The following is a 279,222-nucleotide window of genomic DNA, read 5'->3' on the forward strand; positions in this document are numbered from 1 at the left end:
GGCAAACATTAAATGCATTAATAAGTATTGGCCCAACTCCCTGTAGATACAAAAATAAGATTCCTATCTCTATATGCCAAAAGCTCTTGAAGACATTTTCTTTTTTGAATATTTGTCCTTCCAATATATTGCACTGTTATACAAACTTTGTGTATAGTCTAACAAATGAAAGTAAGTTATAGTTATAATTATGGTCATTGTACACAGGTGCAGCCAGGGTTCGACCCTCTCAGGGGGATGAGGGGAGCCACGCCAGCCCGCTATGCACCAGTGGGTCCAAGAAACTAGCCTGGCAGTCCTCGCGGCAATCGCCTGCCCTGCGGGGCAAGGGGCTCAGGCCCTTGGGCAAGGCTGCGCAACAACAACAGTTTAAGGCCCGACCCTAGGTCAGGGCGGGGCAGCAAACTCTGGCTTCGGCCTCAGCAGGCCAGGGAGAGGGGGAGTCTGCCACCCCAGAATGGGTGGCAGGGGGGGCGCAGGCCCTCCCACTCCACTGCGTCCCAGCCCAGGGCCCTAGCAGCAGCTAATGATCCACTGCTCAGTCAGTGGGGGTCCTGGCTGCAACACACTGACATAGGCTCCGGGAAGGCTGCAGCCAGACTGCAGTCAGCTGCCCCCGGGCTACTTCTGGGGACCTACCTGGGTCCAGATGTCGGCCTCTGCAGGGTCCACAAGCATGGGCTCATCGCAGCCGGGGCTGGGTGGTAGGTCCAGGAACTCCTCTGGGTAGTCGGGCCAGGGCAGCTCCAGGGGCTCCTTGAGTAGCAGGTGCGGGGAAGCTCCGGGGGATCCTCCAGGTAGAGGGCGCAGGGGAGCTCAGGCCAGTCGGGGTGACCGGCCTGGGCCGCAGGAGTTTCCCAGTCTTGAGCTCCCTGCAGGACGTCTGCTCTCTCCGGCTGCTGGGGCCTGACTGAGCTCTGGCCTTTATAGTTCTGGGGCGGCGACTGACCCTTTGAGGGGCAGGCTCAGAGCTCCTTAGCCCCGCCCACTCTGGCCTCCGGCTGGGCTCTTCCTCCTCTGGGCTGGAGGGGAGCCACACTGCCTCACTACAGTCATGAACTGGTACAGCACTAGCCAAGCACATTTTGGTTCTAGGTCCCAGTACATAATAGCTCCCATTGGCTGGGAACGGTGAACTGCAGCCACTGGGAGCTGTGGGCGGCCATGCCTGCAGATGGTCAATGTAAACCAACTGTCCTGCGGCCCACCAATGGATTACCTTGACAGGCCACAGGTTGCCCACCACTAGTCCATACATTCATTAAAACTCTAGGTGAAAACCTGGCCCCACTGAAGTCAACATACGTTTTACCATTGAATTCACTGGGGTCAGGATTTCACCCGTAATATTTTATACGTTGCTGCCACATTCATTGTCTCAACTGGCTAAAGTGATTGGATCCTGTTTCTGACTATTTATAGTATCTGCTTTCCCTACACAGAATAAAATAGACAAGCAGTATTCCAAAGATATATCATTGTTGCTACAGTAGCAACTCTATGATGACCATCAGATGAATATTATGTCTTTATAATGATTAAATATTTATGATAAAGGCTGCATGTCTGTCACGGAAGTCATGGATTCTGTGACTTTCTGCAACCTCTGTGACTTCCACAGCTGCAGCAGCCAGTGTGGCTGACCCATGGCCACCCAAGCAGCTGACCTCAGGGCCAACTGCTCAGGTGGCCCCAGGGACATCTGCATCAGCCACTGCTGGAGTGGCCCTGCAGCCAGCCACACGGGTCGTTGCTGGAGTGGTCCTGAGGACAGTTGCATCAGTGCTGCTTGGGCAGCCCCGGGCAGCTGGTCCCAGAGACCATGCAAGCAGCTGCAGGTGCAGCAGGCCTTGGGGACTGCCTGAGCAGTGGTCCCGGGGGCAGCTGGAGCAGTGGCTGGTGAGGCTGGCTCCAGGGCCCCCCAGAGCTGCAGCACCCCGGGGGCCCCCCTTAGCTGTGGCGCTCCTGAGGCAGCTAATATTTAGTCAATGTTATTTATATAAAGGTCATGGGCAGGTCACGTGCCCATGAATTTTTGTTTACTGCCCATGATCTGTCCATGACTTTTATTAAAAATGCCAATGACTAAATCATAGCCTTATTTAACCCAACTCACAATTTTTTTATTATACATGGGGAACAAATATTTGATAACGGATTCTTCCATCTAGCATATGATGGTATAATATGATCCAATGGTTGGAAAGCGAAGCTAGACATATTGTTTGGAAATACATTGGAACAAAATACAAAGCATTGTGGTGGATTCTCCATCACTGGCATTTTTTAAATCAAGAACGGATGTTTTTCTAAAAGATAAGGCCTAGAAATTATTTTGGAGGTGTTCTATGAACTTTGTTATACAGATGGTCAGACTAGATGATCACAATGGCCCCTTCTTTGAATCCATAGGAAGGTATCTCATGAATAACTGACTGATTAAAGTTTATATACTATTTTTCTCCCTAATCAGCCAAATTTAGTTCACAGGAGATGGAAAGTTAAGTTTCAGCATATGAAGTGATGAATGATACAAAACAACCATAACTTTTAAATATATTTATTTTTCCTTTTTATAGTGACTATTTCTCATTATGAAAACAATGTAATAATCCAACCTCTTTATTATTTTATTAAATTCCAACAGTTTATGAGAACTGCTTACCCAAGAAATTCTTAGATTCTTAGCCAAGAATTTTAGTTTCAAAATAATACATGAGTGAACTCCAGGCCTCACTGAAGTCAATGACTTAACTTCCAATGACTTCTACCTGGCTAGAAATTCACCAGTGAGTTTCTAGGGTGAGCAATACTTCTGAAAATGGGCATAAAGCTACATTCTCAATTCTTAAGAATTACAATAAATAGTTGATGGCTAAGAAAATGGAGAGCACTTTTGGTATCGGATACACAGGACCATGTGCATCCATAGACTAATTATATATATGAATTATTTCCTTACAATCAATGTTATATCCTTTTCAATGGGAGCATGTTTCTTCTTGACTCCAAATGATTTGAGACTTAGATTCAGCAAGTGTGTCCAACCTTAATATTCCTTTAAAACAATCGTTAAATTTAGTTAGTTTAAATAAAAAATATTGAACATGACCATTTCAGCCCATGAAACAAAGGGTAAAACCAAAACAGAAGGTGCACTGGTCCACTTTAAAAACAGAATACATTCACAGAATCCTCATAAAATAATACAGTAAGAGCAATTTCTCCTCTGATTGGTTGTAAAAAGTTAAAAATTGATTTAAAGAATAAGCCTTCAGTGAACAGCAGAGTTTTTACATATTTTTAACAGAAGTCTGAACCACCCTCCATACTTGGCCCCTTCTATCCAATCACAATATTTAAAATGTATATATGATATTAAAAAAAGCAAAATGCCATAGATTTAAGGAATGTAACATTATACTATGATTTAGGCCACAGGTTTTTTAAAAGTACAAATTAAAAGACTACATTCATTATGTTGCTCAGTGGGTTCAAATTTATGCAGATTTCAGTCACTGAGTAATGCCTAATGAAACTGCTAATAAGATAAAAGCAAAAGTTTTCACAAAAAATAACTTTTGGATATAGTTGGTCCAATTCAATCAAGTTAAATTTTAAAAATCAAATTAGTTTTCAGCAGCATATTGGACAGAAGTAAATAATTGTCAAATTAATAATCTGATATTTGCCAATGTCTGAAAATGTTTTGCTGTAATATTTCTATGCATTTTCTACTAAATTTGCTAAGAAACCAAGTTGGCTGAAACATTACTGATAAAATATATTTTTCTATATAATATTTATTCAGTCTGTCCAATGCCAAAAAAATATAATTCAATGATAGGAAGCCAACTTCAATTCTCACTGTGAAATCAGGTACATAGAATCCATCAGATGTTCAATTCCATTTGCATGAACAGTCTGTAGGCTCTTGGATGACATACATCACTTCAGTGCCATTTCCTGAGCAGTATAGTGGCACAGTCAAGTTCTGTACTCCATTTTCACAACAACATTTACAGAATTTTAAATGGCTATCGATATTGACATTAAAAATTGTAGCTGAGGGACATTTCCCTTCACAGGAAGCCACATTTATCTATTAGTGACAGAGAAAGAGAAATTATCAAACAAGTTTCATTAACAAGATGAAACAAAACATCTCAAAATTAACTGTAATCAGAATCTGTTTTTATATTTAAAAATATCCAAGTTTTTGTAAAAGATTCTGATACGTAATAATTATTTTCCCTATTAAAAATCATTTGAAAGTTATCACATACAAAACTATGTTAAATGGTTATGTCAATTCTAAGTTGAGGTGAGTCTCTTTGTTCTTGCCTTTTCTTTTTTAAATGAAGCCAGCTTCTAAATGATGAATTTTTTTGTACTTGTGACCACATATGTTGGCTGAGCCTGAACAAAATTTGGTACTTTATTCTAAAGCTGTTTACCACTAACTTTTACCTTATACTACCTTCTTCTCCAAGCAATCCACTCCCTGCTCCTGGCCTAGCACTGTTGTGGAAGAGCATCTAGGCTTTTGAAGGTAATGAGCCAGATACAGAGATAATGTATAAAGGATGACAAGTTATATCCAGGTAGATCTATATGGTACTCCTTAATTAAGGCCTGATCCAAAGCCCACTGAAGTCAATGGAAAGATTCCATTGAGCTCTGGATAGTAGGCCCTTAAATAGGGATATTATTCCTGTAAGAGCAAAACCCTACCCCATACAGAGCTTCCTATAACCTAAGAAGAGAATCTTCAGATCTTCTTTCCGTTCTCTGGTTCCGATAAGCTGTTTAAGCTCAAAAACTTGTCCAGCCATCACTAAATCCTAAAATAGATGGATATATTTATAACGTTTAAACTGTGCAGCTAAAGCTGTGTCCTTTACTGTTGGTGGATTAATCTAAGCAAACTGTGGAAAAGTCAATCTTAAGTATTCCTCTGTGGGATCAAAAGCAGAAGCACACTATTCTCCTTCCTCTTTCAACATGGCTGGCAGCTAGAGTACTGTCATTAGCCACACTATCACTCTGATAGATATGTGTGAAAGTATTAGAGCAGAGGTTAGGTCAGCAAGGAACAAGGTGGGTGGGGTAGTGCAGATTGCATAAAAGAACTTGTGCCACAGAATCCTATCTCTATCTTTTGTATTGTTTGTTTGGGACCTAAGCTGTGGCTATGTCTACACTTATGGCAGCATATACAGTACATACACTGCACACTCCTCTGGCATGGGTATAAATAGCAATGGAGACTGTGAAACTCTACCTAAGCAAGTAAAGACACTCTAGAACCTTAGGGTGTATATCCAACATAGCTCTCTACACACCCAAGCAGTGCATCCCACATCTACGCTATTTTTAGCAGTGTACTGTCCCACTGTCTCCCAGCTGCTGGAGCCTTTCCCCAATGTCTTTCCCTGGCAGAATCTTTCTCTGCCGCATGTAACTATACATCGCCAGCGTGGACACAGCCTACTTTTCACCTCAGCATGTTGCTACACATAATCTATACACCATTCCAAGTGTAGACAAGGCCTATATTACCATGGGTGTTATCCTGACCCTACTAACTTCAATGGGACCAGGATTTCATCCAATACTTACAGCATATAAACAGTTTTCTGATATGCTATTGTGCTGGGGCAGATTAGAATGCTGATACAGTTGTAGAATACATAGAATCATGAAATAACATCCATAGATATATTGAACATACAAATTGCCACAGTGATTCAAACTAGTAGTCTATCCAGTTCAGTATCCTGTCTCTGCCAGTTGACAGAACCAGATACTTCAGAGGATGGCATTAGAACTTTGGAATAGGCAAATGTAGAACCAATTGCCCACACATAGATTTCACCCCAAGTTTTAATAGTTAGAGATTGCCTTAAACCCTAAATCAGTTGTTCCCAAACTTGTTCTGCCGCTTGTACAGGGAAAGCCCTTGGCGGGCCTGGCCAGTTTGTGTACCTGCCGCGTCCACAGGTTCAGCTGATCACAGCTTCCAGTGGCCGCAGTTCGCTGCTCCAGGCCAATGGGAGTGTTGGGCCAGTACATTCCTCAGCCCACGCCACTTCCAGAAGCTCCCATTGGCCTGGAGCGGCAAACCACGGCCAGTGGGAGCCGCTATCGTCTGAACCTGTGGATGCGGCAGGTACACAAACTGGACCAGCCCACCAGGGGCTTTCCCTGCACAAGCGGCGGAACAAGTTTGGGAACAACTGTCCTAAATCATAGACTCACAGGGCTGGAAGGAACCTCAAGAGATCATCTAGTCCAGTCCCCTGCACTCGTGGCAGGACTAAGTATTATCTAGACCAGTGTTTCCAAACTTGGGACACCGCTTGTTTAGGGAAAGCCCTTGGCGGGTCTGGCCAGTTTGTTTACCTGCTGCGTCCGCAGGTCTGGCCGATTGCGGCTCCCACTGGCTGTGGTTCGCTGCTCCAGGCCAATGGGAGCTGCTGGAAGCAGCGCAGGCCGAGGGACATACTGGCTGCTGCTTCTAGCAGCTCCCATTGGCCTGAAGCAGCAAACCGCGGCCAGTGGGAGCCGTGATTGGCTGGACCTGCGGATGCAGCAGGTAGACAAATGAGCCTGGCCCAACAGGGGCTCTCTCTAAACAAGCAGCATCCCAAGTTTGGGAAACACTGATCTAGACCATTCCTGACAGGTGTTTGTCTAACCTGCTCTTAAAAATATCCAATCATGGAGATTCCACAACCTCCATAGGCAACTTATTCCAGCATAAGCTTTAATATCCCTTCCAAAATTTTGTCTTGAATTATAACTCTGTATCTTCTTGATATCCATATAAATGTCTAATCCCTTTTTGAATCTTGTTAAATTCTTGGCTTCAACAACTTCTTGTGGCAATGAGTTCCATAGCTTAATTACACAATGTGTGAAAAAGTATTTCTTTTATTGGTTGTGAATATGCCGCTTTTTCATTTTATTGAAAGTCCCCTAGTTCTTGTATTATGAGGCAGGGAGAACAGTTGCTGCCAATCCACCTTCTCTACACCATTCATTATTGTATATATATCTATCATGTCTGTTTTATTTGTCTTCTTTCTAATGTACACAATTCCATTCTTTTCAGTCTCTCTCCATCTGCAACTTTTTCTATGATCTCGAATATTCTTGTCCCTGTTCTCTGAACCACCTCCAGTTTTGCAATACAATTTTTGAGATGGGACAATCTGTACTGTACACAATATTCCAGGATAGGTCACATCATTGATTTAAAGACATATTTTGGGGATTATTCTCCCTCTCATTCCTTATGCATCCTAACATCTTGTTAGCTTTTTTTGATTGCAACTGTGCATTGAGCAAAGGTTTGCAATGAGCTATTTTGGATTGATACAGTCAATTTAGAACCTTGTAAGAGTAGCTTAAATTTTTCTTCTCAATGTGTATTACTTTTATATTTGCCTACATTAAATTTCATTTGCCATCTTGTTGCCTGTTTACATAATTTGTTTAGATCTCTCTGACGTTCTCAGTCTTCTCTGGTCCTGACTAACCTAAATAACTTTGTCAGCTGCAAACTTTGCTACACCCTTATTCACACTCCTTTCCAGATCATTACAAATATATTAAACACCACAGGACCAGGTATGGAAGTGTGGGACACCTGCTGCTAACCTTTTTCAATGATGAAAATTGACCACTTAAATCTACTCTTTGCATTCTAGGTAATAGCTAACTTTTGAACCAGAACAATACTTTGCTTCTCACCCCATAACTATTTAGTTTATTAACAGCCTCTTGTGTGGGACCTTGTCAAAGGCCTTTGGAAGGCTAAATAAATTATGTCAACTGGTTCTCCTTTTTCCACTATATTACTGACACATTCACACATGCACATAACAGGTTTTATAGCTGAGACGGAGACCTCACCAAAGCAGAGAGGTATGATGTCTTATTAAATGATCTCCATCAATGTATGATATAGAGAGACTTATCATGTGGAAGCGAGAAGAACATTTATGTCAGAAAGCTCTTTAAGGAGGAATGTGTTTCCATAAGTGGAAGCATTTATACTCCCATTTTTGAGTAACTCCTCTTTAGGGATGTTATTTCATGATGGAGAGGTCAGTGCCTTTGTCAGTGATAAGCAATTATATTGTGTACTTTTCATTTAGAGTCAGATGCTATTCCAAATAGAAGGGCTCAGCATTTCTGCCATGTGTGGGCAAAAGTAATTAAATTTTACCCACACTTATGTGTAGAATAACATTTCCAGGGTGAGAGGTCTGCTTGATGAGAGGATAACAGCATTTTTTGTTGTATATTGATGTCTGCAATCCTCTTTTTCATACTTGTTTTATTAGTATGACTCATACTCATAACGAAACACAAAGACAACAGTTTTCTATACTTACAGGCCTCTGACTTATACAGTCACTTTTTCTTATAGTTGTTCTGACTGTCACTTTCTGGCAAATCCTTTCTTCCTTTCTACCTGATAAAATACAGAAAATGTTTACTCATTAAATAGACATTGTGCTCTGTTTTTTCATTCTTTAAAATGTGAAAGGAGAATTCCAATAATTGTAATAATTGAATTCTTACATTTTAAATTAATAATACGGTAAAATATTATTTCCATAGCTTAATCATTAGACATTGACAAACCAGTAATATACTAATAAACATTTCCTGGAAACAAATACTATAGTGTCTAATTATCATATATGAACACATTAATGAGCATAGTCTTTTGAAGATTGAACCCACATAGCAAAGGCAAACCCAGTGAATAGAAAAGGGCAAAATGCTGTATTTCAAACACTATCAATTCTAAGTCTGAATTTATGAAAATAACAGACACTAACTTGAAATTAGTGTTAATTATATTTATTTAAAAGGCATATTTTAAATAATTATATCCTTGCTCTTGCTCCTTAGAACACTTCTGGAACTGGCTATCATTAGAAGGTAAACCAGCTTTAAATATCCAGCACACAGACTAAGGTCCGGGTTTACTAACTGTGGGAGAGTCTGACAGGGCTTTGGGAAGACTTAGTAGGATAGATGCACATTTCCTCCACGTATGTGTGGTATTTTGTACTAAATACTACTCCTATGGCTGGAGCTGTTTGGGGATAGCAAATGTGCATAGAGGTTTATGAAAAGATTACATTTTTCTACAGTTCTGGATTTTTGTGGATTGTTCTTCGAGCCTTTGGAAAATATCCAAATATTAAGAAGGATACTTGTGACACAAAACAACTAATACCATGATACCGAAACAAATACAAAGGTTACACAAAACCCCCACACCATAGGACACAAAACAAGTTGTGCTAGATGTATGTATTATACAATATACTTTTACTACACCAATTTCACAACCAAATCAGAAGTCACTGTATAACTGTGTTGCCACATAATTATTTTGTATCTTCAGCATCTAAATTAAGTGGGACTAACCAACGAAGTCCCTCTTCACTTTCAACACATCCCATTCCTGCTCCACAGGAAGGGCGGAACATATGTTTTGTAAAATCTGCAAGTTCTGAGCAATCCAGTGACGCATGTGGAGTAGCCATAGAGCCGGTGGGTATTCCATGTCAGGAATAAAGCACAAATCTTCTGGCTTCAGGGATAGATGCCATGCTATCCTCTGACAAATGCTATGCATAATCAAGATCAGGTCGGTTGGTATACTAAACACTGTACTCTCTTACCAGAATTGTTGTGCAAGGGTTCATCTAAACAGTGATTTAGTGCTCAGCAGGCAAGGGGTGTAAATCTACAGTGCGTCACCCATTGTGCACTAAGTAGCCATGTAGACTGTGCTACTGCATACTAAAAGTTACATAGTGCACTTTGATCTACTACCGACAGCATGTTCCAACAATTAATGGGCTTAATCCTGAGATGCACTGAACAATAGGATCCTACAGAGGATCTCTGCTCTATGGAAGATTCCAGGAGTATCAGCACCTCTCAGGATCAGGCTCAATACCAGTATGGTATTGGTTATATTACATTGATAGTCAAGTATAAATATATCCCTACAAACAATTATGTTATATAAAAAAAGCCTTTGTTATACAAAAAAGAAAATACATTAAAAATAATAATACCTGGTTCACAATTTATACTATCAGTAGAGACTACAGGACTAATGGCAAAGGGTAATACACCCAATCCAGAACCTGGCAGAATTATTAGGAATATAAGTTTCTTGTAAAATAAAAACATTTTTACACAAATGACATTTCATTAATTCTTACACTGCCAACTGCAATTTTAATTTTGGTAAAAATGTAATGAACTTCCCTATTTGCCTTCCAAATTTAGAAATTCTGCAGTTGCTGACAATCTCACTGATAACACCCTAGACTTAGTACTTTCCTGGTTAAGACAAAACTTCAACAGTGTTTCTATGCATACCCCACTTTTGCAATGGGTATCTCATAACTATGGCAAGGTAAGAATTAAGTATATGAACTCACTTTGCATGCACTTAATCAAGCTCTTTTCAAAAGGATTACTTGTTCCCATTACATCCCCCAGGTGTTGCAAGCTCTATTTTTAATTTGTCTTTTTAACTGCTTTACCCCAGGGCACATGCTTTTAGTTTGAAAACACAAAAAAAAATAAAAACAATAAAATAGCATGTAATTGTATGTATTGTATTTTTGTTCTTAGCAGCCACCTCAGCAAATATTTCTGAAGTATAACAACGCCTTTCCTGAGGCCACAGAATATTGTGAAAGCTAAATCTTTCCTGATTAGTGCAAAAGGCAGAAAATATTTGTAGCCATTAATACTTTAGTCTCATTCTCTAAATGAAACCCACTCAACTTGTATGGCTTCAGCGAAATATTTTGCAACTTTACTCCAACCAGTAAAAGAATAACTCCTTTTGAAAGACACTAGCACAATTCTTGTGCAAGGTTTTTTTATTATTATTATTATTATTATTATTATCTTTCATTCTGAAAAAAGTACTCTATTAAGCTACAATCATTTCTGGCTTCTTTGCTGTGTTTATGAATGAACAACATTCCATCCACATTGCTAAAAATTGATTTTCAGGGCCTTGTATGCCATGGATGCTAAATATAATTTTATTTGATAAATATGAATAGATAAATATATGCCTTTATGCAGCCACTCTTTTAAGAGAGACACAGGTATACATATGCAGCTATCATATTGTACTTTTGAATGTCAAGTATGACACAGTGCAATATGAAACTATATTTATGTGTTCTTCTGCAATATTATTGATAACAGCTTGGTTTAAAAAATGAAATTCAGGATTTCAAAGGAATTTCATGCCCAAAAATTTTAATTCTGAAGAAAAAAATTGTGCTTTCCAAGCAGCTCTATTTTTGACATTTATTATTAACTATTAATACAGAATCAAGGGTTTTATTTTATGTCGTTTAGAATTCACAGCCTAAATAACAGAGCTTTTTGTAGTTCAAAACTACAGACAGAGGACCAGATTCTGTTCTCAGTCTGTTTTTACACTGGAATCAAAAGAAATCAGAATCTGTCACATAACCTACACCATAATTAAGAACTTGTATGTTTTAAACATACTCATTCATAGAATGTGAATATATAACTAGACAGCACAAGTGTGCATGTGATCTAGATTTATGCCTTTTATCACCATCAATAATTCTTTGCTCTACACCCTGCAATGTTTTTACATTTTGGATTTAAATGCATTTTCCAAAATGGAAAGGGTTAATTTTTTAATTTAAAAAATACTGTATTCCAGCACTCTGACCCTAGAAAACATACAAGAACAAAACAGAACAAACCCATAATTATACAATTTGTTTCAAAATATGATCAAAATAGGAATCAATTTTAGAAAATTTGTTCTGAGCTTTTATAGAGAACACTATAAATATGTATATGTATAGTTTTGGAGTAATCTTAACAACAAACAAATCTTTTCATTATTTAAATTGAGATTACTTTTCATCTTCCTCAGGCTGTCTTTGGAGAGATTTGGTTATACTCCAGAAGGATAAGGTTAAATATCACCATATCAGCAGCCACATGAAGCAAGGCTTTTCAATAAACAGTTGTTAAAGAACTATAACAATTTTGTTTGATTTGGGGACTGCATGCTTTTTCCTTTCTTATGTCCCAGCAACTGAGTTAAAAAATATTGCTCTCCAAAACCAAAGCCAAACTAGCATGTATTGCAGCAGCTTTCTTCACTTACACGTCTTGCAGCAGCCATCATTATAAGTCTGTACAGTGCCTCCATTCTAGGAAAAGAAAAGGGGAATATATCAAAAAAGACTGTGCCCAATGGAATGCCCTGCTGTATCCAATTACATTTAGAACATAATGGTCCAAATCTTCAGTTGGTGTAAATTGGTGCACCATCACTGATGTCAATGAAGTTACAAAAATTCACACCAGCAAAGGATCTGGGTCAAAATCTCCAATCTGTTTTAAAATAGAATATTTGAAAATGAATTTGCCATTATGATTGAGCTTATCTGAGCTGGTCTCTTTTGAATCAAGAGAGCAGTCATCTTCTATAGCCATTACCATTCATTCTCCCACTGATGGCTCAGTTAACATTGGGAGTTACTTAGACATTTTAAAAATTCTATATTTGAGTAAGAGGTAAATTTGTTGAAGATTTAAAAGGGTTTATATTGCTCATGTACCACAGAAATGAACCAGTGAAAATACCAATTAGGTAGCTATTTACAACTGAATACCTATAATTTTGCATCATGTAATATATTTTCAGAGCTCTAATTCATCTCTTCATTCTAGTTTTTTGGTTTTCCTTTCACATTCTATAATTAATCTTTGTTACGATTTTCTTCTCAAATGTATTGTAGGTAGGACTGAAGCAGGAATGCAGAAAACATATAGAAATGAGGAGATATTCCTTTTTAAATTAAAAAAAGAAAGGATTTCTCTCATGCAGAACTGACATAATAAACAAGAGAAACTGTCCACACTTTTAATACATTTACAGAAATTGCAGGTAAAGCAGGAGAGTGGATGGGATAGCAGTCTTGTACTAACAGGGTACAAAAGATTTTTTTTTAACTCATAGTATTGGTTTTCTATTATTATAGAGAAATCACTGATTATGTTGATCAATTTTTCAAAAACAAGCACTTAAAGTTTGCTTCCTAAATCCAAATTAGCTCCTAAATTAATCTAACCTGATTTTCAAAACTGCTGAGCAGCCTCAACTCTCACCTGAAATCAATGCTTAGCATTTCTGAAAATCAGGTCGAACTGATTCAGAAGGATAATTTTAGGAACACATTCTGGAAAATCTTGGCCATTATTATTATTATTATTTATTATTATTGCAAGAGCCTAATAGAATGTGATAAAAAAGCTCCAGAAATAAGAAAAAGTTTTCAACAGCGTCAACCTTACTTTAATGATAAGGTGCTTTATTTGGGATAGGCAGAAGAATGGCTCTGTGCCCTTTCTAAATAGCATGCAACAGATTTATAGATCTTGTTCAGAATTTGAAATCGGTACTCAGGACAGATACTGCAATGTATTTTTAGAAGCATTGTTTGAACAGCCACAAGTGCAAAATGTAGAATGTACAAAAACCAGAATAATTAATTAGGATATAAGCTAGACACATATATTCCCTAAACAACAACAACACAAAAGTGTGTGTGTGAAGTATCTAAGTCCTTTGAACGATAGCTATTTGGTTCATAAATGTTAATTTTTAGGTAGGTATACTAAGTAATTTGTAATCTTCAAGAACCAGAGCTATTTGTTTCACATAGAGCACAACGTCTGCAGGCCTCTTGAAGTGTTTCTAATCTCTGGTCAATTTATGGAATTTTTGAAACTCTGCTGCTGCACATTTATCTGCAAAGTTTCTAAGTGGCGTGAAACCGCTTATTTCATTTATGTGTTTATAAACTCTGTGAATTATAGGCCATATTCAGAACTCTCTGCTCAGACAAAATTGAAGGGAGTAAGAACCCTATAAGAGAGCAGCTTCATATCAATGAAACAAAATTTTAAAAGTGGACGTTGTTTGGGATTTATGATATAACCCTAAAAACAAACAGAAAAATAGTAAATAAGACCATTCATTGCTCATTTAAAGGTTGTTACTTACCAAATGTTTTTTAGATTAATCATTCTAGGGGTGTCAGACCCATAATAATTCTGAAATGAATGCCAAGCTCCAAAACAAAAGATAAGTTATTACGATTTACATCACAAAGTACAAACCTTTGTGCATTCAGTCTCATTAAAAGGGGGGCAGACAACACTAGATCCTAGTATCATAGCACCTACAGCAGTCTTTGCACACTCATATTTGGTGCAATTGGAGACCCAGGTGCTTCCCTCCTACAAATACAAAACAAAAATACCAGAACAGACAGCAAGTTATAGGAGCACTGACACTAGAAGATTGTTTAGTTATAAAGATATTATTTCCACATGTAGCCACTAAGATAGTGGACGGGCCCTGGGCTCTATTCCTTGCCAATGCACCAGCCGGAAGGAAAAGAGCCTGCACCAGAAAAAGGGCTGGTGCAACTTACTTCCCCATGAATCAGAGTGGAAACTGAATTAAGTAAGAGTCAAAGAGTCATAGAGTTTAAGGCCAGAAGGGATCACCATATCATCTAGGCTGATGACCTGTAGATCACAGGCCACCAAACCACCTGCACATTAAACCCAGCCACCAAAATTAGACCAAAGCATTACAGTCCACAGTAAGAGAACAGGAGGGACAGAGATGCTCCAGTGCCTGAGGCTCCTGCAATGGCAGGGAATTGTTTATGTCAGATACACATAGATAATCCCAGTAAGTGATCCACACTCCATACTGCAGAGAAAAGTAAAAATACCTCAAGGTCACTCACTATCTGACCTGTGGGAAAATTTCATCCCAATCCCACATATGCCAATCAGTTGGACCTTGAGCATGTGAGCATGAGCCAGCCAGCTAAGCATGGGAGTGACAGACTGTTCAGTGCCATTTCAGAGCATTGGCCCACCCCGTCCAGTGTCCCATCTCCAACCATTTCTGATGCTTCAGAGAAAGGAGACCAAAAATAAAACAAAAAACCAAAACCCAGAATACATTGGGGAAAGGTGAAATCCCTTCCTGATTTCCTGCAGGTGACCAGGAAGCATGAGCTATAGGAACATGTGAATATTAATCTTCTTAATATTAGTAATCTTTCATTTATATCATACCCACAATCCCAAAATGCTTTACAACCTCTCCAAAAAGTATATAGTACAGAATCACTAACACCAATCAGTGGAAGGCAGCCACTATTTTGTGTTCTGAGCCTCTACCAAAAAATATAACAGTAGCCATTGACCCAATCCTCTTTTTACAACTCACATTGGCAAGTTCGCCATATATATCTGCTTAAGTGTTTAAACAAGAGCTTCCCTGACATCAATAATAATTCCAGTGTCATTTAGGGAGCCTGATTTTCAGGTGTGCTGAGCACCCACAGCTCCCACTGACTTCAGCTGAAGTTGTGGGTGCTCTGCACTCCTGAAAATGTGGTGCCAACAGCTAGCTCCACAAAGGGACTTGGGCATTGCAATGCTAACTTTTAGGCACACTGCCACTCAGTTGAAACTGCAGCCCTGAGTTAAGCATCCAGGCTCCCTATGCAATGCATGGGGAGAGTTAGATGTCAACTAATGGGATTCATAGAAGCCAGCACGCTAAGCTAAGCAGTAGGAAATGCCAAGGACGGGGTACATCTTAAGCCCCCCCCACACACACTCCTTCAAAGGTAGTCAAGTGCTTAAGTCCAGGTTGGAGGGAGGCACCTATCTAAACCTGGGATTCACAGCTGTGAACCCTCTCCTTGAGTTAGATGACTAGGCCTTTCTCATGAAAAACCAAAGAGAATGATTCCATTATAGCCAATAGCCCAGTGGTTAGGGCACTTGCATAGATGTGGGAGACATATTTGCAAACCCCTGCTGCAGAGCAGAACTTGAACTTTGAGGCCTGGTCTACACTACATGTTTAAACTGAATTTAGTAGCATTAAACAGATTTAACCCTGCACCCATCCACACAATGAAGCCCTATATATTGATATAAAGGGCTCTTAAAACCGATTTCTGTACTCCTCCCTGACGAGGAGAGTAGCGCTGAAATCGGTATTGCCATGTCAGATTAGGGTTAGTGTGGCCGCAAATTGACGGTATTGGCCTCCGGGTGGTATCCCACAGTGCACCATTGTAACCGCTCTGGAAAGCAATCTGAACTCAGATGCACTGGCCAGGTAGACAGGAAAAGCCCCGCAAACTTTTGAATTTAATTTCCTGTTTGGCCAGCGTGGAGCTCTGATCAGCACGGGTGGCAATGCAGTCCCAAATCCAAAAAGAGCTCCAGCATGGACCATACGGGAGATACTGGATCTGATCTCTGTATGGGGAGACAAATCTGTTCTATCAGAGCTCCGTTACAGAAGACAAAATGCCAAAGCATTCGAAGAAATCTCCAGGCTATGATACATAGTCCACAGCACAGTGCTGTGTGACAAGCGTAACGGAAAGCCAAAGAATCAAACGGACGCTCATGGTGGGAGGGAGGGAGGGGGTACTGAGGACTCCAGCTGTCCCATAGTCCCCACAGTCTCCGAAAAGCATTTGCATTCTTGGCTGAGCTCCCAATGCCTGAAGGGTCAAAAACATTTTCCCAGGTGTTTCAGGCTATATATCGTCAATTTACACCCTCCCCCCCCCGAAAGAAAAGGCAAAAAAATATTTCTCGCCCTTTTTCAATGTCACCCTATGTCTACTGCATGCTGCTGGTAGACGGGGTGCTGCAGTGCTGAACACCAGCATCCCCTTCTCGCTGGCAGATGGTATAATACAACTGCTATCCATCGTCATCATCAGCCCGTGAGTGCTCCTGGCTGGCCTCGGTAAAAATGGGAATGACTCCCGGTCATTCCTGGCAGATGGTAACTGTCCTCCTCATAGCAACTGGAGGCTAAGCTCTATCAGCCCCCCCCACTTTCATGTCTAAAGAAAAGATTCTGTACTGCCTGGACAATCATAGCAGCAGGAGGCTGCGCTCCTCTCCCCCCCTACACCCTTTAATCTCCTGCCTGGACTATCATAGCAGCTGGAGGCTTCCTCCCCCTCATTTTATCTCACTAAAAAGTCATTGTTTCTTATTCCTGCATTCTTTATTACTTCATCACACAAATGGGGGGACACTGCCACGGTAGCCCAGGAGGGTTGGGGGAGGAGGGAAGCAACAGGTGGGGTTGTTGCAGGGGCAACCCCTAGAATGGCATGCAGCTCATCATTTCTCAGGATCTCTGGGGCTCTGACCCGGAGCGGCTGCGCTCTCCGGTTCTCTAGTACACTTGCCCCATATTCTAGGCAGGACTGACTCTATTTTTAGACAAAACATAAAGAAGGGAATGACCCAGGGAGTCATTCCCAATTTTGCCCATGCGCCCGCGACCAACCTCAGCGAGGCCAGCCAGGAGCACCCATGACAGCAGCAGATGGTACAAAATGACTGATAACTGTCATCTCATTGCCAGTTTACAATGGCAGATGGTGCAATAGGGATGGTAACCGTCTCTGCTATCTTGCAAAGGCAAATGAATGCTGCTGTGTAGCACTGCAGTACTGCGGCTGTCAGCAGCATCCAGTACACACACGGTGACAGTGACAAAAGGCAAAACGGGTTCCATGGTTGCCATGCTATGGCGTCAGCCAGGGCAATCCAGGGAAAAAGGGCATGAAATGATTGTCTGCCGTTGCTTTCTCCGAGGAAGATTGAGTGACGACATTTATCCAGAATCACCTGCGACACTGTTTTTGCACTGGGATCTCAACCCAGAATTCCAATGGGCGGGGGAGACTGCGGGAACTATGGGATAGCTACGGGATAGCTACCCACAGTGCAATGCTCCGGAAATCAATGCTAGCCTCGGTACATAGACGCACACCGCCGAATTAATGTGCTTAGTGTGGCCGCGTGCACTCGACTTTACACAATCTGTTTTACGAAACTGGTTTATGTAAAATCAGAATAATCCCATAGTGTAGACATATCCTGAGTCCCCTATATCGGAAGTAAATGCCTTAGCCACCAAGCTATTGGGTATTATTGGGGGAGGGGCTTGCACTATCTCCTGTTCAAATTCTTCCACTTTGTATAAAACACTAAAAATTCATTGGAGGAGGCATTTGAACTTGGGTCTCCCACATCCCAGAGAAGTGGCCTAACCACTAGGCTTCAGAGTCACTCTCACTCTTTGCATTCTCAGACTGCCTACTTGGTCAAGCCCCATAGATAAGAGGCGATAAAGCCTAGTTTGAGAATCCCACCAGGGCTTAGCCACAAGCTATAGTGTCAAGCTATTCAGCAGTGGCAGAACCTACGCAGTTTTGCACATGCCCAGTGGTGATAACTTAGGCACCTAGGGGACATTACTGGAAAACGTCAGGTGCCATGGAATTTAAGTGCCTACAGCATTAGGCAGCAGTCAAGCAGGGATTCTAAGGACTCACTGATGTTTAAATGTTGGACTTATATGCCTATCTGCCAATTTAGGTGTCTAAGTTCCTTTATGGATTTAGCCCCAGGTGTTTAGTTCAACTTCTCTGCTCCCCTATATTTGCTGGCTGATGATAGACAGCCATGTGGATACAGCTATATTGAATACCACAACTGTCCACGTGGACAGACCAAAAGTAGCAATGTGAGAAATGATAATACAAGAACCAGCTAAAATATGTCAGTTAAATACTTGAAAAAAGTCATATGTGCTACTGATACTATTATTTCCTCCAACTGCCCAGAGGCACTTACCTCATGTACAGATAGTGTTCCATTTTCAGTATAGAAAGCACAAGACACATTTTGGCAGGTTCCACAACAAACATGATGACTGGAAGAAGGAATGTATATTTGATGCTGTTAAAAAAGAAAAAATGTTAAATGAACCTTTTTTTTTTTTAACATATAGGTCACTAATTATAGGTTGGTATGGGAGTTTCCTTGTCTGTGTTCTCTCTCAGTAGAGATGGTCCCAAGTCACAACGTTTGGATGTGAATCAACATCCACATTCTTCAAAGTGTTAGGCAGGGACACGACCTGGTGTTTTGATTTAGGCCCATCTCTATTTTAGAGAGGTTACGAAAATGTAGACTTTTATTTTTATGATGAACCATATGATCTTTGCCTGTTCCTCAAATCTTTTTATATTCTTAGTTAAATGAATGAAGTCCATTTTGACTATTAAAACATGACATACCAAAATGAACAAACAATATAGGAGATCTATTTTGGTGAGATACATTTACTTTTTATGCTACACATTTACAACATAAGATTGCAAGAACGAAGACAAGCGGCTGAGAAAGAAAGCTGGGAATCAAATCTAAGAGAAAATGTGTCATTTATTAAAAAAGTAAAAAAGTGACACTAGGGAATAGGAATCCCATCCCACAAGGAAAAGGGAAAGTGTCTTCATGGCACATTGTCATTTTTACTTAAATTTGTGCAAAATGTGCCCACTATAGCCTCTGGAAGTATGAATAATAATTCAAAAACATCAATATTAGAGAATTTTAATATTTACAAAAATCATCTTCTTCCACTCCCTACAAAAGAAAATACAAAAGAAATTCAGCCCACTCAGGAAACCTTCCTCAAGTAAAAGCCTAAGCAACTCAGTAAGCTTTACAATGTGCCCTGGAGGTTGGTTGTCAAAACGGCTAGAAAAGTCAAACCAAAGTGAACATCTCTCCACCGAGAATATCCTGTGTTTTGAGAGGAGATGCACAGAACTCACAGCCCATTGAGAAGGTGGACTACAGTGGTATTAAGTCACCTTTGCATCCTTCCAATCCTCAGCTACTCTGAGACCTCAGCATAATTTATGCAGTCCTGGAGGCCAGTTTAAATTATGGCTTCCTCCCAGGGACATTCTATAGTTTTCAGCACTGCCCAGACTCTCCACAGTGCTATGTGCTGTGGTCCTGTGCTCGACACAATCCTCTTGCTCCTAGCCTGCCTCCTGGCACAGCCCCTATACACCTGCGCTTATGAAGGGGTCCCTGGAAGGCAGCCTTACAAGGGAATTCTCCCTGACTGGATACTGGGCTTTTTAGGACCCCTTTACACTTTTCCAGCCCCTTCATCTGGCCTAAAGGTGTGGAGCAGGGGTGAGGATCTTACCCTTTGTTTCTAAGATAGCTAAGGCCATGTCTGCACTTACCAGGGATTGACGCTGCTGCGATCAATGCAGTGGGGGTCGATTTAGTGAAGACCCACTAATTTGACTGCAGAGTGCTCTCCGGTCGACTCTGGTACTCCACCGGAATGAGAAGATTAAGATAAATTGATGGGAGAGCGTCTCCCGTTGATGCAGCACAGTGTAAACACTGCAGGAAGTTGACCTAAGCTACATTGATTTCAGCTACGTTATTCACATAACTGGAGTAGCATAACTTAGGCTGACTTACTGCGATAGTGTAGACAAGGCCTAAGACTCAAACTTCAAAAGTTCTTCATATCGTGGCAGTATAAATTATTGACTTTTTATAGGCAATCACGGTAGATCAACATCTATAATTTCCCCAAGAAGCAAACTGATTAGCTATCTGTACACTATAGGACACATATGCTTTATTGGAGAAGCACCATTAAATAATCGAACAACCAGGGCCGGCTCCAGCTTTTTGCCGCCCCAAGTGTCAAAAAAAAAAAAAGAAAGCCACGATCGGCAGCACTTCAGCGGCTGCTCTCCTGCACTGCTTCATTCTTCAGTGGCAATTCGTCGGCCGGTCCTTCCCTCCGAGAGCGACTGAGGGACCCGCCACCGAATTGCCACCGAAGACATAGATGTGCCATTCCCTTCCATGGGCCGCCTCAAGCACCAACTTGCTGCGCTGGTGCCTGGAGCTGGCCCTGCAGACAACAATTCTCTTCCTATATAAGCTGAAGTTTCTGAGTGGTCTTCAAGAATAGCCCCATGTAGAGTGCACTGCAAAAGTCTGTCTTACTCCCAAATGACATAATGTTCAAATATGAGAAAATGTAGTCAGAGGAATGGTTTCAAATTCTTTAGCAGAGATAAGCTAGTTTCTACATTTAAGAGGTTAAATACTTCACAACTAAGGGCTGTCTATGCAGCACCACAGTCCAGACCACAGGGGTATGATTTGTAGAGCGTTGTAAGTGCCCCATATAGACCCCGCTGGCATGGACTAAAAGGTACCTAGTTCACTTTAGTGTAATCCTGGACCTTTTAGTTCATGTCAGCAGAGTCTACATGGGGCAGTTTAGAGGGCTCTGCAAATCACAGCCCCATAGTCCAGACTGCAGCACCATGTAGACAAGCCCTAAGATAAGACCCCTAACCAAAGCCCCAGATCTGAATACTCCATGAACTTTCAGAAAGCGGATAGGGATCAATATCCATATCTGAAAGTTTGCAGTTCAGGTCCATTTCTACTTATAACTTGCAAGCCATTTGCAGCCTAACTGCCAGCCAGATTCCCCAAGTGGAGAATACTGTATCAAAGTTACTACTTCTCTAGTTTCTTGTGCTATCTACACACACAGCCTGCTTAAAATATGCACATATTTCTTACCTGCTGCTTATAACTTTTTGCCATGTAACTATTATTTTTAAATAACAGACTTGCAATTTGAAAAAAACCTCTTTGTTCCTGGCAACTTCTGAACTGCAAAATGAAAAATCTGTTTATAAAACTTAAATAAAAAAACCTCACTAAAGCAAGATTTGTCATAGGCCACCACCCAACAAACATAAGGTTACTGCCATTAAGTCAAGTTCTTATTATTCCACTTGCTGGATAGATGTATTGTTAAGTATCCTCTATTCAATTTTCATAATCTGTAATTAGGATGTTTTTGTTCACAAATTACATCAGAATTGGATTTTAAAAACACTCACAGCATCACATTGTTGGGAACAGTTCACAACTGTAAAATCCATGGCATGATATCCTGTGCTGTGGTCTTTTTCTTGTAAACACTGTACTGTGTAACAAAGATTTTCATCCAAATACTGAATCATAGATTGTCCAGGATTCAGCACAGTTACTTCTTGGAATACACACACATCATCCTTTTCTAATAATAATAATAAAAAGAAGAAGTGGGTCATTAGGAAAATGTTTTCCATTAAGCAAATTATCAGAATCTCATTCAAACAACTAGGACTAGATCCTGCACTTTGTGACAATTTTGACATTTACTACTACAAGTATGGATTGACCAAAGTAAGCTCCTTGATTTCCCATCCTGGAGACAAATTCTATGTTCCCTTACATCCAGTGCAATTTCACTGATTTTGATAGAGTTCTATGGAGATGAAAATCAGTGCTGAATTTGCCCTCTGCACTTTAAATATGCCACATTTAGATGTGTATATTTAGTTGTGAGACGGCTTCCTAGGCAGGAGGCAATGTGCTCTTCCAAAGCATGTGGTGCACTGCTCAGGACATACAGGGAAATGAAAAAGTCACTGGAATGGATTTTAAGCAACAGCCTGCAACTTTATTCACTTACAACTGAAAAGGGGTGGTATACACACACCCATCTCACACATAAGCCATTTAGCTGTGTCCACTACAAGGTTACAGGGCTCCCATCATATAACCAAGAACCCAGGGTAAACCCTTCAGTCTACCTCCTAGGACTCAGATCACTTCTACGTCTTCTCATCCTCACCTCCTACTTTGCAAAAAGAGCAGAGTACCAACAGGGGGACCTTGGTCTGCAAAGACTTCAGGCCTCCCCTTCTTACAGGCACAAGGTCCACCAGGGGGACCTTGGTCTGCAAAGTCTTCAGGCCTCCCCTTCTTACAGGCATAAGGTCCACCAGCAAAAATCCCAGGTCTCATTTGCCTCTGGGACATAGTCCTTTTAGCTTTTATCCATTCTGGATACCAGCTGCAAGCTGAGACAAACTGTAAATTCCTATATTCTCTTTTAATATCAGACTTCCAAATGCCTTTCTTCTTCATCCTAACGCACGTCCACAATGCTGTGAGGAAGGCAAAAAACACACCAACTCTCTGCCATTTTGGCTCAACAGGAAACAAAATTCCTCCCTGATCCCATAGCCAGGCGATCAGTCACACATGCAGCAGCCTTGAAACACAGCTCCCTATCTACGCTATAGGGAGGAAAGGCAGAGTAGCTGAAGAGGCAAGGGAGCTCCTGAAGTTTAAATTATTTTAGGGAGGGGCACAGGAGCCAATCAGCTCTCACTCTTCCCTCCTGGCTAACCAATAGGATACAACAAACTGGGACCCAGGTCTGGCATTTTGGGGCATGTGCTCCCCAACCTCCCCCTCTTCCAGGAGCAATGCATTTCTTTTTCGGGTCCAATCAGTTATGTCCCTCCTAACCCATTGAGAGGGCTGAGGGGCATTTCTCAGGCATGGGCTCTCCCCTCTTAATTTCCCTTATGGGGATAGTGCATTCTGACCAAACATTTCTACTCCAAACTCCTCTGCCCCAAGATGAGTGTGGGGCTGAGATTTTCCCCACTCATCAATCCCATATTTGGGGCTGGTAACTCAGTATCAGCACATACATGGAAATTTTTTGTCCATGTTTAACACTTGATTTGGAATTTAATTGTTAAACTGGATGGAATGGGGACTTTCCTAGTATTTGGGAGGAAAAGAAAGCCTACAACATAACACTGCTTTAAAAAAAACCCTGAAAAGCTATAAAATGTACAACTACATAATGTTAATAATACTCCTGGCCTGGGGCTGAAGTCAGTCTTCATATTTTCTGCATTTCTCTAATATTTAACACTATGATAATCTAATTATCTATATATATTTAGTCTGCAAATCACAAAAATGTAGCTTTTCACCAATTAAACTTCTATCTTTAGAATTAATGTTGAGACATTATACACTGTAGATATGGAGTCACTTTAGTGTTTCCATCTTAGAAGGCCAGTATTGGTCCATTGCTGCATTGCTTGTGTGCTTTTGTTTAGTAAAACAAAAATTAATAACATTAAAAAGAAAAACAATTACCACACATGTACTGCATGCATCCACAAGCGCTATGAATGCTGTTGTCTATTTTTTGAACTTCTCCCTGTGTAGTAAGAAACATTTCAGAGTCAAATACATCAAACACAATTTATAAGGCTTACAAGAGACACCCTTTCTCAAAATATACAAAGCTACTGCCACTCCAGCCTAAGCTTTGAGAAAGAGAAAATCACAATCCATTACAATAGACAGCAGATTGTATGGTTGCCAGATGCATTATTGTTAACAACAACAAAGTGGCACACTTCCTTTCGGTCTGAATATAATAACAGTGTAGCTGAATATGAATTTTAATTAATACTGACCTGAAGAAGAACTTTGAAACTTGCCTCTTTCACCAACAGAAGTTGGTCTGATAAAATAATATTACCTTACCCACCTTGTCTCAGTTTTAATTAGTTTATTTTTTAAAAATCTGTATTTACTTTATTTTGGATATACTTTCAAGTGACAAATCCTGGTTATTTTAATAATAAAGGTATATCTGGTCATAAAATACCACTTTGACAGCTCTGAAACCTCCTCCATGACTTCAGTGTAAAATTCTGTACTACCGTACATCTCTTGTAATTGGTTCAGAATTTGGCCTGTTATGATCTATATTACAATCATAGACTCATAGACTCATAGACTCTAGGACTGGAAGGGACCTCGAGAGGTCATCGAGTCCAGTCCCCTGCCATCATGGCAGGACCAAATACTGTCTAGACCATCCCTGATAGACATTTATCTAACCTACTCTTAAATATCTCCAGCGATGGAGATTCCACAACTTCCCTAGGCAACCTATTCCAGTGTTTAACTACCCTGACAGTTAGGAACTTTTTCCTAATGTCCAACCTAAATCTCCCTTGCTGCAGTTTAAGTCCATTGCTTCTTGTTCTACCATTGGAGGCCAAGGTGAACAAGTTTTCTCCCTCCTCCTGATGACACCCTTTTAGATACCTGAAAACTGCTATCAGGTCCCCTCTCAGTCTTCTCTTTTCCAAACTAAACAAACCCAATTCCTTCAGCCTTCCTTCATAGGTCATGTTCTCAAGACCTTTAATCATTCTTGTTGCTCTTCTCTGGACCCTCTCCAATTTCTCCACATCTTTCTTGAAATGCGGTGCCCAGAACTGGACACAATACTCCAGCTGAGGCCTAACCAGCGCAGAGTAAAGCGGAAGAATGACTTCTCGTGTCTTGTTTACAACACACCTGTTAATGCATCCCAGAATCATGTTTGCTTTTTTTGCAACAGTATCACACTTGCATTATATCCTTGCATTACATCTTCCTCATATGTAGAGCCCTACATAGATACAAAATTTATATCCACGGATGCAGACATCTGTGGATATAAAGTGGATATCCACAGACGTGCAGGGCTCTACCAGCAGTGGCAGCAGCGAAAATTGCAGCATGTTGGGCATCTGCTTCCAGGAGTCAGTACCCTGCCTGGGCAGCTCCTCCAGCATGGCTGTACTGGCCATCCCTGCCCACTGGGGCAGGCACCAGGCTCATTGGTAGCTGTCACTGGTCGTGCTAGTGCGTGCAAGCGGCTCACACACTCCTGGATACACTAGCATGACCACAGACTGCTGCCATAGATATCCGCATCAGTGGATATGAATTTTGTATCCATGCAGGACTCTATGCATATGGGGGAGGGCATGTGATGGGAAAATATGCCTTTCACCACAGTGATAGTTCAGAGTTACACCATTCATTATCATGCATTTTCCAGGTTATAACAACTAGTCTGTTTAAAACAAAATAGAAAATGAGCGAGGAGGACAGTATATCTAAACTCTCATATGTTACAAAGGTCAAAGATATTTAATAACTTTCATAGGAAGCATATATAATTAACAAAACAAGCTAACATTCTTCTAGAAACAAAGCATGTTCATAAAGTTGATTTCTTTCAATAACAAAAATTAATTTTGTAACCAGTAAAATTTTAAGCATTGTCAGTATTGAACAAAAGTAAGATTACATTTTCTTCCCTTCAGTTAGGTCTGCTTAAAAAACACATAATCAAGCTTCTCCAGTGGACTGATGGTAGCAACACAGGATCTAAAATAGGGGATTACAAGCTAGATTTGGAAGATAGGAGACAGTGTTTCAACACCTCCCCATTTTATAATCCATGTACTGGCAAATATATGATAGGCAGTGTTGATATCCCCAATCCCATGGCCTATGATGACAAACTCAAGGAAGGGACAGAAACAATAGTGCATAAAAAGAAAGAGGGGAATAAAAACACTGGATGTTATTAAGTAACTAACAACTAAAGGAAATTTTCTTACCACTTTACAGGTTGGTACAGTAAAATTTTCACAGCTACATTCTAAGAAGAGAGGAACAAAAGTGTATCAGTCAAAAGATATTAACTTCTATTAATAAGTAACTAATAGAAGAACAAAAAATAATTACCACAGTGCCAGTCTGGACAACACTGTCCAGGTACTTTCTCTTTCACAAGTTCCATGTCAGCTGTGCAGTTCAGAAGAGGCATTGAACAAAGGGTCTCATCACAAACTAAATGGGGGGAAATGACATGGATCAACATGGATCAACTAGTCTAACAACGTTGAAGGTTTTTCACAGAATTTTGTTATTACTGTTTAATATTTGTTAAGGTCCAATAGCATTCTTGGCAATGTATAAGGGACAAACAGAGAGACACACCACGATTTCCAAAAGTTAGCGATTTTGGTTATCTCAATTTTTGATGCCGAACTTGAATCACCTTAAAGGGTCTTACATTTTCAAAGTCTGCTGAATGCCAGTCATCTGAAAATTTTGCTCCATCAAAGCAACTCAAGTTGGTCACCCAGCAGTTGAGGCACTCAAAATCACTAGTAGTTACAGGAGTGCTCTAGCTGTATATCTGTAAATAGTTGGTAGATAAGGTGTCAGTATATGGTGGCTGACCAGAGGAATGGAGTCACTTCAGAATGGTGGTGAACAACATTCCACTTCTTGTTGCAATGCTAATGTATGGGGATAGCGGTGAAAACTGAAACTTCTTCAGAGCCTATTAAGGGCAAACTGTGAAAGGGATGCCAAAATACTGCAATAACTTAGGACATTATACAATACTGAACATTTTATAATACTATATTTTTAACATTTGGATAAATTCAACTTTAGATGGAAAGAGTTGAATCAGTTGAAAAAAATAAATACTCAGCATATAATATTAACTAGATACAGGGAAACCTTTTAATTAAAAACAGCTAAACTTACCACAATGGTAACGAGGACAACAGGAACGCATGGTGCTAAGATCTACTGTGAGAATTTCCCCCTCATTACATAAAGGAACAGGCTCAATGCAAGACTCACAAACTAAAGTTAAAAAGAATAAACCAAATACAAAGTTTAAAATACATCATCAGAAAGTTGTTACATATGAGTTTTATTCTACCCACGTTCTTCTACTGTGCCGGCCTGCCTGCCAGCCAGCTCCCTGGGTATCTAAGAAACTTTTATTGACTAACACATTCAAATAAAATAGATAATTGAATGCAATGATACAGTAATGGTAGTATCTATTGCTTTATCTGGTGTTAAGATTTATCCTTAGACTGTTGCTACATGGACTGAAAAAATGACTGTTGGTGGGCTATAATCTATGAAGCTGCAGACTGAAGGCAAAGGTCACATAATTCTATAAATGAAATATGCCCAAATATTTTCAGACAAGCCCAGTTTCTGTACTTGTGTGTGAAATGCCATCATTCTTTAGTGTGCAGTTCAGCAGTAACATTAAAAAAAGTAACCTATGAATAAAGGGCCCAAATTGCAAAATTTTACATGCAAGTGGACACTTATAGCTGCAAGTGTCTGCCCAGGCCAATCCTGTGACAGCATTCTCAGGCAGCCTTATCAAGTATGCAACTAGAGACCCATCTCTTTTTATTTGTAGATAGCCTAATAACAGTGGTTCTTAAACTGTGGTCCAAGTACCCCAGGTGGGGGAGGGGGGAAGTGTCTGCAGACTATATCTAAGGGGCCCACGAAAGACAGACTGAAAACTGACTGAACAGATTCAACTATATATACACAGACATTAGATTTCTAAAGGGGTCTTGTACCTCCATTCAAAAGTTTCTAGGGGTCCTCAAATGAAAAAAGGTTGAGAACCACTGCCCTATAATATCCTGTCTACCCACAAGAAAGGTAGTATAGTAAAGGCTTCTTACCACATAGATAAGAGAAACAACAAGGATCTTCCTGTTTTGCTTCAACAATAAATTGGTCCTCTCTGCACTCCGGACGGGGAGCATTGGGACATGCTAAGGGATCACATTCTACATAACAGACAATCAGTATCTCTCATAAAAAGTCACATGAGTAATCCTAAAATAGAAGAATCTATTTTCCTTAATTTTTTTCCATTTTCTCTTCTCTTAAAACTAAATTGATGGGAAATCAAAACTGACAGAAAGAACAAATACAAAAATAAGTATAAACTCTAAGGATCAGAGCAGAAACAACATGAGGAAAAGAATAGAAACCTCTCTCATAAATTATTTACAGTGATTTGTTAATACAGGCAGAATCGTCATCTGGTACAATTACCAGACAATGTAGTAAAGAAAAATATACTCTTAATCTTGTCTCCATATATCACTTACCACATTGGTATTGTGGACAGCAGGAAAGGGCACTATAGCCTACCATCAATTTTTCACCATTTTTGCATGTTGGAATAATAGCCTCACACAAAGTCATGTCACATTCTGAAAAAAAAATGGCATATGCAAATATTCATATATGTATAAACGTGACTAGACATTACATTTGTTGATAACTGGCAAGTGGTTACGGATAGCTATCTAGATAGTGAAAATAACAGTTCAGCTATCCCATTTGCCCTTTATTTCCACAAAAATATTTCATTAACACATTAAAACAAGCATCTTATGACTAACATATCAGATACTTTTCAGAGCAGCAGTCGTGTTAGTCTGTATCCACAAAAAGAACAGGAGTACTTGCGGCACCTTAGAGACTAACAAATTTATTTAAGCATAAGCTTTTGTGGGCTACACCCCACTTCATTCGATGCATAGACATCTCAATTGATTGGCATCTTACAGTTGGTATGGCTACTTCCACCTTTTCATGTTCTCTATATGTATAAATATCTTCTTGCTGTATGTTCCAGTCTATGCATCTGATGAAGTGGGCTGTAGCTCAGGAAAGCTTATGCTCAAATAAATTTTGTTAGTTTCTAAGGTGCCACAAGTATATCAGATACTAGAAGCATGCTTCTTTTGGTAAGAAACATGGACAGACAGAAAACTAGCATCTGACCATCAACTGACACTAAGCTGCTTTCTGGGAAAACAGTAACATGCCAATTCATGATTCACTTAGAAGAAGCAGTGATGCAAAGATGTAGAATCATGAAGATTCTAACAAGGCATTCTACTGTGCTGGCAGCTCACTGATGGAAATAGAAAATAAAATAGTTAACTACATAAGAGGACGAACAGTGTTGTCATTAAGGCAGAGGACATGGGATCAAGGAAATTTGGATTCAGTTCCTGGCTCTGCCAAAAAGTCTTCTTGTGTTTCCTTGTGAAAGTCTCTCTATCCCAGCTCCCATGTGTAAAACTGTGGTCAGTCAGAACATTTCCTTTGTCTCACGCTATGACTTGTCTATTTAGATTTTAAACCCTTCAGGGCAGGGATTGTGGACTACTCTGTGTACATAACAAACCTAGCACTAGGGGACAGCAATCTGTGTTTCGGCCTTTTGCCAATACTGTTATCAATAATGCCATTATTTATTATTGCACAATAGAATACATAATGTGCAACAACTAGGGAGAATTACCTTAGGGTTTGCCTACATGAACATTTATACCATGGCAAGCTGGGGTGTGAATCTACCCCACACTAGCCTGCCGCAGTCTAACTGTCCATGTGCACTCTGCTGATGCATGTTAACAGCTTATAGAGCGCTTTGCTCTAGTCCTCTTTGGACCAGCTCAAAGAACATTAACAAACTGTTAACGTGCATCGAAAGAGTCCACACAGGTAGTTACACTGCGTCAGGCTAGTGCAGAGTAGATTCACACTCCAGCTTGCTGTGGTTAATTGTTCATGCAGACAAGCCCATACTCTTCTATTTAAAAGTGAGGACTGTTCTATCATATCCCTTCCAAGACAGGAATAATCTGCAAACTGTTTAGGAAAGTTTAGCCTATGTAAAATTAGCCTACATGACATAGACTATGTCTACACTAGCACTTTTGTCAGTAAAACCTTTGTTGGTCAGATGTATGAAAAAACACATACGCTCTCCCACTGACATAGCAACCATCGCTTGCTGGAAGTGGTTTAATTATGCCGATGGAAGAGCTCTCTCTCGTCGGCAGAGAACAGCTACATAAGAGACCTTACAGCAATGCAGCTGCAGTGGTACAGTAGTAAGGTCTCTAGTGTAGACACAGCCTTAGAAACCAGAGTCACATTTTCAAAAATGACTAAGACAATTAGGAGCGTAAATCCCATTGATTTTCTGAGAGACATTGGGTCCTATGTGCCTACAGGTGTGCCTACAACTGTGTTTAGGCTTGGGCTAGAGACCAAGCTCTGGGACCCCAGGAGTGGGAAGGGTCCCAGAGCTCAGGGTCCAGCCTGAGCCCAAATGTCTACACTGCAATTTTACAGTCCCACAGCCTGAGCCCCAGGAGCCTAAGTCAGTTGATGCAGGTCAGCCACTGATGTTTAGCTGCAATGTAGATATACCCTAAGTCACTTTTGAAAATAGGGTTTTCACTCTTAAGTCAATTAGGCATTTTTGAATGTTTTACCCTGAACCCTGCCTGTAAATCAAACCATGTCAATAAATGTGTAAACACCTCTTTAGCACATTTGTTATGGAAAATATGTTTGGCTGCATACTTACCACAAACTTTCTTTGGACAGCAAGCCCTCTCTTCAATGACATTAACGATAACTTCACCTTCCCTCTCACAGACTGGCAGTGGGTCTTCACTGCATTCTGGTTCTATTGCAATAACACTTCCATTCTCCAAACAGTTATACATACAACATCCCTTAATGGACCCATTCCAAACCTCTCCAGCAGAACGAGGCTGTCCTTCATTATCTGTACATGCTAAGGAAGAAAAACATCACTTCCTTCAGACCTGTATTTAGCACAAATTTATTCCAGACTAGTACTAATAACGTGTCAGCTGGAAAACCTCATGGCATAAAAGGATATGTAATATTTTATCAAGTATTTAATTGAAAGGTCTGCATTGTTTTCTAAAACACGATTGAATCTGATATATTGAAAATTACTAATTTAATTGATCTATTCTATTAACAGAAACTCTACGTGGTATAGAATGCCAGCTCCACTGAATGGTATGATAGCTGATATGCATAACACCAGAGTTCAAGTTTCTGCACATACTTCCTCTTTGCTTCTGGGAGAAATTCAAGGAGTCAGTGACTAACTTTACAGCCTTGAATTGTCTGGGTCCCAGAAATTACCTCTCTACTGATACATCCTTTTATGCAGTGTAGTTATACTTGTGTCAGTCCCAGGGTACTAGAGATATAAGGTGGGTGAGGTAATATCTTTTATTTGTGGCTCTAAAGCTTATCTCTCTCACCAACAGAAGTTGGTCCAATGAACGATATTACCTCGCCTACTTTGTCTCTCTGATACCTCCTCATGTCATTTAGATCCTCTAAGAAGCATTTGCTGTCATAACCTAGATTTGAATGGCCTGAATCTTCGTACCTCATCCTCACAGAGCCACAAACCCTGAGTAAGTGTCCAAACTCACTCCTTTCATTGAATCTATTTAGAACTCAAAAACAATACCACGAGATAAACTTCAGCCTAAGCTTCCTACCTGCAACTGGCATTTAAAACCATTTGATCCAAATAGACACCGCCATTCCCTTTACACATTGACAATTTAGTGGGAGAATTAAATTTGACATAAATTCAGTCATTTTGTGTGTCCAGCCAATATTAGCTGAAAACTAAATACCATATCATTAAAAATAATTGTTAGGACTTTGAAAGGCAAGGCCAAATAGTTGCATGATTGCAATTTTGCTAATTAGAGTGGGAGGATGTGATAGAAAGTTAAGAGACCATGAAAATGGAGGGGAATACGTAAATAGCCAACCTGGACTTTAGGTGCCCCTAACATATGTTTTATTGTTGTTATAACTAAAAATACTAAAAATGCTTTGCTAATAAAAAATGAGCAATTTGCTAAAGCTAAAGCTAAAAAATTCTGTGACCATTTATTTAGGCACGTTTTGGCTGCACAGGGTTGCACACAAGGCTGGTATTCCTTGCCATCAGGACAACCCAGAGCTAGAAGTCACACACAGAGGAAATGAAGTATTGCTTTCATTTTCAAAGGGGAAAATATGTAGTAAAAGCAACATGTTTATATAATAAAAAGCATATTTTTTACATTTTTAGCAACATAAATTACAAAATTATGCTTTAGGAATACATATGACTAATTCAGTCAAGATTAGAATTAAGTTATAACATATTTAATGAAAGGCATAACTTAAAAGTTTTAAGAAATTTTACCATGACTTAACAAGGCTGTGATTGAAAGGGCAAATCTTCTGACAATAATATGTAAAAAGAAAAAATTGCTGGCTCGTATACAAGACACAGAAATGTTTCAGTGATAGGAAATTATGTCTGGAGATAGAATAGTGTTATTTACTTACAACCCCTGTTGTAAGTAAATAACACTATTCTAGGGGGGTTACTAAGGTGATCCACTAGGAGTAACCATAAGTTATGTGCATTATTTAAGTCAATTATAAAAAATTAAGTACAAAAATACACTTTGGAACAGTTCAAGGAAGCTTTTCTTTGAGCAAAGACTGACATCTCCCCAGCAGGTGGACAAAAAGTAGGGCCCGCAAAAGCCTGGCTGTTGATCACTGGAAACCATCTCACGCTTAGGATAACTATAACCTGGGATGCTCTAAACCTGTTGCTACAGCATCTGTGTATGTACGTGAGACTCAGTAAAGAAGGAGTTTTCAGTGAAAGCACTCTTGTTTGTACCCATCATTTATCAGACTGAGGAGCTGTGTCCCCACTGATTTGTTCCTGACACCACCTGAAAAAACAGGTTAAGTTACCACAGTTTGGGGTTCTAAAAACCCCAAGGAATGGAGCTAATTATATCCATTTTCCAATATGACTCACTGGTAATTAGTCTGAATTTTAACATAGGATTATAACTAGAGCTGTCATGGAGGATTACAGTATTTCTACGTTTAATTTTGTTTCACCTCAGAATAAAAGCCAAACATTTTTAAATTCTTTGGTTCTGGGGCAGTCTGCTTGGTATGGTGTCCTGGAGCTGCAGACCCCGGAAGCCGGGGCTGCCAAGGAGCCATGACAGCCTAGAAGCCTAGGCTTGCCAGAACAAGCTGTCAGGGGCAGTCACTGGCCGAAAAGCACCACCAAATTACAAACATCTTGAACAAAGGGTGGACACAAAGCCACTCAATATAGAGGACAGGAGCTATTCTTTGTTTTTCTTCTTGGGTGCACTAAGAGAGGGAACAAGTTGTAGGAACACAGAAAGAACATCCCAGTGGAATGGCCCTTTAACCAACAATAGGGATTGCACCAAGGACCCACACAGATGAAAGGATGAATCTCTACAGCTTGAGCTAAAGAGCCAAGTGCCGTGTCTGGGGCTGTAAAAGATTCACATTCTCTGGTGACTGGGTAAAGATAGGGTACATAACTTACTATGAGATGTCAATATAACCCATCAGTTAGTGGGTTATATTAACATACCTACTCAGCCACTCTGCTCAGCTTTACTTACCACATTTTTCTTCAGGTATGCAGAGGTCAGAGTCTGTTCTATGGAGAATAGTTCCATTTTTACACACACAGTCTTCTCTTAAATAGGAGCATGGGGATTCTTCATAGAACCATTTATTTAGGCACGTTTTGGCTGCACAGGGTTGCACACAAGGCTGGTATTCCTTGCCATCAGGACAACCCAGAGCTAGAATTCACACACAGAGGAAATAAAGTATTGCTTTCATTTTCAAAGGGGAAAATATGTAGTAAAAGCAACATGTTTATATAATAAAAAGCATATTTTTTACATTTTTAGCAACGTAAATTACAAAATTATGCTTTAGGAATACATATGACTAATTCAGTCAAGATTAGAATTAAGTTATAACATATTTAATGAAAGGCATAACTTAAAAGTTTTAAGAAATTTTACCATGACTTAACAAGGCTGTGATTGAAAGGGCAAATCTTCTGACAATAATATGTAAAAAGAAAAAATTGCTGGCTAGTATACAAGACACAGAAATGTTTCAGTGATAGGAAATTATGTCTGGAGATAGAATAGTGTTATTTACTTACATAGTGTTATTTACTTACAACAGTAATCTGGTGTCCTCCACTTAATGCAGATATTATGTTTGTTGCACAAAGCCACATATGCAGAAAGTGCGTCACATTCATAATTCCAAAAGTAGGTATTGTTGATCCACATCTTCTCACAAAAGTCCTGTGGTGAAACCTAGAATTACATTTTAATTGAGATTTAATGAGAACAACTTTTTGTAATCAAAGTTTCTAATTAATTACAAGAAATATTACCACTGTAGGGGAAAAATTCATCAACGATCCCTGACTGACAGGAATTCAATACCTTTTCTGTTTCTGATCACTACTTTTATGATTCTACACCTTCCTCAATTTTGTATGCTCACTAGTAGGCAATTTTGTTACAGACCCTTCTTCACTTTTTGAATTTTGTTTCATTTAACTTCTGTGAAGCATATAGTATATTCCGTCCTCTCTGGCTCTGCCAGTTTCATGTGCACATGAGAGAATAAACTTCATTCTGGCTGAGGCAAGTGTTCCTGGCTTTGACACAATGTCAAACACTGATGCAGCTCAGAAATGGAGCACACAGGTTCGATGTATCAGTGCTCCTGACAGCTCCGTGAGGAGTGGTATTCAGAACCTAATGGTTTTGTCATGTATTTTGACTACCCGACCTACCTCTGAACTATAAGCTAAAGACATCAAAGTGTATAAAGCAAAGACTACCCCCACCTTTTTCCTCCTGCTGCCAAATTGCTTTCCACAGCTCCCTCCTCTCTTGACCCTGTCAGGTTTCTTCAGATGACACCTACTAAAATGTCACTCAATTTTTCTCCTCAGCCACTCCTTCAATCTGAGTTCCCTCCATTTTCTCCCTTCATATAGGAGTGGGGCAAAGACAGGAAACATCTCTGGAGCTTGAAGGAAGGGGGTGAGCTGCCCATGATGCTGCTCACAGTTGGCTGGTCTACAGTCAAGCAGATTTACAGGGAAGGGCAGAGCAGGGCAGAACAAACCACAGAGAAGCAGAGGTAGGAAAGAACAAAAATAAAATCAGGAACTGGAATCTGGACCTTTGCTCCTACCCTGCGAAAGCACCAGATGGAAAAGAAGTCTTGAGGCTTGTCTGCACAGTCCAGCAATGTGCACCACAGGGGAGTGAGTTGTGAAGTGCTCTAAAGTATAGACCTTGCTGATGTGCTCTAAAAGGCCTCATTAACATATTCCTGTTTCATGGGGTCTACATGGTGCCATAAGTGACATGTGTGTGTAGGGAGGGGAAGGAATGCAGGGTCACATGCCCCCCAGATTTCTTCCGAGCAGGGCTGAGGGGGACGTGCCTGGGAAAGGCACCAGCACTGAGCTCTCCCACTGAGCCCCACTAGGTGGCGCCAAGGGCAGGGACTTGAGACCTGCTGGTAGCAGCTGCAGTTACTACAGCTCAACAGTGAATCCAGCTTGGGGTGCATGTGCAAGGATGCAGAAGGGAGCTCAGGGCAATGTAGGAAAGGAGAGGCAGTAGAGCCCGGGGGCACTGGGGGCCAGGAGGAATACAAGTGCAGTTCCACTGAAACTGTGACAATGATATTTTATTTCATTTTTTTCCTAAAGGCTCTAATCCAGCAGAGTACTTAAATGTGCTTAAATCCAGCACTTGAGCAGTTCTCTTGATTTCAGTGGGACTAATCACATGCTTATAACTGAGGATATGCTAAAGAGTTTGCTGGATTGGAATCTTAATGTCAAAATATATTATAGTGAATAAGAAGAACTGGAAAGTCACACTTTTATCTTGTAATCTTAATAACAAAAGTGGGTCAGTTGTGAAGCTTCAATCCAAATTCAAATTCCTAAACTTCAGATCCAAACCTAAGCCACTTCACAAGAGTATTGGGATTTGGAGTTCTGAATTGGTCCATCACATAATTAAACCTGAACTGTGAATCTTAGAATTGTAGGACTGGAAAGGACCTCAAGAGGTCATCTAATCCAGTCTCCTGTACTCATGGCAGGACTAAGTATTATCTAGATCCTGACAGGTGTTTGTCTAACCTGATCTTAAAAATCTCCAATGACAGAGATTCCACAACCTCCCTGGGCAATTTATTCCAGTGTTTAACTACCCAGACAGTTAGGAAGTTTTTTGTAATATCCAGCCTAATGTATTCTAATATTCTAAATATTCCCCTTTGCTGCAATTTAAGCCCATTGCTTCTTGTTTTATCCTCAGATTAAGGAGAACAATTTTTCTCCCTCCTCCTTAAAACTACCTTTTATGTAGTTGAAACTGTTACATCCCCTCTCAGTCTTCTCTTCTCCAGACCAAACAAACCCAATTTTTTCAATCTTTCCTCAGGGTCATGTTTTTCTAGACATTTAATAATTTTTTTTTGCTTTTCCTTAGACTTTCTCCAATTTGTCCAGAAGAGACATCATAACTACCAGGAGGGTTGGCATGATATTTGTGGTATTTGTGATGCCCAAGACAGCCAAAGTCTCCCTGTAAAGCCAGAAGAGAGAGCAGATTCAAATAGAGGGGGGAAATAATTTTATATGGTTAAATTAGAATGGATTCCTGACATACTTATTGAATGCTGATATTATCACAAGAGCTCTAAAAGATCATATCAACTGATTGGTTTGCAAATATCTCTGTTCCTCAAATTGATAGACTATGTCAGAGCAATCCAGAGTTTCTTCATGTGTAGCTCTCTTTTAGAACAGAGGGGACATGATAACAGTTTTCAAGTACATAAAAGGTTGTTACAAGGAGGAACGAGAAAAATTGTTGTTCTTAACCTCTGAGGATAGGACAAGAAGCAATGGGCTTAAATTGAAGCAAGGGCAGTTTAGGTTGGACATTAGGAAAATCTTCTTAACTGTCAGGGTGGTTAAGCACTGGAATAAATTGCCTAGGGATATTGTGGAATCTCCATCATTGGGGATTTTTAAGAGCAGATTCGACAAACACCTGTCAGGGATGGTCTAGATAATACTTAGTCCTGCCATGAGTCCCCTGCACTAGATGACCTCTTGAGGTCCCTTCCAGTTCTATGATTCTATTACATCAAAACTTGCTCTAGAAATCAAAACTCCTTTGCCTCTTGAATGACTGCCCTGAACGCTGCTGCATACCACCAGAATCTTTAAATTGTGCATCCCCTCCTCCCCCATCAGCAGTTACCAGTCACCTCTGCATGGAGCAGGTAGAGAGCAGCACTTTAGAGTGCTCTACAATTTACACCCTTCTGGTGCACCATATAGGCAAGCCCTTGGGAGTGAGCAAGATTGCACAGTCATATTTCTTCTCCTCATAAACTTATTTTCTCATGTCTCTTCCCCTGCAAACCATGCCTACTTTGCCTGTATTGTACCAGCTACCTCTAGTGGCAGCTGATGTACTGAACTATGTAATTACTAGAAGTACTGAAAATAAACACTCTGTAAGGATATCACAAGCGTAGGAGTGACTAGGCTAATGTCTATGTGGCTCAGATATGTAAGTCTGAACTGGATACTATTACATTTATTAGAACCATTAGGCCTTCAGTCTGAGCAACATGCTTCTTGATCATGTACTAAACATTACCCTTTCTGAACAATACTTCAGTGTTAGGCTGTTGCTGTGGAATCTCTACCTTTTATATGTTCTTTTCAACTATGGCATGGTACTTCGAGGATCCACACATTCACAGCTTGTCCTCACTGTATTGTTAGCTCAAATTAGTACATTCAAGTTACTCTATTCGAGCCAGGCTAGTTCCAGACAGAATAATCATGCTGAAGCTACACAGGCAGCTGATGAGGAGTTGTAACTCCTCATCCCCACTGCATTACTAGCTCAAGCTTCTGCAGCACTTGGACTTCAACACATCCTCATCTACTCCCCCCCTCCTCCCTCCCAGGCTGGCTACCTAGAGCTTAAAGCACCACCAATTAGCTCAAGCTAAATATGTGTGTGGATGGACAGGAGTTGGATTGGGGCAAAACCTGAGGTACAGCTCAAGCTAACAATGCAGTGAAGACAAGTCCTCAGAGATTTGCAGGTAAGGAAACCATCTGAGGTTACCCATGAGCAACATGGAGGAGGAATTAATTCAGTCAGTTCCTTCACTAAACATTGTAAGCAAGTGAAATGTAAAAATAAGTATTATACATTATATTTTTATTATAAATTTTATTAATTTAGACTTGGAACTGCCTATTTCTTTGTACTTACTTTTTTATGACATGGAACAAAAACTCTTCTGTTTAACAGCTCCATACAGTAAGTGCAGTTATCTTCAGTACAATTTCTAACTGGCCTCCTGGTTGTTACATCAACCGATTTCTCAATTTCCCAACTTTTAATAAATGCTTCAATTTCTTCCAGATCTGTAATTATAGTCCTATTTTGCATCTTGAGGTCATCAACTGGGTCTCCATTACACACACCTTAAAACAGTGCATCATATTTAGTGAATAAATATAGCACATTTGTTCTTCAATTAAAGAAAAGTGCAAATGATAAAGTAATGTTAACATTGGAGCAAATTCATTTGTAAACAATTTTATTTGCAATAGCCTATTGCATTTGCAAAAGTTAGAATTTCATTAATATGGTTTTAATTTTTATTGGGCACACTGTCACATCAACAATATTTTAGCTAGACAGACAGATCATACAGTTCAATTAAAAACTTTCTCAGATGTGGATTAATTGAAAATAACTGGTACTAATATATATCACAGGCAGAATGGCAAACTCATTCAGATTGTGCCAGATTCTGACACCCTTACTCACATTGAGTAGGACCTAATTCCACAAGTCCAATTATTAATTTAAATAAGAGTGCTTATGCAAATAACAACTCACTGTGATAGACTGCAATATCCCAGACAAATCTTCTTGAATTAAGTTTAACATCTTTGGAGTTCATTGTTTTAAAAATGAAAATATGTACTATTCTGGGATTGCATGGAACTTTTTTTTAGCAGGAAGACAGGATTAATGCAATTTCTGAGAGATATGAGGAACTTCAAAGCACACTTTGGGACTATGCATATAAAGTGGATTTCCTAGGAAATAGTTGGGGGTGAGGGAAATGCAAATACTCACTTCAGATCCATGCTTTTGAAGCTGGAGAGAGAAACCAATTGTTGCTAATGACCTGCTCCTGGCAATCCCAGATCAAAGACCCTTAAACTATATAAAGGGTGAACTAAACATATTATGAGTGTGCTAGTTCTGATCTGAGGCTCTTATGAACTTGTCACCACAAGAGACCCCTTTGGGAAGGTTTGAAGACTCACTTGCCAGAACCCATATGGAAGACAGGCATTGGGAGGGGGCAGAATCTCTGCTAATCTTATTAGCATGTGTATAGGTTCTTCTATTGTTTTAATATGTTTTTCTGTGTTTTTACACTAAGAATAAACAAGGTTTGCATAGGAAGTGCTATGTGGTAACTTAGAAGTGTGGACAGGTACACTGTAAACCCTCTGAATAGAAAGTAAGCAGGCTTGCTTAGGCAGAGTCTCTTGCTGGGAATAATGCAGGGTACTGTCCAGCCTGCAGATACCCCACTCAGAAGGGAGACAGATGAATGTCTGCACCCAAGAGAGGCGACGGCCAGGTAATCCAGAAGCTTGAGAATGAGAGCTCTTGCTGTACCACTAAGGGGAAGCACAGGTGCCCTGAACTGTGGCATACACCTTGGGCAGGAAAGAGCTGATAATCTGGCATAGTATTTGGATTTATCTCAACATTTCTAAACGCTATAGTTATCAAAAGTAATTTAAAACAAAATTGAATAAATTACCTTCTTTACCACAAATACTTGTGTTACTTGATTTCTCAGTGCAGAAAGATGCATCTAGCATATTTTAAAAATTAATGTTCCCTATTCTGGTATTTGGTATTGTATGGAGAGACAACAGATGCAATTTCCATACTCAAAGACAAGTATTTAGAAATCACTATCTTCCTATAAATATATATTATACAAAGTCAACAATAAAATGGTAGAATTCGAATCTTTATGGATGGAGTTTGATTTAGCAAATAAGCAGCAGAGCTCTGTGCAGCCAAGGTAACACTGAATATTTTTGATTGGGGAATGGGCAGCTGGGGTTCCTACGTCTTTTTTATTATTATCTAATCGTTTTGTTTCCTTTTCTTCCCAGGCCATAGAGCACCTTTTAATTTCTTCTTGAGTCATTATGAACTTTTAATTTGTGTTTATGTATTTTTAAAGTCCTGGTAGGCATGATTTGTGTCTTGAGATCTTTCTGATGTGTCTGGATGTAAAACAAATTTGTAATTATGGTGCAATTACAGTAGCTGGATGATTTCATTGTCAAACTCTACAAATTTTGCTTCATACAATTTAAACACCAAAGTCTCATTTAAAATCTGATTTAACATGCATGTATGTTGATGATAAACGTAGTCCAAATTACCCATTATGTAGAATATTTCCACACCATAAATTTCATAAGTTTGGATTTATAGGGTGATATTCACGGGAGTTTTGTCATTGAGTGCAGAGAAACCAGGATTTCACATGTTCTTTCCTTCAGATAACAGAGTTCCCTATAACACCCTTCTTGACCCTGACCACTCAGCACCACCACATCAACCACCATGGCAGTAAGGTTTGTGATATGGTATCCCCTACTGTCACTGCCTACCTATGGGGACACAGGTCACATCATGAAGGGGTACCCACACTAATCAATGCTGAAATTGATTGATGCTTGGAAGAATCAGAGTGTGGGGTGTGGCGGATTACTGGGCCATCTGTCTTCAACCCTCTCCCTCCTAAGTCATGAATCCATATCATCATGCACTCCTGTGGGAGGTTTTCATGGGACTGAAAGAAAGGAAAGCATGCACCAAAGCCAGCACTTCCCATCTCCCCTGGATTTACAGCTTTTTGCTCTTCTCAGCCCATAGGTGAGCTTTTGGCTTTAAGTACTTGATTTGCTTAGACATGGGGCAGCAGGTTTGTATACTTTCTGGTGGTGCCCAGAATGGGTCCAAGTCCCCTTCCCCCCCACACACAGACGCACACACCTGCCTAAGGGTCTAGAAGGGAGTTTGGGTGCAGGATAGGGTTCAGGTTCTGAGAGAGAGTTTGAGTACAGGAGAGGTGAGGGGTCAGGCTCTGGGAGGGAGTTTGGGTACAGGGTGTGGGCTGGGGCAGAGGGTTGGGTGCAGGAGGGGGCAGGCTCTGGGAAGGAGTTTGGGTGCAGGAGAGGGTGCGGAAGGTGGACTCTGGGAGGGAGTTTGGGTGTGGAGTGCAGGCTCTGGGCTGGGGTCAGCGGTGAGGTGCAGAAAGAGGGCCGGGGGCAGGCTCTGGGCTGGGGCATGGCGTTGGGGTACGGGAGAGGGTGAGGGGAGTGGCACTTATCTTGGGAAGCGCCTGAAAGCGATCTGCACACCTCTCTGGCACCACCCATGCAACTCCCATTGGCCACAGTTCCTGGCCAATGGGAGCTGTGGAGCTGGCACCCAGGGAGGGGCAGTGCTCAGAGACACACACCCATCCTCCAAGGTGCAGGGATGTGCTGGATGCTTTTGGGAGTGGCACAAAGCGAGGGTGGGCAGGAAGCCACCTTAGCCCTGCTGCGCTGCTGGTGATGGCAGGGTGGGCAGGGACCCCTGGGCCCCTTTAAATTGCCTGGGGGTGGCAGGTGGGGCCAGGAGACGCTCTGGGGCAGGTGCGTGGGGGCCCTGAATATTCCTGGAGCCTGGGCAGCACAGGCCCATAACTCACTGCCACTGGCTTAGGCTATAGATTTTATCTGTTGGAATTAACATTGACCTGTTATTTTGAAATTAATTCTTTTAAAAATAATAAAATAATTTGAAGTTTAACTCATGAATTTTATTTGTATAGAGCAGTAATTGTTAAATTACATTGTGACTGGTATTGAGCAGTATTTATACAAAAATTAAAATACCTCTTTACACTTAGGATAATAATGTTATCTTGTCCTTTGAATTTGACTACAAAGAGCTAAAGGGAAGAGAAAAGCTTTTAAAACTAATCTGTGCCTCCAAATCGGAAAATAAGAATTGAAAAAAGAAAGAAAGAAAGAAAAGCTATATTATTCAAAACTGTTCCTGCAATTTTCTGCACTAGCAACTGTTAATTATCAGTTCTCCAGAGATTGAGGAACAGAGTGTCCTCACTCTTAGAACACTTTTGCTTTAACCACAGTATCCCAGTTTTAATAAATATTTCTCCAGTAGCTGTTGTGTTTATGTGCTTCCACATCAATATTCATTACACTCTGCAGAAGTTATATCCAAATTAAATGTGTTATACGGTTGAGTTGCTGTATCAAGTCAATAACAATTTTATAGATCACATTAGTTATGAATCTTTATTTTTTGTTCTCTTCCCTATTAAATCTGTTGATGTGCCTCTTATGTCGAAGAGCATGGTAAGACATCAATTTAGGGATGCACTCAGTACCTCATGAGGCACCAACACTGTGCCACAGATAGTTTTACCATGGTTATTTTTTTCCCCTTGCATAGCTCTTTTTTCCTATAGGTTTTCATTCTGAGGACTGAAAATCAAAAAGGCCTGTCCCTAAGCAAAAACAGTTGTGGATTAAGGAACCATAGCAGGCCTGGATCAGGCTCCTGTGTCTACAAGGGAAACAGCTCCTTAGCCAAACCCACAGATTTGGTAATTGCTCCCATCATCCCAGGACTAGACCATTCCTTCCTTTACAGTGGATGGGGGAGAAAGCCCTTCAGGAATTAGTACCCCTTTGCAAAGCCCACTGAATGCACTGCCCCCACCTCAACTCATTCCTTGGCGGTTTCTTCCGAGCACAAAATTTGGCTCCTTTTGCTCAGTGGATTTCATTAATATTTTTACATGCAGCCAGTGCTTTTGATGGGTGCACGTCAAATAGAGATAAATACATAAAATGTAGTGAATAATTATTTACCCTGATGTTATTTAAACAGGTGCTTTGAAACACAAGTAACGTTCATTGATAGATTATGGATCCAATCCTGGGAGCCCAAATCAGGTAGAATTTTCATTAAAATTAATGAGAGTTTCATATCAGAAGGACTTTAAGACAACAGATAACGGCTGATAAATCTTGATTGGCAGCGGCATTAAGAAGTGGGAATCTTACAACTTTTAAGTGAGAGAAGACCAAAAAATAAAAAACTTTAGTGAAAAAAATATAATACAAACAAAGATTAATAGAGAAGATAATCTTACCACAAAGTCCTTCTGTCTTGGTAGATGTGTTAGAATGTAAGCCATATTGTATATCAATAATGCCTGTAACATGAGCCCACTTAATGCTAATGCCAGCAGGTGTGTTAATGACGTACATGGCACCAGTATCGTGAATACACAGTCCATGTTTTGAGAAAGGTAAAGGTTGAATTACAGAATCCACTACTACCTAAATAAACCAAATATATTTTTAAATGAACAGCAGAATTCCAGAAACACACTTAATGAAATAGCAAATAGCATTTGTATTTTATTGTTTTAGATTGTTTCCATCACATTTGTCAGAGGTAGTGAGGGTGTGCAAATCATGTCATTTCTAATCAACCTCCATCTCCTATAATCGCAAAGAAAGTAGGCAATGAGAGAAAATGATGAAGGAAGAATCTATTGTAATTATGAAAACAGGAAATCTTGCTTGATCCCATACCCAACTGCCCAAATAAGAAACTCATCCTGCTTTCTTCATTTTTTCTCTCTTTCTACTTATTATTGACTAACAAGGAGATAATCGATTAAACGTAGAACTGGAGATCAGAAACTCAACAAGTCTAGGAACAGTTCTTATTTTGGTTTCATTTTGAACATCTATTATGAATGTGTTTTGCAGAGCTTCCACCAACATGATCAAATCCCTGGTGCTTCTTCACAAGTCTGTGAAACTGGGCCAAATATTGGTTTTCTAAACCAACCAAAAACTAATACATTTTTCTTGGTTTGGGGTTTCATCACAAAAGATTCTCACAGCTTTGCTTACGGTCTTAGTAGCTGAAAGATTGTAATTCCATCACCACCGTGTCCCCTAAAACCATGCTGAGGAACTATGCTACCTAGAGAATGACAAACACCACTTCCAGCAAAGAGGAGAGGCAGCTGACCTCAGTGCCACAGGAGATCAAGAATAAAAGAAGAGGGGGAAGAAATTGGTAGATTCAAAGTTTATAATTTTTTTCTCTAAATCATTCATGAAAGAAGAATAACTGCGAAGGCCAACAGCATATTTTATCCAAAAAAAATTATAAAATATTGTTTTTCCTCTTGTAGTAGAACAAGGAGAGGCTGGAGCTGGACCACAGGAGTAACCCTGTTCCTACACTTCATAAACTATAAAGACTGATTTACTGCATTCTAGAACAGAATAGCGCTGTAGAAATTACCCTTTAAATACACATATGCTGAATATTAACAGTTATTCTCACCTTTCTTGCCAGGCGGTTGATGAGTACTTTATTTGTAAGTGTTGTTACATTTAATTTCTTAAAACAGAGCCCTGAAGTGCCTCCAGGTGAAACCTTGTAAGAAAAATGCCAAAATAAGAGTTTGGGGGATGGGTGAATATTACAGGTAGTATTTATTTTAGCATATACAAGAAGTAAATAACAAGTGGTATACTTAAAAATTAACAAAATACTCACTAGTTTTCTTATTGAATTTGCACTCTGAAAAACATTTAAAAAGTAGATTAGAAATGCAAGGATATTAGTAACATTCCTCCTGTTTTGCTATGACAAATTATTAGCCATTTTCAACACTGAGGGTCCTTCTCCTGCTATCTGAATGCTAGCTAAACTTTCGCTAAACATGGGAACATATACTTCCCTGTTCGTTCCAAGGCATATGTTTATTAATATGGTGCATGCCTCTGTGTGTTTACTTATTTGCTATGGAGTTAGAGCCAAAGGGCCAGTTAGGGGAATCAAGCAGGAAAGACAACACCACGACCTAGATAAAGAGCATTCCAACACTCAGACACAATTGCCAGCTTCACAGTAGTGAAGAGACAATTCCTCGGTCCAAACCCTGGTGACACAGCTATTTTGCCAAGTCTGAGAGGAGAAATCTCAATGGGAACACTTAACTGTTACAGGACACCAAGCCTAGAAAAGGGGTGGGAGGTTGAGTATGTGGCCAGAGGCTGCCCAGGGTGTGTCAGTGAGATCAGACAGACTGGCAAAGAGACACAGAGAGTTAGGCCTCATCTACACTTCAAAATTTAGATCAACCTAGCTACATCGCTCAGGGCTGTACAAAATTTCATATCCTGGGCACTGTAGTTAGGTCACCCTAAGCCCTGGTGTACATGTGGCTATGTCAATGCCTCTCAGAAAGAAGGATTAACTACATCAGTGGAAAATACCCTTCCGTCAATGTAAAAAGCCTCTACACTACAGCACCACAGTGGCACAGCTGTAACTCTGTAGCTGTGCCACTGCAGTGGCTGTAGTGTAGAAATGGCCAGAGTGAGAAGTCGAAACTGCAGCAAGGGCTCAAAGGTGGAGGTAACTGGGCTAGCTGAAACACACAAGGCCAGCAGGGAAAAATCAATTAAGAGTAAGGTAAAAGTAAATATGCACGTAGGCCTTTATTTTTTTTATCCTTCACTCTGTGTGCTTTGTGCTTTGCACTTTTGGGTGAATGATAAATAATGCTTTGTTTTGAAGAAGCCGTTTTTGAGTCACTTTAACCTAGAGGCTGCTCTAGCTATATGCAGATTAGACAGCTGATGAGAGCAACTGATTTCTGGGGGAAAGATTTCTGTAGACCTGCCCCAGTACCCTCCACAGGGAACAGTAATGTAATGGTGGATAAGTCTGGGGGCAGCAGGCAGGGGGACCCCCTACCAGGGCTACCTGAAGCAGGAAGTGGCACCCAGCCAGGATGCCAGAGGGAAGTGCTCTCGCCCCCCTACCCAGCTGCTCAGTGCAGGAAAGGTCACCGCCATGGTTCAGAGATGCTCCTGATGGCACCACAGATGCGATGGGACTTCAGTCACAAGCACAGCGACCTGCCTGGCTCCATGTCAGTGCCCAGCCGTCACCTGCACTCTGAGACCGCCCATGCCCCAGCCACCACTGCTGTACTGGACTCACTCTGCGGCCATACTTCAACTCCACTGTATCCAGGTTCTAGTGGCGGAGTTGCCACCAGAGAGCTACAAGCCCAACAGCAATGAACTCACCCAGGAAGGCACAGGGAGGAGGACTAGGGCACTTAGGGATTGTTGGGAGTCTCAGGTGGTGCAGGAGGCTGGGCAACAGAATGGCAGTGTAAGGACTGAGGTGCAGGACTAGGCTGAGTAAGCACGAGCCCAGATGCCGAGAATCCCACTCTGTCCACTGGGAAGAAGCCCACCACCCACTATGTGAGGAGGATCAGCACCCCCAGGCTGGGTGACCATGTGTTTCTACCCAGAGTGAGGTGTGGGATGCCAGGCTTGTCGTGTGAGGGCTACACTTGAGAGGCACCTAAAGGGGTCTAAGGTACAGTTCACACAGTAACTGGGACCCCTTATCAAATTACAGTAATCACCTAAAACAGTGCTGTAGTAATATCATAAAATTTAGTGTTTTGGGTCCCAATCCTACAAAATATTTGCTAATGTAGCCCATGTGGATTTTGCCCATTTGCTCCTTGCACTCCCATTGAAATCAGCCATACAGGCCCAGGGTTCCACAAGGCCTATCTCAATGGAAGACTGGGACCCTGGACCATTACTACAGTGTACTGTAGGCATTTATTGTCTAAGGATAAGGATTGCAAGATTGAGCCTCAATTTATTTATGAGAAAATGTGATCTTGACTATTTTTTCTTGTGAAACTCATTTTAATATAATCAAATATTTTGTGACTCTCCCTCTTACACAAACCACCCACACAATGACCTTAATTCAGCCGTGAGTTTTACCAAGTTTCACCAGCCTTGCAGAAAGTCAACCCTGAGAGAGGTAGCATTGGTACAAGTCCCCCAACACCCGCACCCAGCCAGTGCAGTTCCAGAAGTGTGAGGGGGGAGGTGGAGGCTTTAAGCATATCACTCAGGCATTTGCTGCCCCAGGAGGACTGTTGTGGAGATCCTGCTGCAACTTGAATCTAGCATCACAAGCAAAATCCCTGGAGGAAGCCAGTGATATGGGCATCTCTGGCCTTCCTCTCACGGGACTGAATTCCCCTAGGTTACAACTGCTACAGGCTAGTGGAAGGGGATATATAATTTGCACTTCCCTTCACCACTTCAGTTGAACTATGCTGATTTAATCTTTGAGGATCTAGCCCACCCAGTTGAATATCTGACAATACGAAAGAAAACTACAGTTTCATTTTCTTATAACGAATACAACAATAACTAGTTACCCTGAGGTCTGTTTCATTTCCCAAGAGGTACAATAAAACGTGTATTGAAATATAAATAACTTGCAATTTCTAAAATGGCTATCACTGTTAACAGGATGTTAATTCACGTTGTGCCTTTGCACACACATACCAAAAGAATTCAACATTACTAAGAGTATTGAGGAAGTGATAGCATGCCAACATCTTACCTGATTAGTGGGACACTTTTCAATATGAGCAACAATTATTTCTTCTGGGAGCTTGACTAAAATGTAGGAAGCCATATTATAGAGGGCTATGTTATTTCCATCAAACGTAATAATGCTCAGTTCAGATAGTACAGAGCATTGACCTAAAAAAGAACTGACAGTTAATGAGGGTACCACAAAACTGAACACTACAAATTTCTTTAAATCTTCTATTTTTGGCAACAATTGCCACTTCTGTAAAAACAAAAACCCACCACTGTTAGCTGAAATTGCTGTGCACAGCACATTGAGCCAAGAGGAGAAGGGAATACCTTATGTTGTTCAACAGCAACTACTCTGGTTAGTTAAGGAGTGTGCTGGATACAGGGACAGATTCTCAGCATTCGCAAATTGTCATCGCTCTGTTGAAGTGAATGGAACTATGACAATTTACATGAAATGAGGGCCTGTTCCATGGGTCAAAAGGGAGACTCAATTATTCTTCTACAACTGAAAAGTCAGTGGCTGCAACATGGAGGTCTCAAGAATGTCATACATCTTTATGACTATCTATATTTTAATACTCACCTTTGCTATACCCAAAAAAAATAAAATAAAATTGGAGGGTCTATTGCCAGAATTAGGGCCTGATGCAACACTCTTTAAATTAAATGACATATCTATTGAGGTCAAGGCCTAAAATTCCAATTAGAGTTGAGTGAAATTTGGAATTTCCGTCCTGCAGGAAATTCTGATATTTCAATGTTTTTCTTTTGGGAAAAAAGCTGATATTCTAACATTTTTCATGGAAGAGAAATTTCAATGTAGAAATGTTAAAATGCTTCATTTCAATATTTTTAGTCAGAATGTTCTGACATTCCCCAAATCAAAAGGTCTCATTCTGATTTGTTGGTAGAACTAACCTAAGACATTTGATTATTAAACTGTATTTTCCTACTGTGGCACACTGTCTCATGGGAGTTGTAGTTCTGGAGCCTGATTTACAACAATGTTTCAGGTTAGTTCTACCAACAAATCAGAATGAAACCTTTTGATTTGAAGAATGTCAGAACATTCTGATTGAAAATACTGAAATGAAGCATTTTAACATTTCTATATTGAAATTATATTTAAAAGTATATTTAAAAATCTATACATTAAACTCCAAAGGAAAAAAATCAAATTAAGCAAAGTAACCTATAAAAAACCTGCTGATTTATTCTTTTCCACAAAATTTTAATCTCTCCCCAATTTATTTATTTTATTTTAAGAAAAGGCTTCTCTATTGTATTTTTACTGTGGTATTGCATGCCTCATGGACATTAATGGATTTAGTTTCTCAATATTCCTAAGAAGTATGGAATTCACAATTTTTAGATGGAGAGAGATTAAGTATTTTGTCCTAAATTCACACAGAAAATCAGTGGCAAAACTAGGAATAGAACCCATGTATTCTGAGTCTCAGGCCAGTGCATTAACCACAAGACAATCCTTCCTCTTGAATTTATAATCCTTAATTTATAGTTTTTGATGTTTACATAATCAAGTTTTAATCCTTCACATTTGAGAATGTAACATAAACAATATAATGACTTACAGGGACATTCCCATTCTGGACAACAACTATCACTGTTAACTTGAACTGGCATTCCTCGAAAACCACAGTCAGGTTTCTCCACGTTCTTATGGCAGTTCCTTGAAACGTTATACAACATCCATCCCATATTAATGCATACATACTGGCTACACCTGTCTACAGGTTCAATGTATCTTGGCTGTTATGTAGAAAGGAAAAATAGGAATGAGCATTGCAGTCTGTGTATTCAAAAATTAAATTCAGAGACACGGACAAGAATATTCTTACACCACATGAGGTTAGCTGCAACATGAGCTCCCTGCAGCTTTTGCTTTGGAACATCCAAAAGCACACAGAGACCTATCTATGCCCATTTAAGGTTAAAGAAGCCAACTAGATGCACTAGACAGGCCTCCATCTAGTACCCAAGAATCCACCAAGTTAATATGCTGCATGATCCTAGGTTAGAAAGGAAAGAGACTCCCAATACTCTTCTCCCACATCCTCCACGACACTCAATGGCACATTAGCCACTGGGCCAATGGGGCCCCTGCCCAGGGACTCCAACCCGTTCTGCCCACCTGGTGCACCTGCCAGGGGGTGGGGGAAGCCTCCGCACCCCGACCCAGCTCCTCGGCAGAAGTGCTGGGCAGGGGGGTGGGGCAAGTCCCCCATTTTCTGACCCTATTGCCCCAGTAGGAGTGCTGGGGAGGATGCAGGGGGGACTGCAGGCAGAGGGGATAGGGAGGGGCCCACTTGCTCTGGCCGAAGGCTCCACAAACCTCTAATCTGCCTCTGAGGACACTGAGCAGGACAAGGCAGAAATTTGCCATAGTGCCCAAATACATATACAAATAAATTAAAGATAACCGAAAAGAACAAACAACAATAAAATCAACAAAAACACAGAATTCCAATTAATCCTCAAAATTGTGACATGGTCACGGATCTTTTGCTAAAATTGGGGAAAAGGCTCTATCATTTGAAGACAGAGTAACTGAAGGTGTTGGAGGAACTTTATTCTCTTGTAGCTCCTTGTATTTGTTCCAATAACCTCAGAAAAACAGGTTATTCACCTATCAATGTATTTCCAGGGGTCTGCTTTCATACACCCACAGCACTTGGTACATATATACATAAACACACACACACCTCTCACTGGAGCATAGGTGCTGGAACTAGAGGTGTGGCGGGGCTGCAGTACCCCCTGACTTGAAGTGGTTTCCATTATATTCAGAGTTTACAGTTTGGTTCAATGGCACTCAGCATCCCCACTATAAAAATTGTTCCAGTACCACTGCACTGTAGCCCTATAGAAAGCATTGGCTATTGAGGCCACTTGCTCACAGTAACCAGTGTTCATGCCCACAAGCATATAAGGAGACATAACCCTGCTTTCAAGTATCAGAGGGTAGCCGTGTTAGTCTGGATCTGTAAAAGCAGCAAAGAATCCTGTGGCACCTTATAGACTAACAGACGTTTTGGAGCATGAGCTTTCGTGGGTGAATACCCACTTCCTCAGATGCATGTAATGGAAATATCCAGGGGCAGGTATATATATGTGTGCTAGCAAGCAAGCTAGAGATAACGAGGTCAGTTCAATCAGGGAGGATGAGGCCCTGTTCTAGCAGTTGAGGTGTGAAAACCAAGAGAGGAGAAACTGGTTCTGTAATTGGCAAGCCATTCACAGTCTTTGTTCAATCCTGAGCTGATGGTGTCAAATTTGCAGATGAACTGAAGCTCAGCAGTTTCTCTTTGAAGTCTGGTCCTGAAGTTTTTTTGCTGCAGGATGGCCACCTTAAGGTCTGCTATAGTGTGGCCAGGGAGGTTGAAGTGCTCTCCTACAGGTTTTTGTATATTGCCATTCCTAATGTCTGATTTGTGTCCATTTATCCTTTTCCGTAGAGACTGTCCAGTTTGGCCGATGTACATAGCAGAGGGGCATTGCTGGCATATATGTACATGCTATGTACATCGGCCAAACTGGACAGTCTCTACGGAAAAGGATAAATGGACACAAATCAGACATTAGGAATGGCAATATACAAAAACCTGTAGGAGAGCACTTCAACCTCCCTGGCCACACTATAGCAGACCTTAAGGTGGCCATCCTGCAGCAAAAAAACTTCAGGACCAGACTTCAAAGAGAAACTGCTGAGCTTCAGTTCATCTGCAAATTTGACACCATCAGCTCAGGATTGAACAAAGACTGTGAATGGCTTGCCAATTACAGAACCAGTTTCTCCTCTCTTGGTTTTCACACCTCAACTGCTAGAACAGGGCCTCATCCTCCCTGATTGAACTGACCTCGTTATCTCTAGCTTGCTTGCTAGCACACATATATATACCTGCCCCTGGATATTTCCATTACATGCATCTGAGGAAGTGGGTATTCACCCACGAAAGCTCATGCTCCAAAACGTCTGTTAGTCTATAAGGTGCCACAGGATTCTTTGCTGCTTTTACATAACCCTGCTTTGTTCCTCAGTTCCTCAGTAACTTTCACTAATTTAAATTCCATAGATTCCAAAGAAGTAGGGAGGGAAGGTGAGCTGTGCCCATCTCTGCAGGAAATAATTTTAAAGAACTCCATGTCTCAATAGGTGCACACAGCTCCAATAGCCAAAGTTTTCCAGAGTGTTTCAGCCAATTTGTGAGCGTGAAGGTGCAGGCAACCTTCAAAGAAAAATTAAGAGCCAATATAAAGGCAAAACAGAGAGAGAAAAATGAAAGATATTTTATCCAATTTAAAACCTCTCCCATCCCAGTTGGTAGAGAAAAAGCAGATTAAAAAGCAATATACATAGAGTATACAGTGGGCAGATAAAATTGATCATACCACACAATCTGAGGAAGATGACATCAGTGTATGTATCATTGTGCCATATGAAGCATGGTCAGCTGTAACTGTCATCATCATGTCTGTGTCTGCCAGTGAAGTTTGTGTTTCCACAGTTTCTGTAGTAGAAGACAGCACCTTTGCATAACTGAAATGAGATGAAGCTGTTACAGTGGTACTCTGCGATTCTCCAATCCCCACTTGCTCTGGTTCTGTTAGATTATAGTGAGGTTTGATTGTTCTTGGTGGTGGAATTCTGGACCAATCTGATAGCAGTACATCTGTGACTTCAGAAATAGAGAGAGATTTTCCTGAAGTTATCCTGCTCTGACTAGGCAAGGAAGTAGTCTGAACAGAAAAGAACGTTGAGTGTAGCAGTGAAGATTTCTCAGTAGTTGTAGATTTTGTCTTAGTAATATTTCTTTCTACTTGTGAAGTCTGACTGCTTTCTCCAGTATCTGCAGTTCTCCCAATGGAGGTTGCATATTTAAGTTCTGAAGCTGCAGAAGGTGTAATCTTCAGCTCTGAGAATGCAGTCATGGCACCAGTTGTTTTCATGACTACAGTTTTTAGCATTTCTTTAGTACTCAGTGAAACTAGGGAAGGTGCAGATGTCAGTAAAGTCTTAGGTGAAGGATACATAGGTGTTTTAGAGGTAGCAGGAACTGGCACTGAACTAGAGGCTGTGTAAAGCTCAATATGAGTAACAGAAGATTCAGTGGTTTTTGCAGTAACACTAGGGGCTATGGTGGTGGCAGGAGTAACTAATAAACTTATTGAAGGACTAACTGATGTTTTCACAGTGACATAAGTTGGCACTAAGGATGTAGTACTCAAAGCTGTGCTCATGGTCAGTGCTGCCGATGGCACTGTGGAGTGAGTGACTATTTCAGTAGGTACAAAAGTTCTTGTTTCATATTCTGTGGAAGGACTTGATGATGATATATTTGTTCCCAATGATACAGTAGATACATGGGAGGTCTCAGAAGAGGGTGACAATGTAGTAGTGAATATACTGGAATAGCTTTCCAAAGTGACTTTAGGAGTTTTAGAAGTTAATAAATGTGGTAGTGCAAACGATGTTTTAGGCACTGCTGAAGGACTTATGTAAATGTTTGTGCCTAAAGTTAATGTAGAAATACCCGAGGGAGAGGTTGCCAGTTCTGTGGGGGGGCTTCTTGAGGTTTCTTGTGTACCTATGGATACAATGGGTGACTGGGTAAGAGTTACATTTGATATCAAAGCAGATGTCCTGTTTACTGTGGGAAGCACTGAAGAACTTGTTGTATGGGATGTCATGGCAGAGGCTTGTGAAACAGATGGTCTTGATGATGATGACAACAACATTGTAAGTAATGTGGATGGACTGGTAAAAGACAATATAGCTCCTGATAGTTCTCTAGAAGTTAGAGAAGTATCTGTACTTCGTACCACAGAGGCAGTTTTGAATTCTGAATGTGGACTGATAGGGTACTCTGTTATTTTTGAAGTGGTTCTTGCCATTTGATAAGTAGCTAATGTGGCATTTATGGGAAATACAGGTGTACTGAAAAGGAAGTCTGTAGAACTAATGGATGCAGTCAACCTTTTAGAAATAGTCGATATTGGAAATGCATCAGTGTGTAGTGCATATTTACTTTTTGTTGAGATTGCACTTGTTACAGATACCTCAGAGATTTGAGGAGTAGCTAGAAGAGAGACTGAAGTAGTGGAAGGTCCTAAGAAGAGACTCTTTGAGACAACTGTGACCTCTCTCGTTGCTTTGGGCTTGGGGGATGTAACTGGAGGAGGCATTAATGTAGACATTGTGTGTATTACAAGGGGACTCAAAGAAGACCACATTGTTCTCATGGTTGTAGGGATTTGGGAAGCAACTGGAGATGAAGTTTCAGTCATTATAGGTGGAATAGTGGAAACAGTGTCTGTGCTTAATGGAACTATATGTTTGGAGGGAGTAACTGAAATGTCCATTGAAGATAAAAATGTAGGTACTGAAGTTCTAGTTAAAGAACTGGTTGTTCTTAAAGATGATGAAGTAGTTTGAGAGGTGGCTTGAGTTGCCACCAAGTATGAAGCTGTGATTAACTGAGGAGGACTAGTTTCAAAACTAGTAAATCTAGAAGTAGCCATGGGAGTTTGAAAAACAGTTGAAGTTGGGGCATAAACAGAAGCTGTGTGAACTATAGGTTGAACCATAGTAGATCTGGTTCTTTCAGTCATAGTAGATAATGGTGAAGTAGATGCAGTTAATATTAACTGTGAGCTTGTTAAGAATGTGGGACTTGAAAAAGATGTTCTTCCAGTTAATGAAGCAGATGAAGGAAATTCTGTGGATGTTTTTGGCAGTTGTGAATGACTTGTGGAAAGTCTTCTGGTTCCCCAGATCCTTGTAGGTACTTCAGTAGTGACAAAGGCTGGTCCAGGGGATAAACTTGCTAATGCTGTGGAAGAGGATGCAGTTCCTGTTTCAAGTGAAAATGGTGTTACCACTAAGGAAGTGGGCATTGGTAATGTAGAATATCTAGGAACAGGACTTGCAGTTAGCAGAGTAAAAGCAGGTGTTGATGGAACTGCCATAGTTGTAATGGGTGAGGCTGTAAACACTGTCGGACCTGCAGTAGGGGATGTTTTTAATGTGGCTGCTGATGTTTGAAGAGTAGCTGGAAAATCTGCTGACGATACAGGCTTGGGCAGTACAGACAGGCTTTCTGTGCTGTGGGTTACTTTGGAAGACTGCATCGTACTTGAAACGGGTAATGAATAAGTTGAATAAGTAGTTGTATGAGGTGATGTCAGTGAATGAAAGTCTGATAAAGTTTCTGCTGTAGTGTTTGCTCCTCTTAAAGTTGCATCTATCTTTGTGATTATTTTGGTAGTTACAGTTGTATGACTAGGCTCAGCTTCAGCTTCTGCAGTGACAAATATAGGGGGCAGCTGCGGAAATCTCTCCGTAGTAACAATTGTAGGAAAGACTAATGCAGTGGGCCTTGTCCTCTGGGTTATTGTTCCAGCTGCCAGCTCTGTAGGTGTCACAGGTATGCCTGTAAGGAAAACATATATTTCACTGTTATTCTGTATTAAAGAAAGAGCAAAACAGCAACATCTATCAGTCACTGGGTACCAATCTAAATATAAACCAGCCTATTCTTAGACAGCTTAAATTCCCTGAAAAGATAACCATAGTATACCCCAAAATGCATTGGTTCAGGATATCTGCAGACTCTAGAGGATAACTCAACATTAGTTGCACACAACTCACATTTGTAAGGTTTTCTTCACAAACCAAAAGCTAAGTTTTTTATTACACGGCAATTTAAAGCTTTTATTCTGGAGCACAATTCTGCAGCAAGGAGTGAATTCTGTAGCAAATTCTGCAAACACAGAATAGTAGACTATATGGGACCTGGGATTAAAAAAATACAATTTTCTTTTCTATTTTTGGATAGTAATGCACTATAATAGATTATTTTGTATTAGTAATTATTAAACATCACATAACTAGTTTAAAAATACAAAATACTGAGACTATTTTAAAATGGAAGAAAAATAACTATAATGCTTAATCACCGCATTATCCACAAATAAAGGAATGATGTGATAGCCACATGCCGACAGTTAAGCATCCAGGACACTGGGCTATTTAAATTCCCCCTCCCCTCAAAAAATGTAGCTAAAGATGCAGAGAGGTTGGCAGTAAGGTAACAAGAGTTCATGGTAAAAACACAGGATCAATGTGTAACTGGGGTAGAGTTGTGCTGAGCCTTTAACAAGGACAAGACATTTCAATTTAATACAATGGAAGTGACCAAAAAGAAACTGAATTTGTGTTCAACATAGTCAGATGTGGAAGATGATTTTTGCAGCTGTATTCTGGATGGACTGGAGTGGAGTGATGCATGTAACAGGGAGGCCAGGGCGAAGGAGGTAGCACTTTTGCAGGAAGCATAAAAAACTTGTGCAGTTACTGCATGTACAGTATGCATATCCCTCTTCTTCTCCCTCTCTCTGTATATGGGCTTGATTTTCTTCTAGGCTTTCAATCTAGTTGTTACAGCCTGACACCCCAATATTCACCACTGTCATGTAATTAGGATATGTCTTAAATGAAGTATGCCTTGTGAGGTGTCATTCGAAAAGTCTTGATCTGCTAGACAGTAATATCTCATAGGATTGTATGTGCTACTATCATTTGTGAAGGTAGGCTATGTTTGTGTTGCTGAAACATGTCCTGAGGTTGAAAATACCCACAAGCAGCTTTTCAGGTATGACAGTAAAAAGACCAAACAATGTTAATTGCTTATTGAGGAAATGCACACAAGCACCAGGGTTACCCCAGGAACTGTGTACAACAGAAACCTCTCAGAGATAGCTCTACACAATGAGAAATGTTTGTCACAGCAAAAGAGCTTCCAGTAAGTGGTGAGAAGATATAAAAGGGGGGAAAATGACATTGGGGGGGACCTCACTCTCCCAACACCACCACACCTGGAAACACCTGATGAACAAAGACTGAACTGTGGGAAGTGATGGTCCCAGGGTAGAAGGATTTTTAGCTTGTGTATGAAAACCTGGGAAAGCCAATGCAACTTGTGTCTTAAGAATCTGACAGCCTGGTTGTCACTCAGAGTGAGAATATGCTAATTAATATCTTACCTATCTGGTGTGTTAAGATCAGTTTGCAGTTTTTGTTTATTTACTAAGGTAATCTGCTTTAATCTGTTTGCTACCCCTTATAACCACTTAAAATTTAACTTCTGTAGTTAATAAACTTATTTCTTGTTTATAACATAACCCAGTTTGTGCAATTCATATCTGGGAGGGCAAGAAGCTGTGCACATCTCTCTCCACATCGAGGGAGAGGGTGAATTTTTACGAGCTTGCGCTATGCGGATCTTTCTATACAGTGCAAGACAGGCTTATCTCCCAAAATGGGTGTGCACATTAGTGCTAGGTGAGTCCTCTCACACAAAGTGGACTTCAGTCTGTGTCTGCAGCTGAGTGTGGCCCTAACTCTGTGTGTGTGCTGCAAAAGGCAGGAGAGCCTAATTCAGCAAAATAGGGAGAGGGAATCCAGGCTGGTGGAGCAGGAAAGGCTCAGAGAAACCCCAGTACATCAGGTGGCATCCCGGATGGGGGGGTCCAACCTTCCACTCTGATCATGACCACTAAATAAATTATATAATAAAAAACTTTACTGGTAACTGCAGAAAGTACTTACAGTCTTCTGGATAAACACATTTAAGCGTCACTTCATCAAGGATCATATTTTTCGGACAATATGGTAAGCATCCTTCAACTCTTTAATAAAATCCAAAAAAAATCACATTAGAAAAAAATGGCAAATCTACAATATCTTAGTTCAGTTTGACAAAATGACAGTTTTTAAGGTTCCCTTTTTTGACCCTGCCACACAGAGAATCCTGAGACCTCTTCATTAGCTTACACACACACACATATCTGAAATCCTGATGCTGCCGGCAGGAGACTGACAAGGAGTCATTCCACATTCATGCTGATGGACCATTACCCACCAGATAAACATAAACATATATCATGTGTAAAATCATCTAATGGGCAAGTGCACACTTGATTTTACAAGACACAAGAGGCTAATTCAACCTTGTTATAACTCCACTGAAGTGAACTTTTTGTTGGTAAAGATTAGTATATAATATATTATTAAAAATGATAGCATATACATTCTATATAATCGTATTATATTGGAGAAATATAGTTTATTTAGACTTACGGCGGAAGAAATTTACATGCTACTCCTTCAGGATCACTACATGTTTTAAAACAGGGGCTAGCACAAGGTTCATATCGCCATTCACACATCCTCCTATAAGGCACTGATGCATGGAGATCTGAGAAAGAAGGAAAGCATGGTATTTATAGATTGACAGTCTTTTCTAGGATGTATATTACAGTAAAGGCAATTTGATAGTAGAAATGAAGTACAGACTCCCAAAAACTTCCAAATGAATAATAATGTTTTTATAAGTGAGTATTTAAACCAAGGAGTCCTAGAAAGTTCAAAAATATTGGAGTATTAAAGGAAAAAGGACATATACTCAAATGTGCTGTTGATTTCAGGAACAACACTACTGCCTCACCTAGCAAACAGAAAAAATACCTATAGCTCACTAAACAATATATGAACTTTTGTCTGCTTGTTATAACACACCAAATTTATTTCCAAATTAAAAAAAATAGGGCTGTCAAGCAATTAAAAGTGAGCACTAAACACTTTGTATTCTGTGTTATAACTAAAGTCAATATATTTGAAAATGTAGAAAAACATCCACAAATATTTAATAAATTTCAAATGGGATTCTATTGTGGGATTAATTGTGATTAATTTGTTTAATTGTGATTTTTTTTGAGTTAATCACATGAGTTAACTGCGATTAATCAACAGCCCTATAAAAAAAATTATCAATTTGACTGTGAATTACGCTGTCAAGGCAATATTCATGACCTAAAAAACAGGAAATCAATAACATGTGGACACAGAGGGGAATAAACACAAAAACAAATAGGGGAAATCAGTACAAATATTTGCTACTATTGATGAAGATGATGCACTCATGTGTACCCCTCTTAAGACAACTAGAACAGAATTCTACAGTATCCTTTGGGATCATGTACAACTTACCTTCAATGCTAAAGCTACTTGTACGTTTGAATTCTTCTGAATCATCATACTTTGACACTTTAATGCCAGAAACTGTCAGTATAATGAAAAAGCCTTTCTTGTTGTGAAGTTCAAATGCACTACAATCTGGAAACCAGAGACCTTGGTGGTGAAAGAATGTAGCTCTTCTACGAAATGAAGAACTTGCAGCCCACTTTTCCAAAGTAACGGTTTCATTGTCATGGACATACAGGAAGTAGTTTGGTCTTTCGGCAGACTCAAGGGAAACAAGAGACAGAGCTGTTGCAAACAAAAATACAAAGCAATCAAGAGTAGGTTATCACACCAGAAAACCAGAGGCTATGGACTACACGTTAGCTATTAAGTAGTTTATGTCAAAACTATTGCTCTTCACAAAAATTCTCCCATTTTTCTGTAGAAAATAGCAATGATGACCCATAATTCAGTTCATACAAAAATCTGAATATTCAGCTAGATATAGAGCTGACTGAAAAAGGGAAATTTCTTTTTGAGAAAAAGTTTTGTCCCAAAGTGAGATGAGACATTAAAAAACATGCAAGTTTTCACAAAATGGGATTTCAAGAAAATTTTCATTTTGGGAAAACCTAAACAGGATTTTTCTTCCCTCCAGGACAAGAGCCTTCTAGCCAGCTGCCAGAAAGTCTGAGAGCCTGGTCACTCTGCCTCTCTCCACTTAGCTACCAGGTCTGAGAGCCTCAGGGGTGCTGCCCATCCCTGGAGCTAGGGGAAAGGCAGAGAGACAGACAGTCCTGGTGCTCTGCTGTGTTTTGACACAAATTTCATCAAATCTGTGCTATATTCAGCTAAACCCTTCACTCTACCGAATTAGGGTGACCAGATGTCCCGATTTTATTGGGATTGTCCCGATATTTACTTGTTTGTCCCACTTCCTGACTCCAGTGCATAGGCAGAGGGGGCTCTTGCCCCCAACTCAGCCCCGGACCACCCCGACTCCGCCCACTCCCTGCCCCATTGGATCCCTCCCCAAATCCCCACCCCGGCCCTGCCTCTTCCCCAAGCACACCGCATTCCTCTTCCTTCCCCCTCCCTCCCAAGCTTGTGCAAATTTGCTATATGGCGGCACAAGTGCTGGGAGGGAGTGGGCAGAAGCAGGATGCAGCAGCCTGCTCAGGGGAGGCGGAGGTGAGCTAGTGTGGTGTGGGGCAGGGCAGGGAGCTGCTGGTGGGTGCTCAGCCCCCACCAATTTTTCCTACACTCCGGCGGCTATTTTTTTTTTTTTTTTTTTACTCCGCCGGCGACTCCCCCGCCCCCCATGTCCCAATATTTCATGTCTCTCATCTGGTCACCCTATACTGAATTGGCATTTTTTTAGTGTTACCAGAAAATTTCCCACCAGCTCTAGTTATGAAAGCATAGTTTGTCCAAACTTCTTTTGGCTGCAAAAATAGGGTACACATTTTGTGAAAACAAAGTCTTCTCTCCTGAGACATCCTGTCACAGCCAGAAGTGCCGTCAGGAAAGTTGTATTTAATCACTTCTTGTTCTAGTCCTGGACAGATCAAAAGTGAAGAAATCACTTCTCTGAACATTTGAGAAGCTCAAAAAAGGCTTGGTTCAAATAACATGGGTAAAAATATGCAGCTTCCATACTTCATCCAATTATCATCTCATCCTCAACAGTAATTTGAAAAATGTCCATATACTACACGGATTTACTTCAGCTTTCAGTCACCTCAACATTTTACCTGTACTATTTTATATCTGCTGGAGAATTTCAGTAGACTTCATTCATCCTTCTACTTCATTACCTTTCCATTTATTTTCAAATGTCATCCAAAAACTTATTTTCTCCCTTGCCAATATATCTCAATTTCTCTTAAACATGACTTAAAATCTCAGGACAGAGACGACCCTTTTGGAGATACTGGTTTCACAAACTGTGATAGATGGGAGCCCTGCATCCACTGATATCAATGGGAAATCTCCCACTGAATTCACTGGTGCAGGATATATAAAGGATTGGAAGAAGGAAAAATATTTTTATATAAAAACATTTTTGGTTACGTAGGTCACTGTTTGAATGAAAGAGAAAGCATTAAAAATTATTTACACAGTGTGAACAAAGAAATAGGAAGAAGATATATATTAATAAGTGCAGCATAGGTGGTTGGTTTATTACACAAACACTTTTGGTAAACATTTTTAATATCTAATGTTTCATATTCACCCATGCAAACCAATCCTATTTCTAGTTGCACAAGATACTTAAATCTCCCTTACAAAAACACTCATTTGGACCTTGCTGCATTTCTAAAATATATTCTTGCAAAATTTAGCATTAAAGCCTTAAGTAAATTTTTCCAAGAGTGTATTTTAAATGCACTATATTTCTTCTTGAAACCGTAAGGAAAAATCAGTTTTGCAACTGGCTAGTCCATTCTCATTTGTTCCATTCCATGAAGGACAAACTGAAAAAAAAAATCACTGTAGCATACTTTAGATAACTAATACACTTAGAAATAAGTAACAGAGTAACTGATACATATATACACCTCTACCTCGATATTATGCTGTCCTTAGGAGCCAAAAAATCTTACCGCGTTATAGGTGAAACTGCGTTATATCAAACTTGCTTTGATCCACTAGAGTGAGCAGCCCTGCCCCCCAGAGCACTGCTTTACCGCGTTATATCCGAATTCATGTTATATATGGTCGCATTATATCGGGCTACAGGTGTAGTTCTAAAACTAGTCTTTGTCATTACTGTAATATTGAGTATACTTACATAAGTCTTTATCTTTGAAAAGGCCAGGAGTTATCATAAAACTAAATCCTACATTTTCATATGTACTGATTTTAGGCAAAGGAAATAGCTTTCTGCTGGTAATGTTAGCTCCTATAACAGTATCGTTCTGTCCATAACTTGCCAAAATATATGGTCCTTCTCCAAGGCCTAGTGAAACAAACACCAAACAAACAAAATCAAAAGGAAAAAAATCTATTGATTTACTTATATAAAAAAGCAAAACCTCAGCTACTTACCGCCAATGATTGGTGGCATATATTGCCATCAATTATTTCCCCACACTTGGAATTGTTCACAAAGAAAACCCAGGAACCATTAAAAACAGTTCATTTAGAATGGGGCCATGTGCCTCAATGTAATCTCAGGCCAAGGCAGCATCTAAGCTTTTGTAACTACCTTGCAGCTGGGAGTGTGTTTTCCAGTGCAAGTAAATAGATATAGCTAGCACACTAAAAATAGCAGCATAGTTGGTCATAGCACAAGTGTCAGCTTGAGCTAGCTGGCCAGGACCTGGGGACTGGATGGGTTTGTACTCAGACAGCTAGCCTGTGCTGTGTGCTACCCCCAGCAACACCGCTGTTTTCAGCAGAGCTAGAATGTGTCTGTCTACTTGATCTTGGAAGCATGTTTCCAGCTGCAGAGATACAACAGTCCCTAGCCCCAGTTCACTCCCTGTCCAGAATACAAACACTCTAAGCAAGTAAAAAGCGACAAAGAGTCCTGTGGTACTTTACAGACTAACAGAAGTATTGGAGCATAAGCTTTTGTGGGTGAATACCCACTCTGTCAGATGCAACGAGATGCAAGAAAGACAAGTATGGATATATTCAATAACTACCCTCACCAGTAAGTAACTCAGGTTTGTTCTTCATGAAATTTCATCCTCTATATATCCCCACTCTTGGTGGTGAACTGAAGGTGTCATATTTACACACAGATGATTGTCTCAAAGATACCAGACTGCATCATCAATTTCTCCTCATAACTGGAATAGCCTGCAAGACCCTGAATTTTTGGCTAGCCACTCAGGCCAAAAAGTAGTAACAGGTCACAACATCACTCACTCAGACTTGGCCTGCCTGTGCACCTCCTTCCATCAGAAGGGAAGGGCAGCCAGGCCAAACCTGAGCTGTTCTGAGATTGTGTGCATCAGTTTGCAGGACAAGGAGCCAGTCCCATCCCCATGAGTAGGGCCCTACCAAATTCAAGGTCCATTTTTGTAAATGTCATGGTCGTAGCATTTTTTAAATCTTGAATTTCACGGTTTCAGATATTTAAATCTTAAAGTTCATGATGTTGTAACAACCATGAATATGTATTTAAAAATGGCAAAATATAAACATGCAAAGCCCTTAAGACTCAGTATTTCTCAAACTGGGGGTCCTGATCCAAAAAGGGGGTCACAAGGCTATTGTAGGAGGGTCATGGTATTGCAAGCCTTACTTCTGCACTGCCTTCAGAGCTGGGTGGCCAGAGAGCAGCAGCTGCTAGCCAGGTGCCCAGCTCTGAAAGAAGTGCTGCTGGCAACAGCACAAAAGTAAGGGTGGCAATATTATGACCCTCCTACAATAGCCTTGTGATCCCCTTTTGGGTTGGAACCCCCAGTTTGAGAAAAAGCTGTGCACTTTTGTATACTTTTACTTTATTAGGGTAAAAGGACACAAAAGTCCAAATATCAAGATCCATGACACATTTTTCACAGCTGTAAATTTAGTAGGCCCTATCCATGGGATAGGAGCAGCTGCTGCCAGGTGAGTGTTCTTGTTTTATATGTTATTTTTCATTTTATTTTGTGTTATTTCATGTTTGTGAAGAACACAAGGGCTCTAGCCATAATCTAGTGTGATGAATCTGCTAAGAAGGGCACTATAACTCCCACTAACCCCCTTCCCTACTGCATATCCCTTTCCCCTGGTCAGGTAAGAAGAAGATTCTGACACAGATGATGGCTGGGCTCTGTGCAGCGAGTGGCAGTCGCATGGCAAACCAGAGAAGCTGCCAGAGCAGCAGCTGCATGGCAAGCAGAGAGATGGCAAGAAGCTGGAGACAGGAACTGTGTGCGGAGCCACATGTGGAGCAAGCTGTGACTGCCAGACATTATAGCTGGGTGCGGGTCTGTGTGGGGCTTCTGGGGGAGCATCAGCGACTGGGCAGGGAACCAGTGCAGAGAAGCCTCCATGAGAGACACTAACTGAGCCTGGCCTGGAAACCTGCAAGTGCATAATTGCTTGAAAAGACATAACTGGCAAACTCACAGCTTCACCCTGCCCTGGCAGCAGCCTGCTGCTCTTCGCCTCCTCCCCTCCCTGACCACTGGAGACACCCTGAGTGCTCTCCGTGCCGCTGCCCTGGCCTGGCCACATTCCTGCATATTTTAAATCCTTGAAGCCTGTGGAAGCAAGAGGCCCTGGCCAGGGGGAGGGAGGGGAAGAAGCTCCGGTTGGCACTGTGTTCCATGGTCCTCTCTAGGGGATGGACCCTGCTGAGTCCTGCTGCCAAAACAGGCGTGAGCTGCCCACTCCCCTCAGTGAGTCACTGTGTGTTTACTTTTGTTTTCTTGTAACCAGTTCTGACTTTTATGTCTCATTACCTCTAAACACTTAAAATCTATCTTTGTGTAGTTAATAAACTTGTTTTATTATTTTTCCTAAACCCGTGTCTTTGGGAAACTCCACTGGAGATAACAGGATTTGTGCATATCATTTTCTAGTAATAAAATGGCAGACTTCATATGAGCTTGTGTTGTCCAAGAGAGGGCTGGGCAGTACAAGACTCACATTTTGGTGGGGAAATCCAAGACTGGGAATTTGCTGGTGTTGCTCTGCAGAGTGGCTGGCTATAGCACTCATACAGTATCACTGGGAGTAATTTACATGCAAGAGGCTGTGTATGAGCAGACCAAGAGTGGGTGCTCTCACAGTGAAGCTATGTAAAAGGCATCTCTGGTTGGAGAGTTGAGGTGACTCAGCTGTTCAACAGTCCAGATGGTATTCTGGGTAATGAGACACATTATGCACTGATATCACTGGATCTAGCCAAGATTTCAATTTTTGTGTAATGTCTTGGTTCCAGGATCCAAGAAACGTGCCATGCAGTTCTAAGAGATGAAGTCATGAAGGTGAAGTTTCTTATGAATATTTCTATAATTTAAAGCAGCCATTCTTGAAAGTACCAAGACTATGATATTTTCACAGAAAATATCTGTTATCCTATTAATATTCATATGAAGTAAACTGATAAGCCCCAACTATTCAGAAAGCTTTTAACAAGCTCAGATCTCCAGTTTTGCTATAATTCACACTGAATCAATTATCTTTTTAGATTCATTTTAATATAGTATCATTAGAGATGTAATATATAGTGATACTATTCATTTTGTAAGAAACAATTATAATTTCACTGTCTACAAAGGCAGTTCACTGCGGTGAAGGTTAAAATGGTAATAAGTATATATAACAACATCAAACCACACAGCTTGTACACTAATCTGTCAGTAGTTTGAATCTCTTAATAGTATGCAAAAACAATGAGGAGTCCTTGTAGCATCTTAGAGACTAACTAATACGCTTCTCTGTTTACATCAAAAAAAAGTTTTCATGGCTTTCATATGGGAGAAGTCCCATGAAATAGATGGGACATGTAGAAAGAAAATATTGTTAGATATCTTTTGTAATGGAGTAAAGTGTAGAGGAGGGGAAGATTTTTAGGTTCATCTATAAATCTGGTGTGAGCCCTTGCAAATATTATATAGGCACAAGCTACTTTGAACTCAGCCTAACACTTTTCTGATTAAAAGACCATGGCAAGTACACAAGGCAAAGGTGCATGCGCACACACACACACACACACACAGATGCTTGTTTCCAGTGAAATGTTACAGTCTGCCTCTAGTCCAGGCTGGTGAGACAGAGGGCTTGTCTACATCAGAAAGTTGCAGCGCTGGTGAGGGAGTTACAGCGCTGCAACTTTGAAGGTGTACACATCTGCAGGGCACCACAAGCGCTGCAACTCCCTGTTTGCAGCGCTGGCCGTACTCCCGTTTTGTCTCGGGTGTAGAGGATCCAGCGCTGGTGATCCAGCGCTGGTAATCCAATGTAGACAGTTACCAGCGCTTTTCTTGACCTCCGTGGAAGGAGGAAGCCTCTGGTAATCAAGCTGGTTTCCTTTCCCGGTTTGCTCTCTCGGTCCCGGAGCCAGCCAGCAAACCGCAGGGAAGGAGACCTGCTTGCTCGGGGTTCCGGGACCGAGAGAGCAAACCGGGAACGCCGCGGTTTGCTCTCTCGGTCCCGGAGCCACCCAGCAAACCGCAGGGAAGGAGACCTGCTTGCTCGGGGTTCCGGGTTTGCTCTCTCGGTCCCGGAACCCCGAGCAAGCAGGTCTCCTTCCCTGCGGTTTGCTGGCTGGCTCCGGGACCGAGAGAGCAAACCGCGGCATTCCCGGTTTGCTCTCTCGGTCCCGGAACCCCGAGCAAGCAGGTCTCCTTCCCTGCGGTTTGCTGGCTGGCTCCGGGACCGAGAGAGCAAACCGCGGCGTTCCCGGTTTGCTCTCTCGGTCCCGGAACCCCGAGCAAGCAGGTCTCCTTCCCTGCGGTTTGCTGGCTGGCTCCGGGACCGAGAGAGCAAACCGCGGCGTTCCCGGTTTGCTCTCTCGGTCCCGGAACCCCGAGCAAGCAGGTCTCCTTCCCTGCGGTTTGCTGGGTGGCTCCGGGACCGAGAGAGCAAACCGCGGCGAACCTGGTTTCCTTTCCCGGTTTGCTCTCTCGTCCCGGAACCCCCCTTGAAGCCGCCCAACAGCGCTGCAGTGTGGCCACATCTAACACCACTTGCAGCGCTGGTTGCTGTAAGTGTGGCCACTCTGCGGCGCTGGCCCTATACAGCTGTACTAATACAGCTGTAACAACCAGCGCTGCAAAATTTTAGATGTAGACATGGCCAGGGAAAAAGCCTGCCTCAGAATAAGGGATCAGATTACAAGAGAGCAGTACAATTACATTATGATATGAGCATGGAAAGGCAAATATTGAAAAAGACATGCAATATTTCTGGCTAACGTGTCTGCTGCCTTCTAATGGTTGAGAAAGTCTAATGTACTCAAGAGTTTGTTAATATGCAATCCAACTGGAGGGCCTAGAGGCCTAGAAAGAAGACAACTTCTAGGACCGCTACAGCTAACAGAGATTTTTCTTTGCTTAGATGGTGGAGGGCTGTGTTTTTATAGCAGGATGTCTTAAGTTACATCCCAGATGACAGACACAAGTGGTTTAGCTAATCACTGTGAGGCCTGTACCCATGTAATCATTGTCTCAATACCCTTGGAAGTTCCTCAGGTGTCAGTTTGCTAACTAGCTGAGCTGCTGGTGCATAGTTCAAGACATCTTACATGTTCATGGAACAGAAACATTGAAAAACCATTAACTTCCACTAACCAGAGAAATATCAAGCCATACTGACTTGGGAAGAATTTGCCCTCCTACATACATATAGATCTTGGCTATACTAGAGAAAGCAAGGTTTGAAAAACATTTTTAAAATTTGTTTTAAAAGATCATGCCCAAGCCCTGGGCATAACAGCAGCTAAATCCTGCACAAAACTAATTGAGAGGGTAACCATATTTAAACTATTATTTCAAAATAAGGTTCCTTCTAGCATATAGAGGGTCATATGGTATGGCAAGAAACAGTGTGGATTATAATGATAAATGTGCTCATCAAGCTATTTTGAGAGATGAGGATGCATCCAATAGAGAAATATTTATCTTTACATAAATACTACGTACCTTGGTTGTAATATTCACAATTATAAGCTGCAAGAGAACAAAATAGATAACGTCATTAAATGCCATCAATAAAATTCATATCTGTCAACAACCTGAGACACCGTAAATCAAGGTCACAGCGTGGTAATTCATTTTGATCAAAGAAAGTTCTGTTTTCCTTAATGTGTTCCAATTAGTGGATCTATTTCCATAGGATATCATTAATAGACACACATCTGTGTTCAGTTAGAAGTGTCAGCACTGCTGTTTTAAAGCACCAAATACCCAATACCGAGTCGTCCATTGAAAAACACTTTTTTCATAGTGAAGTTAGATGTAAAATATGTCAAATCTAATGGCAAACTCACAATGAGAGTTTGAAAGTAGCGTACTCTAATATGGAGGCTACTTTAAAGGACAAAGGTATACATAAGAACAGCTATACTGGGTCAGACCAAAGGTCCATTTAGCCCAGAATCCTGTCTTCCGACAGCGGCCAATACCAGGTGTCTTAGAGGGAATGAACAGAACAGGTAATCATCAAGTGATCCATCCACTGTCACCAGGGCCGGATTAGCGCAGGGGCTACAGCCCAGGGCCTCGGGCTAAGGGGGGTCCCGCAAAAATAAATCCATAATTATATACAATTCAGTGATCACCAACCCATCGATCAAGATCACTGGTTGATCCTGGAGCCTCTGCAAAGTCGATTGCAATCTCTGGGCCACTACAAGTCCAGCGGCGCAGCAGGGCTCAGGCAGACTGCCTGCATGCCATGGCCCCATGCTGCTCCCAGAACCAGCCAGCTGCTGGCACGTCTCTCATGTGTCTCCACAAGCTGCCCCCACCCCCAGTATCATCCCCGGAGCTCCCTTTGGCTGGTTCCCTGCCAATGGGAGCTGTAGGGGCAGCACTTGCAGGTAGGGACAGCATGCGGAGACACATGAGAGATGTACCAGCAGCCAGACACTTCCAGGAGTGGCATGGGGCTACAGCATGCAGGCAGCCTGTCTGAGCCCTGCTGTGCATTCAGCTGGGAGCTGCCTGTGGTAAGCACCTCCTGTCCGGAGCCTGCACCTCACATCCCCTCCTGTACCCCAACCCCCACCCCAGGTCAGAATCCCTTCCTGCACCAAACTCCCTCCCAGATTCCACACCTCCTCCTGCAACCCAATCCCCTGCCCCAGGTCAGAATCCCCTCCTGCACCAAACTCCCTCCCAGAGTTCACATCTCTCATCCTCTCCTGTACCCCAACACTCTGCCCCAGCCTGGAGCCCCCTCCTGCACGCAAACTCCCTCCCAGAAAGAAACCAATGTAACAACTGTTCTAAGGTAACAAATAGGCTATTTTGAATTAACTTAACTATAATCTACATGTTTTAAAACTGAGATGTAACCACAAAATGGCTTTATGTTAATTAAAAGGCAAGCTTAGTATAGTGTTAATAGCCTCGATGCCATAATTGTGATTGTTTTGTTTTAAATTAGAAAAAAGACTTGTATATGGAGGCCCTACAAAATCTAATAGCCCTGGCCCCACAGGAGAGTTAATCTGGCCCTGCCTGTCACTTTTTCCCAGCACTTGGCAGACAGAGGCTAGGAACACATCCCTGCCCATCCTGGCTAATAGCTATTGATGGACCTATACAAAAATATTGTGATCATAGCCCGTTTCCTTATAGAGGGCTGTAAATTCAGTTCTAAATGACTAACTTGTCAATGCATGGACTGCATGAAAAATTTAGAGCAGAAGTACATATATATATATATATATATATATATATATATATATATATATATATATATATATATATATATATAATAGCTTCTTCTATCCCACTTCTGATCATTTGTATTGTCAATGAGAACTTTAATCTTTCTTTTTCCTTATGTGTCAACAGAAATCAATCATTAAAAGGTCAAATAATCCAGTGTTTCTTTATTGTGGTTTCTGGGGACAAGATCAATCATGTACTTACGACAGACAGAGGGAGATCTCCAATGAATTGCTGCACCCTGCTGGCAGCATTTGTAAGCATAAGCTGCAATGCTTGTGCACAAGCACTCACAGTCCCCACCAAGATTACAATTACATGTGTCTGTATGGCAATTTTTGACAAATGAAGTCACATCAATCTGAAAAGTGAAGGGGAAAAAAAGCAATTGAACGTGTGGGCTCCACCTTGCCATCACTTTGCACCAAAACTCCCACCAGTTTCAAATGGAATTTTGTATTTAGAAAGACAGCAGAATTCAACTCTCAAAGTCTGTCATAGAAATTTGAACATTTTCTAATGCCTGGGTAAGTTACTTTATCTTTTAACATAAGTATAACTAGATTTGTCCACAGAGGCTAGAACTGACTGATCTTGCAGTAGCATCCCCACACCCCCTGTGCACAATCACATATGCACAGTAACGCTATTGTCTTCATTGCACACTGTGTGTTTCCCAACTATAGCAGTACTGTACAGCTGCAGGCCCCCAATAGTGTGTTCAAGTCTTGATGAAGAACTCTGAACAACTTTCAAGTTGCCCTAAACAATGTTGCTTGTCTAGAAAACTTAAAGTGTATATCATAAAGTTCATGCAGTACGCCTGCCAACACTCTTGCTATTTAGTGGTTATGAACATTTGCATGGTTACAACATTTAGCCAAAGTTCCTGATTTTCTATTTTTATAAGGCAAATACTGCCATCTAGTGTAATATCTGTAGTTTTACATTAACAATATCAAGACCAGGGCAGTGATAATATGAAAGGAAGACCTTGCTGAGCAATTTTACAAGTCGATTTACTTTACTTTAAAAAAAAAATCAGTATCATTTTCTGGCAAGAAATAGAATGTCTGAGAAAAAGTGACTGAACTGGAGCTGTTGTCATTTAGACAAAAGTAAAATATTTCTGTGTTTTCAAGATTTTCTCTCTCATTTGTCTTATAGCTCCCAAGATTTGCATTAGCCCACACATCCATTTGCTTCCCCATGCCGTTCAGAACTCTAAAACTTAAAAAGAAAGAAACTATTGCATTATTTCTGCAACTTGAATTATAAAATAACCCTTTGTCAGGCTGAGGCAACCTTAAATCATCATAAAAATTCTTACTGCAATTCTAAAAGCTGGAAATATTAAACAGTGGGGAGCTCAGTTTAGTAGGTTTAGATCAATCTTTGGTAAAGCATTTTAGGTCTACAGAAATTGTATCACAATCAGTAACTCAGAATGGCTGCTTTACTGAAAACTACAAAGACACCATGAGCCAAATTTTCTAACAATGAGGTCTAAGTGGTATATACATCTGGAATGTACTTGCACCTGCAAAATGTGTTGCACACCAAAGATATGTGTACGTGTGTAAATACACAATTGGATACGCAATTTCATGTTTAGCACGTGAGGTGAATTCTTGTGAACACAATTTTGCCAATGCAATTTAAGTGCCATTGTTGGAAAATGATCCCAAACACTGGTAAAATAGAGAAAAGTGAGCGCACAACAAAAAAGCAAATTCTTAAGTTTTTGTTTGTTTTTAGAGAGAAAAATTTACCTTCTGAAGATTCCATTTCTATTTCTATTTTGAAAATATATTCATCACAGGCTGATGCTCAAAAAATTCCTAAAATATTGGCTAATGTCACTATGAGTAAATCTACTCACTCCATAGTTAAACTATGTACAACACTGTAACTCCTCCGTCAGGCAAATTTCTGACCAAACTGGTAGTCCTTACACCATGCTCTGAAAGTCAAGAGATTCCGTTTCTGATAGGCCATCCAGAGATACCATTCGTTATGTCTAGAAGTCATAAAGAACTGTGGCAAGCACCAGTGCCTACACTGCAATTAAGGGGTGTAATCACAGCATGTGTATGTAGGTGCTGGAACTAGGGGCACACTCCCTTGCCTTGAAGTGGTTTCCATCATTTACAGGATTTACAGTTTGGTTCAATGGATCTCAGTACCCCCACTATACAAATTGTTCCGGCATATGTAGACATACTCGAGCTAGCCTTAATCTATCTAGTTCAGACACCAATAGCAGTAGACTGCAGCAGCATGAACTAGCTGTGAAAAGGCCCTTTTGGTAACTGAAGGCACCTGAGTAGGAAGATACAATCAGAAATCCAGACAAATATGCAGATTACAAACTATTTGATAAAGGCTCAGCAAACATCCTTATTAATGGGGTCAGAGACTTCCCTTGTCACACTTTCCTCAAGCTATCTGCATCATCTCCACCTTGTCGGGATTGAGCCTTAGACAACTTGCTGTAATCCAAGCCCCTAATAGCAAGGTACCAGCAAAGCCAAGATATTGGCCACACACTTGATAAAAAGGTTAGTTACTAGTCAATCACGTTATCATGGCTCTGACATCCAAATCTTCTCACTCTCTCCCTCAACATCCTCTCACACAGATTGAGCAGGACAAAGGACAGAAGACAGCCACCTGAGATAAAAGTTATACATGTCTCCAACTTCTCATATCATGTACTTAATGCTCGTGGCTATCAAATTTTCAGAATCCCTTGATGCATGTGAATAGTCTTAAACTTAGTTAACAACATACAAATACACTAATACAGTAGAAACTTGATTTTCCAAACTGGCAACCCAAAACTTTCCATTATCTGAAAGAGGGTCATGTCCATGACATTTAATAATACTGAAAATCCCACCAACTGTCCTATAGCTTTACAATCCAGACTTTGGCTCCAATCTTGCAAGGAACTTTGTACAAGCACAGGAGTTCACCCACCCAGAGATCTTTACAGCACTGGGAGCTGAGTCAATGTCTTCCAGTTATACTGTAACAAGGAATTAATTACTGACTCTTGAATATTTTGCTACCAGAGATTCAGAATCAATATGTTCATCTTTGAATAGTTAATAAAGTATAAACTTACCACATTTCGACAAGGAGCAAAAACATCACTGTACAAAATTGAGCATTCCCTTTTGGCATAGGGGAACTTGCTCTGATGCACCTCACATGGCTTTATGGTTTCATTTGGGCTTTTACACTTAAAAAAACACAAAATGAGTTTAAAATATTTATATAAACTATGTTTTTGTTCTTGTTTTTTGTTTTTGTTTGTTTGATTGTTTTACAAGATACTTACTTTTGGGATATAGCAAAACTCCCATTGCCAGGGAGCAGAGAAAGCAATGTTAAACAGCAAATATGTTTCCCCCCTCCTTTCCGGTGTTTTATAATTGAAAACATTTGCATGAAAAATAACCTTTGCTTTTTGTTTTTAAGAAGTCAGATGTTTCTGCTTCATGCACCATATATGAAGACAATTTTTTTTTATTTGTGACACAGTGTAATTGTTTCCAGAGCAACCAATTATAATATCACAAACAGAACATCATGGGGCAAATCCATCCCTGGTGTTTTGCCATTGACTTTAAATGGCATCACACTAGGGATGATTTAGCCCTATATATTCAAATGAAGAAGCAGCAGTAGGAACAGATTAACTCATAAAAAACAAAGAGCCAAAGATCATCATGATAACTCAAAAATGACGGAGATACTCAATTCCCTTTTTGAGTCGCCTCCTTCAAAATGAAAAACGAGTGGGCAGGAAAGTTTAACAAAACAGCACCCAACTTGCTGAATGCAAGTTCATCCAACATATGCACCCAGGGTGGGAAAGAAAAATCTGGGAAGCAGCAATGGTGACAGAGATCTAGTGCTGATCACAGACAGGAAATTAGACATGATTTTGCAACAGTATGCAGCTCCAAAAATAGCCAGAGCAAGCTGGGCTGTGTAAGCAAAGGTACCACGTCATGGAGCAAAACGTTATGATCTCTTTTCTGATGATCTGATGCAGCTGCACAGAGAATCTCATGTTCAGTTATGGCCACCACATTACCAGAAAGATATTGACAAAGTGAAAGGATAATGAGGGAGACTAGAATGGTTTCCTTGCGAGGAAAGATTAGAGAGAGTAAAGTATGCACAGACTGGCTAAGCAGAGACATGATATCAGTCTACAAATGTTGGGGGCATTAATACAAAGAAGGGAAAGAAATTATTTCAGTTACACACAGCTTTTTAACAAAGTAGTAACTGAAAAAAATTAAGAAAGGGAAAATTTGGGGAAATTTCCCTTTGGGGAGATATACTGGGCTGTGAAATAATGATGGAAGTTCCATCACTTGAGAATTTAAAACTAGTCTGGACAAAATACTAGAAAATTGCTCTCAGGAACAATTCTGCTTTAGCAGGGAGATGACCTCTTAATAAGGTTTTTTCTAACTATACCAGGCTATGCCAGTTATGTACTAAATGTCAGACAACCAAATAGACTTGTAGAGAACAGTGACTTATGCTCCCTGTACCCAAGCCCCTTTTACCAGCAACCATCATTTGATCTCATCTTCTTTGCTAGATTAATCTTTGTTTATAAACCACATTTTTAAAATCACTGAGTGAACCTGAATATGATTTCATAGGCCATTCAAGGCACAGTACACAGAGAGTCAAGCTGTCTAGCCCAACACTGTGGAAAGAGCCTGTCCTGCTATCATTTGCATTCAGGAAAATTCTAAGATTTGCAGCTGACAGTTCTCACAGCCAGAATATGCTTGCTTCAACCGAGGCCCCTAACATGAGAGAAGAAATAACAAGAGATTTTTCTTAAAGTTGGACCCAGTCCAAAATACCAGATTCAATACATCCCAAACTTTGTGGAAGTTCCGATCTAGATATGAACTTTACAGAGTCTAGTTTTTCTGATATACTAATATTATAATTGATATTACTATAGCATGCACCAGGACTCTATTGTAAAACAATTATTTTGTTTCCTAAAAAAACATTCCCAAAATTATTTGGTTTGGTTTTTCACTTAAACTCAACATCATCTATTTACTGAGATAGAGGGGTATCTTTATACCACATATAAAGTTTATAGACAACGTTTCTTCTGTAAGTATCCAAATGTCCCTCCCATGCATTGATTTGACTGGCAATTTGGAAAATGTCAGCACTCTCAGTGTTTACATGTTCTTTTATACAATAATTAACTTTTCATACTGTTTATTTCTAAGTTGGTGAACAAATATGTTACTTACCTGTCCCATTGCCCAACTCTCTCCAAAAACCTGAGCATTTCTCACTTCCATGTTATTTGATGTAGTCAGATCATTTGAAGTGTATTTATCAAAATTTCCACACAAACCTGCTAATTTACCCTAAAACATAAATTTAAATTTTTAAACATCTTTTGATTGGTTTGTAATTACAGTTTGATTACTGACAGTGGTCAAACATTTTTTGTTTTACTTTTTAAATAGTTTTAAGGGAGAGGAAACTAAACTAATGTTGTCTTAATATCAAGTTTACAGGGTGATTATAACCCTGACCCACACTTTGACAATATTTGAAGTGTCAATATATTTAGAGCTCCGAACTAAAGGTTTTAAAAGCAGAACATTATATTTTCATTTTTTTATTCTATTTTCTGCTTCCCAGAATGTATCTTTAATTTCTCACTGAATAAAGGAACTAGGGTCTCTTCAAAACTCCCAAGTCAAAAGCCAAAAGTTCCGGTACATTACCTCATACCATTGGAGCCAGGGGCAGCTCTAAACATGTCACTGCCCCAAGCATGGCAGCATGCCGCGGGGGGGGCTCTGCCGGTCGCCGGTCCCGCGGCTCCAGTGGACCTCCACTGAAGCCGCAGGACCAGCGGACCCACCGCAGGCACGCCAGCGGGAAGTCCACCGGAGCCCTGCCTGCTGCCCTCATGGCAACCGGCAGAGCGCCCCCCATGGCATGCCGCCCCAAGCACGCGCTTGGCATGCTGGGACCTGGGGCCGCCCCTGATTGGAGCCTGACTAATGATCATGAAGACCTTCTGCCTATATCCAAGTTAGGATAGCGAGGGCATTCATATCAACAGTTATGCACAAGCCACTCACCTGTAGCACTCTTAATATTGGGGCATGCACTAGCAATGCAAATATAAAGAAGAGAACTTATTTTTTCTGTTCAATGGTACAATCAAGATGATGGACATTCAGACTCCCAGAGTGCTTTGGGTTCATTCTAATAAATTGTTGTTTCTTTAGGTCCTACTACTGCAGGCCCTTTCTTGGCTGAGCTGAAGTCTCTGAGAAAGGTGTATGTGAGCGGGAGAAGTGCGTGATGTATTGGTGTCCTTATATGGGCACTATAACTCCTCTCGCTGACGGAGCCCTTCAGAACCCCTTTCTGAACATGTGCATTCATGGTTGAATCTGAGGGTATGTCTACACTGCAGTCAGAGGTGTGACTGCAGCATGTGTAGACAAGCCCGAGCTAGCTTTGATCTAGCTAGCCTGAACAACAATAGAGGAATAGCACTGCATAGACAGCAATGGGCTAGCTACTTAAGTACATACCCAGGAAACTGGATGGACTTGTACAGCATGTACTGCTGCAAATTCACTGCTATTGTTACTTGAGATAGCTGGATCTGGTTTGTCTATATATGCAGAAGTCACACCTCTGACTGCAATTTAAACATACCCTGAGAGAACAGCTTGGTAGGTATTCAGAGAGTGTCTCCTATTTCTTTCCTAGATCCTTTTCCCTGGCTGGGTTGTTTGCCCATGTTTATTTTAATCCCGAAATGTGAATATGTAATAAACTACGCTGACTCTTCTACAACTGTATCATCTCAATCTCTTCTCGCCTTAATTTGGGTCACACTAATACCTCAATGTCACAGGAGAGCAGTGGAATGTATTACCAGGGATGTCAATTAAAAACAAAGACAATAATGATTATTCCACAGAAGTCAACAGTTGCATTTGGAGCACTGAAAGCATCCGAGTATGCTTGACAGTATTTTTCAGTGCCACCCAGAGGATTCAGGGGGCCTGGGGCAAAGCAATTTTGGGGGCCCCTTCCATAAAAAAAAGTTGCAATACTATAAAATACTATATTCTTGTGGGGGCCTGAGGCAAATTGCCCCATTTGCCCCCCCCACCAGGGCAGCCCTCGTATGCTTTGAATTACTAAAATAACCTGACTGAAAGCAGCATTACCAATGTAACACTCCTACGATTGGAAGACAAGCAAATATATTGATTTCAATATCTAGTATAAACCTCAGACTGTACGAGTACTTGTTACTCGTTTAAAGCTAGATTCTGACACACTTGCTTATGCCAAATAGTAATTTATTCCACAAGAACTCCTAATGAAATCACAATTTGGCCTGTATTTATTTTTCTCAATTTAAGATAATTTCATTTTATTATTGCTTATGAGAGTTAAAGAATGACAGTGCTAGCTTGATCCAGGAATAGCATAGGCAGCCAGCATTCAATTTCTTATATGTTGCTGTAAATGTTGCTGTTACTTAACCTGCAACTTACCAGCTGAGATTCTTAGCAGAATGTATTGGGCTGAATTCTGCTAAATTGCATCAAGGTTTTATTGACAAATATAAACCAAGAGTGAGACCACCAAAGTCATAGAACTTGTGACCTCATAATGACCTCAGCCATGAGGTTCATATCTGGGATGAAAAAAATCCAAATTCAAAGAGTTTACATCCAATATTCTGCTTTGGATCCACCTTTGCTTTGTGATCTAAACCAGGTTTCAAAAGTGCCCAGAGATTAAATGTTAATACACTGAATTCCAAGGGCCTCCCCATATTTCCACCCCACACTGTATTTCTTTCCGTATGAATGAACCTCTTTGTAATATAAATACATTGTATACAATATCAAGTTTACAATTTGGTGCACCTTCCATCGAGGTCCAACTTTGACATGTATCGTTGTCTTCTTGTCCCACAGGATTGTAATTTCCTGTTCTGGAAAGTGTACCACTGTATAATATCCAGCCTTCCAAAGCTGATATGTTGGGGGGTTTTCTCGTCCCCTTGAGGTCCTCTGTCAGAAATGGATATTTGTGAAAGATCAACAACAGCAATTCTATAATGCATACAACGAAGAGATAGAGCCAACTAATAACTAGCCCAAGGAGTATTTTAAAGTGTAGCTTAACCCTAGCATGTTATTGAGCAACTAGGGAGCATTGCCTCAGCTGTTTTGTTTTAAGAATTTTTATTTTATTTGTAGTTATTTTGGCTCAGATGCTGCCTTCCATCACAAAAGCACATGGACAGAAACAAACTAATTCAAAAACTCCTTGGTTCCATTGGAGGAGCAGCAGCCAAGCATTCTTCCCAGTGGGACCAATATGGGTGTGGAAGGGGAAAGGGAAAGGGGGTTTGGAAAAGCAGTGAAGAAACAGAATTTTCATGGGGATACAAGCTACATCAAGCTTGGATGTTTTTGATACTTTAGATTGAGTGAGACTATAAATTAAATTTGTGTGTTTCAGACATGAACCTTAAAAGGTCATCCAAACAAGGAAAGAGAATAACTAACCTGTTTGTCAGAAGGTTCACTAAAATAAATCTCAGTGTCTCCAACAGAGATCAAAACACTCTTTGAGCAAACAATGTCATTGTCAAAGCACTTCTTGTTCTGGGCAATTACAGATACATTTGACTTGTCTGTACTCTGCAGTATGAAGACAAAATCATTTTATTTACAAATACAATACAATTACATTTCACTTCAGCAGATAAATTCCACCTTAAACATCTTAAACTGAAAAGCCATGTAAAGAGATATCAATCAAAGAAAGAGATTTTAAATCCAGTACTGTACCTTCTTTTGATTCAAGCTTAGAGTTAAACAAAAAGAACTATTAAATCCATCTTTCAGTCATTTTATATTATTGAGGACTTTATTCACAATTTGAGGATTAGCCTACCCTAAAATTAGAATTTTAACTAAATAAGAGTTTGGTTTAGGTTTTAAAATTTGATTGTATGCAGAAAAAAATCTAATATTTTAGCACAATATGGTAATTATAGTCCAGCTATGTTATAAACAACAATGAAAAGGAATTTTTAAAAAGCAGGCAGTCTGAGAACGTGTTGCTATTGTATTTTCAAAAACAAGAAGTGTACCAACCATTTGTCAGATTTGTCGTGGGCAATAGTCAGATTATCAACCAAAGTTGCTGGAACCCTGAGGACGGCCCCCCTAAGGAGGCTGTTGCCTGTTGTGGGAACCCTGCAAAGGGACCCTCAGGAGGCTACCACCTGTCACTGGAATCCTGCAAGAGGACCCTGAAGAGGCTGTCACCCATGGTTTGCCCTGCCTGGCCCCACTGGCTGCCAGCTCCAGTCCCATGGCCCCAGGGAATGAAGCAGAAAATGTCACAGAGGTCTCTGGAAGTCACAGATTCCATGACTTTCATGACCTCCATGACATAAACGTAGCCTCACTCATAAGTTATGTAGAGGCCACCAAACAGCCTTCAAACAGTGAAGGCTTGAGAGACCTGATTCTGATCTTGCTTACATCAGTGTAAGTCAGAAGAAACTCCTGTAAAGTCAGACTGGTGTCAGATCAGTTCTAGGCATATGCTTATTACAAGCCCATGTTAGATACAAAACAACAACCCGAAGTTGACAAGCTCTATATCCCACCTCTGACTGAGTCACCCAGTCATACATCCTCCATTTGGACACTGTCTATAACAACTCCTTGAGTCCTCTTTTATACCCATACAAATACCCTAATTTTGCTCTCTTGAACATTCTCAGAAAATATAACTAACTTAATACATTGTGATGCAGCAAAATCTCAGAAAACTCATCTGCTTTCATTGAAGTATTTTACTATATTAGCTACTTGAGTTCAAACTAGATAAGAGACACAGGATTCAAGTAAAACATTACTAATGTGTACTAAGGATAGGAAAATTACTGAATTATGTAAATTAGTAAGTAAACAACGCATGGATTCTTCACCTTCATGACATTCCGGAGTTTTGCATTTGAAAGCCCTGTCCCACAAACCCACATCTCTGCTGAGATCTCATACATTCACATCTCTCACATTCACCAACAGACACCTACAATTCCTCCTCCCAGGAACTGGGGGGGTGGGGGTGGGGGGGGATTGTGGTGCTGTTTTCATGTAGCCTTTGTGCCTCCACTTTGTTTTTGATCCCCCTTGCTGGTGTGCCTCTTGAGAGACAGAGACAACATCTGAAAGGGAGGGGCATGGGACAGAATAGGGGGCTGATGGCACAGTTGGGGCCAAGAAAGGGAAGGAGACAGAACTGAGGAAGCTAATGGGGAGAGGCTGGGGCAGGGTAAGGGTAGCTGATCCAGGGCCCTCATACCCCTAACAATCCTCCAGTCCCTACCACTGGCCCCATCAACTCTTTCTCCAAGCTCTCTCCTTCCAACAGCCATACACGTCCCCCTTCCATGCTCTCTTTCACAGCAAGCCATCCCAGCAACCCAACTCCCTAATACCCTGAGGTCCTCTGGCTCCCCCAGGTCCCTCTGGTTCTGAGAAGTGCAGGAGATAGATTCTGTTTTCCCCACACACGCTTGCTCAACCTGCTCAGGAAATCTTAGGGTGAAACATCAGTTGCTTTTTCTCACCAGCAAGAAATGTTGCGTGTGGGGGTATGTCTACACTACGGGATTATTCTGATTTTACATAAACCGGTTTTGTAAAACAGATTGTATAAAGTCGAGTGCACGCAGCCACACAAAGCACAATAATTCGGTGGTGTGCGTCCATGTACCGAGGCTAGCGTCAATTTCTGGAGCACTGCACTCTGGGTAGCTATCCCGTAGCTATCCCATAGTTCCCGCAGTCTCCTCCGCCCCTTGCAATTCTGGGTTGAGATCCCAATGCATGATGGTGCAAAAGCAGTGTCGCAGGTGATTCCAAGTAAATGTCGTCACTCATTCCTTCCTCCGTGAAAGCAATGGCAGACAATCATTTCATGCCCTTTTTCCCTGGATTGCCCTGGCAGACGCTACAGCATGGCAACCATGGAGCCCGTTTTGCCTTTTGTCACTGTCACCGTATGTGTACTGGATGCCGCTGACAGAGGTGGTACTGCAGCGCTACACAGCAGCAGCAATTTGCCTTTGCAAGGTAGCAGAGACGGTTATCAGTTGTTCTGTACCGTCTGTCGTGTCAGTGTAAATTGGCGATGAGATGATGGTTATCAGTGGTTCTGTACCATCTGCTGCTGTCATGGATGCTCCTGGCTGACCTTCACTGAGATCGGCTGGGGGCGCAAAGACAAAAATGGGAATGACTCCCCGAGTCATTCCCTCCTTTATGTTTGATCTAAAAATAGAGTCAGTCCTGCCTAGAATATGGGGCAAGTGTACTAGAGAACCAGAGAACCGGAGAGCACAGCTGCTCCGTGTCAGATCCCACAGAAATGATGAGCTGCATGCCATTCTAGAGGGTGTCCCTGCAACAACCCCACCCATTTCTTCCCTCCTCCCCCAACCCTCCTGGGCTACCATTGCAGTGTCCCCCCATTTGTGTGATGAAGTAATAAAGAGTGCAGGAATAAGAAACACTGAGTTTTTAGTGAGATAAAATGAGAGGGAGGCAGCCTCCCGCTGCTATGATAGTCCAGGCAGGACAGAATCTTTTCTTTAGACATGAAAGGGGTGGGGCTGATGGAGCTAAGCTCCCAGTTGCTATGATGAAGATGGTTACCAGCCGTTCTGTACCATCTGCTGGGAATGACTGGGAGTCATTCCTATTTTTACCCAGGCGGCCCCGGCTGACCTCACCTGAGGCCAGCCAGGAGCACTCATGGGATGATGATGAGGATGGCTATCAGTCATTCTGCACTGTACCGTCTGCCACAGGGGAAGGGAGAGGAGAGGATGCTGCTGTTCAGGGCCGCAGCACCGCATCTACCAGCAGCATGCAGTAGACATACGGTGACATTGAAAAAAGTCAAGAACGTATTTTTTTCCCTTTTCTTTCATGGGGAGGGGAGGGGGTAAATTGACGCGATATACCTGAACCACCCCAGACAATGTGTTTGACCCTACAGGCATTGGGAGCTCAGCCAAGAATGCAAATGCTTTTCGGAGACTGCGGGGACTGTGGGATAGCTGGAGTCCTCAGTAGCCCCTCCCTCCTTCCATGAGCATCCATTTGATTCTTTGGCTTTCTGTTATGCTTGTCACACAGCTCTGTGCTGTGGACTCTGTTCATAGCCTGGAGATTTTTTTTCAAATGCTTTCTCATTTCGTCTTCTGTAACGGAGCTCTGACAGAACAGATTTGTCTCCCCATACAGCGATCAGATCCAGTATCTCCCGTATGGTCCATGCTGGAGCTCTTTTTGGATTTGGGATTGCATCGCCACCTGTGCTGATCAGAGCTCCATGCTGGGCAAACAGGAAATGAAATTCAAAAATTTGCAGGGCTTTTCCTGACTACCTGGCCAGTAAGACTACCTGGCATGCAAGTTGAGATTGCTTTCCAGAGCGGTCACAATGGTGCACTGTGGGAGACCGCCCGGAGGCCAATACTGTCAATTTGCAGCCACACTAACCCTAATCCGACATGGCAATACCAATTTCAGCACTACTCCTCTCATCGGGGAGGAGTACAGAAACAGGTTTAAAGAGCCCTTTATATCGATATAAAGGGCATCGTTGTGTGAACGGGTGCAGGGTTAAATTGGTTTAACGCTGCTAAATTTGGTTTAAACACATAGTGTAGACCAGGCCTGGGACTGCAGAGAACTTGGCAGCTATGGGAAGCAGTCTTGTAATCAATACAAATAACAACGAGCAGCACAGCTTAAAGTATTGTTCTGATCTGAAAAGTGACTGTGTGGCGGGGAGGATACGGGTTTTTTTGCTGATCACTGGGAGACACTTCACAGCCCTGCATAACCCCCAGTTCCCTGGTGCCCTTAGGAAGAGACTCCACTGAGCCAGCTCACAGCTTGTGGGGCTTGGGGGTTAACTTCTAGCAAGAGTCTGTTCAGGGAAGCACTGCTAGCCTGATGCTTCCTAGAGGCAACAGGCTCTAATTAGGTTCAGGATCTTAAAGGCTATATCATCAATACAGACTTATCTCAAATTATCAAAACTTGAGGTAACCTCTCTCAAGTTAGCCTGGTTTGAGTGAGAGGAGCCACACTGTAAGTTAACACTCAGGTGATGTTTTCACTGAAAACAGTAAGTGTGTGTGTGTGCGCATGCACGTAGAAACCTCTTAGTGTGGGTAGACAAATTTGTGCTAGCTGGACTCCAGCTAGTGCACTGAAAATAGCTGTGAGTGTTGTGGCTTTGGTGGAGACTCAAGCTATCTACTCGAGCTCAGACCGAGAGGGTCGGGCTGCCACACAAGCTGCAACGTCCACCCTGTCTATTTGGGCTGCAAGGCACACTCCCTGCTGCAGCATAGACACACTCTGATAGGTCAGCCAAGTCGAGTTAAAGGCACCACCACACAAAAGGGTTTTTTGTGTATGAACAGAACGTGAGTTCAGGGGGGTGGACACAACTTATAAAACGAGTTAACTATGCAGTGACAACAAGCACAGTGAGGAACTGGGTTACTCCCATGAGAGAGAGAGAGCAGTATTGCTGACCAAAAGCCCAGACAGGGAGCCTTAAGGACCCAAAAGTACTTTCCTGTTTGTTGGTTTATATATTAGAGATCATTTATGGAAAGCTGCATGGCAGGAATGCAGCCAGAGACTGCCAGTTTGTAGTGTTTTGATTAAAACAAAACTCCTGAAATAAATCAGAAATCTCAGAAATGGCATTCTGTGTTTAAACCTAAGCCTCTTGTGCACCCTCTCCTGCCACTCAAACCCTGAGCCTGGCCCCTACTATAAAAATGCCCCTTGTGGGGCTCCATGTTTATTCTGTCACAAAACTTTCAGTATCAAATTTGCTCAATTAATAAAGACTTTTTTCCCCTAACTGCAGCCCTGCCACTCCTCCACAGATCTGAAAGTAGCTGGGCTTTTTCCTTCTCACACAGCACCTTGAGTTACACCTGTGTAGTCCCATGATCTGTAAATTCACCAACCAGTAGCACATGTGCCACCCTATTACTTTCAGTGGGTAAAACACAGGTGCAACTGCAATGTAGTAAATAATTCTGTTGATGATGCAAAAAAAGAAAGGGGTTCAACTTAGACAGTAATCTCTTCGCCAGACAAACCATCTTTTTGTTTTATGTTTAGCACAATGGGATCCGAGTCCATGACTGGGGCTCTTAGATGCTACAGTAATACAAATAATAAATAATTATTAATAATCAAACTCAGTCTCAGTAACCTGCAGTAACAAACTACTTTTGTCACTGATGTTGGCAGATACGTCCGAGTATACACAGGGAGCAGATCTAGTGAATAACAAGGTGTCATTTTTACATAGTCACTTTCCAGAGCAGAGCTACTCTTTACCTTATTAGGTAAAATGTCCACAAAGAGCGATGTGCTACAATCTGTCATGTGAAACCAAGTCACGCTGATAGAAACTAGAAATAGAATGGTTTTCCCACTTCAAGAGAAACTAGTATCTTCCCACATAAATTACCATATCCAGCCTGTTCCAGCTTAATATCAGTTTCTTTGTGATAATACGGAGTTGCTAAGCAACGTGAAAGGCAGAGTGTCACCGATCTGGGCACTCAGTCAAAAACTCATTGTCAGTTTTTAACTTCTCAGAATGTTCTTTTGCTAGATTTTTCAACTGCGCTGTATCCCAGGCCTTTGAGATAGGAAAAATGAACTGCTACCACTTTCCAAATTCGTAATAATGCTCGGGATCGTTACATCTTATTTCTGTCACAAATCTTCAGCTGCTAACAGTGCCAACTAATAAGAACACTATGCTCATCTCAGAAAATCCAGCCCAATAAATGAAAACTTGAAGTGAAGGTTGGTTTTTTTGGGAGGGGGAAGGGGGGAATCATTTAAATCCATCTGCTTTAGAGCTACATGCTCAAATAACCAGGATTAGTGGGACATTCAGTAATTAACTGATTTAAAGGCATACCCTCTTCTCCATCTTTTCCAGGTCCTAATATCCAGGCTCACTGGCTCCCGCTCTGTATGATGTACCAGCATGCTCTCTGGTAGTACCACTGCACTCTCTACAGAATCTGGGGACAGACTGGAGATGGCACAGGGTAAATCAAGTCCCATTTTACTTATTTTTGTCTGAGTTTGCTACTTTTTTAATAACGATACTCGAAAGACAAAATATGGAGATTTGAAAACATTGAAAACTGCACTTTTCTGCAGAAAAGTAGAACTTGTTTTACTCTGATTGGCTATCTCCAGGGGGATGTCACCAGCATAGTATAGACAAATTTAGCCATTTTCCCTTTTTATATGTCATGAAAGCCCAGGCTTATTATTTGTTATTTAGTGTGACGCGGTGCTCTAAAACTCCCCTGCAAGGCACTTAATGTTTAACTCCTGAAGCATCCTTGCTAATCTATTATTGACAAAGACCTCAATCCTGCAAGATGCAGAGCATTCTGTTCCCAGTCGAGCAAAGCACTTAAGCATTAGCATTAAAGCCTATATACCTTTGTGTTTTCGTAGAAATACACACATATTGTTTACTGTTTAATTTTAACTTCTTGCCTACCTGAAGCACAATGCTAATGGCCCCCAAAGGCTTTGCAGGAGTCATGTGCATTGTTATTGAGAGTCACCAGATGGCACTGATACACACAGTCTCACAAGTTCTGAGAAATGGTTAAGAAGAGGTCAGAACTGGAGATGGGATGCATATTTATATGGAAGAAAGGGGGGTTCTCACCATAGAGGAAAGCACCAGGAAAGAAAAATGGAGAAAAGAGCAGTGATATTGCTCATGTCTACAAAAATTAACTTGTTTATTTATTTATTTAAAAATAAATAACATTTGGAACTACTAACATGCAAGCCAAATATCAACCAAACGATATGACACTTGTTACATTTCTCGCTACCCGCACACACTTTTTCCTTGCCATCCCCTATGTGTATATTAAGTCTAATTTTGTTTGTAAACTCCAGAAAGCACTGATATAATCGGATAAATCTGTAAAGTACCATACCCCTCTATGGCACTGTAAGAATAATGAATGATAACACTATTGAGTAGAAGGGCAGGAGCAGGGTGCAACTGTTGGGGGTGGGAAGGCTGTGGCAATGCTATATGGAGAGGGTTATTATTCTGGTTTCTAACTCACCCTCTGACCATTTTCAGATGTCTGATAATGCACTCAGGATACCCTCTCCAGAACTGACTTCCAAAATATACCATTTTACGACCTTCATCTGATTTCCTAATTCTGGGAGCTTTTTATAGTAGTACAGAGTATGTGTACTAACAATCGTTTAGTGAATTTGACTCTATTGATAGTTCAGAGTGGTACTATGACAAGGGAATCTTTCTGGTTAACATATTCCAAAGTTTATTTCTAAAAGAATGCCCTGTTTTAATTAAATCAAAATTTCAAAACCAAAATGATGCAATCAGGTAAAAAGAAATATAGCAAGGATTTTTTTCCTTCTTTTTTTCATATTTTAAGAAAAAGAATGCATAAAATCGTTTAAACAGATTCTCCTTTGTTTCGTTTATTTAATTTTGCCTTGCTTGTGTATCAGATTTGGCATTTGCTTAGGTTACATTACAACAATCCTTTTCTAATTAAAAATGTGATATTCCCTAGATTAAGGTTTTGGGAATGCTTGGGTATCTGTTACCAAGTGATAGGATCCCCAGCAGTATAAATTATTTTGAAATACAGAAGGTATCAAAACAGCACAGTTAACGTTAATGTTTAAATATTTAAATATTTAAATATTTAAATTTTCATTTATATGGAAGCATGCACTATTATAAAATGTACGTGATATATTATTTTTGTTAATGGACCATAAATGTGGTTTTATTATTAATAGCTACTTTTTAGATGTAGCTAATTTTCTTGTCACTGTGAAGATTTTGCTTTGTTCCTTAGTAAAGCAAAATGTAAGGTGAAAATGTAGAAATGACATTGTGACAGCAAGTTACTTTTCCTAAGTAACATATGAGGTATTTCTGAGTACCACAAAACATTGTCATTGACTACAAGTCCTAGACTTCATTACAACTTTTATAACAAAAAAAAGTTAAAATTGGATCATTAATATTGCTATACTGTAACGTCTAGTTTCTATGGATTCAGAAAGGTAGGATCTGAGGAGATTTCCTGACTCAGCCCATAGCAAATTTAATTCAGAATCAAACATTTTCCTATATTGTGCCTACATTACCCATTCTTAGAGTCTCACCCACACAGTCACCCCTAAAGCAGCAGCATCAGGTGGCCCACACTAACATCGTCAACCTGACTCACATGCTTAGAGTTCACATATGGTAAAGGGCTCTCAGCAGTGAAATGACAACAAACACAGTGATCACCCTAAAACAGATGTGTACAAAGTTATTTTTGTTTATGGCTGGGAGTGCTATATTAACAGTCTATGGAACCTGACACACCAGAAGCAAGCAGTATTATCAGAACTCCAACTAGCCATTTTTATGGTGGTCTTGCTCTTCAGATAGGCAACAAATTAAAATGTAGATTAGGGATTTCCAAAGGACACCTGCCCAATCGTAACACCAAAAGCAAAAATCAATGGTGAAAAAGTTAACTGTCTTCATGCTGTGCAGTCACTGCTGAATAGCAAGGACACATCATGCGGTGCCAGCCTGTCAAACACACCACACCTCTTCAGTAACTCCAGTCTCATGGAAAGAAATTTTGCTCCAGCCATTGCTAGAAAACCTTCGTGCTAATCTGCACAAATTGAAAGCAATCTTTCCTTTGTTGGAGAACAAAAGTGATTCATTCACAGCATAATTTAATGGTCTGGATAGCCAGATGGTGGAGACAGAAAGGCATGTAGAGATAATTGAGTCTGAAGTCATTGATCTGGAGAAAATGGAACAAGAGCATAAACCCATTGCCAACTGTAATTTAATCCTCTGCTCACAGAGAGGATGGAACAAGTGGAAAAAAGATACAAGCCAAAGTTATCTGGATACTGAGCTTCCCAGGTGAAGACTAAAAAGGATAGGGACATCTCTATGGGCTTGGTTAATAAGAACCTAGCAGGACTTCCAAAAATTGATATAAAGAGGAGCTTGACTCTCACTGACTTCATTGGGCTTTGAAGCAGGCTCTGAGTATTAGCATAGAGCTCTCATTCAAGGACAGGCTGATCTGCAGGCTACGCAGACCCTTCAAAATTTTTCCTTGGTTGACATTCATCAGGTGGGAACATGACCTCTCCTACATCACTGAACGTGGAACTCTGTTTCTACAAAGAGGACAGCCCTGAAAGGCTGCAAAATGCCTACACGCTAGCATTATGCAGCCACTACTGAAGATGAGATTGAATTTCAGGAGTGAAAGCACCTATAGAGGCAATTATGAACTAATTAGATTAGGCCTTACATATATACCACACAAGCAGCAATTTTAACATATATGCAAAAGTACCAGGAAACAAACAGGAAAGAAACAACTGAGGAGCATGTAGTATAGACAACCTCAGTGATTTTACAGTAGAAAAATATCACTGGGTTTACTTTCCTATGCTTTTAAGGAAAGATCTTCTATTTAGCTATAACACTTGGCTGGCATGAATTCATCAATATTCAGACCTGCAAAAAATGAGCAATTTACTTGACTTACGGTGAAGTGAAAAAGATTAGTCGATCTGCACGGAATAGAGATTTTCTGCTTTGAAAGGCTTTGTTAATTAAGGAAGATTTTAAATTTTTAGGGCTTAAAATGGACACGTTCTTTAAGAAGTCATACACAAGTGCAGTAACCTTTATGTGCACTAAATTCATAATGTTATATACTACATGAAACAAAATATCTTGAAATACATTACTAACTAATGAGAAGTAATGACCTCCCTGATTTAAAAATATATATATTCTCCAATCAATTCTTTCACATGTTTTTTTTACCCAATAGAGAATATGTTCTTGAAACTTTTATAAAAAGTCTTTTCATTTGCCTGGTGTCATTTTAAACAAAAAGTGCTGATAATAATTACACTGAGTCTGTGTTTTAAAATGTCCTAAGTGGCTGAAAGATTAAATGTGTTTCCTTTTCCCCCTTCCCAACACAAGCAGGTTCATCTGCTTAAAGTTTAACAGCAGGATATATTGATAAGGTGTATGGTTTAAACACAGTGCATCAGGTTCAGAAAGGCTAAATGCCAAGTCAAACAGCTTCAGCCAATTAAGTGGACTGGCACAACTCACTATCCTATCAACCGAGAAAACAGCTATAGTAGATTCAGGATAAAACTCATGACCTCAGTCTTGTGTCAGTAAAGAACATAGCAATAAGTATTTGGTAGCAAGAGTTCCCAGTATTGTATTCCACTGCCAGTTTATAAACTAGCAAGAGCAAAGTGATCTATTTCTTACAGAAAAAAAAATTTCTGGTTCAGAATAGGCTGTTTAACCAGTCAAATTAATGTGTACATTTTAAAGTGATGATTTTTTTTTCTTTGTAGAAAATGGGAAATGACGGTTGGGAAGGCTACCGCAATACAATAAAAAAGTACAGTATAACCTCAAAGTTATGAACACCATAGTTATGAACTGACCAGAAGTACTCAATCAGGCAGCAGCAGAGAAAATAAAACATAAATACAGTACAGTTAAACGTAAACTACTAAAAAAATAAAAAGAAAGTTTAAAAAAAAAGATTTGACAAGGTAAAGAAACCCTGCGCTTTTTTTCATTTAAATTCAAATGGTTAAAGCAGCATTTTTCTTCGGCATAGTAAAGTTTCAAAGTTGTATTAAGTCAATGTTCAGTTGCAAACTTTTGAAAACAACCATAATGTTTCATTCAGCATTACAAACATTTCAGAATTATGAACAACTCCCATTCTCAAGGTGTTCATAACTCTGAGGTTCTACTGTAAATAGTTTCCATTCTCTTCTTCCCCCAAGAGCAACAAGTTGAAATCATCATTTGAAATAATTATATCAAATATGCTGCTGAATAAGCATAATGTTACTTTTTGGGGAACTACTTTGTAGTGGAGGTGGTGTGGACAAGTGGCTAGGGTTTCTATCCTGGCTCTGCCACTGAACTGCTGTATAACCTTGGGCAAATCACTTCAATTCTCTGTGCCTGTTTTCCCTCCTATCTTTTATCTGCCTGATCTATTTGGAGTGCAAGCTGTTAGGCACAGAGACAGTCTCTTATAATGTGTTTGTACAGGACCTAGCACAAAGGTGCCTTAATCTCAGCTAGGATTTCTGAGCACTACTGTAATGCAAATAATAGTAATAATACTGTAGGTGATTAAATGATGGGTAGGATAATTATGAAGAGAAGGTCATGGCATTGTACTAAATTAGGAACAATCAACTATAATTTTAAAAAGTGGCCTCTTTCTGCATATAAAGCTATTACATTTGCACAAACAAGTTCTTGTTTATGCACACAAATATGGTAATTATATGTATGCAAAGGAATGAATATGCAGAATTAGAGGTTGGATATTAGAAGAATGTGAAGTAAATAGGGTAAAGACTAAATAATAATAATTTTGCTTCTGCCCTTGCTTTCAGTTTAAATAGGCTAAATAAGCAAGTAAGAGTATGTACCTGAAAGCACAAGGCTGCACTCCCTCTTCTCCCAACCCCTCCCCATCTGGTAGCCTTGAAGATAAGGAGCTAATAGAGCAAGGGGTTGCTATGGTAATCAAGCAGCTGGAGGGGAGAGGAGGGTAAAAAGGAGACTCAAAGTCTGCAAAAGAGTAACCATAGCCAAAAGTAACTCTGCTCTTTACCCCTTCCATCAGGTACAAAAGAGTTGGTCTTATCGACCCCCGACTTAAGACTCCCCAGAATGGAACATGACCATATATTGGAAGGGGTGGTACCAGGGGAGGGCCACTACAAGTATAATTAAGTTCGCCAAGAAGAGGGAGCTCCATCCGTGTGCAGAGCTAAGGGTTAGGAGAAGAAGGGGATTCTGCTGGCGTATAGAAATATAGTTGGGGGAGGGGAAGAGGAAAACTTTATTGGCGTATAGAGGTAGCCCAACTGATGTACAGGGCTTTGGAATATGCTTGTTCGTTTAGCCCCAATAAACCCGTCAAATTGCCTGCAGACTGGACTCTGGACTATTATTTTCCAGCAAACTTTGTCTGGGAACTGTGAGAGAAGAGGGAACCGGACTTTCGCCAACACTGGGTCCTGGCTGGATAAGCATGTGAACCATATGTTCACACTCCCACAAGTAATATGCCAATTACACCTACATACACTACATGCAATGTATTAAATATGATAGACAAGGCGTATACTTTAATATTCAGTTGGAGTATCTATAGCACATATACTTCAGAGTTCCAGCTAAATCAACAGGATTTAATGAATAGGAAATAAAACAGTTTAACCTAATTCCTGAGACAAATATTTAAAGCAGAAACTGCCCATCCTTTCAGTAGGAGAGACATGGAAACTATCTGATAAATCTGATAAATCAGTCTCTTCGCTGCCTCTAAATATTTTATAGACAGAATTGAACAAATAGCAATGTTATTGATTCTAGCAATCATCATACAGCGCCTGGCTTGTAGTAAACAATCCTTCTGCAGGGGTGGTGCAATCCTTCAACATTTCAGTGCAACCCAAGGACCACAAACAAATTAGCTATTGTGAACCAGGCATATCTTAATTTTTTTTTAAAACGCAGAGTTTGAAAGGCTTCTAGGTAGGCCTACCATTGCACCTGTCTCCAACACAACAAGGCCAGTACTGATATCACAAATCTACGTAGGCAGCATTTTCATCACTTGTGTCATCTCGTTCACTGGATGAAAGGACTACAGGCAATGTGCCGCATGCCTTGATTATGTGACTGCCAACTACATTCTGGAACTTTAGAACTCTATGTGCTCCCGGTGGTTCATTTAAAAATATATATATTTAATATGAAGAATGACAGATGAAACTCGACTGGACAATGTGAGGGATCAGCAAAATAGTCACAGCCCCCTGAAGGTGGACAGGCTAGTAAAGATTGGGCTATGTACCTATCCAGCTGGATGATTTACAGATTAAGAGATGGCTATTAATTTTCCAACTCACGAATGCCAAGATGGTATAACAAATAAGTTAACTTCTATTTCCCGGTTAGAAGATGCCCTGATGCATATCAGGAGTTTAGTTGTGAGTGATTTTGATTGTTTTGGCTTTTGGTAGAAGAGGGTTGTAAATCATCAGTTTGAATCATGCTTTGCAAACAGACATAAAAACTTTAGGCCATAGATGTAAAGTTGTATTATAAGTTCACATAGTTCTTACTTTGATAATTTTGTTTTATTTCACACAGTTTTGGATATTTTGTAAAGTTTCTATGAAATGTTATTTTGAATAATAATGACTGAGAATCTGAGTTTTTTATCAGAGTTAGAAGTACTAGGTCACATACAGTAACTCCTCACTTGAAGTCATCCCCGTTAACGTTGTTTCATTGTTACGTTGCTGATCAAGTAGGGAACATGCTCGTTTAAAGTTGTGCAAAGCTCCCTTCTAACATTGTTTGGCAGCCACCTGCTTTGTCCACTGCTTGCAGGAAGAGCAGCTCATTGCAGCTAGCTGGTGGGGGCTTGGAACCAGTGCGGACCGGCAGCTCCCCTATCATCTCCCCGCTCCCCTATCAGTTCTCTATGCAGCAGCTGCCTAGCAGGCTAGCAGTTGCAGCTGTCCCACCCCCCACTGCCATGTGCTGCTCCTGCCCTCTGCCTTGGAGCTGCTCCCTGAGACTCCTGCTTGCTGTGCGGGGGAGAGGGGAGGAAGAGGGGGACTAATGTCAGGATGTCCCCAACCTCCCTGCTCCTGCACCCCGCTTACCCCATCTTCCATAGAGTAGGGGGACACATGACAGGGCTCAGGATGAAGGGAGCTTGCTGGCAGCAGCTGCAGTCTCAGCAAGCTGATCTAATTAACAAGGCAGTGTAGTTAAAGGGGAAATGCACATCTCTCTCTCACACACATGGTGTCTGTCTCTGTCTACGATGCTGTCTCCCCCCCCCCCACATTCCTGCTGCCTTGTAGAGTGTGAGAGTTAACCCTTGATGGCTCAGCCAATTGCTAATTCATCATTTAGCAGTAAGGCATTCCCTGGGAAATATCCCACCCTCTGACTTCACCACCTCAACCAAGCCTCACAATCATCATCACTGTGAATCAGTACTAAATTGTTTGTTTAAAACTTATACTGTGTGTGTGTGTGTGTGTGTGTGTGTGTGTGTGTGTGTGTGTGTGTGTGTGTGTGTGCGCGCGCGCATACATACATATAGTCTTCTGTCTGGTGAAAAAAAATTCTCTGGAACCTAACCTCCTCATTTACATTAATTCTTATGGGGAAATTAGAGTCACTTAACATCGTTTCACTTAAAGTCGCATTTTTCAGAAACATAACTACAACATAAAATGAGGAGTTACTGTACTAGCATAGTAAAAATATTCTTTTATAGGACATTACTGGAATTCCAAAAACAAATTCTCACTTCTAAACACTACCACAAGCACCAACCAAGAAGAAGAAATAATTAGTGTTTTTTTAGCAACAGGAGGATACATTTAGAAATGTCAGTAATGGTATTTTTACATAAAATAGGCAAGTAATGTAAATATTTGCTATTAGGAACATTAGTATGTAGTTGCCAGCCAATCATAATAAAGGAATCTGTGGCTTTTTTGTTAAATCAGCACATTTGAGTTTAATTAGACACATGCATTCAGAGTGTAACCCAGATCCCATTGGAGTCAATGGAAAGAATTTCACTGATTTGAGCATTGTGGATCAGGCCTCTAGAAACTATGCCAACCAAGTGCATTTTATAAATGAACACATGATATAAAACAAATAAACAAACAAACAAATGCAAAAGCTGCATCTAGCTGTACACTAGTTTCCATGCTAGCTGCTCTTACAGGAATACAGTCTCTCGGTATGATTACACTGCAATTAGACACCTGCAGCTGGCCCATGCCAGCTGACTCCAGCTTGGGCTCTGGGGGCTCAGGCTAAGAGGCTGTTTAATTGCAGAGTAGACATTCGGGCTCAGGCTGCAGCCCATGCTCTGAGACTCTCCCATCTTGCAGGGTCCTAAAGCCAGGGGTCCACCCCAAATCTGAACATCTACACCACAATTAAACAGCCCTTCAGTTCAAGCCTGAGTCAGCTAGCATGGGCTAGCTGCAGGTGTCTACTTGCAGTGCAGACATACCCTGTGAGAGCAATACAGTTGTCATTTTGAAATTACATTGTCACTTTTTATTGTTCTCTGAGTCACAGAGAATATAGTGCAAAGCAATTACCTATATGGTTAGTTTAGAACAGCGGTTCTCAATCCACGGCCCAGCTGTGTGCTAAAAAACATTCAAAATTTGCCATTCTGATCTGAAAGGAGGTGGGGCTGGCTAAGGAGGATACAGCATCTGGCAGCCTGCTGAAGCGCTCCTGTCAGCGGGGGAGCTGGTGAGTGCTGCAGGGAGGCAGAGTGCAGAAGAGAGGGTCTCTGGGCAGCCTGTGGGGAGGGAGGGCACTCTGGGCATTGAGGGGATGGGGGCACTGGGAACTAGGGTTTTGTGCAAAGTGCTACAGCATGCCAAGGTTTTAGGCTGCCTGGCCCTGCATGGCGGGCTATGGGTGTCCGGCTGCCCAGACCCGTGCTGCGAGGGGGTAGGGTCAGGCTGCCCATCCCCACGCCCTGGACTCCACTCCTGTCCCCACCCTGTGGAGGAGTCTCCGGGCACGGGGGCTGGGCATAGGGGACTGTGTGAGGCTTTTGGGGGGGTGATGTGATTCTCAACCTGCAGCCCACATAACACATTGTAGGCCGCATATGCAGCCCAAAATGATAAATAGCTTGAGAACCACTGGTTTAGAACAAGCTAGCTAGATGCAGTTCTAGTTAGATGCAAATAACAGTTAGCCAATCTTAAACTGTTCCTATGCCCTGCTATTTGTTTTAAGGCTGACAACTTACTCAGCAAGGTTGAGTACAGAAAATAAAGGAAGCCTTTGCTACAAAGAGCTTAAATCTAAAAGATACAGCTGGAGGAGCACAATGGGAACTCCAGTTGGGGAGATGGCTTGATGAGGGTGGTCTCTATACACCCCTTTGATTTGTCTTCCCTTATCATGGCAGGGCAGAGACAGGTCCTGTCTTTTATTTGTCCTTAGAGCACTTTTGTACACTTTGTCCACTATATAAAAAAATCATCACCATCATATTCAAAATAGTGTTAGCACAAAAAGCCATTTATAGGATAATTCTTTATAGATTTCCCCTTACATCTCTGTTGCACCCTCTTTATTAAAGGCTTTTTCCATATATCAACTATTGATATTGAAAAAATGTAGAGGCTCCCTTTGCAAGTCCAGTTCTCTATTTTTTTTTCTTTTTTTACACAGGAGTGTGCTTAGGGAAAATAAAAACAATTTGCGAATAATTCTCCTACCTTCACTAAATAAGCTTGGCAGTCACTGACGTAATCATATTCCAACCCATCAAAAGTATAATAATGTCGATCCCCATAAACCGTACACACAGCAGGACAAGGATAACTGGTGCATGTGAATATCCCTCGCCGGCAAACACTGTGAGGAAAAGGTAACATAGTCCATAACATCTCCTAGAAATGCTATTTTCCTTTCAAACCCTTATTTTTCCACGAAGTTTTCTTATGCTCTTTATTTTGACTTGTGGGGGAAAAAAACAAGGAAGGGGAAAACTTGCATGGCCACGTTCACCCAGAGTTGTGCTGCATGCTGCCCCAAAACTGTAGGCTTGCCAGTGTTGCAGAAGTGGCAAAAGGGTGACCTTAAACCCACATATTTGATAAAGATGTGCAGAAAATGAACATGAAAACCCTACCGATTCCATGGCACGTGAGAGCATTCCCACTGCCTCCTCAGGATGCACTGGCAGCATGGATAACTCCAGCACCGTGATGCCACTCTACAATGCCTAAGCCAGATTCTTAGAACACTAAGAAATTTCTGTTTGTGATTCATTTCGATATATTTTTGAGACAGGATCTATATTTGTTCAATACACAGAGCGCTCCTATTACTATCAATAGATGTCCTTGTGTTAAATAAGCCCCAAAGTTGCTTACATTTTGAGGGCCAAATTTTGCTGTCAGTTACATGAAGTTAGTTAAATGGAGTTGCCTGGTGTAAATGACATCAAAAAATCCAGAGCCTTTGCTTATGAATGTGTAATTAATTTCTGAGCTCATACAATTTGCTAGTAACACTTTCCCACTGTCACTAATTTGTATATGCAAGCTGACTACAAAGCAGGTGCAAGCAGGTTGTGTTCCTCAATTACATTTTTTTCCATATGTGAGTTAGCACATACAAAGTTGTGTGGGTGCCAGTGCAGGCCAGGTTGAAAACCTGTGAAAGGAATCCAGGTGCTCTCTCTCCAATTTTAATATTTAATATTTTAATGCTGTGTAGTTATTCTATTTCCTTTATTTTTTTGTGACCTAATTTTTTTCTTTCGTGGTCTTGGCTAATGGACAGATTCTGGTATCCTCACGCACACTAAGTAGTACCGTATCCTGCACATAGCCCCATGCCTTACTGGAGAATAGCATGGGGGATAGCTCAGCGGTTTGAGCATTGGCCTGTTAAGTCCAGAGTTCTGAGTTCAGTCCTTGACAGGGCCATTTAGGGTTCTAGGGCAAAAATCTGTCTAGGGATTAGTCCTGCTTTGAGCAGCAGGTTGACCTAGATGACCTCCTGAGGTCCCTTCCAACCCTGATATTCTATGTAAGCTCAGTGAGTTAAGATACCAAATGACCAGCTTCCTCACTCATGATTTTACATTCAACTTTTCTCTTGTATTCTCCTTCACAGTGTCTCTTTCTTGATATTTCTCTTCCCGTACAACCTTCTTTTTCAATATAGTTACAAAATGTGCTGTATTAAGTATAAAGTTCACTTTATTATTAGACAATGATGTATTGGAAATATGTAAAACATAATAGTCACTTACCAGGTATAGCAAGGTGTAGCTATCACTTCTCCGGACAGATACTCCCAATCTTTCCAGGTACATGGACAACTATCAGGAATATAACATTTCCCTTTGTGCTCTGCCATCCTTCAAAATAGAAAACAAATCATTGTTTAAAGTGAGAATCCAATTACGTGAGTTTTGACTAATCATCTAAAGCACAGTTTTTCTGTTGTGGCCAGTAGAACATTGCTGGTCACTGGAAAACCTGCTGGTGGTCCAGAGAGCTGGCTGGTCACATTGTGCTGCCTTCTTACCTCCAGCTTCTCAGCTACATAAAAGAACAGCTAAAATATACCACAGGGGTACACAACCTATATTGGGCATAGGCGGCATGTGAGCTGTTTTTCAGTGGCACTTACACTGCCCGGGTCCTGGCCACTGGTCCGGGAGGCTCTGTGTGTTAATTTAATTTTAAATGAAGCTTCTTAAACATTTTAAAACCTTATTTACTTTAGATACAACAATAGTTTAGTTATATATTATAGACTTATAAAAAGAGACCTTCTAAAAACGTTAAGATGTATTACTGGCTCGCAAAACCTTAAATTAGAGTGAATAAATGAAGACTCGGCATGCAACTTCTGAAAGGTTGCCGACCCCTGATATACTTCATGCTTTCCTGATACTATGCTCTAGGGAAGCAATTGCTGTAGCTGCCATTGTGACTGAGTGGGGAAGTAGTCTAGGCAAATAGATACCATCGACACTATAAGTTTGAGGATCCTTCACTTAAAAATTAAAACAAAGTGCACAGTAATGTTTTTCGAGTATTATCACCAGCATTAAGGATTAGTTTGTATTTTATTTTTCAAACTAATTAGATGTGATGGGTAGCGGGGTACCCAAGCCTATGAGTCACCCTGTTATCCTCTGCCTCCAAGAAGAGGAAGTCTTGCTTGTACTTAGTTCCCTGTCACAACCAGCCTATTAGCCACTCAAGCATTCTTCTGTGAGCTATGCCAGCCCTTACTTTGCCTTGCAGGCTAACAACAGGTGCACCCCAGTCTCTTTGAAGCAATCCTCTGTGACATCCAACCCGACACTGGCTACTCACAGAAATACCAGGTTTGCTGAGCCCAAGGGAACATGATACACACAGCTTGTAAGATTCAGCTCAGAACCATCCCTTTGCTTAACACCACAGCACAAATACATTTATAGTGAAAACAAAAATAAGATCATCATCAAAGATTAGAGATTCAGCAGATAGTGAGTAACGTTATTGGAAACAAATCATAGAAATGTAGGACTAGAAGGGACTCAGCAGGTCATCTAGTCCAGGGCTCTGCACTGAGGCAGGACTAAATATTATCTAGACTATTGCTGACTGATGTTTGTCTAACCTGTTCTTAAAAATCTCCAATGATGGAAACTCCACAACCTCCCTTGGTAATTTGTACCGGTGCATAACTACCCTTACAGTTAGGAAGTTTTTCCTAATGTCTAAACTAAATCTTGCTTGCTGCAATTTAAGCCCATTACTTTTTGTGCTGTCCTCAGAGGTTAAGGAGAACTTATCGCCCTCCTCTTTTAAACAACTTTTTATATACCTGAAGACTGTTATCAAGTTCCCACTCAGTCTTCTCTTCTCCAGACTAAACAAACTCAATTTCTTCAGTATTCTCTCATAGGTCATGTTTTCTAGACCTTAAATCAGTTTTGTTGCTCTCCTCTAGACTTTCTACAATATGTCCACATCTTTCCCAAAGTGTGTTGACCAGAACTGGACACAATATTCCATTTGAGGCCTTATTAGTGCCAAGTAGAGTGGAAGAATTGCATCTTGCTTACAACACTCCTGCTAATACATCCCTGAAGGATTTTTTGCAACAGTATTACATTATTGACTCATTTAGTGTGTGATCCACTATAACCCCCAGATCCTTTTCTGCAGTACTCCTTCCTAGACAATTTCCATTTTGTATTTGTGCAGTTGATTATTCCTTCCAATGTGTAGTACTTTGCACTTGTCCTTATTGAATTTCATCCTATTTATTTCAGATCATTTCTCCAGATCATTTTGAATTCTAATCCTGTCCTCCTAGCTTGGTATCATCCAGAAACTTTTTTAAAGTACTCTCTGCCATTATCCAAATCATTTATGAAGCTATTGAATAGAACCAAACCCAGGACAGCCTTACGGGACCCCACTCTGTTTGCCATTCCAGCTCGATTGTGAACCATTGATAACTACTCTCTGAGTATGTTTTTCCAACCAGTTGTGCACCTGCCTTAGAATAGGTTCATCTAAGCTATTTTTCTCTAAATTGTTTATGAAAAGGTCATGTGAGACAGCATCAAAAGCCTTAAAGTCAAGATATATCACATCTACTGCTTCCCCTCTATCCACAAGTCTTGTTACCCTGTCAAAGAAAGCTGTTAGGTTGTTTTGACATGATTTGTTCTTGACAATTCCATGTTGACTGTTACTTATCACCTTCTCTTCTTCTAGGTGTTTTCAAATTGATTGCTTGATTATTTGCTCCATTATCTTCCAGGTAATGAAGTTACGCTGACTGGTTTAGAATTCCCTGGGTTGTCTTTATTCCTCCTTTTATAGATAGGTACTATATTTGCCCTTTTACAGTCCTCGGGTACATATAAAACAAAATTCTAACACACTTGCAAGAGACTAAACTTAATTAATAGGTTAACCTCCTGTCTAAAGAAGTTTATCTCACTCAAAGTCCTTTTCAGCTGCCTGAGATCCCATTTTCCTAAATGTAAATAGGAGTGGGATGACAGAGTATCTTCTTTATTCCGTAAATATAGTCCAACAAATCTTTAAAGTGCATCTCAAGATGAGGTTCTCTTCCCCAGCTGCGTTCCTCTACCTGTTAGCTCCTCTCTGAAATTCTTACAATCCTTCATCTGCATTCAGCTCAGACAGGTGATGGGGAACCCATAGTGAATGAGACAATCCTTAAATTTACATTTAAACAACCAGACAGATGGACACACATCTCTTGTCTGACAGAAAAGTGTTTTACACATCTGATGGTGACCAGTACCTTGGTATAGTTTTTAAAACATTTCAGTATACACACACACACACATATATATATAGAGAGAGAGAGAGAGAGAAATGTTTTACACATATACACAGACACACATTGCTGTTTTCATAATACCTGCACTTATATTTCACAAAAATATTAATAACCAGTGTGACACAGGCTTCCATTTGTAGTGTAGGACCTGATCTTATATTGGGAGAACTGCAGGATTCTGTGAAGAAAAGGTAAGGCATGAGGCCTAGCACTTGTTGGGTGGCACTCACAGAGACAAGAGAAAGGGTCAGTAGTACAGATAGTCTGGTAACCATAACAATCAGTATTTTGCATCTCAGAAAAAAAGACAGCTTGATAGATTCAAATGTTTGCAAGCAAAACGGAAGAAGGAAATTTACTAATTGAACTATCTGAAGAAGAAGAAAAAAAAAAAAGAACAGGGGGTCCCTATGGAGGCAAAGTATTCCTGTTCCTGTGACTCTACTAAACACTCTGGCTTACACTTACCCTGGGGGGCAGATACAACCACTTGCACATGTTGGTGATGGCACACAGGTGAAGTTCATGGCAAGGTTTGCACAGGAGATCTCACAGTTCACACCAGCTGCTGGTAAGCCAGGCACTGGATGTCTGCAGTCATAGTAGATTTTTCCTTCAGGGCATGTGTGAACTTCAAATGTAAAATGCAAATTGAATGAGATCAGCTGCTCCTTTGCACTGAAGGTTTCTAATTCTTTTAGTTCACAATTTATTTTTAAAAATATTGTAATTAATAAAATATACTATTTAAACTAAGTGCATTTTGTCTGCGTTTGACTGCAGTTAAAGTGAAAATTTGCATTTTCATTTATAGTCTCTGTCATTATTTCATTAAGAATAACTATTAACTAAGGTCCAAAATTGAAAACTTCAGTGCCTAAAGTTAGGCATCTAAATCAAGGCACTAAGGGCCTGATCCACAGCCTATTTATAGTCAATTACCAATCACTTCAGTGATTTGGATCAGTCTTTAATGTGGCTTTATTTTCAGAGGGGTTGAGCACTCACAAATTCCATCAGAAATCCAACTGAAATTTCATTTGTTCTGCACCTCTGAAAATCAGGTTTCTTCCTTTAGATGTTTTAAAATTGAATTTGGATTGTCAATTTTAGGCACCCATTTTTGAAAATTGTGGCCTATGTCTTACAAGAGGTGTTTTTAAAAATTCTTCTTAAGTGACTTAGGAATACAAGTTGCATTGAAAGTCAGTTAGGTCAAGATAAGTAACTTTAGACTGAAAAAATCATTGTGATAAAAAGTGGTGATATTTAACATCTGATGAGATGTATATGAATATAAAAATGCAAATGAATGAATACTCGAAAGCAAACATTTCTCCTGTGAAACTATAAAATAAGACAAGAATATAAATCACCTGCAGTTGTAGCAGTTTCAGTGCATTTCATTGTTCCATTCAAACACTGGCTGGTGTAAAGAAAACAAATCATCTTTATTCCAGGAAAAAATAAATCACACATCTGCTGCCATATGTAAGAAAACAACTTAGCAATTATATAGCACTCTAAAAACACTACCTAATTTAAACAATCTAAATCAAGAGGGGAATGATCATTAAACTCTAGAAATCTAGAGCTGTCTAAAATTGTGTGTGTAATTTATTTATATTGAATCAGGAACTGGGTGTCTCAAGGTATTGGTAATGTGATACAGGCCCAGATTAACCAATGTGCACTCTGTGTACTTGCGTAAGCCCCATCTAAGGGAAATAACACGAGATAACTTGGGGGGGGGACTAATTGGCACAACAATGCAACACCACTTGCTTGGATTTGGCCCAGCCACACCTCTGTCATGATGGAGCCAAACCTCAGCAGCACTGCAGCCCAGTGCGCTGGATCACACCCTACTCACTGAAGTTTGGCATGGCCACCTCTCTGAGCACTGCACGCAACTGATCAGTCCCAAAACCCTGTGTCTCTCAACACTTATTGAACTTTGACAGCCACACCAAACCTGAGCAGAGTGGGGCCGAGTGACTGTGAAGCGAGTCGAGCTAGACAGCCAGGATCAGGAGGAGCCACCCTAGCCCAGGATGGGAGTGGAGGGCTGAGCCATGGGGAAGAGGAGTGGAGGGGCAACTTTGAGTGGCTAGGAAAATCCCAGAGGAGAAGGGTGGGGTTGAGTTGTTGGTTGGCTGTGGGGTGCGTGAGGAGTTTTGGGGGGCTACAGGGTGAGATGGGTTGTGGCAAGTAGGGGGCAATGGGACATGGTGAAGTTGGGCTGAGTGGGGAATATTGAGTGGTGGTAGGATGAGTTGTTTCTTTGGGTTTAAGAGTTCTTTGTTAAGAATGTATTAAATCCAGTTTCTTTCAAGATTTCCTTTTCCAATATATGAAATAAACACAGCTCTTGAAGCAGTTAGGCCTGATTCTGAATTAAGAACCACAAGGGCATAGGGGTCTGCTCATACAATTCTACTAGCAGGATCAGGGCCTGAGTGAATCAACGATTAAATACTTAATACCAAAACCTACCAAGAGCCTGACTGTGTGGGCAGGATTTCCGCAGGCTGGAAGGTTCTGCCTTTGTAATAGCAACGACAGCTAGATCTGTGAAAACAAAGCTTATGCATATGGGTATAAAAACTATATGAAATAGGGTATAAGGATATTTACTCTTCAAATCCTAACTAAGTAGGGTAAAAACACAGTTTAATTCTCTAATTGATCTGCTTATTTATATTTACTGTGCAAACTTAACCTAAGGCAAGACTTAAAGGGTGCAATCCTGGCCCTGTTGAAGTCAGTGAGTAATTTGCCATTGACTTCAATTGGGCCAGGATTTCACTCATATCCTGTAATGATCTTCAAATTACTTATTTGCTGTTCCTGTGTGTTGCAGTCTCACAGAAAGCAGCTTTTCTTCCTGGTTACGGGATGAGTACGCAGGATGCAGCCTGATTTAAGAACATAGGAATTGCCATACTGAATCAGACCGGAGTTTCATCTGGTGTAGTATCCTGTCAGACAACTGCCAGAATGAGACACTTCAGAAGATGAGATAAGAACTCCACAGAAAGCAGCTGTGGGATAATCAGCTTCCCACATTGATTTCTAATAGCTAGAGATTGGCTAAAACCATGAAAAATGAGGTTTGCTATCCTTTCCAAAATAGTTATTGTCATTAATTGTAACAACTCTGGATAGTCTTGACAACTATATAAACATCCAGTTCTTTTTGAATCTTATTAAGTTCTTGGCCTCAATGACTTCCTGTGGCAATGAGTTCCACAGTTAATTACATGCTGTGGAAAAAGGTTTTTCCTTTTATTCATTGTGAACTTCCCACCTTATAATTTAATTGAATGTCTCTCTGGGCTTCTATTATGTGTAATGGAGAACAGAAGTTAAAGATCCACCTTCTCTGTTATTTGATACACCTCTATCATGTCACCTCTCATTTGTCTCCTTTCTACAGTAAACAATCCCAATCTTTTCAATCTCTCTTCATATGAGAATTTTTAAATGACCTTGAACATTCTTGTCGCTCTTCTCTGAACCACCTACAGATCTGCAATATCTTTTTTTAAGACTGGGTGACCAGTACTGCAAACAGTATTCCAGGAGAGGCTGCACCATTGATTTATAGAAGGGCATTATGATAGTTTCTGTTCTATCCCTTTCCTTATGTATCCTAACATTTTGTTAGCTTTTTTTGACTGCTGCTGTGCATTGAACAGAGGTCTTCAATGAGCTGTCTACAGTAACACTGAAGTCTCTTCCTTAAGCTGATATAGTTCATTTAGAACCTTGTAAAGTGTACAAGTAGTTTAAATGTCTCCTTCACGTGTGCATTGCTTTACATTTTCTGATTCTGAATCAGTAAATCACTAGTCTTGTTGGTCAGCAGTCACCAATTACACTATCATCAGCCAATAACTGATACAGTAATAGTGGTGAAGAAAGGGGAACACAAAACGAGATGCAAGAAAGAGTTCTATTTTAAAGGCTTGCTGCAAAGTGACAAACATGGTATATTCAAAACAATGTAATATGACTTACATTGGCACACAAAAGTTGATTGATTCTTCAAAGTATTTGCCATCAGGACAATTGCATCCTTCAGCACAGTCACCATTACACACATGCGGGGCAGAAAGGGAAGAACAGGAGTGTTCGCAAAAAGAAGAACACCGATGATACAGCATACCACTTCGGCACACTAGAGCTAGGGAGGAAACAACATCATCTTATGAGATTGCAATAAATACACTGAGATACATTCGTGACAGTGTGAGATAACACAGTAAGATGTACTGTCCCAAATTGCCACAGAGATGTGCTAGGGTTTAATCATGTGATTCTCAGCTAAACCTGAGACCAACTCTGATTTCAAGTGTGTTAGAAATGTCTTGTCTTCACCCATTTTGAGGCTTTAAATGATTAAATTCAGGATACCTTTTTGTTAAGAAAAACCCTTGAAGAAGTATGTGTGTTTCAAAGTATATTTGATATATTTCTAGTAACTCGGTTTCTAAGGGAGAGGAAGAATGATGCAGTGGTTAGGGCATTAGCCGACAATTTGAAAGATCTGGATTCAAGTCCCTGCTCTACCTTCCATATCACACTGTGACCTCTTTCCCCTCCTTCCAAAAAGTGACACCCTCAGCACTGCAGCTGCATCTGCTGCGTATTATGTTCAGATCTGAACATCCCAAAGCAGGATTCTTGCTTCTGATGCAAAGCAAAGATTTATTCTATTTCAAAGAATTTCTCATCATTCCCCATTTCTAAAACTATTCTTCTTTTGCAAATGTTACTCACCACAGTATGAAACTTGAGATCTAAAATCAATAGCAATTCCATGCTTGCCACAGATATAGGCATAGTGTGCAAGTGCATTACACAAACAGCTGCTTCCACATTTACAGGCATCAAAACGGCACAGCTGGTAGTATAATCCTGGACTGATGTATGGGTGACATGGAGCAAAAAGTTCTTGATTGATGATATCACAGTGGGATGCATAGCCAACTAAGGGAAGGAAACATTTTCTTTTTTGGCAGTACCCATGATAATATATCAACCAAAAATAAATAGCAAAGAGTATCAATAACACACCAATTCATACAACTGTGCAATAAAAGCTTCTACATAAAGTAGTTCCATAAAATACTGTTCTTTGTAACTGACGTAAATATTTCAGCAATGAACTTTGCTTCAATAAAAATATGTAACTAAATAAAAATTTATATTGAGGTGAAGGAAACATGTAAATGGATGCAGAATACATTTCGAAAGCATAAGGAAAGTCATTGACAATTTTGGGAGTTTGCAATGGCCAAACTTTTCTTTGCAAGCAGGCTGGGCAGTTATTACAAATTGGAGCTTTGGGACCCAAACGTCCCAAGACTACTGCACTCTCCATGTGCCACACAGTGCTTTCTGGAGTTACTGACTTTTTGCTACCCTGCCCACTAAAATTCTTGTCTGGCACAAAATACTCCATTATTTCTGCTTTGGTGCTGAGCCCATTTCATGCTTTTGTTCATTTTATCACCTGGCATTAACAGAAGCAGAGGTGGGAGGGATAGCTCAGTGGTTTGAGCATTGGCCTGCTAAACCCAGGGTTCTGAGTTCAATCCTTGAGAGGGCCATTTAGGGATCTGGGGCAAAAATTTGTCTGGGGATTGGTCCTACTTTGAGCAGGGGGTTGGACTAGATGACCTCCTGAGGTCCCTTCCAACCCTGATATTCTATGAGAAGCTGGTGACTGAATGCTTGGCTGTTACATGGTGGAATAGCTGCCACAGATGATCATTCCAACTGCATGGCTGATATCTATGCCAGCCCACCACAAGAATGCTGAAGTACCACATGTGGCTTATTGCTGCACTTGGACCTCTTCTACAGTACTTGGTTTCCTAAAGATGACCATACTTGTCCTTTGAACTCAAATATAAAGGCTAAGAGCAGAGCAAACTCAGATCTTTGCTGTCTCTTGCCACCAACCACACCTCTCCCTGAGCTCTCCTGGAGCTGGCTCAGCTCTTTGATAACAAACTACCTGTTTTCCAGCTACCACCTCCCCAGCCAGCCACATCAACACCACTGTCCTTCTGTGTGCTGTACTAAATGGCATCCATCGCCATCCACCACTGCTGCTCTGCATCATCTGCCCATGCTGCTTTCCTGTATGAAACAGGGGGTGGAACTTGACAGCAGATGGAAGCAGGGCAATCTTTCAGGCAGGCCAGAGGAAATAAGAGGGTATCTTGGAGGGAATTGAAGAGATGACTCTACACAAAACTCCTAACGTGCCCCCCTCACATTGGCCACAGACAATCACAGCACTCTAGAAAACTGCCCAGCCCTCAAGATATAAAACTCCTTAGGATTCACTAGCTTCCTAAGAGTTAAAGATTATTCTGGGCTCAGTCCTGTAGTCTTTACTCAGGGCTCAATCCCATTGGCTTCAGTGGAGGTAAGGCCTGATTAAGGACTTGAAGATTATAACCAAAAACATTAAAAATACTAAACCCAAATTATACCTGGGGATAAGGCACAATCAGTGTGAGCTACACATGCATATCAGAGAGGAAACCTAGCAGCCTTCAAATCTGCAAAACCTACTTATAATTCTTAAAAGGAAACATAAGATCATCTAAAACTAAGTAATCACCTTTGCATATGCCAATGGTTATTTCAGTTTGTATATTAAGGACATTAAACACACCAAAGGAAAGGGGTTGAAAAAAAAATCAGCGTGTGTCTAAAACTGAAGCTAAACTAATACCCAGATAATCTGTAAGTAACAATGAAGCTCAGGCAGCACAGAGAGAACAAAATCCTGATCTAGTAATGTGGTTAAGATAAATCTAAATCTAAATTCCAAAAGTGAGACAGTACCGTTTTGTTGATTAATGTTGCAAGGATCAACCACAGGAATGTTAACAGGTGCAAAACAAGCTGAAGAAATCTTCCATGCATTGGCATGAAGCTGAGGGGTTCCTTCAATCATCCCCGCTGGAGAACTGAAGGGAGAAGGAAAGATAAAGTAAAAGATTGCCTGGTAGGAGGGCTTCTCACATAGACTAGTTGTTAATATTGTCTATGCATTTGTCCAGATCTCTCTTGCACATCCATTGTTTCCACACCAAAGTGGAATTACCCTATTACTGCATTTTGTTTCAAAATCTTTGTAAAGGAATGAAAATGAACAACTCTCATGAAAACATTTTCCTTTACAACTGGCAAATCCTACCTTTGAAAGTGTAACAGCTGGTATAGGTACAGAAATATTTTGGGTGCCTGGTATAGGTACAGAAACATTTTGGGAAGTTAAGTATACTTAATCAAGTCCTGTCCAGTGTTCTTTGCATTATTACAAACATTTTATAACATCTTTACCAACTCTGTCTTATAAATTCTTTATAACATTCTTAAATCAGTTCCATTAATTTCACAGAAACTGTTGTTGACTATGTCCTTGTTCACCTCAGGCGTGATTTTCAAAAGTGCCTCGGTGACTTAGGGACACCAATTCCCAAATGGACTTTGTGATTCTAAATCACTTGGGCACATCTGCAAAATAAAACCCTTCACTGTCATCTTGCCTTAGAATTCAAGATGTAGATGCGGCAAAGGGCCAGAGAGATGCAGACTCAGAGTCACTTCAGAGTCGACACACATTTCTGTTTTCAGATAAATGTCAAACTTCCATAAGTTAGGTACCTACCTGGAAATTAGAAACTTGTATAGATTCTAGAAACAGAAGTAGCATCCCAGAGCCAGGGTATTTGCTCAGTCACAATAGAGAAGAACAGAGCATTCATAATACATTTTAAAAAAATCATTAAAACCAAGAAAACAAATATGAGAGATGAATGCTCTTTTGGGTTTCCTGTCTCCATTTGTCAGGCTTGCCCTACAAATAACAACAACCCTTAACTCTTATTTAGGACTTTTCATCAGTAGATCTCCAAGTGCATTACAAAATGAGGGCAATAGCATTATCCCCACTTTAAAAATGGTGAAACCGAGGCACAGAGAGAGAGGTGAAGTGCCTAAGATTACCTCACAGGCCAGTGGCAGGCCTGGGAATAGAACTAAAGTCTCCTAAGGGCTGCTTTATCCACTGGGAAACACTGCATCCAATGTATGGATTTTGAACCAGAAAAATCCAACACAGTACAAAAAGAATGACAAGTCAGCTTTATTATTGACATCAAGGGAGACAAGTTATGACAAAAATGGAGAGCTGTTAAAAAAAATCTACCCTTAAAGCACACTTTAGTGCATTTCAATGGGAATTTGTTTATGTTTGAGCCTGTCTTTAAAAAGAAAAACATTGCATAATTGACCAATTTTATTATTAAATGCAAATCAAAACACTTTGATCTAAACAATGATCTAAAAAGGAAGGCCAAAGTTCATTTCTAAATAGAAAATGTGTAATTTTCTTTTTCACAACATATTCAAAGGCATTAACTTTTTAAAATAAAAGTTTCTCTCATCAGCTCATAAGTTGCTGGAGCAGTCACGTGGCCCATAAACTCTTGCCTGTGATAGCCCAGGTAACCCCAGGGCCGAAGCCCTGACTCAAGTAACAGACACTAGCTGTTGTTGTGGACATGCAGATAAACTTAAGCTGCTTCCTCTGAGAAAATGAATCAGAATGAGTCCTGCTGTTTCTACTGGCCACATGGGTTAGGTTCAGCAAGTCAAAGAACCTCAAACATTTAAGCAAATTCACCATTCAAAAAAGCAGTCTCCACATTTTTAGCTTTCAAAAAAGTATAATTAAAGTCAGGTTCAGCTTCAGCTAATATTTTACTGATGCAGAAATGTCTGACTTCACTTCCACCCCAAGCAAGCACATTCATAGCAGAGTTGGATGATCCAGGAGGGAGAGCAGAATTTGGCCATTGCTAAAACTCACGTGTTTAGTGAAGCATCAAAAAAAGCTGACAAACAGCCAATTCTCAATGATGTTTTAATTTTGTATTCAATATGTCAAACAAATATATTTTCTATAAATAATTGTGATAGAGTTTGAAGGATTTTCAGGAAGGTAGAGAAGTAGGACTGAAGGGAAGAGGAAAGGGTATCCTTTGTGATTAAGGGGTTCTTCTAGTTTAAAGTTGTGCCAATCCTAATAAAATTTAAGGCAAAAAATCAAGCAATAATAGTGTTTGGAAATCAAGGGAAGATGGTAACAGTATTGGATACTGTCATTTTTCCTGGCTCTGATGCCCTGTGCTAATAGTTTGGATGCAAAGGAGCTACCTGGAAATACCAGGAATAAAATGGTTCAATACACAGATGACATGTTAATCTTTCTTTAAAAGGAGGATGACATACAGTGATTTACAGAGTAGTTTCTTGCCATGTCATGGTCGAGATAAATCAGCATGGTCACAGAAAGGCTGCTTTCCTTTGTTAAAAAAAACCCTGTTCAGTCCATAAATCAAAAGAGAACAACATGTTTTATCAAAAAAAAAGCAAATCTGCTAAAAAGTGAATTTTATTTATTGGTAAGTGTATACCAACTTCATCCCCCCAACAGAGAGCCATGAAACTACTCAAGATCCCATCAACTGTACTTCTCACTACTTTCCTGGTGCTGCAACCCCAATACAACCAAGAAATAAAGAAATCGTTAATCCTTTTGTGCTGGTGTTTCCCAGTAAATCCATCACCAGCAGTGGACTTCATGCAAGGAAATCTGACCTCCGGCGCCAAGGAGTTAAACAATGATACAAAACCTGCCTTCTGTTAAATATTTGCTTTTACTCAGTTTGGGAATGAATCATCTTTCTGTCCTCTGAAACCCCTGTAGCAATTCCTGTAGAAAGCTGTCACTAAATCTAGTAGAGAGGATAAAGATGCTGCTAGACTCAACCAAGCTGCTCAATGGATTTTTTCTGTTTGACTAATGATAAATATGTTAACTAATATGCTTTTTGGCAAATATAACAGCGTGATCATGATCTTGGCAGATGCAGATCTGACCTCTGCCAATTCAAACCACAGACAAGATGTAACAGACTAAAGTAATCCCTTGATCAATTCATAGCCTACATTTTTTATACAAAATAGAGAAACACAATATAGCTATACTCTATATATGAGATGTATTCTGTGTATTAGATAAATGTCTAGTTATTTTTCTATGATTGCACTGTCATAAATAATCATTTACATTTATATATTGTCTTGCATCCAAGCATCTCAAAACACTTTGCAGACATTAGTGAGTTAAGCAATTTCACTGTGAAGTAGATAAGTTATAGTCATTATTTTACACATAATAGAGTCTAGAGGTGAAATCCTCATCCCACTGAAGTCAAAAGGAGTTTTGCCATTGACTTCAATAGGGAAGAATTTCACATCAGGAATCCTGACTTCCAGGCCCCTTCTCAACTCACCAGACAACATTGTCTCTCTGTAAAACTGATGCATCTCACCTTGGGGGGTGGGGGGGAGAGCACAAACACCTTGATTCTTAAGAACTTGACAGAGAAATAACCACTGCATAGGGTACTGAGTGAACCAATTTAATGTTAAAAAAGAAAGTTGTTGAGATTCTTGTAATTAAACTCAAGTGTTTTGGGGTTTTTTGACTGATTGGTTAGATTTATCTGAATATTTCACCTGTTATTAAATTCAATCCAGACATATATAAAAAAGAAACTTACAGAAAATCATCTCTTAAGTTCCCATTAAAAGTTCCACATAGACCTAGTGTTCTTCTTTTCCAGCTGGTATTGACTTGTATATAAAGTCTCTCCCCATCTTTAGCAAATTGAATCTTTAAACCAAATCTAGTTTTCAGCTGCACAAACAAAGAAGACAGGTTCTGAATTTCAATGTCCCCTACACATAACAGAAGAAAAAAACGTTAAGTTATTTTTCCTTGATTGAAATATTTCCATACAGAAACCAGCCCTATGGTTTTAAATGTTTCAACTTAAAAAAAAAAACTTTGAAAAGTAGAGAAATGCAATTAATGGACCAATGGACTATACACAACCTCAGAACACTCCAAATATCCCTGCCCATCCTGCTCCAAAACTAATGGAGCCAACCATGTACCACACTGTGACAGGCCCAATTGTGGTTCACTACTCTGTGTCAGCAACTCTTCTCAAGCCTGACATACTCACTGCACCACTATGGTTATAACTGGTATCTAAAAGCTGTCATGTAATTTGTCATTGGAAAATTAATAACTCATTGATCATTAATATGTTTGTGCGATATATGTACATGGTGTGCATTAAGAGTTACGGATATATGCTATTTAAACCAGGCATGTCATATGGAGCTGGAAAACAGGTCTGCTGCCCTAGACAAACAAAAGTGTATTGGCTTCTCTGACCAGTCCTGTTGTCAGGCAGAGACAAGGAAGGCCTATTTACATATTAGTTAAACTAAACTATTAAGTGGGGAGAGGAGATAGCTTCCAGCAGAAAAAAGAAACTTCATCTGGGATACAAAGACATAGGGCCTGAACCTTAAGTGATAAGCAATTGAATCAACAGATTGTATACAATATTACAGTATTAAGTGTATCGAGTGAGGTGTTATGAAAGCCTTTGACACACTAGTGATTAATAGCATTGTAAAATGTATATATTGACACCATATAAGGAATTATGGATACTCATTGGTATTAAGCTTTACAGCCTATGTCCAAACAAAGGGAGAAACATGCCTCTCCCAGACAGGAGGGGATGTCACAGCTATTCACTTGTCTCCTATATAAATTAAACATGGTGGAATAAAAACAATTGAAACCCCATTTACTTACAGGGGGAGGGGAAGACCATAAGAAGGAAAGAACAGCACAAGGTTACCTGCCTCTTGAAACAAGGTCATTGAATTTTGGAAGACATAAGCAACGGCAGATGCCATCTCTGGCATCCACTGCTAGACAGAGAAGGTGACAGAGGTCTTGCAAGCTGAGAAAGATGGGTCCTTCAACCAAAGGGGGGAGAGTTAAAGTCTCTGGGATCTGAATATAGCTGAGAAACTTGCTTGGGCAGAGATCCTTCACCTAGGAAGACATAGGAAGTCAGTGTCTTGTACTTTTGTGGAAGATCATGACCTGAAGAAAGTCAGATAGGGTTGGGAAGAAGGAAGGCTGGTGAGAAAAATCATCTTGAACAAAGCCTGTACCTTGCTAGATTAGGTTTTCAACTTTTAGATGCATGTTTTCACTTTGATTTGCTTGTAACCATTTCTACATTTATTTATTTTTTAGTTGGCTTCTCTTAACCTATGTTCTATTTTTTTTATTTGTTTTATTTGTTTTATTTTTATTATAAACCTACTCAGTGTTATGTTTGCAGGAAAGAGTATATTTATCCCAGTGAAGTTAATAAGATTTAATGTGCTTTTGTCTCTTTAAAGGAGCAAACAAACCTTATTATTTCTCTGAGTTGTCCAGGAGAGGGCTGGACACCTCAGGGCACAGAGTTTTGGAGAAATTCAGGAATGGGAGTGCATTGGGGTCACCTTGCTGGTTGTAACCCAGGCTGACGGAAGGCAGACAGACTGCTGGGGTCAGACAGTGCTGAACCAGGGCTATATAGCACACATGCGCGCAAACACGCACACACACACACTCAGGGTGTGACCTGCATGGCTGTAGGCTAGCTGTGAGTGTTCCAGCTAGGAACTACAGCAGCAGAACATTTTAAAACACCCAGGGCTGCCAAGCACATGGTGACATAACTCCCAAACCTTGCAACACACATCTTCAACATTGACAAAATAAACCAGATGCCACAACTACAGTGTACCATAATCAGCATAAAAATGTATGCATCACCTTCCTGTACATGTCAGCTACTAGACCAGAGACTATTCTCCATTCTTTGACTAGACAACAACAATAACATCATGCCTCTGGTGAGACAAATGACAGTTCCATTGAGGACAGAGTCAAGGGAGAATATGAAACTATTCCAGTATCTGCCAAGACTCCCTGTGTAACTTTGGGCAAATCACTCAATCTCTGTACCTGAGCTTTCTCTTCTGCAAAATGGGAATGGTACAACTTTCTTGACTCACAGAGGCATTGTGAGGTTAATTAACAGAGGTTTGTAAGGTGTATTGCAGTCTTTATACAGAATATGCTACCTAATAAGTTTATTATTAATTATTATTACTACATTTCATATACAAACAAAAAGCTATAAGGTGGGCTAGAAATCTGTCTAAATTGTCAGGCTCAACAGGTAGTGATCAATGGCTCCATGTCAAGTGGCAGCCAGTATCAAGCGGAGTGCCCAAGGGTCGGTCCTGGGGCTGGTTTTGTTCAATATCTTCATTAACAATCTGGATGATGGTGTGGACTGCACCCTCAGCAAGTTTGCAGATGACACTAAACGGGGAGGAGAGGTAAATACGCTGGAGGGTAGGGAAAGGATACAGAGGGACCAAGACAAATTAGAGGATTGGGCCAAAAGAAATCTGATGAGATTCAACAAGGACAAGTGCCGAGTCCTGCACTTAGAATAGAAGAATCCCATGCACTGCACAGACTAGGGACCGAATAGCTAGGCAGTAGTTCTGCAGGAAAGGACCTAGGGGTTACAGTGGATGAGAAGCTGGATATGAGTCGACAGCGTGCCCTTGTTGCCAAGAAGGCTAATGGCATTTTGGGCTGTATAAGTAGAGGCATTGCCAGCAGATCAAGGGATGTGATCATTCCCCTCTATTCAACATTGGAGAGGCCTCATCTGGAGTACTGTGTCCAGTTTTGGGCCCCACATTACAAGAAGGATGTGGAAAAATTGGAAAGAGTCCAGCAGAGGGCAACACAGATGATTGGGGGGCTGGAACACATGACTTGTGAGGAGCGGCTGAGGGAACTGGGATTGTTTAGTCTACAGAAGAGAAGAATGAGAGCGGATTTGATAGCTGCTTTCAACTACCTGAAAGGGGGTTCCAAAAAGGATGGATCTAGACTGTTCTCAGTGGTACCAGATGACAGAACAAGGAGCAGTGGTCTCAAGTTGCAGTGGGGGAGGTTTAGGTCAGATATTAAGAAAAACTTTTTCACAAGGAGGGTGGTGAAGCACTGGCATGGTTTACCTAGGCTGGTGGTGGAATCTCCTTCCTTAGGGGTTTTTAAGGTCAGGCTTGACAAAGCCCTGGCTGGGATGATTTAGTTGGGGATTGGTCCTGCTTTGATCAGAGGGTTGGACTAGATGACCTTCCAACTCTGATATTCTATTATTTTAAAATCCCTAACCAGCACCAAGTCCACCTTCCTAATAAAACCCTTATAATGGGCAATGAAAATTTTACAATCATTGTATCCAATTATTATCCATAGTGGTTGGGTTCCCTGCAGTTGCAGACATCTTAAACCCAGTATGCCTTTGCAGCTAATTTACATAACACTCTTTTGCATAACTGGAGTGAAAATGGTTTAAAATGCCTGCAGCTTCAGACAAAACACTTCAGTATATAAAACTTTAAAATGTTCCTAACTGATAGCCAAAACATTCAGCTATCCAGAGTTTAATAACATGTACTAGCTGTAAAACCAAGATATTTGTCATAGACAAATATTTACCTTATAAGAATGTTCCACAACGTAGTGAGGCTAAAAAGGTAGAGCTTCTTAACTACATTCCCAAACTTTCCTGTGTTTAAGCTTTAATGTTTTGGGGTGGGGGTTTTCTAAGTGTCATCTTAACTTTTGAACTCCTTGCCTCATGTATTTGTCTTTGATAATTAAAATATTCTACTGAGAGGTTTCCTCCCAAACCAACTAACTCATTGATATCTATTCACAAACATCTTAACAAGTTTGTCTGAGAAGTGGACATAATCAAGATGCTAGCTTCAACCTTAGAATCTCACTAGTTAACCCTCAAAACAACCCTCTGAGGCAGGTAAATATTATTTCATAGTTTTAAAAGTGGGGAAATTGAAACAAAAAGGTGAACTAAATTTCCCAAAGTCACATAGTAAATCAGTATCAGAGTCAAGACTCATGCATTCTTAGCTCTCAAACCCATGCAGATGCCATTAAACCAAGTTGTGCCTCGTTTGCATTTTGGCTTGCAACATGTTCCAGAATAAGCAGGACCATCCCTTTAGCATCAGGATGATCCAGTGGAAAAAAAAAAAATCAGAATGGCTGACACCTGTAGGTGTCCTTGGCAGTATAACACAGGGATTCCCCACTCCTACATAAAGTATTTCTAGAGTATACGCAGTATTCCATAGGTTATTAAAATTAAGAAGGTTAAGTCTTTTAACAGTAGTTAGCACCATTCATGGTTTGGGTCTTCCAAGGAATTATTTACTTGTAGAAAAGTATAATAAAAAGCATTAGAAAATATGAAGGCAAGAACGTGAACTCTAATCCATGTTTTTCTTACCATTAAAGTTAAAACCCTGGCTAGGGCCAGTTTGGACTTCACCATCCCTGGTAAGAGTCACTTGTTTACTCATATCATCTTCAAGAACTAGTGTTACAGACTGGATGCAGCCATGGTCGAGGTTCTGAGTGAAAATGAATTTTATCAACAGACAGAAAGATACAGAGTGTTTTCCTAACACTGAATTAAACTTCAGTTTGTTCATTCAAAAGTATGTTAAAATAATGTGAGGTATTTAACTTTTTTTTAAAAAATGAAATTAAAAGTTAAGGTTGCCGTTAACTCAGACCAATATCATATCCTGAACTCTTCAGCCACAAGCTGACACAGATGGCAATTAACGTTTTAATATTTTTGTGACCTCCTTAAACATACTGTTCCAAGGAATGTGATATCCTATAAAATAACAAATAAGTGTCTGAGACTGCTAAGAAATCTCTCTTACCTAGCTGGCAGTACATTAAAGCTATCAGTCCTTCAGTAAGAGTGTTTTTTCTGTCTAAGACACCTGCTCAGGCTGTAACCAAATATGTAGATACCTGTGTAATCATGCACGAATGAAAAGGTCTGTTGACTTAATCCCAGAAAGGCAGCAATTAATTTTACAAAGGGAAATAGTGGTAACACACAGATCATGATCAAACTATATTTAGCTCCTCAATATAAAAAGAAGCAAAACTGTTTCTAGTAAGCATGCCTGGTTAATTTACATTGGCTGGCTATGTAAGATTATCTGAAATATTTATGTACCCATTTATCATCTCAAATTCACATGTGAGCTTACCTGACCACATGGAGCTTTCTGTAAAGTGATTGTGAATTTGTCTTTCCCAGTGCCTTTTACCACAATATACTGACAAATCCCGAGAAAGGTATAATGACGACCATCAAACGTTGTAAAATGAGAGTCACCTACAATGGTGCACTCAGCTTGAGAGAAAGAACAATGTTCAATAAATAGGAAAGTTCATTTGCACAGAGCCATATCAAAGAGTCAGAGATGGAAAAGAGGCAATGCAGGAACATTTCCCTACCATATATTCTCAAGCACACTATCCCGCCTAGTTAAAATCTATCTAGGTATCATGATGTCTGGTGCCACATTTAGTGCATGCGAAGTATCACATCTTACATTTCCATCAGAAACCACCTCATCAAATGCAGTTTTACATGTGCAGCATCCCTATGTTCTAATCATGCACATGTCACCATGTTATCAGAGTGCCCTCCCCCTTCAAAATAAGAAGAATTAATGCAAGACAAAGCCCAACAAGAAGACTATATTCTGCATACACACACACACTCAAACTACCTCCTGTGAGGTTCCCGGAATACTTTTCTTCCTCTTTTCTCTGCATGTCAGAGACAGACAGAGACAGAGAGAGCATGTTTCTCCCTTTTATTTTCCCTTTCTTAGTTGTTGCTGTTTTGGGAAGGATAGATTAAAAGGCAATGAGTCATGCATTGCATTCTGAAGGAGGTTAGGTAAGCAGTCATTCTTATCCTTCCACCAGGACAGCCATAATCTAGAGACAGTTGCCTGGAAAGCTCTGTTCCACTTTCATGAATTTAACCTCCTGATTTTGAGTTTTATCATTTCTATGAAATGTAACTGTCAAGGGAGACCTTGGTCCCTGAGGTACAAGAGTTATTGAATAGGTGTTGAATAATTTCCTCCAAAGCAATGGAGTCCTTAAAAATGAGGCCTGTTATCTTTAAATTAACTTATTGCTCTATGCAGAGTAAGCTCAGCACCAGGATGATGTGCTCTTATCCCTGTTTGTATTATGATAATATCTAGACATTCCAGTAATGGACCCATTGTGCTAGGCACTGTAAAGCACAATAGAAAGATGGTACCTGCCCTGAAGAACATGAAGACAAGAGACAACAGGTGGATACAACAAGAAGATTGGGGGAAGCGTAAGGTAACAGTAGGATGATATGGTCAGATAATCAGCACATCAGTGGTTTAATCACTGCTCTTTGCATCCATTTATTTAATCTTTCCTGTTTGCTTATTATCATCCCTAAACCCCTAAAGCATATCTGTTTCTCTTATCTTTTGCAGCTTCTGGGCCACATATTCAGTATAGAATCATGGAACTGGAAGGGACCTCAAGAGGTCATCTAATGCAGTCCCCTGCACTCATGGAAGAACTAAGTATTATCTAGACCATTCCTGGTCTAGGTGTTTGTCTAACCTGCTCTTAAAAATCTCCAATGATTGAGATTCCACAACTTCTCTAGGCAATTTATTCCAGTGCTTAACCACCCTGAGAGTTGGGAAGTTTTTCCAATTTCCAACCTAAACTGCCCTTACTGCAATTTAAGCCCATTGCTTCTTGTTCTATCCTCTGAGGTTAAAGAGAACAATTTTTTTCACTCCTCCTTGTAATAACCTTTTATGTACTTGAAAACTGATAAGTTCTCCAGACTAAACAAACCCAATTTTTTCAATCTTTCCTCATAGGTCATGTTTTCTCGACCTTTAATCATTTTTGTTGCTCTTCTCTGCACTTTCTCCAATTTGTGCACATCCTCCAATGTGGCACCCAAAACTGGACACAGAACTCCAGTTGAGGTCTAATCAGTGCGAAGTAAAGTGGAAGAATTACTTTTCACGTCTTGGTTACAACACTCCTGCTTATACAACCCAGAATGCTGTTTGCTTTTTTGGCAACAGAGTTACACTGTTGACTCATATTTCGCTTGTGATCCACTATGACCCCCAGATCGCTGGTGATCCCTATACTGGTGATAAGAATAATTAAAATGCAGTTACCTGGACAGTCATGTTCAGTGCAGTTCCAAACGCCACCAATACAAGTACTAAATAAAGCACAAAAAGACAGAACATGCTTTTTGTTCCAGTTTTTAGAAAAAAAAATGATTTTCTAAGTCTTCAGACATGTCACAAATTTATACTTCATTTAGTGGTACATTTTCTCTGTATTCTAGTTAGATACAGAACACGGATTGCAGATACAGATATAGAATAGCCTTGAAAAATGTAACGTAACTTGGTAAACATCCTACAATGAATTAAATATAGGCAAGCAGATACATGAAAGAGTGGATTAAAGGTTACATACCACTGACTGCATTCTTGTTCAATTTTTGAGCCGGCAGAGAGGACTTTCCCATGATAAATACAAGGACAATTTGACACAGAGATACAAGTTCCATTGTCCATAACGAGACCTATTTTTGTTTAAAAAAAAAAGGAATGAAAACAAGACAGGAATATTAGGGGTCTGCTGTTCACTCCATATGTTCACTTGGTCATAGGGACACCATTTTCATGATATTTCAGTGGGTGGTTTTATCTCAGCAAAGCCTATCTCCTCTCCATGACCCCCATTGTACAGGTGGAGAACTGAGGCAAAGCAGGCCATTTGTCCAGTTTTAAACCAGACAGTCCAGATTCTTAATGATTTATCCCCTTTCCAGTACTGAGACAAAACCAGGCATGATTTTATCTGAAATCATGGATGCAGGGTGCCATTTTGAAGAGTGTGCCACACCATCCCCACCCCGACCCCACCATGACCATTCATGCACAGTTGCACCAGTGGGGGCAGGGTGGCTCACCCTTTCAAATGGTGTCCTCTATGTCAGTGGTTCTCAACCAGAGGTTCGGGGCCTGCTAGGGAGCCACAAGCAGATTTCAAGGGGTCTGTCAAAATAAACTAGAGAGCAGGGCCACCATTAGACTCACTGGGACCCAGGGCAGAAAGCTGAAGCCCAAGCCCTGCTGCCTGGGTCTGAAGTCCAAACCCAACCAACTTAACTTCACAGGGCTGCCTGGGGCCCTGGGCAATTTCCCTGCTTGCTACCCCTAGCACAAGCCCTGTCTTTTAATCTACTGGATATGCAGAAAAATAGTTGTTGTGGCACAGGTAGGCCATGGAGTTTTTATAGCATGTACAGGTGTGGGGAGGGGCTTAGAAAGAAAAAAGTTGAGAACCACTGCTCTACATGGTGTGACCTCACATGCACAGCACACCAAGGGACAGTGTCAAGTAGGTGTTGGGACCATGCTGTTCCTGGAAGTATTGGAATGCATGAGTTGCCACCCTAACTGGGCTACAAAGAAACTAAGGGCATGTCTACACTTACCATGGATCGAAGCTGGGTCACCTAGTGAAGACCCACTAAATCAACCACCAATCACTATCCCAGTGACTCCAGTATTCCACTGGAACAAGAAGTTTAAGGTAAGTCAACGGGAGAGTTTCTCCCACTGACCCAGCATGGTATAGACACTGCAATAATTCAACCTAAGCTATGTTGACTCCAGCTACGTTATTCATGTAGCTGGAGTTGCGTAACTTAGGTCAACTTAACCCTGTAGTATAGACCTGCCCTAAGTGACTCGCCCAAGGTCACACAGGATGTCCATAATACAGCAGGGAATTGATTTGAATCTCCCACATCACAGACCAGTGCCTCAACTGCTGGGCCATCCTTGTGCTCCACTATTCACTCTGCAGCATAAAAGTTTAATTCAGCGAAAGGGTGAAATCAGTGTTTAATTTGTGCCAGGGATGAGCCCTGGCACTTCTCGGCTTGGCAGTTCAAAGCTCTGGCACCTCAGGGCTTGCTGCATCAGTAAGGAATGTAAAAAAATTGTTTGAGACTGGTACCTAATTGCTTGAGCTCTTTCATCACAAATTAAGCACTGACTGAAATTCACCCCAAAGCAAGGTGTCCACTCAAGTTGCACCACTTACTAGTTTAAAGGGGCTTACAGGGGGAGAGAGGGCATTGTGGTGGAGGTCTTTGAGCAGGTCTTTTGAAGCAGGTTGAATTTCACCCTGAATGTGCACACCATGTACAACACCCCCAATGATGCCATAGAACCATACAAATTTGAAATGGAAAAGACTGCTGTGGTCACACAGTCTATTGCAAAGCTGTTCCCTGAAGTCCAACATTTTGTCTTTTGTTGAGTCTAGCTTTAAGGAAGATAATCTTCCTGAACACAGCATAAAATATCTGCACTATTTAAAAAACTCAAAACAATTAGGAAAAATTCAGATACACTAGTTAAAACTCATGCAACTTTTTTATTTGTTTAGCTCACCTAAGAGATCACCCAAGTTTTAACTGATATGGTCTGATTCACAGTCGCACTGTATTTTGAATGCTCTTTTAAAAGAAGGGATAGTTCAGAGGTTTGAGCATTAGCCTGCTAAACCCAGGGTTGTGAGTTCAATCCTTAAGGAGGCCGTTTAGGAAACTGGGGTAAAATTCTGTCTGGGGATTGGTCCTGCTTTGAGCAAGGGGTTGGACTAGATGACCACCTGAGGTCCCTTCCAACCCTAATATTCTATAATAATGCAACCAATGCATAAAACATTAGCAGGAGGAAAGAAAGTATGGATATATTAAACTAAAACAGAAGCTTATGTATGTAAAATATACATTTTTTCTGGTTTTTTATTTTAAGCAGTCTATGACACTATAGTTGTGTTGTCAGGCATTAGTTTAACGTTAATATGTCCTGTGACAATATTAGATACTTACCATCTGGACAGTAACAGCCATCTAAGCAATGGAGGTTGCTGCCAAGACAATCCTTTTCAAATGTGCAGGTTGGGGGGCAACAACTAATGCAATCCCGATGGACAAAACTGTCTTCACACTTTTCAGCTAAAACATGTCAAGTTACACTGGACATTAGTGCATTATGCTTCCTTTATAAGTTAGAAAACCTTCATCAGTCCTTTTTTTTTTAAACACAACATATCTTACCAAATAAATAGTTGTGCAATGTTTCTGGTATAGTTCATTATTGAAACATAAATCTACTTTTAAAAGCCCATTAATACCTCTCCAGTCATAACAGGAAGAGGAATTAAGTGGGGGCTTATAGAATGCTGTAATAAATCATAAATCCAGTGTGTCTATTCTATTTTCCCCTATGACTGGAGAGATGTTAATGGGGCCTCTTCACCTTAAATGATCCCCTGAAATATGTGTTAACTACTTATGCTAAACAATCTGTTCCACCTTGTATTTAGCTGTTATAGTCGAGTACCTTTCCCAGACCTGAAGCAGAGCTCTGTGTAGCTTGAAAGCTTGTCTCTCTCACCAACAGAAGTTGGTCTAGTAAAAGATATTACCTTACCCACCTTGTATATCCTGGGACCATCATGGCCACAGCAATATTGCATATGTTAGAATATAACATTTCTAAAAATCTTAAATATGCTTTAGTTTTGTTCCAATTATTACTATCTTCAACTCAATGGAATACAATTGTACCTAACATTAAAAAAGCAACTATAGACCTGAAACTACAGCTTATTCACCAAAAGACACCCACACAGACCATGGGTGTAGTTTGAAGGGATGCAGGAGGGGCATTGCCCCCCCAAACAGAGGTAAGTGTGGGGGAGCACATGAGGTCATGTGCCACTCCCCCCTCCCGATTTCAACAAGTACCAAGCTGCCCTGCAGGGCTTGCTCTGCTCGGCCTATGGGGGGCAGGGGGAAGGAGGCTCTGTCCGTCTCAAACTGTGCTTCCCCCAAAAGGATGGGGAGCAGGACTGAGCAGCTGCTCCAGGTTGCTAGCTTGGCAGCTGGGTGCCGCCCTCCTGGGTCCCAGTGCCCATCTGTTTCCTGTACAAGAGTGAGTGCCTACTGCGGGCAGGACAGGTTAGAGGAGAGGGGGATGGGGAGAAGAGACAGTGGGGAAGAGGGGAGTAGGGCAGGGGAAAAGAAAGGGATGGGGTAGGGAGAAGGTGAAATGAGGTGCGATGGGGAATAGAACAGGATATGGGAACGGTGAGGGGGAACAGGAGCCGGCATGGGGCATCCCCTCAGTAGCAGCAGCAGCCCCAGCAGGGAGGCAGCAGAGCCTCCACATCGCTGCAGCAGCCAGTGCCAGAGTGGCCGCAGCTCCCGTGTGCAGGTCACTACAGCAGACAGCAGCAGCTAGGGTTCCTTCATTAAGCCAGCAAGGCCCATCCCATCCCATCCCCTTTTCCTCCAGGGCACCATCAGGCCAGGTACTGTTCGAGGCTAGGGGACAGAGCCAGTTAAACGAATCCAATTTTCCCATTAGATTTAATGTAAATGCCGGGGGTTAGGTTCCAAGGAAATTTTAGGGGGGCAGACAAAAGGCATTATATACTATCCTGTGGTGGGGAGGTGCCCCTGGCTTACCCCTGGGGCTCAGGGCTGGGGCTGCAGGGTCTGGAAGGGAATTAGGGTGTGGGAGAGTGCTCAGGATAGGGGTGCAGGAGGAGGTTCAGGGCTGGGGCAGGCAGGATGTGTAGAGCACTTAGCTGGGCAGCTCCTGTTTGGTGCAGGTGGCTCTGTGCAACGTGGCACCGCTCCCGTGGTCGCGATTCTGGGAGCCACAATTCTGGGTGCTCCCACCCCCCGCCCCACCAGGCAGGGCCACTCAGAACGCAGGGGCTTTAGGGGCTGCGGGACATTTCTCTCTAGCCGGCTTTGAAGGGGAAAACGCTGCTTCTCTCCGGATGCTGGCTGCGCGGCTGCCCCTGCTCCTCCTGAGTCCTCTGGCCCATGCTTACCAGGCCTCATTCCGAAAGGGGATTTAGAGCTGCAGGCCAGGGCCCCGGGGCCCCCTTACGCCAGGGCCCCGCAGCCCCTAAAGCCCCTGTGTTCCAGGTGGCCCTGCCCCCTCGCTTCTCTCCCAGAAAGTCCTAAGCACTGCCAAAGAGCTGTTTGGCGGTGGGGGAAGCACTGGGAAGGAGGGAAGAAGGGAGGGGGGAGGAGGCAGAGAAAAGGAACTTGTGCAATTCTCCCTTGTAAAGTCACCCAAAGATATTATAAGGGAGCATTGCACAAGTATGTATGTTCCCTAATGGAGCAGCGACGTAACTTCGAAGCAACATTAAGCGGGAGGACATTAAGTGAGGGTTACTGTACCTGGAGGTTACCTAGTGGTATGGCTCCAATATGCAGCTTTGGTCACTAAAATAATTAATCCTGCAAAAATGGAAGAGTCGATCCCTACCAAACATCGATGCCTGGCTCAATGATAAGGCTGACCTCGCAGCTAACAAACGACTGGCATTCTGAAAAATTCCAAGTAATTTGGACTTGTTAGAGGTCCCTGATTAAGGTTGACCCTGAAGATAGATAGATCTTCCCTTCCTTTAATCCTAATCCTTTTTGCTTACTTTGTGTATTATGTTGAATCTGCTATTTTAGTGTAGGTGGAAAAATTAATAAAACATTATAAATATTAAAAAGTTGATACTTACTACAGGCAGGAAAATCCTCTCTCCAGTCCCGTATGGGGTAGCCTGCATGTGAGCATGCTCTAGCATACTCTGTCACTGCTCGGCAGTAAGTTTCATCATCATCCACTCTGAAGCAGTAAAATAATCCTGTCATCACTAAATCCTAAATTGAATACTCATATAAATATCTGCTATGTGACATTACAGAACTCTCCACAGAGTTGGCCTTGCACAGTTAAAAGGGGCTACAGTTTTTGAGGCTTTAAATAGCATCACTTACAAAAGAAACTAGGGATACTGATTATGCTTTTGCATCTTTTACCATTTGACCCAACAAAAGATCTTTGCTTTATTTTAATGTTACAACAAAGAATGAGTAACATTTATTACAAAAGATTAGCAATGCTCATTAATAGAAACAACTTGGGAGAGGAAGGGTGGTCTTGTTCTGAAGACAATGGCCTGCAAGTCTGGAAATCTGGGTCTTACTGCTGGCTTTGTCACAGACTTCTTGTGTGGCCTTGGTCAAAGTCACTCTCTGTACCTCCCTTCCCTGTCTGCAAAATGGGGATAATATTCCCTCCCTCATCAGGTTGCTCAAAGGATACATTCATTAATATTTGGGTTGTGCTCAGGTATTCCGGGGACAGGAGTCAGTTTTTTTAAAGAGAGAAGTTAACACATGTTCACTATGAAGGACTTTGTACTAAAACATACTAGTCATAACAAGACATCTCTGAGATAGGCAAGGTTATAATATATAGTCTCGGGCTTTATTTGTCTTTCAGCACAAGATCAAGCTTTCAAAATTAGTTGTTTTAAGACTATATCGCATTGAGTGTGTTTTGGTGCTTTCAACATACCTGTTACAAAGTCACCATTTCAAAACTCCACAGTGATCGGTTTCTCTCCATCTTGCCTCATCTAATCCAATTAAATGAGTCTTAATAGAAAGAGTGACTTGGCATATAAACTATGGTGCCAGAAGGAACTTCTTAACCTGACACTAAGCCACAAGATGAGAGTTCTCTTTTATAAACAACATAAGCCTAAATTAATGAGATTCTGGGACACAGAACTTCATTCAAAGTTTTGAATATTCACACCATTCACATCACAGGTGTGAATGTGTGTTGGGTTTTTTTAATCAAAGCCTTCTGCATATTGCCTTATTAACTCAATTCCGTCTTGAAAGTTTGCTTTCCATTGTTCTCCATTGTAAAAGAAAAGGTGCAATAAGCCACTGAAATGTAAATAGGCATTACAAATAAGATTCAGATCCTGCCTGGCTTCTGCTCCCATTGAAGTCAATGGGAGTTTTTCCACTGGCTTCAGTGAAAACATTTTTAGACCCAAGGTCTCTCTCAACTAATCATTTCCCTGCCATTACAGGGGGCCCCACGCATTGGTGCACCTTGTTACTTACTATTGTCTGTGTGTAACACATAATTGTCTAGTCTCCTATGTCTACTTTGGTCTAATTTCGGTTGCTGGGTTTAGTGTGCAGGTGTTTTGGTGGCCAGTGGTCTATAGGAAGTCAGATTAGATGATCGAGTGGTCCCTTCTGGTTTTAAACTCTATGATGCTAGTAAACCTGTATCTTGCTATCTCCGTTGTGAAGCACAAGAGAAAATCAAAAACCAGTCATTTGTCACATATTGAAGTATAATGGAAGCAAGAGTTCCTTCAATTCATGCATTGATCACCTTCTGTACCCAGGGCGGGCTTTAGGCTGATTCAGCCGATTCCCCGGAATCGGGCCCCGCGCCTAAGAGGGCCTCGCGCCTTAAGCTCCTTTTAAATTTTTTTTATTTACCCGGGCTGCGGTCTGCTCCGGGGTCTTCCATGGCCCCGCTCCCCTGACCAAAGCGCCGGCAGGAGCGCGGCTGCCCCACAGCTCAGCTCTCCCAGCTGGAGCCCCGGCCGGAGTGCGGCAAGCCCTGCAGCCCCGCTCTCCAGGCTGGAGTGGGGCAAGCTGCTCCGCGGTCCCTGCTGGAGCCCCAGCCAGAGCGGGGCAAGCCCCGCTGCAACCCCGCTCTCCCAGCTGGAGCCCCAGCCGGAGTGCGGCAAGCTGCCCCACAACCCCGTTCTCCCGGATGGAGTCCCGGCCAGAGCGGGGCAAGCCCCGCCGCAATCCAGCTCTCCTGGCTGGAGCCCCGGCCAGAGCAGGACAAGCCACCGGCTGGAGCCCTGGCCAGAGCGCAAGCCCTACCCTGCAGCCCTGCTCTCCTGGCTGGAGCTCTGGGCCCTTTAAATAGCCCCCAAAGCCCTGGGATAGCGGGGGGTTCCGGGGGCTATTTAAATGGCTGGGGCTCCATCTGCCTCTGTCACTCCGTCCTTTAAATAGCCACAGTAGCCCCCTGCCCCCATGTATTCTCCAGGGCTCCCGCGGCTATTTAAAAGGTCCGGGCGGGTAGAAGCAGGGGAGCCCCAGGCCCTTTAAATAACCCCCAGAGCCCTGGGATAGCAGGAGCCTTGGGGGCTATTTAAAGGGCGGGGGCTCCAGCTGCCTCTGCTGCACCCCCTGCCCTGCCCACACCAGCCCTGCCCCCCCCGCCTGCAGCCAGCTCTGCATCCCGTGCCTACAGCCAGTCCCTGCCAAACCCCCTGCCCTGTCTCCAGCCAACCTCTGCCACACACCTCTGTCAAAGCCAGCCAGCCCCACACACAGCCCTGCCTGCACCAGTCCTGCACACCCTGCCTGCCCTGCCCACACACAGCCCCTCACCCCCTGCCCTGTCTCCAGCCAATTCCTGCTGCACCCCCCTGCCTGAAGCCAGCCAGTTCCGCACTCCTCTGTCTCCAGCCCTCTCAACCCCTGCTGCATTCCCCTGCGGCCCTGCCTGAAGCCAGCCCACCCCATACCCCCCTGTCTCCAGCCAGCCCTGCACCCCTTGCCCTGCCTGCAGCTAGATCCTACCTCCAGTCAGCCCCTGCCCTGCCTCCAACCAGCCTCATGTCCACTGCTGCCCTGCAGTTCCCAGGGCAATAACCCTGCACACCTGCTTCAATGAGGGGGGCAGGGAGCAGCTGGGACCCACACATGTGCACACCTGCAGGGAGTGGCAGGGACTCACACATATGAAATGGTGGTCATTAATAAGCAATCAACAGCATATATGATGCAATGTACATAATATATAATTGTATTATTTATACAGTTATGGAAAGTAAATAATACATGGAAGAAATAAAAGGCTTTTTTTTTTTACATTTTTTTTTTTTTTTAGTCATCCCTGCCAGGGCCCCACCAAAAATGTTCGAATTGGGCCCCGAACTTCCTAAAGCCGGCCCTGTCTGTACCCACTTAAATAAATAAATAGGAAATCAGAAAATAAATAAAATAGTAAAAGATATAAACAAATAACATGGATAGTGATGTCACTAAGATTATTTGTTAGTGATATCCTTTTTATTGAAAAATCTGAGATATACTGCTTGGTCAATTATTCAATTTTAGTACACCTGAGGAGATAATCACTTCTAAATCAAATGATCTCACAAGGTCTAACAGAAACTTGCACTGTTGGAAATGCAGGTGGTATTAGCAAACAAGACTAAAAAAACCACCTCTGAAATGATGGGAGAAATAATGGATTGAATTTATCTGCAGCATTAGAGGGTACAACACTCATTGTTGTCTATGAAAGTAGCAACATTTTATGCCAGGTTTGAATTTGACTCACTGTTTATTAAGACTATAGCGACTATTGGGATCAAACAGAGAAACACTGGGAGGTGAGATTGGGGGAATGTGGAGAGGAAATTACTTTACTAAAATAAAATTGTACTAAAAAACTCCACTATCTAAAACCAGTCTGGCTATTGTTTAATATTTCAAAGAATGAAAATAAATGTTTAAAGAACCCCATCCTTCTTACCTGCAAAGGTCATTCATGCAGCTAGAAATATACGAATAAGGGTCTATGCTTTCATGACAGCTGAGAAAAGGAAACTGTAGGAGTATTTGGCATTTGAAGAATATGGCCTGTGCATTTTTTAAAAAAAGTCAGTTAACTAACAGCTATCATATACTTCATGATACAAATATTATTCTTTTTACTTTTGTTTTCCCCATTGGGTGTCTATTACATTCCTTTTAAAACAAGACGATTCTCCCATTTTCTCCTATCTCCACTTATTCACCCATTATATCACAGTCACTATTCTTCCCAAACCAGTTTTGACTGGACTGAATTTCTTCTATAGCCCCTCAATGCTACAGCTAAACTGGCCAAAGTGACAAAAAGCATCCTCTTCCACCCAGGAGCTGAGCATGTTTCCTCTGCAGTACTTTAAACTCCACAGATAATGAAGGGGTAAGGCATCAGGGCTAGGAATTAAACCCACAGTCCAATGTGGCAGTAAATAACTGTAAGTAGGCCAACAATCCCCATTCTTTTAATTTCATCACATACAGTTCTTCAAACATTCTTAGGAAAGGTCCCTACATTAATGACAGGCCTGATCTAAATCTTCTCATTCCCAATGTTTCAGTGTTTAGAGCCAGTGTTTTGCTTTGGACCAACCTCTTCTCTACAAGCTTGATATACTGACTATAGTTTTCCTGATTCTGATCTTATTTATGATGTTCCCCCTCATGTTCTCTAACACTGGTATAGTTCCATTGACAACAGCAGAGTTAATCCTGATCTTCACCAGTGTGAGATCAGTATCAGGCACTTTCTGTGTAAGTCTTTTAGGACTTTAAGTCTCATGTATTATCAATGAAGAACATGCAGATGACTATATTTCATTTCTTATGCACCTATATAACTGGTTAGAAAATATGATTTATTCACTGACTGCCACAGCATTTGCCTTTTAAAATATTTTATCTAATTTTAAAATGAATCATTTATTATTTTTTCATGTGTGTTGAATTTTAGGTCAGTGCAGAGCAATAAGTGCTTTGGTTTGGGAAGGGCTGGGCACTTTATTATAAAATTATTGTTAATGGAAATACATAAAACAGGCTAGAGAAGGTGAATCACTATAATGCATCTAATATGAAAATGTATACTGACCAACTTACCTCGGAGGACTCTGTGTCAGTCGAACATGGACTAGAAAAATCTGAGGCAGTAGTCACACAAATTGCATTATCTGGGGTTTGTACAGACCAACTGTTTGCAAATACAGCAATGTCTTCCGTATATTCACCTACTTTAGAAAAATATCGAACAGAATCATTTTCCACAAGAACAAAGGTTTTTCTGTCAACACAAAAGCCGAGGAACCGCTCGCATGAAATATTAGAATTATTTTCCAAACAATTTAAACGTACTTATTATAAGATATATTCAGTTAGTAGTTTGGAATCTTTACAAAATTATTTTAAATTTCAGTTTACCTTTTATACCATATTTAAATTCTAAAATGAATTAACAGGAAATGTCTAGTTTTCCAGGAAATATAGTTGTGGTAACCTCATAAGGAGTCAAATGCAGATTTCTTACTATGAGGATTTGTTTGTTTTTGGCACTTCTTTAATACATTTTATTTAAAGACCTCTCTATATATTTTGGGGAAAGTGGGTATAATAATCTCTCCTGTTCCCCATCCGCCTCTTCAAACGAAAAATCTTACCAAAACAAAACACTGCGCTACACACACAACTCTCCCTTGGAGAGAAGATGAGAGAAAGAACAAACCACCAGTAGTCACACCACTTAACGCACTGTTGGAAGGTACCAGAGACTATGGTGAAGAGGGAGACATAAGAACCAGTATATAATAGAACAGCATTCCACAGATAAGGAAATAAATGCTCAAGGCCAAGCAACAAGGTTAGAGGGAAGACATCCCAGGTTTTCTAATTCCCATTATCCTGCTCTAAGCACTAAGTTTCCCATTTACTTCATGCTCTTAAATGTGCAAAAAGAGTGAAACAGGTGCATTTCATCCATCTTGTGGGACACAGCAGCAGTTGATAACAATCAACAGGTCAGAAGCCAGGGATACTAAAATGAGATGCATCTACAATTCCCTTTATCAAAGCCTGCATACATTGCCTCCAGATTAAACCAGCTCAGGACACAGGGAATCCAATCCAATATCTTTTAAGTCGAAATTGTAATGTTTTGTGGAGACATATTGATTTTGACAAAGTTTTCATCACCAAGGTTTCTTGGATCACTGAGGCTCTCTGGTCACTTCCAACCAGAGAGAAAGAGACACTCACAGTCTATAGCCTGGAGTCTCAGCAATGGCCTGGGAGGGGAAGAATCTGATTCAGGCAAAGCAGGGACATAAGCATAGGTCTCCTACATGTCAGGCCAGTGCCCTCTCACTCAGGCTATAGAATGAGTTTATAGCTCTCTGGTCAGATGAGATCCAATCTCTGAGTCTCAATCTCTTTCCCTCCTCTCCCTCTTCTACCTCCCCCACAAGTCCTGTACATGGAAAACCTTCCTGAATCAAACAGCCCAAGGTTTTATTCCAAATAAAGACTTTCTGACAAATTCTGTTTTATATTCAACATTCAAAAGGTTTTGCTTTTGTTCCAGTGATGAACAAAACCAAATTTTGAAACCTCAAAAGTTGCTGTTAAATAGAATTGTCCTCCTCTGGGCAGATCTATCAAAATGAGTAAGGTGTCATATAAAGGAAACAACAACAACAAAAAGATGGCTTTTAAAGTGGCCATTAAGAAACTCAAACAAAAATACAATAAGATTCTACTGCTATTTAAGTATTCAGAATCTGTAGCATGCCTTTAATTTCACTCACTTTTTTTCTTTGGGAGAATCCCCATCTGGATTCATTTTTGTATCTTGAACAGTTTTAGGATTGTAGCATTGTCCCATTTTTCCACTTGTCCCACTGTATTTAGCAGTTTATTTTACCATCATTAGAAATGTTGAATTCTTAAACGTACTTTCTACTACTACTTTGGTAGGTTGTGAGTTATGTCTAATGCCCCAGCAACACTACAGCCATAACCGAATCAGGGATCTCATTGCAACTGTGTCCAAGACTTTAGCCCACTTTCAGAGACCCTACAGTTCTGAACTGCATTGCTAAACTAGAAGACAGTCATATCGACAACAGATCCCCAGATTTGGTTAGAGCTGTAGTGTAGCTGGGGCCAATGTGAGTAATCAGTCTCCAGACTACAAAGAACAGTTCACCTTGCACTGCTGATGTACGGAAATACCATAAAGGATTGATGAGAGCTGGAAACATATAGATGTAGAGAGAGAGTTGCAATTTATAAGTATTATGAACCCATCACATCTCATTCTTGTGAAAAATATCACAACAGATTGCTTCTCTTTTGCACACACAGTGTCAAGGTGCAGTGTTATAAACTCAGTTCATGTTTAATTTTTAATGTGATACATATCTCTCTGCTTCTAAAAGACAGGAATTCTGCCATTACAGTTGCCAGATTATCGTGCCATTAGTACTGTGTAATGCTGAAAGTGGAGACAGAAAGCAGACCACCTCTTGAAAGTGTTTTATGATAAACAGTAAACTAAAGAGACACTGAAACTATATTTTTAACTCTGTGTGAATCAATGATTTTTTTAAAAAATCATTAGTTTTAACTGGCCAGATAATGTACTATGCTTTGGTATGCAGACATCAAATGTCTGGAACAGAACAAACAGTACTATGTCACTGAATAACTGGAGGCTGTGGAGGGGTTACAACCAGTTTCTATTGGGCAGAAAATCAAAGCTATGCGCACACACAAACACAGCCAACTGCTTCTCACTCTCCTGGTACGATAAATAGCACCTGGCTATTGCCCAAGAATGATGCGGAAAGAGGGAGAAAAGTCAGGGTAATATTGAGACGAAACTTGTGATTTAAAAAAATAGCCAATGTGAGAAACTAAACTTTCCCTGTAGTTTGTTGTAGTGGTTAAATACCATTATGACTTTTACTTATATCAGGGATTGTTTGGGAGAAACTGCTCCTCTTGTGTTCCCAACCTTCCTCCTCTTGTTTCACCAGCTGCGAGCTGGTGTCTGCTCTAAAACAAAGGCAACACAGAACACTTTTCACTTGGGTGTGCATAAAATATTATCTACAGTAGACAATGGCCAGTATAAAGTGTTGCATAGAGAGAACACTATTCACTTGAGGAGAAATGCTGTTTTAACTTTCTCCAGATCTGGCACCCTTGCTGAAATCAACAGCACAAACTCATAGTCTCTCAGATGGACTATAGTGAGGCCATTGGATTATTCATCTTCTTAAAATGTACCATCTGTCCCCACAGCAAAGTATGTTAATTAAAGGGTAGCAATGAAAAAAAAATAAACTTCCTCAACAAGGTTTTTCAATTTTCTGTGTTTCACCAACCAATAAAACAGCCACATATTGTTTAAAATAACTATGTAGATCCGTGTGCTGAGCTATTGCCTTTCCAAATATTAATTTGGGTTTGTTTGTTTTTTACATCACATTGCTTTCACAAAAAACAATACTATTTTGGTCATTAAAAGTTTGTTTATCAATTAAATTAAGCATGTGCTTAAGTGTTTTGCTGAACAGGCAAGGACTTAAGCATACACTTAAATGTTTTGTTGAACTAGCCCTACTCCTTAACATTTATGATTAGGGAAAGTGGACCAGACCCTATAAAGTCTACTCAAATCGCCTGAAAATAAATTTAAACAGATAATAGACACAACCTTTTAGAGCACATCCTCATATTTACAAGACATCAGGACCATAGAATCTTTTTTTTTTTTAAACAAAGGAAAGGTGCATTTCTGGTATCTTCACTTACTATTTTGTATTATCAGGTCATCAGATTTATTGCCATTATAATTTCCACACAGGCCACAAGGTTTTCCTTTATGTTCTTCTGTCAGTTTAATATAAATACCAGAGCTTCCGTCCCAAGCAAGAGAAAAACCAAAGGTAGTTTTCACCAAAATATAGTCGGCCAGCCTCTCAATGAAAACATTTCCAATTGTCTGAGGCAATGTCAATCTGGAAAAATAGAACAATCCATTTTAAACAAGACAAGCGAGGCTAGAACTAGAAAAAGATTACATAAAATGTCACCTTCTAACTCATCAGATCTCTTCCCTGTGTGTCCTCAAAGTCTGTTTACTTTTCTGTCAAAAATATGTTTTCAATATCTGTCACTCCTGTTACTTTGAACAATCAATTCAGTAAAATGGATTATTTTCTGTCACATACACAATCAATGCAGTATTGATATATAAACCACAAAGAACCCATGTTGACTTTCAAATCCGATGGTGCATTTGCAGCACTGCTGTGTTAGGAAAGACATCTTTTTACTTGTAAGCTGAATAGTTTTGACATGGAGTCATTGACAGGGACTTTAAGCATGGGACCCATGAAGTCATTTATACAGTTCCTTTTTAGAGTCTAAGTGCACGCTTAATTCATTTGTAAACAGAAGCAGCAAAAGGTAGATGTGCCCAAAAGCTTTTTAAAATATCAGTTACTGACAGGGTAATGACATGGAGCCATATTCTTCAAGTTTTCAATACAGACAACTCCCTTTGAAGTCAATAACTATTCTGTACATAGAATGTGTGTAGAATAAGACCCTCGCTTAATCAAAGATTAAATAGCACAGAAAATATTATTAGTCATGTACAGTATATCCTCTAACATGCCTGTCGCTCTGTCCAGTTAGTGGGGACAACTATGTTTGGATTTCCACCAGAGTCTAGTATTGCAGAATCACTGTCTTCAAAGGTTGCTGCTTCTTGGACTAATGGCAATATCCTTGTAGCTACCAGGTGTAGCAACTCAGATGTGAGAACACCAGATCTACTCATCGACTCTTATGTTTGAAACAAAGAAGGGTAAACCTGATAGAGTTCAGGGTTTGGTGTATCTCAAATACTATTTTGGGCCTCAAAATAGTAACAGAAGGAACTTAAGGACCCTGATGAACTCGATTTGGACTTCTCTACCATGGGGCATTGCACTCAGTGTAGACAATGACTGACTGTCATGTTTTAAAAAATATCAGGGTTGGCCAAGGGTTAACCAAGACTAGCTAACATCATTTTAAAAAAGACAATCCAATAATTAACATATTATAACACCATGCAATTTCCCAGCGTAGAAAAACTTTCAGTCAAGGGACAGACAAGTGAAAAATCAGAAATCAGATGCCTTATAGAGGCCCACCACTGAAAATAGCAAAGTTAAGAGGCTAACTCAGACAGGTGTGAGTGAACAACTTGCTCAACATTTCAGTACAGTTAAGTTCCTTTCTGGATTTGACTTACTGGTAATAATTATAACCTCCCTGTTTTACCATATGACATCTGAGGGTATGTCTTCACTGCAGAGTTATGCCAAGCTTTTACCTGATATTGCACCTAGTCCCTATCCCATCCACACACAAAAACCTCTCCCCTGAGTTTAGTGGTACTTTCAGCCCATGCTAGCTGGTGCAGCTGTGGGTGTAGATTAGTGTATAGGCTCCACTTTCACTCGGGCTGGTAACCAGCCCACTTTGCAGTGAGGATGCAGGCTAAATTACTCGAGTGCCTTCCCACAATTCCAATACTTCATTTCTGTGGTAAGAAGTTGCAAATACAGTCAGTTCATTTACCTGATTCCTTCTTTTCTTACTTCATGTCCCACAACAACTATTTCGTCCTGGCTTGAAAAAAATAAGCTGATTGACCGCAGACAAGAATACACCGAACCATCACACTGGAGGCTGTTATGAACCTTGAGAGGAGAAAAACACACACATGCACTAACAACAAATGTGGTTTTCTGCTCAATATTTACATACAACTCTTAATAAATTTACACATATAATCTTTTACATATCTACACACCTCTCACTGAAGGATCCCAAAGAACTTTAGAAATAAAAATTTAAACAATACAAGGGATCAATAATACAGGGATATACATGGTTAGAAGACCACTTTGCCTTGCACTGCTATGAAACCCAGTAACTGTTTAGCAGAACCCAGCATCATTATATAGTAGCTTAAGACAGAAAAAAGAACTGGAATATTTTATCCAATTGAAACTACAGAGAGAATTTAGTTTAGGCAGAATATAATTACCTAGTTATGGGTTTGGTAATGATACTGTGGAGAACACCCCATAAAAGTGCAAGTGAGCCTTCACTGCCCAGAGGCATGTGTTCCCTGAAAGATGGGACCACCAGCAACACAACAGCCCCAGCACCATATGGGCACTCTCAATATTGATCTAGAAAACAGACTGGCATCTATTGAATCATCAGCATCCCTTCCTGCAGCAAGTAGGGGCTTATGTGGAAGTGTTCCATCCAAGTATTGATTCTGCTTTGTCCTGCTTGGTTTGACAGTTCTGTTAGGACAGTGTAAACAACTTACATCAGCAAAAAAAAATGCTTTTGCCAGCAGAGATGTCATCAAAAAATAATAATCACCCCTCTAACTGGCATTACTGTACCAACACAAGATTTTCATGTAGTCCTGCCCAAGGCAGATACGTAGATCCTAAAACCCTAATATATTCTATAGCACAAATGTTTAGCTCAATGAACATCTTCTCTCCTAATCAATTTCTCTTTTCAAATCTTTACACTGGGGATATCTGGAAGCCTCTTTGATATGAAATCCTGTGTGATCATCTATGCCCAAAACTAGTCCAGTCCACCTGTCCTGGTCAAACCACATTTAATGTAAGTAGAATCTCTGCAACTGCTTTGGAGGACAGGGTCAAAATTCAAAATGATCTGGACAAGTTGGAGAAATGGTCTGAGGTAAACAGGATGAAGTTCAATAAAGATAAATGCAAAGTGCTCCACTTAGGAAGGAACAATCAGTTTCACACATACAGAATGGGAAGAGACTGTCTAGGAAGAAGTATGGCAGAAAGAGATCTAGGGGTCATAGTGGACCACAAGCTTAATATGAGTCAACAGTGTGATACTGTTGCAAAAAAAGCAAACGTGATTCTGGGATGCATAAACAGGTGTGTTGTAAACAAGACACGAGAAGTCATTCTTCCGCTTTACTCTGCGCTGGTTAGGCCTCAACTGGAGTATTGTGTCCAGTTCTGGGCACCGCATTTCAAGAAAGATGTGGAGAAATTGGAGAGGGTCCAGAGAAGAGCAACAAGAATGATTAAAGGTCTTGAGAACATGACCTATGAAGGAAGGCTGAAGGAATTGGGTTTGTTTAGTTTGGAAAAGAGAAGACTGAGAGGGGACCTGATAGCAGTTTTCAGGTATCTAAAAGGGTGTCATCAGGAGGAGGGAGAAAACTTGTTCACGTTAGCCTCTAATGATAGAACAAGAAACAATGGGCTTAAACTGCAGCAAGGGAGATTTAGATTGGACATTAGGAAAAAGTTCCTAACTGTCAGGGTAGTTAAACACTGGAATAGATTGCCTAGGGAAGTTGTGGAATCTCCATCGCTGGAGATATTTAAGAGTAGGTTAGATAAATGTCTATCAGGGATGGTCTAGACAGTATTTGGTCCTGCCATGAGGGCAGGGGACTGGACTCGATGACCTCTCGAGGTCCCTTCCAGTCCTAGAGTCTATGAGTCTATGAGTCTATGAGTCTATGAGTCTATATTTCAGAAAACCTCCTCAACTCATATTTGTCTCTATAACTACCACTTGCAGTTTTACAAATCTGTCATGGACACAATTTCTTTATCATAGTTATCAAAGTTATTATCTTTGGAATAATACCAGTCTTAACTTCATTTATATGTAACAAATGATGCTATTCAATGTCAGGGCACTGATCACTAACATTAAATGATTCAATCTAGGGCTAATGAAGGAGACAGTCAACTACTTTGAAATCAGGAGCAAAGTTCCCCATGTTTGCCTAAAGAGATCATTTTATAATACAGTTTACAGTTTACAGAGATTTGTAGATGTTATTGCATGTGTATTTACAGAGTTTTTGATCAGCACATTCTATAAATCTAAAAAGGAAATAAACCACCTTTTGATCCATTTACTGTCTCTGTTGAGCTATTTTTGTTATGCTATAACACAAGTTCTATGTAATATCAATCTTTTGCATTTCATTTCAAAACACATATTCACATACTTACCCATACAGTGTACTGAGGTTCCGGAGCACTGCAATCTTTTGCAAAAATGTAGGAACAATTTCCTGGGAAATAGTAGTAGATGCCATCAAATGTTTCAAAGTGATACTGTCCCCATGATTTGCAAATTCCATCTCGATCCTTGCCATCATTAGGTACTGGGGAGAATAAATAAGATGAGCATATAAAATGCAAAATAACAAAAAAATTACACAAATGTCAGAGACATGTATAAAAGTAAGATATTACATGCATAGTAGATAAGCATACATCAGCACAGAAGATAGTTTTATTTATCATTCAAGAAATGAGATTAAGGCAAGTTTTAAAACTCCTAGGTGGGAACTGTGGACCGATAAAGCCAATGGAAATGTTGCCATTGACATTAATGGAGCCTGGATTTCACCTTTAAATTATAACTAGGAATGGACCAATGAGTAGAGCGGGGCAAAATTTTTGGATCCAAACTTTTTTTTAGTGAAAAAGTCAGATTCCGTGACAATTAAGCATTTCACAAATTCATGTTGATTTCACCAATTTGGCGGGGTGGTTGGGGGGAGTAACTGAAATTCTGGGGTGGGGAAAAATCAGAACTTTTTATTTTGACATTTTTAAACCAAACATTATGATTTTTCATTTTGAAACATTTTTATTTGACATTTCCTTTAATTTTGGTTTTAAAATTTAAATATATCTGAAAATGGTTGAAATTGAAATGAAATATTTTTTTCAAATAAAACATTTTGTTTAATACAAAATGAGTTTTGTTTTCAACTTGTTGAAATTGCCAGTGAACCAACAAAAATCCATTATCCAGAAAACTCTACAAAGAAGAGGATGTTCATATCATTTAAGTTTAGGTCCGTGTTTGGTGTATGGGCTCAGGGTGAACCAAGGCTAAGATTTTGGTCCAGTTTCAACAGCCCCTTTGGCCTACCATCTCAGCTGACGCAAATCAGTGCAGTTCCATTGAATTCAATGGAGTTACACTGGTTGACACCAGCTGAGGTTCTAGGCCTGACCTTAGAAAGTCCCTCCACGGCTGCTGTTGCAGATGTTCTACAGAGCCTGAGGAATCACAATAGGGACAAACAACTTCTACCTCAATTCTACTACCAATAGATTGCACCTGCCAAAACTTGTCCCATTAAAATATTTGAACATCCTGTCTTCAGAATGGGCAATAGGGCACTCTAAGTGGAAATGCAGTGATGTTTTTGGTGACACAGCTAAGTAAGTAAAAGCAGATATGGTACATTATGATGCACTGGGATACTGTTACAAGTATTAATAAAATTGAGGAACATCTGACACTCTTCTGTACTCCCATATCTCACTCTGAAATACAGCATTTGAGACACCCAGCCTCCTTTTAGAATTACAGCTTGATTATAAAGCAATTGAAAAAGTGCCCTGAACAGGTATTATTTTAACAAACTCACCCCTAAATCTCACTCTAATCTGAAACTCAATTCCGTTGCTGATTACTAAAACTTACCAATTTGGCACCTTTCACCATGAGCCTGAAACATCTGACAATCACATATACCCGCCTCTGTACAAATTGCTCCATTAAGGCATTCTTGAGGACAAGAGCCTGAAAGAAGACATAGCAGCCTTCCATGTTAAAGTTATTTTTCAAACACTTATAAAGACAAATACAATTTGAAAATATAGACCAGGCAGAGACTACTGTCTAGCTCCCACATTTCACTTACAAAGAAACACTTTTAAAACTAGGAACACTATAGGATTCACCGTGATTTGTATTCATTGATATGAAAGAAACCAAAAACTCCATCTTGTCTTAAGAAAGTGCCACTGTTCAGCTCATTTGATCATTTTTGCATGCTGGGTGCTAAATAACAGCGATGGGAATGTATCATCTGTGAAACCCCTCAATTAGCTTCGAACAAACTGAAGAGTTTGATTGACATCTAGAATATTCTAAAAGAGGCTTTAGGTTGGTCTTCCATGGACAACTGTTATCAATCCCACTCAGCATACCTACTCAAGGCCCAAAAGCGACACACAAGAAAACTAGGAGTGGAAATAACTGTAAAGCAATAAAGAATTTGTTTCATTAAGTGCTTGGGTGCCCCATTAATAGGTACATTAGAAACTAATTGTTTTTTATAACTATTTTCTATGATTTAGCAAGTCAGAAGTACAAGTTACCAAAACAAGATTAGATAGCACTGGGTTTTGCATAGAAGGTAAATACTATCAAACGTTACACAATCTCTGGTAACAAGGGATAGTTGATGGATAGATGGCATTTTACTGAAATCCTTTCAAACATGTAGTGAATTACTAACATGGTACTGACCTCCTGATGGACTTTGACCCTGAGTAAGGTCCCCATGAAGGTGAGACCCAGCCCAATCTGATCCAGTCTATCCGAGAAACAAAAAAGCAAAACCAGAGTGTTAAGACTTCATAAATGGTCTGACTAATTCAATTCTAGGGATTTTGCAGCAATTTTAGGATAGGACAATTACTTTAATACATAAAATGATCTTGCGTGTATATAGAGCTCTTGATCCAAGAGAATCCCAAAGCACTTTGTAAACACTAGGTAAAATTGTAAACCACATGTAAGGAATTACTTTCTCCATCACTGAAATGCAGCGATCCCTGGGGTGGAACACAGCAACAGAGGTATCAGAAGAAGGACAAGGAGCACAGCTCACTGAGATACTAGCACAAGACTAGCCATCTGCCCCAAGCAGGCACTCAGCATTTTGTGTGGCTTCCTAGCATCCCAGATGCTAACCCCCACACTCCTGTGCCAGTGAACAAGTTGCTTTCTCCAGGATTGGCAAATGGCAGTAATTTACAGGAGTTTGCATCTCTCACTGACACGCAACAAAATCCTAGTACGCAGAAGAGTGAGAGACTTTAAACTCATCCCAGATGGAATAATTGTCAGGTCTGCTCCCTGAGATATCTCAATAGCAATGAGGCTGGGGAATGGTCTTTGGAGGCACAGACTCTGCCCTGGGAACCTGCTGCACAGCCTAGGAGCGTTGCCCAATAACAACACTATTTGCAAAATTGTTCGGCTATGGTTTCATTATTGTGCTTTTCACCAAACATTCACTCCCAAGTTTCTATTTGCTCTCACAAAAGGTTTAACAAAGACCTTCCTCCCCACATTGTGTGTTAGGATGGGTAATTCAGGAAGCATTTTGCTAAGAATGAATGAGGCTGTGGATTTAAGTTTGAGGAAAGCAGGTATGGAAAAGCTTCTCCTCATCCTTGTCTTGTTATTACCATTTCCATTCTCCTTTACAAAGACCTCATTGTGACAATACCAAAGCCCCGTTGCAGAAAGGAGGGGGATTTTTGCCCCTCTTTCTTTCTGTGGTATAACCTACCTCAGCTGCTAAGAGATCTCTTTTCTGTCGAGTTGCATTAAACTGGTTTCTGGAAGAAAACAAAAAGGATCTTGTGTAATCAAAGGTCCCTGAGCAAACTGAATAAGTTGTTCCCTAGGGAGAGGTGTTTCTCTCTGATTTCCAGCACGTTATCAAAGAGGTCTTTCTTGGGTTAACATTTAAAAAGGTGACTTTTTTCTTTTCATAGTCTCGTTTTACAAAATTCAAGAGTGCTCAGATCTCTGCTCTTGAACACAGGCTATTGTTCAAGGAGGTACCTGGCATTTATGGGGGAGGGGAGATAAGCAAATTGGGCTTATAATATGGGACACAAAATAGTGAAGTTCTTTCATTAGATGCCTGAATGGTACATATGTTGTTGAGGTACATCAGTGCTATTTGCATGTGCAGTGGTCATGGTGTTAAAAGTGTATGGTTACCTTCCAGTGGTAACTAAATTACAATAGGCAATAATTACATTGATTTAAGAAATAATGGCCTCAATCTACAAAATACACTGTTTTATTTAACAGGCCAGATTTTGTACAATATAGTGTGTGATCGTTAGATGTATGAGAAGTAATTAGACGTCCAGAGCTGAGTTCTAATCCTGCTTCTACTGAATGGCAAAGTTTCCATTGACTCCAATGGGATCAGGAAGATACCCTAGTTTTGTTTTGAACTATTGCAAATAACTTGCTTTGCAAGTGCTTTTATCAGACTGAGAAAATGAATGATCACTGAGACTATATTTATTGTATAACACATTTTATTTGTGGATAAATTCCTTTCTGTGTGTCACTAGAATTTTATTTTTTTACCCTGAAACTAAAATGGTATTTAATTAATGTACATTTGATCAGATATGAGAATAGTCACATAAGAAACTCATCCTGTGAACTTACTTGGGCCCCTGAGGAACACCATGTTTTTGTGATTACTAAAGAGGTGCACTTCTTTTTCCAAAAAGGATTTGCATGTTTAATCCCCAGCTCTTTGGGAAGAGTTATTAAATGGAAGAAATACTTTATGTCTAAGTTACTAAAAGTAAAAGTGTTCTACACAAGGCCATATTGTATTTTTTATACTTCCATCATATCAGACAAGCCTTACTGATTTCACCTAGATTTGCTTTTAAAACACTGCAAATGAGGAATGCACACTCACCTTGGTGTTCTTCTCAAAAGAGAAAACTCGCAATAGGATCCTGTTGGATAAAAAATGATGGAATTAAACCATTTTTTCCCTCTATTTCCTTCTACGCATTTCACATGCAGACAAATGTTTACCTGACTTTGGTTTAAGACACAAGAGTTTTGTTCTTTAGAAGAGGGCTAATGACAGTAAGTTTTCCAGAAAGCATTTATGCAGCCTTTCCATCTCCCTGCCAGCAAAGATAGAAACACTTTTCTTTTGAGTGATTGATGTCTTTCATCTTCAGAACCTGATCCTGAGAAGTGCTGAGAACCTGCAATTTCCAATGAGCCCAATCCTACAAAGTGCTAAGCACCCTTGACTCCCAACATCAACAGTGGAAGTGGTGAATGCTCAGCACCCTGCAGGATCAGACTGAAGCTCACAAATACGGAAGGTGCTCAGAACCTCTCCGGATCAGGCTTCAGTGCAGTTCCCTGTAATGCTTTTCTGAACATAATAATTATAAACCTTTAGTCCAGTATGTTTAAATCTTGCTCTAGATTTCACGCAGATTTACTTTCATTTAAGAATATTTTTACTTTCAAGCTATGTGAAAGTTACAACACTTGAAAAATTTCTGTTATCCTCAGGAATTATTTTTCTAAGCTGTCTATGGTGTCTATTATTAGCATGTGTGATGACAACAGCTGGGAGAGTTTATATAATCAGTTTGCCAAATATTTACTCTAGAGTTATAAAAAATGTTCAGACACACTGCAGGTGTAGTCCAAATCTTGATCAAACCCATAACCTGTTCATAACAATTATGCCTACGTCAATCTGATAACACATTTGACAATAAATAGAAGCAAGAAAGCCAAGAAAAATAATTTTGTTCTTTACTAATCATTCTTTTTCAAATTCAAGCATTAAAGACTGAATTTAAAAAAAAATCAGCCATTTTTAGTTTCAAAAGGAGTAAAAGTATGTGATGTAAATATATTTTAGTCTGTATTATTGGTTTGTTTATTTAATTAAGCTATGGGCTGTAAGAAATATTTGCTTTACAGTGAAAGAAAAATAAGTAACTGTATTACTAAATTGTTAAGAGAAGTCTTTCTAAAAGGTTTTTAGTGAAAAAATTGAGCATAAAATTCTTACCTTGCAAAGACAACAGCAGAGAATGAACCAAGAATACGCTCCAGGGTATCAATAAGTTGAGTTTTCCCACAATATTCATTTCAGTGTAGCTTCTTAGTATGAAGTGTATCCAAATTGGTGGCCTTGACTATTATGGCATCTTAGAAGTATGTGTCTCTGGAATGTTTAAATCTTTTATAAATTTAGATAGCAGAGAAATTTAAATAAGGCAGGGCACAAAAAAAAAAAAAAGCAGGGAGAGAATTAAAAAGAAACATCAAGCTTCCTAGCCACATCCAGCTTCTGGAGCTCTGGAAATGTTGCATACAACTTTTTGGCTGTGCTTCTCTCATTAGTAATGCATGGTAACTCCTTACCAGAGCCTGTATTAGTTACACTTACACCAGACCTGCAAGGCTTACTGCTCTTTTGGACTGAATCAACCCTTTATAACGTTCATGGATAGTGATATGGAAATAAATTTTGCCATGTCATGATGCTTTGAAAGATTTTTCAAACAGTTGTCATTTCATGTTTGTGTGTTTTGAAACTTGTGCTAATTAAAATTGCTGCCCTTTCTACCTTTTACTTATTAAAATGAAAAAAAGAAACTTTTCAGTTCAAACTTACAATAATGTTCTCGTGTAAAGTACCACTAAGTTGTTTTACTGGCTAATATATTAAAGTATTCAACAAACATTTTAAATAAGAGACATTAATTTCCATTAAATAAATTACCTGGATTTTAACTACCTAGTGGAAGCAAATAGGTTTTTTCCTTGTAGTATTTTGATAATGTCACAAAAGAAAACTTCCCAGAAGTTTATATATTTTTTTTAAATAAAATGTTTTTTTTAAATCTAATACATAACAGAAAGGGAATAACTGTTGGTGCAGAGGCATAAGTATTTTGGAAATTTTTCCATCCTCTTGGCTATATTCTTCATCAAAATGTAGTGTAAATAAAGGAAAGACACTACCTCATCTAGTCTAGCCCTAGAGCTACACTAATCTTCCCTTCAAATTAATTGGAGATTAAAAAAAAAATCTGTATATCAAAACATGTACATTACTAATCCAAACAACCACTTGATCATAGCACTGTACGTTCCCTTCCTCCTAGACCTTCCACAGCCCATTCAGTGTTTGTCATTATGTCTTAATTTAACCCAGGGTCAAACCGTGCAAACACACACTACTGCATGTAGTATTCACTGACATGCCATTCTTGCTGATTAGAAATTCCTCAGCGTAAAAGACAATGGGTGAAATCTTGGCCCAATGAAATCAATAAAAGTTTTGCCATTTATTTCAATGGGGCCAGGATTTCACCAATTTTATTTTTATGTAAAGCATCATCTAGGTTTATGGTGTGCGCATAATTATAAAGAATACTGATGATTTCTGTAGGTATACATCAGGAAAATATGACATTTACTGAGAAATTGTTACAAAGTATACTTACAGAGACCTAAAAAACAATTTGTTTGGGGGGGGTTGTTTTTGTTTTTATTGATTACAAGCAACACACAAATAATTGTTATAACTGAATGGTACATATTGTGCAGTGATTTAAGTACACCAGTAGACAGAGAGATTAGAAAAACATTTTCCTTTTAAAAAAAATTACTTTGTGCATTTGACAATACCATGATTAGACAGTTTCCCTTGGTGGCTCTTTCACACAGGGGACAGATTTAAAAATAAAGAAAAGAAAAATGTTATAGTAAAACCATAAGAGTTGGCACTGGGACCCCAGGGCAGGTGTACTACTCGAAACTGCCTTTACCTCAATGTTTACACACAACTAGGGTGGTCTCTTTGTGCCTTTGACATGTTTAAAAGATAAAGCCAACTTCCTCAAAACAAACTGGAGCATAACCAATCAGATTTCCACTCCAACCAATGCTGTACTCAGCCCACCAATGTAGCTCCCACCCCAAAAGTAACAACATGCAGCATGTCTCTAATCTCATGCTGGAAGGCTATTTTAGATCCAAGTGACTTCAGAAGTTAAGGGCCTTGCATGGAAGCTGTCCTACCAGCAGTTCTCTTTCTTTTATCCATCTAGCTTAAGTGCCTTCACTGATTGAGAGAGAGGCAGTATTTCAAAAAGTCAGGCCTCAAGCCACTTAAAGCTTTATAGTTCAAATTCACTACCTTAAACTCGACACAGAAATGAACAGGAAGCCAGTGAAGCAGCTGGAGCACTGGTGTTATGTATGGCTGGAAAGATGTATCAGTTACTAAACGGGCTGCCACATTCCACATCTGCTTCTCTTTCCAGGTTGATTTAAGCTGTAGGCCCATATAGAGTGCATTGCAGTAATCTAATCTCTATAGATGACTCTTAACAATGAATATAACTTCTGAAAAACAAACTCCATGATGTATTCCTCCACATTTTGGTATTTTAAAAAATGTATAGTAAAAAATCATTTTAAGCGTTGTTTATCTGTCTATTTTGTCTCATTTATCCCATCTACTTCTTATCTTCTAGAAGAATCAATGAAAATATTTCCCAGTGTGAAATCTTCCCTACAACCCTTCCCCCATCTCACCCCTCCAAATGAAGACCTTGCCTTGGTGTCCTGGACTTTGCAGGCAAGAACTGCATATGATGTTTTCTAGGACACATTAATGGTATATTTTGATTGATCAAAGGGATAATTTTTGAATAATATACTCCAACATTGACCTGGAAAATCACCCGGGATGAGTAAGAGAGCAGGTTGTTATCTGTGCCTTTGCACCTCTGCTCACTGCCAAGAAGGGAGTCACTTAATGTGAATGATGAATGGACTCCTGTCTATTAAGAGACCTCCTATTAATTTCACAGATCACCAAAAGGAGTTAATAGAAGTCATGACTTTTGATTATTACCAGCCTGGTACGGACCCAAGCCAACAATGCAGAGATGAGAGGCTCCAAATTCTATCACCAATTCCCGAGCCATCTAGTCTTCTCATCAGTTATTTTGATCTTGTAAATATATTCATCTTTCCTTTCTTCATCTCTTACAAAAGCAGAGATGTAAAGATAATCTGACCTCAGATTCTGCTGTTCCCAAGCCCATACTTTAAATTACATATAAATGCATCATACTTGCATAGCTCCATGGACAGAAATATTTCTATTATCTTATTTTAACAAAGTAACACATTAGGTTTAATCCTAAACAGACACTATTTAATCAGCCACCTAACAATTATTCTCTGTGTAAGTGAGATGACTGGAGTATTTGGTGTATATCAATACCTTCATGATTTGGTAATTTCACAGTATCTTCAGAAAAATATTTACTGAAAGAAGGGCCAATTCTTATGAATATAAAGTACCGCTGTAATGAAACATACCACTGTATATTATAAAATATAACTACTATCAGGGGTGAAAGTTGGGAGAGGGGTCATCATGTATCAGTCTTTCACTCTTCTTCCTCTCCACTTTCACCTCTATTCTCCTCTTCTCACATCACTGTTCCTATGTTGGCAATTCCTTTTTGTCATGACTTCAGATCCAGGCATTTTGGTATTGATTCTTTCTCACCATCCCTGGTTCTCAGAGATTCTTTTAATTCTGTACTCTCTTACCCAAGGCTTATTTTTCCCACCACTACAACTCTGAAAATATGAGGAGACGTCTCTAATTTGAAACTTTCATTTACTGAGTTTTAACATTCTTTTGGAAAAGAAAAGGGCCCAGAAATAGCTTCCCTTTGTGTTGTGTACACACCAGTGACTCTGTCCTGAAAGTCTCATGGAACATCAAATGAGTAACCAATAACTGACTGATAACCAATGTATGAAGTTATTCTTACTGTTGTTTAGATGCTATTTAATGTGTCTGATACTTAGTGCTGGAAAAAGACATGTTAATATCATACTTTACAGTATAGTGTAACGTTTCCTTTGTATTATTTCTTTGTCCTTGCAAAAGCAGTGAAGACAGGCAAACAATATAAAAGAACGTAGAAATATTAAAAATACAGAAAGAACACAACAAAATTAGATTAATCTTGAAATAATGCAAAGTGAGAGAAATATTCCAGAACACACACACTTATTCGGACTGAGAAACTTGGAAAGCAATAATGCACAGAGACATAGGAAATCATACTAGAAAACATGTTAGACATTAGTTTGCAATGTGTCATAGCTGCAAAAAGATCCATGCAGGTTAGGCCTTCAAAACACAGACATAATCAGGCATATAGCAGCAAAGCAATAATCCTCCATTCTACGATTCTAATACAACTGCACCTGTAAAACTGCATTCATGTCTGGCAACTATATTACCAGAAAGACTGAGAAATTTGAGGAAACAAAGAGCAACAAAATTCACTAGTGAAATAGGGAGATGACAGATAAGGCAAGGTCGTAACAGTCCAACAAGCATTCAAGGAGGGAAAGCAATTACTCAGCGAGGAAGACTGTGGTATAAGAGTCATGGGATTAAAATTAAGAAATGGGAAGTGGGGGGGGGGATTAAGTTGAATAGGAGGAATTACATTCAGACAATGAAATGAATTTGCCTGCATAAGGGAATAAGTAGAAGCCCCACTGCTTGAGATCTTTGAAAAATCAAGAAGAAAAAAAAAAAGATCCCATGAGAACACATATGTTAGGTAACCATCCTGCATTGGGTGACATAGGGAGACAAACTGAACGATTAATAGGTGTTCTCTATCTAGACTTTCTACTGTTAGAAATGACAAAGTTAATATAAAATATTAATTCGGTATTTAAAAGTTTGTTGGCTGACTTCAAATATACAAAATTAACAGCCTCATTGAATAACAAACTTTTTAATAACCACTTATAATCTATGTGGGTATTACAGTCGAGCACAATTTATTTCAATGACTCTAAAACCATAGCAGCAAGGAGCATCTTCAGCTTCTACAAGGACTGTGCAGCATAAAAGGGCAATCTGGTCAGCGAGGATACACCAGGCCAGAGCCACACTGGTCCAGCTACTCCCAATTTTGGCTCTCCCTACATTGTTGATGACAGTGACACATGGAACTTTTCAGAGCTTGCATCACACCCACGGTTGGTAAGTCCCAGTGTCAGGTGTCCAGACTAGGCAGGATCCACATTTGCACAGCAGCTCCCCGTCCCTACTCTGCCTCCTAAACTTAATGCTCCTGAAGCTAGTGAGCCCTGGGATGGGGCTTGGGCCAAGCTGGAACCAGATCACCTCCAATTCCCAGCTGAGCCTCACTGCTGCTGGGGGACCTCTTTCTGGTCTTACACATCTTGTTGCTGATAAGGGCTAGCTGAGGAGGGGCAGGCTATGCGAGATCTGAGTTGGTAAAGCTGCTCCTACCACTATTGATGGTAGAAGAATCCTTTTCACCACTCATCCCCCAGTGAAGGTAATTGGAGGAGAGAGAGAGAATAAATAGGAAAAACAGAGTTCTCACTACTACATCCTATTTCCACTGTGCTCTCAGGCACTTTGCTCACACCAATTTACTTGTAGTATTTCAGAAAATAAAACTACCCCCCACCCCTTGGCATATAGCAGCTCCCAATACACATTGAGTAAGATTTACATCTTATTAACAAAATCAAATAGTTTGACGTGACATCATTGCAGAGATTAACAGGACATTTTCATGAGATCAAAATCCACTTTAGAAAACATTTCGCTTCACTTTTGTTATGCTTAAGGGCTTCTCTATTTGAAGAAATGCCACGGAGGCAGTGTGCTCTGCACAGCCATACAATATATCCAGGTTTCATTCCCCATCTCCGCACTCAAAAAGTCAGGCCTAGAAAGGGGGAGGCAGAGCTTTTATGGCCCAAGAGCTAAAATAGCTCATCATTCATCATCAATTTCATCACAAGAAGAAACCTGGATGAGCTCCAGTGTTCTAACCAGCCAATACTGCATCCCTAGATGGGGTGATGAGAAGTTTCACAGGTCAAAGGAGACTGAGAGGAAAGAGAAGCCAGAGAACATCCCACAAGAGAGATCAGTCAGAACAATAATAAAACAGAATAAAACTTCTGAAGTGAAATTAGGCATATTGTTCATTTGCTGCAGGAGAAAAAAAACAAACAAAAACAAGTCTGGCAAACAAGTTACCAGTGGGTCACAGTAGATCTGCAAAAAGGAAACAAAAATGGGCTTGTTGCTTTCCTGAATTCCTCCTCCTTTTTTTCTGACGTATGAGGAAAGAATAACAGTTTGATTTTTCAGTTGCATTGAATTTGAAATTCAGGTCTTATCCACTCTGGAACACACAACTGTGACTGAAAAATTAGTTATGTTATCAACAGAGACTGAAAGCTGAGCAAATGAGAGCAGGACTTATCATTCCTGTTAAGAAGTTTGTTCAATTTATGCTAATACTATTTAATATTAATGACATTTATGAAAAAGGAAATCTTAATTAACAATTTCACTCCCTTACCCTAAAATATTTTAGCTCATTCTCAGACATCCATGAGCTCCTCCAGCAGCAATAAGGAAGACCAGACTGCAGATATTTTTAAGGTTAAAAAAAACCCTGCAAGCACTCTTCAATACAAGAAAGGGCAAAAGTCCAGTGTTTTTAAAAATCCTTTACAGATCATCTCCAACACCCCAATTAGCAAAGGAAGTGAATTTAGCTGTTGGTGAGAAGGAATCACTACAATGCAGGACCATGGAGGCTACAGTACAAAGAAGGAATTTTGGAAGACACCCCTCAAAAAAGCCCCCAAAGTACCACTGTTGTCTCATGGGAGAAAGAAAATAGTATCTTGCTTAAAGTGTGATACGGTCAAGAATCTAGACTCTCTGTTGGTCAGCCTATGGTGTTTTCCATTCCTTTCCAAAATGGTTTCCTGCTGAGTATACAAAGGAATACAAAGCAGTTGTTCTCATCATGACTCAGAGCTGCTCCCATGCATCAGTAAGCCTCTACTCAGTATTTAAGCACCTGTTTGTCAAATTCACATGATTTTTCCTGGTCACTTGTGACAGATGTCCCAGCTCTCCAACCTTTTGTTGACAGCAGCTAGATCTTTTTCATTTAAGTCTTCTTCATCATCCACTCACCCTCTTTATCTTTTTCCTCTCAATATCTGCTTAAATAGATGCAACTTCTCTCCCTAGCCTGTCCACAATTTCCTCCTCTCATACACTGCACGCACCTCCACCATCTAGAACAATGGCTCTCAACTGTTTCAGACTACTGTACCCCTTTCAGGAGTGTGATTTGTTTTGCGTAACCCCAAGTTTCACCTCTCTTAAAAGCTACATGCTTACAAAAATCAGACATAAAAATACAAGTGTCACAGCATGTTATTACCGAAAAAATTGCTTATTTTCTCATGTTTACCATGTAATTATAAAATAATGGGAATATAAATAATTTACTTATATTTCAGGGTATAGTATATAGAGCAGTATAAACAAATCATTTTATGAAATTATAGTTTGTACTGACTTTGCTAGGGCTTTTTATGTTGTAAAATTAGGCAAATATCTAGATGAGTTGATGTACCGCCTGGAAGGACCTCTTGAGTACCCAAAGGGGTATGCATACCTCTGGTTGAGAACTGCTGTCATAAACAGATAGTCAAGAGTTCATAGAACAGAAGTACTTCATGTCTCTTTTGCCTGTAGAGGGTTAAGTTCAGTGAGCCTGGCTGTCGCCTGACCAGAGGACCAATCAGGGGACAGGACACTTTCAAATCTTGAGGGAGGGAAGTTTGTGTGTGCGCTGTTAGTTTTTGGTTGTTGTTCACTCTGGGGGCTCTGAGGGACCAGACGTGCAACAGGTTTCTCTCCAATCTCTCCAATACAGGCTCTTATAAGTTCAGAATAGTGAGTACTAGATAGATAAAGTGAGTTAGGCTTATGTTTGTTTTATTTGCAAATGTGTATTTGGCTGGAAGGAGTTCAAATTTGTATTTTGCTGAAAGGATTATTTGTACTTGTATACTTAGGCTGGGAGGGTATTCCCAGTGTCTATAGCTGAAAGACCCTGTACCTACTCCATTTTAAATTTACAAAGATAATTTTTACTGTTTTTCCCTCTTTAATTAAAAGCTTTTCTTGTTTAAGAACCTGATTGTTTTTTCATTCTGGTGAGACCCCAGGGGACTGGGTCTGGATCCACCAGGTAATTGGTGGGGAGAAAAGAGGGAAGAGGGAGAGGATAATTTCTCTGTGTTAGGATTACTGTCTCTCTGAGGGAGAGTCTGGGAGGAGGGAAGGTGCATTTTCCTGTTTAAGATTCAAGGAGTTTGAATCACAGTGATCTTCCAAGGTAACCCAGGGAGAGGAAGCCTGGGAGAGGCAACGGTGGGGGGAAGGGTTTACTTTCCTTGTGGTAAGGTCTAGAGGGTCTGGGTCTTGGGGTTCCCCAGGCAAGGTCTTGGGGGGACCAGAGTGTACCAGGCACTGGAATTCCTGGTTGGTGGCAGCGCTACAGGTCCTAAACTGGTAATCAAGCTTAGAGGAATTCATGCTGGTACCTCATCTCTTGGATGCTAAGGTTCAGAGTGGGGAATTATACCATGACAACTGCTAATCTAGATCTCCCTCCAGATTACTCCCCATCTGTCTGCTTTTAGTCAGATATTACACATGTACTTCCAACGCTTGGAATTGCCTCCCCAATCTTGTGAGACAGGAAACATGTCTGTCCATCAAACTGATAACATTACCTGCACCCCTTTATATCTGAACTGTTATGGGTGTATAACATGTGCCCAAATTAGTATCAAAGCACCTCAAGAGTTACGACCTCTCTCTCATTTTCAGGGCATTGTGCAACCCTTTCAATGTCCAATATTTCTGAAGCATTGTGTGAAAGTATGTATTGTAGAATGAATTATAGAAATGCTGTATGTTCCTTTAAGCAGGAATGAGGAATGTTGAGGTAAAGTTGTCAGGAAGAGGAACATTAAGGTATTGAACAATGGGTTCACTTAAACTGATGGTTGGACATTAAGAGATTGGTGAGAGTTAATAAGGACATGACATATGTCTGGCCCCAGGTAAACTTATCAGTTCTGCTCCCTTTGTAAACTTGTTAATTTAATTTCCTTTTATCTGAATAAATAAGGTGGTTTGAGCCTTGTATGGCGCTTACATTTTCTGGCTGTAGTAGCAGAGCGCTTTTGCTAAAACACAGAGTGGTCTGACAAATTGTGAGTCCTGAGTCTGACTTTGACAATTGTAAGTAATTATATTTAAACATTTTTTAGCTTGAATGAACATATGAAAGCTTTCATGATTTTTGTATAAACGTAAAAACTCACATAGCACAAGGGCATTTTAAAAAGTCTGCTACTGCACTTCAACATGCATACGCTGTAGAATTTTCAACAGAGAAAAAAAAAAAAACATACTCCTCTTGCTCCAAAACAGCAATAATACAGCTTTGTAGCATTTGGTCAGGATTTTGGGGAGGGTTGAGATAAGATCTTTTAATTTCCCTAGGTTAACAATTTTAGAAACTACGCTACTAGATTTGTTAGTGGTTTTTCAAGGGTGCATGGAGCACAGTATGGGGAGTTTATTGTTTGAAACAAAGAAAAAAATGTGTATCTAACAGCAGCAAAGTGCCTTTCTTCATTTCTAGACACCAGCACTTCCCCTGTGTTTAAGGTCAGTTCTCTTATATTAATAAAATATTTAACTACTGAAGGATGCCCAACCCTGAAGAAAAAAAAAAAACAGTTATCCAATATAAACAAATACCAGATTTAAAAACTTGAAATATTTATTAACTTTTCCTCATATTTATTGCAGGATACAAGGGTAAAGAACAATTTTAACGGTAAGACTTCTGGTAACGTGCACGGGCACCAGGTCCACCAAACTTCTTGGACTCGCAACGACGAGGATCTGCAACCAGTAAGGTCCTATCATACTGGATTAAGATGTCCTTGATTTCCTTCTTGGAAGCTTCATCAACATCTGAAAAAAAATCACATTTGTAACTAACATTCTATACCGCCATCTATTACTGTGCTACCTATAGCACTTAAATGTCTGAAGCTAAACACTTCAAAAAGGCTAGTAAAACAAAATCAATCAACTTACACTTCTGATAATAAGCCACCAATGCTTTGGAAATAGATTGACGGATTGCTGTTGAGGAAACAGACAAGTTAACAATATCCAATAAATTCAGGTTTACATAGAAAACATGGCAAAGGGTTTGTGGAGGGGATGGCAGAAATGAATTTGACAAATGAAAAATATTTACAAGTGTAATGATAAAACCACATCAAACCATTGTGTGTCATACAGCTTCTACCTCAAGCCACCTCCTTTAGTGAAAAACTGACTTTAAAATAATGTCAGGGTGGTTAACTAAAACAGATGGAGATTTGGGTCAATACATTTACTTGCTTCCTGTGCATCTTCTGAGCCATATCATTTTAATGAATGTTCAGGCCTTAACTAGCAGCAGCACAACGTTAATACTTCTGAAAAGCAATTTATGCTCTATTTTGCCCAATGTGAGTAAGTTACAAGTTAAGTTCTGATTCTAGGATTTTTATCTAAGCAATTTTATCTGAGACAAGTAACTGCTTGATTTTGCAGTGCAGTTGGAAAATGCTGTTTAACCTCATTCCAAAATCCAATTTATGACCAATCACATGTAATCATTTATATAGCCCTGGAAGAGGGAAATGCTAAATGCCAGTTTCATTCAGATCATTTCCATAAGGATCATTGATGTGTATAAATGAGAGCAGGTGATAGAGATATAGTTCAAGATACACCTATCGTACTTGTAATAGCCAAAGCTTTACACTGTAGATGGTGTTTATTCCCTAAGATAAAAAAAAATTATAGAATTTAGTAAGTAGTTTAATCTATACTAAGGATCTTGTACAAGAGTCGTACCGTAGATTTGTGCTACATGGCCGCCACCCTTAACACGGACTCTGATGTCAACACCAGCAAAGCGTTCTTTGCCCAGGAGAAGAACAGGTTCAAGCAACTAAGAAATAGACATAAAAACTGCATTAAATTTTGAGAACATATTTATAATCAAGAGGCAGCAATCAGCGATATGAGCAAGGTTTCTAAGCATAGATTTATAAAATATTTGGTGCTATGAGCCTTGAATTTACAATGCACATGCTAAAGTAATTAAATTAAAACCACAGAGGCAATGTGGCCTAGTCACTAGTGGATAAGAGCAGAGCGCTGCCCAGGAGACCTGGGTTCTTGTCACAACTCTGCTCCTGGCCTGCTGGGTGACGTTAGGTAAGTCACTCTGCCTTCCTGTGCCCCAGTTTCCCCATTTGTAAATGGGAGTAAGGATACTTTGTAAAGTGCTTTGAGCTTAACTGATGAGTCAAACTAGGTAATATTAAACTTTATCAAGTTAGATCTAAGGAAGATTAACACCTACCAACATATATACTTTGCTCCCATCAACACTAATAAGAATAAATGAATTGAGAAAATATGAATTGAGTAAAATTGAGAAAAGCACCTAACTGATACAGAAACTCAAATCCCATTTTGAAAAGTGACTTGAGTGAAGATACACTTTTATTATTTAATCTGAATACCAAAATCTAAAATTGTACACAAACTTACAAATAGTCAAGCTACGGCTAACAGCCTACATGGCCACTAAAAAAAAAAAAAAAAAAAAAAAAAAGGATCATCTAGTGGAGAGGTTCACAAACTACAGACCAGGGGCTGCATCCAGCCCTTCAGATGTTTTAATCAGGTCCTCAAGCTCCTACCTGGGAGTGGGGTCAGGGGCGTGCCCCACTCTGTGTGTGCCAGGGTTCCCAAAAGCAGTGGTATGTCTTCCCTCTGGCTCCTATGTCTAGAGAAAGCCAGGGGCTCCGCATGCTGTCCCTGCCCCAAGCACCACCTAAGCAGCTCCCATTGGTCAGGAACCATAACCCCCTGCCCAAGCCCAGGGCCTCCTCCCCCACCCTGAATTCATTTCTGGCCCCACCCCACAGCCTGTACTCCTAGCCAGAGCCCTCATTCCCTCCTGTACTTCAACTCCCAATTTCGTGAGCATTCATGGCCCACCATATGATTTCCATACCCAAATGTGGCCCTCAGGCCAAAACGTTTGCTATGTCCAAAGAAAAACAATAAAGTGCTTACTTTGTACTGCAGGGTTCTGGGCTCAATCATTTCCAGGGGTCTTCCATTCACTTTAATGAGACCATTTCCTCTCTTGCAGTGAGCAACAGCAGTAGCTGTTTTCTAAAAGAGCAAGCATATGTGAGGAAAGCATTCCTATACGATTAACTGTGCACCAACTGCTTTAGAGACTAGCATACAGGGGGCTTTCAGTCTAGATTATGACACCCAATATTTCAAAAAGTATTTTTCCATTTAAAGCAAAGCCACTGCTGCAAACCATTGAAACCTACTAGGTCAAATGAAGACTTAAAATAAAGAACTATATTGTCAAGTCAGCCTTGCTAAAAACATACAAAATTTGATTACACGTGGGAAGTGTGATGACATTATTTACTACCAGCAGCCAGGCCGCCCAGATCATGGAGGAGGAGGAGAAGAGGCCCAGAGGCAGAGCCATTACCTTCACCATCTGCTTTTTACAGTGATACCTTTGTGCGACTGGGGGGCAGGGGCTCTAGAACAACTTGTATAGTGGGGGCGCTGAGAGCCATTGACCCACACCGTAAACCCTGTACATGATGGGAGCTACTTCAAATCGGGGGGCGCTGCCGTACCCCGCTTCCGACACCTATGGGGGGTAGCAGGGAGGCTGCTGGGTGCGTGGGGACGAACACACGTGTCGGCGCACGCGACCGGGGTGCTGCAGCTGCTCACTCCTAGCGCCGCGGCCTGGCCCCGATCGCGATGACGGGCTCGCCCGATGGCGCGGTGCCCCTACTGCCGCATCCCGGCAGCTCCGCGTCGGGAGGCGGGAGCCCCGGGCCAGTGTTACCGGCCGCCCCGCCTGGCTGGGCCCGGGCGAGACACGTGGAGGCCCCCGCGGCCCCCGGAGCGCACAGGCCGGGGAGTGCGGCCTGGTCCCGGCTTTGCTCGCCCGCCCGCTCGCTCGCTCGCTCACCTTCCGCCCGAAGACCTGGACGCTCTGCAGGGGCCCCTTGGCCGGCATGGCTCCTCCTGCAACAGACAGACACGGCGGTGAGCGGCGCGCGGCCCGGCGGGATTGGGGGGGGGGGGGGGAAGAGCGTCACGGAGCTGCCGAAAACTCACCTTCCGCCAGCGACAGCAGCAGCAAAAGAGAGAGCGGGGCCTCCGGAGCCGCTTCTCAGGGGCAGCGCAGCCGCAAAGCGCAGCCTGACTTCCGGTCGCGCGACACAGCTCCCTCCCGCCGCGCTTTACGGCTGCCCGACGGGAGGGGGGACAGGAGTCTCGGAACGGGCGGGGCGGAGAGAGGTGCGGGGATCGATCGTCACTCGTAGCTGCGGCCCCCAGTGTCCCTCCTCCCCGCGCCAGCCCCCCACGTCCCAGCACCAACCTCCCGGCGCCCTCCAGTCCCAGTACAGGTTCCTAGCTGCTCACCCCGCACCAGCCTCCTGGTGCCCTCCAGGCCCAGCACCACCTGCTCCCCAACTCCCAGTACCAGCCTCCCGACGTCCTGCAGTCCCAGCACCAGTTCCTACCTACTCCCCCAGTCTCAGCACCAACCTCCCAACGCCCTGCAGTCCGAGAACCAGCTGCTCCCCCAATCCCAGCACCAGCCTCTCACAATCCCGGCTCCAATCCCCAGCTGCACCCCGAGTCCAGTGTCGCCCACTCCCAGCATTTCTCTGTGTCCCCCCACTTAGGGATGTAAATACCATTTTAAAAGGTAACTGTTTAAACTGTTAAAATATTTTGTTTAAATTGTTAAAATATTTCATTTAAACGATTAACTGATTTAGCAGCTGGGGCCAATCCCACCAGCGCAGCTGAGGCTGGCTCTGCTCTGGCCAGCGCAGCTGCTGGGCCGGCCAGTCCAAGGGTTAATGGTTAAGCATTAAGTCTACTGGTTAACATTTTACATCCCTTCCCCCAATCCCAGCATCAGCCCCCTCAGCATTCTCTAATCCCACCATCTTCTCCAGTGTCAATGTTCTCCATTCCCAGCACCAGCCTCATGGTGTCCCCCAACCCTAGGGCTCCAGTCCTTTCTCTCCAGCACCAGCTCTCTCACGTCCCACAGTCCCCTAATTCACCAAATGTTTCAGTCAATCCCAGTTGTCCAGTGCTCAGGGCCATAATAAAGATAAAGGCTATAAGAGAAATCTACGTGATAACTGGGTATTACTATACAATAAGGTTCTAGGATTGTCACTGTGTGTCACCCTGAAGCCTCAGATGACTGTTGAGTCACTGTGAAATGATGGAAACCACTACAAGCATGGGTGAGCTCTCTTTCTGATGAATATCACCAGGTTCAATCTTCACTGGGATGCGTGGTCTGTTACTATCCAATTTTTAAGTTCTCTGTGCTCTTTTATTTTTTTACACTTTATGAATTACTGCTGTACAACAGCATAGGCTTTCACCTATCATTATTATCATTAAACTAACCCAAATAATCCACTAAATAGTACTGACTAGTGTTACATGGTGTCATAAACAGATGGTTAAGGGTTAATGTCTCTTTTAGCTGTAAAGGGTTAAGAAGCTCAGTAAACCTGGCTGGCACCTGACCAGAGGACCAATAGAGGGACAAGATATTTTCAAATCTTGGTGGAGGGAAGTCTCTGTGCTTTTTGTTTGGTTCGTTGTTCACTCTTGGGACTGAGAGGGATGGGATATCATTCCAGGTTCTCCAAATCTTTCTGAATCAGTCTTTCATGTTTCAAAATTGTAAGTAGTAGCCAGGCAAGGCGGATTAGTCTTATGTTTGTTTTCTCAACTTGTAAATGTGTCTTTTTGCTGAAAGGATTTTTACCTCTGTTTTCTGTAACTTTGAATCTAAGGCTGGGGGTGGGGGGTCCCTCTAGTCTATATGAATCTGAGTACCCTGTAAAGCATTTTCCATCCTGATTTTACAGAGATAATTTTTACTTTTTTTCTTTCTTTAATTAAAAGTTTTCTTTTTATGAACCTGATTGATTTTTCCTTGTTTTAAGATCCAAGGGATTGGATCTGAACTCACCAGGGGACTGGTGGGGGAAAATGAGGGGGATGGTTAATTCCTCTTTGTTTTAAGATCCAAGGAGTTTGGATTTGTGTGAAGCCTCTCAAGGCAACCCAGGGAGGGGAAAGTCTGGGGGGGAAAAGGAGAGGGATGGTTAATTTCTCCTTGTTTTAAGACTCAAAGGGTTTGGGTCTGGGTTCTCCAGGGAAGGTTTGGGGGGAACAGAAAGTGTGCCAGACACTAAATTCTGGCTGGTGGCCGTGTACCAGATTTAAGCTAGTAATTAAGCTTAAAGTGTTCATGCAGGTCCCCACTTTTTGTACCCTAAAGTTCAAAGTCGGGGGGGAAACCTTGACACATGGCAACAGTAGCTCCTCACACCCGTCCAAGGTTTTCTCTGCCTGGGCCCTTTCACACAATGGGTCCTTTTCTAAATACATTTTTTTTAAAAAAAGCTGTTGATTAGAAGGAGTCTTTCACTTCCAGCATGGTTTCCCCATTACAAAGAGGGAATTTTACTGGAATCAGTGTGATTTCTCTCATCTGGATACCTTTTTTCATGTACCCCAGTCTATTTGTAGATGCTATTTTCTAGGCATCTGTACCATAGTATCTGAGCATCATAAGGAGTAACCGTTACCGAGGTGGTGAGTAAAATATAAAACTGGCCCAACACCTCTACTCTCTGAGTAAAAATGGCCTATCTACATAGAACAGCTTTCAAGATTGTTTCCTAAATCAACACAAAAACTTGGTGCAAAGTAGAATTAAATGCTTAATCTAAAACAAATGGCACTATAACCCAAAGTATTTCACTTAATACTTAACCTAAGCCAATCTGAGCTGAAAAAGCATCCCAGACACTTAGAACCACTCCTTCTGAGCTTGGCTCTTGGTGCAGTGGCATATGGTCCTTTTAAGTTTACATTTTTCTACTGATTTTGCAGTATAATGTTTTATAATTGTTTCTGTTCATTTATTTTGTTTACTACTTTAATTTTGAAACACGCCTGTCTTATCCTTAGCCACAAAGGAAATAACGTTTCCGTAAACATTAGCTTGACAGACATTGGAAATAGAGGAAGTTCCAAGTTCTTCAAAGTTTGTGCACAGTGTGATAGATTTTCTCCTAACTTTGAAACTCTCCTCTTGTACGAGTTCATTTTGCTAAATGGAACAAAAAGACATCTGACAAATAAAAGAATCCATGTGCCACCTAGAGGCTATTTAGTGCACTTTTTATAAAGGAATGCTGCTAAGATGGGCATAGTGAATATTAAAAGAGAACTGCACTACTTAGCCTGTTATGACCTGTGTTCAAATGCTTCAGACCAAATCATGGAAAAAATCCACAGATTTCTGAATTTTATCATGTTTGGTATCAGCTCAAAAGTGATGTTCTGAGGAGTTGTTGGGAAATGGTAATGATTCCTTGGGTTAGTTCTGAGCTATCCAGATTATTTATATTGTAATATCACCTAGAAGCCCCAGCACAATAGGGCCATGATCCATATCTAAGTGTTGCACAAACAGATAACAAAAAGATGGTCCCTGCCCCAAAGAACCTAGCATGGTGGGGTCCTGGTCAATGAGCAGGGCTCCTAGGTGCTGTGGTAACATAAATAATAAATAAGAGTGAAAAAGCTGTATTTTTTGCCATCGAAATATTGCTGTCAAGGTCTTATTCCCACTTTGAACTTTAGCGTCCAGAAAGTGGGGACCTGCATGTACCCCTCTAAGCTTAATTCCTAGCTTAGATCTGATAGTGCTGCCACCAACCAAAATATAGTGTTTGGTACAGTTTCTGTCCCCCAAAACCTTCCCTGGGGAACCCAAGACCCAAATCCCTTGGGTCTTAAAACAAAGAGGAATAAATCATTCCCTCTCCTTCCCCATCCCAGATTTTCCCCTCCCTGGGTTTCCCTGAGAGAGAGTGTGATTCAAACTCCTTGGATCTTAACACAGACAGGAATTCACCTTCCCCCCTCCTCCTTTTCCCCACCAATCCCTGGTGAGTTCAGACCCAGTCCTCTTGAGTCTTACACAAGGAAAAAATCAATCAGGTTCTTAAAAAGAAAAGCTTTTAATTAAAGAAAGAAAAAAAAGTAAAAATTATCTCTGTAAAATCAAGATAGAAAATGTGTACAGGGTCTCAGCTTTACATAGACCAGAGGGACTCCCTCCCCCCAACCTAAGTGTAAGTTACAGCAAACAGAGGTAAAATATCCTTCCAGCAAAATACACATTTGCAAATAAAGAAAACAAACATAAAAACTACTCCACCTTCTATCTAGATAGTACTTACTATTATGAACATGAGAGACTGTTTCAGAAAGACTGGAGAAACCTGGTTGCATGCCTGGCTCCTCTTAATCCCAAGAGAGAAAAAAGAACAACCCAAAAAGCACAAACAAAGACTTCCCTCCACCAAGATTTGAAAGTATCTTCTCCCTCGATTGGTCCTTTGGTCAGGTGTCAGCCAGGTTCACTGAGCTTGTTAACCCTTTACAGGTAAAAGAGACATTAACCCTTAACTATCTGTTTATGACAATTGCATTTGCTAAGAAATATCAAAATAGTATCTTTGATATGTAAGCTCCCTGCATGCAGATCCATGTGCCCACACAAAGTCCCATTAAAGACAGTGGGACTCTTCACAGGCACAGGATCCATCTGTCTGCACTGAGCTCTTTGCAGGATCTGGGGTTTTGTCTCTATCTTTCACATATAATAGTATCTCATACAATATAGAATATTGTGTCTTTTGTGGAGCTTGATTTTTTTGAAATGTAAGATCTAATATTTCACTGAAACCCTCATGCCAATAATAATGAGTATAAAGACATTTCTGCTATACGGAATCCCTGTGTATAAAAATGCAGATTGAATTAATACATATTTCTGAAACAGATTTCTGTTGACAGTCAATACTTTTATTTATACATTTAATTTGTCATTAAACAACCAATCCTTCTGCCTGTAAATAAATATATTGAATAGTCCTAAACTAGTACAACTGAATAGTTCTAATCCCTTTTAGGCCCCAAACATTTGAGGGTTTCCACATGTGCCTAATTTTATGCACATTACATAGTTCCATTCAAGTAAAAGGCACTACTCACAGTGCATAGAGCACATTTAAGTCTTTGCATAATTGAGGCCTTAAGTGTGACCTGCAAAAGGATTTCCTTTAGATACCCAACTTTATAAATACATTCCCAACCTGTATTGGGTGGATCCTTCTCTATGCCAATACAATTCTCAGTGCAGATCAGGGCTTAAGTATTAAATAATCAATTAAATAGGGGCATTCAAGTGCATTATTAGCATAAGACTTCCTATATTTTGCTTTTTGCAGATCCTGTGACATTCATTCCCACTCAGATAGTCATCTCCTGCTGCAAGTCTCTACCAACAGTCTAGAAATGCCATTAAAATTCATGCTACACATACAGCTGATTATCTGCCTTTCCATATTCTGTTAGAAAAGTAAAGCAGTAATTAGCACACAATTGGACATTTAATAGTGATTCTGGAAAGAAGTGGGTTTGGGGTTTTCTTTTGTTTGTTTGTTTCCCCATTTCTGGCCCATACAAATCTTGGAATAGAAGTTATTTAATTTAGAAGCTCATGCTTCAGGGAGTGGAGTATGTAACATGAGAGAGAGAAAATTATGTCACAAATAACCACGTTCACAGAGATCATGGGAAAAAAAGTTCCCAGTGAGAAGCAGAGGAGAAAATAGAGATCAATGACAAGATGGAGAAAAAGGTTCCAGACTAGGGAAGGTGTTGCAGTTCAGAAAATCAATGCATGCAAAATCTCTTCTGATAACCTACTTAGAAAACTACTTCAGTAGAACATCACACACCCTAAAGCAGCAATAAAAATAATATTCAGAAAGAAAAGATAACAAGAGTCTCCAGAAGAACTCACAGTACCATATTCTCCACTTCCTTGTGCTTTGTATACTCATTTGCACCTGTGCAATATAACATACTGACCAGGTAGCATTTTCTATCTGCTTTGCACAGGTCTAAATGACAACACAACTACTCATTCCTACTAAATGTAAGATTTATGTGTTGTTCATCTGTCTTTACTAGAAACATTGCTCCTGGAACAGGTAGGATTTTTCTGACCCAACTGGGAAAGGCATTTTATAGGACATTTGTTATATAGCTATCAACCACCATTTAAATTCTTGGATCAGAAAGAAATTTTGCATTCAGAATTATGAAGAATTGTTTTATGACTCTATCTGGAGGAAAAAAAACATTTTATCTTAACTGCAAGGTTCTGATTCCATAGAAAACTCTGTGGCAGCAAAAGGTATTGAGAGAGAATCATAGAATATCAGGGTTGGAAAGGACCTCAGAGAGGTCATCTAGTCTAACCCTGTCATAAACAGATAGTCAAGGGTTATTGAACAGGAGTACTTCATGTCTCTTTTGCCTGTAAAAGGTTAACAAGTTCAGTGAGCCTGGCTGTTACCTGACCAAAGGACCAATCAGGGGACAGGATACTTTCAAATCTTGAGGGAGGGAAGTCTGTGTGTGCTGTTAGAATTTGGTAGTTGTTCACTCTGGGGGCTCAGAGGGACCAGACATGCAACCAGGTTTCTCTCCAATCTCTCTGATACAGTCTCTTATATGTCCAGACTAGTAAGTATCAGGTAGATAAAGCAAGTTAGGCTTATGTTTGTTTTCTTTATTTGCAAATGTGTATTTGGCTGGAAGGAGTTCAAATTTGTATTTTGCTGAAAGGATTTTAATTTGTACTTGTATACTTAGGCTGGGAGGGTTTTCTCAGTGTCTATAGCTGAAAGACCCTGTAACATATTTCATCTTAAATTTACAAAGATAATTTTTACTGTTTTTCCTTTCTTTAATTAAAAGCTTTTCTTGTTTAAGAACCTGATTTTTTTTTTTATTCTGGTGAGACCCCAGGGGACTGGGTCTGGATTCACCAGGGAATTGGTGGGGAGAAAGGAGGGAAGGGGGAGAGAGAGGTTAATTTTCTTTCTGTGTTAGGATTATTTTTTCTCTCAGGGAGAGAGAAGGAGGATTTTCCTTTCTGTTTTAAGATTCAAGGAGTTTGAAACACAGTGATCTTCCAGGGTAACCCAGGGAGAGGCAATGGTTTACTTTTCTTGTGTTAAGATCCAGAGGGTCTGGGTCTTGGGGGTCCCTGGGCAAGGTTTTGGGGGGAGCAGAGTGTACCAGGCACTGGAATTCCTGGTTGGTGGCAGTGCTACAAGTACTAAGCTGGTAATTGAGCTTAGAGGAATTCATGCTGGTACCCCATCTTTTGGACGCTAAGGTTCAGAGTGGGGAATTATACCATGACAAACCCCCTACTCAAAGCAGGACTAATCCCCAGACAGATTTTTATCCCAGTTTTACCCCCTAAATGGCCCCCTCAAGTATTGAGCTCACAACTCTGGGTTTAGCGGGCTAATGCTCAAATTGCTGAGCTATTCCTCCCTGTGCCTATAGTGTCTGTAGATGTGTATGTTTGTATATGTTGTGAATTCTCATGAATTAACATTGCATTGGGTTATTGTAAATATGAGTTTGGTGGGAGAGGAGTTTTAATGAATTCTGAGAAATCTAGGATCTGAAGCCAAATTTTCAAAAAGGATTAGTGATTTTGGGTGCCCAACTTGGAAAATCCTATGTGAGCCTGATTTTCAAACAGTGGGTACTCAATACTTCCTAATAATATGTTTCAAATTGAGCACCCAAAATCACAAGTCATTTTTGAAATTTTTGGTTTGAATCTTTACAGTTAAGAGTTAATAGCAATAGGCACTTGAATGATGTCTTTCCTATGTCTCTCTTTCTTCATATTAGTACTAATTTCTTTGACAGCACTGAATTCTGGGAGTAATTACATAAAATTAAGTTAATGCAATATTAACTCCCTCTGAATCTTCTCCATGGCTACTACTAACCATAGATTCATAGATTCATAGACTCTAGGACTGGAAGGGACCTCGAGAGGTCATCGAGTCCAGTCCCCTGCCCTCATGGCAGGACCAAATATTGTCTAGACCATCCCTAATAGACATTTATCTAACCTACTCTTAAATATCTCCAGAGATGGAGATTCCACAACTTCCCTAGGCAATCTATTCCAGTGTTTAACTACCCTGACAGTTAGAAACTTTTTCCTAATGTCCAACCTAAATCTCCCTTGCTGCAGTTTAAGCCCATTGCTTCTTGTTCTATCATTGGAGGCTAAGGTGAACAAGTTTTCTCCCTCCTCCTGATGACACCCTTTTAGATACCTGAAAACTGCTATCATGTCCCCTCTCAGTCTTCTCTTTTCCAAACTAAACAAACCCAATTCCTTCAGCCTTCCTTCATAGGTCATGTTCTCAAGACCTTTCATCATTCTTGTTGCTCTTCTCTGGACCCTCTGCAATTTCTCCACATCTTTCTTGAAATGCGGTGCCCAGAACTGGACACAATTCTCCAGCTGAGGCCTGACCAACGCAGAGTAAAGCGGAAGAATGACTTCTCGTGTCTTGTTTACAACACACCTGTTAATGCATCCCAGAATCACGTTTGCTTTTTTTGCAACAGTATCACACTGTTGACTCATATTAAGCTTGTGGTCTACTATGACCCCTAGATCTCTTTCTGCCATACTCCTTCCTAGACAGTCTCTTCCCATTCTGTATGTGTGAAACTGATTGTTCCTTCCTAAGTGGAGCACTTTGCATTTATCTTTATTGAACTTCATCCCGTTTACCTCAGACCATTTCTCCAATTTGTCCAGATAATTTTGAATTTTGACCCTGTCCTCCAAAGCAGTTGCAATCCCTCCCAGTTTGGTATCGTCCGCAAACTTAATAAGTGTACTTTCTATGCCAACATCTAAATCGTTGATGAAGATATTGAACAGAACCGGTCCCAAAACAGACCCCTGCGGAACCCCACTTGTTATACCTTTCCAGCAGGATTGGGAGCCATTAACAACTACTCTCTAAGTACGGTTATCCAGCCAGTTATGCACCCACCTTATAGTAGTCCCATCTAAATTGTACTTTCCTAGTTTATCTATAAGAATATCATGCGAAACCATATCAAATGCTTTACTAAAGTCTAGGTATATCACATCCACCGCTTCTCCCTTATCCACAAGGCTCGTTATCCTGTCAAAGAAAGCTATCAGATTAGTTTGACACGATTTGTTCTTTACAAATCCATGCTGGCTATTCCCTATCGCTTTACCACCTTCCAAGTGTTTGCAGATGATTTCTTTAATTACTTGCTCCATTATCTTCCCTGGCACAGAAGTTAAACTAACTGGTCTGTAGTTTCCTGGGTTGTTTTTATTTCCCTTTTTATAGATGGGCACTATATTTGCCCCCTTCCAGTCTTCTGGAATATCCCCCATCTCCCATGATTTCCCAAAGATAATAGCTAGAGGCTCAGATACCTCTTCTATTAACTCCTTGAGTATTCTAGAATGCATTTCATCAGGCCCTGGTGACTTGCAGGCATCTTACTTTTCTAAGTGATTTTTTACTTGCTCTTTTTTTATTTTATCTTCTAAACCTACCCTTTTCCCATAAGCATTCACTATATTAGACATTCCTTCAGACTTCTCAGTGAAGACCGAAACAAAGAAGTCATTAAGCATCTCTGCCATTTCCAAGTCTCCCGTTACTGTTTCCCCCTCCCCACTGAGCAGTGGGCCTACCCTGTCCTTGGTCTTCCTCTTGCTTCTAATGTATTGATAAAAAGTCTTCTTGTTTCCCTTTATTCCCATAGCTAGTTTGAGTTCATTTTGTGCCTTTGCCTTTCTAATCTTGCCTCTGCATTCCTGTGTTATTTGCCTATATTCATCCTTTGTAATCTGACCTAGTTTCCATTTTTTATATGACGCCTTTTTATTTTGTAGGTCACGCAAGATCTCGTGGTTAAGCCAAGGTGGTCTTTCCTAACCATCGGAATAGCTTGCTTTTGGGCCCTTAATAGTGTTCCTTTGAAAAACTGCCAACTCTCCTCAGTTGTTTTTCCCCTCAGTCTTGATTCCCATGGGACCTTACCTATCAGCTCTCTGAGCTTACCAAAATCTGCCTTCCTGAAATCCATTGTCTCTATTCTGCTGTACTCCCTTCTACCCTTCCTTAGAATTGCAAACTCTATGATTTCATGATCACTTTCACCCAAGCTTCCTTCTACTTTCAAATTCTCAACAAGTTCCTCCCTATTTGTTAAAATCAAGTCTAGAACAGCTTCCCCCCTAGTAGCTTTTTCAACTTTCTGAAATAAAAAGTTGTCTGCAATGCAGTCCAGGAACTTATTGGATAGTCTGTGCCCCGCGGTGTTATTTTCCCAACATATATCTGGATAGTTGAAGTCCCCCATCACCACCAAATCTTGGGCTTTGGATGATTTTGTTAGTTGTTTGAAAAAAGCTTCATCCACCTCTTCCACCTGATTAGGTGGCCTGTAGTAGACTCCCAGCACGACATCACCCATGTTTTTTACCCCTTTTAGCCTAACCCAGAGACTCTCAACACTTCCGTCTCCTATGTCCATCTCCGCCTCAGTCCAAGTGTGAACATTTTTAATATATAAGGCAACACCTCCTCCCTTTTTCCCCTGTCTATCCTTCCTGAGCAAACTATACCCATCCACACCAACATTCCAGTCGTGTGTATTATCCCACCAAGTTTCAGTAATGCCAACAATGTCATAGTTGTATTTATTTATTAGCACTTCCAGTTCTTCCTGCTTATTACCCATACTTCTTGCATTTTTATATAGGCATCTAAGATACTGGTTTGATCTTGCCTCTCAGGTTTGCCCTGACCCTCCTTCCTCACTGCCATTATAGCCTGTGCTCCCTCCTGTTTCCAACCCATCTCCCAGGTCTTGTTCCCCACTTACCTGTGGGGTTTGCTCACCTGTCCCCGTCAAACCTAGTTTAAAGCCCTCCTTACTAGGTTAGCCAGTCTGTGCACAAATAAGGCCTTTCCCCTCTTCAAAAGGTGAACGCCATCTGTGCCTAGCAGTCTTTCCTCGAATATCACAGGGGGATCCAATCTGTTACCACACAGCTTTTACTGGAGCCTATCCATGCAAACAGCTTTTACCTCTGTAGATGTGTGGCTTCTGTCCCTAGGATGCATAGCATTGAAAATCATTACTCAGTGCAAATCCTACATTATCTAAACTGTGTCACCTTGAAGGGAAAACTTGCAGGATTGCTGTGAGGGAAAGCTCATGGGATTCCTTTCTATCAGGCCCTTTACTTATATTCAGCTTAAACATTTGGAAATTAAACATAGTGGACCCAAATGTGAAACAAAAGACCTGATTCTTCACTTGCAGCTTGTACAAAATGAGTGTAAAACATACCCAGGTCAGAACGATAGTATTTTATATGGACCGTACGTAGGAATAAATAACTACACAGGGTACAAGGCAGTGAAGTATCAAGGCAGTGAAGTATCAAGGCAAAGGTATGTCAATAAGGCCAGCTTTCGGTATGAATCTTTATGAAAGGAGCGAGGAAACACTCACTATAGTAAGGGGAACTCCACATACCTTCAGCACAGTTGCTGGAAGAGGGAAAAGAAAATGGGGACCTGACTGAAATATTTAAAGTTGAGAGGGGTAGCAAAAATTGATCAATCACTCCTTTTGTGCTGTCTCATAATGTGAAAACAAAGAGTCATTCTAAAATTAAAGGTCAATTTAAAATAAATAAAAGGAAAGACTTTTCTTATACGCTGTGTATTCAGCATGTGGAATTTGCTGCCACAAACCAGTAGGTCATCTACTATGGCGCATAGCTGGATTTTTTTTTTAAAGGGGTGGATAATTTTGACTAGTAAAAAGACTTAATGCTCCTTCATACATGCTAAGGTACAGATGGGTGAAAAAAACCTTATTCTTTATTTAGGACAAAAAATGATCACTGCAGGGCTCAGGAAGTTTCTCCTCTCAGACATGCCAGGAGGAAGATGTTTAACTTGGTCTACCATTGGCCTTATTTGCTATAGCAAATCTTATTATCCTTAGTTATCAGGGTATTAGTGTATAGCGCTAATGTTACATTTTGTATTTGTTTGATGATAAAATGTGTAATTAACTAAAAGATCGTGTTATTTCCAATGTTTGCTTTTCACGGATTAGAGTCATGCAGACAACAGCTGAAGAGTCTTCTAAACTGAATTAGTGCAAGAATGCTGTGACCAATGGAAAAATATTTGATGCCTCCAGGAAAATGAATCTTCCCAGCTTTTAAAAATATTGCTGTCAAAACAGTTTGGGATTGCACAAGATTTCCATATTATTCCTTTAGAAAATATTACTTATGACTTGTGTGTAATGCACATTTATTGGGTTAATTGCCCTTCTCCAAAAAGGCTTTTTAAAATATTTGCATGTGAAGGTAAATATTATGCTGTTTGTTGTGAATTTTGGTAGCTGCTCACAGATGGGGTTGATCTTATGGAAAGTTTTAGATCACATTGGATGGAAGTCACAAATGCACATTTTTATAGGCCTGTATTAAAATCTTTGTCCATCAAGAAATAGAAACTTAACAGATCACTTACGGCTCAATCCTGCCATTTCTACTCAGAAATAATCTCAGTTCCTGGGGATTTCAATGTGATTTTTACCTAAGGACTGTAAGAGCTATCTGTCACTGAAACACCCAGTCACTGTGGTATCTAAGCAATAATCTAAGGATCAAGCCCTCTGACTGGAAATGGTGCAACACTGTGCATTTGAACTCCCTTCTAGTGTACAAAGGTATAGTGTAATTTGGTTTATAGTGAAGTAGAATTAGTTTGTGGTTAGGCCTCTACCACAACTCAGACTGTCCTCTGAAGCACATGTGTGCACACCCGCACAAAATCCCTCCTTACAGACGTGTTTCTTTTTTGGTTTTAAAGATCATAAGAATGGCCGTACCAGGTCAGACCAAAGGTCCATCTAGCCCAGTATTTGTCTACCGACAGTGGCCAATGTCAGGTGCCCCAGAGGGAGTGAACCTAACAGGCAAAGATCAAGTGATCTCTCTCCTGCCATCCATCTCCATCCTCTGACGAACAGAGGCTAGGGACACCATTCCTTACCCATCCTGGCTAATAACCATTTATGGACTTAACCACCATGAATTTATCCAGTTCTCTTTTAAACGCTGTTATAGTCCTAGCCTTCACAACCTCCTCAGGTAAGGAGTTCCACAAGTTGACTGTGTGCTGCGTGAAGAAGAACTTCCTTGTATTTGTTTTAAACCTGCTGCCCATTAATTTCATTTGGTGACCCCTAGTTCTTGTATTATGGGAATAAGTAAATAATTTTTCCTTATCCACTTTCTCCACATCACTCATGATTTTATATACCTCTATCATATCCCCTTTAGTTTCCTCTCTTCCAAGATGAAGAGTCCTAGCCTCATATGGAACCCTCTCCAAACCCCTAATCATTTTAGCTGCCCTTTTCTGAACCTTTTCTAGTGCCAGTATATTTTTTTTTTGAGGTGAGGAGACCACATTTGTACACAGTATTTGAGATGTGGGTGTACCATGGATTTATATAAGGGCAATAATATATTCTCAGCCTTATTCTCTATCCCCTTTTTAATGATTCCTAACATCTTGTTTGCTTTTTTGACCACCTCTGCATGCTGCATGGACATCTTCAGAGAACTATCCACGATGACGCCAAGATCTTTTTCCTGACTCATTGTAGCTAAATTAGACCCTATCATATTGTATGTATAGTTGGGGTTATTTTTTCCAATGTGCATTACTTTACATTTATCCACATTGAATTTCATTTGCCATTTTGTTGCCCAATCACTTAGTTTTGTGAGATCTTTTTGAAGTTCTTCACAGTCTGCTTTGGTCTTAACTATCTTGAGCAGTTTAGTATCACCTGCAAACTTTGCCCTTCACTGTTTATCCCTTTCTCCAGATCATTTATGAATAAATTGAATAAGATTGGTCCTAGGTCAACAAAAAGTAGTAAAAAATTTGACCTGAAGGTCACCCCACTGTATCTGAGTTAGGTGCTCACATAAACCAAGGAGGTAACAGAATTGCATACAGTGTATAGGATTGATTTTCTAAAACTGCCTGAATAGATATCCTAAGCTGCTGAGGAAGCAGAATGCAATTCCTCCAGTAGTCTGCTTCCTCTAGAGACCTCCTTCCTTTTATTAGCACCTAAGCACACTGGGACCTGTTGCCCTCTCTCTACTTTCCTCAGCAGAGAGATGCACTGTCCTGGCTTCCTCTCCTCTGGTTCACAAGGTATGTCAATACCGCTTCCCTATTGTGACACCCCAACACCCCAATATTCACCACTGTCATGTAATTAGGATATGTTTTGTACAACGTATGTCTTGAGATGTATCATTCTAGAAGTCTTGATCTGCCAGACATTAATACCTCATTGGATTGTACGTGTTATTGTCATATATGAAGTTATGAAGTTTGGCTACGTATCTTCTACTGAAACGTGCTGTGAGGTTGAAAACACCCACAAGCAGCCTTTCACGTACAACAGTAAAAAGGCCAAACAATGTTAATGGCTTATTGAGGAAATGCACACAAGCACAAGGATTACCCCAGTAACTGTGTACAATAGAAACGTCTCAGTCATAGCACTACATAATGGGAACTGTTTGACCCAGGTCACAGCAAAAGAGCTTTCCAGCAAGTAGGAAGAAGTTATAAAAGAGGACAATGACTTCATGAGGCACCTCACTCTCCCTGCAAGAACACATCTGGAAACAAATATGGGGCAAGGACTAAACTGTGGGAAGTGATGGTCCCAGGCTAGAAGGATCTTTATCCTTTGTATGAAAACCTGGGAAAGCCAAGGCAACTGCCAGCCTATTTATCACTCAGGGTCAGAATTTGCTAATGTATATCCTACTTGTCTAGTGTGTTAAGATCAGCTTGCAGTTTTTGCTTATTTTCTAAGGCAGCAGTTCTCAAACTTCATTGCACCCCCTTCTGACAACAAAAATTACTACATGACCCCAGGAGGGGGGGACTGAAGACCAAGACCTGCCAGCCAGGCCCCACCACGCCAGGTGTTGGGGCCAAAGCTGAAGTCCAAGGGCTTCTGCCTTGGGTGGGGGGCATGTAACCTTAGCCCTGGGCAGTGGGGCTTGAGCTTCAACCCTAGGCAGTGGGGCTTGGGCTTTGGCTTCAGACTGGCTGGGGCACAGGGCCAACACCAGCCCTGGCCACCCCATTAAAATGAGGTCGTGGCCCACTTTGGGGTCCTGACCCACAGTTTGAGAACCCCTGTACTAAGGTAATCTGCTTTGATCCGTTTGCTGTCCCTTATAATCACTTAAAATCTATCCTTTGTATTTAATAAACTTGTTTTGTTTTTCTAAACCACTTTGTGAAATTCATAACTGGGGCAAAAAGCTGTGCGTATCTTCCTCACACTGAGGGAGGGAGCGAATTTCATGAGCTTATGCTCTACAGTTTTCTGTGCAGTGAAAGACAATACAATTTTGTGTTTGCACCCCAAAGGGGGTGTGCATTTGAGTGATGGGCAATTCCCTAGCTGATTCTTCACATTCAAAGCTGATTTCAGCATCTGTCTTTCTGCAGCTGAGTGTGTCCCTACCTGGGTGTATGCTAGAGGAGGTTTGAGGGCCTGGCTCAGCAAGACAGGGTGAGGGAGCCTAGGCTGGTGGAACAGGCAGGCTCAGTGGTACCCTAGTACATAAGGTGGCACTCCGGAGTGGGGGTAACCCATCACATCTATATTAGACAAATTTAGGAAAGTGTACATAAACAAGAAGGCCAACTCTGGGGACCTATAGAGTATGTAGTATTTGTCACAGCGTCCCAGATGGCTTAGTAATGTCAAGACTGCAAATCTGGTTTGGCACACAATGATCTGTAAAAACACCACCCTTTCTCCATGTCCCTCCTTAAAACTCATCTCACTGTAATGCACACAGAAAAGTGCTATCTTCTAATGGTTCGGCAGGTGAAAAGTTATGCTAGAGTATGAATTGTGCACACAACCAGTCTATTCCAACACATTAGTTTTGTTTAGAACAGGGGAATTCTAGTTATTTTAGTCTCTAATCAGGTCATTTCTATTTCTGAGTTTGAATCTGTCATGTGACTGAAATATTTTCTTCAGCCTGTGGTAGGATGGCAGATCAGGCAGAAGTATCAAGGCAGATGGCGTGTTGTATGCTGTCTGACCTAGAAGAAAACTGAGATCATTTCTCCAGAAATGGGAGTAATTGAACTCTGGAGGAGGAGGAACCCTTTTGGCAAGGCATTACTAGGGCTCCTAGTGGAAAACATTGTGTCTACGAAGCAAAGGGACAGCAGAAACTTAGTCACTCTTCAGCCTTTAATACTCACACACCAATAATAAATCTTATAAACACAAGGCCAGATTCTAGGGGGTGATTTGGCCCCTATCCACTGACAATGTGAACACACCTAGCTGGGAAGACCCCATCTGCCATAGGTGGCTCCTACACCATCCAATCACTGAAGCACTTGGGTTGAGAGATAGGGAAGGGTTGGGGCCACACTGCAGTCCCTAACAGGAAGGCAGTCCATTCTGTTGGTCATTAAAGCTGATATAGTTTAGAGCAGTCTGGGGGCCACCCTGGAGTGCACTGTGACCAGGACCAGCATTGAATGGGCCCCAGAATCAAGGCACTCCAAAGGGTTCTTTTGCAGCCCTCTCTTCACCTGACCCCAGCAGAATCTCGATCATACTATCTATCTGCTCATGGCATCATAGACACTGCACAAAAACACACACAGCATTACGAGATGCAGATTAAAATAATGAATTTTTACAAAAAGAAAAACAGATAAAACAATTAAAATCACAATGCCGTGGGAAAGTTCATATGAACCACAAGGGACTGTGGAGGGCTGATCACATGTCAGCTTGTGAATAATACTCAGGAGACGATAATCTTTAGATAAACCAGATGGTTAGCCAGCAAACCAGATGGTTTTATTTATGCACACAAAGTTCACATTAAATGAGCTGGTTCGCTTTTTTAAAAACCAGGTTTCACACACGCAAATTAAAGTAAAAATAATGACATGAGATAAACTAGAATATTCATACATTTTAAAACCCTAATCAACTAGTCCACTGCTTTGGGGAGATTGCAATGGAACTATCATCATGTCATCCTAGGGTGTTCTTCACATACTTTTTTTTAAAAGAAGTATTTATATTACAGTGGCAGCCAGAGGCTCCAGTCAAGACTGTGGTGCCATTTTGTTGCTTGCTATAAAATTGTATAAGAAGATACAGTCCATGTTCTGAAGAGTGTACAGTCAGGAAAACAACATGTAGCAAGCGAGTTTAACAAATCATGGAAGAGAAAAGAGGATGAAGGTAACAGTAATAAGACTTGTTTCCATAGCAGGGCCAGCTCCAGGCACCAGCATTCCAAGCAGGTGCTTGGGGCGGCAATCTGCAAGGGGCAGCAGTCCATGTGTTTTTGCTCACAAGCAGCGCCGGCCCTGTTCCATAGGTTAGCAATTAAGCTCTCTTCCTCTTCAAAATGAGTTCAGAAACCAGTCTAGTGCAGAGCTCTTCTCTTCATTCCCCAGTAGAATTCTAGTTTTGCTGATATTACATCTCATCCATTTTCTAGTTGTCCTGTTACTTTATAACACAGTTCCTTAAAAATCATGACTCCTCATCAGAGAATAGAGATAAAGAAATTTAAAGCAGACAGAACCACAACCCTCAAAAATCTCTATTCTCTTAGTGGCAGCAACAGTGACAAGCTAGCAATAACCTTGAAGAAGCAGTCTCATTTTTTCCTTAGAAACTATTATGCCTGCAAAATAAATAAGTCTGAAATTTTGGATCCATTATGGTGTCCTAGAAAACATGACAAAGGGCAAACGTGCATTTTTAGGTCAAGATGAGTTATTTCAGTTGAACGAGAACAACAACAATGAACAAATGTAAAATCTCCATGAGAGAGAAAAAAAAACCTGCTACAAAAAAGGACAGCAATGCCAAATGACAGCTTCCCCTGCAGACCGGGAGATGTGGCTACATTTGAAGGTGCAACACAAATAAAATGATGTTTCCTTTCAGTAACATTACTACATATACAATTGAACTGGTGGGGTGGGGAGTAGTAGTACTCTGCCAAATTCTGCTTACATGAGATGCCATTATGGGACTGTTTGTAGTGAAATGTGCATATACTCAAAATGTGATCCACAATGCTGTTGGGGGATGGGTGTTGCATTTGGTTTCCCTTCCATAGGGCTCAGATGCAGTCCTGGGCTCTGTTAAATCACACTGATTTTAATAGGATCTTAAGTGGCTGAATACCTTTAAAAATCTGCCCCCCTGAGCAATTTGAAGGATGTTATGGGGTGTACAGACTGCACACTAAACCAGAGCAAGACATGGGACAGTACTGGGCTAGGGAAGCCCTGGTCCTCAGCAGCTGCAGGGCTTGCACCAGATGCCGGGACAGCTTAAAAGGACATTGGTAGTCTGGGAAAGGAGTCTCAGGTTACACCAGGAAAAAAGGCTGATGTTTGGAGCCCTGGGCTGAGTGACTGCAGCACTGATAGGCCACTCCAAGTGCAGTGATCCATGTTTCCATACTTATGCCCCTTTTTTGGATTTGGGAATCCATGAGAGACCCTGAACAAGGGGACATTGTTACTCTGGCAGACGAAGCTGAGTGTGACCGCACTCCAACTGGAGGCACCACAGCGGAGGGGGAAGGGGGCAGAGTATAACATGGGATGGGCCAATGAGTGGTCCAGACACTGCAACACCCTCTTTAGGGTCTGCAGTGGAATGCCAAACTTATTATACTGTTCAGCCACTAGATGAAACTATGTGTAAAATACCTTATTTAAACAAACCTCACCCATACCTGGCAGAGCACTACAGGATCTTATGATGAACACAGCTGGTGTATATAAGCAAGTTCTGTAGCTACTCCATAAGTCATGCAGAGGAATATGACAGGGAGCAGCTGCTGGGCTCAAGCTTGAGCACCAGAAATGATGCCATGTACCAAGAAATAGCAGACAAGCTGGAAGCATTGGGGATTCAACAGACTGGGGACCAGTGCAGGAAGCAGATTAAGTGGCTCAACAGTGATTATCTGAAAACCAAAGACTAGAACCACACCCCTGGGAACGCTCCATCATCCTGCCTCTTGTACAAGGACTTTGACAGGGCGCTGGGTACTGCACTGATCACTGATTCCTGAAGTGATTCACAGTAGCCTGGTCAACCGGGGGGACCACCTTCTGACCAGCAAATGCTAGGCTGGTGAAGTGACTCTGGTGCTCACACCAGTGCCCAAGGAGGCTTTACCGCCAGAGCAGCTGCAGCAGGCCTTGGGTCCATACTTGGAAGAGCTGTTTGATGACTCCCCAGAGGAGCAGCCCTGCCACGGAACCAGCAGCAGAAACAGAAGAGGCAGAAGTAGTGCTGGAGCCTGGGAAGTGCTTTGCTCCATGTTTGTTATTATAGATATACAGATGGGCAGGATTTCCAGTTTATAGCCCAATTCAATTTTAACTACAAGCTGCAGATAGCAGCATGTATCTGCTAATGGTGGAATGTACACTAGCGTGTTGGCATTACACCCGCACATACACCCCATGGAATCACAAATGGAGACCAGGAAGCACTAACAACAGCTAAACAACCATTTAACATTAAATTTTTACTAGATACTCACACACTGTTACAAAGAGATGCTGGAGTGTTAAACCTAAAAAACTAAGAACCTTATATTGCCTTCCCTTTTAGTAAGCGACACCGTACAAATCAGTAAAGCCACAGCATTACAAGCTGCCTGTAAACAGACGGGGAGAAACGTAGAGCATTGTTAAAAAAAAAAAAGTCAATGTCAAAAATATGGCAGGGGGTTTGTTTGCAGTTTTTAAGAGTTTGTATTATCATATGTGTTTGCATGTCATCTGCAGGGGATGTAGTCAGAGCAGACTGTATGGTAATCCATGGAGATATCCTATTGATTCCCCATGAATTTTGACTCCATCCTGGGTGCTGATAGTTTCAACCTTCTCCCATAGCAGGAACATCCGATAGGTAGTCACAAGTCAGGGAAGGGTATTTTTTCAAGGCCCTCCTCTATAGGACACCAGCCCGCTCCACTCGTAGATGTGTTGTTCAGTCACTATAAGCTTGAATATCTTTGTGATATTGTAACAGAGTGCATGAAGTTAACAGGTGAGCCTGCACTCTGATCACTGTGACACTCATTGTTGTCCCTGCAGAAAGCTGATTGGGTAATGAAAGGTGATTAGCTGATTAGGCTAGGTGAGCTAATGAGCCAATTAGCCCTTCAGCTCAAGGATAATAAAGAGGTGCAGGAAGTAAGTACAAGGGGAGAGAGGAAGAGGAACAGGCCTAGCTGAGCCCAGTCTCACAGAGGCCTCAGGGAAAGGAGACCTCTGTTGCCTTCAGGTGCTGAGGGGAGGGCTGATAGCACCGTGGATATTGTAAATAGTACTGTTGCATGAGACTGTGAAGGTGTAGGTGGAGGGACCTCAAATAAACTGCACAGTGGATACAGAGCCACTGGAGCCTGAGCCAGATTCTGTGGTGCTAGAAGGAAGGAGCAGACTACATCCAGCTATAGGCATTTTGCTGGCTTGCCACTGGTAGCTTGGAACAGATTATCCATTTGCCATTTGTGAAACTCCAGGATTTTTATGTCCTCCAGAATGTAGAATGCCTGAAGGGACTGAGAAACCTTAAGTAGTAAACCATGCCTGCCTCAGTCTTCTTATTCTGTTAACTCATTTGTGTCCATGGAGCTTTTGCGAACCAGAGTGTTCCTCTGGGGATATAATGGAGCTGAGTTTTACAAAGTATCATTTTTTGCCCTTGAGGATGCACTAAACCTTTTTGAAGTGCGGAGACAATAATATACTGTTTGTTACCTGCTTTCAGTCCCTTCCATCTCTGTAGGCCCTTCCATCTCTGCAGCCTAGCCATAGTCCAGCAAGAGCCTGGGATTTCAAACTGTTACAGAGCTGTCAAAGAGGAAGCATTTCTATGATGAACTTATGGTAGACATACTGGACTGTGCCAACAAGCAAGTACAGTACCTAAGGGACAAGGATTCACACCAAGTGGAAAAGACAGACAGGCAGCAGTGTGCAAGGAGAGGAGTGCAACACATGAGGAGAGATATGCAGCACAGTTTCTGGAGCTGGAACATTGCTCGAGGAAGGAAGCAGAGCACAGCAGAAAGACATGAGTAGTATAAGGGGTTTATCATCAATCAAACATAGGCCCCTCCCCTAACCTCAGGCCCCATCCCCTGACTCCTCAGGTCTCCACATCCCGGGTCAAGGCAGACACATGTCCGGACGCAAACAGTATCATGTGACCACTCTAAGAACTCTTCCTACCGCCCTCTACCAATCAGGATGGGTTTTGCTCCCCCCCCCCAGGACCGCCCCAAGAGGAAATTTGATCAATCAGGGGAAGTTCTGGGCAGGTGATCCATCTGGAAGTGGGTCATGTGACCCCTCTAAGAACTCCGCCCACTGCCCTCTACCAATCAGGATGATTTCCAGCCGCAGAGGGCCTCTCGGACAGTGGATTTAACCAATAAGAGGGGAGTTCCGGGGCAGAGTGACCTGCCCAGAAGTGGGTCATGTGATCCCAACCATCTCCCTCTACCAGTCAGGATGGGTTTGTGCTTAATATTGTTTAATTTTCAAAAAGGGGGGGGGTTAAACACACCAAACCGACTATTTGCAACAAAATCCCTTTCAAGAAACTCACCTCTGTCTTGCACAGAACAACCTCTCCACACACAGTAGTTTTAAACACACCAAACGAACAGTTTGCAACAAAATACTTTTCAATAAAGCCACATGCATTTAACAGCCAGTTGCAGAAATTTACCCTCCACCACAGGATAAAGGGATGTTGGCACATGGTTATTCTGTTTTTCCACATGCTTATTTGGGCCTTTAGGTTAAAGAACAAGCAAAATTGTAGTTAGTATTATTCCCTAAATGCATCAAACCCCTATACAACCTCTTTAATATCTGGGTTTTTTATTAAACAGTATTAAGCACAACTATAGTTAAAAATAGGGTTTTACCTTGCCCTGGTCAAATACAACTTGAAGTTGCTGTTTCATGCTAAACAGATCACACTGAAATAAAGACATGTATCATTCTTAGTAAGGACAGCATGGACAAAGAATAATATTATATACTCTCAGAGTTAAAAAACAAGCAACATACCTAGTCTTGCAGTCCAGCAGCTGTTCTGTTCAAGATCAAAAAAGGACAGTCTCCAGAAAGCTGAGGGGTTTTATACCATTCTAAGTCTTTGTTTCAAACAAATTTCAAAGTCTGAAGTTAGCAGGTTGATTTGATCACTACAATTCTTAATTAATAGAGACTTAAGGATTTTAAGCACTCCTCCCCAAACATCCCCCTTTTGTGATCTGCACAACTGGGATTTTTTTTTTAACTTAAAATACATTTTCCTGTTTCAATGAAAAAACAGAGTACTCGGGCCTTCTAACAGTATTAAACAGTAAATCACCATAGATAACAATCCTTAATATTACTGTACCCTCCCCTGACTGTGGGGACCTTGCAGATATCAAGGAATGTCTTAGGGTTGTTGTTGTTGTTTTTTTTAAAAAAACCCTGTTTCTTTCATGTTTAAAATTTTGGTTTGTTTTGAAATAAAATGGATGGAGCACAACCATAGTAAACACTCTACAAATACCCATAGCTTTTAAATGTTTGATTCTTAGGGTTTTTTCCCATAACTTTAAAACGTTTGTGTTTTTACAGCAAACGCTTATTTTATAAAAGTATGGTGGAGGTTTGTGAACCCTTGAAACATTTCAGTTTTGGACCAGGGGTTCCCAAACTTGGTTCGTGGCTTGTTCAGGGTAAGCCCCTGGCAGATCGCAAGATCCTTTGTTTACCTGAGTATCTGCAGGTATGGCCACTCGCAGCTCCCAGTGGCCACGCTTTGCCATTCCTGGCCAACAGGAGCTGCGGGAAGTGGTGGCCCAGATCGCGCCACTTCCCACAGCTCCCATTGCCCGGAATGGCGAACCGCGGCCACTGGGAGCTGCGAGTGGCCATACCTGTGGACGCTCAGGTAAGCAAAATGTCTCACGACCCACCGGGGCTTACCCTGAACCAGCTACGAACCAAGTTTGGGAACTCCTGGATTAGACTCTTGTTTATTTATGTAAATATATTATTTTAAACTTTTAATGACTTTGAGTTGCTAGAAAGACTGATCCATAGCATTCAACAAATTCCTGAGGTTTTATTTAAACTCTCCAATAGCGTCTACGAACTCCTGAGGTTACGTTTAAATTGTCCAATAGCATTCTACAAAATCCTGGGTTATATTTAAATTGTCCAAAAGAATTCTACAAACTCCTGAGGTTTTATTTCATTTAGTATTAATCAGAGCTCACCATCCCCAAGCACCCGCCTCCCTTACTGTGGGTGTACACCCATCAGACTTAATTACTGATTATTAACACATTTAACTCTGATGGAAACAAGGGTGAATAATCACATCTAGACCTACAGACTCAATAGAATCACCCTAGCTATTCAGTGGGGATGTGGTTAAACCATCAGTTCAACAGAGTGAGTCAGCTCTATTGTACTCAGACTCGTCTCAAACATCCCTGTTTTATACATAATTTTGGAGCTTTTTTTTTTTTTTGCTTTATTTTAAACACTTTTTATTTTTCCTCAGGATTCTACTACACACATTTCAGCTTTTTGCTGTAAATAGGTCTCTTTACACAAAGACACAATAGCTGAGTTCTCACAATCTAATTTTTTTTTTAATTTAAAAGACATACAGCTCTTGAAAACAAGCCAGGATGCTCCATCAAAACTTTTATCTTACTTAAGGGCTATACAGACCTTCTAACAGAAACACAGATAGTCACAAAGCCCTTTTCAATAGATATTTTTATTTACAAGCTACCAAGTTTTATATCGGATGTTTGTCCCCTCACCGTTCTCTAACTTAATCCTTTTAGCTTTCTTACAAATACTCTTTTTCCTAAGCAGGGTTTTGTAACCTTTTGTGCGGATCATATGGTCAATATTATGCTCTAAGCAGGCATTCTCTGGTTTGGTCATTTTCTTTAAAACACTGTCAGGGTCTCGACCAAATTATATACCATTTACCAACGTCACCCCTTGTGCTAAATGTTCTTGAGTTAAGCACAGACATTGCATAGCATAACCTATGGCATTAACGGTGTTTAATAAGCTTTCCAAACACAGTTCAGCACACGGGTCCTGGAGCTTGCAGTTTATATCCTCTGAAGTCCAAGTCACACAGTCCTGGTGCCGTTGGCCTGACACGTCTATGACATGGCCCTCACAATCTTTGAAAAGCTTTTCCCTAAGACAGTGATTAAGGACAGCATAAAGAGCAACATGTATAATAGTTCGCGTGACTTTTTTACCCTCACGACGTGGCACTGGCTCAGTTAGTTTCATGCCACCCTCCTCCTTAACTCCACAAATCCATCATCCTTGGACTGCTTGTCAACGATTTGTACTGGCATTGAGCAAAAACAAAGTGGGCCTGGTTTATCTTCACTGTCTAATGCAAAACTGTCCTGGGACTCCAGGGCCTGCTGTCGAGAGATTTTCAGAAGCGAAACAGCTATAAGGCGCCACCGCTTGTTTTTTAAAATTTAAGCAAACCCCCAGTTTGGTTCCTATCCTATTACATCCCATCCTTGACCGTCACTTCTTAATCATTCATTTACCTGAGTGATGTCTTTTCTGTTCACCTTGTCCAATGGTGATCCTCACGAGCCATGGTCGCCTTCCTCCATAGATGTGGAAAATGAGACGCCATCACACTCGTCAGTCTGCCCTATGAGCACTTGGGTGTTGGGATCAGGCTCCGGCATATCCATCAAGGGCTGAGCCAAAGGACTCCCCATGGTTGCTCCCTCCTCCTCCTCTGAACTGTTGCTGATGGTGAGCTTCCTCCACGAAGGCTCTTGGAGCTAAAACAAAGTCCAAAGTTCTCACTGGGGTGGTGAAGAAGTTCATGTTTCCTCTCAGCCTTTCCATGATTTCTATAACATATGTTCTTGGAATGAAATGGCATCTTCCGCGTAGCTCGGGGACTTCCCGGGGCAGTGCTGCACTCTGATTGGTATAGGGAAGTAGGGGGAGATCTTAGAGGGGTCACATGACCCTCTTTTGGGCGAGTCACTCCACCCTGGAACTCCTCCCTGATTGGTCAAATCCACTCTCTGTGAGGTTCTCTGTGGCCAAACCCCATCATGATTGGTAGAGGGTGGTGGGAGGAGTTCTTAGAGAGGTCAGATGACACATTTTGCTTCCGGTCATGTGTCCACCTTGACCCCAGATGTAATATCCCTGATTTCTGTTGCCAATGTGCTCCCACTGTGACAGATGCACTTTCTGGCTGTGTGTACTGGCTCAGCAATCCATTACTGTCATGAAAGGTCCATTTAGGGGCAGAAAATGCTCACCTTTGGATTCAAAGATTGTAAAGAGCACAGCAAGCCACAATAGTGCAGACAACATTGATGACACTGGAATCCAAACATGTGAACAGCGCTAGCAGGATTTCAATCTAAATGCACGTTTAAACCACCATCTTAGACTTACTGAGAGTCTTTTGCAAGGGCCTCTTATCATGATATGGTTTCATAAGTGAAAGAAGAAGGAGATATGCTGGGTCCTCTAGAATAACAGCAGGGACAGTTAATCCATTTATGACAATGGCATTTGGTGGGAATAGTGTCCTGGCCTGTCCATGAAGGCAGATTCCTGATCAACAGAAAAACCTAGCCTCACGAATGTTTCCAGTGCAGCCCACATTGGCATCCATAAATCAGCCTCTGTGGTCCACATGGACCTGCATAACAGTGTAGTTTGCAGTTTATGTTTTTGTGTGTCTTGAGGAAGACAAACTATGGGCACATGAGTCCCATCAATGTCCCTGATGCAGTTTGGAAACCCCGTTCTCTAAAAACCAGCAATTACGTCAGGGATATTTTTTATGTCCACCACCTTTAGGTAAAATCACATGCTTTATTGCCTCAGAAACCTCAGCCATGACTTTACCAACAGTTGACTTTCCACCACCAAAGTGATTAGCAATAGACGTGGAGAGGTCTGGGGTAGCTAGGTTCCAGATGATTGACTACATGTGCTGTGATGCTAGAGGATGAGGGCAAGGTGCTCAGAAAGCTACATTTCTGGAGCTTTCTTCATGTGATAGTTCTAGAGCCATTGCTAGACACCCCAAGTCCGCATGATGATGTGATCCCACCAGTCTGTGCTTGTAGCCATGCTCCATAAATGCTGGTTTACAAAGGGGGCATCAGAGCTATACCAAGAATTGTGTGTAGCATCAGCCAGTTCAAGTCTGCTAGGTCTGTATTCTCCTCCTTAGACAAGTGCCTTCACTAGGTCAGAAAATGCCACCAAAATGTCCACCAGCATCTCCTGGATGCTCTGCCTGGTTCATGGAACAGGAGTGAAAGCCCAAGCAGCCTTCTTCAAAATGATGACCTCTCCGTGTTGCTGGCTCCAGTTGTCTGGAACGTGCAGACCTAAAAGACAGCTTGGCAGGATGTGTTGGCAGGCTGCAACAACTTTCTGTAAAGTGCTGTGGGATAGACAATTAAGTTTTACCACAGTGCATGTGACAAAGGGCTAGAGCAGCTACATCAGGGGAGGGCCTAGGCATAGGCTAGTTTGACTCAGGTCTATGTAGCACAATGTGGATGTGTGAGCACAGCTGTGAGACCTGGATCCGGACATTCTAAGCCTGTGGTCAATAGTTAGTGTGGATGCTCAAGTCTGAGCTTAAAAAGAACAAACCTGCGAGCTCAAGTCCCACAACCCCTGAGCTTCCATTACAGTGTAGACATACTCTTAGAAAGTTTATTTTAATTTATACATGCATGTTATATATAAATACTTTTCAGTTCTCTTCTATATTTCTGTCAAGACTGTTGCTCTATCAAATATTTGTACTGTCAGCAGTTATGTTTCGTTAATTTAAAATAGTAAATAAAAAGCAGTTGGTCAGCGTCTTTGGGGAAAAAAAAAGCAAGCCACTTCTATTTAGGCGCCTGTTTAAAGATCATTATTATTTATTTGCATTCCAGTAATGTCTAGATGTCCCAACCATCACTGGAGGGCCTCACAGTGCTGGGCACTCTACAAACACCCATTAAGAGTGGGAGAGGGACAGCTCAGTGGTTTGAGCATTGGCCTGGGTTGCAAGTTCAATTTTTGAGGGGCCACTTAGGGATCTGGGGCAAAAATCTGTCCAGGGATTGGTCCTGCTTTGAGCAGGAGGGCGGACTAGATGACCTCCTGAGGTCCCTTCCAACCCTGATGCTCTATGAGATAGTCCCACCCCAAGACAGTCAAGGCATAAGAGGGGAAGTGAAGACACAAATTTGTCAAGTAACTTGCTTAAGGTTACACCGCAGGTCAATAGCAGAGATGGGAACAAAACTCAGGTAATCTAAGTCCCATTTCAAGGCTGTATCCTCTGGCCCACTGTAAGATGGTGGGGCTAGGGCAACCTACCTAGTGGGTGGAGCAAGACCTTGCCTGGTGGTTGTGACAGCGGTTCAGAGTAATAGTGAGCATGATTCCAGGAATCAAGTACTAGTGTGAGGTGAAGCCGGAGTCAGGACTAAGAAGCCAAGCTAAAAGTGGAGGCATGAGTCAGAATCAGGGGAGAGAGGCAATGAGTAAAGTGAAGCTGGCTGGAGCGGCAAGCAGAAGTGACAGCAGGGAAAGCGCAACTGCAGGCATGGTACCACACTGAGCAGCTACTGCAAAGCTCATGTAGCAGGCTGCTGGTTCCCCTGCCCAATCAAGAAGCCCAACCATTTGGCCCAGCTGAGCTTGCTGGGTTGCCTAGAGACCAGACTGGGAGCCAGCAGTGCTCCTTGTAGGGCCCTAAATCCTGGTTTCTCAGGGCATCATTGGTGAAATTCCTGTGAAGGGCAGGGGCATGGATGTTTTCTATGAGATCTGAGGATGCTCATCTGGACCATACCTCTTCCAGTGTACTAAGTGTTGGAACTTATCACTGACCTGTCAGGAGATGATGATTTGATGAACCTCATACTGTTCCTGGGCCATTGTAGGGATAGTGGTGGATCTTTCCACCTAGGGAAGGGCTGACTAAAAGACAGTGTGGATACTGAGGGATTCTGGGAGCTGGAGTTTGAAAGTCATCGGATTTATCTTCTGGGTGGTCTAAATGGGGCTCAGATACTTGAGTTCAAGCTTGGAAGAGGGATAGGACAATTTCAAGTTCTGGGTGGAGAACTTGTTTCCTATGTTTAAGTCCAGGGCAACTTGCCAATGTCAATCAGCATAGCTCTTATATGACTCTTTGACAGTGGCCAAATGCTCTGAGCTCCTGATGAATTCATCAGAGATGAAGGACCAAGTCTGTTGCTGCCAGAATGGAAGGGCCTTCTGATAGCTCAGCGCAAAACTGGTGATGAAAAATTAAGTTATTGAAGAATGGGCTTTGCTGGATAAAGGCATGAGTTGTGTTATTGTAAGCAAATTCAGTCAAAAATAATGAGAACCCAGTGAACTTGCTGAAAATTCACAAAATAGCAGAGGTACTGTTCCATTGTCTGGTTGACCCTTTCTGTCTGGCAGTCAGTCTCAAGGTAGTAGGCAATTGAGAGGAGGCACTTGGTTCAAAAAGGCAGAGGAATTTCTGCCTAAACTGGAAGACAAATCATCAGAAATTATCAGACCTGGCATGCTGTGATACTGGAAGATGTGTTCCAAGAAGAACTGTGCATTTTCACAGGCTGATGGAAGGGTATAACAAGGGATGAAATGGGCCATTTTCATCAGGAGGTCCACCACTATTAGGACCACCAAGTACTCATTGTAGAGCTACTCCCAAGAGGTCCACTGAGAGGATAGACTGAGGGTGTGAGGGCATGGGAAGGAGCTGGAGAAGGCCTACAGGTCTTGTGCATGGTGTTTTAGTGTGGGTGCATAGGTGACTCATCCTAACATAATCCTTGACATCGTTTCATAAGGTTGGCCACCAGAGATACTTGAAAATCAGATTCCTGGTCTTGAACTGGCCAAAATGTCCTTTCATGGGGAACTCATGGCACATCATCCATACTTGGATTCCAGGGTCTCCTTCAGGAATGTAGGAGGAGGCCATTCTGTAGATGGAAGCTTGACCCCTAATAGGCACTAGAGTTTTTCAGGGACTGCCAGATTGCTCTCTGCTTTCCAGACACCTGTTTGAGGTACCAGAGAGCAGGTGGTGGTCATCAGATGGCCTTCTTTCTTCCCTCCAGTGAAGTGAGAGGATTTGATAACAGTGATAAGATCTTCCTCCTCAAGTTCATGGTGTTCATCCCTGCATCTGCCTTCTGTTTATTGAACACCCTGGTAAACTCCAGGTGTTTGACAAGAATCTTATGTGTGGCTGGACCCACTGCTTGCCTCTCTGGGATCCTTGGGGGTTGGAGCATATCACAGAGCACAGTCAACCATGAACAGGAACTCGGGAGGCATTTTCACTGGCACTGCAGGGAGCAGAAGAGCACTGTATTTGATTGCCAGATGATTCGGGGGTTGTGGGTGTCAAGGATGATTGGCAAATGCAGGACATAGATCACCCCGAAATGCTTGATTTTTTGGTGGCCACCACTGGTCTGATATGTGATGAACCCCAAAGAGAAGGCTGATGTATGAATGATCTAAAGGAGCTCAGGGGAGAGGATAGGAATCCAATGACCCTTTACAAATTCTTGGAGCAGCAGAGCAACTCACTGCGGGACAGAATGGAGTACTGACCCAGCCTTGTCCATATCTGGCATTTCCCGACATGGAGGGCCATCGGTCCTTGGCCAAGCAACCCACTGCAAAAATCCCCAGATTTCCCACAGTACAGGCAGAGTCCTAGAGCCTGGCACAATCTCTTTTCATTGTTGGAGACGAGGGGGTCACATTTGGTCAATCTGCATCAGATCAGGGTCCAATAGATTTCCTAGAATCACAACGGACAGAAAGGTCTGGTTCCACAAGGGCTGAGTGATGCATTTCTCATTCCGTAAGCTAGTCATCAATTCTAATGCACAGATGGATCAGGGTCCCAAGCCTAGGCAGCGGTTCCAAATGAGCTAATTTGTCTTTAAAAGGTCACTGAGTCTTTGCCAGAAGTAATGTATTTGTGACGTCTCATTTCAGCAGGTATCAGCAGCCAGCTGCATATTTGATAATGGGTCGGTACCCCTGCCAGAGAACTTGGAGCACAGCTTCTGCAGTGCACTCTCTGTTCAGGCAATGACATGCATTTTTGATTACCCTAACATCCTCAACCGTTTGAGAAGAGGGCTAGTGCGGAAGCCTGTGCCAGGGAGTCTCTGGTAAGCAGGCTAATCAAAAGTCCTACTTGGGACTGGTCCATGGAGTATGATAGCAGTCACAGAATGAATAACAGACAACATTGATTCAAGAACCCACAGAATATGGCATGGACATTGAACTTGTCCAGTATAGAGACCACAGGCTTGTGGATAGAAGGTGCGAGGATCAGGGGACTATAGCCACTGCCTGGGTTTGCACCTGGATCTTGAGGGCAGCGTTCCAATCTTGTACTGTGGCATCCTGTGCCTGCATTTCATGGGCTTGCATCTGGGCCTACAGGACTGCATTCTGATCTCAAAGTGCAACAACCTAGGTCTGCATTTCCTGCAAGGCTGCAACTAAAATCCACAAGGGTGAGCAGAGCTCCTGCTGAGGTCATTTCAGGAGGGACCACCATGTCATTAGGCCCATGCCTTCCCTATACTTGGTATTTTAGGGCTGCACAAACTGTAGGTTGTCAGGGCATAGTTGGTCTACCCAATGGGCCTGGACCTTGCCTTGTAGTTGTGGCAACAATTTGAAATAATGGCAAGTGTAAATTCAGGAGTCAGGTACAGGTCCAAGGGTGAGCTGGAGTGAGAGTGGAGGAGCCATGACAAAAGGTCAGAACGGGATACAGGATAGAGAACATCAAGCCAAAGGGTAAGCCAAAATCAGGGTTGAGAAGCTGAGCCAAAGGTGGGAGTCTGAGTCAGAATCAGGACTTGGAGGCAAGGAGTAGACTGAAGTGGACAGGAATCAAGGCTAAAGCAGGGGTGGAGTAAGGGCTGAAAACACTCTGTAGCAAGTAGTTGGAATCAGAAGCTGCAGCAGAAGCCACAGCTGCAGCCTGGTAGGAGTTGAGCAGCTGCTGTGCTGCAGCCACTGGAACACTCAAGTAGCAAGCTGGCTCCCATGCCCAATCGGGAAGCAGGGTCATTTAGTAACGGTCTATTGCACCCAGCTGAGCTTGCTGGGTTGCCTAGCAACCTGGCTGGGAGCCAGCTGTGCTCCTGACAACCCCATTGCCTCTCAAAGTGTAGACACCTAAATTTGAAAATGGTGACCAGTTTATATTGCTTTTTGTTGACTTTTCCTGCAATAGTCTTTTAAAATCTTGTTGTTGCAGAGTACAAGCCAATATGACTTCACCATCTTCTTGCCACTACTGAATTCAGCACAATTTTGGGAGAGGTTTTAGTTAACTTTCACATTCTCTGCTGTTTGTCTTCCTTGGTGTAATTGGAACAAGAAGTGTAGATTATTTCTTTTAAATAATCTCAGAACTTTCTCTACTAGATTACAGAAAATTTAAGGTGTATCAAACTCTGTGTTTAGATTGCGTGTGCTCCTGCATTTTACATTTTCCTGTAAAAATTTAACAGTTGGGCCAGCTTCACTGGTATGGTCCTTTGTGGCACTATAGCCGTGCAAAGCAGCTGTAAACCTGGTTTAATTGGCCAGTTGAACTGGGCATCTGGGTGCTCTAGAGTGGTAAAAGGCAGCCAGAATGGACCATGGAATCTGGCCTATTAGCTGAAAAAACTGAGTATGCTCAAGTATCCTTTAATTTTTATTTACTATATTTAATTAAAGACATGTATAATTACTGATACTATAAGCTACTTGCTAGAACAATAGCCGTGAGAGAAACCTAGAGATGGAAGTTTAGGGGAGTTCAGTGTGTTGGGGGGAGAAGAAATCAAGCCACTTTTATATAGGTGCCTAACTTTGAATTTTTTCCCTGAAGTATTTTGTGGCCTGTGTGGTGAGTTGTACTTATCTCTTGAGGATCCCTTGTCATCCAGTTATAGTTTTGCCCTTCTCTTGAGCTACCATTGCCCCCATAGGTCTTCTGGGACTTGGCCTTGTGGCACGGGTCACACACTCCAAAACCTTTTCTGGTGTATAACAAACTCAAAAGATAGAAACAGTTCCTTACACTCCAGGACCAATTATAAACAAAATAGCATCTTACACTATTTGGGTTAAATTCCCTCTCTCCAATTGAATCAACAGGGTTCTTTCTTAGCCATTGCCCCTGGTTCCTCTATCTGCAGCTTATGGAGCATCCCTCCTCACTCTTATAGCTCCAGCTTCAGAACTGGCTTGCTTGCTGACAGCAAGCAGCTCCTTTTATTTTGGCTTATGGGCCTTGATTGGCTGTTGATGGTCCCCTGCCCTTCTGGCTGCTGGAGGACTAGATCTTCTTGATATTCAAAATGGCTGCTCTTTTCTTCACAGATAAGTTTCCTGAAGAGTGCAGCTGAGTGGAGCCATCAGTAGGGGGCCACCGAGGCCTAGTTCTCCATCCCTGTCTCATCACAGTCTCTCTCTTTAAAATGTAGATCTGATTTTACACCAATGTAACTCATATTGAAGTCAATGACTTTGAGGCATGAGGGCCTGATTCTGATCTCACAGCAACTCCACTGATTTCGGTGAAGTTACTGTAAGATCAGAATCGAGCTCTTAAGTGAATCTTGAACCAAGCCCCTCTGAAGTGAAGGGTCAATAGACAGTTGCACAGAGCTACATGTAGAATCAGGCTTTAGTCTTCAATAACATTGTTGACATAAGCCTTGTGTTTGCTTCAAATAATCCCACTGTAAAAGGAAGTTTCATGAGGATCTTGATCCTAAGTGTCTCATTTAGAGGTTGTTGCCAAGTCAGATTTTTTCATAGCTTAAACAAAAAAAAGACCACATGAGTTGGTTCCAGAACCAAAGCCACAGATCTGAACACCTTCATGCTTCAGAAGAATTCTGATCTGGAACCGAACTTTGCAACTGCCCTTTGTATCTGAACCAAAACCATCGATCTGAATGCTACAAACTTTGAGAATGTTTGCCTATAGATTCAAAGGCTGAATCAGGAGCCCATCTCTTAAAAAAAAAAAGGCTGTGCAACCGGGTAGCAGTGTTTGTTTGAAACACTCCTGTCCCTTCCAGCTGATGTTTATTCTAGTGGGAAAGGGCTAAATGGACTCTGGTGACTCACGAGAGCAGGAAGTTTTTTACTGCAAAGGAAGTGAGAGCTGCTTTCTAGAGACAGAAGGGATCTAGGTTCTGGGGTGAGCAGTTCTGAGGTAGGCACTGTAGGAGCCACCAGCCTGAAGAAAAGGTTCAAGATAGACTGTCTGGAGATTCTGGTTGTGTTTTTATGTTATTAATTTCTTTAACAAAACCAAACCCCAGGGAGGGGTGAATTTTTGAATCTGCAGGGTGAGGATTTTGTTTTAGAGCAAATTAGAGCGCCTGTACCCAAACTACTATTCTGTGTTTATGTTAGAGTTAAAAAGCACTTGTTTTGTTTAAAAAAAATGCACTGTTTTGCTCTGACTCTGAGTATTGTAAATAATTGGGAAAGGTCCCTTTTAGCATTTTGTGGTTGCTTGCAGTCACCACAGCTTCTTCCTATCCAAATAGCTGTGCATTGTCAGAGTTGTGAGATGTGGAGACACACGTTTACTGAGCAATTGTGGCTTCCTGCCATGTCCAGTCAGCAAGTCAGAAAGCATTGGCAGGTGAGCTGTTTCTAAAGTGGTGATGGAAAGCTGTGGTCTCTCAGGGACAATGAAACTGAAAAACACCAGCAAATATTCTGAAAGTAGGAAAAGAAATATTTAACTTGATCATGTGCATTATCTGCTTTTTAACAGTTTCCAACTTGCCTGTGTACATGGCCAACTGTAATGGTTCTGAGGCAGCCATTACACTGTCAGTTAAATAATATGTATTTATGCAAACATGCATAGAAATTTTAATATCAACTTTATGAAGCATATTAAATGGAACTCTTCCTATGAAATTCTTATTGGAGTAATTGTCAAATTAAACAGGAAGGTTTATTATGATCTGAGTGTAATCTGCTTGGCAAAATACTCCTCTTTACGAGCTTGTTAGACCATAAGAACAACCATTCTGAGTCAGACCAGTGGTCCATCTAACCAATGCCAGGTGCTTCAGAAGGAATGAACAGAACAGGAAATCAAGTGATCCCATCCCCTCTTGTCCATTGCCAGCTACTGGAAGTCAGAGGTTAGGGACACCCAGAGCATGGGGTTGCATCCCTGGTCATCTTGGCTAATAGCCATTGATGGACTTATCCTCCATGAATTTATCAAATTCTTTTTTGAACCCACTTATATTTTTGGCCTTCACAACATCCCTTGGCAATGAGTTCCACAGGTTGACTATGCATTGGGTGAAGAAGTACTTCCTTTTATTTGTTATAAACCTACTGCCTATTAATTTCATTGTGTGACCTCTGGTTCTTGTGTTATGTGAAGGAGTAAATAACACTTCCTTATTCACAGTCTCGACACCATTCATGATTTTATAGATTTCTGTTATATCTCCCCTTAGTCATCTCTTATCCAAGTTGAAAAGTCCCAGTCTTTTTAATCTCTCCTCATATGGAAGCTGTTCCATACCCTTAATTATTTTTGTTGCTCATCTCTGTACCTTTTCCAATTCTAATATATCTTTTTTTGACATGGGGAGACCAGAACTGCATGCTGTATCCAAGGTGTGGGCATACCATTGAGTTATATAGTAGCATTATGATATTTTCTGCCTTATTGTCTATCCCTAATGGTTCCTAAAATTCTATTAGCTTTTCTGACTGCTGCCTCACATTAAGTGGATGTTTTCAGAGAACTATCCATAATGACTCCAAGACTTCTTTCTTGTGTGGTAACAGCTAATTTAGATCCCATCATTTTGTATGTATAGTTGAGATTATTGTTTTCCAGGGTGCATTACTCTGCATTTATGAAAATTGAATTTCATCTGCCATTTTCTTGTCCAATCACCTATTCTGAGAGATCTCTTTGTAAGTCTTTGCAGTCTACTTTGGACTTAGCTATCTTGAGTATTTTTGTATCATCTGCAAATTTTGCCACCTAACTGTTTACCACTTTTTCCACATCATTTATGAATATGTTGAACGGCACTGGTCCCACTATAGATCCCTTGGGACACCTGTTTTTACCTCTCTCCATTCTGAAAACTGACCATTTATTCCTACCCTTTGTTTCCTATCTTTTAACCAGTTACCAATCCATGAGAGAGCCTTCTCTCTTATCCCATCACTGCTTACTTTGTTTTAGAGCAGAGGTCTCAAACTCAATTTACCTTAGGGCCAGTGCCAGTCCTCAAATCCTCCCAGTGGACCAATGTCACTCATGCCACCCAGAACCCGCCTCCCAAAAAACTCCACCCCCACCTGCCTAAGGCTCTTGGACAGAGTTTGGGTGGGGAAGGAGGTCTGGGGTAAGGGATTGGGGTGCAGGATCTAGGAGGGAGTTTGGGTGGGGGAAGGGGTCTGGGGTGCAGGCTCTGGGATGGAGTTTGTGGGTGGGAGGAGGTGTGTGAGAAGTGGGGGTGCAGGCTCTGTGAGGGAGTTTGGGATAGGAGGGGGTATGTGGAGTTTCATATTTGAATTCCTTCAGAATTCTTGGGTGAATACCACTCGGTCTTGGTGACCTACTACTGTTTAATTTAGCAATTTGTTCCAAAACCTCCTCTATTTACACCTCAGTCTGGGACAGCTCTTCAGATTGGTTACCTAATCTTTGCAGAATAGTCAATTAATATCCTATTTTTGTTTTTCTCAACTGATCCATTTGACTTCCCTGCTTATCAGATTAACAGATATAGGAGATCGTGGCAAAAGAGGAAAAAGTGATTTATGGGGAGAAAATGAGGCAGAGGAATTAAGATAATTAATCAAAGAGAATACACTTATATAATTAGAGATACATTTTTGGACAGAGACATCCCTTAAAGGAGGATCTATTTCTGACAGAGACATCCCTTCGGGGAGGATCTATTCATAGAGATTCTATATGTCCTAATGAGGAGGAGAGGATGGCAAATGATAAAATACAGGTAGGATCTGATGAGAAAGAGTCAAATGAAAAAGTATCAGAGGGGTAGCTGTGTTAGTCTGGATCTGTAAAAGCAGCAAAGAGTCCTGTGGCACCTTATAGACCAACAGACGTATTGGAGCATGAGCTTTCATGGGTGAATACCCACTTCGTCGGACGCATGCATCCGAAGAAGTGGGTATTCACCCACGAAAGCTCATGCTCCAATACATCTGTTGGTTTATAAGGTGCCACAGGACTCTCAAATGAAAAAAAGTCCTATTCAGTTACATCATGTAATGGCAGACAACTGAAAAGTGACAAGTTTTTAAAGTGCTTGTATACCAGTGCTAGAAGTCTAAATAATAAGATGGGTGAACACGAGTGCCTTGTATTAAATGAGGATATTGATATAATAGGCATCACAGAGACTTGGTGAAATGTGGATAATCAATGGGACACAGTAATACTAGGGTACAAAATATATTGGAAGGACAGAAAAGGTCATGCTGATGGGGGAATAGCACTATATGTGAAAGAAAGCATAGAATCAAATGAAGTAAAAATCTTAATTGAACCAAACTGTACCATAGGATCTCTTTGGATAGTAATTCCATGCTCTAATAACAATATAGCAGTAGGGATATATTACCGAGCAGGATGGTGATAGTGACAGTGAAATGAAGTTAGAGAGGCTATGAAAATAAAAAACTCAATAATAATAATAATGAGGGATTTCAGCTATCCCCATATTGACTAGGTACATGTCATCTCAGGACGGGATGCAGAGATAAAGTTTCTTGACACCTTAAATGACTGCTTCTTGGAGCAGCTAGTCCTGGAACCCACAAGAGGTGGGGCAATTCTTGACTTAGTCCTCACTGGAGCACAGGATCTGGTCCAGGAGGTGAATATAGCTGGACCACTTGCTAATAAAGATCATAATAATTAAATTTAACATCCCCGTATGGAGGAGAACATCAAAGCAGCCCACCATGATAGCATTTAATTTCAGAAAGGGGAGCTACACAAAAATGAGAAGGTTAGTTAAACAGAAATTAAAAGGTACAGCGCCAAAAGTGAAATCTCTGCAAGCTGCATGGAAACTTTTTAAAGACATCATAATAGAGGCTCAACTTAAATGTATATCCCAAATTAAAAAAACATAGTAAGAGAACCAAAAAAGTGCCACCATGGCTAAACAAAGTAAAGGAAGCAGTGAGAGGCAAAAAGGCATCCTTTAAAAAGTAGAAGTTAAATTCTAGTGAGGAAAATAGAAAGGAGCGTAAACTCTGGCAAGTGAAGTGTAAAAATATAATTAGGAAGGCCAAAAAAGAGTTTCAAAAACAGATAGCCAAAGCAAAAAAAATTTAAGTACATCAGAAGCAGGAAGCCTGCTAAACAACCAGTGGTGCCACAGGATGATCGAGATGCAAAAGGAGTATTCAAGGATGATACGGCCAATGCGGAGAAACTAAATTAATTCTTTGCATTGGTTTTCACAGATGAGGGTGTGAGGGAGATTCCCAAACCTGAGCCACTCTTTTTAGGTGACAAATCTGAGGAACTGTCCCAGATTGAGGTGTCATTAGAGGAAGTTTTGGAACAAATTGATAAACTAAACAGTAATAAGTCACCAGGACCAGATGGTATTTACCCAAGAGTTCTGAAGTAACTCAAATGTGAAATTGCAGAACTATTAACTGTAGTTTGTAACCTATCATTTAAATCAGTTCTGTACTAAATGACCAGAGAATAGCTAATGTGATGCCAATTTTAAAAAGGGACTCCAGGGGTGATCTCGGTAATTACAGGCCGGTAAGCCTGATTTCAATACTGGTTGAAACTATAGTCAAGAACAAAATTGTCAGACACATAGATGAACATAATTTGTTGGGGAAGCATCAACATGGTTTTTTTTTAAAGAGGAATTAAGCCTCACCAATCTGCTAGAATTCTTTGAGGGGTTCAACAAGCATGTGGAGAAGGGGGATCCAGTGGATATAGTGTACTTAGATTTTCAGAAAGCCTTGACAAGGTTCCTCACCAAAGGCTCTTAAGCAAAGTAAGCAGTCATGGGATAAGAGAGAAGTCTTCTTATGGATTGGTAACTGGTTAAAAGAAACAAAGGGTAGGAATAAATGGTCAGTTTTCAGAATGGAGAGAGGTAAATAGTGGTGTTCCCCAGGGGTCTGTATTGGGCCCAGCCCTATTCAACATATTCATTAATGATCTGGAAAAAGCGATAAACAGTGAGGTGGGAAAATCTGCAGATGATACAAAACTACTCAAGATAGTTAAGTCCCGGACAGACTGTGAAGAGCTACAAAACGATCTCTCAAAACTAGGTGACTGGGCAACAGAATGGCAAATTAAATTCGATGTTGATAAATGCAAAGTAATGCACATTGGGAAACATAATCCTACCTATACATATAAAATGATGGGGGTCTAAATTAGCTATTATCACTCAAGAAAGAGATCTTGGAATCACTGTGGATAGTTCTCTGAAAACATCCAGTCAATGTGCAGTGGCAATCCAAAAAGCAAACAGATTACTGGGAATCATTAAGAAAGGGATAGATAATAAGACACAAAATATTATATTGCCTCTATATAAATCTATGGTCGCCTATATCTTGAATCTTGAATGCAGATGTGGTCGCCCCATCTCAAAAAACATATATTGGAATTGGAAAAGGTTCAGAAAAGGGCAACACAAATGATTAGGGATATGAAATGGCTTCCGTATGAGGAGAAATTAATAAAACTGTGACTTTTCAGCTTGGAAAAGAGATGGCTAAGGGGGGATATGATTATGGTATGTCAAGGCTGAATCCCCACTCTGTCACTTTGAGTGCAGAAGGTGGGGGCCTACAAGGATTTTAAAAATTAATACTGGCCACTCCAGGCTGATATTAAACTCCCAAGGTTACAGCTTTTCTCTGATCTTGTCTTAGTAAACACTGCCACCACCTAAATGCAAAAAAAACAACCTTTTGGACCTAGGAAGGTGCACTTGGGAATTCCTCCCTGTGGGATATCCTCAGGCCCTTTCACCCACCCTCTGGGGAAGAGCTGAGAAAGAAAACAAAGGAAATTAGCTGATGCTACTAGCTAATCCAACAATATGCACCAACCTCTTAGAACACTAAAAATACAATCCTGTTCTTAAAAAAGATTAATTTTATTAAAAACAAAAAGGAAGAAAATACATCTGGAACTTGGGCTTTTGCTATATTTTAAAAGAGCAATTCCAAAAATTAAGCACCCAAAATAGCTTTCTTGGGTGTTCAGCTTAAAGGTTACAAGCAAACAAAAGCATCTGGAGTTAGCACAGAGGAGATCACAAGCCAAATAAAGAAATAAACCTGATCACATCTAGCTAAGCATTCCTAATTTACTTACATATTTGGGAGGTTTCAAATACCTAATTCTAGGTATGATCTGATGAATTTTCATACCTGGTTCAAGCCTTACACAGCATTTCTGCTTATAGCATTGCTGCAACGTGTTTCCTCCAGTCCAGAGAACAACAAAGGGAAGGTTTCTTTCCCAATTTTAAAAAATTCTACCTTCAAATTGGCTCTTTTGGTCAGGTGCCCACTCCTTTTCCTTTACCTATGGGCTTGTTAACACTTTGCAGGTGAAGGAAGCAGAGAACTGACACCAAGAGGGATTTTACAGCTAACTGGCTGGATGGATGTCCATAAGGGAGCTACCCCTGCACACACACTTCAGTTATCACAAAGTCTATAAAAATATGCCTGGTGTGGAGAAAGTAAATAAGGAAGTGTTATTTACTCCTCACAACACAAGAACTAGGGGTCACCAAATGAAATTAATAGGCAGCAGGTTTAAAACAAACAAAAGGAAGTATTTCTTCTCTCAACGCACAGTCAACCTGTGGAACTTTTTGCCAGAGGAAATTGTGAAGGCCAAGACTATAACAGAGTTAAAAAAAGAACTAGATAAATTCATAGAGGATAGGTCCATCAATGGCTATTATCCAGGATGGGAAGAGATGGTGTCCCCGGCCTCTGTTTGCCAGAAGCTGGGAATGAGCGACAGGGAATGGATCACTTGGTGATTACCTGTTCTGTTCATCCCCTCTGGGGCACCTGGCATCGGCCACTGTTGGAAGACAGGATACTGGGCTAGATGGACCTTTGGCTTGACCCAGTATGGCCGTTCATATATTCTTATGATGGTGTAAAAACAAATAATATCCAACAACATGAATAGGTCTTGCACAGGTCAGCCTTTCTATTAACTTCAGTGGGCTTTGGATCAGGCCCATACACTGTAAACTCATTGTGCTGACATAAGCGAGCCACTGACTGCAAGGTTTTTGAGTATTTAGTGAAGTTACATGTGATGCAATAGCTGGTGTTGAAAGTTGTTAGGTATAACTTCATTGCATGTTAAACGAAATTGCACAATGTTCTAGACGACAAAATATTTATGCTGTGTGCTGTTTGCTGGGTACCTTGTTTGCACCATTTCCTGAAATAGTGCTTGAGTGACATAACACATTTTTATTGTTATCCTGCTGTTTGTCAAACCCTATGTAGAACTTAGATAAAATTTACAGAATTTAGTTTTAAAGAGAGAATTTTATTTACCATGGGTGCAGTGTTGTGTATTCTGCTGCCAGCTGGACTTCACTGAATTAAAAATTGATAATCACCTTGATATCCCACATTTACTGGTATAGTATATTAAATTCACTTTATCTAATGTTGTCCTCAAATAATTCTATTTCATCACACAGCAGAGTTCTGTATTGACAGTTTCCTGTTAAAGTTTTAGGAGATGACTAGAGAACTGAAGCTTTTAACAGACAGGAAAATGTAGGCGGTGTCATTTCTGTCTCTTGTGGACAGGGAGAGATGTGACTTGATGTGACTTGAAATTGTTTGCTTAGAAAGATGGGCCTTTTGTTGAACTCCTACTTTCCCACTCCAGCAAACCCAGGAGCGTATCCATCTACTGACACCCTTTGGCCTAAACAGAGCGGAAGAATGTTTCTGCTGAATGATCAGCAGTGAAATAGTTAATCTTGACATTTTAAATTGTCATTAAGTTTCCAAGTCAATACCCACCCGTAAGAATGGGAACAGATCATATCTCTAGGAGCTAGCATTTCAAGTTGTCTGCAGATTCTGGAGGACGTTTCTGAACTGGTACATGGTCTATTCATCTGAATTAGTGCTGACCACAGTTTAATTATAAATGTAAACTAGGACAAATCATGGTCAATGCTGCTCTGACTCTCGGGTTAATGGTGCTGACCACAGTTTCTCCTTGCCTTCACTTACAGCTAAAACAAATTAATCAGTTAAGCTTAAACTTAACAGATTAATGACAACCAGTTGCTGAAACAATGCCATTTCCTAGTGTAGACAGTCCTGCTATTTTGATGTATTCAGCTGCACCTTCATAGAGTGTTTGCCTTAACCCTGAAACCATGCATGCCTATCTAGGGTCCTAGAGTCTGTCACTCTGTTATGCTTCATTTGTGCTATATTAATACATGAAGTGAGAGACAGTTGGTTCTCTAAGAGCAGCAAAATTGCTCAGATTGCGCTGTAAATTCCCGTGTGCTTTAAACTTGACAATAGTTGCTATATCAGCTAATACACTAAATCAATAGCAATTCAGTGGCTATATAATGATTCACTGCACTACTGATATTCAGATTATTTCTACAGTAGGAAACTAATTTCCATGAAAAATAAACCTGCCATTTTTAGACATCATTTTGCTATTCTGCTCAGTAATACTCTCTGGACAACATCAGCTAGCAGGAATTGGAGAAAATGATGGCTATGCGTCAGCAATTGCTTGAAAGTTTTATTAATTAAAATAATACCCTACGTTAGATCTTAACTGCATTTAGATAGAGCATTAAAATCCTTAATGGAAACTACCAGATAGGTAGCAGTAGCTGCTGAGCAGTATATTTTTTTTTTCTTGCCAACATTTATTAAAATCCCAACTTAACTTACTACCTATGAAAAGAAACAGTATTCCGAACTCCAAATGAGTGGCACCTGGGAAGATCAAGGAGTTCATTCTTGGAGATCTCCGTTACGTGCCAGCAGTAAATGGAGAAGGGTTACCGTAGCACCAACACAAAGAAAACAAAAATTGCCAAGAGGTAACTAAGGCTGGCTGTAGCCATATAAGGTACTTGGGAAAGGCATTGTTTTGCTTCCTTGATACTGATTATATCTGAAACGTTCTCTGTCTCCCTTCCTCCCCTGCCCATGTTCTCTACAGATTAGATTAATATGTTTACCCTAAAAGATGTCAAGTCTCCATCTATCCAGCTCACTAACAACTCCAGAAGAATAGCATATACGTCTAGCAGTTCAATACAATAGCCCTCTAGGAACTCTCCCATTCAAAACCAACAGATAGGGCATAGGAATAGAGGTTTGCCATCCCAACATATTCTAACTATATTGTAGTTCTATCCCAAAAATAATTGTCAATAGCAAAATGAAAGGACGGTTGTACAATATTTCACATATTAAACTGTTTCTGCATAAAACACACTATGGAAACACTCAGGTAGTACGTATATTTGGCAATACAATTAATATTTTTAGAAGCAGTATGTAGTCACGTGACTTTCCAACTAGCCTAGAAATGTAAGTCTAGAAGGGACCTTGAGAGATCATCTTGTCCATCCCCTCACTCTTAGGCAGGGTTAAGTATATCTAGACCAGGGGTTCTCAAACTTCATTGCACTGCGACCCCCTTCTGACAACAAAAATTACTACATGACTCCAGGAGGGGGGGATCGAAGCCTGAGTCTGCCTGAGTCCCAACGCCCCAGGTTGGGGGGCCAAAGGCTGAGCCTCACTGCCCCTGGTGGGGAAGGGGTCAAACCCCAAGACCTTCATCCCCAGCCGGGAGCCTGTAACCTGAGCCCTGCTACCCAGGGCTGTGCTGCTCAGGCTTCAGCCCTGAGCCCCAGCAAGTCTAAGCCAGCCCTGATGACCCCATTAAAGGATCACAACCCACTTTGGGGTCCCAACCCATAGTTTGAGAACCGCTGAGCTAGACCATCCCTGACAGGTGTTTGTCTAATCTATTCTTAGAAACCTCTAATGCCAGGGATTCCACAGCCTTCCTTGGAAGCCTAGTCCTGTGCTTAGCTAGAAGTTTTACTCCCCTAGCCAGGAACCTGGTGGGATTAGAACCTAGTACCTTTTAATTCAAGTAGATGCAGACATGTATCCCAAGTAGGTGTGTGTTTGCCCCATGCGCCAGAGTTGGAGACTTTTGCCTAAATTCTTTCAAAGATTCAATAGCTACCTTAAGGTCTCACCACACTGTGGCAGTATTTGCACACCCCATCACTCTTTGGGGACTCAAGACAGCACCGAAGACTCCTGGGACTCAAGATAGTACAGCTCAATGATCAGAGTCAATACAGTGGCCCTCCCATGCCAGGCTGTGTGGCCTAGTGGCTGGAGTCAATACAGTGGCCTTCCAGTGCTGGGCCACATGGCCTAGTGGCCAGATCTAGGGGCCACCACCAAAATGGGGGTGGTGGCTGGGTATGGGGATCCACGCCCACCCAACTTCACTGAGTCCCAGTCCAGAACCCTAACAATGGCGGAGTGGTCTGCCACTGAGTCAGTAGGGAATCCAGTCACAACATGCTGACCTTGCACTGGTGGGAGATACCATTCATGCCACCTCCCTGGGCCACTTCCTATTGTATTTCCTGCAGTTGTAATTCCTATGACATTGGGGTCTCCAGGCTTCTCGGCGCAGGTAACTCCCTGGGAGTCCAACTTCTGCCAGTCAGTTTTAGGCGACATGTCTCTAGTGTGGGTCTCGGGATCTCTGGCTCCCACAAGCAAGGGCTGAAATGGCTTCTGGGCTTGGGCCTCCACCAAGCACCCTTCTTCTTGGCTGTCAGACAAAACTGAGCTGGGCTGCTCTCCTTTATACTAACAGAGCAGTTGGAACATGCCCAACAGGGTCTGAGGGGTGGGACTTCCTCTGCTCATAGTGTGGGATTAACCCTTTCCTGCCTGGTATGGGGTACGTACACCCCATCACACACCCACACCGAGATGCCATTAAGGGGCACAGCAACAGCAGTCATACAGGTCACAGCACATCTTTGTGCAGCCCTTCCCCCCGAGACAACAAGACTACCCCAGGAAGAGGGATCAATCTCACAAGAGGAAGCATTTGAGCTCAGGGCCTGGCTGCACTTTGCACCCTCCTTCAGTACCTGTTAAACACTGATTTTGACTCATTGGCCCAGAGCACTGTTCCAGTTGTTTTTCTTCCTCCCTTTTCATCCTTTTTCTTTTGGGGACAGACTGGCCCGCTTTTACAATGCCTGGGTCTTGATAACATCCAACAGATGAGTCCTGGACACCGTAACATCAGGCTATGCCATTTAGTTCCTTTCCACGCCCCTTTTCCACCCACCCCCCATCCCTCTTCAGGGACCCAACTCATGAGACATTGCTCTTTGAGCAGGTCAGCTCTCTGCTGGCATTTAGGAGTGCTGGAGGAGAGTCTACGAGAACATGGAGGTCTCAGATTCTACTCCCAATATTTCCTGATATCAAAAGCCAAGGGCTGGATGAGGCCCATCCTTGACCTCCACAGACTCAACAAGTTCATCAAATCTGTGACATTCTGCATAGTCACTCTATCCTCCCTGCTTTGTCTCAGAATGACTGTTTCACTGGTTCACTGGTCCTTCAAGACACCTACCTCCATGTAGCCATTCTACCAAGTCACAGGAAGTATCTTCAATTCTTAGTAGGAGACCAGCACTTTCAATACACTGTTCTCCCATTCTGCCTCTCTTTTGCCCTCCAAGTCTTCACAAAATTCATGGTGGTGGTCATAGCGTATCTCAGGAAGATGGGAATCCATATCTTCCTTTTTTCAATGGTTACTGAAGGGTGGTTCCAGAGAGGAGGTTCTTGCCCATGTCGACACCACACTACACTTACTCTACCATTTGAGATTCATTCTAAACACCACAAAATCAAGGGTGGTGCTGGGCTTTAACCTTCTCATGGCCAGCCTGGAGATGTTAGCTGCCTTTTGTTGGTTTACAGGCAGGAAGAGACAGGAGCTGCTTCCGGTCACAGCTACCAGTCAGTGGTGAACTAGTTTGGAGTGAGGACGTCGACCATTGGGGCTGCGTTAATACAAGTGTGCAAGGCCATTAATTGCATCCTGCTGCAAAAGACCTTGACTCTTGGAAACATGCATGAAATGGTGAATGGCTTTGCAGAAATGGGTTTCTCTAACTGTGGAGGAGCGATAGATGGCATGCATATTCCAGTTCTGGCAGTGGACCACCTTGAGACCAATCAGAAGGGGTACTTCTCCATGGTTTTGTAGGTGCTTATGGATCACTGTGGGTGATTCACTGACATTAACGTGGGGTGGTCTGGAAAGGTGCATTATGCACGTAGCTTTAGTAACACTGACCTGTACAGAAAGCTGCAAGCAGAGACTTTCTGTCCAGACCAGAAGTGGAAATCAAAATGCCCATAGTGATCCTGGTAGACTTGTCGTACCCCTTAATGCCATGACTCATGAAGCCATACATGGGAAACCTAGACAGCAGTAAGGAAAGGTTCAACAACAGGCTGAGTACGTGCAGAATGACCATTGAGTGTGGTTTTGGTCAATTAAAGGCACGCTGGCAATGCCTATATGACAGGTTAGACCTGAATAAGGAAAATATTCCCATGGTTATAGCCATGCTTTATACACACATAATATTTGTGAAGAGAAGGGCAAAAGGTTTACTCAGGGGTGGACTGCTGAGGCACAATGCCTGACTGCTGATTTTGAGCAGCTAAACATCAGGGCTATTAGAGGAGCGCAATGTGGGACAATGAGAATCAGGGATGCCTTGAGACAGCACTTCGAAGATGAAAAACATGTTTGTTGCTATGCTTGGGACTACAATGGTTAATTACATTTAGTAGGCTAGGAAGCAGTTGTGATTGTTAAGGCCTAGTATTCATATAAAGAACTAATAAAAATGCCTGTATTTGCAGGTGCCATGAGTTATCATACTTTGCGTGGAAACAAATAAAGAGTGCTTTTAATTAAAAAAAAACTTTACTTTTATTGCCAAATAGACCACAACACCATATGGGAACACGCACACACAGTTGGTGGGGGAGAAGGTACCATGTGGGGGCTGATTTTCATAGCTGAGTATAGGTCCAGTTTTCATTTGAAAAGCTGTCTGCGAGGGGTGGAGTGTAGAGGAAAGTGCCAAGTGCCAGAAGGTGGGAGTGAATGTGCAGAGGGAGTTTGCGGAGTCCATGGGAAAGAGTTCTGAATGTGCTGAAGGGGAAAGAAGGCCAGCATCTGCTTTGTCTGCAGTGTTATGAGAGTCTGGAGTATGTTGGTTTGATGCACCAGAACTTTAATCAGCCTCTCTGTAGTATCCCTGTTATAAGAATCCTTCTCTTGCCTTTTCTGCTTTTTGCTTTCCCTCCACTTCTTGCGTTCAATGTTTTCTGTCTCTGACTGCTGCAGCACCACCTGGAACATACTGTCTTTGGTCCATCTCTGCCATTTTCTTATCTTGCACAGATGCTCTGCTGCTGTCGGGGATTGGTTCTCAAGGTCAAGCCTGGAGAGACATAATTAACAATAAACAGAAGTGCTATTGTCAATTACACACAGAGCATTGAAACAGTAACATTAATTCACTGCTGGTAACATACTTATCACTTTCTGGTGACCCTAGGCAAGCACATATGAGGCAGAAGACCCCAACAATGGTGAGTGAACCCAGGGGCAGGGGCCTTGTTTACTACAGAAAAGCAATCTGAAAAGGTCACAGGGCATTGATAGAGGACAACACTCTAAACATTCCCACTGTTTTCCATAGGTGGTGGTCAGTATGGAAGATATCTTGCTCCTGAGAGTAAGCAAGGAAGCAAGGGCACATCTGTTACATGGTTGCAGCTTCCGCCCTCATCCCAATACTGCTTGCCTGTGTGCAGCTTTGGTCCCTACCCAAGTGATTGCAGAGTGGCATAGGAAAGTGTGTCTCAATGGGGGAAGGAACAAAACAGCCCTGCCAAGGAACCTTAGGCAGTGGATTGCTGAATACCTCCAGGAAAGTTTCCTAGAGAGCACTATGGAGGATTCCTATGAAATCGCAGAGTGCATCAACTCCCTGTTGCTCCATACTGCCTAGCTGAACGGGGAAATGCCCAGCACACAGAAACAAAACCAGCTTTCTACATTTCTCTGCCCCCAACCTGCTTCAGAACTTCACAAAGCAAAACCACTTGCCAGGGGTCTCCTTTCCTGCTTCTGGCTCATCAGAGATTGGCTGCAGAGACTGGCTAGACACTTTTGGGGTGAAGAACAGCTCCTGACTAGATGCATTGCAGGGCTCCACATCTTCCTCATCCTCCACCTCTTCATCAATGACTTCTTCCTCTGGGTTAGGTCCAGTGGTATCCATGATGCTCTTTGCAGTGGTGGTGGGGTTGCCACCTAGGATAGCGTCCAACTCCTTATAAAAATGGCAGGTCAGGGGCACAGCCCTGGAGCGGTGGTTTGCCTCCCTCGCCTTGTGGTACGCGTTCCTCAGTTCCTTCACCTTTGCTCTGCACTGAAGCATGTCCCAGTCATATCTCTTTTCATGCAAGCTGCGCACAATCTGGATGTAAGTATTGAAATTCCTATGGCTGGAGCGCAGCTGAGATTGGACAGCCTCCTCTCCCCAAACACTTATCAGATCCAGTAGCACTACAGTGGTCCAAGTATTGGGAGGATAGCTTAGTGGTTTGAGCATTAGCCTGCTAAACCTAGGGTTTTGAGTTCAATCCTCAAGGGGACCACTTAGAAATCTGGGGCAAAAATCAGTACTTGGCCCTGCTAGTGAAGGCAGGAGGCTAGACTCAATGATCTTTCAAGGTCCGTTCTAGGAGATAGGTATATCTCCTTTTATTATAAACAAGAGATTGGTTGCTGCATGAAGCCATCATGGTAGCTGGGAAGATGCAATGTGAGCTCAGCACACCAAGCAAACAGGAAAGAGAATTTCAAAATTACTGGGGCTTTAAAGGGGGAGGAGTGAAAGGTTGTTTACCTGGCATCAGGGCAGCAGAGTTGAAACTGCTGACCAGAGTGGTCAGGATGGGCATTGTGGGACACTGTCCGGAGGCCAATAACAGCACTAAAATCGAGCACGGTGTCTACACTGGCAGTACAGCGCTAAAACCTCAGCTCAAAAAGCCTTATGACCCTTGTCAGGGTGGTTGTATTACAGTGTTGCAACTGAGGAGTTTCACCACAAAAAGTGGTTTTGCAATGTGTACGCATCTGATGCCTTTTGGCGAAAAAACTTGCAAGAGTAGACCAGGCCTGAGTCATGAGTTAGTCAAATATATCAGTGACACAGTGCTGGGAATCAACAGCTAAACCAGCACTCTGGTCAGGTAAACACCAATTAATTCCCCCCAGGGTAGGCTTGACAGGGACTCGTAGGTGGTTCAGAATGGGTTGGGTGAGGATTAATGAGCAAAGTGACCCATTAACACAGGAGGATAAGGCAGCACAGAAAAGCTATGTTGGGAGGAAGAAAGAGCCAATGATCTCTGACTAGAATAAGCCCTGTCCCCTCATCAGAGAATTGAGGAGAAACTGAAACTAATTAAGGGATTTTAGTAAGATGATGGGAAGAGCAAATAAGTAAACTGCACTGGGGTGTCTAACAACTGAAGGTCTCTAAGTCTGCATAGACAGAGTAGAAGTGGGATGTTACCCTGTCACAGTGTCAAAAGGGAAAAATTTAAATTTTCCTGACAGATAACAACACTGAATATATATTTATATGTATAGTGATAAATTGTAGTGATAACAGTGATAATGTGTATTTTTATTGCTATTCTGTGTTTACAAAGCTACAGTACCTGAATTCTAGAAGGATTCACACTTGCCTCTATACCTCTCTCTGCCTCTGTTGTCATAGGAACCGCTTCAGGATGCCAAATAGCTTTGTAACATCAGTACTTACATTTTCAGCAGCTCTCAAGAAGGGAGAAGCTGTGATAAGCTGTAACAAAACAGGAAGGCTAGAAAGCCAGAGCACAGTATGTGACAGCATCCCAGTCATGGGATGAACAGAATGACCAAGACAAGATAGCTTTTATTTCATAAAAGTGGATAAAAGGTATAGTTCCAAAGGTAACCAGCTCCCAAATTCTCAAGCAAAATTAAATATTAGCTAATTTGAAAAAAAAAATCACTAATTTGAATAAAATGTATATTAAAAAGTTCATTCATTAAATATCAAGTAGCATTACGGCTTAAGAAATCCTTCTCAAGATCAGCAAAAGGGAAGGAAATATGATGTCGTTTTTAGCATTCTTCAGTTTCCATGAATACTAAAAACCAAGTCTAGAGTCTGATCAATATATCCATTTATATATATGTAACCCTTCTTCCAGTCAGAGTTGGCAGCAGGAAGGGCCAGGTTCAGTATCTAGGATTCCTTTTCAACAATACACGCAAAACTGACTTGAGCCCCCATCCAGTGACCGGGGACAGTTACACATCACCCCCTGGGTGCCTGTAAGAGGCAATACTTCTGCATGCACTCACAGAGTCTGAGTGTAGCAAAAAACTTTTACTAAAAGGAAGGAAGTAACTCGGCATTAATTTGGGGAAACACTGCAAACAGGGCTCATAAACATAAACCATGAGCAAAAGACCCATTCCCAAATAAGTTGAGCAGTGTACTTTTCCTCTCAAGTTCTTAAGTCTAGCAACCCAAAGGTCCTTTTAATGTGCTCGTCTCTTCTCTGCACCTCACTCATAATTGCTGTCCTTGGGACAGTGCAGACCCAGAATTCAGAAATGCATCTGCAGAGTTCACCTCCCACACTGGGTGGAGGGGGGAGGTAAGGAGGCACCTTACTCACTCCACTGCTCAGGCACTCACTTGCCACCCTTCTCTATGGGGCTCTGCTTGGACTCTCTCCGCCAGCCACCCTGCTGGCCACTCACCAAGCTGTCCCCAGAGCCCACCACTTAACACAGCTCTGTGATTTCAATTATTGATTGGGAAGCTCCACTGCTGGTGCATACTGGATAGTCTCTTGCATCAGAGACACTGTCCAAAAGCAGGTCTAATACTTAGATCTAGTTATCAGTGATTTTAGCTCTGCAGCATGTAACAAGACTCTCGGTTGAGTCCAAATTAGCTCTGTTATTACACAGTGGAGAGAGGAAGAGTCAAATGGTGTCTGGGACCCTTACACAGGGTCCCCACCCTCTCTCAACTCACTGGGCTTTGGAACCCATGTCCCCTGCCTCGCGAGTGCCGTTTAGTTGAGGTTGAGTCCCTCAATTGGGAAAAATGCCAAGTACAGTTTTGCTGCCCTTGATTTACACAACAAGGATAACAAGGCCATCCGGGGGGGGCAAGAGGGACAATTTGCGCCAGGCCCCAGTCCCCACAGGGGCCCCTGTTGTAAACAGATGGTTAAGGGTTAATGTCTCTTTTACCTGTAAAGGGTTAACTAGCTCAGTAAACCTGGAACACCTGACCAGAGGACCAATCAGGAGACAAGATACTTTCAAATCTCGGTGGAGGGAAGCCTTTGTTTGTGTATTTTGGGTTTTTCTTTGTTCTCTCTCTGGGGTCTGGGAGGGATCAGACATGTATACAGACTCTCCCATCTTCTGAGAAAGTCTTTTCTATTCAAATAGTAAGTAATAGGTAGAAAGTGGATTAGAATTATGTTTGTTTTCTTTATTTGCAAATGTGTATTTTGCTGGAAGGATTGTATCTTTGTTTGCTGCAACTTGTATTTGTGCTGGGGGGAGGCTTCTCTCTAGTGTCTATAAACTGAAAGACCCTGTAACATTTTCCATTGTGATTTTACAGAGATAATTTTTACTTTTTTTTCTTTCTTTAATTAAAAGCTTTTCCTTTTTAAGAACCTGATTTTTTTTTATTCTTGTGTGAGACCTCAGGGGATGGGGTCTGGTCTCACCAGGGAATTGGTGGAAGAAAGGAGAGAAGGGGAGGCTGGGAAAGCCTGATTTCTCTCTGTGTTAGGATCACTGCCTCTCTCTCAGGGAGAGTCTGGGAGGGGGAGAGAAGGGGGGGAAGGTAAATTTCCTCTCTGTTTTAAGATTCAAAGAGTTTGAATCACAGTGATCTCCCAGTGTAACCCAGGGAGGGGAGAATCTGGGAGGAAGAAAGAAGGGGAATGGTTTATTTCCCTTTGTTTTGAGATCCAAGGGATTTGGGTCTGGGGGTCCTCAGGGAAGGGTTAGGCGGCCAGAAAGTGTCCCAAAACACTATATTTTTGGGTGGTGGCAGCTCTATCATTTCTAAGCTAGTAATTAAGCTTAGAGGGGTTCATGCAGGTACCCCATCTTTTGGACGCTAAGGTTCAGAGTGGGGGAATCATACCTTGACAGCCCCCACAAGAGTTTTTCGGGGCCCCTGGAGTGGGGTCCTTCACTCGCTCCGGAGGCCCTGGAAAACTCTTGCGGGTCCCTGTTTTCTCCAACGGGGGGTCCTTCACTTGCTCCGGGGCAGAAGGACCCCCTGCCGGCGAATTACCACAGAAGCGGGACCCACCGCCGAAGCACAGCCAGGTCTTCGGAGGTAATTCGGCAGTTGGGGGCCCTTCTGTTCCGGGACTTTCCGCCGAAGTGCCCGAAAGACCTGTGGTGGGGGCCCCCCGCCGCCAAATTACCACTGAAGTATGGGTCTCGCTTTGGCGGTAATTCTCAGGCGGGGGGCCCCAGCCACAGGTCTTCGGGGCACTTTGGCGGAGAGTCCTGGAATGGAAGGGCCCCCCGCTGCCGAATTACCACCGAAGCGGGGCCCCCCGCTGCCGAAGACCCCAGGCCCCTGGAATCCTCTTGGCGGCCCTGAGGATAACAACTCTTTATTACTTCTGCCCCGATAACAAGGAGACTGGGGATCCCACGCCAGCCAAAAGTGACCATTTGGGTGAGCAATCCCATCATGCTGAGCACCTAGGCAGGGCGGTGTGCCCGTGCAAACAAAATCAGCTCCTGAAGTCCTCTTCCACAGCTCATCACTAGATGTTACGGGAGAGCTCATTCAGACGCAGCTACCATATAGAATGAATAAATGCATAAATAACTGTTTATTTCTGTAGATCATTCTAGCTTGCTATATTATGTGCACTAGAAATGAGATAGGTAAAATAGACTTCAAGAAGAAAGGAAATGTATAGTAGCAATAAAGAAGTGGGGAGAACTCCCTGTTAACTCCTCTTGTGGCCTTCTGTGGCAAGAGGAGAACCACTCCTCTGGACCTGATCCTTCTGTGTTCTCTGCAGCAGGGAGAGGCAAAAGACACTGACCTGAATACTCAGTTATACTAAAACTCCTTTACATTGCTAGAGTGGTGTAAAGGACTCTTAGTATGACAGAGAATTCAGACCTGAATCCTCAAAAACCTCATCTGCTGTAGAGATATTTGGCATTTATAGAACCATTTCAAGTACTGGAAACATTTTCAAAACACTTCATGTTCACACACAAAACCGATGATAATATTTTTGACTATTAAGTGATTGCATAAGTTAAAAGCAAGTCTTATAACCAGACTGGAATGATTCAGGTTCCAATGAATTGTTTCTGTGCTGTGCATGGGCCATCCAGGCAGTGCAGCTGTACCAGATCAGCTGACTTTCCCTGCACAATCTCATAACAATTTCAATAAATAAGATTGTAATAGTTCAGTATGTTGCTGCAACCTTTTTTATCACTGTTAAATTAGAGTTATTTGATTAACATGGTATGCATCCTGTTTCTTCTTAATTTCTGTTTTGCTTTGAGATATTGCAGAGGGGTTAATTTTAGGCCTAAAACTTTGTCTTCTGAGATGCAGTACTGAAGTGTTGAGGCCTTTCTTGTTTAAAAATAATCACAGATGGTGGTGTGAACGTGGATGTGTATGACCATATATAAATTTGTGCGTATATATATATTTTAAAATGTATGTAGTTGTGTTTTCTCAATGAATATGTTATATAGTAAAAGGAGGAGCTTATTTGGATTGTGTTTCATTTAAGTATTTCTTCTAGTTCTAATCTGTTGTTTCCCAATTGTAGAATTTCTCCTTTAGTAACCAGATCTAGGTAGTTCCTAAACTGTAGGCTTATATAGAAATCCCAAGAAGGTAGATTACATTTAATTCTGAGGTGATCAAATTTCAATAGTGTTATGCGTTAGGAACAAAGTCTTCAATGGTCAACAGTCCTTTGGCCTCCTAGTTTTTAAAGTAAACATCTTTCTGTCCTTGGGGTAAAACTAGTAGCCCATATATGTAGGAGAGAAGAGTTTAGAGAAAGCACTAGGAAGTTAGTCTATGTGTACACGGCCAGAATGCTAGCTGCGACTGCAGCACCTCTTTAAGTTGTTCTCTTAGTAGAGATCCAGTTTAGTTTTGAAACTTGGAATCCTCTTGTGTTATAACCCAACATGTGGTGCATGAAACACTAGCCAAATTTGGTAAAGTCCAGTTTATGGACACAGTGAGCAACCAAGCCTCTCTGATTTTAAAAAGACATCTCCCCTGAAGTTCAAGGAAGACAAAAGACACAGGGATAGTGTCTGCCAGGAATCACTGACTCCCAGTCCCCAAACATTGTGTCATCTGGGTTTGAGTTAAGCTTTAGGTAAGACAAGATGTGTGTGGGTTTCTGTGTTTTTACTCCTTTTCTCTGATTGTTATATTCCATGGATAAATAAATACTTTTGTTTTGAAGAAGCTGTTCTGAGTCACTGCATAAGCTACTGGTCACAGCTCCTGGAAGGAAGTTTCTTGCAGAGGTCAAACCGAGCTGGACCTGTTGAAGAAACATGCCTGGTAATCAGAGGTGCTGCAGCCCAGTGACCTGATCTATGAGTGGAGAAGCATGGGATTTGCTCCAGAAAGAAGTGAAGCTCAGGGCCTGACACTGCAAAGGGTGCACTCAGAAGAGACTGAAGAGGGGTCAAATGTGCATTTTCTTTGTAACCATGGCACATATTAATGTTACATTCAATACCATGCTGAGGGAAAAGTGAGTAGACTGGTTATTAAGTGGTCATGGTTAAAGATGGAACAAAGGTCCAGCATTAAAGCTACCCCAGAACAATTAAACACATAGTAATATTCTTATACTAGTTCCCAGCTGATTGACAATAGTAAAATATAGCATGCTATCAAATAATCCATTCACCTTTTAAAAATACTACTATATTTTTAAGAGGGAGCTTTTCAAGTGTTATGAAATTTGCTTATGTTTTTTAAATTAATCACAATTACACATAGAAAAATCTGAATTATGCCATGAATTGGTTGTGTTAGTTATTACTCAGAAAGGTAAAGCGGTGTCCTTGAGTGAAAGTAGAAACCTGAGGTTTTATCCTATTTAGTGGTCTGGTCTATAAGCTATTCAGAGATATGGCAACATGAAATTAATATAAATGGTATTTCATAGAGGCTGCCTTACGTAATATGCATAGGATGAAATCCTGACCCCAGTTGAAGTCAAGGGCAAAATTCCAGTTGAAATCAATGGGGCTAGGATTTCATCCATACTCTATGCTATAGACTTTGATCCTGTCTTTCAGAGGGGCTAAGTACCTGCAGCTGTCATTAACTTCAATGGGAGCACTGTACGTTCAGCACCTCTGATAATTGGGGACTACACCCCCTCATCTTTCAGACCTTGGGCCATTATCTATCTCAGAGTAGAATCATTGATTTGCCCACTCTCAGACCAGGTTTTAGCCTACAATCCCCAGGTGCTGACTGGGATTCCCTCAGCAGGCCTGACTTAGGCTTTGTTCCCTCCATGAGCTATGATAGTAGAATCCAGAACCCAGACAGCATTCTTAAAAGCAAAGGATTTATTTTATTTAGAACCAAAAGATTTCAGAGAAAACAGATCTATGAAACCATAAATAGTCTATATGCATGCCTGTCTTTCACTAAGGCTTACCATTCCCTGGAAGCTGGGAAAGGCCCTAAGTATTTTCAGACACTCCTATAAGACATGTGTATGGATTCCATGTGGGTCTGTACTCTCCAGGAACAACTCCACCCCCTCTCCAGACAGTACTTTTATGTGTTTACTCTCCCATTGATGCCGAGGCTCTCAGACTTGACAGTAGGCCATGGTCTTGTAATTGCCCCACAAATATTTGTTGGGAGGCTGCTAACCTATAGCCATTGTGTTGCTTTCCTGCTTGTTTTTCCAACAGCCCTACATTAAGCAAGACTGACTTATTCATACAAGAAGGTCTAATGCCCTGTATATAGTAACTTCACCTCACTGACCAGCTCACAAACAGTATTCATAAAATTATTACATATTAGTATGCTTAGATTATTACATAGCAGCTCCACATCCACCTCAGCCCTATATGGAAAAGTGTGGATGCATTCGGTCAGGACCATCAAATATTAGGCTGTCATAAAACTATGACAGCAGATGTTCTATTAACATAAAACCAGAGAATCAAAGTACATACCATATGATTTTAGCCTGATGACTGCAGTCATCCATGTAAGTCAGTGGTTTTCAACATTTTTTTCCACTGCAGACTCCTAAAAAATTTTGAATGGAGGTGTGGACCCCTATGGAAATTCAGCCTGTGTTCTGTGGACACCTACCATAGAAGTCTTTAACTGAAAACTGGCTGAACAGAATTCAGCTATAAATGTTGCATGTAAATATTGCTTGCCACAGCATTTGATGCAGTATGAGAAAGGGCACTAAACTGAACTTTTATAGTAATGACAACACGTCTGGGTTTTGACCTATAGGGTGAGGCTATTCATATACTTTTGATTGATCAGAAAAATGGAATGCCTTTTCTGAGAACTGAAGTGTTATTTTCATAATCAGGTTTCACAGACCCCTTACACATAGTCTGTGGACCCCGGGGTCTGCGGACCTCAGGTTGATAACCACTGGTGTGAATTATGCAGCCCCTAGTATGTGCCTATGCAGGCCGTACACTAGGGTTAAGCTGGTTTTGTGGCCCTGTCATGGCTGGCCCTTTAGGAAAGCTGAGTTTAATCTTGTCTACTGTGATGTAGCAACCTCAGGGATAATTAGTGACAGTACTTGAACCTGTTTGGGAGACTTAATTATAGTGACTGACGCCAGCTGCCAGAGAAAGGAGGAAGGACTATATAGGAATAGGAAGAGTTGAGAACTCAGCACAACGATACAGGACAGAGATGCAAGGGCAGTTCCCTCTCTGGGAAACGCCAGGGAAATCAAGCTAAAGGGGACCCATAGAGAGCAGGGCAGGCTCCTAAGGGGGATGCCCCAAGCTAGGGCCTACAAGGAGCAGGGAGCTCTTGAAGGGTTGCTGCCAAAGTCCTAGTGAGAGAATCCTGCTAGAAGAAGGTAGCATAAGAGCCGTTCTGCAGGGTCCTCGTATAAGAGCAGAGAACTGCAGTGTGTCCAAAGAGAAGCATTTAATTTGGACTTATAGTTGGACCTTTTTGTTTCCGCAGAAAGCAGGGGTTGAACTTTTATGAGATGGGGCTGGAGGACCAGGCCACAGAATACTCAAGAAGTATGTCTACACTGCAATTAAAAAACCCTATGGCACTGAGTCTTAGAGCCTGGCTCAGTTGATTTGGGCTCTTGGCACTCAGGCTGGCTGGAGGGCTATATAATTGCAGTGTAGATGTTCAGTCTCAGGCTAGAGTGCGGGCTCTCAGACCCTGCGAGGGAAGAGGGTCTCTGAGCCTGAGCTCCAACCTGGGCCTGAACATCTACAGTGCAATTTTATAACCCCACAGCCTGATCCCCATGAACCCAAGTCAGCTGACCCAAGCTAGCCATGGCTGTGCTACCCGTCTTTTATGTAGGTGTACCCAGAGAGACAGAGACAGGTCATCAGAAAGTGGATGAAAGCAGTCAAAAAAACATGCAAGAGACAGATTCCTGCAATGCTGCCTCCAGGCTTGAGGGGGCACTTCTAATGGTGAGTGTGGCCATAACAGGCCCCATTATAATGACTTTGTAAGGGGCCACTGCAGAGCCTGAAATCGAGCCCTGCAACAGTATTACCATAAAAAAAATTAAAAGACTGGTAAAAATCCTTTCAAAATATTCAAATAAATCAATGACAGCATCATGCAGAAAAACCCTTTTGTTTCTACAGCTCATAATACAACATTATTCTTGGTTATGAGTAATTGACTTAATGGCATGAAGAATTACACCACATTGAATTTATAATATTATGTAAAGCAGATAACTTCATGCTGACTTTTAAGTAAGAACAGGTGATTGCAGCAGCATTATTAATGTTCATAAAGTCAAGGTTTGACATAAACATAGAATGGAACAAGTAAAATAGTGTTATGGCATGAATCACACAGCTGAGTTAACAGTAAAAGGAAACAGAGATGAAATATTTATCATGGTAATGTGCACTTCATGACTCATCTGCATGCCGAAAAACAAAGTATGTGAATGATTAGACAATGGCAGATAGGTATTAAAGAGGGAGGGATGATGGAAAATATTATTAAGCTTAAGAAAATAACCTGAGTCATTTTATAGGCAACATGTGGGTTTTCTGGTCAGAGATTTACGCATACTTTTTTCTTTCAATAGAAAAACGCCTTCTATTACCTGGATGCCAGTCTATTGTGCGTGAATTACATGATGGAGAAAATTATGATTTAGGGCTTCATCCTATACACACTACTACACATTATCTCAGTGGGATTCCACACACAAAGGGGGTTATTACCTTGCTGCTTGCAGGACCATGGCCTAAATCTTTACAGTGTTTAGAGACCCGATGAAAACTGAACAGCTGTAATAGCTAAGCCTTCAAGCCACATCTCAAGTAAAAACAGTTTGTCATACTAGGTCTGATTAATTTGGGGAATGTCTGTTCTTTATTTTAAAAAAAAAAAAAAAAAGCTTAGTTCTATATAGAGCACGTGTAGCTCTGTCTTACAGAAGCCAGCTGCCCGGACAGCAATTCTTCCAGTATTTACATACTTATTCGATACTACCAGCCACAAAAGTTCAAAAATCTGACTGATAAATCATAAAATGTATTTTAAAAATATGATGATTTCATGTTTGTGGTCTCATATGATTTTGAATCCACCTGCCTACTCCTACTGTGCATGTGACAATTCAAATGGTGCTGTCTCTCTCAAATTGTTTATAACATGATTTTGTCCCCTGCTGCAGGAGCTCTTTTTAGAGGACTCAGCCAGGATCAGGGCCTGTAATGAGGCGGCCTGGCTCCCAGCCGCCCCAGAGAGGGACAAGTCCTTACAGATGCCAAAGTGAGCGGAGAAACAGGAGCCTGTGCCCGCCCCCCAGAGGTCAAGGCGCAGGGCATGAAGTATAAAAGCCCAGCCCCAGGGCTCAGAAGCTGCCTGGCCGCTGGAGAGGCCAGATGCTGGTGCCTTAGCTCCCGCTGGGGAGACTCCTGTTGCCTGCAACCGACCTGAGGACTGGCCGTACCTGCGGAGCCTAGACGCCGACTAGGTGCTGGAAGAGCCCCTATGCCGGCCTGTACAAAGGGACCCCGAGGAGCTGCCCAGTTTACCCCTGGCTCTGTATCCTGAGGATCCCATGGTGTGGGACACTGCGGAAGACACCGCCAAGACAGAGGTACCGGTAGAGGGGGAGGTCGGAAGTAGCTCGGGGGCAGCCAACCCGAGTCTGGCTGCAGCACACCCAGAGTGGATGTCAGTGTGTTGCAGCCAGGATCCCCACTGACACAGAAGCAGTCTGCCTGCCACTGTTAGGGCCCCAGACTGGGACGCAGAAGAGTGGGCGGGTCTGCGTCCCCCCTGCCACTCCACTCACGGGTGGCAGTCTCCCCCTCGCCCCGACGCTCAGGCCTAGGAGTCTAGGCTTAATATACTGAACTGGTTGCTCAGCTCCTGCCTGAGGGTCTGAGCCCCTGAACTGTTGTTTGTTGCCCCGCCCTGACCTGGGGCCTGGGCTTACATTACTGAACTAGTTGCTCAGCTCCTGCTTGAGGGTCTGAGCCCCTGAATTGTTGTTTGTTGCCCCGCCCTGACCTGGGGCCTGGCCTTACATTACTGAACTGGTTGCTCAGCCCCTGCCTGAGGGTCTGAGCCCTGAGCTGTCGTTTGTTGCCCTAGGTAGTGAGGCGGCCTGGCTCCCAGCTGCTCCAGAGAGGAGTGAACCCCAACGGCGGACGTTTACACGTGGTACCAGAACTGGGGAGCTTCCGTCCCAAACCCTGATCCCTGTGAGGAGGGATCTGAGGGGACTTGTCTGAGGCAGCCATGGACCTGGACAAGTGTATTAAATTTTTGGCAGAGAACCAGCAGCAGCAGCAGCAGCAGCAGCCGGCCCAGGTTCAGCAGCAGCAGCAGGCCACCGCCCAGCTCCAACAGCAGCAGCAACTGGTCCAGCAGCTTGGGACGCAACAGCAGCAGCTGATCCTGGAACTGGAACGCCAGAACAGGGACCACGAGCAACAATGCCTGCAGCAATTGGTGACATTGCTGCCCTGTCCCGCCGAGCCCCAGCCGGTGGGCCCCCGGGACCACCCGGCAACGCCCCGCCTATCCGGCTAACAAAGATGAGCCCCAACGATGATGTAGAAGCCTTTCTCATAACCTTTGAACGGGTGGCGGTCATCGCTGGTTGGGCCCCAGATCAATGGGCTACACTCCTGGCCCCGTACCTGACTGGGACAGCTCAGACGGTCTATCGGGACCTGTCCACGGATGCGGCATGGGACTACAGCCAAGTAAAGGCGGCAATTTTAGATGCCCTGGGCATGAGTCTGGAAACCTTCCAGCAGCGGTTTCGGAGCCTGGCCTACCCTACAGGGGCCTAGCCCTGGATGGTGGCTCAGGAGCTAAGGAAGGCGTGCAAGCCAAAACTTAGGCCCCTAAGCCAACGCCTGCCTGGGGATGATCGGGCTGTAGTGTATCCACGGGGACATACTGACTACCCCAGTACTCGAGCCCAGCTAACAGTAGATGGGGTTACCCGACCGATGGTAGTGGGTCTTGCCCCGCGCCTTGCGTATCCAGTGATCCTGGAGATGGACTGGCCAGAGTTCCCAGAAGTCCTCCACTGCAACACTGGGGAACGCCCGAGGGTCACGCCAGTCTTGGAAGGGGAGACCAGGGAAGGGGAAGCACCCGACCCTACCGAACCAACACGAGAATCGGAGGACTCTCCCCCAGAAGATGTTGGGGAGCCCTCACTTCACACTGACTTTTGCCATGATTAAAGGGCCGATCCCATGCTCAAGCAGGCGTACGAGCAGTTAGCCACTGTCGACGGCACCATCACTGATCCACACCAGGCGGCCCAGTGGCCCCACTTTGAACTGCGGCAGGAGCGCCTTTATTGGGTGGAGAGGGACCCCCACACCGGGGAGTCTCAGACCCAACTTCTTGTGCCCCAATGCCATCGGCGAACCATCATGAAACTAGCCCACAACGTCCCGGCGGCTGGACACCTGGGCTACGAGAAGACACTGTCCCGGATATTGATGCGCTTCTTCTGGCCGTGCATACACCAGGAGGTAAGGAACTACTGCAAATCCTGCCCAGACTGCCAGTTGGTTGCGACTGCACAGACCCCCAAGGCGCCCCGGTCCCCATGCCCTTGATCGAAAACCCCTTCAAACGTGTGGCCATGGACCTGGTGGGGCCTCTCCCCAAAAGCATTGCCGGGTTTCAGTATATACTGGTCATGGTGGATTATGCTACCTGGTTCCCCGAGGCAATACCCGTCCTAAACATCACGGACCACAACATCGCATGTGAGCTCGTGAAGATCTTCGCCTGTGTAGGCCTGCCCCGGGAGATTCTCCCGGACCAGGGCACCAACTTTACTTCTTGGCTGTTGCAGCAGGTGTGTGAGCTCCTGGGGATCAAGCAGCTACGTACATCGGTCTACCATCCCCAGACCGGGTTGGTCGAACGATTTAACCTGATCCTTAAGGACACGCTACGCAAATTCCCCCAAGAAGATCTCCGCTGATGGGACCAGTTACTTCTACCTCTGCTCCTGGCGGTTCGAGAGGTTCCTCAGTCGTCTACAAAATTTTCCCCTTTTGAATTACTATATGGTTGCCGCCCACGGGGCCTATTGGAACTAATGAGGGAGACATGAGAGCAAGCCCCGTCATCCGCCCAGGGCCTCTTAAAATACGTACTCCAGCTCCAGGAGCACCTTACGCAGGCTGGGGCCCTGGCGTGTGAGAATTTGAAGGCTGCCCAAGAAGCTCAGGCCCAGACCTACAACCGGGATTCCCAGACTCGTGACTTCCAACCTGGAGATCGGGTTTTACTCCTCCTCCCCTCAAGCAAATTAAAGATTCTGGCCCGGTGGCAAGGGCCTTATGAGGTGGTCTGAAAGATCGAGCCTGTCACGTATGAGATCCACCAGCCAGACTGGTGCAAGAAAAGGCAACACTATCATGTGAACCTTTTCAAACCTTGGCGGAAGCGAGGCGGACTCTTAATTAACCCATACCTGCCGGAACCCGAGCTGGGTCCCCAGGTAACACGTTTGGAGAACCCCGGAGGGCCCCAGCTTGGAGACACACTGACTGAGGAACAACTCAAACAGACTCAGTGTCTCCTACAAGCGTTCCCCCACACCTTCACAACCCAATCGGGATACACCACCCTCATCCAGCACACCATTCAGACAGAGCCTGGGGTGGTGATCCGGGGCGCGACCGGGCCCTTGCCATATCACATGTGACAGGTTGTCGAAGAGGAAGTACAGGCCATGCTGGACGTGGAAGTCATCGAACTGTCACAAAGCAAATGACGCAGCCTGGTAGTGCTGGTACCGAAGCCCGATGGCACCTGACGGTTCTGCATCGATTGCAGATGCATCAATGCCATCTCAAAGTTCAACGCTTATCTGATGCCCCGGGTAGATGAGCTGCTCGGTCGGTTGGGAGAGGCCTGCTGCATTACCACCCTTGATCTGACAAGGGATATTGACAGATCCCCCTCGAGCCGGCCTCCAGGGAAAAGAACACTTTTGCCACCCCTACAGGTCTGTATCAGTTTACACGGATGCCCTTTGGCCTCCATGGGGCCCCAGTCACATTTCAGCTGCATTGGGACTATGCTGCAGCTTACCTGGATGATGTCGTTATTTATAGTCGCCAATGCGAGAACCACTTAGAGTGAGTAGCAGCAGTCCTGAGGTCCCTGCGGGCAGCCGGATTAACCGCCAACCCAAAGAAGTGCCGCATTGGCTGGCAAGAAACAACCTACCTGGGGTATACCATAGTAAACCTCTCTTGGGAAAAGTCCAGGCCATTGCAACCTACCCACCGCCAGCCACAAAACGCCAGATACGCCAGTTCCTGGGACTGGCCGGCTATTATTTTTGTTTGTTGCCCCGCCCTGACCTAGGGCCCAGGCTTAAATTACTGAACTGTTTGCTCAGCCCCCGCCTGAGGGTCTGAGCCCCTGAACTGTTCTTTGTTGCCCCACCCTGACCTAGGGCCTGGGCTTACATTACTGAACTAGTTGCTCAGCTCCTGCCTGAGGGTCTGAGCCCCTGAACTGTTGTTTGTTGCCCTGTCCTGACCTGGGGCCTGGGCTTACATTACTGAACTGGTTGCTCAACCCCTGCCTGAGGGTCTGAGCCCTGAGCTGCTGTTTGTTGCCCCAGGTAGTGAGGCGGCCTGGCTCCCAGCCACTCCAGAGAGGGGCGAATCCCAATGGCGGACGTTTACAGGGCCCCATTGTACAAACACAAAGTGAAACACTGAACAGTTTACAGCAAAGCAGAGTCGTGAGTTTGTGGAAGCTGGGAACGGAACTCCCTCCCCCTCAGGTTTTCTCATAGAGAAGTTACCAAACATCCCTTAGAGGGGGAACAACTTTTAATCATTGCTGAGGTGGGCTGAATTCAAACTTACGACCTACAGGGGAAAGGCTCTGTAGCCTGTCAGCAATGCCCTGAGGCATCCTGTCCCTCAGAAGTGCAAATAACTTTTACAAGTGTCCATCTAAAGTCTTTGTGAGAAGAGAGCAATAGTAATTTGTGGATGAACCAATCTACTAGCTCATAGGGTTACTGTTAAAAAATCACTCATCCAAAGTAAATGATATATAGAAAAAGTCATTGGAAGGCACCTCTAGGAGCAAGAGGATGGAGAAAGCTGAAATTCATATGGATTCCAGTGCCAAATAGCCCCACTTTCAGTATATACTGTAGGAAATAACCTGTTCTAACAGCTGACTGGCCTAGATGACCTTATATTCTGTCTTATATTATCTGCAAAGCCATACAGTGCATCTTAGGGCCTAATATACCTGTAAAAGCTGCATGCCCGTCATAACCAAGGAAAAGCACAGAGCCAGAGAAAAAGAGAGAGGACTGCAGAAAGAAATAGCTGCAGCCCAACTGTAGTGTGAGACATCTTTATATAGAGAGAGATCAGTTCTTTTTGGCCGGGACAACAGGAATAACTAGAATTAAATAGAACTGGTTTGAAACCAGGCTTGATGAAGAGCTGTGGAATGAATGAGACAAGATAAGTGATATTAAGAACAATGGAACCCTACAGACAACTATTTACAAGAAATAAAACACCACACTTATATTCACAGATGCAGTAACCATCCCAAACACACCAAGAAATCTGTTAACCACAGCCACTCCCTCAGATACCACAGAATATGCTCTTAAAACCACCTTTACCAAACGAGGACATTCTACCAGAGAAGTAGACCGCATCATGGAATAGGACATCCAAATACCCTGAGAGAACCTGCTTCAATACAGGGGGAAAAAAACCTACTGACCACACATCCTTTCTTGTCACCTGCCACCTCACACTGGAATCCATACATGGTATCATCAAACAATTACAACCCATATTCAATGGGGACTACCATCTGAAAGAAATCTTTCCCCAACCCTCTCTTCTGGCCTTCAAATAACCTCCAGTCTTGCCAAACTCATCATCAAAACAAGGTCCACACAGACCAAGACATATCAACTCAAAGCAGCACAAGACCCTGCCATTACAATGGATGCAAAACCTGCACACATATCTCCCCTGCTACAATGATCAATACTCCCCACCTCAACACACCTTTCAAGATCCAGGGGTTCTACATATATCTATCATACTATGTGGTATACTTCATCCAGTGCACTAAATGCTCCAATAGCAACTAGATGAAATAAATCAATCACTATACTCTCAAATGAACTCGCACAGAAAAATGATAAAAGACAAAATACAACAGTATATCACTCCTGGGTGAACACTTTTCACAAAATGATCGCTTCATATCTGACCTTAGTCCTCATTTTCAAAGGAAACCTGCATAACACCTTCAAAAGATGAACCTGGGCACTTAAATTCATCATGGACTCAATAAAGACACTGGATTTATGGCTCGTTACAACAGTCAGGGCTGGCTCCAGGCACCAGCGCAACAAGCAGCTGCCTGGGGCGGCCAATGGAGAGGGGCGGCATGTTCGGCTCTTTGGCGGCAATTCGGCGGTGGGTCCCTCAGTCCATCTCGGAGGGAAGGACCTGCCACCAAAGAATGAAGCGGCAGCAGTAGAGCTGCCGCCAATTGCGGCTATTTTTTTTTTTATTTTTTTTTTTGCCGCTTGGGGCGCCAAAAACACTGGAGCCGGCCCTGACAATAATATGTAACCCACTAACCCTCCTTTGTCCTATGGCTGCAGAGATGTTAACTGCCCTCTTCACCTTGAATGGTCTCTTGCAACATATCTTAACTCTTTATGCTTCACTTGTTCCACCTAGTATTTAAGTGTGACACTCAGCGTACCTCCCTCAGACCAGAAGAGCTCTGTGTTAGCTTAAAAGCTTGTCTCTTTCACCAACAGAAGTTGGTCCAATAAAAGATATTACCTCACCCACCTGGTCTCACTAAGAACTAGTGCATTTGGGAAGATGAGGAAACAAACATAACTTCAAAAAATAAGGCAAGGAAGCGTACAAAGAGGTTAGAGGAGGGAGGAAAAAACACCCTTATAAAACCAGGAAATCAAAGCTGTAAATTATTCATTTGTGATTATTATGTAAGTATTGCATTAGCTTTATAAGGAGCATTAATTATATTGCATTAGCTCCTTAAGGATTGGAGTCCCACTTTGTCAGGTGCTGTGCAAACACAGGGTAAACAGACCCCACCCAGATTGCTTTAATTAAAGACAAGTTTAAAGTTTAAAGACATGACAAATGGGCGTAATAAACAGTAGGAGACAAGGTGGAGAGAGAGCATACGGTTAATAGTAATCCAATCACATGGTTAGAGGGTACTTATGCACATAACTTGGTGTTTTTGAATCATTTACCTTTTTTCCTGTTACATTTAAAAATGAGAGTAGAGGTAGCAAGAGGGGGAATGGAGGGAGGCAATGAGCTAATAGCATGAAAGCACAAAAAAGAAACAGAAGAGGGGCACTGAGGTTGAGGAGAGGAAGAAGAATAGAGTACCTTTTTATGAGTTAGCTTACTCCCCTTTGGATAAGTATTTCAAAATAGCTGTATCAGTCAATTCTGAAGGTAAATGATTTTATCTTGCAGATTAAGAGGAACATGGAGGGCAGGGGGCTTAGACGAGCAAAGGAGGAGCCATGAGGAAAAAGGGCAGAAGAAAGTTAAATAAAGTTCAAGCTGCAGAGAGGAATAAATATGTCCACAGTACAGTTTTTAGAATGTAGTCTTCTGATGGCCTTGGGTTCTGAAGGTACTTCACAGGTTCATGGAGCCCAAGGCCAGAAGGGACAATTGTGATCATCTAGTCTCACCTTCTGTATAACACAGGTCACTGAAATTCCCCAAATTAATTCACATATTTTAGAAAAACATCCAATCTAAAATTAAAAGCTGTCAGTGATGGAGAATCCACCATGACCTTTGATAATTTGTTCCAATGGTTAATTACTCTCACTGTTAAGAATTTACATCTTATTACCAGTCTGAATGTATCTAGTTTCTGCTCCCAGCCAGTGGATTGTGTTACACCTTTCTCTGTTACACTGAAGGGCCTCATCCCTGCCCTCCTGCTGGTGCCTTCTCTCTTTGTTACTGGGGAAGTGCTGCTGTTCCTGGGCACTGTGTCTCCCTTGTACATCTGGCTGAGGGGGTAAGTTGCTTGTAGAGGGTTTCCCACCCACATACACGCTCATGTTTGTCCATGGGAGCTGTAGTGAGGTCCTGGCTCTCAACAACTTTGACATTTCTTTAAAAGACAAATTATAACATGAGAGACAAATCCAGCTGCCAACTCCATTATATCCCAGCAATAACCAGCTAAACCCAGATAGCCAAAGAATCAAGAAAACTCCAGCTTCCCATAATTACTCTCCTCAGGCACTGAGGCCTAGCTCCACAATGGGATTTAGGCATTGCAGTGCTCTGCTTCACAGCCCCTAACTTTTAGGGGCATAGACAAATCACTGGAACAGCACTGCAATCCAGAAAGCCTGTGTTGGGCACTTAGACTCCCTACACAATGAATGAGGAGAAATAGGTGCCTAAGAATGTGATCCACAAAAGCCAACATGCTAAGAGTGGGGTAAGCTAGCCAATAGGAGAGGACAATGTGAGGGGTGTGTCCTAAATCCCACCTATCCCACAGAAATCGGCACCTAGTTCCACTGGCAATCGAGAGCCAGGAATCCTTTTCTTGGAGTGAGGTGACTGAGGCACCTGCCTCACTCCACACAAAACAGCCATTGGTAATGGTGACCTTTCAACTTCTAGTCCAGTGATTAGAATGCTCTCCTGGCAGGCGGGTGAGCCAGGTTCAGCTCCCTCCTCTGATTGATGGGAAAAAAAGATTTGAACAGGTTTCTCTCACCTCTCAGGAGAGTGTTCTGAGCTATGAGATATTCTGATGTGGGGTTCTCTCAATCTCTCCTATTCAAGCTATTCCATTGGTAGTCAATAGTATCAAAAACAATTGGTAAGAGGGTGAAAGTGCCAATGCCCCTTGGAGACTTGTTTTTCAGAGTAAGACTTGGTGGGAAGTGCTGGAGCAAGAAGAGCTGGAAGGATATACATCTGTGAAAATCATAGAAGAGATGTTTACTGGTAGACACATAATCAAAAGAAACCGAATCTGTAGTCTCACAACCAAATGTGGCCAGGACTGCTGAAGGACATTTTAAAAGTACAATTATGTTTTAAAAAATATGAGAAAAGTCAGTGCAGGCAACAAGTCTGTAGAAAGTGGACATTGGCAAGGTAGCTGTGTTTTTCTGAAGATCATCTTCTGCTATTCAGCCTTTCCCACCACTACCAAAGATATCTACTCATGCTACTCTTCACACCATGGGCCATATTCTACTGAGTTACAGCCATAGAACCCCAGTGACTTTAGTGACGTTGCACAAGAGTAACTGAGGGCACAAGTTGGCTTAGGGTTTTTAAAGTGAAGATGAGTGAACCAAGTTGGAGAATATAACCAAAACTGAATCTTTCTTGCTTTGAATATTATTTTCAGGCCTTTGCACCTCCTGGTTTTGCCTGTAGGAGAGAGAACTGAAATCCTCCAAGAATCGATGTTCTAAGATTATTTCTGGTTCCTTCAAAACCAGGAGGCACCATAAATCTCTCTAGACAAACAAAACAAACAAACATATCTGACCTTGAGAGATTTCCAAAGCAGTAAGGTAGCAGCCACTGAGATGCATATCTAAACCAAACCACTTGGAAACTTTCCATTACTAGTTTAAAGGTTGTTGTGATAAAGTTTCAAAATGGGGGTGTTCTGTGTAAATCTTTCTTGTTTAAGTATGGCAGGCTGTAGAACAGAATGAAAGGCAGTGATTTTCTGGTTCAAAACAGGCTCAGTGTTTCGTGGACAATATCACTGAAATAAGTGACCTATCTGTACTACTATGCACATCAATGGTAATATAGATAGATAGATAGATAGATAGATAGATAGATAGATAGATAGATAGATAGATAGATATAGATATATGGATAATAAAGGGCTAGCTGGAATACATCCCTTTATATAAGTTATCAGTTTTATTCATACTTCTGTTGTCTGTAGCTGGGATGCTTTAAAAATCCTCAGGTTAATGATGAGTCCTACAGACAGCAAATGGTTTATAATATAGATTATATCATGTGGAATAGGTAGAAACTTTCCACATAGAAGGACAACAAACAAAAAACAACACACACACAGAGCCAGATTCTGCAGTGCTTACTCATTCAGAACAGCACTTAGTCATGGAAGTGGTTCCACTGTGTTAGCAGTTGCATGAGTAAGGGTTGCACAATCAGGCCAAGAGCATAAAATTAATTTAGTATCTATCATTCTGAAACCCATCTCTATAAAAATCCTAAATGAAAAGTAGAAAAGTTCTATGAGCCTGATAAATTAGGAGCGTAAACTTGCAACTGAATTGCTTTCTGTACTTTTAAATGCACTGCATCGTTGGTCCTTCCTAATATTTCATTCAGAAACAGAAATTGCAGAGTCTGTTAATTAGACAAAAGAAAAACGTCACCCTCCCTCTCAACTGTGGTGATTCGAGTTACATAAACCATTGATGGACTCATCTGAAACATCTGTATACTATTAGAATTATTGTTTTGCCCTCTCAAGCACATCATATATGGACTTCATATCAGTGGAGAACAACTGGTCATGCCTGAAAAATATAAAATATTTATATTAACAATCAAGAAGGAAGTAGGGAGGAGCTGGACAACAAAAATATGTTACACACCTTTTACCTGTAGGTGGCAGGAAAATACTCACTAATTGCTAGCATCAGGGAGGAATGATAATTACATAGTAAAAGAACAGGAGTGGGAGCCAGAAGACCTGGATTTTATTCTTGGCTCTGTCAGAGACATCATGTGTGAATTTGTGCAAGTCTTTTCACAAGTGGCCACAATTTCTGGGCGACTGCCTGAGAGTGGGTACACAGCCTGATTTTCAGGGGTGCTGGGCATGCAGAGCTCCCAGGAATTTCAATCAGAGCTGTAGGTACCCAGCATTTCTGAAGGTCAGTTTTCAAGATGTCTCATTTTGCCTACCCAAAAATTAAGTCAGCTAAAATCAGTGGCCATTTATGAAAACTTTGGCCTTAGAGCCTCTGCCTCAGTTTCCCCTTTACAAAATGGAGATAATATTTCCCTACCTCAAAATCAACAGCACTGAATTTGGCCCTTAGGTTATTGTAAATGCCCATAAGTGCTGAACAAGAGGTTTCTTACAAAACTGTTTAACTTTATATATTTTAATTTAAATACTATATATTGGCTGAGAAGGTGGGGAGTACAGTTGCTTTTCACATGTCCGTGTTTTACATTTTGGCTAGACAATTTTACATTGATTGCTTCATATGGAAACTTACTCCTTCCAGATTTTGGTAATGAAAACTAAGTATAGGTGAAAAATGACTTGGAGGCTCCTGTAAACCATTTCTCCAGAGTATTTGAATCCTGTTTCCTGTAAAGAAGCAGAAGCAGTGTCAGTCTTCTGACCACAGTACTGAGGAGGGTAAAAGATAGCATCTTTGGAATTAAATTTGGAGGAATATGACTCATCCTTCCTTGCTGCTTGCCAAGCTTACCTTGACATTTAATTCTTTGCTGGAGTGCAGAACATGTTTACAGAAGTTTACCCCATGTGTATGCATCTGGATTGCTTCCTAATTGTCAGTATCTTGCCCAACTATGAAGAGTTTTTCATTTTCCATTTACTAGAGTATTCCTTGTGTGACTTCAAATAGAAGTGAGGGCCTGAACCAAACTGCAGATAAAGACACCCACAAATTTTAGAAACCTCACATCCAGACCTGAACTCTGCAGCCAGCTTTTATGTTTATAAACAGCCAAAGCAAACTCTGGATCCAAACACAGCTGAACTTGAGAAACTTGAAAGCGGATCTGGATTTGACCTTTGTGGCTTGGTCCCATGGCTTATCAAATGAAATACACTGTTTACATTTTAATTCTTGAAAGGGATGTAACTGGTTAGCATTATCTTTTAGGATGTATAGTTTTTTGCCATTTAGACCTTCTCTACATGAGAAAAGTTGACTGTTTAACTAAACTAATTTAAACCATTGCAAATTCCTAATGTATGAGGGTCTTTTAGTCTGTGATTGTACAGCACCTTGCACAATGGGGGCTTGTTCTATGACTGGGGCTCTTAAGCACTAACACAATAAAAAAATGTAGATACACTTAAACCAGTTTAAACTGCACTTAAATCAGTTTAATTTAACATGGTAATTTACCATTGCAAGCTAAACAAATTTAAGCAAAGTTTAAATCACTCTAAGTGCATCTACATTAGGAGTTTGTACCAGTTTAACAAGATTGATTTAAAAAATATTTAGTTAAACCAGTGCAGCTTTTCTAACAGACAATCTTAGTTTCCAGGCAATTCAAGGCTTCTGCGGGGGAGGTTTCTGTTTAGATTAGTACATAGACATTAGTACTGAGAGCAGCTAGCCCCGCCGCACCGGCATGCGACACTTGTGTTTTTAGCACACAAGCTCAATCAGAGATACCCCAGGTATCACACCTGCAGCTCCAGTGTATGTGTACCCTTTGACATTTACCTGCACATGTTATACCGCCCTGTGTGAAGCTGAAAAGGGTTGGCTAGTGTTGTAAGGACCGGTATCTATGAAGCAGTCAGGTTTTAACAATAACTGATATTTGCTGGTGAGGCTGCACTTTTCTCAGCAGGTATTTTTGTCCTCTATTCACACTGACAAACCAAAAATCTCAATTATTTTATAATAGTCATTGTATTATAGAAGAAAATTATCACAAATAGTATACTTTTGATTGAACAAACGTTTTTACCTCTCTTTCCAAAAAGATTTAAGATCTAGTTTAGGATTAAATGACAAAATGTTTTTAACTTTGCATAATAACACTTATCTTTTATTTGTTGCATACAATTTGACACCAGGAAAACAAACATATATGTTGGTGAATATTAATAATTAATACAACTTTACCATGATCTTTGACTTTCAATCACTTTTTTTCTACATACTGTATTTGTATGCAGAAATTATTTGTTTCAGCTTAATTCGTGTTGATAAAGCAAAATAAAAGTAAGCTTACAAAAATAAATCAAGAGATAGTAGCAAAGCCAGCACATAATATTGTTGCCTTTGTAATTAATTTTAAGATATATAAAACTGCAACAGTATATAATCTAATTGAGCCAAGTAATTGTAGCCTGAGCCTCCTATCCTAGCTATTGTTTGTTGCATTTGAGAGAGATTATTATATTTGTTTAAAGTTTTTGTGTTTTGTATGCATTTGATATTAATGTTGCATATAATTGACTACTTAAGGCCTTCTTTATTTAGTGCTTTTGCTGTACTGCCATAAGCTGCACAACCCTATTAAGTAAGACCAAAGAGTTGAGTGATTGATATCATACTTAATACAGACAGCTAAAATGATCCTGTAATTCTTGCTGAATATTTTAAGAACAGTGCCATGCATTCTGGTTTTTAACAGTGCAGTACTTGCTCATAAAACTGAGTATATATAATGTAGTTTAATTTTACACGCTTTTATGCAGTATTTCAGCTTTAAAAGAGTTAGTGAATGCCCAAAAGGAACCATTTTAAAACACATTGTTATAATGATAAAGTTCTTCTTGGGTTTAGTGCCAAACACTGTCTTTAAATACCTTTTGTTCCTGTTCCTTTCTATGTTTACTCTTTTCCATGGGCTGATTCAGCCTAGTCCGTACATACTGGCCTGTCCAGGATCCATTACTGCTAGGAGAGATGGTAGAACATGAGCTCAGAGACATAGCTGAGAACATAATTATACCAGCTTTCCAAAAACAAAAAAACCCTAAACATTTTACTTCCAGCACAAACAGGTCTCAGTTTTGCTTTAGCTTGTCCTTTTGCTACTTAGGCACAGGATTTGACTATGGGAAGATCTATTGAGATGGATTGAGGCCACTGCGGGCAACCAGCAATTTCCCAGAGACTTAATTAAGTCCTGTGAATATTTTCTGCCCCAGGTTGACCTCTCTCCATTCTCAAGATGTTCTGGGGGAAAAAATGCAGAGACTGCCAGTCACCTAAGAAACACTAATATGCTGTAACTGATGTCCCTTCAGATTAGAGATTCTCAGATCTTTATTCCATTGATCATGAGAGGGTAGGATGATACTCCACCCTTCTGGTCCTGAAATGGTTAAACTAGTAAATTGTCTCCATGCATTCCAAAATGGGATTAGCACCTGTGTCAGCCTGGGGGAATTTATCTAGCCTTAGTAAACCTGACTATTTTAATAATATATCAGCACCAAACATTCCTCAAGTTTTGCCTCAGGAATCTACACCTACTATAACATGCCCATCTCTTTGATTAACTTTGACCCCACCAGGATCTTCACAAAATTAATGGTGGTGGTGGCTGCCCACTTGAGGAATGAGGAGGGGCAGCAATTCCTCCCTTGAACCACTAGCTCAGCTAGGGCTCCTTCCTCTGAAAGGGCAGCTGGCTGTGGCAAAACCCGATTTGTTCCAGCAATTAGACTCATGACGCTGACTTGGAGTCTCAATCTCAGAGCATTTCCAGACCAAACACAAATTTCTCTTGGCCAAGAGGATGACAAAAATCAAAGAATTCTTGTCCAAGCATCGTTTCCCCCTTTTAGCCTTCTGGGTTCAAATCCCCAAAAGATATTAGGTGCCTAACACCCATTTATTTCAATGGGAGTTAGGCATCTAAACACTTTTGTGGATCCAGGCCTGGTGTCCTGCATCAGGATCATTCACTGAATTTATTTCGAGCTCTGAGCTGTACCTGACAATGCTCATGACTCACAGTGCCACTGTTAGGGGAAGCTGTACTCCAATCTCCAGTATGTTAGACTCTTGGTGCCTGCAAATAATGACTAGCCACCCTCATGCAGACAATTCAGGTGTAGTACGTTTCTCTGAACAGATATAGCATGGGGGCCTCAAGAGTCACAGACTTCAGTCTCCTATTTCTGTGAGTGGAAGAATAACTACTTGTCCTAAGACTTGCCTGACTTTAGCAAGAAGTTAAACCATCTAGTAGGTAGGCTGATGAAGCATGTTGTTTACTAGTGAGTAGTGTCACCTATTTGTTTGCATCTCCCTGGTATCCAGATGGGGGTATCTTCCAATGGATCTGACAAGTCTGGTCCTTTTCCTTTTATTTATTCTTTCTAGGCACTATATTTTGTTTCATATGCATCTTTCACCTTCTGTTGCTTAAATATTTTGCTCCATGGCAGTGACTATAAAGGGGAAGTCAGGATTCAAGCCAGAGAAGTTTTCTCTTGTGATATAGCCAGTGTATGTAGACTGACCAAGTTAGGAAAATACCATTTGCAAGCAAAATTTGTTCTCTCTTAAAAGAAATGCAGCTGAAACATTCCAGAAAAGCAAGGCAGCTAGGATGTAAACTGGCAGAGTTGTCCAAGGTCCGCAGTGATGTGTTGGTCAGGAAAGCTTAACATTTTTTAATGTATTTACTGGTAAATATTTTCAGGCATTGAAGACAGTATTATGCATTAGGCACTGAAATATTCAAACACTGTGTTGTTCCACACAGTCTATAACATCCCCGTATATGTATGTATATAAACATTGTTTTTAATCATTCCAAGCATTATACAAGTATAATTCATTGTAAGGCCATAAAGCCCAGTTAATGTATTACATCTTCAGACCATTAAACTTGGCTCCTATCTCGCCAGCTTTTCTCCAACTGAATCTATGATATCCCACCTTCCCAGCATTATGTAAGTCAACTGCATTTTATATCTGATCATTACAAAGCCTTATTACTCTTCTAGGGGAACATGTCTCTGCTTGCTGCAACAAACTGGCTATCTGATAACCATTTAACTTCTTATGAGACAGTGGTTTAGTTGGTGCCTCTTATGGCGTCTGATACTATGATAACTATCATTTCTGTGAGGAAGGAAAAAAAGATGGGAGGGTTGTTTATTAGGTTCCTTTTCTTTTGGCTTGTTTATGGTTAATAGAAAGCAGACTCTGCCACCTCTCTTCACCATGAAAAGTGTGTTACTCCACCAATAGTCCCATGAAGATGCTGGATTTAGGTCTAAAGAGAAAATACAAAGGTAAATGTGGCAATGTATGGATCCAAACTTTTAACAATGCACAGTATAATATTTACTTCTGTACTTTATTAATGTAATAGAAAAAGCTGCTAATCAAACCTGCCCATATGGAAACACTGTCATGAGTATATCACATAATGTAAAATTCTAGTGATGTATAAAATCCTGATTCCTTGATGGAAAACTAGGGGCAAGTGAATAAAAAAGCAAAGCCACTTTAATTATGTATCTGTTGTGTACTAAGAGGACTGAAAACATTCCTTTCTTGATGAGATCTTTCAAATTTTTAATTTGCAGAAGCAAAATCTGGGCAGCTTTCAGAGAACAAGTTCTAGAAATCTTTGTTTCTTCCAAACTGTTGTTTGGTTTAAATTCTTTTACTGCCCTTTAACCATCTCCCATAACCCACACACAGCATCAGTTTAAAATGCTGAGAATATTTTCTGTCTGTTAATTCCTGGCTCTAGTCTAGGCAATAATAAATAACGTCAATGATCGCAGTGCAGCTATTTGACAGAGGGCTAAATAGGACACAAAGACAGCATATTTTCAGCAATGTATCCTAAATCCATACTGCATTGGCCTATGAACTTATCAGATCTCCTAAAATAAGCAGGGTTGAGCCGGGTCAGTACTTGGTTGCGGACCCTCCAAGGAAAACACAGAAGGCTGCAGAGAGTGGTGTTGGTGACTCAATAGGTTGCACTCTTCCATATGAGTCATCAAACAAATCCTCCAGCAGGTTGCTAGGAAGCACTCAAGATGCTGTCTTTTCAAGTGGATACAGTATTCATTTCTTGATATGATCTGTTGTGTATTCTTTCTACACACTATTAGACAGCTGCCACATTCTACCCGCTGTTGCAGACTCCCTAGACTTCCAGTCTGCCCTTGATCCTGTCCCTGTTCCTACCCCATCCTTGGCTGAGTCTTGTTCCACCCTGCTTCAGCCTCATCTGTGCCCTATGCTGACCCTGCTCCAGCCCTAGTTGTGACCAATTCCAGTCCTGCGCCTCTTTCTTGACCCTCCAGACCCTTGGACTGACTCCAACCTGGTGTCAACTTTCAGCCTGCATCCAAACTCTGACTATAATCCTAATTTGGCTTGTCTATGGACTCTGACCACGGTTCTGACTCATAGCCTGTCTGCAGACTCTGATTTCAGCACTGCCCTTGGCCCAGTCCCGATTCTATATCTGGCTTCAGCCACTGCTCCAACTACCGGGACTGACCACCTAGAACCCAGAGCCTGACACCCACAGAATCTTTCCTTGAAGGTATACATTACCATAATTGATATATTGCACAGTTAGATAGCTCACAGTAATATCAGGGTACAAAATATATTGGAAGGACAGAATAGGTCTTACTGGTGGGGAAGTGGCACTATATATGAAAGAAAGCATAGTGTCAAATGAAGTAAAAATCTTAAATGAACCAAACTGTACCATAGAATCTCTAGGGATAGTAATTCCATGCTTGAAAAATAAGAATATAGCAGTAGGGATATATTACCGACCACCTGACCAGGATGGTGATAGTGACTGAAATGCTCAGGAAGATTAGAGAGGCTATAAAAATAAAAAACTCAATAATAATAGGGGATTTCAACTATCCCCATATTGAAATGTCACCTCAAGATGGGATGCAGAGATAAAGTTTCTTGACACCTTAAATCAGGGGTGGCCAACCTATGGCTCCAGATCCGCATGTGGCTCTTCAGAGGTTAATATGCGGTTCCTTGCTCTGGGGCTGGAGCTACAGATGCTAACTTTCCAATGTGCTGGGGGGTGATCACTGCTCAACTCCCTGCTCTGCCCCAGGCCCTGCCCCTGCTACACCCCTTCCCCCACGGTCCCTGCCTCTTCCCCTGAGCCTGCCATGCCCTTGCTCCTCCCACCCCTCCACAGAGCCCCCTGCGTATGCGAAACAGCTGATTGCAGCAGGCGGGAGGCACTGACTGGCGGGGCTGCCAGCAGGTGGGAGGTGCTAGGGGCTGGAGGGCGGGAGCTGATGGGAAGGGCTGCTGACATATTCCAAATTCTGGCTCCTTCTAAGACTCAGGTTGACCACCTCTGCCTTAAATGACTGCTTCTTGGAGCAGCTAATCCTGGAATCCACAAGAGGAGAGACAATTCTTGATTTAGTCCTAAGTGGAGCACAGGATCTGGTCTAAAAGGTGAATATAACTGAACTGCTTGGTAATAGTGACCATAACATAGTTAGTTAAACAGAAATTAAAAGATACAGTGTCAGAAGTGAAATCCCTGTAAGTTGCATGGAAACATTCTAAAGACACCATAATAGAGGCTCAATTTAATGTATACCCCAAATTTAAAAACCCAATAAGAGGACCAAAAAAGTGCCACTGTGGCTAAACAACAAAGTAAAAGAAGCAAGTATAGGCAAAAGGGCATGCTTTAAAAAGGAAGTTAAATCCTATTAAGAAAAATAGAAAGGAGCATAAAGTCTAGCAAGTGAAGTGTAAAAATATAATTAGGAAGGCCAAAAAAGATTTTGAAGAACAGCTAGCCAAAGACTCAAAAAGTCACAGCAAACATTTTTTTTAACTACATCAGAAGCAGGAAGCCTGCTAAACAACTAGTAAATCAGCTTCTGTACCAGATGACTAAAGGATAGCTAATGTGACGCCCATGGGCAGCAGGTGAATGCGCCCTTGGGAGAGGCTAGCCCCCCGGCCCCACCCCTTCTGCCCCCCACACATCCCCATGGGCCACCAGCCCCAGCACTGGGTGTGTGGACAGACAGTGTGGCTGGAGTGCCCCCAACACTAGTGCTGGGCAGGCAGGTAGCACGGCCTGAACACCCCCTGCCCTGGAGCACCAGGCAGCCAGCTTGGTCGTAGCCCCAGCCTGGGGGTCTTGTGTGCACTGCGGCACCCAGCCTGCCTACCTCAGCCTCTGAGCCACAAAGAGAACAGCAGCAGGCAGTAGGGGGTCTGGCTATGGAGCATGGGCGAGGCCACCCCAGGCTGTTTGGGGAGGCTCAGATGTCCCTGCCTATCATACCCACCAGCAATGGTGATGCCAATATAAAAAAAAAACACTCCAGAGGCAATCCCAGCATTTACAGGCCAGTAAGCCTAACTTTACTACTAGGTAAATTGGTTAAAGCTACAGTAAAGAACAGAATTATCAGATACATAAATGAACATAATTTGTTGGAGAAGAGTCAACATGATTTTTGTAAAGGGAAATCATGCCTCACCAATCTACTAGTAATTCTTGAGAGAGTCAACAAGCATGTGGACAAGGGTGTTCCAGTGGATATAGTGTACTTAGATTTTCAGAAGGCCTGTGACAAGGTCCCTTGCCAAAGACTCTTAAGCAAAGTAAGCTTCAGCTGCCATGGGATAAGAGGGAAGGTCCCCTCATGGATCAGTAATTGGTTAAAAGATAGGAAACAAAGGATAAGAATATTTTCAGAATGGAGAGAGGTAAATAGTGGTGTCCCCCAGGGGTCTGTACTGGAACCAATAACGTTCAACATATTCATTAATTATCTGGAAAAAGGGTTAAACAGTGAAGTAGCAAAATTTGCAGATGATACAAAACTACTCAAGATAGTTAAGTCCAAAGCAAACTTGGAAGAGTTCTCACACAAACTGGGTGACTGGACAGCAATTGACAGATGAAATTCAATGGTGATAAATGCAAAGTAATACACACTGGAAAACATAATCCCAACTATACATATGAAATTATGGGGTCTAAATTAGCCGTTACGACTCAAAGAAGAGATCTTGGAATCATAGCCGACAACTTTTCCCAGTGCCAGTGGGTGCACAAACCCCTCCCCACCCTGGGGCCTGCCCAGACTCCACCCCTGCCCTGCCTTCCGCCATCATTTCAACCCCTTCCCCAAATCCCCACCCCAGCCCCACCTCTTCCCCAAGATTGCTGCATTCCCTGTCCCCCCCCTCCCTCCCAGCGCTTTCCACCATGAAACAGCTGTTTTGCAGTGGCAAGCACTGGGAACCAGGGGGAGAAGCAGAGCCATGGCGCGCTCAGGGGAGGAGGCGGAGGCAGAGGCGGAGCGGAGACGGAGGTGAGCTGGGGCAGGGCGGGGCTGGGAGCTGCCGGTGGGTGCAGAGCACCCACCAATTTTTCCCCTTGGGTGCCCCAGCCCCAGAGCACACACGGAGTCAGCACCTACGCTTGGAATCATTATGGGTAGTTCTGTGAAAACATCCACTCACTGTGCAGTGGCAGTCAAAAAAGCTAATAATGTTGGGAATCACTAGGAAAGAGATAGATAATAAAACAGAAAATATATTGTCTCTATATAAATCCATGGTATGGCCACATCTTGAATATTGCATGCAGATGTGGCCTCATCTCAAAAAAGATATATTGGAATTGGAAAAGGTTCAGAAAAGGGCAACAAAAATGATTAGGGGTATGGAACGGCTGCAATATGAGGAGAGATTAATGCGATTGGGACTTTCCGGCTTGGAAAAGAGATGACTAAGGGGGGATATGATAGAGGTCTATAAAATCATGACTGGTGTGGAGAAAGTAAATAAGGAAGTGTTATTTACTCCTTCTCATAACACAAGAACTAGGGGTCACCAAATGAAATTAATAGGCAGCAGGTTTAAAACAAACAAAAGGATGTATTTCTTCACACAATGCACAGTCAACCTGTGGAACTCTCTGCCAGAGGAAGTTGTGAAGGCCAAGAGTATAACAGAGTTCAAAAAAGAATTAGATAAGTTCATGGAGGATAGGTCCATCAATGGCTATTAGCCAGAATGGGCAGGGATGCAAAACCATCCTCTGAAGCGTCCCTAGCCTTTGTTTGCCAGAAGCTGGGAATGGGCGACAGGGGATAGATCACCTGATGATTACCTGTTTTGTTCATTCCTTCTGAAGCACCTGTCATTGGTCACTGTTGGAAGACAGGATACTAGACTAGATGGACCATTGGTCTGACACAATATGGCCATTCTTATGTTCTTATAATGGGCATATTAGTCCCCTAATAAGAAGTCACCAAATCCCTTGTTGAGGTTAACTTTTGAGTTGCCAGATGCCATTTGTAACATTTGAAACCTATTAATTTTTGATCCATGACTCAAGTGAAACATCTCTGATGAATCTAAATCTCTTCCTCTGGAGTCAATATACAAAATCTGGCTCTGTCCAGAAGCTCACATTCCTTATATACTGTAATTGTCCTTTCTATTTACTCACTATTGGCCTGATCCAAAGTCCTTTGAAGTCAATGGGAATCTTTCCATTGATCTCAGTGACCTCTGGATGGCATTCTGTGTTTGGAACCCCTTTCACTAATAAAGCGTTAGGAAGCAGCATTTTTGGCAACCCAATGACTCACTTAAAATCTGCATTTATGGAAAATATTCTAGAGAGACAGTCCAGCTTCAATAGAAAGAGAAAATGAAAGGGAATATGGTCCTGTCTCAGCTACTGACAGAAAGACACCAGGTCCTCCGGACTGGTATAAAATGCACAGAACATTATATGCATGTTGTTTACCTTTTCATAAATGACTGCTTTGAGATGCCATCGTTTATGGTTTCTTTAGTAATCTTTCCTGGTAAGTATTTATGGTAAAAGTTCCAATATGAGTAAACTGCAATTTAGTTAGTGGAATTCTCATTACTTGATATGTACAAAATAACTTTAAACATTGTTATCAGCTGAAGAAATTATGGGCAAATGCAACTTCAGGAAATTAAAATCTGCAGTATTACACAATTTCAGATAATAGATACTGCAGAAATACAGCTGCTTCGTATTTTTCATGATCACTTGTATGGAAAACGGCATGAGTCTCCTAACCATCGTTAGCTCTGCATTAAATTTTACAGCCTCTATCTTGAAAGAAGTTGTTCATTGTAAGCAAAGTTAAATGTCAATAATAAAGTTCCAAAGAGATTATTTTTGTTCTCAACAACATCATTAAGGTTTTCCGCTCAGAAGCTGTGTTTTGCAGAGTAGCTAACCTCTCTTCAATGTTACATCTGTGAGGGGGCAAAACCAGATGGCTACAGTAAAGTACTGAGGAACAGGTATGTTAGCCCCAGGCTAAACAAATCCCTAGTACCATGGTAACCAAATGGCAGTTGCTCCAGGTTAATCAAGGCACCTGGGGCCAATTAAGATCTTTCTAGAAGGCAGTGGAGATAGCTACATTGATTAGAACACCTGCAGCCAATCAAGGCAGGCTAATCAGGGCACCTGGGTTTAAAAAGGAGCTCACTCCAGTCAGGCGGGGAGGAGCCAGAGGAGAGGAAGTGTGTGTGAGGAGCTGGGAGCAAGGAGCTGAGACTGAGAGGGTGTGCTACTGGAGGATTGAGGAATTATCAGACAATCAAGCATTATCAGACACCAGGAGGAAGGTCCTGTGGTGAGGATAAAGAAAGTGTTTGGAGGAGGCCATGGGGAAGTAGCCCAGGAAGTTGTAGCTGTCATGCAGCTGTTCCAGGAGGCACTATAGACAGCTGCAATCCACAGGGCCCTGGGCTGGAACCCAGAGTAGAGGGCGGGCCCGGGTTCCCCCCAAACCTCGCAACTCCTGATCAGACACAGGAGAAGTTGACCCAGACTGTGGGTTCTACCAGAGGGGAAGATCACTGAGGTGAGCAAATCTGCCAATAAGCGCAGGACCCACCAAGGTAAAGGAGGAACTTTGTCACAACTGGTGTCAGAGGTGGGATTTTTGGTGTGCACAGCGCGGCGGAAGGAGGGTGATTTAAAAAAAAAAAGAAAAGAAAAAAAGAGAGAGTTACTTTTTTTTTGTCACCACAATGGATGACATAGTGCGGGCACTGATACAAGCCATGGCGGCCCAGCAAGAGGCTACCTGTGTCCAGGCAGCCGCCCAGCAAGAAGCAGTGCGGCTGCAGCAAGAGACTAATCACCTGCTGATGGACCAAGCTCCTCAAGACTGAGCTACGTTGCAGGAACTGGTAAACCAGGTAAAGACCCTTACAGAGCTGAACCGCGGCCATGATGGGACGTGGCTCATACGGGCTAGCCATTGGCTGCAGAAAACGACATGGGAGGATGATGTAGAGGCATACCTTCTGGCCTTTCAGAGGACAGCCCTACGGGAGGCCTGGCCTCGAGATCAGTGGTCTGGCATCCTTGCCCCATTCCTGTGTGGGGAGGCCCAGAAGGCCTACCATGATCTGCCTGAAGAGGCTACAGCAGACTACTCCCAGCTGAAGGCAGAGATCCTGGCCAGATCTGGAGTAACGACGCAGTGCAGGCCCAGCAGTATCATGAATGGAGGTACCAGGAAGACAAAACCGCGCAGTCCCAATTGTATGACCTAATCCATCTTGCACAAAAGTGGTTGCAAACAGAGTCCCGGAGTGCGGAAGAGATACTAGAGGTTCTGGTCATCGACCAGATCTGGTACACTGCCACCAGATCTCCGCAAAAGGGTAGGCCAGAACTATCCGTCCATCTATGACAAGATGATCACACTGGTAGAAAGACGCATGACAGGCAGGGAATTGACCCAACTATCCAAGGAAAGCACCTTTCGTAGCAAACACCCAACCCCAGCCCTGGAAGAGGGGACAGCCAAACCCCTGGGGAGTCCTAAGTGGAGGAAGAGGGGGGCTGAAAACCAGCAGAGACTCCAGAAGGAAGGGATTGGCCTGAGTGGGGGGGAACCCTGGGACTAAACCCCCTAGCCCACATGATAGGAGAATAATTAGAAACAATTATAGGTGTTATGCATGTGGGGAGTGGGGACACATAGCAGCACAGTGTCCCAGCACTGAGGAGCCTATGCAATGCAACTTTGGGGATTGGGAGGTCCCATGCACCCTTATCCACCTTGCAGGCATCGCATTAGCCCCACATAACTACACCAGGCTGGTGAAGATAAATGGAGCAGAGACTACTGCACTTGTGGACTCGGGGAATGCTATCACCCTTATATCAGGTAAGCTGGTAAAAAGTAGCCAGCTGCTGCAAGCCAAACGCGTAGCAGTGACGTGTGTACATGGGGCCATGAGCCATTACCCCACCATCCCAGAGGAGATAGAGGTTCAGGGGAACCCCATTAAGGTGACAGTGAGCGTAGTTCCTAAACTCCCTTATCCTGTAGTTATTGGGAGGGACTATCCAGGGTTTGATAAGTTACTCCCCCCCGGAGAGGCTGGAGGGACGTGGAGACCCTGTTGGCAGTGACTCATCATTGGGGGAATGTCAAGCCCCAATGTTTTCTGAATTTTCTCAGGATCTATTCTCAGCCCCCCCAAAGGCCCAGAAGACAAAAAAGGAAAGGAAGGCCGCGAAGGCTTTGAGAACCCGGATCCTGACCCAGGGCCAGAAGACCATGCTAGTAGGCAGATGGACACGAGCAGCCATCAGAGAAACTACCAACATGGAAGGTGAGCCGGAGGCTGGCCCCAGCCGTGATGGCAACGAGCCATTGGAAGAAGCAGAAGCCAGCCCCTGGGAGCTCAGGCAGGTTAGTCCTGGGAGAAAGACTTTCGGACGGGACCAGGCAGAGGACCCTAGATATGATAACGTCAGGAAAGAGGTGGCTGAGATAGATGGGATACCAGTGGAGGGCTCCAGGACCCTACTTTATAGTGAAGAAAGATCTCCTGTACCGTGTGGTGCAAATGCAGGAGCAGGAGATACATCAACTTCTGGTGCCACGAAAACATCAAAAAGCCATATTGTGCCTCGCCCACAGTCACCTGTTTGGAGGACACTTAGGGGTAGAGAAAACCCAGGCCAGGATCCTGCGGAGGTTCTTCTGGCCAGGAGTACATGAAGATGTCAGGCGATATTGCACCTCTTGTCCAGAGTGTTAGCTACATAGCCCTCGCCCGCACTTACGGGCCCCTTTGATATCATTTGGTATCATTTGAACACATAGCCATGGATCTGATTGGGCCCCTAGAGAAGACAGCTCGGGGCCACCAACATGTGCTGGTTGTATTAGACTATGCAACCCGATACCCGGAAGCCATCCCCCTACGCAACACAGCTTCCTAGACAATAGCTAAGGAGCTAGTACAGATCTTTTCCCGGGTTGGGCTACCCAAGGAGATACTGACTGATCAAGGGACACCTTTCGTATCCAAGTTGATGAAAGATCTCTGTTCATTGCTCCATGTACAACCCCTACGGACTTCTGTATACCACCCACAGACAGACTGACTTGTGGAAAGGTTTAATAGGACCCTCAAGGCCATGATCAGGAAAGTGGTGAGCCGAGATGGGAAAGACTGGGATACCCTATTGTCTTACCTCATGTTCGCCATCTGGGAAGTTCCACAAGCTTCCACAGGTTTCTCTCCATTCGAACTACTGTATGGGCTCCACCCCTGAGGCATATTGGATATAGCCAGAGAAGCCTGGGAAGAGGAGCCAAATCCTGGAAAGAACATAGTTGAGTATGTACTACAGATGAGGGATTGGATAGCCCGAGTTACACCCATTGTATGGGAACACTTGGAGAAAGCACAGGAGACCCAACGGACCCATTATAACCACCAAGCAAAGCTTCAACAGTTCCAACCAGGGAATTGAGTAATGGTCCTGGTGCCCACAGCAGAAAGCAAGCTGTTGGCCCAGCGGCAGGGACCCTATGAAGTAACTGAAGCCGTGGGAGAGGTAAACTTTAAGGTGCGGCAGCCAAGCTGCAGGAAACCGGAGCAAATTTACCACATCAATCATCTAAAACCTTGGCATGATCGAGAGGTGTGCTTAGTCACCCAGGAGACCCTTCCCCAGGAGGATAACTTACATGAGCAAGTGAAGATTTTACCCGACTTGATGCCAATCCAAAAACTCGAGGCAGCTGACATGATTAATCGCAACCGAGATGTGTTCTCTACAAAACCGGGGAGGACGACTGAGACCTATCACCATATCTGCATGATCCCCGGAGCCAAGGTGACACTGAGACCCTATCGAATCCCAGCAGCCAAAAGAGAAGAAATCAAGGCTGAAGTAAAGAAAATGTTAGAATTAGGCGTTATTGAAGAATCCTACAGTCAGTGGTGCAGTCCAATCGTTCTAGTGCCCAAACCTGATGGTACCACGAGATTCTGTAATGACTTTCGCCGACTGAATGAAGTATCCCAATTTGATGCATACCCCATACCACAGATCGACAAACTGGTTGACCGACTGGGTAGTGCCTGATTCTTGACTACACTGGATCTGACAAAAGGGTATTGGCAGATTCCACTGACCAAAGAAGCTAAAGAAAAGACAACGTTCTCCACCCCAGACAGGCTATTCCAGTACACTGTCCTCCATTTTGGGTTACATGGGGCCCCAGCCACATTCCAGCACCTCATGGATAAGCTGCTGCGTCCCCATACTAGTTATGCAGCTGCATACTTAAATGATGTCATCATCCATACGCCAGATTGGGGAACCCACTTGGAGAAAGTTGAGGCAGTACTACGCACCTTAAGGTGGGCTGGCCTCACCGCTAATCCTGCTAAATGTGCCATAGGACTAGCAGAGGCTAGGTACCTGGGATATATTGTAGGAAGGGGTATAGTGAAGCCCCAAACTAATAAGCTAGAGGCGATTCAAAACTGGCCCCGGCCGACTCGAAAGAAGCAGGTCCGTGCATTCCTAGGCATGGTAGGCTACTACCGATGTTCTATTCCCCACTTCGCCAGTAGGGCAAGTCCTCTAATGGACTTGGTGAAGGCCCGAGGTCCAGACATGGTGAAGTGGACCGATGCAGCAGAGGGAACATTCTTAGACCTTCGGATAGCCCTCTGTAATGACCCCATACTCATAGCCCCGGACTTTACCAAGGAATTTATTTTACAGACAGATGCTTCTGAGGTGGGGTTGGGGGCGGTTCTGTCACAAATGATTGGAGAAGAAGAACACTCGATCCTCTACCTAAGCAGAAAGCTGCTCCCAAGAGAACAGAAGTATGCAGTAGTCGAGAGAGAATGCCTTGCTGTCAAATGGGCCATGGAGACACTGCGTTATTACCTCTTAGGCCAGTGATTTACTCTTGTGATGGATCATGCACCCCTCCAGTGGATGCAGAGAAATAAGGAAAAGAATGCAAGGGTCACCAGGTGGTTCTTATCCCTCAAACCATTCCAGTTCCACATACGGCACAGGGCTGGATGCCACCACAGCATCGCTGATGGTCTTTCATGAACACACTGCCTGGCGTCCCAAGTTGCCCAACCCTATGGTGTTGAGCAGGGGGGGGATATGTGATGGGGCAAGACCAGATGGCTACAGTAAAGTACTGAGGAACAGGTATGTTAGCCCCAGGCTAAACAAATCCCTAGTACCATGGTAACCAAATGGCAGTTGCTCCAGGTTAATCAAGGCACCTGGGGTCAATTAAGATCTTTCTAGAAGGCAGTGGAGATAGCTACATTGATTAGAACACCTGCAGCCAATCAAGGCAGGCTAATCAGGGCACCTGGGTTTAAAAAGGAGCTCACTCCAGTCAGGCAGGGAGGAGTCAGAGGAGAGGAAGTGTGTGTGAGAAGCTGGGAGCAAGAGGCGCAAGGAGCTGAGACTGAGAGGGTGTGCTACTGGAGGATTGAGGAATTATCAGACAATCAAGCATTATCAGACACCAGGAGGAAGGTCCTGTGGTGAGGATAAAGAAAGTGTTTGGAGGAGGCCATGGGGAAGTAGCCCAGGGAGTTGTAGCTGTCATGCAGCTATTACAGGAGGCACTATAGACAGCTGCGACCCACAGGGCCCTGGGCTGGAACCCAGAGTAGAGGGCGGGCCCGGGTTCCCCCCAAACCTCTCAATTCCTGATCAGACACAGGAGGAGTTGACCCAGACTGTGGGTTCCACCGGAGGGGAAGATCACTGAGGTGAACAAATCCGCCAATAAGCGCAGGACCCACCAAGGTAAAGGAGGAACTTTGTCACACATCTTTATTTTTAAAGCTGTGATGCAGGATCAGCTAAATTCATAATTCTTCCCTCATTTTTTACATTGCTAGAGAAAATTTGACATATGGACGGTTCCTGTGCTGGTGTGTTCTTTACTCAAGAAAAGGGGACAAAACTCAACTGCATTATGTTTAAAGAGTACAGTACTCCATGACTAGTCCAACTGAAGTCAATGGGCCCACTTGTGGAAGAAGGTGCTTGTCAATGTTAGTAAGGGGTCAGAATCTGGCCCAGAGAGAACAAGGAAAGATAAATCATCCAAATAGATTATTTGGAGTATTTTTGCTCCTATACACTAGGTACCTACACAATTTCACAGGGAAAGGCTAGCTTTTAAAATAACTTCCTCTACACCACAGATAAGAGAAATCTGAGAGCAAAGAAAGACTTTATTCAAAAAACAGAGGAAAATGAGCCCTAAGAATAGATCTTCTTTACAGAAAATGCACTGGACTAGCATGTATGTTCCATTACACATGGGATTCTGTGATTTTGAGTCAGCTAGTCCAGACCTGAATAACAATGAAAGTACTGTACAGCAATAATTGCTATCTGAGGCACTAATTTGAACAAATTGCCCCCCCCCAGGGGGTGGGGGGGATTTAAAAACAAAAGGACACAACTTGACATGATCTTTGCACTACGGAATCAGTTTACAACAGTGAGATCTTACTCCAAGTGGGCTGATTCTACTGTGAAGTTTGAAGCAATGTTGAAATCTAGTAATTACCAGCAGGTGCCATTATGGAACCCATAAGAAAGAGAAAAGGGGAGGAGGAGAATAAGATGTGCTTGTAAGGACTTGTATTGTTTTCTAAGATTTCATGACCAGAGAGAGAAAATAAAACTTTAATTTCCTTATTTAATGCAATGATGATAGATGTGACAAGATGATGGATTATCATCTCATGTAAGAAATATGCAATAGCAAAGCAAAGATTTGGCTGCATACTCTTTCCGGTCTATTTTCACAAAGAAAATTCAATGCATTAAAAACAATTTACAACTTCTGCCCTAACTGCTGTCCAATCACAGAATGACCTTCATTAAACAAACAAATGCATCTTCCTCTGGAACTATTCTGAAGTATAGAAGTGCATAGAATGTGACTTGTGGGCCAAATGCAATTCTAAAATAATCACTCTCCTATTTAATATGCAGAAACAGCCTATGAAGACTACAGATCCTGCTTTTTCCTGCAAATAAATGCACCTGCAGTTTCTCAGCCTGACCTCAGCTGGTGCCAGATCTGGGGGCCGTAGTCTGCTTAGTTTCAATTTCAGTTTTTTAAAATCTCTTTGAAGAATTCCCTGTTCACTGGAACATATACACTAGGCCAATCTATTTTCTAGGAAGACAAACTTGTCACAGCTCATTTTCCAGGGTTTTTCTTTCATTCAGCATTCCAGTCTCCTACATTTTTCCCAGTTTTTGAGTCTGTCAAGCTTCCATTTAATTTTTTTCTTTTCTCTCAACCCTCTTCATGGCAGTGTCATTCTAGCCCACCTCCTGATCAGTCACTTGTTCATCTAATGAAATCACCTGCTTTTTAAGCTCAGAGACATAAGCTTCCCTTTTCAGATCTATTTTTACTTTACAATTTTTACAAAAGTGGGACAGGGTTGAAGATTTCTTTTCCTTTTTTTCTTCCTTGCTGAGTTTTAGAGTAGTTAACTCAGACCCTATTTGAGCTTTGGCCATGTTCTGCTGACGATGATTTGGTTATATATTGAAGGCCTTACTATAAACAGTTCTGATCTCCTTACACAGGAAGTGCATCTGGGCTGTATTTTTGCCTTGCTGAGCATACACAGAGATGGACTGAAATAGCTCAGCTTTAGATTTGTCAAAACTCAGGCATTCTGTTGTGCCTTTTCATTGGCAAAACCAAATCTGACTTTGGATGTGTGGCATATAGTAATATAGACTATTTTACACTTCCCTAATGTCTCTGTTCTTCTATAACATTATCAGGATAAAAATAACATTCTTCTTTCCCTTTTTAATAATTATTGCTCAGCTTCTAGCAATGGACATAAAGTTAAAATCATGTACATCCTAGGCCAGAGGTGGGCAAACTATGGCCCGTGAGCCACATCCAGACCACGGGACCTTCCTGCCCGGCCCCCAAGCTCCTGGCCCGGGAGGCTAGCCCCCAGCCCCTCCTATGCTGTTCCCCCTCCCCAGCAGCCTCAGCTCGCTTGCTCCGCCACGAGCACAATGCTCTGGGCAGCAGGGCTGTGAGCAGGGCCAGCTCCAGGCACCAGCAAAGGAAGCAGGCAGGGCCGGCTTTAGGAAGTGCAGGGCCTAATTTGAACATTTTTGATGGGGCCCTGGCAGGGATGACTGAAAAAAAAAAAGATGTAAAAAAAAAAAAAGCCTTTCATTTCTTCCATGTATTATTTACTTTCCATAACTATATAAATAATACAATTATATATTACGTACATTGCATCATATATGCTGTTGATTGCTTATTAATGACTGCCATTTCATATGTGTGGATCCCTGCCACTCCCAGCGGGTGTGCACGTGTGTGGGTCCCAGCTGCTCCCTGCCGCCCTCATTGAAGCAGGTGTGCAGGGTTACTGCTCTGGGAACTGCAGGGCAGCAGTGGACATGGGGCTGATTGGAGGCAGGGCAGGGGCTGACTGGAGGTAGGGTCTAGTTCCAGGCAGGCCAAAGGGTGCAGGGCTGGCTGGAGACAGCGGGTGTGGGGTGGGCTGGCTTCAGGCAGGGCCGCAGGGGGATGCAGCAGGGGTTGGGAGGGTTGGAGACAGAGGAGTGAGGAACTGGCTGGCTTCAGGCAGGGGAGTGCAGCGGGGTTGGCTGGAGACAGGGCAGGTGGTTTGGGGCTGGGTGTGGGCAGGGTGTGAAGGGCTGGTTTGGGCAGGGCTGTGGGGGGGCTGGCTGGCTTTGGGCAGGGCCACAGAGGTGTGTGGCAGGGGGTGGCTGGAGACAGGGCAGGGGGTCTGGCAGGGGCTGGCTGCAGGCAAGGGAGGCAGGGCTGGTGCGGGCAGAGCAGGGCAGGGGGTGCAGCAGAGGCAGCTGGAGCCCCGGCCCTTTAAATAGCCCCCAAGCCTCCCGCTATCCCAGGGCTCTGGGGGTTATTTAAAGGGCCCAGGGCTCCCCTGCTTCTACCCCGCCCCAGACCTTTTAAATAGCCGCGGGAGCCCTGGAGAATACATGGGGGCGCGGGGCTCCGGTGGCTATTTAAAGGACGGGGTGGCAGAGGCAGCTGGAGCCCTGACCCTTGAAATAGCCCCCAGAGCCCCCCGCTATCCCAGGGCTTTGGGGTCTATTTAAAGGGCCTGGGAGCTCCAGCAGGGAGAGCGGGGCTGCGGGGCTTGCCGTGCTCCGGCCGGGACTCCAGCCGGGGCCGCAGGGCAGCTTGCCACGCTCCAGCCGGGACTCCGCCAGGGCCGCGGGGCAGCTTGCCGTGCTCCGGCCAGGGCTCCAGCCGGGAGAGCAGGGCTGTGGGGCAGCTGCGCTCCCAGCGGCGCTTTGGTCAGGGGAGTGGGGCCATGGAAGACCCCGGAGCAGACCTCAGCTGGCGTAAGTAAAAAAATTTAAAAGGTGCGTGGCCCTCTTAGGCGCGGGACCCGATTCCCGGGAATCAGCTGAATCGGCCTAAAGCCGGCCCTGGAAGTAGGTGCCTGGAGTGGCCAATAGAAAGGGGCAGCAGTGCGTCCATTGTCAGGGCGGCACGTACAGATTGGTGACAGAGCCACTTTGATGGCAGCTCAATCGGCCCTGTAGCGGGGTGGTTACCCCACTCCGGCCCTGAAGGGCTTAAAAGAGCCTTGGGAGAGGGCTGTGGCTGGGGCAAGAAACCTGGGCTGACTGGGGAAAGTAGGCTCAGCTGGGGCCATCCCCCAATCAGGCCCAGCTGGCCCCTATAAGAGGCTGGGAGCCATGGCCCAGTAAGTCTCCCTCTGTTCTGTAGAGGGAGAAGGGCCTGGCTGCAGGCACTTAAGCAAGACACCTAGATTGGGAGCAGGGCTGGGGAAGGGCCAGAGGAGCTGAGAGCTCCGGTCTAGAAAGCCTCAGGCTGCAGGCCTGACTATAGGCTGAATTGGTGCAGGGTTGCAACGGGGCAGCCCATGGGTAGGCAGAGGCAGCAGGTCCGAACCCTCTTGTAGGGCCGGCTTTAGGCTGATTCCTGGGAATCGGGCCCCACGACTAAGAGGGCCCCGTGCCTTAGGTGCCTTTTTAATTTTTTTTACTTACCCCGGCTGCGGTCTGCTCCTGGGTCTTCCGTGGCACCGCTCCCCTGACCAAAGCGCCTGCGGGAGTGGGGCTGCCCCACAGCCCCGCTTTCCGAGATGGAGCTCCGGTCGGAGCACAGCAGGCCCCGCGGCCCTGGCTGGAGCTCCGGCCGGAGCACGGCAAGCCCCGCAGCCCCGCTCTCCCGGCTGAGCTCCAGCTGGAGCGCAGCAAGCACTACCCTGCAACCCCGCTCTCCCGGCTGGAGTTCTGGCTCAAGCACGGCAAGACCTACCCTGCAATCCCGCTCTCCTGGCTGGAGCTCTGAGCCCTTTAAATAGCCCCCAGAGCCCTCCAACTGCCTCTGCCACCCCGGTCCTTTAAATAGCCGCCGGAGCCCCGCTGCCCCCATGCATTCTTCAGTGCTCCCGCGTCTACTTAAAAGGTCCAGGGCGGGGTAAAAGCAGGGGAGCCCGGGGCCCTTTAAATAGCCCCCAGAGCCCTGGAATAGCAGGGGGCTTGGGGGCTATTTAAAGGGCCGGGGCTCCAGCTGCCTCTGCTGCACCGCCTGCCCTGCTCACCAGCCCCGCCCCCCTGCCTGCAGCCAGCTCTGCACCCTGTGCCCACAGCCAGCCCCTGCCAAACCCCCTGCCCTGTCTCCAGCCAACCCCTGCCACACACCCCTGCAGCCTTGCCCAAAGCCAGCCAGCCCCCCACACACCCCTGCCCCCACCAGCCCTGCACTGCCCACCCTGCCCACACCCAGCCCCATACCTCCAGCCCTGTCGCCAGCCAACCCCTGCTGCAACCCCCTGCGGCCCTGCCTGAAGCCAGCCCACCCCACTCTCCCGTCTCCAACCAATCCCGCACCCCTTGCCCTGCCTGCAGCCAGACCCTACCTCCAGTCAGCCCCTGCCCTGCCTCTAACCAACCCCATGTCCACTTGTGCCCTGCAGTTCCCAGGGCTGTAAACCTGCACACCTGCTTCAATGAGGGCGGCAGGGAGCAGCTGGGACCCACACATGTGCACACCCCCAGGGAGTGGCAGGGACCCACACATGTGAAATGGCAGTCATTAATAACCAATCAACAGCATATATGATTCAATGTACATAATATATAATTGTATTTATTTATATAGTTGTGGAAAGTAAATAATATATAGAAGAGATGAAAGGCTTTTTTTTACACTTTTTTTTTTTTAAGTCATCCCTGCCAGGGCCCCGCCAAAAATGTTTGAATTGGGCCCCGCACTTCCTAAAGCCGGCCCGGCCCCCTTGCCTATGATGAGTGGCTTTTACACTGCAGTCTGCCCCAGGGAGCAGGGGCTTAGTGATGACTGGCAGTAGCCCAGAGTGAGGCAAGCTGGGGATTAGAGAGTTGGGGATTCCCCAGAGAAGGGAGACCCAGAGACTGGTGGGGGGGTTGCCAGGGGGTAGCACCCCAGATAAAAGGGCACTGGGATCCGGGCGGGACACAGGGCTAGAAACAAGTGGGACACCGGCCTGCAGAGGGCCCCCAGGCTGGAAAAGAGCTAATGCCCTAAGACAACCAGCAGGAGGCTCCGCAGGGGTGAGTCACACTCGCTTACAGGCCGCTCTGGATCAGCAGCAAATCGGCGATGGGTCCTTCACTCACTGTCTTCCTCTTCGGTGGCACTTCGGCGGCAGCTCGATAGGGTTCTTTTTTTTTTTTTTTTTCGCCATTTGGTCAGCAAAAAAGCGGGAGCCGGCACTGGCTGTGAGCTCCTGGGGCAGCGCAGCTGCAGAGCCCAGCCTGACCCGGTGCTCTGAACTGCGTGGTGGTGGTGGCGGCAGCGTGGCCTGGCTCCATCCTGGCAGTGCAGCTGTATCGCTACCAGCCACCAGTGCTCCAGGCAGCACAGTAAGAGAGTAGAGAGCAGGGGGGGTTGGATAGAGGGCAGGGGAGTTCGGGGTGGGGGTCAGGCAGTGGGAGTGTGGATAGGGGTGAGTGGGGACAGGGAGTTGAATGGGGCAAGGGTGCCGGGGGAGCAGTCAGGAAGGATGGGGGTTGGCTGGGGCGGCAGGGGGCAGTCAGGGGCAAGGGTTCCAGGGGCAGTCAGGAGACAGGGAGAAGGGGTGGTTAGATGGGATAGGGGCCCTGGGGGTGGTGGTCAGGGAATGGGGGGTGTTGGATGGGGCAGGAATCCAGGGGGGGCAGATAAGAGGTGGGGGCTGGGCCACAACCCCCTCCCCTAATTGGCCCTCCATACAATTTACGAAACCCGATGTGGCCCTCAGGCCAAAATGTTTGCCCACCCCTGTCCTAGGCCCAAAATTGCAAATGCAGGTAACAGATGCATACTTCTAGATGGCCCCAACTATTGCTAAATTCAGATAAGACATCTGAGGCCTTAATACAATTGGGGTACAGAACTGAAACATAGCTAAGTTCCCTACCTTGCAAGGATGGCCTGCAGTTTATTTTTGTGACCTAAATAAAGATGATTGGCCATCAGCCTAAGCAGTACCTTCATGTTAATTATTGGAAGGAAGAATTCACTAGTCCATTGTCACTGTCATTTGACATTGCTGAATTCATTGTTCTAGCAACGTTGCATACACTAAGCATCAGTTCACAGAAGCAAGAAGCAAATGCTTATAGAAATTTCCCATGCGCCATCTGGACATGGGGCCTTGTGTGACGTTATTGATGTGAACTGTGACTGTATAAATCATTGTTACAACCAAGGTCCTATAGTTGCAGCAAATTATGTACAAAGGAGGACAAGTAAGATGAAAATGTTGTAATTTGCTGGTTGTGATTATGCTGTCTGTCTGTATCATTTTTGTGTTTAAAGTTATAAGTATTGGCACTATACTGTCTGTATTTCTAACTTGTGCTATGCTTCTGGGTGACACCCCAGACAGTTTGGCATCAGCACTGCCTAGCCTGCTTGATGCCCATTAAGGACCATAAGCTATACAATTGACCAATTAAGAGAAGGCAGATACATCTTATGTCTCAACACGGCATGGAGGGACATGCCTATCTAAGGCTTTCAAGCCATGTTCTGGGCAGCTTGTGTTTGAAACAAAGGAAGATCAGGCCGCATGGCAAGAGACTATAAAAGGCAGCTGCATCTTCTCTATCTTGTCTTTAGTCCTGCTTCTTACCTCTGGAGGAACTTTGCTACAAACTGAAGCTCTGAATAATGGACTGAATGACTCATCCAAGCAGTGGATCTACTCCAGAGACTTACTTAAGCCAGCAGTTTATTCCGTCACTGCTACAAGCCTGAAACAAGAACTTTGTCATTACTGTATGTAATTAATCCCATTTAACCAATTTTAACTCATCTATATTCTTTCTTTTTATAAATAAATGTTTCAATTTTAGATTCTAAAGGATTGGCAACAGCATGATTTGTAGTTAAGATCTAACTGATATATTGACCTGGGTTTGGGGCTCGGTCCTTTGGAATTGGGAGAACCTCTTTTCTTTTACTGGGGTATTGGTTTTCATAACCATTCATTCCCTTAAGGAGTAGCACTGGTGGTGATACTGGGAAACTGGAGTGTCTGAGGAAATTGCTTGTATGACTTCTGGTTAGCCAGTGGGGTGAAACCGAAGCCCTCTCTGTTTGGCTGGTTTGGTGTGCCTTAGTAGTGGAGGAACCCCAGCCTTGGGCTGCAACTGCCCTGCTCTAAGCAATTTGTCCTGAATTGATACTCTCAGTAGTGTCCCGCCAAAGGCTGCTTAGTTACTCCTTGCCAGCTCACAGATCAACTAACTTCTTGATCTATAGAGCAAAACATAGCATTGTAAGGGCATGTCTACACTGGCAGTTTTTTCACCAAGAGCTTTGTCGATGATTTTTAAAAAGCGCTTAAAGAAAACCGCTGTTGTGTGTTCACGTTTTCTTCCATTGGTGGCGTAGCGTGTTCGCACTTGTGGCACTTGCATCGCCAATGAGAGCAGTACACTGTGGTAGCTATCCCACAGCACAGCTCTCCCCCTTCTGTCACTAGGACTTGTGGGAATGTGGAGGGGATCGTGGCACATCATGGGTCTGAGCTCAATGCCCCATGATGCACTGCTTTCTATCCCAGCATTCCATATGCTTCCATCTTCAGTTCGTGGCATTTTTCAAAGACCCTTGTTTTCTGCTTTCCAAGGCAATGGCAGGCACAGTTGCCTGATGTGATGTCCAACATGGAAAGCAGTAACATTAGATTGCTGCTGGCATTCATGGAGGGGCGGAACACAGTGAAACGTCATTTTTTGGACTCGGGAAAGTAGCACAGAGCGGTGGGATTGCATCGTGATGCAAGTCTGGGATGACAAGCAGTGGCTGCAGAACTTTTGGATGAAGAAAATGACCATCCTGGAACTGTTTGCTAATCTGGCCCCAGCCCTGCAGCACAAGGACACCCAAACGAGAGCTGCTTTCTCAGTGGGGAAGCGCGTGGCAATCGCAGTGTGGAAGCTGGCAACTCCAGACTGCTACCAGTTGATCGCCAAACAGTTTGGGTGGGGAAGTTGACTGTTGGGGCTGCATTAACGCAAGTATGCAAGGCCATTAGTCGCATCCTGCTGTAAAAGACCGTGACTCTTGGCAACATGCGTGAAATTATGGATGGTTTTGCAGAAACGGGTTTCCCTAACTGTAGAGGAGCAATAGATGGTGCACACATTCTAATTCTGGTGCTGGAGCACAGGGGCACCATTTCAGATTTTGATAGGGGGGATCAACTTTAATCGTGATTCCCGGGGCTATTTTCTACTGAATCAATACTGCACTGTGACTTCAAAACTAGCCCCAAAATAGCCCTATCTTTTTATTTAAACATTTTTTTATTAACACTAGGGTCTATACCTTTAAAAAGAATCACTATCTAGAGTATAATTAAATTATGGATGTTAGCAGCGTAGATCTATAACAAACAAATTTTGGCAGCTGAATCTTAAAAATTGTTCAGATTGGCTTAAGTTTATGTTCACTGAAGAGTTTATACAAATAGTTATGATAAATACAAAGGATTAAGTTGGAAGGAGGTTTCTGGTGTGTTACTGTAAGGATTTGATAAAGTAAACATCACATCCATGAAATTCACTGATCTTACTCAAGTCTGTGAGACTCTGCCACCCTCAGCAATGTTAATGAGTAAGTACAACAAGAGATAACGAATATTTTTCCAGCTGGAAGAGGAGATACAGCAGAAAGTGCAAAATGGCTGTTTGAGGGTAGCAGTCAAGGGGCAGCAGCTCCTCAAAAGGTATCTGAGAAAAAGGTCCTAGAAAAGTGCAACCCCACTCTGGGCAGATTTGGTAAAATCCAGGCATTCACAGAGGAATCGGTGTTTCTGTGTCACAGCATATGGGCCTGACCCAAAGCCCATTGTTGGCAAAGGAAAGACTCCCATAGACAAGTGGGATTAAATGGCAGAATAAATGGCCACATTGGGGTATTGCAATTCACTACAAAATTAGAGAGTTGGACAAAATAGGAAGTTTTAAGTGTAATTTAAACAATATTTGTTGTGGTGGTGGTGGCAGCTCATGCTTGTTTCTTTATAGCAGGGAAAGATTACAGGTGTTTCTATTCTGGAGCACTGCTCTTGCAGCCTGGCTGTGCTTTACTTTCTCCAGGTGTAGACAATGAAAAAAATCAGTTCAACTTTTAATTAATTTCACTTTCAATGACCCAGTGCTCCAGTATTTGGTTTCAAACACTGCCCAGTAATCTTGGTCTAAGAACTATTTTCAATCAGATATGTAGTCTTTAAAAAAACAAAGAAAAAGGGTTTGGAACCTTTTTTGTAGTTTATGGTTTTATAATAGTTGTTTTTTTTTAATAAGTTATAGATGCTGGAATTAGGGGTGCTGGGGGTGCAGCACTCCCTGGCTTAAAGTGGTTTCCATCATAGACAGGGCCATCACAGTGGCTGCATGATCTCTAGGTTATTCTTGGGCATGATATTTTTGGAGATCTTTCTAATTCATCATGAAAGAAATTTTCTGATTGTGTTGTAACTTGATCTTTCACCATTAGCATAAATGAACTGATGCTAAAGTACAGGGGTTAAGATGAACATTTAAAAGTTTGTCAAGGGGGAAAGTAGTGTTAGAGAGAAAGTATATGCATTAATTAATAAATAAAGGGGGGGATTAAATTAATGATGGCTCAAAAGTAGCTGAGGTACCAAACTTTAAAAAAAAAATCTCTTCAAAAGTCAATATATAGAGTTCAGAGCAGCAGCCATGTTAATCTGTATCCGCAAAAAGAACAGGAGTACTTGTGGCACCTTAGAGACTAACAAATGTATTTGAGCGTAAGCTTTCGTGGGCTACAGCCCACTTCTTCGGATGCATAGAATGGAACATATAATGAGGATATATATATACACATACAGATACCCATATAGAGAGAGTGTAATTAAATGAAGGATGTTAGCAGCTTGGATCTATAATAAATTTTGGATTACTAATTGTTCAGGTTGGTTTGGGTTTGTGCACTGAAGGGTTTATACAAATAGTTATGATAAATACAAAGGATTAAGTTGGAAGGATTTGAGACACTAAACATCACTTCAATGAAATTCACGCATGGTCCTCAATTTTGTGAGACTCTGCCACCCTCAGAAATACTAAAGAGTAAGTAAACAGGAGCTGAGATTCCTTACCAGTTGGAAGAGAAGGAGATAAAGCACAGCAGACACTCAGCTATAATATGGCTGCTTAAGGGCAGCAGTTGCTTGTATCTGCACATGTAAAGGAGCAGCAGCTCCTCAAAAGGTGTTCTGAGGAAACAATCCTAGAAAAATGCAACCCTGGGGAGATTTGGTATGATCAAGGCACTCACAGAGGACTCAGCATTTCTGTGTAATAGCCTATGTGGACCCACCTGGTAACTTGACCCAAAACCCATTATAGGCAAATGAAAGACTCTCACAGATAAATGACACCAAATTGTAGAATAAATGACCACACTGGGGTATTGCCATTAATGGAAAGTTTTAAGTGTAATTCAAACAATATTTGTGATGTGACAGTGTAACCCATGTGCCTAATAGGAAGATATCTCTTTAAGAGACCCGTTGCAGGGAGGTAAGAGTGAGTTGTGTCTGGGTCATTGTTGCTAGGCAGATTTAGCACTCCACATCCAGAAGCTTCTGGAATTGGGCGTGGTAGCTTTGGGTCTGCTCCAATAGGTACCCTGTTGCTGGGGTCAGACTTCATGAGGGCAAGCAGTCAGGGCAGCTGCTTTGCAGAACGCCATGTGCCCTGCGTGAGTTGGGAGAAGCTGAGCTTAGGAGCAGAAAGCAGGCTGTTGTCCCTAACTCTGAAGCATTTTGCAGCAGGCTAGTGATAGTGTTACCCTCTAACAGGAAAGCATGGGAAATGCTAATTATAGAAAGGAGAATTGGGTGGGAAAAATAACTTCTGTTTCAATTGTGTGTTTTGAATGTTTTGATTTTAGCCAAACTGTTCTTATTAAATTACCTCAACTAGTCTAATTCACCAACTTTTCTTTAACTGTAGTAATGGGGAAAGTCATGTCTATTTTGCTATTCTCAGCTTTGTATTTTCTTGTAACAGGGTTTTCTTTAAATCTATACACTTATCAGAGTGGTTGGTTAATCTGTTAGCTGACTGGCTAGCAGAGATTTCAGCAGACGAAGAGTCTGCATGGATTCCAACTGAAGATTCCTACAAGCAAGTGGAGGGAAGGTGTTGTTTTAGAGTCAGCAGTCTGTATAGATTTGGTGATCAAAGACTCTAACTGAGACTTAGGTGAACAAAACCTAAGCACTTGGGAACTTGCAGTTTCTTCTCACTATATTTCTGTGTGGACTAAACTGTTCAGATTTTAATTTGTTTGTTTTCTTTATTTAGTGTCTGTGGATTATAAAATAGACATGTCATGATATAAAAATTAGATTGTTTCTTTATCATATGATTTTATAAAGTTATTTAATTAAATTCATTTCTTTAGTTCCTTTTGGGAATGTGGGAAGATTGACCCTGTGCAATCCTTGCTGAAAATCCTTAGAGACTGAACTCTGGGTCTCCAGCTACTTTCTATGGCAGTTGGGTATTTTTTTAAGGCACCGGAGACAGGAATGAAGTGAACTCTAGCCCACCCAAAGGTTATAAGAGCTGTTTCTTGACAGCAGGGAAAGATCCCAGGTAGTCATACTTCAGCACTGTTCTTGCAGCCTGAAACTTTCAAAGCTGGGCTGTCTGTGGGAATAATTATTCTCTGAACGTGCCTGGGGCTCTCTCCCACTCCTGAGTAGCTCTGTGTTTACTGGTTTCACAAGGGGCTTGCTTGTGCCTTTGTAATATGTCAACATGTGAAGGTGAATGGCAGATCATGATGAAATCTGCAGCAAGCATCTTCTGACTTAAGCCCAGAGCTTCCTTTCCCTAAGTATGTTTCAGACAGGCTGTCTGTTTCAGGAAAATGAATTTGAAAAAAGTGCTGTAGAAGCTCCCAACCCTACTATTGGCTCTGCCAGATACACCTCTGCATTCCTATAGGCTGAGCAAAGAATAGAAAGCCCGGGGAGGGAAGGGGTGGGGTGGGAGAACAGCAAGCCACATTGCTTCTGGCTGGGGGGTGGGGATAGAGAAGTAAGCTGTGCAAGCAGCCTGTGTTGCTCTTTTGCTCCCAGCTGCTGAGGGGAGGAGGCAGAGGGGCAAGCAGTGTCACTGTACGAAACTTGGCAGGGTTCAGTCCCCCTCTGCCCTGCCTAAATGGTGCCCGCGCCAGACTACCTTGCAACCGAATACATCAATTCAAGGGGTACTTCTCCCACAGGCATCTGCAAAACCATGATCACCATGGGTGTTTCACTGGCATTAATGCGGTGTGGTCTGGAAAGGTGCATGACACATGTATCTTTAGGAACACTGGCCTGTACAGAAAGCTGTAAGCAGCGGCTTTCTTTCCAGACCAGAAGATCACCATAGGGAAAGGCAAAATGCCCACTGTGATCCTGGGAGAACCAGCGTACCCCTTAATGCCATGGCTCATGAAGCTGTACATGGGAAACCTAGACAGCAGTAGGGAGCGGTTCAATGACAGGCTGAGTAGGTGGAGAATGACAGTTGAATGTGTGTTTGGCCGATTAAAGGAGCACTGGCGATGTCTATATGGCAGGTTAGACCCAAATGAGGAAAATATACCCACGGTTATAGCCACGTGTTTTACGCTGCATAATATTTGTGAAGGGAAGGGCAAACGGATTACTCAAGGGTGGACTGCCAAGGCACAACACCTGGCTGCTGATTTTGAGCAGCCGGACACCAGGGCTGTTAGAGGGGAGCAACATGAGCTGTAAGAATTAGAGATGCCTTGAGACCATACTTTGAAGAGGAAAAACAGTAATGTTTGTTGCTATGATTGGGACTGCAATGGTAAATTACATTTGGTAGGCTAGGAAGCGGTTATGATTGTTAAGGCTAGGATTCAATAAAAGGAACTAAATAAAGTGCCTGTTGATTTGCAGATGCCATGTAGTATCATACCTTGCAACTAAACTAAGTGCTTATGATTCAAAAATGTTTGCTTTTATTGACAAATAGGCCACACAGACACATACACGTATATACACACACACACTGTTGGTGGGGGAGAAGGTACCAGGTGGTGGCAGATTTTCAAAGCTGAGTATAAGTCCAGCTTTCATTTGAAAAGCTGTCTGCAAGGGAATGGAGTGTAGAGGAAAGCACCAAGTGCCAGAAGGTGGAAAGGAATGTGCAAGGGGAGTTTGCAGAGTTCATGGGAAAGAGTTCTGAATGTGGTGAAGGGGAGGGCGGGCCGGCATCTGCTCAGTCTGCAGTGTTACAAGAGTCTGGAGAGTGTCGGTTTGATGCGCCAATACTTTAATCAGCCTCTCCTTGGCATCCCTGTTGTCAGAATCCTTCTCTTCTCTTTCTTGCTTTTCACTTTCCCTGCACTTCTTGCATTCAGTGTTTTCTGCTTCTGACTGCTGCAGTGAAATGTTTGTTTCTTTGTTGCTAGACAACTTACTACTTTTGATTTGATTTCCAATCATTTTTAAAGCACTAGGATAGTACATGATATTACAGAAAGCAAAATATATTCCCTCTTTCAAGTGAATATAAAGGTATTTGAGGTACAGGTCTCTAAATGAAGTCACAGTTACTAATAAGCACAAATTTTATTACACCTCTACCCCGATATAACACCAATTTGGATATAACACGGTAAAGCAGTGCTCTGGGGAGGGGGCAGGGCTGCGCACTCCAGCGGATTAAAGCAAGTTCAATATAATGCGGTTTCACCTATAACACGGTAAGATTTTTTGGCTCCCAAGGACAGCGTTATATCAGGGTAGAGGTGTCATTGTTTTCAATACAGCTTGTATTGTATTGACTGCAGGTCTGGGCAATATAACCTAAATCAGAATTGCCAGCATTTGAAAAAAATGTTTCAAGGGACAATTCTTTAAAAGATCCAGGGAGCTGCCACAGAGTTTGGGTTTTTTAAAGCATTTCTTTATTAATTTTTCAAGAAAAAAGACATTTATATTAATGCAACAATCATTACTAACCTCAGGAGAGAAGAGTGCAATTTTTTGTTATTTTATGTTTCTGTTGTCTTTTATCTTTCGTTTCTCCTCTGATTTTTTCCCCCTCTGAGAGAAAAGAGGCTTAATGCTGGATCACAAGGTGTATTAGTTACAAATGGAATCTGTAGAAGATTGTTGATAATTACATGTATGAAAGACATTATGTCCTAATCGCATTACTGCATCAGTGTGACACTAAATATTAATCAATGTAATAACTATAAGCCAGGTTTAAATCAGTGTAAGAGTGTCCACACTGTTGAAAATGATGAGTGGGGAGATGCCTGTCTGCACAGCTTTGCTAACATTCTTCTTGCACACATGCACAGTGTTGGGTTTTGACACAGGGGATGGGGGGGGCTGTCTACACACAAACTTGCACCCCAGTTTCACTATAGTGGGTTTTTTAATGAATCTAATTAAACCTATGCTGAATCCTCCATGGGCACTGTTAAAGCAATTGAAATATGGCTTATATCAATTTAGTTAAACCACAAGTTGTGTGTATGCAAGCCCTGACACTACCCAACTCTGTGTTTGTGTCCAGGGAGGTTTTGCAAAGCTGTGCAGCAAACTGCATCAGTTCTACTGCAATCAGGGCGTCTCTGGGAAGGAAGGGAAAGCAGGACTTGTCCTTATGTGAACTCTACATAAGAAGGTTTCAATTCCATCTAGGGGCTCTGGCACTGACATAAACTATGAGAACCTCAGAGATGGAATTACAGCATCATTGTAGGTACCTTTTTAAGAACATGTTTCTAACGGAGTGGTTTCCAAAATATTCTCCCTCTTTATTAACCAAAAATATGAAAAATAAGCACACCGAAACACTGCAAAAGCCGAGTCAGTGTGCATCTGTATTCTGACCAGCAGCCATCCAAAGCACAGTCCCTCTGACTTCAGTAATTCAGCTAGAGGTTTTGGGTCTATCCCCAGAGTAGGTGAGTAAGGTTCTGCAATGTGCAGGAGGTCAGACTAGATGATCATGATGGTCATTATGGCATTAAAGTCTCTGAGTTTATTTCTCTGAGAAGCAAGAGCCATCTGTATTGAAGGAAGGTGAGCTGTACCTAGAGGCCATCCCAGGTCAGGTGAGACTCTCACATAAATATGCACATCACATATGCACACCACATCCTTATCCCACACCCTTCTACTACAGCTTCTGTGGGAGAAGGCCTGCAGACCAGTCTCTCATGGGGTTTTAGAGACAACCAAAATAGGGGAAACCATCCCAAACCTCTACTGCTGGGTGGGAGTTTTCAAGTAGACGCCTATCCTCAATGCCTTTTAGCATTTTACCCTAGGATTTTCGTCCATCTCTTCATCCCTTTCTGCGTCTCCTACCATGTGTTGTTTTCCCCCTTAACTCCCATACCTTTGGCCCTACCCTCACTATCCTCCAGCTTAATGATTTCTTTATAAAGAAGTATTTTCATTCTCTCTAAATATCATAAGCACATGTGACATTGCTTTATTATGATCTCAGTGCTTAGCAATAAGTACACAGATCTATTTTTCTCCATTTTTATAATAGTTGGTCCTTCTTCGAGTGCTTGCTCATATTGATTCCAATTAGGTGTGCGCACGCCATGGGCACGTTCGTTGGAAGATTTTTACCCTAGCAACACTCGGTGGGTCCGCTGGGTCGCCCCCTGGAGTGGCACCGTTATGGCGCTGGATATATACCCCTGCCGACCCAACGGCCCATCAGTTCCTTCTTGCTGCCCGTGACGGTCGTTGGAACTGTGAGCGCGGCTTTGCTGATCTCTATGTCCCTACCTACTAGTAGTTCTTTGCTGTTTATTGTGTGTGTAGTTCGAGTTCTTGTAGTTATAGTTAGTATTAGCTGTTGTATTTATAGTTAGTGTATATAGTTTAAGGGGGGATCAGGGATTAGCCCTTTTCCTCCACTCTGGTACGGCCCATGCCCAAGGCACCGGGATTCAAACCATGCTCGGCGTGCCAAAAGCCGATGCCAATAGGGGATCCCCACGACTCCTGCCTCAAGTGCCATGGGGAATCCCACTTTACCGATAAGTGCTGCATCTGCAAGTCGTTTAAACCAAGGACGAAGAAGGAGTGGGACTTTCGACTGAAACAGCTCCTCATGGAGTTGACACTTAGTCCTGCAGCACTCTCCCTCCCCGTCCCTCTTCAGGGACCCCTCTCACGAGCAATTCCTCTTACAAGAGGTCCAGTCGCTCCTAGTCATGGAAGCCATAGAGGAGGTGCCAAAAGACATAAGGGGAAAGGGGTTTTATTCCCACTACTTCCTAATCCCCAAAACAAAGGGAGGTCTACGACCGATCCTAGACCTGCGAGAACTCAACAAGTTCATGATAAAGCTGAAGTTCCTCATGGTAACCCTGGGGACATTATCCTGTACCTGGATCCGGGAGACTGGTATGCTGCCCTCGATATGAAGGACGCGTATTTCCACATCGCAATTTACCCACCACACAGACAGTACCTCTGTTTTGTGGTCAACCATCAACACTTGCAGTTCACTGTACTTCCGTTTGGCCTTTCTGCGGCTCCGCGTGTGTTCACAAAATGCATGGCTGTAGTCGCCGCCTCCCACTGGCGTCGTCGGGTACACGTCTACCTGTATCTCAACGATTGGCTCATTCGAGGGACTTCCCAGTTACAAGTGTCGCAGCACCTGCACATCATCAAAGGCCTTTGGGAGCCTAGGCCTGATGATCAACACAGAGAAGTCTACTCTGACACCCACACAGAGAATAGACTTCATCGGAGCGATTCTGGACTCCAATCTGGCCAGAGCCTGCCTCCTGCAGTCGCATTTTCAAGCAATGGCTTCTATTATTTGAGGTCTTCAAACCTTCCCGACAATGTTGGTGCACACCTGCCTCAGCCTAGTAGGTCACATGGCCTCCTGCACCTTCGTGACCAAGCACGCGAGGCTACGCCTCCATCCCTTTCAAACGTGGCTTGCTTCAATATACCAGCCACACAGAGACACCCTGGACTCAGTGCTCACTATTCCCCAGAAGGTTCTGGGCTCCCTAACCTGGTGGCTAAACCCCACTCTAGTCTGTGCAGGGATGCCATTCCACCCACTGCAACCCTCGATGGCCCTAACCACAGACATGTCATCTCTGGGTTGGGGTGTCCACTTCGAGGGCCTTCGCACTCAAGGCCTCTGGTCGCCTCAAGAGCTGGCCTTACACATCAATGTGCGCGAGCTGAGAGCAGTCCGTCTAGCATGCCAGGTGTTTCGAGACCATCTCCAAGGCCGTTGTGTATCAGTGTTCACGGACAACACAACAGCCATGTTTTACATAAACAAGCAGGGCGGAGCATGCTCCTCCCTCCTTTGTCAAGAAGCCTTGCACCTCTGGGACTTTTGCATAGTCCACTCAATCGATTTGGTAGCGTCTTTTCTCCCAGGAGTCCAGAACACTCTGGCGGATCACCTCAGCAGATCCTTCCTGTCTCACAAATGGTTGATTCGTCCGGACATCATCCATTCTGTTTTCCAGAAGTGATGGTTTCCCCACATAAACCTCTTTGCCTCCTGAGAGTACAGGAAATGCCAGGTGTTCTGCTCCTTCTAGGGACGCTCCCCGGGCTCCCTCTCAGACACATTCCTGATCCCGTGGAAGAGGCACCTACTCTGCCTTCCCACCGTTTCTGCTCATCCACAGTCCTACTCAAGCTCTGCAGGGACAGCACCCACCTGATCCTGATTGCTCCAGCGTGGCCAAGGCAGCACTGATACACCATGTTGTTCGACCTCTCAGTGGCAGACCTGATTCCCCTGCCACTCTGGCCGGATCTCATAACACAGGACTTTGGCAGGTTTCACCATCTGAACCTGCAGTCTCTTCATCTCACAGCATGGTTGTTGCGTGGTTGAGCCAGTCTGAGTTGCGTTGCTCTGCCTCAGTCCAACAGGTGCTCTTGGGCAGTAGGAAGCCTTCCACTAGGATGACCTATCTGGCCAAGTGGAAGCGTTTCTCCTGCTGGTGTGCTCAGCGTAACTCAGTCCCCAGGCAGGTGTCCATTCCTACTGTCCTGGACTACCTCTGGTCCCTGAAAGAACAGGGCCTAGTGGTCTCTTCCATAAAGGTGCATCTGGCAGCCATCTCCGCCTTCCACCAAAGGGAAAATGACCGATCAATCTTTTGTCACCCCATAGTTTCAAGGTTCCTCAAGGGATTGGAACATTTGTACCTTCAAGTCAGATGCCCAACCCCTACTTGAGATCTCAACCTGGTGCTAGCCAAGCTATGGGCGCTCCTTTCGTACTTCTGGCCACCTGCTCGCTGCTGTACCTTTCCTGGAAGACAGCCCTCCTTGTCGCTATTACTTTGGCAAGACAAGTATCTGAGCTTCAGGCCTTGACAGCGGACCCCCCGTATACGGTATTCCATAAGGACAAGGTACAGCTACGACCACACCCCTCCTTCCTCCCTAAGGTGGTGTCCGCCTTTCATGTCAATCAAGACATCTTCCTCTCGGCCTTTTTCCCAAAGCCGCACCCATCATATCGGGAACAACAGCTGCACACCCTAGATGTTTGCAGCGCTCTTGCCTTTTATATCGAGAGAACAAAACCCTTCCGAAGGTCACCTCAGCTCTTTGTAGCTGTGGCAGACCAGATGAAAGGCCTACCAGTCTCATCCCAACAAATTTCATCTTGGGTAACATCCTACATCTGTACATGCTATGATTTGGCTCACGTTCCGGCTAGCCACCTCACCGCCCATTCTACTCGGGCTCAAGCTTCATCTGCCGCCTTCCTGGCCAATGTTCCCATCCACGAAATATGTCGGGCAGCTACCTGGTCATCAGTTCACACCTTTGCCTCACATTACACATTGGTTCAACAGTCCAGAGATGATGCAGCATTTGGCTCAGCAGTTTTGCATTCTGCAACATCTCACTCCGACTCCACCACCTTGGTAAGGCTTGGAAATCACCTAATTGGAATCGATATGAGCAAGCACTGGAAGAAGAAAAGACGGTTACTCACCTTTGTAATTGTTGTTCTTCGAGATGTGTTGCTCATATCCATTCCAAACCCGCCCTCCTTCCCCTCTGTTGGAGTAGCTGGCAAGAAGGAACTGAAGGGCCATTGGGTCAGCAGGGGTATGTATCTGGCGCCATAATGGCACCACTCCAGGGGGCGACCCAGCTGACCCACCGAGTGTTGCTAGGGTAAAAATCTTCTAGCAAACGTGCACGCGGCGCGCACACACCTAATTGGAATCAATATGAGCAACACATCTCAAAGAACAACAGTTACAAAGATGAGTAACCATCTTTTAATAGTCTGTGCATTTATACTGGACATCAACATGGTCAGAAACTTTATCAGACCATGACATTCTTTTTCTGAGAGTGCCTGTTTTGTAGAAAGGAATGTAGTGGTCTAAAGCTGGGGTTCCCAAACTGGGGTACATAAGCTTGACATTCCATCCATTCCCGTCACTGCAATTTTTTAAGAAGGTGGTACATGAACCAATAAAGTTTGGGAGCCACTGCTATAAACATTTATTAGTGTGTCTGATGGAGAGACAGCTGGGGCACCAACTTTGAATTTTTGCTGTAGCCTACTCCATATCTTATACAGTAGCAGTGAACTGATGAACATTAATACTTAGGAGTACTTGTGTCACCTTAGAGACTAACAAATTTATTTCAGCATAAGCTTTGGTGGGCTACAGCTCACTTCTTCGGATGCATAGTGAGCTGTAGCCCATGAAAGCTTATGCTGAAATAAATTTGTTAGTCTCTAAGGTGCCACAAGTACTCCTGTTCTTTTTGCGGATACAGACTAACATGGCTGCTACTCTGACACCTATTAATATTTAGATTCCTCAGAGAACATTTGAAGCAAGATGCAGAGAAACTGTGGATATGCAACTCTTATTATCTGTAGAATACATATACTATATGCCTGATTCCCTACATAGTGCATTGAAACCATATTCCTAGTTACTGTCTGTAAGAGCTGTGATTCCTAGAAACCAAGTACTGCATATATTTCGGAGAGGGGGGTTCATCTTTGTTGTTGTGTTCCATAAAAGGAGGGTTTGCTGGTATCCTATGTATTTTGACGTACATCTTCAACAGCAACAAAAGAATAACACATAATTGAAGTGCCTGGCAAGTGCTGAAATGCTCTGGAAAGCCGCAGCACATAAATACTGTGCAACCCACCACTTTGTGCCAGCGCCTACATAGTTGGGAAACTATTTGACAGTTAAACAATGAAATTAAACATACAGGACCTGGTACATTTAAATATTTAAATGCCACTTTTATAAACAAATCATACTAATGAGTAACTGTAGGCCAGACCTTGCTCAGGAACAGTCTACAATATAGTGAACATGATGGCAAAACCTAAAGAGCACATTTTGTTGCAAATGTAACAAGTTTCTGTGCACGCTCATGAAGGAAGGGCTGTAGGAGTATTTTATTATTTGATTTTCATTTCATTTTTGTGGTGCAATATCTTGGTGCATACATATTTGTTAGAAATGTAATTTTTAAAAAGTGGGGCAGATACTGCTGTCCATTCCACCAGCATAAATCCAGAGAAGTTCCCTGAACTTTAACAGGGCTACTCTTGATTTACACTCATCCCAGGGAGACTAGAGTCTGGCATAGCAACTTCCATAAAAACCTTTTCATAACATTTTAACTTGTTACAGGCTATCTCTTTATATAAGAACATAGCTTCCCCAATGTGCTTCTCTCCCCCTCATTGGCTTTACCTGGTGGTGAAGGGCCCATGCAAGTACCCTTGGGGAAAGTGGGTCACAGGTGGAGTGGATGTACAGAAGGGATCTCAGCTCCACTTGTAGTCCAGAGAGGAAGGCTGCACACTGGCTCTCTAAGTCAGATACATAGGAGAGAGACAAGCACGCTATAGTGTGAGCCAGACTCCTTCCCATTACCACAGTGCTCTGTAGCAATCCTTTTATTTGCATACCAAGGGAATGAATATGAGGAGAGGATTTAATGTATTTTTAACTGTCTTTTAATGCAATTTTGCAGGTGGAACAAAGAGGAGGAACCAGCACCATGTGACCAAACAGCTTCTCACTGACAACCAGAAAGTGGACAAAAAGACTTCCCATTGGGAACCACAGCCTGATCAACCATAAAACATAGCTCCACTGATAGTGCTGTGGAGTCGGGTGTTGGGAACAGGGTCGGTGTGAGGTAGCTAGTTCCAGGACTATGGTTGAGCTACAAATCATTCTCCCCTGTGTACACAGTATGCAGCAAATGTGAGGGTGATTAAGGGACAAGGGAAGCTGGTCAGGAAATGATTTTTGATTAAAACAATATTTATCTTGGATAGCTTTCAGCTTTTGCCAAAATGCTAAACCTTTCAGTATATTTTTTACAGAAATTTGAAAATTTCAACATTTTTTTTCACAAAGATTTCCAGTTTGTCAAAAAAACAATTTTGACTTTTTTTTTTTTTACCTCCCCAGTCCTGAGAGTGTAACAATGTCTATTGAACAGCTACCTATGGCTTTGAGGGATTATTGCATCCCCATGCTGATACCTCCAGTTTACTCAGACTGTGCTCTGCAGTGAGCAGTTGCCCCTAAATTCAAAGCTAATAGCTTAACAGGGTTTTCTGCTGTGGATGTTCAATCTCACATTTTCAAACATTCCTAAATTTGTTTTTTACACTAATTTTTTTTTCAAGTCTATCAAAACACATGCTGCTTGCTACGGTCTACTTACATTCCAAGTTTGCAGTTTTTTGTTTTTGCATTTTCCACCTGGGGCAAAAAAAGAACTGGTTATAATTTGTTTAAGGGGAAAATTTATTTTTTCATACTCTTATTATATCAAAACAGATCCAGGGATTTTTCTCAAAATTTCACAAAACCCCAAGTGTGGAAGATTTCAGCCCAAACATGTAAATATTCTGGAAAAATATGAGTACCTGATTAAAACAAAGGGTTAGGAATGAAAACTGTTCACAACCTTAACTATAGCAGTAATTACCAAGGTGACTGGTATAACAACATATGTTATGCCAAAAATCTCTGGTGCCCTTGATGTAATGTGGAAGACAGGTGCCTTTAGTCACCCAGCCAGCATGATTAAGCAGTACACCTGCATTTCTATAAGTTTGTCATTACTTTAATAAAGCTTCATTTGAACTGGTTGGGGGTGGAGAAGGCAGCAAAAGAAGAAAAACTATTTCTAGTTTATGGTGCAAGTTGTGTGTAATAGCAACCATTTATTTTGCTACTATACTTGTTACAATAAAGACTTCTTGGCATTGATTATATATGGTTATTTCAGTGGTTCTTAAAAATGATTAGCCCTTCAAATCAGCTAATATCCTGATACAAAAAAGGGGGGCGGGGGATCTAGCCCATAGAGGATTGGACTAATTAGTGCATCTCAGTGTTTTTGAAGCTCACCTTACTGCACTCTAAAGAATGAAAGAATGTTAGCTGGTAAAAAAAAACCACCACCAACAGTGATACATAATGTGACGTATCAGTATGATTCAGTTGGTAGACTTCTTGCCTCTGGGCTGAAAGGTCATGACTTTAAATCTCTTAGCAGAACTTGATTTTATATTCCCTGATGCTGCAGAGAAGAGAGGAGGATACACAATTAGTGGTTTCATCCCTTAAATGAGCTGTTGACCCAAGGTCTCTGAAAGTTAAAGATTCCATGGTATATTTTGAAAAGAATAGAGGAATAATCCTGGTGTCTTGGGAAGCATTCACTTTCTCAGCAAAACAAGTATTAAAGTAATGTGTGACTAATGCTGAGTGCATAATGGCTGCCATATTTGCTTCTGCAGTCAACAGCTCTCTAGAAAATAGGCATTTTTGGTGTTAGTCAAAAGTAATAAACTTTGCTTAGTTTCAGAACAAATATTATAAAATATTTCGGTATTTTAATGTTTTCCAAAGGTTATAGTTAATTACTAATATATTTTCACTGCTACTTGTAAATGATACATTTAGGTACTTTTCAACAATTTCTGTATTCTTCAAGACAACTATTTATGGCCTGATCTTGCTCCCTTTGAAGTCAATGGAGACTTAATGTTACAGCAGAGATGTCATTCTGCTATAGCTAAGGTTGAGAGTCACTATTTAAAAGGCTGTCTCAGATTGTCTTGAAATTTCCTGAGCCTCATGGAGCTGGGGGTTGGGTTAGTGGTCCAAAGGTGAATTCATTTGAAGAAAGGTTTACAAAGATATACCCACACACTTAAAAATTATGCATTTACAAAATCACCTTATTTTAACTTTTTTTTGCACACAGCTGGGACTCAAACTAAAATTGTAATCCTCCCCAAACTTACCTCAGTCACTCAGGGTTTATCTCAGTTAGTGCATAGCACCCATTACTCCTTTAGGGAAGCAATACTGAAAAAGTTATTAAGGGTCAAGTTTACTAGTCCAGCATGGGTCAACCCAAACTGCTGGTCCAAAGAGAGTGAAATGTACATTTGCAACAAGACTAGGTCTCTACCGCAGCCAGAAAGTTTGCAGGCAGTCTGCTGTCACAGAAGCTGAGTGGCTCAAGTGAACCTGACTTATAAGCGTGCACTGGGAACTTGAGTGTACCAGTTTTCAGAGAATGTGTATTGTGATTGTCACTTGGTCTCTTCTTTCAGGCTCCATGTGGGAGTGTTGCCCTGAGACTACAATTTCTGGTTTAGGAGCAATATTTTAAAGTGCTCTAAAATCCACATGCAGACTCTGATTTTACTGTCAAGGAAATTATCATTAATTAAAGAGAGGTAAAACAAAATACTCTAATAAACACCTAGAATAATGCAGTCATGCTCCTGAACAACAGGACTGAATGTCATCAAAGGAAAGCATGTCACTGAGTCACCTGGTCAAGGGATTCTTGATACACAACCTCCTAATGAACTGCTCATACATTTTTCAGATTCTAATAACTTTTTTTGGTGCAGAGCTAGGCAATATAGGGAGTGGGAAGGCCAGAGCAGTGAAGAGGGAACTGGTGGATGTTGGAGCAGTGTGGGAGTTGGGAGGGTGCAGGGCGGGGCCTCTGTACCTTTGCCAACCTTTGCCCCTTCATAGCTATGCCAGAGCACACCCTAAGGAGCCAGCACCTGCCTAGGCAATGAAGCTTCTTAGGCCACATCTATGCTACGAACTCTACAGTGCCATATCTGTGCTGACATAACTTCAGACTACAGTGACAAAAGGATTTTTTGTTGCTGCAGGAACTCCACCTCCCCAAATGACAAGCATTCTTCTGTCAACCTAGCTGGGGCACCACCCATGGTTAGGTCAGTCTAGCTGTGGCACCCCTGAATACCGTAATATGACAACCTAAGTTTTACGCATAAAACAGGCCTTAGTTTAAGGGATTATTCAAACAATGTTTTTGAAAACCCAGTCTGATGACTAGCAATTTGATGAAGAACTAGGTTTTCAAAAGAGTAGTTTTTCAATGACCCCTCAGCAAATAAGGAATTGTCCTCAGAAAGAGATATTTGCTCTCTAGGAGCTCAAAAGTATTGACAACAGACTCATAAAATGGGAAAGTTGGGCACCTCACCTCCACTGACATACTAAGAGGGAAAGGAAGTGGAGCTTCTAGGCCAGAGGTGGGCAAACTACGGCCCGCAGGCCACATCCGGCCCATGGGACCATTCTTCCCGGCCCCTGAGCTCCTGGCCCAGGAGGCTAGCCCCTGGCTCCCCCCTCGCTATTCTCCCTCCCCCGCAGTCTCGGCTCACTGCGCCACAGGGGCAATGCTCTGAGCGGTGAGCTCCTAGGGCAGCACAGCTCCAGAGTCCGGCCTGACTCAGTGCTCTGTGCTGTGCAGTGCGTAGCTGGCTCCAGCCCAGCGGCATGGTTGCCTGTCCTGTTGCTGCTGTGATGCCAGCCACTGGTGCTCCAGGCAGTGTGGTAAGGGAGCAGGGGAGGAGAGTTGGATAGGGGGCGGGAGAGTTTGGCAGGTGGTAAGGGGGTAGGAGTTGGGCCACACCTGCATGTTTGGGGAGGCACAGCCTCTCCTAACCGACCCTCCATACAATTTCTGAAACCTGATGTGGCCCTCAGGCCAAAAAGTTTGCCCACCCCTGCTCTAAACCTTCCCCTACAACTTCCTCCAATTCCTCTACCTCATTAGTCCACCAGTCCAAAGGAGTGGGCTTCAGGGCTCCCTTTCCCTCCACTGCTCTCTGATCAGGGGAAGGAACTCCACCCTCCCCATGCTACCTCCCAAGGAGTGGGGAAAGGTGCAAACAGGAAGGGAGGGGATGCCTTGCCAGCTGCACGAGACTAGCTCTAAGCACCTAATATTGTACAATGCAGGAAAATGATGGGTACTAGTGTTAATGGGAAGATGCTGAGCAATCCTGGCTACCCTGAATAACCATGAGTTACTATGCCAGGAGAGAGAAGGAAAAAGCCTCTTTAAAAATGAGGCTTGAAACTTAGGTCTTCAGCCAAAACCTGAGGGACAGTCACTGGCAAGAGTTGTCCATGAAACTGGATCCCCTGTACAGCAAGTTTAGAGGCAATAGGTAACTTGTATTAGAAAAGGGAGTTTCTCTCATTTGAAGTTGTAAAGTCTGCGGTTGCATCTTTGTTTATTTTCTTTGTAACTTATATGTGTTTGCTCTCCCTTATAATTTCATCTCAGAATTGGATTTCTCTATTAAATAAACCTTTTGTTTATTTTTTGCCAAGTAATTTTCTGGTTTGCAAACTGTGTAGTGTGTGTGCCAGAGTAAGCTTCTTTCTGGGGGGGCTGGTTCATACCTTTTGGGGTGACAAACCAGAAGGGAACAGTCTGAATGTTTGGTACTTAAGAATGTGGGGAGGACACATTTAGGGAGACTCAGGATTGGAACTGTTGCAGTAACTAGGCTGGTGAAAGCCAAGGTGAGACCTTGTGCTCGTGGGGAGGCTACTGGCTCTGAACCAAAGCTGCACAGCATAAAGGCACCCAAGGTTATAGGGCAAAGGATGACAGAACCCCTTACTGGTCTGGTTGAGTCTCAAAACATCACAATCTAACACCTTCTCTTTGCTAATGAAAAACTCAGTTTTTGGGAATGCACAGCTCACAGCAGTTACCTACACTCAAACACTGAGGCTACGCCACACCAACCATCCCAGACATGCAAAATGTTATCATCCTTTGTCCTGAGGAGTCTCTCCGAACCATTTCCTTCATTTACTCCTCACTAAGCCCTGTAGACCATAGTCATGTACGCCACCCTATGACAAGAAGTTCTCTAGGCACTGCTACTGACACAACATACTGAACTCAATACTGAAATGAGGTATACTTGATCCTTCCAGGCACATGCACCTCTCTTCACATCACAGTTGCAATTGTGACAACCTGCTCCAACTAGTCCCTCTATTATTCAATACAGCTCCACCTAACGCAGCTGGAGTGCATGCAGATAAATGTTGCAATTCAGATTGGTGAAACACAACACAAACAATGGCCTATTTTCTTAGGGCTTGGCTACACTCGAAATTCCAAAGTGCTGCTGCAGGAGCGCTCCCGCGGCAGCGCTTTGAAGTGCGAGTGTGGTCGCGGCGCCAGCGTTGGGAGAGAGCTCTCCCAGCGCTGCATGAACTCCACCTCGTCGTGGGGATTAGCTTGCAGCGCTGGGAGCCGCGCTCCCAGCACTGGGGCACTGTTTACACTGGCGCTTTACAGCGCTGTAACTTGCTGCGCTCAGGGGGGTGTTTTTTCAAACCCCTGAGTGAGAAAGTTGCAGTGCTGTAAAGCACCAGTGTAGCCAAGGCCTTAGTCATTCTCTGTGTATTTATGGCACTGCCCTTACTGAACCATTCCCAAAGGCCATTGGCTGCCCCAGAGCATAGAGCAGTGATTCCCAAACTGGGGTTCATGAACCCCTAGGGGTTCACAAAATGTTAAAGGGGGTTCTCGGGAACAGATTCCCTAATGGCGGATAGAGCTGTTCTAGGAACTGCAGGCAGCACTGGACTTCCAAGAGCTAAGAAGATCAAGCATATGTATTACATTGAGGAGATTGCAATTTCAAGACTCCTTGTAAGAAATGGAAAGGGAGATGGATATTTTTTGCTGTTTTTAAAATTAAATAGACAGATAATATTGTTTTTAAAATTATTATGAAGAACAAGTTTAAGGTTTCTTGTAACGTGTGTTGTTTGTCTGGACTGCTCAAGACTTGAATGCTTGTGTAGGAAGAACTCTTTGAGTTGGCTTCTTAAATACCTTCATGCTGTTTCACATCTGATGCTCCTTGATGAAACATAGGAGCCTTGTTTTAGATCAGGCTTATTCAAAGTGATACAAGCTATGAAAGTGAGATTTTGGAAGAGTGTTGCTGTTTTCATAATGTAATAAAAATACTGTAATGATAAATAATAATAATAAATAGTGTGTAATAAGTAAGTCACAAAACCAAAATTTATATTTCCAGGATCACTGCTTTTATAATTTCTATTCAGATAAATGAGAAAATCCCTGGAAATATTCATTTTTACTAGGGGGTTTTCAAGACTTGACATTTTAGTGAAAGAGGTGCACAGGTTGTTAGAGTTTGAGAACCACTAGGATAGAGTGAAGATTGCATTGTGGGGATGGCACGTACCTTAACTCTCTATTTCCTGGCGCTCAGAAATGTAAGTTTCTGATGCGTTAACTCTTCATTTCCTGGTTTCCCTTGGTTTGAGTACAGATGAACTCAATATTCTGGAAGATTATGAGGTACCACTTGGTACTCTGTGTTAATGAAATTTTTGGGCATTTAATTTATTTCAAAGGGAGTAAGATTAGGCTCTTAACAATAGCTCCATTTTTCGTACTGGTAACATGCAAAAGTGACCCACTTGAGAACAAAACTGATTCCTCATATCACTATTAATCCTGCAACTGACATTGCAGACATAATCCCCACTTTGCTATGATTTGGTTATTGCAGGACTTGTCTTCCTTTGCAGTATTAGAGAATCCACTATGGCCCTCCTGAGTGCAACTCTGTCCTCGATTCAGTGCCTAAAGGTGTCTCTGAGCTCTGAAGCTCTGAAGCTGATTGTTAATCTGACAGGTTGATGAATCCGTCCTGTCTCACGAGAGAGCAACACATACAATTTACAGAGTGACCCAAGGCCTAGCCCTTCCTGGAGCAGAGACTCAATCAAGGTTAAACCCTGACTTCAATGAAGTCAGTGAGGTTTTGCCTTTGACTTAAATGGAGTTAAGCTTTCCCCCTCAGACTGCACCTAGTGCTGCCATATGATAGTTGAGTTAATGGAGATAACACCAGTATCATGTTCATTGCCTCCCCAGGCTTCCTACAGTGGTGGTCTCTTCCCTTGGCAAACTGTCTGACAGGGTCTGCATGACACAATGGCCTCTCCTTAACTGACAGCTCAGAAATGAAGCTCATTTTTGGAGAGGTGAAAAGACCCTCTTGCACTAAAGATATCACCTTGCCAATTGCCTGGGAAGAAAAAAAACATCAATCTCTCCAGTGATCAAGCATCTCTACCTCACACATATGCAATTTGGACTTCAGTTGTAAAACAAAACACCAGGAACCACTTGCCCAAAAGGTCTTTCTCTGCTGCCAGAGTCACTTAAGCTTTAAGATTGTAAGTCCTAACACAGATACTGCAGCCCCACCTGTAGAGAGGAGGTCAGGGCTATGTATTGGGTCATTTAAGGTAGGTGTGGGGCCAAAGAGTTAATTTACAGGATTTCCCCAGTTTTCCAAGCAGTTGCACTATTTTCACCCATAAAGCAAATGCAGTTCTTCTCTCTTCCTTATGCACTATGCTGAACTTTTCCAGGATAGGTCGTCTTGGTTCCCAGCTGGTTTACGTGGCCTCTTGGATTTTATGTGCCCCATACTGCTATTTAAAATGATTTCAAGATTAGCTCTTATTTTATTATAGCTTTTGTTTTGTCTTGATTGTTCTTTGGCAGGAGTCTGTCTAGGTGAGTACAACAAATTAAGTGAATACTGTATACTTTCTAATCTGACTTTCCTGGGCCCTTCCCTGGGAATATAAGGGTATGCGTACACTGCAGCTGGGACCATGCCTCCCAGCCCGTGTACAAACATGCGCTAGCTCTGCTCAAGCTAGGACACTAAACATAGCAATCTAGATATTGTGGTATGGGTGGCAGGCTAGCCACCGAAGTACAAGCCCACCCTGTATCAGAGCTTGTTACTAGTTTGAGCTGCCGCTGGTGCTGCAACATCCACACTCCTATTTTTAGCAGACCAGGTAAAGCAGAGCTAGCATATGTCTGTCTACATGGCTGGGAAGCACACTCCCAGCTTCAGTATAGACACATGCAAAGGGACTTGTTAGTTTTAAGTTCATATTTTTTAAATGATATGAAGACTCCACATGTGCTATGTCTTGTTATTGTTGCTATTATCTGAATTAAATTAATTTACAAATGTGTAGGTCAAGTAATTGTAATAACCAGTTTAAATCATCCCTTTAAGTTATTCTTTCGCTGTAGCACTTAACACTTACTTTTGCTGCCAGATCTCTCTGTACTGAGCCAGAAGAATCTGTTTAAAGTGGATTGGGGAATTTAAAAGCTCTTGTTGTCAGAGCTAAAAGTTTGTGCATTTGGGTTAGTAGCAAATTGTTTCCAAGCACCAAAAATATAAGAGGATGAAGGGTGACTTATTTGGAATTTACTGAATTAAACATAATTCCTTGGATCAATATGAACAATATATTTGTAATGACTTCTTTAATGTCTTCTTAGCTTTAAAAACACAAGAACCAGTCTTTTGGTCTTGAAATAAAAAAGTGAACTCTTCTTACTTAGCCACATAATGTAAGTGTAGCAGGGTGGTCCCTTGCTCCTGCCCTGAAAGGCTTAAAACAGCCCAGGAGAGGGCTGTGGCTGGGGCAAGAAGCCTGGGCTGATTGGGGAAAGTAGGCTCAGCTGGGACAAAATGTAGGTGAGGGTCAGACAAAATACAGTGACAAATTTTTGACAGTGTTTGCTTTCCTTTGTAAGAAATGTCTTGGCAGCCCTGAAATTTCAGTATGCTAGAGTTTATCATACAGAAATGCAGTAATATTTTTGATGTGTACTTGAATTAAAAGCAGTGGGCCTAATCCTGTGCTCAGAGGTGCTAATGGAGCATTTTGCCATTGATTTCTGGGAGAGAAAGAACTGTCTCAAAAAGTGAATAATGCATGCTTATAGCACTGGAAATATGTTTTGGGTGCTATTGAGTCCTGAGTATACCAAAGAGAATCAGATTCCTAAAAATAAATCAAAGAATTTGTGAAGTAAGGTGAATGCTGTGGAATTCCAAGAGCTGTGGTTATAATTATGTGCAAAAACTCAGTACTTACAGCCTATTTGCATTTCTGTCAAATCTGCTCTCTCAGCCCTGGTCTGACTAAGTTAAGTCAAAACTAGTTAACTTAGGTTGACCTAACTTTGGCAGGAAACATATTTAGATATAAACACTTGCAAAGTACATCCCTGTTACAGCGACACAGTAACACCACTTTCCTGAATGGGAGACACAGTCAACCTACTCTCGGTGATGCAGTGCAAATGTAGACACTGCAATATCTGTGAGGACCCTCACGTTTTCCAGCAGCTGTCCCATAATGTCCCTGTCCCTACAACAGTGATCGCTCCAATCACAATTTTGAACTCCACTGCTCTGTGGACATAAACACTTGAAGCCCCCACACCTTAATACTCCTAGCATGTTTTTGAAATGCCTTTTCCTGATTTCCTACCTTGGTGAGCATACCTATTGGCTCACCATGGTGAGCATACAACTATGCCAGCTTCACACATGCGGAGAGCTACTAGACACACTCCTGTCAGGAGCAGGAAAGAAGTCATGGATCTCCTCAGCCTATGGGGAAAAGAGACTGAATATCTTCGTCTGCTTCTTAGCTTTGCTTGCACAGACATCTCTGTGCAGATTGCACAGGGGACATTGAACCTGGGACACAGCAAAGATGAGCAGCTGTACTATGTAAAAATAAATTAATTTCAGCAGCTGTATCAGAGGGAGAGGGAGGCCTGCTGCTTATACAATGAACTGCATGCTATATTTGGCATAGATGCTACCTGCACCCCGCATGTGTGTAGACACTTCATGGAAGCCTGATGCAGAGGCCCTGGCAGTGTGCAATGAGGCGAACTAGAAGGAAATGCAAACGATGCAGTGAGCCAGGAGCTGTTTGAAACTCCGCCAGAGTCAAGCCAGTCATGCCATGCTAGCGCAGATGACGACCGTTAGTGCCAACCTCAAGACAGACTATCGAGAAGCAGGGCAGAGATCCCAAACTGGTTGTACGCTCTAGAACTAGATTTTACCAACCCAGTAGTAAGTATGAACTCCTACAGCACTATAACAGTCTTACCATGTAGTCACACAGTCCCCTTTGGCTTTCCAGTCTATCTTGCCACTCAGAGAAACTGGACTTAGTGATACCCCCAACAAGCTGAAGAACGGAAGAGCAGATACCACATTTACCTCTTTCTTCTACCTCTGTCTGAGCACAGGACACTGATCTGATGTGGGCTGTGTAATTCAGAGTACCATAGTACACCTATACCTTGATATAATGCTGTTCTTGGGAAACAAAAAATCTTAGAGCGTTATAGGTGAAACTGTGTTATATTGAACTTACTTTGACCCACTGGGGTGTGCAGCCCTGCCCCCCCAGAGCACTGCTTTACCGTGTTATATCCAAATTCATGTTATATTGGGTGGCATTATATCAAGATAGTGGTGTAATTTTTAAATTTTGTTTTGTAAAATTTTACAAGTAAAGTGAGCAATCAAGAATCAATGTCTTTGTTCTTCAAACACACAAGTGAGATGGATGCCATTTAAAAATGGGGTAGAGGTGGGAAGAAATGAGGTTTTGGGCAAAGAAAAGGTAAAAAATGTTTATAAGGAACAAAGGCCTGTCAATGCAGCTCTCATTCGGGTGTCCTTGGGCTGGAGAGCTCGCTGATCTCAGCAAACAGATCCAGGAATGTGGTCTTTTGCATCCAAAAGTTCTTCAATCACTGCTCATCATCTAAAAGCTGCATTACAAATCAGTCCCACCAATCAGTGCTCATTTCTCAGATCCAGAAGTGGCAATCCACTATGTCAAGCTGCTGCATGAATGCCAGCAGCAACCTGGCATTTTTATTCGCTGTGTCAGTAAAGCATCCAGTCATCATCATTGAACATTTCCTTTTCTTTCTCTTCACACATCTGGTTGTAGTAGTACTCTTTCAAGTTCTGCAAATCCTTGTGTGTGGGGGGGGGAGGGGAATACTCAAGAAACCAACAACAGTAGCATTTAACTTAAAAAAAAAAAACTACACAAAAATGAGGAGGCTAGTTAAATGGAAATTAAAAGTAGCAGCCACAAAAGTGAAATCCCTGCATGAAAATGTTTTAAAAACACCATAATAGAGGCTCATACTAAATGTATACCCCAAATTAAAGAACAAAAACAAAAAAAAACAATAAGAGGACCAAAAAAGTGCCACCGTGGCTTAACAACAGAGTAAAAGAGATAGTTAGAGACAAAAAGACATCCTTTAAAAATTGGAAGTCCAATTCTACTGAGGAAAATAAAAAGAGCATAAACTCTGGCAATTCAAGGGTAAACATATCATTAGGCAGGCCAAAAAAGAATATGAAGAGAAACTAGCAAAAGACACAAAAAGTAAACAATAAATTGTTTTAAGTACATCAGAGGCAGGAAGCCTGCCAAACAATCCGTGGGGACACCGAATGAGCAAGATGCTAACGGAGCACTCAAGGAAAACACAGTTATTGCAGAGAAGCTAAATGAATTCTTTGCATCGGTCTTCACTGCAGAGGATGTTAAGGAGATACCCACACCTGAGCCACTCTGTTTAGATTATAGATCTGAGGAACTGTCCCAGACTGAGATGTCAATAGAGGTACAAATGGATAAACTAAACAGTAATAAGTTACCAGAACCAGATGATATTCATGTAGGAGTTCTGAAGAAACTCAAACATGAAATTGCAGAACTACTAATTGTGGTATGTAACCTATCGCTTAAATCAGTCTCTGTACCAGACAGCTAATGAAATGCCAATTTTTTAAAAAAGGCTCCAGAGGCAATCCTGGCAATCACAGGCTCATAAGCCTAATTTCAGTACCAGGCAAACTGGATGAAACTGTAGTAAAGAACAGAATTACCAGACACACAGATAAACAAAATATGTTCGGGAAGAGTCAAAAGGCTTTTGTAAATGGAAATCATACCTCAACAATCTAGTGGAATTCTTTGAAGATGTCAACAAACATGTGGACAAGGGTGATGCAGTGAATATAGTGTACTAGGACTTTCAGAAAGCCTTTGACAAGGTCCCTTACCAAAGTCTCTAAAGCAAAGTAAGCAGTCATAGGATAAGAGGGAAGGACCTCTCATGGGTCAGCAACTGGTTCAAATATAGGAGGCAAAGGGTAGGAATAAATGGTTAGTTTTCACAGAGAAGAGGTGAATAGTGGGGTCTCCCAAGGATCTGTACAGGAACTGGTATTCATAAATGATCTGGAAAAGGGGTAAACAGTGAGGTGGCAAAGTTTGTAGATGATACAAAATTCCTTAAAATAGTTAAATCCAAAGCAGACTCAAAGAGTTACAAAGGAATCTCACAAACCTGGGTGATGGAAAGAAAATGATATTCCATGTTAATAAGTGCAAAATAATTCATACTGGAAGACATACTCCAGACTATATATACAAAATGAGGGGTCTAAATTAGCTATGATCACTCAAGAAAGAGCTTTTGGAGTTTTTGTGGACAATTCTCTGAAAACATCTGCTCAATGTGTGGTGGCACTCAAAAGACCTAACAGAAAGTAAAGAACAATTAGGAAAGAGACAGATAATAAAACAGAAAATATGTTGCCTCTGTACAAATCCATGGTATGCCCACATCTTGAATACTGCATGCAGGTCTGGTCACCAAATCTCAAAAAGGATATATTAGAACTGGAAAAAGTACCGAGAAGGGCAACAAAAATGATTGGGGGTTGGAAGAGCTTGCATATGAGGAGAGATTAAAAAGCGTGGGACTGTTCAGCTTTGAAAAGAGTTGACTAAGGAGGGATATAATAGAGGTCTATGACATTATGAATGTAATGCAGAAAGTGAAGAAGGAAGTGTTATTTACCCTTTCACATAACACAAGAACCAGGGATCACCTAATAAAATCAACAGGCAAAAGGCTTAAAACAAATATAAGGAAGTACTTCTTCACACAATGCAGTCAACTGCGGAACTTGTTGCCAGTGGATGTTGTGAAGGCCAAATGTATAACTGGGTTCATAAAAGAATTAGATAATTTCATGGAGGATAGGTCAGCAATGACTATTAGCCAAGATGATCGTGGAAGCAACCCCATGCTCTGGGTATACAAACCTCTGACTGCCAGAAGCTGGAACTGGATGACAGGGGATGGATCACTTGATACTTGCCTGTTCACTTCATTCCCTCTGAAGCACCTGGCCCCAGCCACTATTGAAAGACAGGATACTGGGCTAGATGGACTACTGGTGTGAGCCAACATGGCCATTCTTATGTTCTGAAATACAGGAGAATCATGCTTCCTGTATTAGAAACAGTCATTAGAATTCTGCCAGAAAGGTGGCAGAAACCAAAGGCACACATGGTCCTGCAGGAATTTTAAAAGTAAAAGCAAAAATTATGAAACAGATCGAGCATTATGGGCTGGAGAAAGTGGCATTGTGGGAACTTGACCCTATTTCCCAGAAATCCCTGGGAAAATTGCTAGTATTTCACAAAGCACTGCAAAAACATCCCAAGAGGCATCATGCCAGATGACAGCATGGGCACCTCGTGACACCTACCCATGGAGCATCACATTTTCTGTTGATGCAACCACTTATGGTGAGTATGCCATGCAGACACAAGGAGCCAAGTGTGTACAAGACTGAAGGATACACAAAAGTCGGTGGCTATATGCCTACATAACTAACATTGCCTAAACTTTGTAGTGTAAATGCAGCCTCAGGTAAGCATTTGGTATGGATTCTGCCATCCTTACACATATCAATTAATTCTTTTCTCTGCAAGTAGTTTCATAGAAATCCGGAGGACTACTTGCAGAGTGAGATACTACTCAGTGGCCCTGATTCACTGTTACCATGAGCTTTTTGCAGCCAACTATACCAGTAAAAAGAGAGTACAAAATGCATAGTTGACACTACCACTTTGCACATGTTGAAACGACTACACAAACACATGGGGCACCAGTGAATCAGACCCAACATAAACAATTTTTAATGGTTGCAAAGAAAACAATGGTGATTTAATATTTTTTAAAGGAATGTTCTTTGTACAGAATGACATTTTACAAATAAGAAATGATGAATTAGGTAAATCAAATGTATTATTATAACAAACAATTTTAAAAAACAACAGGAGTACTTGTGGCACCTTAGAGACTAACAAATTTATTTGAGCATAAGCTTTCATGGGCTACCGCCCACTTCATCGGATGCATGCAGTGGAAAATACAGTAGGAAGATATACATATAGATATAGATATATAGATATATATACACAGATAACATGAAACAATGAGAGTGTGTATGGTAACACCCATTGTTTCATGTTCTCTGTGTATATATCTTCCTACTGTATTTTCCACTGCATGCAGCCAATGAAGTGGGCTGTAGCCCACGAAAGCTTTTGCTCAAATAAATTTGTTAGTCTCTAAGGTGCCACAAGTACTCCTGTTCTTTTTGTGGATAGAGACTAACATGGCTGCTATTCTGAAACCAGACTATTTTAAGTTACTGGGATTTTGATCAACAGAGATCTTGCAAGACTAGGCTCTTACAATGTAGTATCAAAAATCAGTACACTTCAGAGAGCCACATCATACCTTCCGTTCCAACTGTGCAACCTGATTGTCTTCACTGGAATTGCATGAGTCGGAGTGATTACATTTGACTCCCATTGTAGCATGGTTTATTCCATCCCATAACAAACAACCACAAGTGTCTAAAATATTCCTGAAGTGCTTTAGCTTGTCTCCTTTGTAAAAGTACTTAGGAAAAAACAAGCAAAAAGGACACTTGTTGGAAAAACGCAGGACATCTGCCAGACCTTCCAGCAACAGCAGACTAATGTATGATTGTAATCTGTTTACTAGGCTATGACAAAGCCATTTGAAAGAGACAAGGCGCTGGAAACTGAGATTTGCTTTGGATACTAACACAACATAACGTAGAACGTGATGTGACTTTTTTAATCTACTTATTTAATATGCTATAAAGATGAAAATAATCTGAAAATATGGCTTTGTTCTTTTTTGGATAATAATGCTCATTGTGAGCAGATAAAAATATATATTATTGATGCATTTTACAATCATATATATGACACTGGGAATGCAGTGTTTGAGGTTATGATAAAAACCAGAAAATGCAGACAATTTAATACTAAAGCTAATACCCTTTATTTAACCAACCCTATTTTGCATTAATATGTTATGCAAAATCATCTGCTCTTGAGAAGCTCGGTTAGAGTTCACTTATGGCTTGTAGGGCCAAATCTATGCTATGTGGATGAGGAGCTGCACTGCCAAAAGCCAGGAATAGGCATAATATTAAAAGGTATGTTGGAAGGAGCACAACTTTCCTTCATGTTTATGCAAGCTGCACAGCCCTACAGCTGCAAGCAGATACATCAGGAAATATACCCACACATCCCATTCTACTCTGATTTGTTCCACTAGGACACCGAGTGCTGCAGAGGTATTACTATTCTCCTCCCAGTTAGAATGATCATCTATATAGCACTGGCCATGTGCTAGCCTCTTCACGGCCATTATTTTAAGCTTCACACCATCCTAAGGCAGGCTGTAACCCTTTAATGATGACTGTGACCCACATGTCCAACACGTTGCCCCCCATCTTCTGTACCATCTTCTGCCCTGTAGATA

The 279,222-nt window shown here is 42.1% G+C and overlaps 2 protein-coding genes and 1 long non-coding RNA gene across 3 annotated transcripts; 1 reads left to right on the forward strand and 2 right to left on the reverse strand.

Annotated features, from left to right (window-relative positions):
- Positions 1-2,575: 2,575 nt before the first annotated feature.
- On the reverse strand, positions 2,576-142,055 carry OTOGL (otogelin like). The gene is made up of 58 exons (XM_030548635.1): positions 141,977-142,055; positions 140,846-140,885; positions 139,679-139,727; positions 138,628-138,694; positions 137,797-137,895; positions 136,302-136,456; positions 133,831-133,952; positions 132,010-132,215; positions 128,299-128,429; positions 127,145-127,251; positions 123,285-123,391; positions 120,571-120,696; positions 118,134-118,242; positions 117,824-117,870; positions 115,823-115,968; positions 115,039-115,162; positions 110,332-110,509; positions 106,541-106,665; positions 104,456-104,665; positions 103,694-103,859; positions 102,167-102,241; positions 101,047-101,096; positions 100,139-100,301; positions 96,597-96,704; positions 95,050-95,188; positions 78,049-78,183; positions 77,401-77,547; positions 74,731-74,850; positions 72,549-72,665; positions 69,623-69,779; positions 67,664-67,690; positions 61,867-62,034; positions 59,100-59,378; positions 58,191-58,308; positions 57,660-57,739; positions 52,442-55,482; positions 49,624-49,801; positions 48,048-48,190; positions 45,144-45,167; positions 44,928-45,020; positions 43,711-43,900; positions 38,694-38,908; positions 34,523-34,664; positions 33,945-34,130; positions 31,007-31,219; positions 28,722-28,826; positions 28,287-28,394; positions 27,328-27,429; positions 26,512-26,616; positions 26,385-26,425; positions 24,067-24,130; positions 21,957-22,135; positions 18,841-18,945; positions 14,248-14,367; positions 12,227-12,272; positions 10,116-10,187; positions 8,406-8,485; positions 2,576-4,102 (listed from the first exon to the last, which is right to left on the reverse strand). Exons 1-58 carry the CDS (start codon positions 142,053-142,055, stop codon positions 3,902-3,904), a joined length of 10,029 nt encoding a protein of 3,342 aa, XP_030404495.1. The 3' UTR covers positions 2,576-3,901.
- Positions 142,056-151,663: 9,608 nt separating this feature from the next.
- On the reverse strand, positions 151,664-155,187 carry RPS16 (ribosomal protein S16). The gene is made up of 6 exons (XM_030548636.1): positions 155,147-155,187; positions 154,998-155,053; positions 154,058-154,159; positions 152,822-152,918; positions 152,009-152,056; positions 151,664-151,882 (listed from the first exon to the last, which is right to left on the reverse strand). The coding sequence occupies exons 2-6, from the start codon at positions 155,043-155,045 to the stop codon at positions 151,737-151,739; spliced, it is 441 nt and encodes a 146-aa protein (XP_030404496.1). The 5' UTR covers positions 155,046-155,053; positions 155,147-155,187; the 3' UTR covers positions 151,664-151,736.
- A 39,940-nt stretch (positions 155,188-195,127) lies between these two features.
- Positions 195,128-219,190, forward strand: LOC115647218. The gene is made up of 3 exons (XR_003999237.1): positions 195,128-195,137; positions 208,525-208,530; positions 219,084-219,190. It is a non-coding gene; the product is annotated as an uncharacterized LOC115647218 (long non-coding RNA).
- The last annotated feature ends 60,032 nt before the right edge of the window (positions 219,191-279,222 follow it).

Source organism: Gopherus evgoodei, chromosome 1, assembly GCF_007399415.2.
Source record: "Gopherus evgoodei ecotype Sinaloan lineage chromosome 1, rGopEvg1_v1.p, whole genome shotgun sequence".
NCBI classification, from domain to species: domain Eukaryota; kingdom Metazoa; phylum Chordata; order Testudines; family Testudinidae; genus Gopherus; species Gopherus evgoodei.

What these genes read in the sequence shown, in the direction of transcription:
- RPS16 (XM_030548636.1), bottom strand. Translation starts at nt 155,045, where the DNA reads ATGCCGGCCAAGGGGCCCCTGCAGAGCGTCCAGGTCTTCGGGCGGAAG. An exon ending in TCCAGGTCTTCGGGCGGAAG is followed by an intron (nt 154,160 to 154,997) that starts GTGAGCGAGCGA and finishes TTGCTCTTTTAG; the next exon opens with AAAACAGCTACTGCTGTTGC. An exon ending in GGTGGCTTATTATCAGAAGT is followed by an intron (nt 151,883 to 152,008) that starts GTAAGTTGATTG and finishes ATTTTTTTTCAG; the next exon opens with ATGTTGATGAAGCTTCCAAG.
- OTOGL (XM_030548635.1), bottom strand. Translation starts at nt 142,055, where the DNA reads ATGAATATTGTGGGAAAACTCAACTTATTGATACCCTGGAGCGTATTC. An exon ending in CTGTCCAAAGAAAGTTTGTG is followed by an intron (nt 28,827 to 31,006) that starts GTAAGTATGCAG and finishes TTTTTTTTTCAG; the next exon opens with AATGTGACATGACTTTGTGT. An exon ending in CTGTCCACAATACCAATGTG is followed by an intron (nt 28,395 to 28,721) that starts GTAAGTGATATA and finishes TCTGTTATGTAG; the next exon opens with AATGTGATCCCTTAGCATGT.